Genomic DNA, 288,358 nt, shown 5'->3' with positions numbered 1-288,358 from the left:
AGAGCTGGCAGACATGATGGAGAGAAGGAAGGTATATGTACTGTGTGTGCAGGAGACAAGGTGGAAGGGCAGCAAGGCACGTAGTATTGGAGGAGGATACAAACTGTTCTATCATGGTGCTGATAGGAAGAGAAACGGGGTAGGTGTGATTCTGAAGGGGGAGTTCGTAAACAGTGTTCTAGAGGTGAAAAGAGTCTCAGACAGGATGATGAGCCTAAAGTTAGAAATTGAAGGGGTGATGGTGAATGTAGTCAGTGGGTATGCGCCACAGGTTGGCTGTGAGTTAGAAGTGAAGGAGAGATTCTGGAGTGAGTTGGATGAGGTCATAGAGAGTTTCCCCAGAGGAGAGAGAGTTGTTATTGGAGCAGACTTTAATGGGCATGTTGGTGAGGGCAACAGAGGTGATGAGGAGGTGATGGGCAGGTTTGGTGTGAAGGAAAGGAATCTGGAGGGACAGATGGTGGTGGACTTTGCGAAGAGGATGGAAATGGCTGTAGTCAACACTTACTTCCAGAAGAGAGAGGAACATAGAGTGACATACAGAAGTGGAGGTAGGAGTACTCAGGTGGACTACATCCTATGTAGACGAGGTCATTTGAGAGAGGTTAATGACTGCAAAGTGGTGGTAGGAGAGAGTGTAGCCAGACAGCACCGCATGGTGGTGTGTAAGATGACTCTGGAGGTCAGGAAGAAGAAGAGAGGGAAAACAGAAAAGAAGACCAAGTGGTGGAAGCTACAGAATGAAGAAACTTGTGAGGAATTTAGGCAGAAGTTGAGGCAGGTCCTGGGTGGTCAGGATGAGCTTCCAGAGGACTGGGAAACTACAGCAGAGATTATCAGGGAAACAGGTAGGAAGGTGCTAGGTGTGTCATCTGGAAAGAGGAAAGACGGTAAAGAGACTTGGTGGTGGAATGAGGAAGTACAGGAATGCGTCCAGAGGAAGAGGTTGGCTAAAAGGAAGTGGGATGTAGAAAGGACTGAGGAAGGTAGACAGGAGTACAAGGAAGCGCAGCGTAGAGTGAAGAGAGAGGTGGCAAAGGCCAAACAGAAAGCTTACGATGAGCTATATGACAGGTTAGACACAAAGGAAGGAGAGAAGGACTTGTACAGGCTAGCCAGACAGAGAGACAGAGATGGGAAGGACGTGCAACAGATAAGGGTGATTAAGGACAGAGATGGAAAGGTGCTAACAACCCAAGAGAGTGTACAGAAAAGATGGAAGGAGTATTTTGAGGAGCTGATGAACGAGGAAAATGACAGGGAAAGAAGGGAGGAAGATGTGGTTGTTGTGGAGCAGGAAGTAGCAGAGATTGGAAAGGATGAGGTTAGGAAGGCTCTGAAAAGGATGAAGAGCGGAAAGGCCGTTGGTCCTGATGACGTACCTGTGGAGGTATGGAAGTGCCTAGGAGAGACAGCAGTGGAATTTCTAACAAGGTTGTTCAATAGGATTTTAGAGAGTGAGAAGATGCCTGAGGAATGGAGGAGAAGCGTTCTGGTCCCGATCTTTAAGAACAAGGGTGACACGCAGAACTGCAGCAACTATAGAGGAATAAAGTTGATGAGCCACACAATGAAGCTGTGGGAAAGAGTAGTGGAAGCCAGGCTTAGGAAGAAGGTGGAGATTTGTGAGCAGCAGTATGGTTTCATGCCCCGTAAGAGCACCACTGATGCCATTTTTGCTTTGAGAATGTTGATGGAAAAGTACAGAGAAGGTCAGAAGGAGCTGCATTGTGTGTTCGTAGATTTAGAGAAGGCGTATGACAGGGTGCCGAGGGAGGAGCTGTGGTACTGTATGAGGTCGTCTGGAGTGGCAGAGAAGTATGTCAGAGTAGTTCAGGACATGTATGAGAGAAGTATGACGGTGGTGAGATGTGCTGTAGGTCAGACAGAGGAGTTCAAGGTGGAGGTGGGACTACACCAAGGATCAGCTTTGAGTCCTTTTTTGTTTGCTATGCTGATGGACAGGCTGACAGACGAGGTAAGACAGGAATCTCCCTGGACAATGATGTTTGCGGATGACATTGTAATTTGCAGTGAGAGTAGAGAGCAGGTGGAGGAACAGCTAGAGAGGTGGAGGTTTGCTCTGGAAAGAAGAGGTATGAAGGTCAGTCGTAGTAAGACAGAATACATGTGTCTGAACGAGAGGGATCAAGGTAGAAGCGTTAGGTTACAGGGGACTGAGGTGAAGAAGGTGCAGGAGTTTAAGTACTTGGGGTCAACAGTTCAGTGTGATGGGGATTGTGGAAAAGAGGTGAAGAGGCGAGTGCAGGCAGGTTGGAGCGGTTGGAGGAAAGTGTCAGGAGTGTTGTGTGACAGAAGAGTGCCAGCAAGACTCAAAGGAAAGGTGTACAAGACAGTGGTGAGACCAGCTCTGCTCTATGGGTTAGAGACGGTAGCAGTGAGACAGAGACAAGAGGCTGAGATGGAGGTAGCGGAGATGAAGATGTTGAGGTTCTCCTTAGGAGTGACCAGGTTAGACAGGATAAGGAACGAGTACATCAGAGGGACGGCTCACGTTGCCTGTGTTAGCGACAAAGTCAGAGAAGCCAGACTGAGATGGTTTGGACATGTTCAGAGGAGGGATAGTGGATATATTGGTAGAAGGATGTTGGAGATGGAGCTGCCTGGCAGGAGGGCAAGAGGACGGCCAAAGAGGAGATATATGGATGTCTTAACAGAGGACATGAAGTTGGCTAACGTTAGGGTAGAAGATGTTCATGATAGAGTGAGGTGGAAAAGGATGATTCGCTGTGGCGACCCCTGATGGGAAAAGCCGAAAGAGAAAGAAGAAGTCCTGTCCAACAGCTAGGCAGGCAGATGAGAGCTGAGTGCCTCTTGTGTTGGACATATTTTACTTTAACAAGAGGGGTTATTAATCTTCAGACAAACCAAAGGTATGAACCCCTTTTGTAATTGAGGCCAAACTTTATTAATTTCAATCATGTTTGAAAATCGTGGGTGTTGGACCGGACGGAAAAGGAAAGAAGGGAAGAAGAGAGAGGGATGTTAGAGAGGGGGGGGGGTTAGGAGGGTGATAATAGGAGGGGAGGGGGGATAAGACAATGAAGCAGCATAAAGCAACAAGTTTACTGGTTGTTTATCATTACGGTAAGGTTCAAATGTAGTACAAAAAGGGCAGAGCCTGTCCACACACACACTCAAATGTTATCAACACACCTGCTAGCTGCAAAAATGTCCACATGTCAACATGTACATAAAACAGATAGTGTTCACACATTTAATTTCTATTTAAATGACCATGGAAGAGCCAAACCTTGTCCTTGAGCTGTTTGCTGTGGAGGACATGGCAGATGCAAGAAAACAGGCAGCTTTCAGAAGTAATTCAGAGAATTTAGACTGAGATAAGTCAGTATCTGTCTTCAGCATGTGGCTTGTTGCTGGGACATGAAGGACTGTGTTTTTTGGTCTTGTATCAAGGTAACTTTATGTGTGAACAGCATCAATGCCCTCAGAGCATAGATTCTCCTCTGCTGGGGACATTATCAGCTAGGAGCTGTCTTGTCTTTACCCTGAAAATGCAGAAATGTCCTTTTTTCTAAGTAACTCTTCAATTTTGCAGTGGCTGCTCTCCAAGGAAGCTCTACATGTTCCTAAAATTCAACAGACTGTGTTAAACTCATGTCAACAAGATGACACAATGAAAGACTCAACAGGAGAGCTGAAGTTATTTTAGTGAATTGCAACAATGCAACTAATTATTGAGACTAAAAAAAGTCACAAGTTATTGAAATTCAGTGATTAAAACACATTTCACTCCTTCTAAGATAAAGTGACTCAATCCTATCGAAATTAAACATTGCAGAGTTTTCAATCACTGAAAGGATATTCCTGATGTTGTTTTGGTACAGTTGTGACAGATCCCAATGCTGCATTTGAAGGTGTTTTAAGACCTGAATTTTAACAGACTGCTCATAGAGTTTGATGATATGGAGGCAATGGAGTCTGGAGTATTCAAGCGACCCAGTAGCAGACAAACCATCAATGGAAATCCTGAGAGTCAATGTTGGATTGCGCCCTTTTGCCACCAGCCTTCAGTGGGCATTTGAGGAAGTGCAAATCATCTGCAATCATTTCTTTACTAGCTTTTTTGTGTGCACGTACAAGCACGTTCAATGAACACACGTTCCAAGTTAAACCAGTTGAACTTTGACCAGAGACTTGAATTTGGTAGTGACATATCTGTAGGCACGTGCGCTAGTATCGGGTAGCAACAGACCTGTGTTAACACCATAGCTTCAAAGTGCGTGACATGCCCGGTGTGAACGTAGCATGAGTGATCTAGTGCCCACCTGTGACATTGAACAGCTTTAAAACAGAAGTTGACTGCTTGTTAAATAAATACATGAGTTTGGGAGCATCCTTTCACTATGTACCGTTTTGACATTTTACTGTTTATTTTCTTGTTTTGCTTTTTAAAAAAATAAAGTTTTGCCTCAAAGTCAAAAGACATTTCCTCAAATATCCCACACAGTTTAAATGTTAGGCTACATGTCCTCTAATGTAACACTGTACAACAAAAGAGGAGGAAAGATTCTCAGTTAAGCTCTACAGATTCAAGTTTCTAATATCTTGAATGAAAAGCGGTCAGTGTCACTAGCAGAACTGTGCTGTGTCAGCTGTTCACCTTTATCCACTTTCTCGTTCCAACTGAAGTCTGATAGAACAGTTATAGTGACGGCTGACCAGGACCTTGTGTGAACATGACTGAACACAAGAACTGAACGGAATAAATCTTGCAGAAAAAGAGACGAGAAAGAGGAAAAGTACAGCAACTGAAACACAGACAGATCTATAAGCATAAGGAGAAACAGCAGAACATGAAACACGGGGAGATGTTCAATGCTCTAGTGCGCAGAAACCAGTGTGCGTTTATATGTGTGTGCAGGTGTGTGCTTGGAGAGGTAAAACTCCTCAGACGCGGAGCATCTGCTGTCCTGCATTGTATCTGTGCCCTCCCTACAGAGGATGTGAAAGTGCACGCAGCTCGCTCTGAATGTCTGAATCCATCCTGTCACTGTTCTCACTGATTGCTTCCTACATTTCATTATGCTAAACGCGGCTCTTTATGCGTGCAGTGGGGAGACCATGACTGGGGGTTGGGGAGGGGTTAAAGCAGCCAGCAGAAGCGTGGTGAGAGCGGGCGAGCTCAGCTGCCATGACAGGCATTTAAAGTCGCTGACAGGTGAAGCGGCAGACATCCACTGCCGTCTTTTTCCTGTTCCAGCATTTCGTTGATGAAAATCCCAGGTTTATTTGTTTGAAAAACATACTTATCCAAAATCAGAAAGACTCAATTGTATTTGATTTAGTGCTACACACAGGTAAAAAAATGCAAAAGCTGGTTTTAACATTCATGCAGTTGTTGGTAACCATAGTGCCAACACTGTGTCTACAACAGACTTTTAGAGTTAATTGTTTTTTCTCAAGTTGTACACAGATGTACTCATAAACAGCAACAAACAAGCGTTGACTTGTTCAAACCAATCGCATAGAAACTTAATTGATCGTGTTTCAAATTTTGTCCCCTCTGATCATCAGTTCTCCGTTAACAGATGTTCCACAGCTGTTTTCTTTTATGTTGTCTGTGTGTCTTTTTTTCTTTCATTGTTGTAGGCTCTACCCTACCTATTTTTCTTAAAACACACATTCCTGTATTTTTGTGCTTGTCTTCTTTTCCTCTCAGACTTCAAACAGTCACAGCAGATGATCCTCCCTACTGAGTCTGATTTTGCTGGATGTTTCTTCAGATTCATGCCATTATCTGTTGGTCACAGTTATTATACAATATAATTTTTGGAATGATCTGAACTAAATTAAGCAATAACAATCATGTTTAACCCGATTCATATCATATTTGATGCATACATTTCTGAGACTCTTATCTTATTAACATGATTAAAACTATCCTTATAAGTACTTGGTCCATTTTTTCTGCCCTGTAGTTCATAATCACTAGGGGTAGTAGAAGGGCTTTTCCTGCTCATTTCAAAAGGATTGCATCCAAAAATCCCCAAAACAATTTTGGAAAGATTTACTGAACACTCACGTCAATATTTTTGCATCTTATACAAACATTGTTGTGACTAAAAACTTACCAAATCACCCAACATATGATAAATGGCACCATATCGCATGCCATTTATATTGGAGAAGCTTTTGTGGCTTAAACAATCTTTTAATTCCCCCAAAATTGAATTTTCTGTCAAGTCTTTAATGCAGTGGAATTTACAGGGTTATTAAGTTAGGTCATTGTTCTCTGCTATCATGTATCACCTTAAAATAAAACCTCAGTTACTTTTTTTATGAACTGAACAAAATTGAATCTGGGACACTTAAAATGCATTAATTAAAATTTGCTTGATATTTGATAACAGTAAGGCTCCATCCAACTTCTAAACCCTCTTGGTGCTGTTGGGGCTCACAGGGACGTTGGACCCTATCCAGCTACTCTTGAGGCGAAGGTAGGCAAGGTACACCTTGGACGGGTCACCAGTGTGTTGCAGGGTATCTCATCAGTAATTTTCCTAAAGATTACTTTGTTACTGCCAAATTTTCCTATATATATATATATATCTAGGAAAAACAAATCTATATATATCTATATATATATAGATTTGTTTTTGTTTTTCAGCAAGAAAAACAAAGACCAACAAATTTTCCAGTTGTTTGCATGATTATAGGACTGGAACAAGTTGTTTTTTACCTTCTTCGAGATGCCATTTTTGCAGTGTGAACCATTTTTTATTTATTTAAAACAAATAGACTAGGTCTGTTTCTTTAGTAAACCTCGTAAGGAAATTTGACCACAAACCATGAGTAAGACTCAACCCTGGTTCCTGTTCCTGCATTCAGGGAGAAAAGGATGCAAGATGTCAGGGATAGCACCTCTCCATCACATTGCATATATGCTGTTTGATCCACATGTTGCAAAAGGGAAGTGCTGGATTACATATTACTTCTTTGAGCCCTTCAAAGTCTGCTGCAGGTGAGGGGGGGAAGCCACAAGCCCATCAAGGAGACCGAAAGCCTCTCTCTTACTGTTTTTTTTAAATTTTACATTTTGGTTGTGTTTGGTATTAAAATAATTAAACATCTGGGTAATTTCTTTTTAACCTAATTTTATTTACATTTCTTTTGTTTGTAATGGTAATTTAGGCAGTGTTACATATAAAATCTGTGATGTGTAACTTGCAATATAATATAAGGTAAATGTTAGATTTTAGTTCTGGCAGATCTGCCTTTTAATTTGAAAATATAAAAAAGGGGGGGGGGGGGGAGTGTTACAAGGGAGGGAATGAGGAAGTACCCAGGTGCAGAGAAGAGGAGGGGGCAGAAGGTTTCAGGGAAAACAGGGGCTTTTAATAACTAAACTAACCAAACTACCACTGCATCAGGCAGGCAAACTCAAAAACTTGAAATACATAACAAATACACATGAACAGGGAGACCTAATACTATGGAGCAGTTTTTTGTTCTCATTGAACCACTTTTTCCTCTACTGATGAACACAGTGCTGTGGTTTCATATGTGTAACTGATTGTTCTTACATGTTCATAGTAGCATAGGGTCTCCAGATGGATTTTTCTTTTATCCCCTTTGACATGAAGGCCACAGCACAATATTAAAAGTGTTTGCCAAGCTTTTCAGAAATTCTGTTGTTACAATGCTAAGAAAATAAAAGTAGTCTAATAAAAAAGTAACAATGATAAGGAAAAACTGCAACGAAAGGTTTAAACAAATGATTTTTCAAAGCACAGTAAATAAAACATTTATCAGCATGCCTCATGATGAAATGCGGAATAAGGATTTGTTTTTCTCTGCTTCTCACTGTCAGGTCAGCAGTAAAAAGATTCAATGCACAGACTGTCTTATCTCCCTGTATCCAATTTTCGTGTTCACTGACTGCCATGAGAAGCTTCATTCCAGGATGAATTACGTCTTTTCTATCAGCTTTTGATAAACAAATGGACCACTGCATCACACGGTTGAAAAGGTGAAACGTTCGGCGTTCAGCGGGACGAAATCGCAGGTTTAAAGCACTCACGTCAGAGGAAGATTTCACTTTAAAAACTGCTCACAATATCACAAACCATTCTCACGCAGAAAACAAACCAAATCGGCTGTCGCATTAAACAGGTTTTGTCTTTTACTAGTTTCATCTCTGTTAAAATATGTTATCAAATAATCACAAGAAAGAGGCATGGCACAATGAAGAAACAGGAAAAAAAAGGAGAATAAGAAAGGGAGTCTTCTTCTTCAGTTCAGTTAGTTTTATAAATGAGCAAAAACTTAAGTAGTTAGTGAGGGATTATACAGTTAATGGGGTGCAACCAGGGACTGTTTGGTTTGTTTTTGCTCTCGACACAGGCAAAATGGCAATAAAGAGTCAGCCTCTGGCTTCAAATTTAACCCTTTTGCACTGGGGCTTTAGGTCCTCTGTTGATATTATTTTGATTACCATAACTCTTCAACCATTTATGCAATTAATATTAACTCCAGCAGATTCTGAAACTTCATGCCTTAGACACAACTGCCCTTGAGGCTGGATAACGGCTGTTTATGGGTGTAAAATGGGTATACCTGTATGGGGCATGTGGCTGGCCTGCATTTTCACCATACTTGGTGAATTCATATGGTGAAAATGTTAGAAATGTGCACAACCTGTTTGTTAGAAATGAACAAAATTGTACGATCAAAGCATAGTTTATGAGAGTTTAATGAAAGTTATTTTATGTGGTCATCCTACGGGCACTTTCGTATCACCTGCACACCCCGTGCATGCACCATCGTGTATGAAGCCAGTACACACAGTACATACTAATGACTAGATTGCTGTGTAAAAGGGCGCCATGTGACAGAACCTCCCATACATTATCCTAACAACAATGGTACGTTCCGCTTTCATGAGGTGGATGCACAAGCCTCATGGAAACTGCATGACACACCTGTGCTCCCTTTAAAAATAAAGTCCCTCATCTCTTCTACGGGCCTGGGCAACCCAAAAACCTGCAGCACCTGTATGGAACTATGCTGATTCAGTTGATTCTGTCACTGAGAAAAGCGACTTTGCGCCGTTGTGCAACTCTTTACGTGAGTAATGTGTTGCATATTGATGCAAGGCTGATATGCAAAGCAGCAGGGAGTTACAAGTTGTGTGTTGTGAAGGCATCACCGGTGACATCTCCCGTGTTAGGGTTTAAAATCCTGAGAGTGACGTAATCTTTTTCTTTCTTTATATGTAGATGTTAATTTTGATTAGGGATGCACGATATGAGGAAAACTTGCGATATGTGATATTTGTGATCAAAATTGCAATGATGACATAACTTGCGAAAAATGAAAAAATAGCAAAAACAACAAAAACATTTCCATTTCACTGCAAAAGTTTAATTAAAATAAGAGTCAAAATACCTTAAATTATTCTCTCGTCTAATTAGGAGGGCAACATCTAACATAAAAGCTCCTTCTGACTGATCAACAACGTGAAAGGCTCCATCTGATTGGTCAAATGCATCAAGGGATTTATTCAATTCATTAAATAGTTCAAGTTGCCATAAGATTGTTTTACCACATTTAAGGTTTATCATTTATTGTGATTTTCACTGAATTTTGCAATATAAATTGCACAAGCTTGAAATCGCGATAACTATAAATTTGCGATCAACTGTGCAGGCCTAATTTTGATTTTGATTTGAAATGGTTTATTTCAAGCATTCAGAGCAAGAATAACGCACAAAACAGACCAATCAGCAGTTATACATTTGTACAGAGACGTATCAAACTGAGGATCATTAGACATTAAATCCAAGATTGCTTGAAAAGGAGTGGCAGGAAGCAAACTTATATAATTCCACCCCTGTTCTACCGTATCCATTTTCATTTCATAATTTATCCTTATCCGGTTACAACCTTTATCAGACAGAATTAAGAATCCTTTAGTATCAATAAATCACATGACAAAGATGAATTACTTAATTATTATGTAAAAAAAGACATAACTCTATTTTAGAATCAACATGGCACATGCAGATCAGTTATTGTCTATTGTCATTAGAAAAATCCTGACTGTGATTGAAAATAACACCATATCAGAAAAATAGACATAACACTGTTTCAGAAATCTTAATAGCATATACAGATCAAGTACCAAAAATATGTGCAGATTATTTCTTACATTTTCAAGACTTTTAATTGCTTTTGATCCTTGCTTTGTATCAAGTTTTTCCTGGGAGTGAGACCCTGTGCTTAAAGTGATGTAAATAAAAATGAAAAGGTGGGGGTTTGCCTGAGATGAATCCCACAAAACCTTGTAGAGATCATAGGGTCTGCAGGCAGAGATGAGGATGCTGTACGTTACAACCTCACTGTGAGAAGCAGTCGTTTATTTTCTATAAATGTCTTCAAACTGACATTGGGGATTTGAATCTTTAATGTTCTTTAGTCAGCCTCTAATCTCAGTCAGAGACGTCTTAACTGGATACTCAATAAAATATGTATTTAGAGAGCTACATTTGATGTTTGGGTTTTATTTTGAGATGCTGTGAACCCACGGCTGTTTTTCTCAACCGTTTTACCCTCCACTCACAAACTCAAGCACCGTCACATTTTGGGAAATCTCCTTCTGCTGCCAAGGACAAAGGAGACTGGCTTCATGGAACTGCAGAGGGCTCAATTGTGGGACTCAGTAAGCTGGAACTGCGTGTAATTCAATGCCATTGCAGAGAAAAAGCCGGTTGGCGTACCGAGGCACCGCTCAAAGTGTCAATCTGCGTGAGCTAAAGACTTCTCACGTTGGTCAACCAAACAGTGCTTGAAAACACCTGTTCCATGACCTTCTCGAGGTAAAGGCAACTGCCTCCATCAGGAGTAAATCTAAAAGTTTAACTGGAGTGAAGTACAATTTTTTTTAACTACATGTGGTAAAAAAGAAAAAAAAAAGATATTGCAGATACGAAAAAGGACATTTCAACAATACAAAATGGGTATTAAAAATAAATAAATCTGCCCAGATATTAAAAAAGTAAACATAAAAATACATTTAGGAAAGACCAAAAGAAAAGTTTGACCGGATTTAACCTTAACCCAGGGGTCGGGAACCTTTTTGGCCAGGAGAGCCATAAACGCCACATATTTTTAAATGTAATTTCGAAAGAGCCATACAATAATGTAGTGTCCCTTTCCCACACTAAGGCACGGAGACTTAACCTCTTTTAAGGTTCTTTATTCTGGTTACTGTAGACCACAACAAACGCCGTACAATTAATTCAGCAACTCCTGAATCTCTCCCGCCGAGACGAGAGCACTTCTCCCAACTTTATATTCCCCCGTCCTGCTCCAGCCCTCCCATTTCCTTATTCGGCCCATGGCTGAACCCCATTGGTCCAAACTACCTAACAACAGGCTGAGCGACAGAACTGAGGGCCAATCAGATCTCTGCTTGAACGATGCGTTCCATGAACTCCAGAACTTTTAACGCGGCCCAACAGCCAAGTTAAACTCAGTCCGCGACAATATGTTTAAAACTAAATATACAAATGAATGTGTGCATTTGATGTAATTTCAACATTTTTAAAGTCCAATAAGTCTGTGGATTCTTTTTAATAACATTGTTATACTGTTGCTAATAAATGATGAGTATTTCTCGTGGTGGTTTGCTGATGGTCTAGTCTGGTTGATACGTGGTGAGTTTCTGCTTCATGCAGGCGTTGAGACTTTAAACGTGATCGTAGGTCTGAATGTTCTGTAGATGTGAGACAGACATGGAACCAAACACACACCCACGCTGCAGGAGTGACGGGCAGCGGGTTTACGTTTTTACCATCTCTGCGCGATTCACCTGCTGCCGGTCCCCCCCCACCCCCACCCCCTCTGCTTTCTTCCTCACACATCCCGTCCCCAAAACTGCGCGCTCTTCCTCAGGGAGGCAATTCAAAGGTTTCCGGGTGGTACAAACTCTGTGAAATAATAGATAACAGTAAACTGATAGTTTTTTCTCCAAGCACCGCTACTACTGCGCGCCTCTGGCATTGCATTGCGCCCGAGAAGGACTGGTCTAATGAAAAAAAAAAAGTATAATTAAGGATTTGTCTGCGAGCCACATGTGACCATCAAAAGAGCCATATATGGCTCGCGAGCCATAGGTTCCCCACCCCTGCCTTAACCCTTGTTGCAAAGGCAGCAATGTTTATTAGCCAATTAATCAAGCTGGTCCGTTGATTATGTAACATATGAAGCCAAATAGGCTGCAAATGTGATTTATATTTTACAAACCAACTATGATGAATTAGATTAAAAATATTACCACCACACACACACACACACACACACACACACCCACACACGCACGCACACACACACCCACACACAGGAGACATGATATAAAGAAGAAGAACAATTTATTGTTCCGTTTCCAAATCTCCCCGTTCCTGTGCACTTTAAGGTGGTAAGTTCCAATGCAAAATCAGTGAACCAAGAAGCAGTTGGAAAAACAGGCAGTTTTTGACAGTGGTTGTATTAGTCAACTTAACCAATTACAAGAGATCTGAAAGACAGGACTTTGTCAACTTGATCATGTCGGTAGTAAGATGCAATGAATCAATGCGTATGTGTCTATTAAACCAAAACAGCTACATAAAGGTATATGGTATGAAATGGAGAGCTTTATAAATGTGCCTATTCAGTAAATGTGTAACATGGAGAGAAGAAGAAGATAAGAGCTTCGTACATTTTATCATTCCTTTACCTTCTGAGGTATTTTTCTTGAATTCCTCATTGTGCCTTTGAAAGGTCCGGTTCCACTAGAACAGGGGTATCAGCTGCAGATAAGGCTGGATTTCTGGAAAACCAACAGAAGGCCTGGAGTTTGACACCCCTGCACTATAATATTTTATTCCATCTCTAATTATTAGGTGCAAATCAGAGAGGGATAATGTGAGAGAGGGGCAAGATAGGGTGATGATGTTGTGACCCTGTTCTATTCTGAAAGGTTTATATTTTCATTACAGAAAGTTACTGCACCTCTCCAACTCATCTGATGTGACATCAGTCAGTGTGTCAAGATGTGAAGACAGCAGAACAATTTTTGTCTCATTACTATGATCACATTCCAGTCATGGACTCAACATTTTTTCAGGTGCAACAGTGACCACTGCAGAAATTGTCATTTATACTGACTAAAGTGATTTTGCCTCTTTCTACATTTAATAACAGCCAGAGAACTGCGACAACTTCATATTCACCCAGGGATAATTAATGTATTTTTTAATTTTAAACAGCTCATTTGAAGTCTTCTTTGACAAAATGACCTAGCTGGAATTTGTCGTTGTCTGCAGATATCATCCGAGACAGGAATCCAGAACACAAACAACTGTAATAGATAAAAGGGATTATTACAGAGATGCTTCAGTCCCTCTTATCTGCTGTCACTGATCCTCTCCAAAAGGCACTGAGCAGCTGAAAAAATACAAACAGTCACAAAAATTGTTGTCCGTCGAATTTAGACAGAGTTTTTAAGTCGATTTCTACGACTATAATAAGCATCTCGGTGACAGAATGCAGGATGTGGACGGATGTAGGACTTTGAAAAGAATCCAGTGCTGAGGAAGGCAGATGGAGTCAGCAAACACAACATTTTGACAATCCAGTACACACTGAAACATAGAGCTTAGCGTCCCGCATTGTGTCCACGCAGACAGAGCAAACTTGGGGCTCAGGCTGCATGCTGTTCCTGTGATTAGCCCTCCATCTGGCAGGGTGGGGGCTCGAAGCAGCCAGGGCATCACAGCCGGCTGCATGGATCTCAGAGCTGGTTTTTTTGTTTGGTGAGACAGTGTGTGCGCACACATGTGTGAGTGTGTTCACTGTCCACTGCTGAGCGGCTGCCTGGAGGATCAAGCTTCTGGCTGACTTCAGCTTTTGGACAGCTGAATACACTGACTGAGATGTCATGGCACCCGTGGCTGTCATCCTCTGGTTGGCTCTGTTTGTAATGTGAGTCTGTTTTTTTATTTTTTGCTGCATGGAATTTCCATCACTTTGACTATTTTTTTTAGATATAAAAACTTCATAGATGTTCAACAACTTACCCACCAAAGCACTCATGAAGTTATTTCGGGTCAACTTTAGAACAGCCTCCCTAAGCCCAATCCTATCCTCTTCCCTAACAAAATGACAGGAAAAAAGCTTCACAGGCTGCGATAAACACAGCCACCCCAAACAAATGAATATTGAGATCCCAAGCAATATTCCAGTACGTCACACACACACTTATGTGCTTCTTTAAAAATCATTACTTCAATAGTAAACCCCTGAATCATTCCATGAGTCCCACTTAAGACTGGGTTTGGTTTTGTGTCTGGTGCCCTTCGTGACCAAATCCACCGCATTCATCCAGACTGATCAGTTGATCATCAACTTTCTCCTGTCAGCAGTCAATAGATCCTGAACCAGGACTTGATCCTATCCACGGACCAGATGGAGGTTCTGTTCAGCAAGTCTTACTACAAATACATCAGAATAAAGTAAATTATTTAAGATGCTACGTTTTGCAGCTTCAATAAGCTCTGCACCAAAGCAAAACAAAAGTGGATATGTGTGAACATTTGGGGGGGAGGGAGAGGATCTTGGCACATACGGATGGGAGGTGTGTGTGTGTGTGTGTGGAGGGGGGGGGGGGGGGGGGGTTGTTCATCATTTATAGGTGAGTGAATGACAGCATCAAGGCACAGATACTGATTTATTATGATACAAAGAGGAACACAATAGTGCAAAAATGTGTTAGATGTGTGAGACATGTCTCGTGAACTTGTACATTAAATGTCTTCAAATACTGTGAGGCTTGTATCAAAAGGTGCACAGGAGACCACTTTTTTATATATAAAAACAAATGTTTGCATTCTGCTTAGCTTTTGTGTACTAAGAACATTTTCTATAGTTTAACATGTTTTTTCAAACTAGAAGATGCAACTTTATCCCAAAACTCAAGGGGATCATGGACAGCACTGCAAGTCCTATAAATGTCCTAATTTGTATTGTCAGGAGTAAAATAAACTGACATTTGCAGGACATGATTTCAGATCTTGGGTGAGGAAAACATGTTCCTGAGAAGAAAAAATTATGAGGAAACTTGTTGTTTTAAAGAAGTGCTGAATCTGATTGTACCAAATAAGGCTGTCCTGAGGCAACAGTGGGTAATTGTTTTCCCAAACTTGACAGCAACGGAATTATTTCATGTCTAAAATATGTAATTGCTTGTTAAACCCTTTCAGAATTCTATAAATATGTTTTTTTCCCCACTCCTTTTGTTTTGGCTTTCAGCAGATTCCAGGCGTCATTTGAAAAAATAAAATAAAATAAAAAGACGCACTTAAATTTTTTGCTTGAATTTCCATAAACTAATTTGTATGTTTTCAGCTTCAGCGGCACTCTGTCTTCCTCACGGCCCTAAACTTTCTAGCAGAATCAATTAAAGTGTGGTCAGTGTGTAGCCTGTGGTGTCGCACAGCCAGCTGGAAAACCACACTTTCCACATTATCTCTTACAGCCACTTTGCCTCTAAATAAATTAAAATTAAAATTAGCACCCTGAGCTATGGGACGTGCATGGCAGAATGTGGGGGGGATGGTTGTATTTGCAAATCTACTGACTCATAATACTGCTGGAGTAACATAATTTACAGGCTCTAAAGTGTGTATGATATACCCGTCTTTTACCTCTAACATTTGCTAAAACATGTGAGATCTGGCCAGAGGCGGACTAAACCATTAGGCATAGGCAATTGCCTGGGGCCTCCATCCTTCTAGCCCCCCCCCCCCTAACTTTCTTGAGGCCCCGAGTTGAACACTTATTACAAATGCATAATATAAAATGCAGAATAAACACCAGTTGGAGCAAACTTCGAGCAAAAAGGGGAACGTTGGTACTGACAATGGGCACAATTATCTGTAATTATCTGTTTTGAAGATGATTTGTTTAAGCATATTGGTTGTGCTCATTCATTATCATTGGCATTTGTGGTGATAGTGTTAAAGTAAAATGCAATATGTTTTGTGTGCTTTCAGCGGAACATGTTTAAATGGAATGGAGATGATCAGTTCTTTTTACCATCTTCCAAACTAAAACTTTAAGTTTCACTGTTCCACTCCTCTGGCCTGTCCCTCCTTTCCATCGCCTCATACCTTTAAAGCATTTAAAAGTCTTAACAAATCTTAAAAAAAAAAATATATATATATATCCATCAAAATTTTGTAAATGTATTTCTGAATTCCTCAAAGCCCATCTCATTCCACATTCAACACCTCACACACTTCTTCTCTTCTTTTCTGGAAGAGGTGAGTGATTGTTGCCTCTTGAAGACAAGGAAACTAATTAGCCAGAATCCATCATCGGCTGTTCAGTGGTGTTCTCCTGCACCACTGTTTTTGCATCTCACGTGCCAATCAGCTGGTAAGTGGAATGTGGATCTGACACAGTGTGTGTGTGTGTGCTTGTGCGTGTGTGTGTCAGGGTTTGGCGATGGCAGATTAGACCCATGAGTTTGTCTGATGTTTCTCTGCTGATTTCTTCTGTAAATTTTGTGCATTTATGTGAACTCAATGATGATAAAGTTCATTCAAAATAATATCATCTTTAGGACAGTTGCTAGATTATGACTGGAGACCTTCTAGTTGGGATATTTGGCCAGGGGACACAGGACCTCACCTCTCATCATCCTCACCAGTTTTTTACTAATAGTAAAATAAATATGTCCACTAATCTGTGCCAAAAATGTAAGTTATATGTATGATTCTAATCAAATTGCTTGATTTTGCATATTTCCTGTTGCAGCATAGGCGACAAGGTGAGGTCTGTGCATGCTTGTGTATGAGTGTGCTGTACTTTGTTAAGCACATTAAAATACAATATTGAAAAAAAAGTAATACAAAATAAAGTTGATTTCATTTTTAATTGAAAGTCTTGTTCAGCCTATAAATCCCTTGTGTCATAGGTTAATTTTCAGTTTTTGTTACTGTTAGAAATTAACAACCACTGTTGCAGGTAAAGTACCTAAACTACAGCCCCAGACAAAAACTTTGTTTAGAGACCTTTGTTTCTACGACTACAGACTTAAGTCAGGCATTTTTTATAACTACTTCTGTTGCTTTTAAGCTTCATGAGCTTCAACATATAAAATCAAAAAAGAGAAGTGCACAGAGCCTTGGATGGCAGGCAAGTTTCTAAGTTTACAAACTGCTCCTTATTTTGTTCATACATTTAAATATATTTCTCATTTTTGCTTTTCCTGCAGAGTATTACAGACCATTTTTCTACAGTAACGCCCTCTTGTGGTGTGGAGGGATTACAGCAGTGTTATTTATGTAAACGTGAGTTTTAGCCAGATGGTGATATAATCTGTAAAAAGATTACCTCACACAACAGAGCCATTTGTCAAAATAACTTAAACCTCACGCGAACAAAAAATAATCTTGAGCTGTGTTACTTTCCCTTAAAAATAGAACTATGTTTTACACAAAAAGACCACATCTCTTTCTGCACATTTTGCCCTTCCAAATACAGACATTTGATTTAAAAGTTGTGGGTAAATTTACTTCTCATTTTCAGCATATTGCTGGCTTTAAAAAGGACCCTCGGAGTTCATGCAGAGAACCCTGACTAGAATAAATGTATACATATTAAAAAAATTGGAAAGAGACGGAAGTGTTGAGGTGGATTGATGCTGCTGTGGAAAGATGAAGAAAGTTCTGGAGGATTCCAACACGAAGGCATACAAAATTCTACTTCAAAAGATACAATGTCAAATTGGAGCACAAAAATCAAAATGTGAGACCTTAAATGACTCCCAAAGATCAGCTCAATTTGTTTTTAGTTGGACTCGCATCAACAGATCCATTTAATGAAAAGCTCAAAACAAAGCTAAAGTGTGCAATCACCTATACTAAACCAATGGAAAAGGATCAGTTCACTGGTTTCCCCCAAACGTCTAAACTCCGGACTCCTTTTAACCTGTGGTCTTCTTCTGCAACCCTCCTCATCCTCCTATAGCTTCTCTTTTGGCTTGCTTATTTCCACAAACCCAGACCCAGACCCATGGTTTCTTAAAAATAAAATTAAAATAAAACCCCATAAACATGATCTTTCTTAAATTTGGAAATCTGCAACAACTAACTCAACTCAATGTTGGGTGTATTATAATACTTGGTCATTTTTATATCCACATTTTATGATGATAATGATATAAAAAAAATGAATTTAAACGTGTTACAAAATAATTATATAGTGTTGCAGCACAAAATATACACTTTTGTTTTCCACTTTTGGGGGAAAAAAGAAACCAGGTAAAACACAAAAAACGTCTTATTAGTCATCACTTCTCACTCATCAGAAAATGGAAAAACAAGGCTGCAAGTTGCAGAAATCTGGGCTTCCTTCCTTCCCCTCACTTTTTAATTTTTCCCTTGCTGCTTCAGGAGTTTTAGCAAATGAATGAGCTTTGGCGCTTGGTTTCTAATTTGCAGTTGAACCTCATCAGAATGTCGATGTTCTCATCCTGCAGACAGAGACGCTTCTGCACAGAAAATGTGTGGAACACACACTCCAGTCTCTGCTCGGATTTGTTTTGATTGAAGAATGTATCACCAGTTTTAATGACAGGTTTTTTCACATTTGAGTGTTTTGTCAGGCATGTTATAAGGAAGTAAGGAACCAAGAGATTGTGCAAATTTACGTTAAAGTTCAACAGATTACAGAATCCTGTCACATTGCAATGTCAAGAAAGGCCTATGATCTCCATTTTTCTGTGTAAAATTTTTAATTCTGTGCAGAAAAATCAACTGAAAGACTCCAGGGCTGCTGCACCCTATTGGTATTTTGCTCTCACTCCTAATGAGAGGGAGAAGGACATTATAAGTAAATCTGTGTAAACAGCATCTTTTAGATGTTGTTTGCTGAAATATTCATTCATTCAAAACTAAATGAACTTTTTGATTTTCTGATTGACAGATGTCTTTGCATCTGTAAACTCAGTAGTTCAGTGACCTGAACCTAACCTTGAACAGTTTCTTTGTTTATGTTGCAACAATTTTGTTTCTCTGTTTTACAAATGACAGAAAGTTTGGTTTTAATTTTAAAAGGAAAAAGATTGCTGCAGAATGTGTAAATTTGATCCCTAGTGGTCGATTCTCAGCTCTTACTTTAGTCAGCTCCACCACCCACACCACACCCAAGTGGTCTGTGGGGTACATAAGCTCCATCTTTCAGTTTGCTACTGGCAGCAGTGTGTTGGGCTTCCAGAGTCTTCCCGTCTGGCTGCTATATCTTCTAAAAGGTTCAGTGTAGAAGAACTTTTTCTAACCTTCCTAAAGGACGTTTCTTTTGCCAAGCAGAACAAGATAACTTTTATTTTGAGCTGTGCTTTTATTTTTACTCTTCACAAACAACTTTAACAGTTAACGCCAGTATAATGTTGGATTTACTCCTGAAAGACAGGCCTGTGCGAAACACCCTCCAGTGTCACTGCTGAGTTTGCTTTGACAATCAAAGCAGCACCCAGAAACAGTCGAATGCTTTCATTTCATCAATCCTGTGGCAGAGCTCCCACACTTCTCAACTGAAACTCCCTTTCAACGTATGCAGCTCATAGTTACTTTGACCATAAATGGGCATGTCCCATAGTTAATATGCTGAATAAATTAAATGAAATGACATTGATTTTGACTACCATGCACTCTGACATGTTAATTCCTGTTGTATTATCAGTTGCACCCCTGGTGATGTAATCTGCCTGAAATACTGCATACTAATACTACAGAACATACATATTGCAAAACTCAGACAGTTTGGAACTCTGACGTGAAATTCTGAAACGTTCTCACGTTAAAAACCAGTTAAAATTTTATAATTTAATTTTTTATTTAATTGAAAAGTTGCCAGTAACACATAACTTTTATTTTGGACCATTATTTGTTTTCAGGGTAATTTTAGCTGAATGAATTAATTATCTTAATTCATATAGCACTTAACAATGCCATCAGTGCTTTGCCTTAGAAAGAGAAATAAAGACAAAAATGACAAAAATTAAGGAAATTAAGAACAATGATTAAAAATAGGATAAATTTACAAAAGGCAATAAAAGACACATAAAGCTGATAATAAGCTAAATAGAGTAAAATAAATTAAGATTCCACCAATTTCTGAGTATTAAAAGCTATTCTACGTGAAAATAAACATATTTCTATAAAACCCATCAGTGAAGTACAGGAAGTACAGTGTTGCAGAAATACATTAACAGACTGAACTCTTTGGCATTAAATACTCCCTTATGCAAAAGTAAGTATGTAAGTTATGTTTATTTATATCGTACCTTTCCCAGACAGCATTCACAGTGCTTTAAATATTCTCACACTTATATCTGACACAGAGGGGATTTTTTTCCCCCCTGGAAGCATCTGCACACTGTTGTAGAATGATCATCTGAATTTCAATATGAATTATGGATAACCAGTGGGTGGGGGTAGTATCATGAGATGGTATTTATTACAAAACCCAAAGAATATTGCAATGAATTTTTCTTTTGTTTCTTTTGTTGCTTTTATTTGCCGACCAATGTTGTGCAGCGCTCAGGGCTCTGGAGTTATTTTTATATTCATCACAAAACACATATTATCAAATGCAACAAAAGCTGCCACCGCTTTTCATGAATGTATTTCTTTAAACAAGGAAAAGAAAGATATATGTTTAAATATGCAAAGCTGTCTGGGGTTCTTTGTTAAATTCCAAACCCAGTGAAATGCTGGGAAATGGAAATAATCTCCAAAAACTTTATAAATGAGAACAGACAGGCACCAAATGTGTTGTCTGTGGAGACTGGTTTTTTTTCTCTCCTGTAAGTTGTCCTCCTTATCCAGGAAGAGACTGCAAACAGCTCCTCTGCATCGCTCTCGCTTCTTAAACAATCAAAAGTGATATCTGAGATCATCTATGATTGGAGGAGGCAAGCCTCCAATGCTGCTCAGTGGATGCTCTTTATGTGAGTTGACAGTTTCCACTTACCTGCTCCTTCTCTCATTTCTGCCTTCCTGCCCAAATATGAGCGCACATGCTCGATCAAAGACGGCACCACGGCAGATAGCTTCCCACCGCGCTCCCTTCTCTGCAGGATACATCTTTAAGAAAATCACAGGATTTAAAGGCCAACCTTGTACCATCCTTCTGTCTATAGTCAGGACAAATGAAACCAACTAGAAGTCTCTTCTTGTTTGTGTGTTGGCAGAGGTAATTCAGCTCTGACCAGTTTCATCTCCGCATTTGAATTAAAATCTTTGGAACACACGGTCTGTGCAGATGAAGTCTTCAAACCAGAAAAAACTGCAAAATATTCAATTCTAAAGAGACAAAAATAAACTTTTTCAAAGGTTTTCCTCCCATATATATGCTGATTTAAACATCAGCAGCGCTTTTCTGAGTTTGGTAACTTCGTCTGTAAACCTAACCTGACAGATGAGAGTTTTACCTAAAGAAACTCTAAATTCAGTTTGGACTCCCCTCATCTGCAGGATCTGTCACAACCATTGTTTCATTCATCAGAAAGCGATGACAGAAGGGATGTCACATGGACGAATAGGATGTTGAAGTAGAAGAACAGAAAATAGAAGCAGATTAATAAAATAAAAACTGGTGTATGGAGATAAAATGGTCTCAGTAGATTTGTGTGTTTAATTACTTGTTTTTAAAACACTCATTCTTTTTTTTTTTTTGTTTCCAAAACTCACTGCTTCCTCTCAGCCGCACCAGCCCTGACACTGCCTCCAGCACGGAGCTCCTCCCCAAGCTCTGGTCCTCAATCAGGTCTCTCCAAAGTGCGTCCGTGCATCGACCTGATCAACTTTCTCCGCTTTAAAAAAAAAAAAAAGAGATGAGTGTCTTAGAAACGCATATATTTTTCTTTTCATCTGTAGGTATCTGGGCATAAGTGTTTAAGAAAGTGTGAAAAATATAAATAATTTACTAGATATTACTCACAAATTTAGTTCAAAGTGGCTAATGACAAAATTCTGATGACAACCAAGCGTTTAAATGCATCATCAAAATAATAAATAAATAAATAAAAATAAATGCATCATCTACAAATCTGGAAATGTGAAAAAAGTCCCCCCCAGGTGCACTTGAAACTCTGATCTGTGCATTTATGTGGTTTTGTCTGTGTGCATCAGCCAAATGGTGCATACTGTTTAAAGATGTGTAGTAGCAATTTTGAATTTGTCCTTAGTTTTAAGCTGCTGTGATTTCAATTTGTTTGTGCATAAATTGTATTTTATATTTGTAAGTTTTTGATATTCCAGCGTACATATTAATACACAATCGCAAGTACATAAAGTTCCACACAAACTATATTGTATGAGTTACAAATCAAGTACTACTCACACACACAAATCCAGTAACACTATTTTTTCACCATACTGGTCTGGGTGTTGATCTAAGACATTTGATCTGCATTGGTTTGGATAAGAAAAGTGTTTTTGGTCTGAGAGTCTTTGGATTAAAGTTCCATATATATACAACAACCTCTGATTAGGTTGAATGTGATCATGTAACCCCTTGTGCTATCCTAGGCACTTTAACATTGGGAGTTGGGTCATCTAGACCCACTAGACAGTGCTCTGAACCTTTTTTCTTCAACGATTTGTGATCTTCACTGGTGTCCATGGATTACATGAAATATTTCCACCTTTATCCACCTTTGTCATGGTAGGGAGAACACGTCAATGTAAGGGTGGGGTAATCTAAGATAGCACAAGGGTTAAAACATCTCTTTTGATAAAAACTTTTAGCACACAAACTACTGTTTGGACCCAACAAATTTCCCTTTGCAGGGTTTTACAAAGTCAGTCTGCATAAATGCACACACATCTTTGCCACATTGTCTTTTAGTGAGGAAGACTATAAAAGCTGAAAGTCTGTGCATAAACCTATAGGTAAATTTAATACTATAACAAAGTGCTGACTCTCATATAAATTAAATTATTTTACTTTGTAATAAAGCTCTACAATAAGGCCTGATCAAATCCTGGTTCTGTGTGGAGTATGCATCTTCTCCCTCTGCATGCGTTGGTTTTCTCCGCACACTCCAGCTTCTTCCGACAGTCCAAAAACCTGCTTCATAGGTTAATTGGGGATACTAAATTGCCCCTGGGTGTGCATGTGAATATGTGGCCCTGCAACAGAATGGGTGTACCCCGCCTTCACCCAAGAGTACCTGGGTTGGCTCTAGCAACCCCAAAAGGGATTCAGCAAGTTCTGATAATAGATGAATGGATGGATTAAAAATAAAGTCCTCCACTTATGTCACCTTGTGAAACTTAACCGATCAATTTACCATCAATTCATCCCTGAACATGTTCTGATTTCGTATTTTAGTCAAGGAAAGTCTTATAGTCAGAAAGATTCTTCTTTGCATTTATTAAGGTTTCAGAAATAATCTCTCTTTCATTCGTCTTCTAATAAAGTCTCCATCATGTAATTTAAGGGAACAATGAGCTCAAAAGGTTGAAATGCTTTGTTGTTTCTAAACCCTGAATAAGTAAGGTTTGAATTTAATTTTGTTGGAATCGGTGGAGGAAAGGTTTATGGTGTTAAGATTTACAAAAGAAAGATGTAGAAGACTGTAGTGAGGGCAGCCATACAGTTGGTTTAGAGACTAAGGATGAGACAGGAGGCAGAGCTGGAGGAAGCAGAGTTGAAGATGTTGAGGTTCTCTTTGGGAGTAACTAGAATGGATACGATTAGAAAAATGAATCCTTCAGGGGAAGAGCTCATGTTAGATGTTGTGGATATCAATGCAAGAAAGCAGATTGAGGTGGTTTGGACACGTCTAGAGGAGGAAGAGTGATTGTGTTGGTAAAAGGATTCTGAGGTTGTAGGTGTAGAGAAAGACCAAAGACATAGTTCATTGTTGTGGTCAAGGAGGACATGAGGATGGTTGGTGTTAGCGAGGAAGATGCAGAGGGTAGGATTAGATGGAGCCAGAGGATTTGTTCTGGCAAGCCTTAAAGGGAGAAACCAAAAGGTGAAGAAGGAAAATCTTGCATGAATAAAACTATCCTTTTTCTTGGTCACAGAATAACCACCCATCTAAATTTCAAAATGGTCTTGCCCAGACCTGCTTTTGAAAGAACTATCTAAGAGACACATAAAATTAATCAGAAAGCAGAAGACCATGAATGTAGTTTACTCTTCCCCCGTTTTTTCAATGTTTTACTTCCTCTCTTGATGTGGAGGTAGTTGTGTCTATTTCGGTCTTCATTTTCCAAACACTTTCAGTTCTTGAGTGCTTTGCTGCATTGCTTTACAGGTCCTCTCTTCTCCACATATTGGCTGGCATCCTCAACGAGGCAGGAAATTGAAATACAGAGACAGAATCAGCTGCAAAGCTAGCGAAGGGTGGGCTGCCAACCATAATTATCCCAAGTGCTATTCAAATGGTACCCCTCATCTCTATACACGTTTAAAAATACCCTTACTCTTTAATGTGCTCTCGCAGCTCCATCAGTGATGTTCCTATCCACTGGTCAAATTCAAACTGATGGCTGCAGCTTCCACACAATGTCTGCGTAATAGCCTCCACTTAGAGACAATGCATCCGTACGCGAGTTAATAAAATCTTCAAAATTCCCCAGAATGCCGGCAACAAAGCTGGAACACAATCTGAAATCCATGTTTAAGAAATCCCTGCAGTTTCCATTGGTTGGTGTAGGGATGTGGTTTTAAATGCAAAGTTTTAAAATGTAAAGTGGCGTTGGTCAGCTGGAGCTTATAGTCTTTGCAAAATGTATGTGTCTAGTTTGTCTTTTTTGAAACAAAAAGAAAAGTCAATTGTTCCATCTCTGTCATCAGCAGGCTGCATATCTTAAAAGCCTGGTTTACACTGGTTTGTCTGCGGTGTGTCTCAGTTGCATTAACACACACACCCAAAGCAAAAATCGTATGTTCAATAATCAATCAGAATTTTTATATCGGCTCTGTCGTGTCTACGTCTGATGTTTGTCCTAGGTCCCACCTTCCTTACAAAATGTGTGTGCGTGTATGTGTGTTTGAGAGGGTGTGTGTGTGCATGTGTGTGTGTTTATGATGGAATGTATATATTGAGGGGGGAGGGGTGTGTGTACTAAAGGGGTGCAGTTTTCCACATTTTCTTGAATGCAGCCTATGACAACGTTGTGTAAGGACTTCCCCTGAGCACAGGGATGAAAACTAATCTATTCCACGTGAAAAAGCTGATATTTACTTTTGAAATGTTTTTTAAGAATATGATAACTGCCGATTCAAAGTCAGTCTTGTTTAAGTTTGTTACTTTGGATCTCGGAAAGTTTCGATGAAGTGCTGTTCAGAGGCATTGGAGATCAAACAGCTCAAGCAAGACTCCAAAGTCTCACAGGGGTGTGAAGTGTTCAAGGGAGGGTGGCTGATTTAAAATGATAAAACTGTCAATGTAAGAGTTTAAGCTGAAGACACTGGGATCTTCCGAATGGAGGTCAACCACTCTACTTCTACACCACGCCTGCAAAATAAATGCAACTAACCACTGTAGTGTATAAGCATAAATCTGAAAAAACAACTTAAGATAATGTTATGGTGCAGCACAAAGACATTTAGTCAGTCTGAACCAGTCTCAGCGTTCTTCTCCAGCTGCTCCAAGTTGATGTTCATGTCCCCACACTCATGTCTCCAGACCTGAAACATGGCTAGACATTCTTCTCTTCTTGGAAGTTGTCCAAATGGTTTGCATTCATGGGCATTAAAAGCGGTCAACCCTCACAAAGCAGTTGACAGATCTGGAGACTAAGAAGATTTGTGCCACTGGTCGCTTTCTGTGTTGAGCTGGTTAATTATTTGGCGTGACACAGTGTTGATTCTTGGAGAGAAACCTACCTTTATTTCTGGCAACAAACAAACAGAAACCAACACACTGTATGATCCTGCCCACTCCAGTTTCCAACAGGAGATCGTACAGAAGGAGAGGGGAACAGTAGCCTTTGAAATATAAAGGGGGGTCAACAGAAGAAGAAGGAAGGAAGGATGGGGCTATGACTTGGAGTGTAATGCAGCAGTTTGTTAGAGATCCCTCATGTATGGTAACACTTGAACAGATTTTGTGCAATTATTATATTATATTTATTACATTATGAATTAAATAAAAGTTCTCCTGGTTACATATGAACTACAAATATGAGCACACACCAAGCTCATTGACCTCTGTTAGCCTCCAGTTTTTGTCCACTTGACCACCTGTGGCAGTAGGGAAGGCCCAGCAGCCTCTCCACTTTCTGAGAATACTCAGGAGGAACAACCTGGAGGAGAAGCTGCTGGTGACCTTCTACAGAGCCACCATCTAGAGCATCCTTACGTACTGCATCACAGCCTGGTATGCAGGATGCTCGGCCACAGACAGAAAGGCGCTGCAACACAGCCCAGAAAATCAGCGACAGTGGGAGTGACCACTCAGGGAATCCAACTGCAACCAAAGGTTCCACAACTGTGTGTAACATTTAAAAGATTAATAGCTTCCTACTACCATTTCAAATGTATCTGCGCTTAAATCAAACTGTCTTTCTGCACCTTCTGTTTCTGTTGTAAACATTGCTACTCAAGCACAGACAGTTCAATTGTAAAGCTGATGAAAAATGATTAAACAATAAAAAAGAACAAACTGTGTTTGTGTTGGTCAGCGGAGGCAGCCCTTTCCATCTTCTGCTTGAGTAAGGAGCCAAGCCATGCTGTTCTGAAATGTGACATTTTGCTTCATTTACTCCATGAGATACCTTTATTAAATTAAAATCAAAAGGGCAACTTTCAGAGCTCCTTGAAATGAATAAATGCCTTTTTTTTCCAAACTATGAGCAGAAAACAAACAATTACATTCTTGACTGACTTTATTTACTCCATGATTGAGCATGGCAGCCAGGACGAAGCAGCAGATTAATTAAGTAGCGCCTGAAAACCTTTATTCTCTGAGCATTGTCAGATTGATGGATGGCTGATTAAAGTCAATGAGATGGCTATTTGTACACAAAAGAATACCACAACACAAAATTAAGATTGGAGCATCTTAGATAAGACAAAATGAGAAAAAAAAAAATGGGCCTGAAAAATGAGAATAAAAGCAAAAGTCCATGTTTTAGAGAGGATTTTTTAAATTGTATCTTGTTGACCAACAGATATTTGTGGAAGTAACCCCCCCCCCCCCCAGTGCATCAGGGAGAAAAGCAGGTAATGGAAAAAAAAGAGCAGGCTGAAAGCTCATCCCACCAAAGCAGCAGCTGGTCAATTCACCTGCCTCGTGCATCTTCTGATTAGGCTTCTCATTAGGGGTCTATACAGCCCAGGCTGCAAAAATACCAGCGAATTAATTAAAATGATAGGAATGAGGAGACAGTGGGCTGCAAATGACAGGATGGGACAGGGCCCGCTGTAATCATTGTTCTGATCAGAGCACTATTGTCTGTGCATGAATGTGCACGTTGAAGGAGACCAGTGCCTGCCTCTTCTGTGTTTATCTAGATTCCTGGGCGGCAGATTGTTTCCAGTGTGCCGCTGTTGATAGAGCATTCAGCTTTCATTTACCACAAATAGGCTCAAAGGCTTCATTTAGCTGGCTGAGCAAAACAGACATGGAGGCAGATGGAGCATGCAGAGAGGCCAACGGGCGGCTCTGACGCTTTTATCACAGTTTTTTTAGATCCCGATCACCACATTCTGACTGTGTTCATATCTCTCTGCAGCGTTTCCTTCTTTTTTTTCATATAGTCTGACTCATTAAGTTTAAAAAAAAGGGCCTAAATTTCCATGCAACATATGGGTTGGACTTGCCATTTAATTTGTGACTGATTTGCTAAGACTGACTTTATTACAAGGTTCTTGCTGAGCTTTTGAGTGAGGTGCTAAAAAAGCCATTAGAACAAACTTTGGGCAGCTGCTGATTCTTTATCTGACACTGACCCTTGCAGGAGTGATCAAATATGGTTTACAGGCCTCCCAATGACAGCTACCACATAACACAGCAACCTCAAGAAGAAGAGCACAGAAGAGAAGTGGACTGAAAAAAAAACTTCCAAGGTGAACATGTGACATTGAAATTTGCAATTGCTTCTTTATTTGAATTTCTGCAAATTGAAAAATGTGCAATAAAGTTAATAAAAAATGTGACATTGAAATAAAGAGGAAAACGTAAAGACAAAAGAAACTTTGCTTTAATTGCTGTTAGTGGTTACACATCAGCCCAGAACTCCTCCAGAAGCTCCAAGATTACAATGCGTGATATGCAATGTCTCAATAATCTTTGCCTCCAGCATTGGAAGCATTTACATGAAAAAAGAAGACATCTTCTCTGTGTAGCCTTATAAATCAGCTTCTTCTACTTGTAACGGTTTTCCAAAACCCTTCAGAGTTGTTTGGCTTATAGTCCTCCAAAAACACACTTAATTTTTCCGGAAAATGATATTTTAGAATTTTCTGTATTCATCTTGGTCATCCAGGGGGGTATTCCAGAAAGCAGGTTATGCTAGCTCCCACGATAAGTTTGAGGCTAAGGAAGTTGATAACCTCAGCTTTCGGTTCCAGAAATGGAGGTATGTTTCAGGGTAGGTCAAGTTGCCATGGCAACTCATGCTCTGAACATAACCTGGTCCGGAGCAGGTTTAGTTGAAGATTAGTTTGTTTTCAGAGAGGTGCAGCAGCATGGCGTGTCCATTTGAAGATGATTTAGTGGATGAAGAAGCTCAGATAATACTTTTTACACCATGAGAGGATGATAAGACCACATATGGATGTTGGAAAGATAAACTTTTTTACTTTGATCTAACTTAATTATTTGCTTCAGTTAAGATAAATCATTTTTTTGTTAGGTCACCTTAAAAATAACCCATAGTTTTCAGACAATTATTTTCCTTTTATTCAAATTAATTCAATTAAGTAGGTGTAACTTTGATGCTGCTGTTAAATCGGCACCGCAAGGGATTCTGGGATATCATTCCCTTTGCCTGTCTGGACGGATTTGGGTTTAAGTGTGGGTTTTTTACAAAATGTGTTTAGTTGTATAGCTGTTTTACCGTGTTTCACCGTGTTTTGCCGAGCTATTTTGTCCTACTTTGCTTACGTCTCTGCACCATGAGTGAGAGTAAAGTAGAGGATGATGAGTTTATATAGCACCTCTACCACCCAAACCTGTTTTGACAGTGATGGAATATTCTGTGATGAATTTATGCACTCCGTGCATTTTTTTCCGTTCTTTGTATTGTTATAAAAATGAGCATATCTGCCGGCTCAAACTTAGACATATGAAAGTTCAAGAAATATAAGTAATTAAGATGGAAAAAAGATTGATGAAGTAATGTGACATTTAGTTAGATAAATACGTAAATTTGAGTTGTATAAACAATTATTGAGTTTGAATAAATTTAACTAAATTATCTTTCAGCAGTGTTACTTTTTTGATGGACTTATAATTTCTATCCGCCGTCATTAAAATCTCAGACTCCGTCTCACTTCCATCTCAAGTGTCGTGCTTTCTTTTTTTTTCTCCACGCGTTTCCATGGTGACTCCAGAAATCGGCGATCTATTGAGAATGTCTTTATGTACCGTGCGTTAACCCAGGGTTACCAAGTCGAGCGTAATTACGCCAACTCATATCCGGTCTTTTGGAACCGACATACCCAGAGTAAGCAAGTTCAGGCGGATTTCAGCCAGAGTTCAGGCTTAAAGTCAGGCTAGTTTAAACATGCTTCCTGGAATACCCCCCAGATCAAGCCTCCTTTCAGTATTATCAACAAAAATGTCAAAGAGCAGATGGAAATTTCTAAAGGTTGCAAAGGTGATTATTAACTATTTTAATTTATTTATGTTGTCTTTCATTACTGTTTAAGAGTCACTTTTGTTCTGCAGAGTTAACGTTACCAAAAATTAGTTGTGGAACGTTGACTGTTTTTGGATTTGTTTCTTTGTTTTTTTGCAGAACAGGGTACTTATGGGAAACCACAAAGTTGGAGGTCAAAGACTGCATGTCAAAAGAAGTAAAACAATAAACTACAGCAGTATCTGTCTTCATCCAAAAGGAGGAATTCTAAAATGGTCTCTGTCTTCATCTCAAATGCAACCAGAATTGCAACTTCTGATGGCAACAGGGTTTTTGACCCTGTTTTTGAGTATCAAACTTTTCTCTTTTAGACTTCTTCCAGGTTTTGTCCATCCATTATTTCCACATGCCTAGTCTAACTTCTCTCCAGTTACCCTATGACCTTTAAGTTTTTTAGAAGTGTCCGATAACATGTTGATGGCTGCAGAATTTAACCAGTACTATGTACTGGCGATACTGGACCTAGATCTTTTTTTATCTGCTTGTGGTTTATCAGGGTCAATATTAAATTAGATCATGTGTTCTCTATCAGGCAGAACTTTCATTTGGAACAAAGATGATTGACTTGTGATGTTCCTTGAGGCTCATTCACCGGTTAATATTAAATTATTCAAATAATCTACTATTTGGAGTAATTTGGACTTTACTTGACATTAAAGATTTTGAAAGGTTTTAAACTAATTGGATTTGAACCTTTATACATAATTTCTTTAAATGGATTTTCAATTTTCTTTGCACCATTTTTATTGTGCCAAAAAATGACCTCAGTTATAAGTTGGGACTTTATTGCTTTAATTCTGTCAAATAGACATTTCTGCATTCATTAACTGTCTTTGTTATAGTTTCACTCCAGTGTTTGTATCAAATATTCTGACATTGTGCAGAAAAACTAAATCACATTTTTCTTTCATGTGAAAATATTTGTAATCCTTTAAGTCCTCTAAGCCACTGAACCTTTTTAAGGTTAAAGTACATGTTGGATTTTGTCTCTTTTGATGTCAAGTAAGGGGTTCCTTACCTGTCTGTGGCTTTTTTTTTTGGGGGTGGAGTGGATGTTTTGACAAGAATACCAACTACCGGTAATTGGTCTGACTTCAAAACAATCACTTTAACTCCAACAAAATTTTAAAAGCTTGGAAAAGTAAATATTCATGTCCTGCAAGAAGATGAGCCACCTTTTAATTTATTTTTTTTGAAATTCCAGTGTTCATTGCTGCACTCAGATACCCTGATAAGAAGATGATAACAAATGATCGAAGAAACACAACAGAAACACAAAGCAGTTAGCAGGTGAAGGAACATTTAGAGAGCTGGAGGTTCAATCTAGAAGAAATGAAAGCCAGCCACGCAAAGACACAAAATTGTTGTGCAAAAGACAGGAACTCAAGAAGAACGGGGAAGTCAGCGCAGGGGCTCTAGAGTGCGATGAATTTGGCTGCACGTGTGACTGAATTTTTTAATGGTGCGCCTTAAAAAAAATGTCATGGTTGCACCGCTGCACTCAGTCGTTCTGTGTAGGGGAAAAAAACTAAATCATCGCAGCCACTCTAAGTCACATTCCTGTGTTTGTGTGTGTGCATCCTCACACTTCAAATAAAAATAATTGTTTTTGTTTATGAGAATGTGCATCTGAGCCGTTCACGCGCACGGATCATGTGCACACGCTCCTGTTGCTGGTGGCAGTTGGAGTGACTAATAAAGTCTGTGAAAACTCTTTAACATCAGAGATTTAGCTCCAGTGTTTACATTCTTTCGTCTACCGTAACTTTTCAATGGTTAACGCTTTTGACATAATTCCAGCGGAATTTTGAAGTGGAGAAAAACAGCTTTGCATTACATGCAGCACAGTATAGTTGTGAAGTGCTTGCGTAATCAACGTTTATCAGCGGATACTGCTGATAAAGCGGCTTTTTTTAACCTAAGATTAAAGGTTAAGCGCAACGGTGCAACCACTGTAAAAATGTAGTCTAGAGTCCTGGGTTAGAGGGAGTAGAGGTGAAAAAGGTGGAGGACCTTAGATACTTAGGGTCAACAGTCTAGAGCAGGCGTGTCAGAATCCAGGGCTTGAGGGCCAGTGTCCAACATGTTTTCCAATCAACCTGCCATGGAAATTCCTTATTGGATAAACACAGCTGATCCAGGCACTCAGCAAGGCAGGATTTCTGGAAAACCAGCAGGAGGCCGAGCCTCGAGGCCTGGAGTTTACACCATTGGTCTAGATCAATGTCGAGTTTTCAGAAAAGTGGTGTGTACAAGCATATTAGATCTGGTGCAGGAAGGTTTTAGGTGGTATGATTGAAAAATGACCGTCAGCAAGAAGGAAAGGACAGATATAGAGGACCGTGGAGAGAGGAGCAATATTGTTAGTTTAGCAACAGTCATTCTGGGAAATAGACAGGAGACAGAGCCGGAGGGAGATGAAGATGTTGAGGTTCTCTTTGGGAGTGACGAGGATGGATAGAGTCAGGGATGAAAACAGAGGAACAGATGTCAGATATTTCGTTTTGGAGATAAACCTGTGGTGAGGGTTAACCTCTTTTGAGAAAGGGACTGGACAGTGTGCCAGGCTGCTTGGAACACCCTAGTAATAAGAGAGCTGAATCTGGTGGCCATGAGGCTCAAAGGAGGCCTCAGCGTGCCTGTTGAGACTGCTGCCCCCACCGGTCTAACCCCAGATAAGCGTTGGATAATGGATGGATGGATTGGAAGATGCATTTTCTATTTATATGATGTAATTATACTGGTGATGAATGTGCAAAAATATTTACATGCGTTTGTTACCAGTCGGTGTTCTTAGGGCAGACTGGTCGGCTTAAAAGAGGTGTGCTGCACATCTGCACAAGTGTCTGTGTGAGAGGGTATCAGCTGATATGGTGAAAATGTTTTAAATGGGACAGATGGGTAGAAACTCAGGAAAAGTTCCCCAATACTGGCAAGACTCGTTCTGGCTTTTTATAGATAAGGCCCAGTAAATCGTCCTTGGTGGTTTGGGAGAGCAGAGAAAAAGATGAAGACAGAGGCGAGCAAACACCAGGCCATTTCCAGTCTGTTTGAACAGTCAGTTAAAGACCCAATGCTGCAAATGAATTTTTCAATCAAGGGAGAAAGGAAAAACTCAATAGAAACAAAACAAAAAAAGGAGTGGGTGGCCTACTCAGCTTCCTCAACATTCTCTTTACAACACAACACCTTTGAAGACACGGAATGGTCTAATACAGGAGTGATAGGGAGGTGGTGGTGAGGTCATGGTGGTGACAAAAAGTAGTTCAGTTTTCTTGCACTGCGATGGACAGATACTCTGATTATGAGCTAGCTTTTGCTAAAACTAATGGAACTGATTGTATGTTGACACCACTCTTTGAGCAAAGTTATGCTACTAAATAGCTGAAAACTTAAATCCCTCTGAAGTGGTGTGTAATGAGGTTAGGGAATGAATATGTTTTAATCATGAGAAGAAAATTAAAACTTTTTGTGTCATGAAAAACAGGTGAGACATTTTGCAGATGCACGTATCAAAGGTAGCTTAAAGGTTGCTTAAAAACTAGACCAACTTTAGGTTATCTTGCCTAAGAACAACTAAGGTCAACAGTGGTTAACCCGGCCATTCGGAAAAATCAACCTTTTGTGGTCATACAGCATGGGAGACATTTCATCAAGTACTTAAAAACAATACGCAAAGCAGTATGAAGCAAAATTGTCAGGAAAATATAAAATTAGGTTTGATCATAAAGCACAAGGAAAATGTATAAAACTAAAATAAATGCATTTGCAGACACTTAAATTTTAAATATTAGAAAATCTTAAAACAAAAGAAAGAACACTGAATTACTAAATACATATTTATACATATTAAGTGAATATCAACAGCATATTAAGTTAGTATCCCACCAATGTATGAAACCTGTGTTTTTTTTCCATAAAATTTTCATCTTAGTGTTGTGGGATGTAAATCAACGTGGCTCCATCACATCCAGAAGACGGTATTCTGCAGAAGCATTCATCTTCAACCCAATAAACTTAGCATACCAATTACCACTAATACCTTAAGTGTGGTGTATCCCTTTTTAACCCATTGAGATGATTTCAGATGTCATGTGAGACTATTCACTGATCAACTTAGCTGCCCACGGTGGAATACCACCTTTCAGGAAGTTATGAGTCCGGATGTTTAACAGAAGATGAAGATGGACAAATGGCGGAAACCTTTAGCAGGATTACACAACCGACGACCAGTGATCCCATTCTTTCCATTGCTTTTTTCAGAGCTTCAAACACTCCCTCTAGAGGCCAGAACTGTAAACACTGTCACAGCTGACATCTCTCTGAGCCTTGTACATTTCAGGATAGGGGTGATGCAGATGCTGTGTTGCTTTTCTTTTTTAGAAAAAAACAGAACAAAAAAAGCTTCAGCCGGATTACAAATCTGATGTTAGAATCACTCAGAACAGTTTAAAGGATCCTGGGCCGAGCTTGGAACCTTCCTCCTGCAGCCACACTTCTCTCTTCTGGAGAACTGGAGGTGTTAATTTCATGGGTTAGGTCTTAAATTGAGCTCTGCAATTTTTTTCTGAGAAGATTAGAGTGTCTCGCTGTCCTCAGGTGAGGCGCCCCACTCCTCCCTGTGACACATCATTCAGTGATTAATTCCTCTGCTGCTTGACCCTCGCTAACCCCATCATCACTTGCGCCAATACAGCTTTTAAGAGCCCAGCCTGTTTCTGGGCAGAACCGGGGCAAACCAGGCCGGACTGTAGGGCAGGATCATCCCTCAGAAACAATGCGGCGCCTGTGATGTGGGTTTAACCTTCGGCGTGTTTGTAGCCGCTCCACTCCCCAAGGATTATCTTCATCCTCAGGCCAAAACGCATTTCGTTCCTGACGTCTGCCGAGTCTGACCTTGGGCTGTGTTCAGAGGAGAACAAATATCTTCAAAAACAGAGTTTTGATGCTTCGTTCAGGATGTTTACGTAACCATAGATCAGATGAAGGAGATGGTTTACCCTAAAGATCATCTAAAGGAGCAATCAATCCCCCCAACACCTGAAAAAAAAAACAGCTCTGGTTCCAAGATGTAGCTCAGATAAAACATAAACTTTCATAGGAAGTTTTTAAATGCAAACAAGCCTTTTGCCTGGCTATGAGTCCTAATTAAATGTTCTCATTGAAACTTAATTTCAGAAAGGTAGAGAACTACACTTTCTGCTTTGTAATTGAGTCAGAAACGAGAAGCCGCTTTACTGACTCAGCCTGCCTTTAAAGAATAATGGTGTCATTTGCTTGGTGTCCATTAAGAAGGCACACAGTTTTATTAATTCCTTAACTTGGTTCCTTGAATTTTCCTAATTAATTCCATTTTGTTTTCCCTGCTAAGGAAGCTTTTCAGATTAATGAAGTGGAACAAAAATGTTGTTGGAGATGCTGATGTGCTGCATCAACACAGGGTGAAATTTCTGTCATTAGAAAGAAATGCCTGATGACTGTAGATTTTCTCTGTTTTGTGCACTGAAGTCTCTGCCTTGCCTGTGGAATTGATTAAACCCACAAAAAAGTCCAATTAAGGCTGAAAATAAAAAGCCATTTATGATAGAAAGTTGGTTGTTGTGGCACATAACCCCCAAGGTGCAAAGTATAGACATTACATAAGAAGTATGTTACACTTTTCTCACTTTTTACGTAATATTTCAGAGATTAAAAAACAATCCTGATAACAATTTTTTTGGAAATTAGTGTAGCAGAAATAAGGAGATAGATACTTGTATACCTTTGATGCTTAAACCTATTAACAATTCTAAAGATGCTAAATGAACATTTTCTTTATTTTAGAGTAAATGCATCATTATTTTAGATTAATCCAGCTAAGGCTCGAGGAACCTCAATGTAAAGCCTGTTTGTAAAACCTTTTTTCCTTTTTTTTTTCATTTTAAACCCAAATGCTGGCTCATATTCTTGCCAGCTGCTACAGCAATGCCAAGGCTGCTCACGTTTTAATGTCTCATGTGGAATCCATTCAGGACAGCAAAGCTTTTCTCTTGTCTTAGCTTCTCATCAGCTATTCTTTTCAACAACCCATATTCTATTAGGTATTTAAGGTATCCTAGTGGTTTTCTTGTGTTCAGTAGTTTTCAAAATATGAAATTTATCTGTTTGTGTGCTACTCTTTTATTTTTTTGAACAAAACCAACGTATTTGGAGGGGGGGGGGGGGGGGGGGGGTTCATGTCGGCACCTTTCCTTGTTACCTATTCCCAAAAGATTATTAACTGTTGATCTACAATTTGATTTAAAATATTTGATGCATTTTTCTCCTTTTGGAAATGCAGATACATATTTTCAGCATGAAAAACATGAAGAAAAATGTCTTCAGTGGACCTTCTTGTTCATTACATTAGATATATAAAACACGGACAGCTTATTCTGGCCATTTTACAATTTATCAGCATTTGTTTTTGTTATAACGCAGGTTGATAAAAAAAAAATGATTAGGAGCCTAAAAGGAGCCTGAAGAAGGACGAAATCTAAAACATGCATAAGATAAAAGACTGACAACTGAAAGAATGAATTCAAACATTTTAAGGGATAATCAACTCAAACAGGTGATATTGTTATCATTGACTGTTTGCTTATTGTTGCATCATGTCAGGATTTAATTCTTACTAGTAAATTGCAGATGCTTTAACTCTCAAAGAGGCATTTGTCTTTTGCAGAGCATGTTGTATCAGAGCCACAAGTCAGCTACATTGCCTACAACCAAAGAGAAATCCAATCAAATGGAGAAGAAGTAACATAAGATGGTCTTCTATTTATTTCTCATATTATTATTATCATCATATATTTTTGCTGTCAAATTGATTTTGTAAAATCTGTTATACCATCCAACTTTTTGATCCAGAAAACGAATATTCATCCTAATTATCTTTGCAAAACCTGGTCGATTTCCTTGCCGGAAAAAGCTTGTAAAAAAAAAGAAAAATCTCACTTTGAGAGAAATTTAGCTTATTTATGGTTTTTTTTTTTCACCTTCAAGGGAAGCAATCCATTTGTTTTTCAAGCAAAGCAGCAGAAAACGAAACACAACAATCAGTTGTATGAAAATAATATTTGACTATGTGCATTAATATTCTGTTTCTTTTACTTTTTTGCTTCCTTCCCATTATCACTGTAACCTCCATTTAGTCTTCTAATTCTGCCGTTTTTCCTTTATCAAGTCAGTCCCCCTGGTCTCTGGTCTTCCTATTAAAGCAAACAATTCGGCCACATTTTAGGAAAATCCTTGTGCAGCGTCATGATGCAGGCTGCAACATGAAGGTTTAGACAACCAAACCTTATCCAACAACCTATCCTGATTTTTAGATTCTGAAACTCAATATTTCCCCAAAACACCCCAAGAACTTTCAGACTACTAGTGGTCAACACAACACTTGCAACATTTGTAAGAGGGTGTTTTTCCCCCTTAAGCCCCAAACTTACAGGCTGAACACATTTCAACCAATTAACCACAGCAGACGACGCCTTTACATAAGCCATCAAACACTCACCAAAAGCATCGTCCTGACTAGACAGAAAAAACAAATAAACAATAACTACCAAAGTAACTAAAGAAACTGCACACATCTCAATGGGTAACCTATTTAGGAAAGGCTTAATTGCTACACTATACAGCTGACCTAGAATGTAACATCAGTACTGTATTCTACATTAGAAATGGTCTAGGAAGACTAACGTCCACCTTCATCAGACACTGAGTCCCAGTTCACAGCAGTTTCATTCAGGAGTCCAAAATCCTACCAGGACTAAAGGGACCAAAAACTGAAAACAAATAATCATAGTCAACTCTATTAAGCTAGAGAACGTACACCCAAAGAATCAGCATCAGTACATATATCTGGAGGGAAGCACCCTTTGGGGCTACCGGCACCCTAAAGTCAAAGGCCTAAGACAGCTACCAAAATTCAAAAAAACCTCCACAGCTCATTTTCCAGCCGGTCAGCTGGCATCTATATAGTCAGGACTGCAAGCTGGGCGTGTGCGACGAAAAAGGTCTCTGAAAACCACACCCTTCTCAATGAATTTGTGGACAAATTCTTTGAAATACATGCCATAAGACTAATTAATCTGTGGAGCAAAATAAAGATTGCTATGTCCCACCCGCTTGCCAGCTGCCAACAAAATCTCCTCATCTGTAATGTGGCGCAAAGAGGAACCAGGAATGCACACCTCCCTGCTAAAAATAAATAAATAAATTAAGATAAAAGGGGCTCTCTGCTCTCACTTACATCCCAATAATTCAGACCTAAACCATCCTTTGCACCAGAAAGAAAAAAAAGAAAAGTACCACCCGAGAACTTGTGATGGTGATGGTCACAATATTAGTGACGTTTTCCAATCTGGCTTTAAAAAGAACCACTCAACTGAAACAGCTCTTTTAAAAGTTTCTAACGATGTGCACATGGCGGCAGATTCTGGTCAATTCACCGTTCTCGTTCTTTCAGACCTAAAATCTGCATTTGATACTGTAAACCATGTCATCATGCTCGAACGTCTTCACAACGACTACGGTTTATCTGGTTCTGTCCTAAGCTGGTTTGTCTCCTATTTCAGGGGTAGATCCTATAAGGTCTGTGTTGACTCTCTTTCTTCAGAAGCAAAAATCCTGTCTTGTGGCGTTCCCCAAGGTTCTGTATTGGGACCCATTCTATTCACTCTCTACATAATTCCCCTTGGGAGACTCATCAGCAAATTTTCAAATATTTCTTATCATCTTTACGCTGATGACATTCAACTTTATTGATCTTTTGGTAAAAATAATTACTCAAATCTATCAAATCTCCTAAACTGCTTGGCCAGCATTAGAGTTTGGTTAAATGACAACCATTTACTCCTGAACCCAAACAAGACAGAGACAATAATTTTAGCTCCTGATGACAAAATTCCCTCCATCAAAAGACACCTTGGTTCACTGAGCTCTTCTGTCTAGCCCAGTCTCAGGAATCTTGGTGTCTGGTTTGACAAAGCTATGTCTCTAGACTCTCATTCGAAGCGCTTGGTCAAAAACTGTTTTTACCACCTGAGGAATGTGGCTAAACTGAAGCCAATGTTGACCAGGTCTGACCTTGAGCTGATCATCCATGCTTTTATCTCCTCTCGTTTAGACTATTGTAATTCTCTTTTTACTTGTTTTAACAAAAAGTCTCTTAAACGTCTCCAACTGGTCCAGAACTCTGCTGCAAGGCTGTTAACTGGAACCAACAAGCGCACTCATACCACCCCTCTGCCTTTATCTCTACATTGGCTTCCTGTTAAATTTAGAATAGATTTTAAGATTCTGATTTTAGTTTTTAGAGCCCTGCACAGACAAACCCCGATCTATATTTCTGACCTTTTAACTCCCTACACTCCTGCATGTTCTTTGAGGTCCACTGAAAAAAATCTTTTATGTGTTCCAAAAACTCATTTTAAAACAAGAGGAGACCTCGCCTTTCAGGCAGTTGCTCCCCGACTTTGGAACGACCTCCCCCTGTCTCTGCGCCAGATTGACTCAGTCGAGTGTTTTAAAGCTCAAGTTAAGACTTTTTTATTTAGGAGAGCTATTAGCTGACTTTTACTTGTGTTCACTTTTGCCTGTTTGTTTATTTCTATGCCTGTGTGCGTTTTATTGGGTATCGCTACCGATTTTATATTGTTTTTACTTTGTGAAGCACTTTGTGAGTCGCTCTCTGTGAAAAGTGCTATATAAATAAAGATTACTTACTTACTTACTTACTATGGTAAAGATGGTTGTTGTTCACCTTTCAGCATAGTTCTTCAGGGGTTGCCACAATCAATCATCTTTCACTGATTCGTACAGGTGGTTTGGCAGAGATCGATTCAACCCTGTTTGTTATCCGGGTTGGGGACCAGCACAGGGAGATCCAGACTTGGGCCCGCTTGTGGTTATCTAATTAGGCAGCAGTTCAAAGGGTCTTGCCCAAGAACCCACACTGGATTAAGCTCATTGCACCCCCTGGGAAACACACTCTGGTTTTACATGCGCCAGTTCTACATGCAGCCAATTGAGCCAAGATGGTAGACAGGAAAAAAAATAAGGCTTTCCCAAATGATTGAATGGCATACCGCAGAAACCTATACTGAAATATGACCTGCAGGAAAAAACTGGACCATGAAAACTAGAAACTCAGAAGTGGAAAAAAAAAACCCTGTCGTACAGATTCTGGTGATGAAAGATTTTATTAGCAAACCCAGTACTTTCAATGCTGCATGTATGGTCTCCTGTTTTGCTTTTGTTATTCTGCTTGATGCTCAACTTAAAGTCTGTTCAGCAAAATTTGTTTTTTTTCTTCATCTGCACGAAAAAAGAAAAAAAAAACGGAAAAAAAAACTTTTTCTGTAAAGACTTTTCTGATGCTAACGATGCTGTGCAGAGGAGCATGAAACGTTTCTGCCTAGAGAGCCAGGGCATCAATGGCAATTACTGCAAGTGGTGTCTGAGACAAAGGGGCTAATGAGTTTTTTATATACATGCAGGTGAGTAAGAGCTGAGTTGCTGAAGCCCTTAATGAACCCATGACAGCCTAATTAGACACAATTTACTGTAGTGGGATTCCAATCAGAGGCACTGAAATGCTGCCTCATATGCATCTTTACGCGAACGACTCTTTTTAAATGAGACACTTTGATGGAAAACGTCTCCTTTTTCCTGTCATGTTTTCCTTCTCCATCTGTGCACGGACACTTGCTTTGCCAAGTGGTTACAGCAAAAATATAGGCTGAAAACAGCATGTTAAAGCAATTTTTTGATTGTGTTTGGAAGTGACATTGAAATGACATTGAGCAAGCGGCTGAATCGCAAGTGTGGATGAGCTGCGCTGGTTTCCTCCTCAGCGGCTGAAGCTTTTATCCTACATGATGGGAAACAAGTAAACAGCTGACTGAACTCTGGGAGTTTAAAAAACATCCTAAATCCCTCATGGAACCAGCTGTTCTGTTTTTTTTAAATCAAATTTAAATATTAAGATGGTTTGTATCAGATACATCTTAGACACCTCAGCTCCCTTTAACGAGTAACAAAAAAAATAATATGAGGGAATCTGTGCCGCAATAAACACAGATAAGGACTGTTAGCTGCCCAATGCATGCGGAGCAGAACGTTTGATCCGCAAATGAAACTCCTCAGTGTGATGAATGGCTCTGAAGCACAAGCAAAACAATTTCAGTCCAGCAGAATTTCATTTGAACAAAAAAAAAAATCTGGGTCATTTGAAGTCTGATTTGTACTCCTGCTGCTTTATTGTTTTTTTCTTTTTTTTTAAATAATCCAGGTTTTCCACGATTGACCGGAACTTCACAGAGTTGAATTTCATCACAGGGATTACAGGCAGCTATTACCATTCAATCCATTTATGTTTGACCAGTGGACAATGTTAAACTTCAATTGAGCTTAAGCAGTTTCACTTTAATTTAAATGAGAAAAAAACGAATAAAAATAAGGCCCGAGTACTTTTAAATGCTTCTTTTCATGGGGCTTAAGGTTTAAACGTTTCTAAAAAAAAAAATGTAATAATGTGAGCAGGGGTTTACGTCTGTGCACATGAATTGTTCAACTCACAATGCATTTGTTTGTGTGGCTAAAGCATTTCATGTTCCACTATGTGAAGGTATATATAATTTAAAGAGTTTGTCATGAAACAAGCTGGGTAAAAAAAGCATTCAGGCTGCAAAATTTCAATTATTTTACAATGGAAAAGCATAAACCAATAGCTGCTTATGCGCTAGTTTAGTCAAAACTGCCTTTACTAGTGGATACTGGCTGTCTGAAAGTGAAAAATGGGCATAACGGTAAAGGACATGCAACTTACCCACAGGAAATAGCAAGGTTCTAGATCACTTGATTAGCCTGTGGAGCAAAAATATTCATTCACATTTTTTCTATGAGCATGACACACTAAACACAATAACACTAAGCACAATACACACTAAATTCAAAAAGTATTACATTTGTTAAACTGTATTAATAATTGCTCTAAAGGAAGTGGAAGAAAGGAAATGTATCTAATCCCACCCTTATAGTGACTCACACTGACATGAATCTTAGGCCAAATCCAAATTCTTCCCCTTGCCCTCCGGCTTCTCCCTATTCCTCTAATGGTAGGGGCATTTGGAGGGATAGGGATGTCAGAAATAGGTCTTTGAATGGGAAACCATTCAAAGCAGCAGAGGGCTCTGTATCCTTCCACCGCAAGGGTAATCCATGTGGAGCTGTGCCGTAGAGAAGAAATGCATTTCTTCACGTGGGTGGGCTCTAAAGCACAGACGTTTACATGTACCTTATTAGACTTATTGTACTGATAAATGTCTTACTAACACTCTAAAAATTCTATTATAAAGCTTGTTAATGCGTTAACAAAGCTTGTTAAGGAATCTTAATATAAAGTGTTACCAATGTAAGTAATGACTCTCTGTTTTAGCTAGACTTTTTAAAGTCATAAAACTTATGTTAAGCATTTTCCGTGCACTGGCAGCTACTCGCTAATGTGTATGATCGGCGACTATTGATGACGTCATCGAGTGGGAGTGACGTCTACTCTTCGTCTGGGGGGCCAAATGTAGGGGTAGGTTGAAGTCATAGTGGAAGAATCAGGGTTCAGCCTTTCAGTCAGGATTTTAGGATATCAATAAAGTCCTTTTTATGAACATATTGCAACCAAACATGTACAAAAACCAAAACCTTTATCAAAAGCTGTGTTACTTAGACATAACAAACTCAAAATAAACTTGCTGTATCAAACAACCACTCCTGTGTAACATGAAGTGGTTGGTAGTGGTGGAGTTCCACTTGACAAGAAAATTGGTTTGATGATTTTTGTTTAACTCTAAGCTCTTCGCACATTATCTACATCCTTTGCTTGTTCAGGTAGGACTAAACCTGCTTTTTAGGCTCCATGACCAAGATACTTGCATCATCCTATATTGTGACTGTTACATTCCTTGACAGACTTGAGTTAAGTGATAAGGATTTGTTTACAAAATGAGCAGTTACCGTAATTGCAGGCTCCATGACTAATTTGCTCTATCCTTTCATCTCCATTTTAAGCAGTGTCAGACTGATGTATAATTGTATTCCCCGGTGTAGCATAAGATGACACATTTTATCCAGATTCCAGAAACTTTCTCTAACGTTCTCCACAAACTGCTGCCCAAAAGTTTACAGTAACATCCACCAATGCGCATTCACACACTGATGGCAGCTCTGCTACAATGCATGGTGCAAACCTGTAGCGACCAGGAGCAAGGCGGGAGTTGAACCTGGAATCCTCTGATCAGAGGGTCATTGCTCTTTCTCTGCACAGCCACTGATCCTGTTAAAGCTGGCAATTTGGTAAATTTGTTGATTGACTTCCACTGATAAACAGCATTTGTGTCGCTAATTTAACCTTAGCGGTTGCTTCTTTGTACGTGGAACTTGTACTTCTGTCATTTAATTTGTTTAATTTAAAAAACACATTGTCTGATTTTGGAAGTTACATAATGGTTGCTTTATATAGGTGGTGTGCTGCCCCAGAGTCTTTACTTCCTGACCATTTTCCTCGTGTTCAGACTTAGTACATGACATGTCCACCACACATGTGGACATGTCATGACAAAAATAATGGAGGTTTAGAAACTTTCTACAGTAAATGCAATGTATGCGTGAATATATAGATACAATTTCTAAATTCTGTATCCATCTCAGGTTTAGGATCTGTGGATTAAATATGAAAAAAATCAACAAGTAAAATCAGGAGCTTGAGTCCATGTATTCTCATTTGGCCAAATTAGACAAAAATTAGACAAGATAAGCAATTAATCCTAATTTAGGTTTCTTTCCATGCTGACTGATTCTGGAAATCTACATCAAATTGTTTTTGAACTTAGGCCATGTCTCCTCCCGCCTGCTTGAAGGGCACATGGAAAGGTGGTTGCTGTAACTGTGGCTGTGATGTCAGACTTGTAATGTAATTACTAACCCATCTGTCTTCTATTGTATGACAAGCGCAAAATGTCCAATTATGGTTTGGTTAAAATGTAATTAGTTCAGCTCAATTTGCTGTCCTCCAGCGTGCTGATGTGCCTGATGACGGAGTGATGCTGGATTTGGGTTTAAGAAGCGGACAGTTTTCTCTAAGTGGTGGTTCTTCTTATTCATTTATTGATTTATTTATTGAGAAATTTTAGGGACATTTTTATTACTTCAAATCTGTTCTGCTTTTGTTAAAAAATAGGAGGAAATCAGTGCACCCAACTCTGTGTTATTGCTCTACTTATTTAATTGATGTTCTTTTAACGTTTGACAATTAAAGCACTTTTGCCCATTTAGTAGGTAATACTAATGCACATGCACAGATTTATCTTGTGCACCAGTAGCTCATAAAAATGTAAGGCCTTTTTTTTTTAAATCAGGATTGCAGCTCCTATTTGTGTGCTCAGCTGTTAGACAGGACAAGTAAAAAAAAAAAAAAAAAAAAAAAATAAATCAGGATTACAGGGTTTACATCCTGAGTGGACGGTTGCAAACAAGGACCAAACCACCGTGCTTTCTAGTGGAAATCGAGATCTAACAAAAAAGGGTAATGTCTATGAAGACTCTCATTCATCCAGGTTGGTTCCATTGTAGTAGGTTTAGGGGATGTCATCTGGACTTGGTTTTTAAAGTTAGAAGACGTTTCGCCTCTTATCCAAGAGGCTTTGTGAATTCTGAATTAGTTGGTCTAAGAGCTGGTATATATATGCGTTCATGGGGGAGGAGTCAGACCTGAAACTGGAGGTATTGTCCACTTAGCCTACATGGTTTCTGTAGAGCTGGTTGCTCAATGAAGAATCCATTAGAATATAAAAATCAGTTTGAAAACTATGAGCATCTTTACAATGCAGTACCTCAGCATTAAAGAATCTTGAGTCCCCTGGAAAGCGAAAGCAGCAGGAAGGATCTCCTGCTCATAGCTGTAACCAACTACAATGACGAAAGAATCTTAGAAACTGAGTGACTACAGTTTAATTAACCTCAGAGACCGACCAATTACTGTTCCACTGATTTCTCTTGAATAACACAAATCACGTATTTGATCAAAAACTCTTCAGTTTAATCTGAATCCTGCCAGTTATTGTGATTTCTCCTGTGTGAGGAGGACTGTTTCCTTTGTGACACATCAAAAGAACATGATTTATTACAACTGAACTGTCAAAGAGACTAAACCATCAACAATTATCTTTTTTGTCTATCTTCATGTCATCTCAAGGTCTGATTTTCTAAGATCCTCAAAAAAGAGCCAAATATTACTGGTGATCAACCAGGAGTGATTATACAGTGAATAGGAGGCACAAACAACTCGATTAAAATCAGGATTAAGCGTGTGCTTTGATCTGCACACGTCAGATCAATGCAATGGAGAGCAGACAATGAGCACAGGGACTAGGGAAGCTTCTCAAGCAAACGAAACAGACTGTATCCCTTAAATAAGGTCTGACCTCCATTGTGCACAGCATGCTAGCTCTGTTTCCTCTAAGTATAATGCAGAGCCGCTGGTCAGCTTACATCTGAGCTGATAATAGTCAATAATTTCCATACAAGATAATTCAAAGATGGGATATGGGCAGGGGTGAAGGCTGTGAAAGTCACTTCCCTTGAGGTCAACAACCAGAGCCTGGAAAGGAAAGCAGGGGAGATGGAGGAGTGGAAAGGAAACATTTGAGGTAAAAATGTAACCTAATTACTGTAAACTTCAACAACCATGACAGATTCCATGTCTACCCTCTTCTTTGCTCTCCATAGTGTGTACATCCTGTTTTGAAACAATGACTGCAGCTTTATCTGGGTTAAGTTGTTCTAGTTTGTCATTGAGTTGTGCAAAATGCAAATGTCTAACCTCCAGGTTGTACCCAGCCCTCACCCCAGTGGCCTGGACATAGGCTCAAAAATGACTAAAAGGATGGATGGATGGTAAATAGAGAGGAAAAGTGGTGGTTTCCCATGTGACAAATCACAACTGTGTATGCTATGTTTGCATCTACTGCAAAAACAAACGCATAAAATGAATTGTGTTCTCAAATTTGACTCACACAATTGGTACAGAAAACCAAGGTCAATGTGTTTTTGCACATGTGAAGTAACAGTTTAACAATAAGTAACAATAAGGGGCTTAATACTGATTTGAATACGGAAAAATCAAGGTTGCATTTCCCTGCTGTACCCCAAGAAACTTTCTTTATCAAATATTTTTTTCCTTTAAATAGATTGCTACATAGCACAAAAATACAGTACAAAATAACAGACATTGTACAGCTAAATGAAGTAAATAAGCTCTACCTTTAATCAAAAATAACTTTCACTTTTTAGATTTTTGGTCAGGAAGCCTGATAGTGTATTGACATTTCTCTGCTCAGCAAAGATCATTAAAATCCCTCAAATGAAAATGAAGAGCAACTATTTTGTGTCTGAACTCCTGAGCTCCAGGTGAATGCCTTTCTGTGTGTTAGGGGAGGGGGGAGGGGGGGGGGGGGTCCCTGTCAAATGGGCCCGTCTTTAATCAAACAATTAAAGGTTGCTCAGCAAAGGTTTTTAGGTAGGTTAGAATACAGATTGATGGTTCAGGTGGATACAACAGAGATACAACAAAAACAACAGAGCTCTCTGTTCATCTACCTGAAGAACATAACTAAATGAGGAGCTTGGGAGGGCCTGATTTGGCAGATTTAAGGGCCAACTTTCAAACCAAAAAGTTTTTTTTAAACTGTAACAAAAAGAGTAACGTACTGTAATTTATGTAAAGTTTTCCAGCGCTTAATCACTTTATTTGACATTTTTAACTTCAAAACACACTGATAAAAATGATGTACACATTGCACCCACCGTTTAAATAGTGTAACTTCCAATCCTCCATTGGCACAGGCAGATCACCACAGTGAAGTCAAGTCAACGAAAACATGATTGTTACCGGAGGATAAAAAGCATGGCACACAGTCAATTCCTACACCTAATATAGAAGTGGTTTTTCTACTCAAGAAGTTCCATATTGTCCCTCACCTGTTTTGACTTTTCCAAGATATTTTGGCAAATGTTTGCCACAGGGCTGGAACACCTGTTTAAGCAATTGGGAAAGTCCATTTGAACAAGGACAGAAGGGGTGTTAATGCAGGTGTGTTCTTGTGGGTGTCGGTATAAAGGTAGCTCTATTAATGTATAAAAAAAAACATTTTTTCATTTATAAATTAAGTTAAATATTGTTAAGTAAAGTTAAAGGATACAAATGATTTTTTAAATGCACTGACATGCAGTTGTGGTTGAGAACCCCCTCTTAGTAACAAATCATTTGTGCTAAACAGATATAAGGCTGCAAGTAAAGATGCTGAGGAGAGAAGAAGATCACGCAGAGAAAAATGTAGAAATGTTTTTTGAAAATCAAATATCACAAACAATTAAATTGCCTTGTATAAAACATAAATTTAGTTTCCCCAAACCTATTCTGACATAAACTGGATTGAGCAACCCCATCCATGCTTGGCTCAAACCTTAATAAAGATTATTTTTTTACAGCGCACTTTTATTTTTGCAATTTCAAGTTGAGTAAAACCCACAAAAAATGTGACCTCTGAGCAAAAAGAATATCTGCAGAAATAAATCAATCTAAAAAATACAACAAACTCCAGGACAGAAATTTGGTATATTCTTTTCTCTTTAAAGCTGCAGCTGACCATGATATTTTCTAAAAATAAAAAGAAGGAAGTTTCATTCTGCTGTGCTCTTTCCCACAATGTGAACCCTGGCAGGAAGCAAAGCGACGGCTACAACTAAGCAGCTGACAGCCTGTCACAGAGTTAAACTGTCTGTGTCAGACGGCTAACGTTTTTTTATTGACATTAATTGCAGATGACAGGGCTAAGTACAAGGCCCCACGCAGCGATAATAACGAATTTGGAGGAAATTCTTCATGGTCTCTCCTCAGTTTGCTGTGACAGGAGTGATTATGTAGACTACGAACGTGTCAAGACCACATCCCTCCTCACCTACAGCAGAGTGAGAACACCTCATGTAAGACAGTAGCAACAAATCAAAAAAGGAATGTCAGATTTGTCTTTCTAGCTATTACCTTTGTTTTTCCCTATGTGTGAGTTCTTTAAGAATAAATAATTACTTACATAAAATGTGTTTAAATTGTTTTTTTAAGCTTCATTTTTAATCAAATCACCGGTATTATCTATAACATTGCTGTTCTGATTAATGTTTCTTGTGGTTTGACATTTTTTAAAGTCTATATTTGGAAAACTACAAGGGCTTCTAATGATGATGGCATTAGAGATGCTAAGCGAGTCACAATGGAATAAAGGATCAAAAATCACAACATTTGACTCTCTGTCTTGATTCTTCTCTGAATTCTCAGTATGAATAAATAAAGTGAAAGATCTCACCCAAAAGAGCACTGAATATTTTTTTTCTTCTGCAAGGTTCCACTCAAGCAGCTTATCCCATGGCGCTTGTATGGCAGCCCTGAAGCAAAAATCCTACCCACAAGTCACTCAACAGAAAAACATACTAAAGATTACAACTACAAAACTAATGTGGGGTCGGCGCTTCGGGGGATGGGACCCTTGGGCTGAGTCCTATGCTGGGGGAGAACAGCGGATGGCTGTTTGACCACCGGGGGACAGTCTACCAGCTGTCTCCGACTTACCCTCTTCCTTATATAATCTCTTAGTAGGCGGATGGGGGGATGGGGGGTTCAGCCTGCAATGCACCTTGGGGGGGGGGGGGGGGGGCTACTTGGCAGTGGTTGCTGTATGGAATAGCTCCCCCCAATTTTCGAAATTTAGGGGCCTTTGGTGGGGAGGGTGATTGGACATCACTGTGAGTGATCAGGAGATGCCCTCTCAGTGCTCTACCCGCCAATTTTAACTGCATCCCCTTAGTACACACACCCTTTACCCCTCAAAATATACACTCCAACACAAACACACATACATGCATTTCACAAGGAAGGTGGGACCTCAAACCATCTGTCCCCTACCACATCCCTAGAGGGGGTTTACCAGGCCCTCGGCGCCAGGGGCCGTGTCCCTTGGGTGCTGGCTTCCTGGGCTCAGCAGCCCTATCTCCACGCAGGGAGAAGGATCCCTGAGTCCCTGAGCCCCTGGCTCCTCTCTCCTGGATCAACCGTGGGCTGGGTGGGTGGCTGCCTGGAGAGCTGGGCGGGTCTCCCTGGGGGGGTCCTGGCTCGTACCTGGGGTTGGGGTGGGGGGATGCCCAGAACTCCTGGGTGGTGGTGGAGTGCTCGTCTTGGGCTGTGAGTGCTCTTCTGGGGCAGGGCCCCGCGTTGGGGGGGCTGCTCTCCTGGTTGGACTGGACCTTGCACTCTCTGTTCCCCATGCCTCCTTGCTCTCTGGCTTTGGGGGGCCCCGTGGCGGTCCTGCTGACCCTGGCCTGGGAGGCGGATGTGATCGCCCAGGGGGTTGTTGTTCTCTATCTGCTACCGTGTGGGTGTTGGGAGGTTCTGGCTGCCGCTGCCGCTGCTGCTGCGGCAGGGGTCTTGGTGTGGGGATGGCTAGTACTGATACTAGTTGGTTTGAATGCATAGGAATGCATGTGTGAACATTATTTGTACTGTGGACATGTTGACATGTGAACATTTTTGGAGCCAACAGGTATAATTGTGACATTTGGGTGTGTGTGTGGACAGGCCCCACCCTTATAGACTTGTATTACCTCTGAACCTAACTGTAATGACTATAACCATCCAGCAACTTGTTGCTTTATGCTGCTTCATGGTTTTACCCCCCCCCCCCCCCCCACCACCACCTTTCTATAATCACCCTCCTATCCCCCCCTCTAGCATCCCTCTCTCTTCTGCCCTCCATTCCTTTTCCGTCCGGTCCAACACAAAAGATTTTCAAATATAATTAAAATGAATAAAGTTTGGCCTAGGTTACAAAAGGGGTTTATTCAGACATACCTCTGGTTTGTCAGAAGATTCATAACCCCTGTTCTTAAAGTAAAATATGTCCAACACAAGAGGCCTTCAGCTCTCATCTGTTTGCCCAGGTGTTGGACAGGACAAGTAAAAAAAGATTACTACTACAATTAAAAAACAATTTGGACAACCAAACACAATTCTTTTAATCCAGAAAATTAAAACAATTATGATGTTAAAGAAATGAAAAGCACAACAAAATAACAGAAAAGGTAGGTACTACAGGACATCACTGATTGGAAGATGATATTTTTCCATGGTTTCAACCAAAGGTTATATGGGATTTCATTATCCAACCTTTTCCTGTTTCTTGTTGTCTTTCGTTTTTTAACATTTTATTGTATTCCCGGAAATAACGTCTTCAGAAATATTTCATTTTTATTTAATTTCTTTTTCTTTTTTTAACTGTGTTTTGGTTTTTCTTGAATGTAGTGTTGCTTTTTTATTAATTGTTTTGCTTTTTTAATTGTTGTGATCTTTGTTGTGTTTTTTGTGTTGAGTGATTTGCACTTCTGTGCCACCATATGCTTTTAGCGGAGAGGGTCAAGTCACAACTTGCCAAAATATCAGGGACTTCATCTCTCGTGTTTTCCAGAGATCTTCGTTGTGTCCTGAGAAGTTCAGTTGAAGATTAACCTCATTCCTAAAAAAATTGTGTCCTGAGAGTTCCTGTGTTGTTTTGAAAGCCTTACAGCTTTTACATTTAATACCTTTTATCTGCACCTTTTATTCAGTACGACTATACATTTAAGCTCAATAACTGATCAGTTAAAGTTTTCCCTAAAAATTTTATGATTACGAACAAAACTAATAAAAACTTACCCTTTTAGGTGGCAAATAAAAGCAGACCAACTGTTTGAATTAGCAGCATCATGCTGCTGGGAGTCAAGGACATCCAATTTTAGACTGTTAGTTGAAAGAAAGCAGGAAAGCTCAGGGGAGGCTGAATCCCATATACAGGTCTGAGGTCCATGTGATGCCCTCTGAAAGCTTGGCTGCACTCCTCCAAACCAGATGGAAGCATTGCGCTGTAACTGGTAAAATAAGACGCAAAGTCAAACAAGGGACAGAAAAAGAAAACGTGCCTTTCTGCAAAGACAGAACTGTCAGAGTTTTACTAATCTTAAAGGCCTCAAAGAAAAACAACCAATGCTGTTGATTTTATCTGGAACACTTGCAAATTTGGCAAAACAGTAGAAATATTGCAAAAGTGAACAGAAAACTTGTGTCATTTTCAACTAAAATCAAATCAAATCTGCACCTTTGGATAACAAATGTATCTGACATTTGCATTTATAGTGTGAGATGAACACCTGCCTCTAATAAGCAACTTATTCTCTCCTCCTCTTGTTTTTTATTTCGGAACGATAGAAAAATTAGCTCTTGTCCATCAAATGCTGCACAGCTGTCACAACCAATTAGGGACTCCATTTGTTTCAAGACTTTCTCACACTATGCACTTACTCCAATATCAAGATGCAGGTTTAAAACACAGCAAAAATCAATTCAGATTGGACACAGTCCAGCTCCTGCCTCAATTCTCCAAGTCAGAGAAGCAGCGCAGGAGGACAAAGCACCAAGCAGAAAGGAGGGCTGCCCCCACTTTGATTTTTTTCAGTGCCCACTGTTAATGCTCTTCCTATTCAGCCTTTGTTTTAAGACGTTCAGATAAAGACTAAAGGAGGCTCAGTTTTTCTATCTTCAGCTTTCAAGCACCTGTCTCATGCACACAGAAGTCCATGTGTGTTTTATGTACTGATGACAAATATCTAAATACAACATTTTTTTTATATATTGTCCATCTCATTTGGTTGATAATTAATGTCCATACTTTCAGAAATTTTAACTTGCCTTGATGTTCCCCTGTGGTTGTCATGATCCAATGCAAATCTTAAAACTATGAAAGCTTTAAGCTACGTTCACATCGACCTCAGCAAAATTCTCACCTTCATCCGTAGCTATGCACATTATTAAGGCTGCTTTCATATTTCAAAATCAAATCACACTATCTGTCACACACTTAGGTGTGTGAAATTTGTTCTCCCCTGGGGGAGTGGTGAGCTGCAGACACAGCCGCGCTCGGGAACCATTTGGTGGATTTAACCCCCCAATCCAACCCCTTACTGCTGAGTGTCAAGCAGGGAGGCATTGGGTCTCATTTTTAAAGTCTTTGGTATGACTCGGCCTGTGTTTTAACCCACAACCTTCCAGTCTCAGGGCAGACACTCTAACCACAAGGCCACTGAGCTCGGAGATGAGGAGAAGCTCTACATCATCAGGAGGTACATGAAGATGTGTCAGTCTCAGTTTGACAGTTTGGAGGAAACCAGCAGACAGACGTTCCTGGAGTAATCTCACTTTTACACTCAATGTTCTGCTTTAGAATAGACACAACCATCCCAGGAGCTCAGCCAGCTGATTTTTGGTGTGACCAAACACCAAGAGGAAAAAAGAAAAGAACAGTTGATGCAATTTTACCAATTTTGGGGGTCCACAATTTTTGATTTGATTTGAAATGGTTTATTTCAAGCAATTAAGTAGAAACAATACACAACAGCAATATAAACATCAGTTATACATTCATACAGTAACTAATCAAACTTAGGATAATTAGACATATTAATAAATATTGCTTGAAAGGGAGTGGGAGGAAGCAAACTTATATAATCCCACCCCGAATGTCACAATGAATGTCCTGGCTAAACACACCTTTTGGTTGCAAGCATAAAGTAGTGCAGAAAGAACTGGAAAATAGACAAGGGGGTGGATGTTGAGTACCAGAGTTAGGCAGCCCTACTCTACAAGAAAGAGCAGATTTGTCTGTTCTTCCTGAGAAACCTGAGGTCCTTCGATGTCTGTAGCAACAAGCTATATAAGTTTAATCTGTTTGTGGCAGCCTCAAATGAAAACTAGCAGGAGACTGTACTGATTGATTTAAAGAGCAAGTCCTGCTCTAAAGAGAAGGTTCAGTTAACTTGAGGTTGTGGTGGAGGTGAGACTGAAAAGTAAGTCCACAGTTATCATGGATGACTTCAACATTTCTAAATGACGGTGTGGGCTAAGAGGCAGTCGAAGCAATAGATTCCTCTCCTTTACCTGATAGGCTAAGACCTGCCTTTGAACTTTTTAGCTTGCTTACGTTTATTTGTAGATCATATTCAACATATTCATTTCTAAAATCTTCAAACCATTCTAAAACTCTTGGACCTTTAAAGACCTGCACCAGAACAGTGCGGGGCTCCTTCGCTTGTGTTCAGTTTTGGACAATTACTCATGTTTTTTCAGATAACCACAGGGGAGTAAAAAGTTATGTTCATTTAGGTTGTCATGAACTAGGATGCAACTAGACTGAAAGCCTAGGTAGCAAAGTCTCAGAATGAGAGATAGTCAGAGCTTGGTGAATGGGCTGGAGCTGAGCAGAAACGGTAAGAGTTGGTTTGGAGGAAGAAACTGAAGCTCTGACAGAGGTTTGAGAGGTCTAGGGGACATGTGGCATGGGGTTAAAAGTGAGAAAAATATCTAATTGACCAATACAATGATCCAATTCCAAAAGAGGAGTGACAGAGACGGAATATCCAATCCATTGATTAGGATGAATCCAGTAGATACAGAAGTATAGACATGGTCCAAAAAAGCATAAAAAGGTAGGAAAATCTGAGAACTTCAAAGTCAGGTAGAGAGGCAGCTGAGCAAATAGGCAAAGGAAGATGCTTGAGTTTTTTGTTTAATTGAATTTAATTGAGTTTGTTTGCAGGATGAGTCAGAAGGGAAGGGAAGGAGCTGGAACTTGACAAAAATAACTTTTTGTACTCCTGAGATCAGTTTTACTGGCCATAATTTGAAGTACAACTTAATTTGTGTTTTATTAAAAACCTGTAATATTACACAACTGTGATTGACAGTAGTACTTCCTAATGTTTGTAATAAATAGTCCAGAAAAAAGCCACCAAAGAAACAACACATTTTGTGACACTTTGAATTTAATCACTTGAAAATGAGAAAAGTAAAGGTAGGTGATTAAAAAACAAATATTGATGATTGCCAGCCACCATTCTAATCTGTTCATTAAAGCATTTTCAATACTGACGTAGATTCAAGTTAACCCTTTAACAATGGAGATGCCACCAGCATAAATAACACACACTCTTTGACGTTCATCAAATCTATGACCATTTACGCGACTTACGGAAATCTGCAGATTTTGATGCAGAGAAAAAAAATCGGCTTTTCAGATTGGCTTTGTACGGATGTGCAACACGTTACAAACGTAATGCGTGCCATTACTGCACAAAGCTGCTTTTCCATGCGACAGAATTAGTTGATTTACGCCAGTGCTTCTCAATTATTTTTTGCAAGGCCCCCCTAGGAAAAAGAAAATGCCCCCCCCCCCCACCCCCCCACCCCCACCCCACAGACACAGACTCGCCACTGTGACAATTTATATGTTAGTATCTATTAAAAATTGTGTAAGTATACCTAAAATTGTATCTTTTAACATTAACAAAGGAAAAAACAATATAAATCCACTTTCAACAAATATTAACTTTATGTAGCCACAGAAACCCTGTTATAGTCTAAAACAGAAAAGAAGCTTATTGTGCGTGAAATAAAAAGAAATCTGTCAGTCCTTATTTAAACTAGAAACATTTTGACCAACTGAACCATTTGATGCTGAAAAAAACAATTCAATCAATAAATAATGTTAAATGTACATTGATCTGAATCATTAACACAATATATTTAACGTTTTCACTCTGAAGAAATATGTAAAAAACAATGTGCAGATATTTTTCTAAATGATGATTGTTTGTTTATGATCTCAAAGAGTGCAGCTGTTTTCCTGCATTACCTGCTGTCTTCATGTCAAATACTAACACCAACTAAACAACAGGCAGACAAAGAATACGTATATATGAAAATAAAGACACGTCATCAAAATGTCTACAATAGTTAATAAAGAATGACATTATTAGCAGTAATCTAAGGCACTCGATGATCGTGGTGTTTCGCAACAGAGGCAGCGCTCCGCGTGCGTGTTCCACCTCGCAGGCTGAGCCCACTACCCCTCCCCTCTCCTTCTCACACACGCGAGCCGCGTGTGACAGGAGCAGCTGGAGGGATGGCAGTTCACAGGTTTCAGGCTGTTACAAACTCTGTGATAATGGCACAGATTTCTTTCTAAGCTCTGAACCGCTGTCACCGCAGGCCCGTATGGCATGTGCCTAAAACTACTACTCCGCGCCCCCCTCGACATCGCATCGGGCCACCCTTGGGGGGCGCGTCATACTATTTAAGAAACACTGATTTATGTTGATTGTGTAAACACTTCACTACACTAAAGTGTTGCATATCAGCGCAAAGCTGCTTTTATTCCACTTCAGTATCTGCTGGGACCACGTTAATTGTGTTGTGTAAACAGTTAAAGAGTTAAGGTAATTTAAAGAATGTCAACACTTCAACACTGGAGCTGAAGCTTCAGTGTTGAAGTATTAATCTCCAATTGATTTTTCTCAAAAGGGAAAGCAGAGATGTTCCTTTTCACTCAGGTCAATTTTTTATTATTATCTGAAAATACCTACATTTTTACATTTCTTTAGTTTTTTTAGTTGTTGCTTCGGTTGGTGAGTTTTTGACCCTACACCCAAACTGTTACTAAGTTCTTGTGTGAATTTTTCCATCATATACTTTTTCACTCTTCTTCAAGTAATTATTTGGATGACTACCCTTCACCTCTGCTTGATGATAATAATATTGACAAAATGCTGCTCTCACTCAAGTTCAATTTTTGAATTGGTTAACTGCTGCTGGTAATTATCATACAAATGGGGTCAAATGATCACAAGAGCAAAAATCCCAGAACCACACAGAGGGACCTAGTTAATGACCTACAGAGAGCTGAGACCAAAGTAACAAAGGCTACCATCAATAATACCCTACACCACTTGGGACTAAAATCCTGCAGGGCCAGGCGTGTGCCCCTACTAAACCCAGTAAATGCGCAGGCCCATCTAAAGGTGCTAGAGAGCATTTGGATGATCCAGAAGAGGATTGGGAGAATGTCTTATTGTCAGATGAAACCAAAATAGATCTTTTTGGTAAGAACTCTTCTCATTGTGTTTGGATGACAAAGAAGCCTGAGTTGCATCCAAAGAACACCATACCTATTGCAGAGCATGGGGGTGGAAACATCATGCTTTGGTGCTCTTTTTTTAGCAAAGAGACCAGGACGACTGATCCATGTAAAATAAAGAATGAAAAAGGTCATGTATGGTCAGAATTTTGAGGGAAAACCTCGTTCCATCAGCAAGGGGACCATATGAAACCTGGCTGGGTCTTTCAGCATGACAACGATTCCAAACTCAAACGCTCGGGTGATAAAGGAGTAGCTTTGTGGGAAGCATTTCAGGGTTCCGGAGTGGCCTATAGCGAGTCTCCAGATCTCAATCCCATAGAAAATCTTTGGAGGGATTTGAAAGTGTGTGTTGCCCAGCGACTGTCATGGCTACAGAACAATAGAGACTCAGATGCTGAAACCCGGAAGAAGACACGGGGAAGCACAGGCGTAGGTAGCGAATGGATTTAATAATGAAGTAGCAATGAAGGCAGCAGGCTCCGGGGCATCCACAGCGAGGTGTAGGGATTCTGTGGCGTCACTGGTGCAGAAGTCCGGGGAGCGACGGGGAAGGTGTCAGCTCTTGACGGGAGGAGAAGCGGCAGAGGAGAAGCGGCAGAGGCTCGCGGCGTGACCAGGGGAAGGAGACTGAGAGAGGCTTCCAGAATGCAGCAGGACAGGCGACCACTCGTGACTGAGAGAACCTGGAAACAGGTAAGAGACTAATTAGGTTCTGACTAGAGATTCAGAGAGCTTAACATAAACAAAGCGTGAAGACCAAATATGCACCATCAGGGGCAATGGACTGGCGATGAATACTGGTCCAGGAGCTCCTTAAATAGGCAGGTGGTGAAGATGAGTTCAGTGGTCGCAGCTGGGCTGAATCAGGGAACCAAGCGGAGAGGAGAGGGGGAGGAGTCTGACAGAGGCACCATGACAGCGACAGCCCCAAAACATCACTGCTCTAGAGGAGATCCGCATGGAGGAATGGGGCAAACTATCATTTTGTGAAAACCTTGTGAAGACTTACAGAAAATATTTCACTGCTGCCATTGCCCACAAAGGGTATGTAACAAAGTATTGATTGTAACTTTTGTTATTGACTAAATACTTGTTTTACAACATAATTTGCAAATATTCTTTAAAAATCTGACAATGAGATATTCATAGTTGAGGTATACAAATTACAGGCCTCTAATCTTTTTAAGTGAGAGAACTTGCATATTTGGTGTCTGACTACATACTTTTTTGCCCCATTTTACACAAAATGTTGGGAATTTAGAGGTAGTAGACTCATTTTGATGCTATTCTGCCCAGCAACTGGACCACTATTTTCAAAAACACGTGTCTTAGTCCTTCAGGCTTGGCTGAGTCTGGAAGAGTGATGATGAGAATGCTGTAAAAAGACAACTAAAAGCATTTCGTGCCTGCTGAAAACATAGGATTAAAAAATAAACAGTTTTAGCCCTTTTCCATTTAATAGAAAGCTTCCAGTCATACAAAGATGTTTGCTCTACTTTGCCTTACTTTCAAAGTGACCAACACTCCGTCATGGGTTCAGGTGTCATTTAAATTTTTAATATATATATATATTAAAAATAAGAATACATTTCTTCTCTCATTTTACATTAATCAACGAGAATGCGAGTTAATTTGGAAAAGTTTCCGAACATTTCTTAACTGAAGGCCATAAAAAGTAAGAAAAAGGGACAAATGAAAGGTCAAAGAAATGAAACGCTCTGAAGTTGCTTGGAGAAGGGGGAGTGATTTGGTAAGTAATTATCATTAAAAGATTAAAAAAAGACTAGTAGTTAATTCACATTATCAAAGGTCCTGAGGCACAGTTTGTTCTAATTAATTTTTTTTAGAATTTTTAAGAAAACTTTGATTGATCGGAACAAACAGAAAACAAGATGCCCTTTTTAATGCTGCATTGAAAGTTCTTCAGATTCCTTTGGGAAATCATTGTATCGTTGGGGACACAACGATGTGCTAAATTTTGAGTTTAATAATGTTTGAGATTTGTTGAAGCAGATGTCTGTAGAGCAGGGGTAATGGTGTAATACCATATCTCGAGGGCAGATGTGAAAATGTGGCCCCTGCTGATGACCTGGGTCAGGTGTGTTTAGCCAGTTAGGAGATACGAAGGCAGGGTGTGTTAAAGAATGATCTGGTGAACCTGGTGAACAGTGAACCTGCTGAGTTGAGGACTGATCCTCTGACCAGCTTCTCTCATAGTCATTCCATAGTCAATAACTATGGCCCAGATCTCATCAGAGATTCTTGCTCTTTTGATTGGGTCGTGGTTTTGGTCTGGGTCTGGGTCTTTGTGCAGGTCTCAGTCTTTTGCGGTTCTGGGTCTTGGTCTGTCTTGCCTTGCTCTGTTATCCATCTTTGAAAAGCTGCTCAGTTGTTTCAGAACTACCTTTATGTTCGCTGCAGTTGATTCGCAACAAGTGTCTTCAGTTATGTGTTATGTGCTGTGTAATGCAGAGTTTGAGTTTTGGCTCTTTTGCATCTTGTGAGGTGTGAATTGAAGTGACAGTTTGTTGTGTGTTATATTTTAGGTTAAAACCAGAGAGTCGTGTCTTTTAGGAAAGAGTTAAAGCTATTGATGGGCTGGTTTAGAGAAGGGCATTTAGTGGTTTAGCAATTAGGGAAAACTGGAATAGAGGGAGTGAGGCTCACCAAAGCACTATTAACTTTAAAGTAAACATGAATTGTTGGCAAAAAGTTAGATCCTTTTGTTCTCAGATCTACATGAGGAAAACTTCAATGCATCCAAACAAGGTGGAAAAATGATGTCTTTTTTTTTAAATGGAGTTTTTTAAAGTCATCATTTAGGCTGAATGTCCTGCAAAGACATTCAGAGACCTCTATCAAGGAATGCCTTACCCACCATTTAGTAAGGCAAGCTATGGCTGGAAAACACAAATTAGACGCACTGCAGTGATATTAACTCCATAATTAAACTGGTTGGTTATTTTGGGAACAGATTTGAAGTTTAGAGTGAATTTCCTCTCTGTGCAGACGTTTGCCGACATTACAGTGTTCCGATCTAATGAAGGAGCGGGAGAGTCTTGTAAACATGAAAACATCTCGTTTTAGTTGATTTGAATAAATATTGTTCCTCGTCTCGGCTGACATTTCCTGGACCCTGATGTTAAATGTCAAGCAACATTTTGGAGATGAGCAATAATGATTAGGGCCCAATTGTAGTGTTTTAAAGCTGATTAATGAAAACTAATATTTCGTGGCAATTAGAATAATTAAACGCTGGAGGGCTCCTTATAGTTAGTTTAGAATTGCTGCAGGAAAAAGACGGCAACAAAGCTGAAAAGAAAATTGCATTAGTAAGTTGAGTAGAACTGTATTAAAATGCAAATGTACAGCTGTTAATAGTTCTTCAAAAACCAATAATCCCCTAAAGTCAGTCATGTGTCAAAATGGTTAATGGAAAAATATCCCAGAGGCACACAGGGTCCTTTTTCCATTCCACTTTTGATTAAAGCAAAAATCCTGTTAAGGGGAAGTGAAGATCAGGTCAGGATGGCACCGGTACAAATAGCTTAATGTGGGCAGGACAGCAAAGCCTCTGTTCTGATGCCCTGATTTTACAGATACGTCTTCTTCTGGGAAAAGCTTTGTCATGTTTTGGCAGACGCCAAGCTCATCATATCCCTGACTGTTCTTTTTTTTTCTTGCACAGTCAATTTTTTTCTAAGAAATATGAAACCGAAGTGGAGACTAAACTATCGGTTTTGTCAGTTAATCATTGTGCTCATAGTTTTTTTTTTTGGCCATTATCAAATCAAACTTTCTATCAAACTTATAAAGCATTTATAAAGCATCCCCAAGTAACACAAAGGCTATGTCCGAATTCCCTCCCTACTCCCCAAATACTAAAAAAACTATCTAGTTTCCTGGATTTCAAAAGCAATTCAGACACCATGTTCACTTTTTTTTTAAATTTTTCAATAAATGGCAAATATGACGTCACTGATTTCACAAAGTAAAAACATGATGAGTATAAGCATTTTACGAAGACTTCTTACGGATGTACTGTGTTCTGATGATGAAAACGTGGATGATTTAAAGAAAAAAAACAACATTAAAATACTATTACCCCCCAGAATTGCTAAAATGCAATGCATGTATTCACCAATCTAGAGAGCAACTAGTGTTTTGCAGAGATTTCTGGGAAATTTCTAAGAAACTCAATTTTGGAATTATTGATTCGGACAGCACTACAAAATGGCGTAGTGCACTACAGTGTATGCATGCACTGTAGTGCACTATGAGTGGTGAAGGAATTCGGACGGAACCCAAGTACTTCATTGGATAAAAATTTTTTAAAACAAAAAGCCACAAAAAAACCATAAACAACTATAAAACAGCCAAACCTATGAAATGTAAAATGATCAAATAAATAAGAATTAGAGAACAAGTAGAAATCTTGACACCTTTCTATTTTTCAATTACACATTTACTCCAGAGCAATTCCTGCCACATCTCTATTAAATTCCTCATTGGTGTTTCTAGAAGGATTTCTGTCTGTTGTTTTCCTGTGAGGAACTATTGAGTTGTTGTTTTTAATCTTCATACAGTTTTGAAACTCACACATTTCATCTATAAATCATGTTAAAGCAAAAAAAACGTTTAATTCATATTTCCTTCTGCAACTGAATTTGTTTGAGCAAATGTGAACAACCACTGAAGACAACGTTGTCTTTATTTTTTGCATCTCTTTAATCCAGTAAAACCCTGCGACAGACTGGCGACCTGTCCAGGGTGTCCCCTGCCTTCGCCCATAAGTGGCCGGGACAGGCTCCGGCAGCCCCGTGACCCCGAAAGGTATCAACGGAAGAAGATGAATGAATGAATAATCCAGTAAATTGTCCAGCGTGTTCGCTGCTTGATCCTGGCTGAAATAAACTGCAGCAGTTCCTGTCTGTCCAGAATCAAGGAGGGGATTGGATTCAAACCCATCTTCAAATTTAACACCCTGTTTCATGCAAAAATCCTAAAATCCCCCCAAAAAAGAGTTAGTTCAATTCAATTCAATTCAATTTTATTTGTATAGCCCAAAATCACAACAACAGTCGTCTCGATGGGCTTCGAAGTAAAACATGAAATCAAAAGGATCACGAATACAAAGAGTTCAATAGAAAAATACTAAAATGAACTAACAAACTGACTAAGCTATACTGGCATCCCTGCCCTTAGACCCCCCTTCGCGGTAAGGAAAAACTCCCAAAAAAAACGGATTCCGGAAAAAACGAAGAAACCTCAGGGGTGCCCACATGAAGGAGGGATCCTCCCCCAGGACGGACAGGCGATTTACCAGAACTCTTAGAGAAGAATTAACTTATCTAAATCTACAACTACATATATAAAAGTCCAGCAGACGAGCTTCATCCAGCCGTGGTTGTGGGGACAGTCAAAGGCGCGAGTCGAGCCGGAGACAGGAACCACAGCCAGGAGTAGGAGCAGGAGCAGAGACGAGGTACTCGGTCAGGCACAGAGCAGAGACGAGCCAGAGATGAGCCAGAGGCAGGATCCACAGCCAGGTGTAGGAGCAGGAGCAAAGGCGAGGTAAACGGTCAGGAACTGGAGCACGGATGAGCCAACTGGAGTCTGGAAGCACTCCCACTCCCCAGGAGGGGAGAGGAAAAGAGGGACAATACATGAATCGCACTGCACCAAACAGAGGCATGGAGAACTAAATAATAAATTATGATCAAGAATAGAGGAGAGGAAGGGTAGAAGTAAAAAAGGAAAGAGGACAGAACCCCAGTGCACCATAGTTACCCCAGCTTCAACTTCTAGCAGCCTTTTAAAAGAAATAGTTTTTATTAAGTTTAGTTATCTGGTTACTTTCTGATGGTCCAGAGGATGTGGTTAGCACTCTAACCTCACAGCAAGAATGCAAAGGTTCAAATCTCAGCTACAACTTTTCCTTGTGGAGCTTGTTCTTCTACCACTCATTTCTTCTTGACCATATCTTGGCCAAAGCGTAACCCTTGTGCTATCCTAGACACTTTACCATTGGGAGTTGGGTCATCTAGACCCACTAGACAGTGCGCTGAACCTTTTTTCTTCAATGATTTGTGATCTTCACTGGTGTCCATGGATTACATGAAATCCTCTTCACCTTTATCCACTTTTGTCATGGTAGAGATAACACGTCCATGTAAGGGTGGGGTCATCTAAGATAGCACAAGGGTAAAACTGAACTATATCCCTCACACCTTCAAGTTTTGAGTCACATTCATTTATTTATTTTTCTAAATCTATTTGTTTATTGTAAAGTTCAATTTCTTCGGTGTTGGAGCCATTTGGCTGAAATTAAATTCATGCATGCATGCATGCACCTGTCATTCTTTGGTCATACATTCGTTAAGCCCCCCTATTAGATCCATTTTGGGAGCTGACGTCTTTTTAATTGGTATTTTTCTTTTGGATTTAGAACTTGGGAAGCACGGCAGCATATTGACCTTAGATCTTGTTATTGTCGTGTTTAGGACATGTTTATGCCCTTAAAAACTATTTTTTGTGGTTTGTACTTTGTACTTTTCACTGTTCAAGAAAGTGCAAGAAGATAAATTACATTTAGTACCTGGTACACTAACCTCAACCTCTGCAAGTAGCCCTGCTCTGTCATCATCAACTGCTTCACTAACCTTACTGTAACCCGGTTTGATAAGTTGCTATCCCACATTAGTCCATGGAGGGACAATATAAAAACAAGATATTATTGTCTCGAGGCAAATAAGAAAAATGTCATAAAGTTCAGGAGGGGAACGATCAAATCTTCAAATTCATGTTTGTTTCGGACGGTACTTCTTCTGTGTTACTGTCTGGAGCAAATCTCAGCTTTTAAAAAAAAAAATCACATTTAAATCGCTCCCTGGTAAAACTAAGCAAATAAACTGCAACTTATACGTAACTGGGTTTTGGAAAATGCATGGATGGATTTTCTGATTGACAGGTGGCCAAATGACCTCTGGATGATCAACTACTACTTTGATGTGAGAACTGATAGTGAATTTTCATTCACAATGGCCAGAACACCTTTCTGATGCTCCCTCTGGGTCTCCTACACAATAAGCACCTGTGTAGAAACTAAGTCACATATGAACACAATTTGAAAGCAATGTGTGTGTTTATGAGGCCATGTGTTTTTTGTCTCTCTGTCTCCAGTTCACATCTCATGATCAAACGTCCAGTTGACTAAAAGGTGTGCTTCTTAAGCACAAATAATTTGTTAAATGAGCTGGAGTTACGAAATAGAATCCTGTCTGTTCCCAAACAGAGCGGCCAAAGTCTAATGTATTTAACCTCTTCTTGGTGGAGACATTTATGTCTAAAAGGACCCTGGAGACCGCAGATGACAACACAACCTGGCATTCTTATTAATAACTGATAAGTTGTGAGCCTGTGAAAGGCAGCAGTTTTCATCCCCTCAGAGGCACTAATCTTTTTGAAGCCAACTGCTGCTTCCTGCTGAATACTTGCAGGACTCGATGGCAGGTGTCAATGTGTGCCAGAACAGACGTCGTCACTCTCCCTATTCCAATCTCCACATCTCATGGGGGCTTGCTATGCAAGCACCGGTCCAGCCTTCTGGCAGACGATTATTAGGATCTGCTTGGTCACACATGGTGCAGATCAGAGGATGCTCCAAGAAGTAATTACAATCAGGCAGAGAGCTTATGTGTTCTTTCTGCTGTTGAGGAAAAGCTGCCTTACCACAGACTGTTTACACACACGCTGTTTGTCCTCTGCACACATCCTTCACGGGAGAAGGTGGAGATATAATTTGTTGAAGAAAATGAGGAACAAAAATAAATGTGGTCAATTTGCCTTCAAGAAAACTTTCTTCGAGTTTGATTGGATTATATTGGTGAAAAACTGCTTGATCAAAAATACCCAAATCATCACTGTCAAACTGTGGTGTTAGGACATTTTAATTTTGTTTAAGCTTCACTCACAACTGCCCTTATGGGTGTGTACAGACTGTCTGCAAAGGAAAAATCAGGAAACCTGTACAAGGCATGCAGATAGATTTTACTTTTTTTCTACCCACCCAAATCCAGCGAACTGCACAAGGGGCAGTGGTGGCGGGGGTTTACGTGATGAGTGCGTGCTCCTTGTGGGTTGCATCCTGACTGTTAGAAATGAGGAAATTAGACAATCAGAACGTAGTTTTTGCATCCTACGTGCAATTACACACCACATGCACACTTTGTGCAGGCAGCATTTGAGTGTGATCTCTAAGGCACCAGTACTTGCACCTTATTAATGATCAGTGAGTGGCATAAGGTCACACTGTGACAACATCACCCATATGTAATAGGTGCATGCAGCATTCAATAACTCTACGGATACTTCACAATATACTTACAAAACGTTCAACAATTATATTTTCCTTTTTCATGGCATCCCTTGAGGTGGCATTATAAGTCTCAAGGGAACTGCAAGAAATACCTGCACTCCCCTTAACCCTTGTGCTATCCTATGACCCCACCCTTACATTGACATGTTCTCCCTACCATGACAAAAGTGGATAAAGGTGAAGAGGATTTCATGTAATCCATGGACACCAGTGAAGATCACAAATCATTGAAGAAAAAAGGTTCAGCGCACTGTCTTGTGGGGTCCAGATGACCCAACTCCCAATGGTAAAGTGCCTACGATAGCACAAGGGTTAAGATGTTGGCGCTCCTCTCTAATACCCTCCATGGGGCCAGACAACCCAAAAACCTGCAACACCCATAAGGGTTCATGTGACTAAAGCTAAAGCTGCAAATTAAAGGAAAATAAACGAATCTCTGCTTCCTCTGTTTTTACAACCATTTTTTTTTTTAGATTTTTCCAACCCTTTTATCTTTTTAACCTAATTTCACTCTCCTGTGTTTCCTGTAGCATCATTGGTGGGATGGTGGGTGTCACAATAACCCAAAAGTGGCGATTTCTGTGAGTCTGTCAAAGATGCAACTGCATTGGCGAGCTCAGCATCCTGAAGATCCCGAGGTTTAGATTTAAATTCTGAATTGGAGAGCTAAGCAATCTAACTAAACGTATTTTTAACATTCTCTTAAATTCACTTTAACTGCAGCCTCTTTTGGTTTTGCTTGAAGTGCAATTCAGTGAAGCTGTTATCAAGGGCTGTTAATGGAGTGAGAACAATTTTCTTTTGATCAGGTCTTCTTTTCATAAACTGTGTTATTATGGAATAATCATATTTATAATAAAGTATTTACAACCAGGAGGTTTTTGCAATCAAACTAGCATTGGAGGAATGGACAATGGGCATAACACCTTTCTGGTGCCCTCTGTGTCTGAAAAATCCAAGTTTGAGAAGTGCTGGAAGGTTCTCATGAAACAAGTCAAACAAGGTACAAGTTTGCATTTATATTAGATATATTAGTTCATGTTGTTCAAACCATTGACTGTATGTGAACTAGACTGAGAGACCCCTCCCTTGGAATTAGTCTCTTCAATTGAGAAATAAACAGCTACTACTCAGTCATACTGTTTGTCAGAATTCTTGCCCTGCTACCTTTTTCTCAACATGTTCTTGCTTATCCTAATTTTTTTCTTGATTATTTTTTCTGTTGCGCAAGTTATTCAAGTTATTAACTGGCCAATCAGATGCTTCAATAAAAGTATGTGATGTCAAGTTGAATGTTCACATTTGATTGACAGATTCTCTTGAGCCCGCTTTCAAGTAGTAAGGGAATGGACCTCCAACATGCTCACTCCTGACTGGCAAGAGGTTGTCATAGAAATGATGACTCAGCCTGACTCAGACCAATCATAGCATACTGACGATTCTGGTTCCAACATGGCAACATCTATATCATGAAAAAATTGCGACTGGAATGACTCATTTCGTTGGAACCAGAAGAAAGCCATTTCAGTCAGGCAACTCCTGCAGTAAAAACATTTATTTTTTCCACATTCTTTTAGTTTGGCATAAGGCTCAGTTCAATTACATAAGACAAGATCTCCATAAAACTTTTGGGTAATAAACTACCCCCAACGGAGCTCGCTGGTGGAAGCCAGGGAGGAGGGTGGGGCAACGAACGCAGCGTTTGCGGTAGAGGAAGAGAAGGAAAAACTTGCACACCTAGACTTTAATAGGACGCTGAACAGGTGAGTTGAATAAACTGAACCACCCTAAGGAGGAGTAACCGAAGTAAACGCACTGCTTGAGTAGTCTGCCTGAAATGCTTCCAAGGTCGCTCACTCACTTAGTCAAGTTCTCATTACAGTCAAACTGCTGATTTGTATGCAAGATTTGTTGCCTATCAAGGTCTGAAAATGCATTAAGTGTTTATTCCTCTTTACTAATCCTAATTATGTTCTGTATTGGAAGATTTCATATTTTTACCAATAACATACTTTTTATAGTATGTTCCCCAAAATTAAAAATACTACAGGTAAAAACTCCCAATGGTGTGAACCTAAGATGCTGTACACATATGGAAATGATACATATGAATCTTCTAAGATGTTTGTCTCTTTTATCTGAAACTTGTAAGTTAGGCATAAGACAGTCAAACCACTATTAAGATCCTAAGTAAAATTGGACAATATGAAACTTGTATGGTTTGGTAATATTTAAGAAAATTATATGATAGTAGTTCCAAATAAATTCTTTTTAGAAGAAATGTGTAATATTAAACTTTTATGAGATAGGCATCTTGTAGTGAAAAAGTAATCCTACAAGTATCACAGAAAGCATTTGCAAGTCTGATTTGAAAAACAGTCAAATAAGAGAAAACATTGGAAAGTTAAAATTTAGCAATGCTAGGTTTTCTAAAAATGAGGTTGTTCATTCTCTCTAATGGATGTTCCTAAAAGTTTTGCTTATGAAACTGGCAACATTATATTGTATCAACAAAGCAAATATTGAAAATACTGTGAGATGTAATTAATATGAAGCAATACATCCTAATGGTTTCTCCAATAAATACCAGTATTTTCACGACCATAGGGCGCACTGGGTTATAAGGAGCGGTCTCAATTATGGGTGATTTTTCAGTCTTTGACACATACAAAAGGCGCACCGGGTGTTAAGGCGGAGACACGTTAACACCCCTTTCGGACCCTGAGAGCCTCCAGAGCGGGTTCATAAAAATAAGCAGTCTCCGTTTTTTTTAGAGGAAACCTTTTTTTAAATTATTGTTCTCCCTAACTCGGTCCTGGGAGGAGTTTGGTGAGGCCATGGAGAAGGACTATCAGTTGGCCTCGAACAGATTCTGGCAAACCGTCCGGCGGGGGAAGCAGGGAATGAGGACTTTGGCGTGAGGCTGTCTATCACCCAAGCTGAAGTCACTGAGGTAGTCAATGAGCTCCTCAGTGGCAGGGCTCCGGGAGTGGACGGAGTCCGTCCTGAGTACCTCAAGTCTCTGGATGCTGTGGGAGTGTCTTGGCTGACACGTGTGTGCAGCATCGCATGGCAGTCGGGAACTGTACCACTGGATTGTCAGACTGGGGTGGTGGTTCCCCTTTTTAAGAAGGGGGAACGGGGTGTGTTCCAACTACGGTGGAATCACACTCCTCAGTCTCCCTGGGAAAGACTATGCCAGGGTACTGGAGAGGAGAGTTCATCCCATAGTCGAACCTCAGATCCAGGAACAACAGTGCGGTTTCCGTCCTAGTCATGGAACAGTGGACCAGCTCTATACCCTCTTCAGGGTGCTGGAGAGTTCGTGGGGAGTTCGCTCATCCAGTCCATATGTGGGTAACGCTTTCTTTTACAGTACAGTACTTACAGTGTACTTAAGTGGTATTTACATGGTACTTATAGTGTAACTACTGGGTACTTTCAGGGTACTTACATGGTACTTTTTATGGAATTTACTGGGTACTTACAGTGTGTTTACATGGTACTTTCTATGGGACTTTACTGGGTACTTACATGGTACTTTTTGTGTCTACTCTGTACTTACATGGTACTTACTGTGTATTTATATGGTACTATTTGGTTCATACCTATGTGGTACATACTGGGTATTTATAATATTCCTACTGGGTATTTACATGTTGTGCAAAGGTGTCTTTTATGGTACTTACCACATGTAAGAACAAGGTAAGTACAAATAAAGTACCTTGACCTTTAGGTCTGCACTCGCTGCATGTTTCATGGTATTTACCATGAATTTACCACAGAAACTACCCCTTAAGTACACTGAAACTGTAACTGTAAAAGAAAGTCAGCCCTATTTCCACTCAACTACATGGTACTTTCAGTAGTAAATGCTGGGTATGTTCACTTGAATATTACTTGGTACTTAACCCTTAAGTACAATGAAACTGTACCTGTAAAAGAAAGTCAGCCCTATTTCCACTCTATTACATGGTACTTTCAGTAGTAAATGCTGGGTATGTACACGTATTACCTTCCTGTGCAGTGTACATACACACTTGGTCTTCTGACCTCACCAAATGAGACAATGCTTACATGTTGGTAAGGGTAAAGTAACTACATTGTAAAAAAAATATTCTGGCCTGATTACTTCTTGTAACATGAGGCAAGTTTAAAGAGAAACAAGACAGCAGTGAAAACAACAATCTTTAATATGATACGTGTCTGCAGCATACAAAGTGTCATCACAATGAAATAGGTTTTAAGTACAAAACAGTTCAAAGGAGAAATCTAAAAAACACATTATTGGCCTGAGGGTCGTGCTTTTTGTCCATCAAAATTCTTTCAGCAGAGTTTGGTAACGGTGCAGGACTTCTTCAGGGTTTGTAACTGCAAGAAAATTCACAATATGAGCTAAAATGAACATAAAAAGCATAACGACTTTGATGAAATACAAAATATATTTTACTTATTTAATCATTTCTGTAATGAGTTTGATAAATTTCTGTGAATTCTTTATCGCTTTGACTGTAATGCTTGAAATTAATCAATTATCCTCATTTATGAACATGATAATAAATTATTCACAACTTTATATTTTAGTTACATAAACAAGAACAACAAAAAAGAAATCAAAGAAAAAAAATCATTATTGCCATAAAAAAATCTAATTTGTTTAGACAAAGAATGACAAAAGCAATGTTTTAATTGGCAATTACTGTGTGTATTTCTTCTTTATAAATATTATTCGCACCTACAATTTGCATTAGCATGAAAAACATTGCAGGGTAAAAGAAAAGGAAAAAAGAAATAAATAGGCAATTTCAAATTCAACACAGTTATTCACAAAAATATGTTTTAATTTTCAAACAGTTACATTCACTGTGTTGGGTGGTATTGTTGTCTCTATCATATTTGAAAATAAATAAATAAATAAAAATAAAATAAAAACGGCGAAAGAAAAGAAAATGGGGAAAAGGCAGTTAAACTCTTCATTAATGTAAATAATATGTCCACTTGGTGGATTTAACTTACTTTAGCTTACTCTCCTGTGGCTTCACAGATTCGTCTGGAATGTCTTCTTCACCATAGCTGATCTAAAGCGGTAAAAAGACGGAAGTACGTCATCATTATTTTAAATAAACGCCTTTCATTGTTTTTCCCAGAAAGACGTGCTCTCAGTCAAACGAGCACAGAACAACAGACGTTATCATTTAGGCTACGTGCTTGTTTTACAGGTGCCCCTCTCCTGGTAAGTAACAACAATGTTTGTAGATTTTCATTACAAACTTTGAAAATGTATACATGAAATAACTGAAATTATTGCAGTAAGGTAGACATGCTCTTACGTCACGTTTCAAACACAGAGATAGTGGCTTGAAATCACGAAGTTAGCTTCTTTATAAAGTTTGATCAGTTTAAATATTTACATGTAATTTATCCAATATTTAGAAAAAAAACACTGGCTTACCTGCCAGATGAAGAGAAATTCAAACTGTTGCGCGCGCCTCGAGGCTCTCCGGATTAATCTGCACGTTCACTTTGGGGGTAGTTGTGCTGCATTCAAGTGCGCTGGGAATTTGCAACTTTACTTGCCCCGACCTATTTAACAAAAACACACACTTGGGGTGTTTTTAGTATTAAAAGTAAATATTTTGCCTTGTTGTTTTACATATTTTCCTGACATTATATAATATATATTAAAACAAGTTCATTTTTAGAACAATATTTAAAAAAAGTTAAGTTTTGAATAATTTATTATCATGTTTTTAAATGAGGATACTTGATTAATTTCAAGCATTACAGTCAGAGCGATAAAAAAATTCATAGAGATTTATCAAACTCATTACAGAAATGATTAAATAAGTAAAATATATTTTGTATTTCATCAAAGTCGTTATGCTTTTTATGTTCATTTTAGCTCATATTGTGAATTTTCTTGCAGTTACAAACCCTGAAGAAGTCCTGCACCGTTACCAAACTCTGCTGAAAGAATTTTGATGGACAAAAAGCACGACCCTCAGGCCAATAATGTGTTTTTTAGATTTCTCCTTTGAACTGTTTTGTACTTAAAACCTATTTCATTGTGATGACACTTTGTATGCTGCAGACACGTATCATATTAAAGATTGTTGTTTTCACTGCTGTCTTGTTTCTCTTTAAACTTGCTTCATGTTACAAGAAGTAATCAGGCCAGTATATTTTTTTACAATGTAGTTACTTTACCCTTACCAACATGTAAGCATTGTCTCATTTGGTGAGGTCAGAAGACCAAGTGTGTATGTACACTGTACGGGAAGGTAATACGTGTACATACCCAGCATTTACTACTGAAAGTACCATGTAATAGAGTGGAAATGGGCTGACTTTCTTTTACAGGTACAGTTTCATTGTACTTAAGGGGTAAGTACCAAGTAATATTCAAGTGAACATATCCAGTATTTAGTAATGAAAGTACCATGTAGTTGAGTGGAAATAGGGCTGACTTTCTTTTACAGTTACAGTTTCACTGTACTTAAGGGGTAAGTACCAAGTAATATTCAAGTGAACATACCCGGTATTTAGTAATGAAAGTACCATGTAATAGAGTGGAAATAGGGCTGACTTTCTTTTACAGTTACAGTTTCATTGTACTTAAGGGGTAAGTACCAAGTAATATTCAAGTGAACATACCCGGTATTTAGTAATGAAAGTACCATGTAGTTGAGTGGAAATAGGGCTGACTTTCTTTTACAGTTACAGTTTCAGTGTACTTAAGGGGTAGTTTCTGTGGTAAATTCATGGTAAATACCATGAAACATGCAGCGAGTGCAGACCTAAAGGTCAAGGTACTTTATTTGTACTTACCTTGTTCTTACATGTGGTAAGTACCATAAAAGACACCTTTGCACAACATGTAAATACCCAGTAGGAATATTATAAATACCCAGTATGTACCACATAGGTATGAACCAAATAGTACCATATAAATACACAGTAAGTACCATGTAAGTACAGAGTAGACACAAAAAGTACCATGTAAGTAGCCAGTAAAGTACCATGTAAACACACTGTAAGTACCCAGTAAATTCCATAAAAAGTACCATGTAAGTACCCTGAAAGTACCCAGTAGTTACACTATAAGTACCATGTAAATACCACTTAAGTACACTGTAAGTACTGTACTGTAAAAGAAAGCGTTACCCATATGTGTTTTGTGGATTTGGAGAAGGCGTTCGACCGTGTCCCCCGTGGTATCCTGTGGAGGGTGCTCTTGGAGTATGGGGTCCGGGGAGCCTTACTGAGGGCTGTCCAGTCTCTGTATGACCGGAGGAAGAGCTCGGTTCGCACAGCCGGCAATTAGTCAGACTTGTTTCCTGTGCATGTTGGACTTCTGCAGGGCTGCCCTTTATCAACAGTTCTGTTCAGAGTTTTTATGGAGAGAATTTCTAGGTGCAGTGAAAAGAAAAGGAGAGAGCACTGGCCCTTGCGGAGCCCCCATGCTGCAGACCACCTGAGCAGACACACAGTCTTCGTTCCAATACTCACCTATGGTCATGAGCGATGGGTCATGACCGAAAGAAAGAGGTCCCGAAAGCAAGCGGCTGAAATGAGCTTCCTCCGCAGGGTGGCTAGGTGCTCCTTTAGAGATAGGGTGTAAAGCTCGGTCACCCGCGGAGAGCATGGAGTAGAACCGCTTCTCCTCCACATTGAAAGGAGCCAGTTGAGGTGGCTCAGGCATCTAGTCAGGCTGCCTCCTGGACCCCCCCTGGGGAGGTGTTCCGAGCATGTCCCACTGGGAGGAGGTCCCGGGGGAAGACCCAGGACACGCTGGAGAGACTACGTCTCTCGGCTGGCCTGGGAATGCCTCGTTGTCCCCCCAGAGGACCTGGAGGAAGTGGCCAGGGCGAGGGATGTCTGGACATTTTTGCTTGGACTGCTGCCCCCCGCGACCCGGTTCCGGATATGCAGAGGAAGATGGATGGATGGATGGATGGATGGATGGATGGATGGATGGATGGATGGATGGATGGATGGATGGATGGATGGATGGATGGATGGATGGATGGATCTTCTCCCTAACTGAGTAACACAAGCTGAACGCTCACACACTCTCTTGTGCTGAGTGTCTCCAACTCTCCTTCTTTCACACGCGCTAGCTAGCGAAGACATCGGCTTCAACACACACACAAACAGTCAGTGTGTGTTTAAAAAAAACAGTGGGAGCAAATCTGAGTTGGTTGTGATTTATTTTTTTATCTTTTCAGTCATCAAACAGCATCCAAAAATCTTTTAAAATCCTCATCTTTTGTATCTGTAATGAACAGCACGACTAAATTTCTATCAAACACATCAGGTTGCCTTTCGTCATTATCAGAGTCTGTCTAGTTGTTGCACGGCTTCGAATGATGCCGGCTTTTTGGCACGATGAAAGCAGTGCAAGCAAACACTTTAGCCCAGTCTTCTACAATCCATTCACAAACTGTGGCCTCCTACAACAATAAAAGCCAACTTTTCCTGCCCCTTTGTGCGTTTCGCTACAGCACTGCTCCCGTTCTTCTTAACATTGAGACTCACCGGGATCTCGGAAGTCACCGCCATGTCCAATGAAGGTGATTCGGCTGGGCTGGAGGTGTTTGTCGACGATATTTTTACTGCAGTATGAGCGGAAGATGATGCTGTTTCATGAGACGAAAGTAAAAAGCTTCCTGTAAGCATTACCGCCCTCAGTCAGTTGCGGTGACGGCAGAGAAGCTTCTCCAAGCTGATTGCTGGTTGTAATCCATCGGTCAGTCGCCTTTTTTCGCAGAACTTCATCTTGAATTCTCTGCAGCTGCTCCCATGTTCCACTGTGTAGCTGACAGCTGCAGTTTAAACTGTGCTTCAGCCATGTTGTAAACAAGTGTGGGGACCTGGGGGTTAGCCCCGCCTATGGCCACTAAGACTCATGGGAAATGTGGAATCCGACACCATAAGTGAGGGAGCTGGGCAGAGAATTGATATTCATGCTGTTAGGCTGTTAATGTGTGTTCTAAATGATGGGCAAGATGACCATAAGAGAGTAGAGCAATCCGCTTCACACTAAATCCCTTCCTCTCTGAAACTGCATGGGGGCTGTCATTTGTGCCCTACTACATAACACACTAAAGTGTGACATATGGTTGTGAGTATACGCGTTTTGCTTGATGGAACTGTACTAGTTTCAGCAGAATGTAACTTCAGATTGTAAGGAAAATATATTTGACTATGATGTTATATGGCATTAACAAACAAAGAACTTGTATGTAGTCATACATATTTATATTTGTATTTTGTAATAGCCGAGTCATTTTCATTAGATGACATATAATGAAAGTAAAAACAGGAAAGAAAGCATAATTTGTCTTTAAGGTTTATACATTTTACTTACAGGACACCTACATTTAATGTTGTAAAAAAAAAACTATAAATCTGATATGCAACATGCATAGAAACATAGTTGCTTTTTAAAGTTCTTATAATCCACATAGTCGATTATTACATGATACATACATATTTCTTTTTGATGTCATGTATAAAAAGAATGAGAAGGGGGCCACTTTCAGGACAATCTCATATAAAGGACTTATGAGTCTTATAAGATGCTAAATATATGTGAAATATACTATAATAGACATCTAAGTTTCTGATAAGTTTTCTCTAGTTCTTTTCCATATGGGAAGGACATAAAAAGTTGTCCAGTGCTGAACAGGATCCCTTTTCTTTTTTTCTTTTGATCAAGGAAATTAAGAAAAAATGATGGCAAGTTGTCTAGATGTATTACATCTATTTGGTGGATTTGGATTGGGTTGATGAATCTGCCTGTTTTCCAGCTCCAACCGGTCAAACCTCACAGAAACAGAAGAAAACCTTTCATTCAATTTGTTAAAAATTGTCCTGGCGTAAAAAATACTTTACATTTGAGACTCGTCTCACTCAGGTAAGACACAACTGTATCTGGATTCAGATGTTACCTTCTTCTTTAAAAAATAGTCTTTCTTCGCAGGTCACCCGGTTTGTTAAGTGCTGCAAGGTTTCAGTGGTATTTGTAATTCCTTAAGCAAGTCCCCTGTTTTCTCCTTACTCTGCCGTCAACAAGAAACACACTTGATAAAAGGAAGTGAACTTTTTAGCAGCACTCACTGGAAGAACACACCAACACACACATTGGGTTGACACAATTTACTGATTTCATTTATTAGTGTCTCTAATCTTCCCTTTTGACCCCAAAAAGACATTTTCAGAGAATAGTTTTCATATTTTTCGTCATATTTAAAACTTCTGTACAGGATTTTAGTTTTCACAAACTTCACATCTAGGGCAGCAATATTGTTTCGTTTCTTTGAGGAAATCAAGAACGAGCATAAATGGGGGAGAACAAAAGCGTGGCAGGGTTGTGGGGGCACAGCTCATGTGGGACATGTACAGAAGCAGCTTCATCCAGATAAACTATGTATATATACAAACCATTCATACAAATTAGGATCCTAGAAGTAGAATTTCTTACATTACATTTCATGTTAGGTGAGAATAGACCCCCCCACACCCCCACCTACCACTGACAACTGAATAGTCAGAAGTTCAGTCAGTAACCAACCAGTCACCCATCAGACTCAAAACATGGCTATATGAGGAAAACACTGGTGACGGTTGGGGAGTGACGAAGGTGCAATGCACAACCCCCCAAAGACACAGGGGGGTTTAGCCCCTTCAATCCACACTCTGCAGGTTGGACCAGCTCATTTCCAAAAGCACACAGGTGAATCGGCATTGTCAACTGTTACCAGATTTTGTTAAGATCAATAAAAGTTTAGTTTTGTTTTCAGGAGAAACTGCAAAACTTAAAGATCACAGGAACGAGGGTCTGTCCATTCAAGGTTTGGTCAGAAAGGTGGAGCTGCTAAAAACATAAACACATAGAAAGAAAGAAATATTACAGTGTCTGGTGTTTCAAGTGGGATGAGCCGCTTAAAGAACTCAAAAAGGTACAGAATTCACAAATTCAAACAGAACTATGCATCTGTTGCAATCTAAGCACTGCTAAGACGGGGAAAGTCGTGATGAGGATCAAAGTTCAATAGGATAGCAATCATAGTTTCAGTTAATCGTTTTAGGTTAGTTGTAGGCATCACACATTGCTATTTTCTAGGTTTGGTAACAGTAAAAGTAAGTGCTCTTTCTACAGAACTGTGAACACAGAGCCGGGGAAAAAGAATAGAGGAACGTGTTGGTACCGCTAATGCACCCGCTTCCCTGGGATGGATAGAAGCCCCAGTCTTTGAAGCACTCACATACTTTGGAGTATTCAGAAACATCAGCCTGAGGGGAAGTACGGAGTGTCACTGTGGTAGTTGTAGTCTGGACACACTTTCTGCACCAGCTTGTAGTCGGTGCTATAGAAGGAAATGAAGATGCAGATAACCTTGAAAGGTTTGGAACAAAGCCAGGACACATGGCTCTGAGTTTGCTCCTGGTAGCAGGTCTTGGATGGATCGAAGTTGCAGAGTGTGTTCTTTGCACCTTTTTCTACCTTCTCATACTCTATGCGACAGTTGAAGGACTTTGAGTCCTTGGCATCTATGACCGACTGCTGTGCTGCCACATCAAACTCAACAATCTTTGTTGGTGGAACCAAGCTAACGGATACGTTGCCATGGCCCGTAGAGTTGTGGCGGAAGTAGACGCTGAAGGTGCCGTTGCCATGATCCACAATTTTACCAGTGATCAGGAGATTGAGTTTGACTGTTTTTATGTTGGAGTGGAAATCCCCCCAGCCAAACATCTTCTTGAACTTTCCTGTCTTAACCATGGGCCGCCGTTTTGTTCGTGGCCGTGAATCCTGCAGATCTGTGGAGTTCCTCAGCCAATCCCACAGGTCTTGCTCAGAATAGGGCTCCGGAGTATCATAGCGAAGGTCCAAGGCTGTGCTGTTTTCTTTGCCTTGTAAAGTCTGTGACAGCAGCCTGCTGATGGACATCTCCTTACCATTTCCTGTCCATATATGTTTTAGTGTTGATTTGGGGCTTCCTGACTTTATGATGTCCGACCTTGATGCTTGGGTACCCTCGACCTGTAGAGGAGAGCAAAACATGTCAGTCTGCTTGTTTTGTGTACCAAACAATAATATAAGTACAACAATATAAGTAATCTATTTAGAAATTGAATTATATGAATTCTGTTTTGGAATTGCATTCGCAAACTCTCACTAAAGGCAGACTTCCAACTTGGAACTCCACGTCAATGTACGTTCAAGCTACCACCTCCAATGAAAAGTCAATGTAAACGCGCATAGACACACGCTTCAAGCTTCTGCATTCAAAACGCTCGCGTTCATGTGTTGCTACGCAAGTTTCCCTTACTGTTTTCATTATGGAGGAGAATTTATATGGCTGGAATTATATGACACCAAGTCTTTCATATATCAGAATAAAGCTGTGAAAGAAAAAGCCAGCAACAAAATTCGAGAGATTTGCAACGCTCTGACATTGCGCACCAAGTCTCTGTAGGTGGAAGACATGAGCTAGTAAACAGTGAAAAAATGGAAGAAAAAAATAAAAGATGAAGAAGCCCCCGTCTAGTGTGAACACCGTGGGCTAAATGTGCGTTGAAAAGGAGCTTTCAGCGCGTTTAAAAACACGTGTCACATATCCGGTGTGAACGTTCCATAAGATCGTGCTAAAGGAAGACATAATTTCAGCTTTTACGATTCCTGTTGTTATTCTTTCCTCTTTGTTTATGTCTGGGTTTCATCAGTAGATGTGTTGCTGTGCTTTTTGGCTGCACTGAATTTAGCATATAAGGATGTAGTCAACCAGTACTGCTAATTCCTGCAAGTGGCAATCTAAAAAGCAAAGATTCTCTAAGAATTGCTGAATAATCCTCTGACTTCTCAGACTTTGAGTCAGATTGGACATCATTCAGAGACCCAACCTCTGGTTCAGAAGAAAATAATGAAATAAAAAAATCAAGGGTAAAGCCCAGATTCTGTTGTCACTACTGAGCCCCCCATCTGGCTCAGTTTTCCTGTATTCATTGGGGTGTTTGCTCTGTCATGACATGGACTGAGGACCACAAAGCCTCATAAACAAGCGAAACCATAAAGAGTTTTTAAGATGAAATCTGCTAAGGGGGAGAAAAAGCTATATAAGTGGGAGTAGAGACTAATAAAAAAAGCACAAGGATTTTTTATTACACAATTACAAAGAAAAAGCTATATTGGAAAGACTGCTCAACAACAGTACATTACCCACACAGCCCCAAACTAGGTTATGATGTCCCAGTAATTTTGATTACATTAGCAAACATTGCATTTGTGTTTGCTGACACCGTCACCCAGGTTTGTTTTCTCAGAGAAAATTTTCTTTGTAAACTTTAATAAATCTTTAAACCTCTTCAAATCTTATTGAGTATGGTTAGATTGAGTGCATCATCTCATCAGGGCAAACAAACAATAGTCTTTTTCCCCCCAGGTTTTTTCAAGATCTTATCTGGTTGTTTTTGGGTGGAAAAGTATAAGTTCTTGAAGAGCTTGATGTTATAAGACCTGTTTTGAGGTTGGGAGAACACAAAAAATAAAGTCATCTAAGGAAGGTAAAACTGCTGTTGAGATAAGAGCTGTTCAGGAGGTAAGAATGCTGCTTAAACTGAATATTGATTACCCCAAACATTAATGCTGCTCATGCCGCAGCGAACAGATCTTTGTTTAGACGAGCTGTGGTGGAGGTTCCTGACATTGATCGCCTGATTTCCGTTGAAATATGTGACAGCAAATCTATCTGTGTGCGATTTTTATATTGAGCAGTTCCAGGATCGATACTGGGAGAAAATGCAGGTATCTCTCAGCTCAATGTCAGTTGCCATGTGAGACATACTTAGAAACCGCAGCGCTTTGATCCGATCTGTCTCACTTCCGGACCAGAAAGACATTGATGCTCACTCCTACTGTGATCTGAGGGTTTTTTCAAACAAAGTTAGACATTTTCTTTTTAGACATCGCACCTTTAGTTCTTCATATGTGCAATATCATTAGTTCAGAACAGTGAAACTTGTCTGAAGACTTAGGTTTCATGTCATGTATATAAAAGGCTCTGATCAAACTTGAAAACTAATGGTCCAAACCAAATCAATTTAAAATATAACTTCAGAAATCTTTATAGAGATGATCAAATGGAAGTCCTAAAGAGAAAACGAAGTTTGGGCAGCATGTGCCATGGGGGGTTGTTGCCGTTCGTGTTGTCATGTTGCATTGACACGCCACATTTCTGAAGGATTGTGAGGATCCTTGTCATGTACATCTGTGGGTTTCAGAGAAAAACATTTTTGTTGTGTGATGTTCTAAAGTGATATGTTATTAAACCTCAGCAGATTTTATTTGGTCTTTTTGCAAAATGTTTGGCATATTTATTCTGATTTTTGTTTAAGGCTATGATGTGCTCTGATCAGCAGAACCTTTGTATTTACTTAAATGTTTTAGGTTCTCATCAGATAATGCTCAAGGTGCAACTGGAATATTTTCCGCTAAAGAAAAGAAGATATCAAAACAAAACACTGTCAGACTTCTTTACAGAATGAGAAGCACAGAGGAAAAGATCTCCTGTGGATCCTTTTCATTCATCCTTGTTTTTGGTTTCCATATGCTAAAGTTAGGAGGATGCATGACCTTTGACTGTGAAGCTGACAGGAGCATCTGATGAGTACATGCGAACGCAGTTTCAGGTTTGAAGCTGTAATTGATTGTTCTTTAAGTCTGAGAAAATGTAGATCTGGACTCAAGAGTCCAGATCTGTTCAAGTACTACCATCTGGACTTCTTTAGATTCCTAAGGACACCAGACATGGCGATGAGCCTGATGATGTCTGCATTTATTTTTCATATAAAGATAAACCAAGAAAGCTCTCCTGACATGATGGTAATCCACATCCACCCTTGCTTTGAGCCCAAATTGCGAGATTTTCACCGCTTCCATTATTTGCACCAAGTTTCTTCCACTGGTGGCAGACTTGTGCTAGTAAACAGTAAAAAAAGAAATAAAAAAAGCCCCTCGCTGCTTGTCCAGAGTGAACACAATGGGCTAAAGGTATTTTAAGTGCGTTCAAGAATGCACCACAGAATGTGGTTTGGTTGAAGTTTCAAAGATGTTCCATAGCCAGCTAAGAAGAAAGGTACCATCAAGTAGGTCCATGTGTTATCCCAGACCCCAAAAGACAGGTGGATGAGCACCTGACACTTAAGTAGCAGAAGCTGGAAGCAGGAATGGAGCGAGCGTGGACCTGCTGCATCTTTAAAGCATAAACAAAAATAAGTGAGGAACTGAAATGATGTTAGACTGACACAAAAGAATGCCATAGTTCTTGATCAGAGCATTTGTATTTCTTAGCTTTGTCTTGATGCTTTTATTTTCAAAAGTTCAATCCCCCCAATCAGCCTCTCCATATCCCTCTCTTCCTCACTGGTGGTCTCCCTCTGCCTCTGCACACTCAGGGCCAGATTTCCTCAAGGTCTGAGGATTGCATCTGTTAAATTAGCAAATTGGTGCATACAATCTATTTAGTGTGTTTTGTCTTTGATGAATTTGCAATAGAGACACTTCTGGCAGAAAGTGGGAACAATTGATTCGATTTGTATCTGTAAAATTAGATGAAATGGATAAACATAGTGCAAACAATGTGATTTATCAAACGTAAAGCAGGATTCTGGGCGCCGCTTTGCTTCTATATTTGGCATGACTCGAAAGGAAGGAGCAAACTGGCAAAGGGGGAGACAGAGCTCTGACTTCTGAATGTGCACTGTTGGCTCCTCTCCTCAGTCTCTCTTGCACTCTTCCTCCTATGCAGGCTCCTGTTCTCTAGAGACCCGCTGGTCACCTGTGCCCCATCTTCGATCCCTCTCTCTGGGGCATTATCGACCGTCATCAGCACAGATGCGCTCACCAGTGTGAGGTTCGACAGAAAACAGCGTGCCACTTGTAGGTTATAAAAGATGTTTCATTTTTTTCCAGGAGCAAGTCATCATAGATGTCCTTTCCATAAACTGGAAACTTCACATTTGCACTATATCTGGTCGAAAAAAATACTGCTAATTGCACCCCATATCAGTTGTTTAATAATATTAAGTTGATTATTCACAAATTCTAAATGAAAAAACGTGTGTAATCTATTTGTATCTGCATGCAATTTAGTGCTTTTTATTGGAGATTTGAGTAAATCAGGCCCCCAGAGTCTCTAAGTCATTGACAGATCTTCTTACTGGTGATTATGCTTTTAGCTTCACTTCAGTGGACAGCACATTCACTTACACACTCCCCAAACAGAACTCACACAGCTGTCAGTACTAGATAAATGGTAAATGGCATATACTTATATAGCGCCTTTCTTCCTACAAGGACAAAGCGCTTTACAGTCACAGACCCATTCACCCAGTCACACACACATTCACACACACATTCATACACTGACTGATACAGATAACTGCTATAGCTGCATACATCTATAGAATAATTGAGTTTGAGGCCTGAACTCTGGCTTGTGTATGGGTTTGCAGAGGTCTGTCTGCTGTAAACTCAGTCGGAACCCTCATTTTTTTAGACAGACGGGCTTTTCTCCCCGCCTCACCTCTGCAGCTGGAGGGCAGCGGCTCCACTGAAGTCATGAAGCGTGTTAAAAGACAATGTAAAACTATGTGTAAATTAGTGTTTCTGCAGACAATGATGTACACAGAACTGCAGGGGAGAGTGTTACTGATCTCCTGGCAACATAATCTCAAAGAAATGATTCTTCACTCTAACTCCTGAAAAACACAACAGATTTATTAGGAGTTGTGGAGGGATGTGTCCCTGTCCCAGAGTTTTGTGCTTCAAACTGAAATGGGAAAAAAGGGAAAAATTACAGTCCATCATTCTTCATCTAAATAGATTTCAAAATCCATGTTGACGTCTCCGAACACACTGGTGAGACCACAGCAGCTGTTTTTAATGATGCAGCAATGATGCAACAACACCCAGTCATATATATATATATATAGTCAATAGCATGAAGGCCTCGAAAAAGTTTTCTTTTAAAAATGTTTGTTTTAAAAAAAACACAACTATGACACATAATTGACAAGGTCCTTTAAATTTAAATGTCCAAAATGTGTCATTGTGAATATTTTGCTACCCCAGCCAATAAAAATCAAGAAATATAAATAAATACAAACTACTGTTAATTACTTCTACAATCTAGCCACATGGGTTGCAAGCCAGTTACTTCTGTGCCAGTCCCAAGACCGGATAAATAGAGAGGGTTGCATCAGGAAGGGCATCCGGCGTAAAAATTGCCAAAATAACCATGCGAATCATCCACAACACTTTAGACAAGATAGAGTGAGGTGGAAAAAGGATGATTCGCTGTGGCGACCCCTGATGGGAAAAGCCAAAAGAGAAAGAAGACATAAGAAGATATCTGCAGAGTATGTATTCTACATTTTGCAGAGACTTTATGACTGTGCATCTTTAAATGAGCAAGCAGAATTCCAAAAAAATGAAAGTGATGGAGGTTTTAAAGTATTTTGATGACTTGGTTTTTTAAAAAAATAATTCTAAGACTTCGGAATTTGGACAGTCCCTACTGGAAAGAGGAATGAAGGATGCTGTTTTGACCTTGAACTGTATTTTCTTCTTAGATTTATAGATTTTATTTTACCTATGCACTTTTAATCCATGTTGTAAAACACAAAAACAGTTGATTTAAAAAAAAATTAAGTCTGCTGTTAAAAAAAGCTAAATGTACTACTCTGAATTGTGTTTTTTGTACAGTTTCAGGTCTGTAAATGTAAAATGTAAACTGTAAAATGATTAATAAAATAAAATGTAATAAAATGAAAAGAAAACTGTTAAAAAAAAATGAAGCTGGGGTTGTCCTAAAAATTATTTACAGCATTGCCACAGAAATTGTTTAGAATGTAAGTTACTCCAGTAAATTGTAAAGTGATAATAAATATTTAAAAAGGCTCACAACTGCTAAGGATTTAATTGTTCCACTTTTATTTGTTAAAACAAAAAAACAAACAAACCGCACTTCGGGACCGCATGTCGGCGAGTCTTACGTAACTTACATTAACCTAATCCAAACCATGTCATTTGAAGACGTAACTATTGTTGTTAACGACTGTCTTAACGTCTTTTAAAAGAACGGTAATGCTGCCCAGACGCTGATCCATTTCGCACATGCAATCGGTGCGGATTGGATACCTACACCTGCCTTTGTTTGCAACTGTGATCAGATTTGTTGAAGAATGGAGAAGTGCATGTATAATGGATGTCATGCCTCCGGGCCCCCCAAGGAGACGTGCCCGACAGTTTGAGAACATACAAAGTGAATGATCCTTTATTTCATTTATTTATACTTCGTATAAAGGATCATTCACTTTGTACATGTCTTCCTGGCGGGGATTCTTTCTCAAATATTTCCCAGGCAACAGTGCTCAGTACGACTGGCTGAGAGATCCATTTAACGCGGCAGCAGCACCTGCTGATTTGAGCTCTGCAGAGGAGGATCAGTTCATTGAAATCACATCATACTCCACCCTGAGGATAAAGTTTACACTTACTAAATTCTGGCTGGGTGTGGAGAGGGAGCATCCACCCATGGGGCAGGAGGCCCTGGGCATTCTGCTTCCGTTCTACGTCCTATCTTTGTGAGATTTTAGGCTTTTCTGCTGCTACCACTTTGAAAACAAAGAACAGAGCTAGGCTCAATATTGAGAGTTGCAGTAACAAACCTGCATCCTGGTTTTGAAAAGATGTGTAGCACAAAGCAGGCACATTGCAGCCATTAACACAACTTTTTATTTTATATTGTTCTTACAAAGTGAATGCTCCTTTATTTAATTTTTTTCTAGTCTATATATGATTTTGATATACTATTAAAGTTTCGCATATTTGGCTTACTTTGTCACAGTTTTTTCGCAGTGGGGGGTGTGGAGGGGAATCAACATTTTTTCTCTTTCCTAAGAGAAAGAAGTTTAAGAACCACCACTCCAAGTGATCACATCCAAGCAAAGTTTTTTTTTTCTAGTTTTTTAAAGCTATCTTCTAATATCTAGTGGCTCACATACAAAAGACTACACAATGTTTGGGGCAAAAATGGGATTGGAATTCCCAAACAAGTTTTTTATAAAAAGAATCGGGAAAGTTCCTAATTTCTCCCTGTAATTAACTTGTCGCTTTGCACTGAACAAACAGGTGTTATTGATGAGTCTGGGTTCGGGCCTGGGGCTTCACGGTCACTCCATAAATCAAAGCGTAAGTTTTGCCTCGTGACCCGCATTGTTTTATAACCTGAACAGGCAGAGAAGGAATCAGCCTTTCTGCTCCCATCATGCTCCACACACCGCAATCAACCACAGTGAACATTTGTATTTTTTGGTGTGGCGTCTTACTCGACTGCTAAGTCCACTGTATAGAACATGTTACTATTTGTAGCGATGAAGGGGACTTTTCCAGTTTTAGAGGCACAAATAACGAATTCATTAATTTAGTCACAGCAGTTTACAACACAATCATGTCCCAAAGTGCTCCACAAAAATTAATGCATACATGTAGGTGTGTGTATACATGTGCGTGTATGTGTGTAATATGATGGTTGATTCAAAAGCCAGCGTTCACCCGCTTATATCTCAACCTGAGTACGTCCAGCAGAAGCTGGTTTGAAGGCTGTGAAACTCTGACATCACAACAAGCACATAAAATCACTGACCTGAGCTTTTGAGCTGCTCAAGCCAGTGCAGAGAACAGAGTGCTGAGCTCTTGTGTTGACGTGTCTGATCAAAGTTGCTATGTTCTACAGACGGCTGACACTATGTTAACATCAGGTATGTGACGCACGCTAAACGTGCAATCTTAAACACACGTTTACCCCACTGTGTTCACACTGAACAAGGTGGGGGCATCTTCTTTTTGTTCTTTTGCTACTGTTTACTCGTGCATGTCTGCCACCTACGGTAGGATATAATATAGTTCCGGCCTGACACAAATTGCCATAATTAATTTTTTCTTTATGATGAATTTTCAAACAGGTACGCCATCCACTCGTTGCTACTAAATCTGAGTCCCTGATTGGTCAAAGTTCGACATGGTTTACCTTTTAACTTGCATTCACTGGCTATGCGTTTTGTACATAGAGCCCGAAAAACGCCATAGATACTTTCGTAGCGACGCGTGTACATGAGAGTTTTGAACGGAGAAGCCCATAACACAAGTTTACGTGCATTTACATAGAATTTTCATTGGAAGTGAACGCTTGAACGTGCGTTGGGTGGTGTGAACATATCTTAAGAGAATGCAGAGAGACATGAACAACAGTAAGTGCTAAAATAATCTGTTTGCCTGGTAAAAAATGTCAGTGACAAAGGAAATGTTTAGCCTTGGCAAACAGGCACAAGTAATCTAATTATACAGTAAATATCTTCACATATACCAGTTCTTTCTCTCATCCCCTAACTGAGATACAGCTTTTTCCTTTCATGCATCTGCCCTTTATTTTGAAATGTAGTTTTTGAAATCAATTTTAACAACAGATAACCACTAATTTCACATTTCCTCCAAAAAGCATTACATAATATCTTTCTTTAGGTAGTTTCCATATAAATTATTTTAAATCTTCTAGTCAGCAGGAAAATACATTTTCCTATTTGAGGACCGTGGTGGAAATCAATTAATTCTGCAGACTTGTCAATTTTTTAGCAGACTCCTGGCAGGTCCAAATTAAGGTTCTATTAGTTGTCACACACATCGGTGTGCAGAATTTGTTCTCCGCCAAGTTTTCTTTTTGAAACTATCCTGCATGATGTAGCACAAAAGAAGCTTGGGGGTTTTGTTGGTAGTTTTCAAAGAACTTCTGTCTGAAAAATAAACTGCATCCACTGCTGCCAGGCACACATATTCTTTGGGAACTAGAAATGACTAATGTCATTTACAGACAAACTCACGTCTACGTCAACTTGACTAATCCAAAAAGTCAAGGTTTTCCCGACATAGTAGAACAACAGACACATTTATACATTTCCCAGTTGAAAACTGAAATAACTAACCCTTCTGGTGCAGCACTGACCCCCCCCCCCCCCCCCCCCCCCCCAACACCACCTCCATAACCCCTCATCACAGTCTGAGATTTCCTGGCATGAGAAGTTCAGAACATTCTTAGAGGATGGGGGGGGGGGGGGGTTACAAAGTCTTAAGTCATCCTGAAGATGAAAGCAAATGTAGAGTTTAACATTTGCTGCAAATATATAATATAAACATTTCTCAAAGTTTGTTATCAAAAAGTACCAAAATATAAATGTGGGCCCTTTTTTATGCAGCTGTAATTTGTCTAAAAGCCACACAAATCTCAACTGGCTTCAGATCAAAACACTGAGGCTTTTTCTGGTTGGATAGTTTTGTCAGAAGCTGCTCTGAAGTTGTGAAATCGTGCATTTTAAAGGGCAGAAGGCTTAGAGGGCAGCACAGTCTCAGCTGCTTGTTCTTTAACACATTCTGGAGTTCATGATATCAAAACATTTTTCATCTTTTGTAAAGCTTAGGATAAAAGTACTAATGTTACAAAACAGGATTACATTTACTATATTTTGGATTAAAACAGCATATTTTTTAGACTTGTTTAAAGCAGTGTTTTTCAACAAGTGTGCCGCGGCACACTAGTGTGCCGTGGGAGATGGTCAAGTGTGCCGTGGAAAATTGCCCTCATTAATTGATCTAAAAACATTTCCCATCTCCAGGAAATCAGCTCTTTGTTCATCCAAACAGGTCCTGATAAAACACTGAGGAGTTAGGAATATGAAAGATCATAAAATACTTTTTTCTTTGTGTTTATTTGATTCTATTAAAGACATTTTTATAAGAATGACGGTAACGCGATTTAGCTGCAGCTATAACTGTTTTCTGAAAAGTCCCGCAGCTTTTACTGTCTCCACGACTCCACCAATCATTCTTGAAGGCTTAATCACATGTCATCAGTCTGACCAATCAGAAGTGTTTAAAGTATTCACTTCCTTGTTCCAATTTAGCTCATAACTCACTCAGTTCCAACAAAAACACCAGCTAAAGCTCGTCTTTAGCGGTGGAGCTTTCCACAGAATCCGGTATCAGACCGTGGAACAAGTGAACAAAACCATGAAGCTCAGAGACGCGAGTCTTTCTGCCGTTTTCTGGCAGTTTTCACACTACATCTCCCATGATGCATTGGCTTAAAGGGACAGCGCCTCAGCGTCCAATAAGTCGTCCTTGTTACATGTCTTGAAACCACAACGAATTCAATTCAATTCAATTCAATTTTATTTGTATAGCCCAAAATCACAACAACAGTCGTCTCGATGGGCTTCGAAGTAAAACATGAAATCAAAAGGATCACGAATACAAAGAGTTCAATAGAAAAATACTAAAATGAACTAACAAACTGACTAAGCTATACTGGCATCCCTGCCCTTAGACCCCCCTTCGCGGGGGGAACATACAGTTTGTATGTAATTTAAGTTTTATTACATCTTTTAGAAAAAACATCTGCAACTTCCTGCTTTTTCTGCCACAATTATCACAAATTGTGGCGGGGGGGGGGGGGGGGGGCGGGGGGGGGCTGTAGATCAATACAGACTATGAGTTTCTGCTTTTTTTTTTTTTTTTGGGATGCTGGTGTGCCGCGGGATTTTTGTCAAGGTTAAAGTGTGCCGTGGCTCAAAAAAGGTTGAAAAACACTGGTTTAAAGAACTCAAGTTTGTTCATTCAATCTCTGTCACACGTCTGACTCCATGTCTTCCTGATTATCAGGCTGTTCCGGATCCTCTCTAAAAAATCTCCAGCTGATCCAAAATGCTGCAGCCAGAGTTTGGAACTGAAAGCATCCATCACAGCATCTCCGTTGTGGCTCCTCACGCTCAAAACACAGCAGGGGTTCTTCAGGTTGTAGATAGTAAGGAGCAGCACTGAACCTCCCCATCATTTCGTCTCCAACTCCTGTGTACTGGAAGCCTGAGTTTGGATATATCTGGATATATCCAGGATTAAATATGATGAAACACCAGAGCTCTTTTCCGCTTAGAGAAACAAAGAAAACTACATGGCGGTTTTGCTTGATTCTCAACCAAAATTCAGGTATTAGGGATGTGTGCATCAGTGTATGCTGCTGTATTATCAAAACAAATATGGGAAGGTAAGTTAGGAATCCTAAGCACAGCACAGGAACTAACTTTCTGTGTGCATAGTTTGATTCTGCTGGGCTGACAGATGGTCTGTGTGTGCTTCAGCATTGTGTGTTTGCAGCACACACATCCAGATTTGTGTGTACCGCCAATGCGCGTGTACGTTTGTGTGTGTGCCAGGTTAAGGAGGCCTCTTTATCTTTAATGGTACACTTCCACACAGTTTTCCCTTTTAACTTTTCTAAATTATGGCCGATCAGAATACCTAAGAAGCATCCACTATAAACTACCTGAAGCCCCACTCAATTTCATCCCCTTTAAGCATTTGATTACATATTTCTCTTTTTATATTATTTTTAAAACCACTAAATTAAGCTCCTTTTGTAGTTAAAAGCCAAATTGTAAGAAGAAGAAAAAGTTTATTTACTGTTTTTTTCCGTTTTCCTTTGTCTTTCACTGTTCAATCATTTCACATCTGTCACTGCAACTGTGGGGGTTTTATGTTCGAACAGGAAGCTATTTGTTTTCCAACTGTGTAGAGTCCTCCCAGCAAAAAAAAAAAGGATAAAAAAAGAACATTAAGTTTTGTACAATATTTAATATTCAAATTATTTGAAGCCAGAAAAAATGGTGAATCTATCTATCTATCTATCTATCTATCTATCTATCTATCTATCAATCAATCTATCTATCTATCTATAGGAACATAGGAAGAAGGAACATGAGGAACAGGAGAAATACCATGGACACAGAAGAACTACAGAAAGCCTAGAGAGTGAAGGTGACAGTGGTGCCTGTGGTAATTGAAGCACTCGGGGCAGTAACCCCCAAGCTGGAGGAATGGCTACAACAGATCCCTGGAAAGACCTCAGACCTCTCAATCCAGAAAAGCGCAGTGCTAGGAACAGCCAAGATACTGCAGGACCCTCAAGCTCCCAGGCCTCTGGTAGAGGACCCGAGCTTGTGTGAGGAACCACCGCGGAAGGGTGAGAGGGGCGTTTTTTTTGTTTTTTCATTAATGGTGGACCTGAAGTGTTAATCACATCAACATCCAAAGCAAAAACATATTAAATTCACACAACAAAATTTTAAAATCATAGCAAATGATAAAAAAATAGCATTGCTGTACATTTTAGAAATCTAAACAAAATTCCAGAAACCGAAACACAATTAAGGAAAAATGAAAGGTTTTGGAAAACAAGACTCTTTTCCAGAAATCAAAATTTAATGTTAAAAAAAGGAGACACAATAAGAAACCAGAAAAGGGGACATTATGGGACATCTCTGATTGGATGATGATGTTTTCTTTTTGAGTTTTTTAAAATGTGTCATCAATGTCCGCATAATAATTAAAGTTCTATAAATAGTACGGAGCAAATCGAGTAAGATCATAGTGACCAGATGCGTTTTGACTCACTTGCAGTTGAAAAATAATTTTAATTGGCGGATTGGAAGTCTATTTGAGTGAATTGATCCTGGAACGTAAAAAGTTGAAATTAATTGTTGAGGAAAAGACAATAGACGATTTTTTTGGGGTGCCTTGACTAATCATGCATGTAACTCCTCCTGTAGTACTAGCTCTCCAACTTCCACCCTGTGCTCCTCCTACCGCCACTAAGAGCTAACACGTAGAAATGTCACATTACAACTGTGTCTGTAGCACGTCCACCGCAGGAGGAATCACTCCATCTTCCTTTTTAGGACATCCTCAAACCTCTGTAACCTGAATACACAAAATAAGGCTTTTGCACTCTTGGCATCTCGAATGGTGTTATAAATTTGACAGATTTCCTTGTTTTCTTTCCATTTTGTCAGGTTTAAGAACTATTCTTTCAGCTTGTTGGGTAAATTAATTTGAGTTCCCTTTCATCAGCTTCTGTTTTCCTGCATGAGGGTTCTCCCACACCAATTCATGACAACAGATCATTATTTAAAAGGAGCAACCAAGGACATTAGGTTTAACATTTGTTGTGGCATTAGCAGTTGTTAGCTTCTCTGGTCTGTTGTGTTGCCGTGGAAAGCAGTGTTGGGAGCTTTTCCAGGAAGTTTGGAGCTGACGTTTCCCCAGATGACATAAATCAAAGCTGCAAACAGATGGCGCAACTGCACAGCTCACCTAAATTAAGACCTGAAGATTGGCGCTAAAAGGAGGAAGTGTTTGGAGAGGCAGCAGGGCACCTGTTCGCCTGTCAGATCTGCAGCTCCTCTGATCGCTGACGGGGAGCTTCCCTTCGAGCTGCTTCGTCGCTGAATTAATGACAGCAAACAAAGCTAAAGCCTCCTCGCATCCCCTTTGTGAGTTCATTCTCTTTCCACTTTGGTCCCTCTCAACTAATCTTCAGTGTCACACTTAATGAGATTTTCAGTTTGTAAAGTAAGTGGAGCAGTAACTCCCCGAGCAGCGCCTGCCACGGGCTCTGCAGCATCTCTTTAAATGATTTTAAGCAGCCGCACTGCACCTTCTGTCTGTTCCTCCTCTCAAAAAAAGCTCGAATTATAGAGGATTATTGCTGAAAAAGGAGCATTAAATTATTGACTGCAGGAAAAGCTTCATCCTGTTTTTCATGTGTGGTTTCATTTATGAATGTCAGAGACATTTGAAATCATGAAGTTTTAAACGATTTAGATCTGACGAAAAAGATTAAAAGTCAATACTGAACCCGTCGTTGGTTTTACTGGTGCAATCGAGGTTTTGATTCATGCACGTTTGAGCATGTTCTGTACTTCCGACTGGAAGAAGTGTGACAGGGCCCTGCGATGATCAGTCGGGCTGATGATGGAAAGTCAGGGCTAAAGCTGAGATTCAGTCTTTTCTTGAAAAAAGTTCATGAAGAACTGGTCTTTCAAAGGTCTTAACACACAACAAAGTTGTAGAAACCAGGTGGGAATGTGCAAAGGTTAACTCAAATACCAGGACTTAAAAAAAAAAAAATATATATATATATATATATATATATATATATATATATATATATATATATATATATATATATATATATATATATATATATATATATGTGTGTCTTCTCCCCATAATAGATCGACGGCAAGGTTTTCCACACATTGAGATGTCGAGAGATGAGATTTGATGTCAAAAAATGGGATATGAGGCCATTGGGCAGCACATTGTGCATTTATTTTGGTTGGCACTTTGTAGCTTATTAACTGGTTTGATAGACAAGACTAGACTAAAATCTGCCACAGGTAGTTGTAATCAGGTGACATAAGAATCTTAGAGCTATGAATCTATTAAAAAAGCTGCTTTGTGCCAGAAGACGTTCAGTAGAGAAAAATAGGAATTGAAGACACTCCGTTACATTTCTTTAGAATTTTTTCTTTAACCCTTTAATGCCAGAGAGCTTTTCCTCCAGTGTTGACATTCTTTCGACGCCATAAGTCTTCAACTGTTTAATGAATAAATGTAATGAATGTAATTTGGAGCAGAGAATAGTTGGTTTGCACTAATATGCAACATTTTACAGTAGTGAAGTTTTAACACAAAATTAACTCTGTGTCAATCTGCTGCACTTTACATTAGTAATGTGTTGCATATCGATCCAAAGCCAAAATGTAAAGTTACTTTTATCCGTTTCAGCATGAGCTGATTCCCATTGATCATGTAAAACGCATAGCTACGGTTTGTCAAACAGAGTGAGTTACTTAGGAGTCGCTGGCGACATCTTCGTTGTCCATATAAGTGTGCAACAGTGTGCCACACATATCTGACAACTTTTAATACCGGCAAACCCAAAAACACAAACCCCAATGTTAGATGTGCAGAGAGCCTCTTTGCTTGCCTCAACTTTCAACACTGACAATAAAAAATTTAAAAATAAAAACTTTTACTTGCTTTTGGAGTAAAACTTACATTATTCATTGTTCTTGCAACATCCTGGATATCAAGCTTATAATTTTTCGTTTGCAATATCTTAACTGAACTGCAACGAAACAAAACCTTTTTCCACGGTTCCATGTCTGTGAACAACACCTCTATTTCTTTGTCGTTGCACCTTTGGGACAAAAGCCTTTTAATGTGCATCATAGATGGAAAGGCTTTGGCAACACAGAGGGGGAAAAAGATACTAAATTAATATATTAAAGAGTTGGTGAGAGTCCAGCATCATTTTGAAAGAGCAAGTTATTAAGTTTGGTCTTGAACACTGATCCAGCTGAGGATTATCTACCGTTAAACCCATTAGGAACTGGTTCCATTTATTTGCAACACAGCAGCTAAAAGCAGATTCCCCCTCTTAGGTTCTGACTCCACCAGCTGGCTATTTCTTGCAGGTCACAGTCTACATGAGTAAATATGACAAGTATTTATATTCCACACCACTGTGACTTCTCCATTATCTGATTGATTGACCAAAGCAGCTTATGAAAGTTTGCATGTTCATAATTTATTTACATAGACCTTTGATAGATTAATTAAAGTAGTGTGTGGGAAGCTACCAAGACATGTGCATGGATAAACACCATAAAGAAAACAGCATGAAAAGCATGTGATGTTTGGTTTTATAAAATTAAATATTGAGTGCATATATGCATTAAAATTAGTCCCATTATGACCTCAGGGGTGTTCAATTGAAAACTCTACTAAGATGTGTGTGGGTGTGATAAACGTCAGTGGCCTATGCTTCATTCACAACAATCTACTGACCACAAAGAGAATAAATTCAGCTTGAACTGGAATCTGTAGACCAGCAAATCATATATAGCATATTTCAAATAGGGCTGGAATCACTGGGTACCTTACGATACGATGCAATACATTGCTCACGATAACGATACTATCAGGACATGGTGATATTGTTTTAATATATATATATATATATATATATATATATATATATATATATATATATATATATATATATATATATATATATATATATATATATATATATATATATCGTCTCTAACAACTCACGATATATCAAACTTTAACCCTTGTGCTATCTTAGATGACCCCACCCTTGCATTGACGTGTTATTCTACCATGACAAATGTGGATAAAGGTGGAAAGATTTCATGTAATCCATGGACACCAGTGAAGATCACAAATCATTCAAGAAAAAAGGTTCAGAGCACTGTCTAGTGGGTCTAGATGACCCAACTCCCAATGTTAAAGTGCATAGGATAGCACAAGGGTTAAGAAAGAAGTACATATATGTTTTTTAGAAAATATTTCCCCATTTATTTTTAAAAACAATGATAATAAACAACTTGTGTCCTATTTGGTGCAATAAATAACAGATTTTGTGTAACATTGCTGAAATCAGTAATACTCTGTCTTTGTCAAACGATGACAATTTACATTTGGAAATATCTGTAAAGTTCAGTATAAACAACAAAGAACATGAACGGCAGTGCCATTATTTAATAAAAAAATTGCCATAAACAGGATAAAAATTGAAGAAGTCAAGTAGCTGCCAGGCACATTGGTATTAACTTTTGTAACACAAAGCCATAAATACAGCATTATTTAAAAAAAATTGCTCTAAATCAGATGAATTTTGTGAACAAGTTATAATGTCTTTGTTAATAATAAATGACACAATTTAGTGCAAATGTGGTGTAAACAAACCGCTGATTTCAGTACATCTGATATGTGTGCACCGGTGTGAGAGAAGGAGGGTCTAAGTGCGGGATGCCCAGTTTAGCTTAGTCTGTTTAGTTTAGCCTTTACTTGTTAAATTCTATGATTTCAAGTTTCTTAGAAAGCCCATTGAGACGACTTTTGTTGTGACATTGGGCTACTTAAACAAAATTGACTTGAATTGGGATTCGTACCTTGATCGGGTCTGTAAGACATATAATTTCATTTCCCAGTCCTTGTTAATAAAATGCACTGTGAACGTCATGTTGGACTCAGTGGCCCTGAAGGTCCAGCCGTCACATGTGAACCCCACTCTTTCTGCTGTCTCCAGCGCCATCTCAACCTTAGCTCTGGTCTGGGCGAACAGTGCAGGGATCATTTTTTCAGTATTTCCAAGAGGGAAGGTCAAAGCGTGACTCTAATGCATTCAATAAAAACCGAAATCGCTCGTTCTTCACCTCGCTGCAGGGACGGAGCCCCTTGCACATGTAAATAGCAATTTGGTTTGTAATTGCCTTTGCTCTCGCAGGAGACGGTGGTAGCTTCACCTGGAAAAAGGCATTCACCCAGGGCTGTGTCGGCTTCAGGCCAGCAACAACCACGGCTTTCTAACAAAACTCCGGGTGATGCAGCTTAAATGCTACCCAGGCATCTTTTACTTTGATGCTCTCGCTATTTTTGTTGTTTTTCCCCTCTGCCATTTTTGTGAGACTTTGTATTTTTCTTCGTCCGCCCGCAACAGTCAATCTTGCAACGAGCGCCCCCTATCTACCTCAGAAGAAGCCTCTTACCAAAGGATGATTAATATAGCATTTTACACAGTCTTCAAACGTAAATAAAAAAGATCGACTTCAAGTAAACCATCAAAGTCAAAGCAAACACAGAGTCATCTGAGTATGATGTCACTGTAAATTCTCCCCAAACTAAATGACTGAAGTCTCAATGACTGAGATTCCTGCTAATTTCAGAAGTGACAAACACATCAAGTTAAAAGAGATCGTCTAATTTGAGCAAATAGAAATGTATACATTATCTTAACTCTACTATTCATAATGTGAATTTAGTGGACCAACTCTAACCAGGGAAACTCAGAGACAGCCAAAACCCCCAAAGGTATAGCGGACATTTATCTTACACTAAATGTATCTAAACATCTGCTGCACCTTTTGATAAACTAATCCACATCACTAACCCTGCCCTCTGCACATACATGAGACAACCTACAGGCATAAGCTAAAAGCAACTGCCTTCCTTCCTGCTGGCCAGCAGATATTTCAGGAAAGCTCTTTATGGCCGGGAGCCAGTCTACCTGCTTCCAGGAAACACTTCCAGCTGTTTATAAGCCCTGTTAGAACACACGCTACACTAGAGAGTGTAAAGGTTTGAACAAAAAGTCTTTTCAACAACTATTTTCCAAAAATCTGCACAGTGTTCCGCAGAATCAGCACAAAGCACAGAAAATTCCAAAACCTTTAGTCTGCTGCAGTGGATCCTTCTGCTCACATTAGTGATGCAGACCTGATCAGATTCAATCCATCCTTCAGTCAAACCATCCATCTTTTTTCAATAATTCAGATTTGGGTTGCAGGAGTCTGATCTTTATCCTGTTCTACTGGGGGGAACCCCTAGACCCCCAGGGCCTACGAGGCTACACAGTGTAACATGACTGGAATATCTCCCTAGGAATGAATGTCCAAACCACCTCAAATGGCTTCTCTCAATCTGGAGGAATAGAAGCTCTACTCCAAGCTCTTACCCACCAAGCTTCTCACCCTATTTCTAAGATTCTAATCCATAGGTCATGAGCACAGACAAGGGAATGAACCTTCACCAGTAAATAGAGTCAGTGATCACTTTACTTCAGCCACTACACCCATACACCTGTTGACCTCACGCTCCTTTCTTCCCTCACTTGTGAACAAGCTACTAAAATACTGAAACTGCTTCCAGGTATCGTCGTAACAGTCAACGGTTAATCAAAGTGTTAAAGTCTCCCAAATGAAAAACGAAACTTCCAATCAGAGGACTTTCTGTTAGACCTCCTAGAGACCCTAAGGTACTCTTTACAGCCATTCCACCCATAAGCCAAAACTACAGAAAGAAACTCGTCACTGACCTGCAGGCACAAAGATGTGACCCTCCAGGCCACCAGGGTGAACCCTTAACACATGTTGGCTGAACTAGGGTGATTGAGCAGATTGGTGTGAGAAAGCCCACACCAATCTGCCACCCCTCACCATGGGCAACATCAGAGCTGGAGAAAGTCCAGCACAGAGTTTGGTTTCACCACCCAAACCATGTGTGGAGGAGAGCTCAACTATCTTTAGCCAGGACTGCTTAGCCTTCTTTTGCACCATATCCAAATGTTTAGAGTCTATTTCCATGGACTGAACAGTCGGGGGACCACCCATTGACTGCTACCCAAATGAGAACCACATTAACTAAAACACCCATTTCAGGGAACAGACCACAAAATCATGAATGCTCACAGTCTTGAAAGCTCTAACTGCTCTCTAAAATTAAAGTGGTCTCAAAGTCTGCACATATATACCATGTACAGTACAAAATGAGACATAAAATAACAGAATAATCACAATAATGAATGAAATGTTAACATATTTTCTGTTCAACCCTTACCTACCAAATGTCTTTTGTTTTGTCCTGACTAAAAGAAATACCTAGAGCAAAGTCCAAAAACCTCCATCCCTGCCTCAGAAACACAGCAGCCCCTCCATCCAGTCTGCAGCTAACCAGGACCTTCGACACTCACAAGATTTACTTCACTATACTATAGCAAAGAAGATTTTTCACAGAAGGGAAAATCATGAAGTAAGATTTTTAAATAACCAATGGAGTGAACTTAAAAGCCACTTCACCGCCAGCTCGGAGCAGAGAAACACAAAAACACGAAAGCCATAGCTCAGACCCTCACTGAGCACGCTCACATCAAGTCTGATAAAAGAAAGTCTAATCTGTTTGACCCCTTACAAAAAACATGCACTGAAAAACATCAAGACTTAGCAAAATGTTCGTTAACAATGAGACAGATGAGAGGATCCCTGCTCTAACTGAAGAGCAGCACATTCAAAAGCAAACTATATGTGAAAGCACGGTGATTGTGATTAGCTTCATACTTGTTTGTTGTCGAGAAACATCCCATTGACAAGAAAAATCATAAAACTTTAACAACTCAGTTTGACTTAATTAATGCATCTTAACCTTCCTTAATACGCTTGATCAGCATATCGTCCATAATCAAAAAAGAAAATCAATTGTTATCTTTAAATTTGCAATGTAATTTCAGGGTTACTAACTTACTTATTACTCCAACATGTCCTAATAGCTTGTGTTAAGAATACATTTCTCTTTCTGAATGAAAAATGATGAATGAGGATGAAAAAAATGAGTGTTAAGAATAATACATTCAAAAAATATGAACTTTTAAATGTAAGAAAGTACAGTAAAATTATGCAAAATATCATTATTTTATTCGATACAGTGACTTGCAACTTTGCATTTTTTTTCTTTTTTTTTTACCAAAGCAAACTGTTGTCTTCTTGTGTTTTTTGTGGGTCAAACCTAATGTTCCTAAGTCTGTTTTGTTTTCAAACTATTAGGGTGTTAAGTTCAGTTTGTGTTCAGTTGAGTGGACAAAGCTGTAGCTGAGGGTTTGTCCTGCAACTGCACTTCCTCAAATTACGAATACAAGGACGACAAGATTGTAAAAAAATAGAAATAAACAGAAAATCAATGTTGTTATAATTTAAACTAAACAGATCCAATATATTGATAGATATTGGCATATAATCCCTCTATATCAACCATACTTTAACCAGAGTGTGTTGTTTGTGATTCTGTCATATTTCATTGTCTTGTCGTCTTGCCCACATCTTACCATACATAAACATGTTACTAGTCAGTGTTGTTCCAAACAGCCCCTCCTTTAAAGATTTGTTAGCTGTGCGATAGACCCCTCAGTTCAGATTGTTTTTTCTATGCTTTTCCATGTGTTGTCATAAAAACATCAAGATTAAATTTAGCACTCTTGTCTTACACGACAAGCGTTGTGTTTTGAATTAAAATCCGGATTCAAATGTTGCAAAACAGGGATTACTCTTGTATCTACAAAGCAACTTGTCGAACACGGGTTATATCTGCTGAAAATGATTCAAGCTGTCATAGTGCCTAAGTCATAAAGGAATATTTAATAAATTGCATAAGTCAAATATTTGTGTTAAACAACTGACGTTTTCAATATGTAAACACAAATAAAAAAATATTAAGTGATTTTAGGGGGCAGTTGGTACAAAAAAATTATTTACCTGTGATGTTAAGAAGTTTGAGCATTTAACTCTCATCCTCATCTCATTGAATTGGCTGCCACACCAACATTTCTTGTCTTTCTTTTTAAGTCACTCACAGGTACTTTTCTTGTTTGCTTTTAAAATATTCCCCCCTAAAGCCCTACGCTCTTTGGATCAGTGTGTGCTACTGGTTCCAAGAACCAAATGCAAGTTTCGGGGGGGACTGCGCATTTGCTGTTTTGGCTCCTAAACTTTGGAATAAACTGCCTTTTGACTTTTAAAGCCAAACTGTTCCTTTACCACCATGCCTTAGCATCTGCTAAGCTGGCCTTTTTTTTTTAAAATGTTTTGTTAATATTACTTTTTATGCTTGGTATTTGTATTGTTGTATTGATTAGACCTTCTATACAGCACTTTGGGTGCTGTATAGGTGTAGGTGTAAGGTGTTCTAGACATGAATAAATAAAATTAATTGAATGAAATCAAGTTCCGTTTCATTAAAAAAATGCAGTTTAGAGTTGGAACAAATTTTTAGACAAAGAAAAGCTTTTGTCATTGGCTGATAAAACGATCAGATCACAAAACAGACTAATATTGCAACTAGATCGACAATATGGGTCAATCAGAAGAAGTATGGATTCTTCAGCTTTCCGATTATGCAAAAGTCCAACTAAAGACTGCTCACATGACAAAATAAGCGGTTAAGAGCTGGGAGGGGCAAGAAGCACTGATGTGTATTTTTACTCTTACAACTCTGCTTAACGCTGCTGGGCACTGCTCTGTGGACACAGGTGGATTTCACAAGGACGAGGACCATTCTGCTCCAGTGCAAAAGTCTAGTTATGCTTGTGGGATTTTTGACATTAAATTGACACCTTAGCAGTATGGAGTTAATTCAGTCTCAATAATCAGAAATGCACACAACCGGTTTTACAAATGCACACGCTCCGATTCACAAATGTCATTTTATGCAAACGTGAAAAATAAATTCGGAAATACACACCCTGTGTTTCACAAACACACAGATTGTGTTTCACACATGCACACTAAATGTTTTACAAATGCACAATAAGTGTTTCTCACAAATGTGCACACTGTTTTTCACAAAAACATTTTAGAAATTCACAATAAATGTATCAGAAATGCACAGTAAGTGCTTCACAAACATGATTTTTAGGTACACATGTGACGTGAACTCACAGATCATTCGAATTGCAGACTGTGCATTCAAAATCCCGTTCTCGTTTGTGAATCTCCCCGTGTGTGTGAGAGATTTTTCTACGGTGAATATTGAGACTCATCTGACGGAGCGGGTCAACTAATGTCACCATTGGCTAGTGAATCTGTCAATCAAACTCATCGGCAAAGCAGGCGGGTTCGCTTTTAACCAATCGAATGGCCCCTTACACTCCTCACTTTCAAAGTGACGAGGGAGGGAGCTGTTCAGCACAGCAGTTGAAAGGACGCGGGCGGCAAACATGGCGGAGAGGTCTTCTGAACGGGATCAGTCTCAGCCCGTAAGTAATGCATTTATTTGATCATTCCCTCGTTGTACGTCCTGTAATGTTATTGAATACTAAGTTGAAGCGTTCTCCTTTGCCAAGTGACATGTGTGAATGCTTTATGAACACTGCAGCCGAGTCGTTTGCAGAGTACCCCCACCGCAAATTAGCTTAGCTTTGTTTTGCTTAGCCTGTGCAAGTTGTGTCTGCCTGTGAGTGTGAGTGAAGTTCAAGCCGGTGTCGGTTCAAGCTAGCGTCTATAGCCAATGATCTGTAGGTTCTTAACATGATTCAGATAGAACTAAGGGGAAAAGCATGCCGGATTTACAGCAGCAAAGAAAGTTTAATAAAAAGTATTGATTTGGAGACGGCGATTTGTTTAAACACTGATGCTATGCTATGCTAACTAGCTAGTTGTTCCGTGTGCTGCCTTTCCGGGATCGCGATCCGGGTTAAAGTTAGACACAGCATTTTCACAACCCAGACTTTAAGACGGGGTGGACTGTGCAACAAAGTTAATTCATATGACATTCATGAAAACGACATTTTTTAAATATAACATACATGAATCCACTGTTGAATGAAAGAAGCCTCATTAAGTTTCTAACGTTAGAACCCGTATTGTGCTGAAAAGCCCTGTGAGATTGTGTCAGAGTGACAGCCACTAAAATCCCCGTATCTTTACTTCCAATGACGTAATGACAAGAATCCCAAACATTATGTTTTTAGGCTGTTTTGTAGTCGATAAGTAGTTACAGAAAGGGTGGATGGGAGAAATCAGCTGTCAACAGTGATTTGAGTAGAAGTTACTGTAAATATTACACACAGGCTTCCTGTGATCAGTGTCTTGTCTCTGATTTTTTTTAAAGGTGTTCTTTACTACAAGCTCAAGTTATCATAGCAAGAGTGTTTTAAAAAAATTCCCCTTTCATATATTTGAAAATTATGTAATTTAAGATCAGACAGCTAAATGATCTAATCCATGTTTGTTGTGTTTTTATTTATTCTCTAGGAATTACTGAAGCGTGACAGCGTGACAATCTTTTGTTCCTCGTGCCATCAGGCAATACAACTCTCTGGCAGGGCATCTTACAAGTAATTTCTTTTAATTTTACCCACTGATTTTCCAATTATTTACCTTTTTTTATCAATCTTTTTATTTTGTGATATTTCTATTTGTAATGCATGTGTGTTTATGTGTTTTTTTAAGATGACCATTTTAAAAAAATTTCCTCAGGGATTATTAAATACCCTTCTATTCTATTCTATTTCATATTTTATCATCCTATTGTATTACTGTTTTACCTGTCAATTGGGAATTTAGCATTTTTGCCCCTGTAAATATCTGTCCGTTGAAAGTATTTGTACTTGTATTCCATAGATCTTGTACCTGAAGATAGCATAGAACAACTGTGCAGACACCCACTTGGCCTTCTTCAGTGACGCTGTGAACGTTTATGGCTTTCCTCTGAGGTATTCATGTTATTCATAAAGAAATATTTTATTCACATATCAGGCAGTATAAGTACTTGGTTATTTGTACAAAAATAAAATTACTTTTTTTAGACTCCTCTCCATAAACAAAGGCAACTCTAAAACTTTCCCCTAATGAATAACATTTTACCCCCCCTTAACAGTCTCTCTCACCTCATTTTTTTCCCCAGTGATACATGTAACCCACTCCTGCAATTTTTTTAACCTAGAAATTCTACTTATTGGCATCATACATAAGAACATTACATTTTAAACTGATGTGTACCGTATTGCCGATGCATTTGTAATTATGTGTTTGAGACATGATTTTCATGTTATTGTCAGGGTGAGAGGAGATCATGGATGAGAAAATGTGGGCACAGCCGAGTTAATGCTCACAGTACGTACAACTGACACAAACGGCTTCATTGTGGGAAAAGTGTACACACAATCAACGGTGAGTTGAACCTAGTTTTAGAAGCTTTAATATATACACAGGGCTCCAGACTGCGTCCATTTGGTCGCATTTTGCGACCAAAATTTGAGAGTGTGCGACTGAATTTTACACCCAGTCGCACATGTGCTACCAGTAAATTTGCCTCCTCCACCCTCCGTATTTTTTATACATTAAACATGAAAGGAGCACGTCAATGATCGATGAAATGAGAGATGAAATCATCAATGAGACGCGAGCGCACACACGCACGCAGGCAGACACACACACTCGCGCGAATACTCATGAGACTGGAGCACACGCGAGCACACACTCGCGTTTCATTGAGTGATGCCTGAGGCGGCCAATGCGTGTGAGAAGAATAGGGAAAGTCACTGCAAGTGGCTAAAATGTGTGGAGGGGCGGGGCCTAGAGATAATCGAGCGCGCGTAAACATCCGTGGGAAGGAAACGGAGACAAATATCATCACAACCTGATATGTGCGTCTGAGCTATGAGCAAGTGAACTATTCATTCGTTCTTCCGAACTGCAGCTAGTGTACCAGTGACAGAGTGTACAGCAGGGGTCTCAAACTCGCATGAAATCGAAGCTGCAGCGAGACTGAAAGAGACCAGGAATTAGGAGTTGTCCTTAACATTCAATTTCGTTTTAATATGCCTCTCCCCCTAAGTATGAGCTGTGATATTACATCTTTTATAATTATTTTAATGTTTTGTAATGGATGTAGCCTTTTTTTAATCAGTTGGTATTTTAAATTATTTTAATTGATCAGTGAACTACAAAAAACCCATCAGGACGCATGTCCCATAATGCATTGTTTTGTAGTCTGTAGGGCAGCTTTTAGTCAGTTCAATACTAAATTTCCAGCTGCGTTCGCTCTGATCGGTGTCTTGCTCTCACCCCTTTCTCGTGATATTTTTGTTTTGATTGACAGGTGATGTTGGAGCAAAAACAAAAATATACGTCACACACCAGGTGATCTGTGCAGTGTTGCGTCCATCTGGGTGATCTCAAACACGCTTATTGTGCATCTTGGCTGAACCTATTTGGTGTCACCAACATGAATTTCCATCCTCTAATATTTACATACATTTAAGTCTTGTTTGAAACTGTGAAATTACGAAAGGTTACTACGGTAATCACTTGTTACTAAAAACTTTTTTTTTATTCTAAAAGTATGGTATTTTTTTAACTATTTTTACTTAGTTGTACTGTCGTGACAGCGATGGTGATGTCAGTTTACCTTCATGTTGCATCTTCAAAAGTGCAGAATAAAATATGACACTGAATTAGAAACAGCACATTGTAATTTCTGCATCTATTGTTAAAGTATTTATTTGTAATACAGTGGAAATTAGTAGATTTGGTTAGAATGTTGATTTACGGTATGCGCCCCTAAATTTTCTGGTTGTGCCCCTAAAATTTTCAGTTAGGGGCCACTATGCTCCTAGTGAAAAAAGTTAGTCTGGAGCCCTGATACATAAAAGTGAATGATGTATTAAAAATAAATCTGACAATATAATATTTTTTTTTGCTTTTTTCCAAATACAGGATTGAGCTCCTCTGGTGTGATGTCTTCGTGAGTGTTACTGGTTTATATTACAACATCCTGCTCTCTCCTGAGGACCAAGACTTGCTCAATATCAGTCACATCACGTATTCTGCTGCCATTACATTTTTCTACCACGCATTCAGGCCAGTTTGGATGTCTTTAGTGACGCGTGGGACAGCCATCCAATCAGGACGGAGCAAAGCATGACGCCAAATCAGCTGTGGCAGTTGGGCTTGACCCAGAACCCTGTTTCTGATCCCTGGGTAAATGCTTTATTTAATCTCACTGTACTGGACAACTGATTTGTGTGCAGTTTGACTAAAGTGGAAAGTATCAAGAAGAGTATCATGAAATCATAATGACTACAGTGAATTTTCATCGAAAATGAATGAAAAGGATTATTGTTGTGTGGTGCAAACAATTTCCCTAAATTGTTTGTTTGTAGGAAGAATAGCACATCTGCAAGTTCAAAATGCATCACAATGCATGGTATTATGAGCCATCATATGTACTAATCTCACTACTTTGTTAAGGTTCACTTATTTGCAAATTATAAACAGTTATGGAGATATGAGGTCTGCCTGCAAGCAACAATATAAGTTATTATTAGTCGGTCACTGTTCCTACATAATCTAAAACACAAAAAAAACAGTGCTGTTCATAAACAGTATCTTTTTTCTTTTTTTTTGTCAGGGTATGCTGGTTCCAGAGATTGAATGGGAGGAGAGTGGATCCATGGCTGAACCTCATCCTGGGATCAATGTCCCGGTATGGGACAGTCCCCTTTTGGGTCCACAAATGTTGGAACTGCAAGACGACATCAACCCATTGTGGAATTCAGACCGTTTGGGAGTGGACCTACATCTTTACTGTCCCGTTTGTTTAGAACTTAATTTAGGCGACATAATTACATACAGAAGAAGAGAGACTGAGGGGAGGAAGACAAAGTTCAAATCAATACTGCTGTATTGTTCAAGGGACTTCATTGTATGTAAGGAAGTTATGAAAATTAGTTCCAGTTTAAATAAAATTCAAATCAGTAGAGATCCCACATTTGCTTAAATTTTGATGTTTTAATCTGTCCATGTTTTCACTGAGTTTTACTCTGCAATAAAGGGTGAATGTTTGCACTTTGTTGTTCTATGACCATCTTTTGTTGTGTAGTATTTAACCAGCTATAAAACCCAGAGAGATGAGGATCTTTTTTGCAAGGGTGACCTGGCCAAGAGGTGTATATGTATATGGTTACAATATAAAATCAATGACATTTGAGTTATTAAAAAAATAAAATTAAGGTCAAGCAAAGTGACTTCGGGCTGAGCAGGGGAGGTGTATATTGGGCGTCTGTGATTGACAGTGAGATGAACTTGAGGTAATGTAGTCCCACTGCGTGGTACGGAGCAAAGTGATGCCAGTTTCTCCACAAAACCTGTGGAAGTTGAAGATTTTTCTCCTCCACCTTCATATGATCAAAACCGTGTCTGAGTGTTGAAATGACGCTAGCATGAAAGCTAAGAGAATAACGTACAAACAATCCCGAGTGAAACACTCATTTTAAATCTCATGACCAGTACAGAGTTCGATGGATTCAATGTCAACTGCATTCAACCACTGTTGCCTTGCTTCCAGGTCCACTGAAAAGTTGCACAAGCCAGTAATTTTTGACAACCGAAGGCAATAAACCGACAAGCCATGCTAAGGCTAACACGCTAACGACCGACTGGTACAGAATCAAATATGGGCGGGGCTTTTGCCACCTGCAGAAAGCGTAGAGAAAGTGTAAGGGGCCATACGATTGGCTAAAAGCGAACCCGGTTGCTTTCCCGATGAGTTTGATTGACAGATTCACTAGCCAATGGTGACATTAGTTGACCCGCTCCGTCAGATGAGTCTCAATATTCACCGTAGAAAAATCTCTCACACACACGGAGAGATTCACAAACGAGAACGGGATTTTGAATGCACAGTCTGCAGTTCGAATGATCTGTGAGTTCACATCACATGTGTACCTAAAAATCATGTTTGTGAAGCACCTACTGTGTATTTCTGATACATTTATTGTGAATTTCTAAAATGTTTTTGTGAAAAACAGTGTGCACATTTGTGAGAAACACTTATTGTGCATTTGTAAAACATTTAGTGTGCATTTGTGAAACACAATCTGTGTGTTTGTGAAACACAGGGTGTGTATTTCCGAATTTATTTTTCACGTTTGCATAAAATGACATTTGTGAATCGGAGCGTGTGCATTTGTAAAACCGGTTGTGTGCATTTCTGATTATTGAGACTGAATTAACTCCATATAGCAGAAGCCTCCAAACAAAATGCAGCTCCACAGTCAGTTTTTGTGAAAAACTGTAAGGCTCTGAGGAGATCATGGAAAACCTCAATGATCTGAAAGACCGTTAGCTGAACTTCAACGACCTACTTAAATGTACAAACTCACAGAGCAATAATGAGTACATTTTAAACTAAAGATGAACAGGAGTTTGAATGGAAGATGGGTGAGAGCCAGGCAGAGTTACAATGCCTGAACCAGCAGCAAAGAGGGGGCAACTCGATCTGACTGCTGCCTGGACTGATCAGATAACAGATTAATCAACCTACATCACACATCTGTGAGCGTTTTAGGATCAGACCCTACTTCAAAGAGGCAGATCTGCACAGAGAAGAGCCAAAATGTTGAGATGAAAGAACAGAGCTTTAGTCACTAGTATAAAGTGACATTTGTATGGATATGTATCATTCAAAAATCCCCAAAGTATGAAGCATTTTCCAGTTCATCGTGCGTATTAAAAATGATCCAACAGCAGTTTGAGTCAAGCAGAAACACCCATTTTCAAAAAGAAAAAAGTTAAACTCACGAAATATTTTAACAATTTTAAGGCTTTGGTCAAAAGTTGGAGCTGTCTAAATGATAAAAAATAATATTAATATAATTGATAGTGAAAGTACAGCAGTTTGCTCAACAAAGACAGGATTCTTGCTAAAAATAATAGACGAAATCAAACAGCTGACTTCAGAACCTTCCTAATATTTCTCTTTGATGAAATGCATCCCAGCATGTTTGCTCTTCAAAGCTCAGTTGAACTTGTTAAATGCACCCCTCGCATTTTAGGACCATTCATTTTTCATTCGACAGGAGTCAAACTGGGGGTCTCCTTCATCTCTCAGATTCATCTCGCACAAGGCTGCCTCGCAGCGTTAACGTGGGCTCCTCTCGAAGTAAATGAACAGCACCCAGCTTGAGATTCATGTTTATCAGCCTGAACGAAACCTGGGATGGGCGGGAGTGGGATGTGTAAAGGTGGTGAGGGTGGTGGGGGTACTACAACTACAAACTGGGTCCCAAATGTGAGTCTGCTATCAGCTTCAGGTGCGTTCGTGAAAACGTAGCAACGTTTTTTTGCAAGAACACAATTTTTCATCAGATCTTTCTTGACAAAAACATGGGAGAAAACCTTCAAGGAGCTCAACCATCAAACTTAAACAGAGTATAAAGATGGCTGTGACGTTTTTCAGAACCGCTTTTTTAATTGTTATGTGGAAACAGGTGAGACAAGAGCCCGGGCAGATGACAGAGCCTTGGGTCAGAAAGGACCTGTAAAATGTCTTTGATTGTTCTCGAGTCGCCAGTCATGGCAGAAACTAACGATGACTCAAATCTCTTGGTGAGTTTGTGGGAATAATCACTGATAACCCCAAATTGATATATTAAAAAAGTAAACCAATGCTGTTATCAGTTGAATGTGTTTTATAAGTACCGTATTTTCCGAACTATAGGTCGTTCCGGAGTATAAGTCGCACCAGCCTAAAAATGCATTATAAAGCAGAAAAAAACACAGATAAGTCGCACTGGACTATAAGTCCCATTTTGACTGGAAATTTATTTGACAAAATCTGAGACCAAGAACTAATAACTTGCACAAACTGATATGACACAATCATAGCAAACTGTTTATCTCATAATTTCACAGTAATTCTTTCTCATACTTATTTATTCCTTTCATGAAGCATCATTGGCCAACTAATACTCTGTTTTCATCCTGTATTTGTAGAAACAGTTGTCATTTTTATTGCTTTTCTGAATCTATGAAATCATTGGAAAATAGAATATTATGTTGTTAACCTTCAAGATCTTCCTGTAAAAAAAAGTTTGCTGTTTCTCTGAGTCACTTAACATACTCTCAACACTTAACATACTTCATACATCAAATTGACCCAGGAACATCATCTCTGTTCCTCACAAGTGAACATAACAGGAGGGTTAACAATGTATTTTGTCATGGTTTGGGTTTCTTTTGTCTTGGTTTTTGACTTATTTCGTGTTCTGTCATGTTTGGTTCTGTTTCCTGTTTTATTTTGAAAGGTGTTCTGTTTGGTCATGTTCCTGAGTTTTACTTCCTTGTCCCTATCTGTCCTGATCATGGTCACCTGTGTCTTGTCTGCCCTGTCTGTATTTAAGTCTCGTCTCTCCCTTCCTCTTGTGCTGGTCCATTAACGTCTTTTCCCTGACTCCTTCATGCCATGTTTCATGTTTTGCCACAGTAAGTTTAGCTCTGCAGTGCTTTTTGTTTGTAATTAAACACCTTGCCCTGAAACAGTTTGCCTCCCGCCTCTGCGTCTGGGTCCTACCTGCTCTCCTGCCCCCTCATACCTTGACTGTTGACAGTATTTATTTCAATTTATTTCTAATATAATTCGCTGCAGAGTATAAGTCGCACCCCTTGCCAAACTATGAAAAAAAGGCGACCTATAGTCCGGAAAATACGGTATAGGTTATGCCATGTGTCTTTGGTGTTCTTAATTTACTATAATTTAAATGATAGCAGGGCACCAAAGTGGTAGGATATGCAACATTATTGAGTAAGTGCAAAAAATTTTGTGACAGATTACTTCCATTTTTTAAGTTCAGTCAGTGTTCATTTTTTCAGTGTAGTAAGGAGTAGGTAAGATCAGTTTTATCTCTTTGAGAGATTGAGTTAAAAAAAATTCTTATAAACATGTCAGTCGTGTCATCTGGTGGAAAAGACAAGAGGAGTTTTATATTAGTTTAATTAAGCGCATTGCATAGGTTAAATCGCAATAAAATAAAACGTTTCTTTAACTGAAATAATTTGAGTATGACACCAGAGATGATGTTTTTGTTGTTTCATACTGCATCTTCTTGATTCTTTTCTTCATGTAAAAAACTTTTCCTCAATTCCAACTGTCTATGTTGCAGCACAGGTTTGGTGGTTTAAAGGTGATTCAGAAAAGACTGTGAGCAAACGTCTGACTCGTTCACTGTATATTTTTAATAATAATGACTCATTTTTACAGCAGAGCTTTTGACAGCATGAGACCCTGCTCTGCTGGTGGGTTTTATTTTGTTTCTGCTACTTATTTTTATATATTTAGTGCTTTACTTTTTAATTGATTTCACCTTTAAATTACAGTTTTAATGTTTTGAGTTTAGTGTATGCCGCCGATTGACTGCGGTCTTGTTAAGGTGTCATATCAATAAAAGTGATTCGAGTTGATTTATGGAAACGGCAGACTGACACGCCTCCACAGGACAGTCTGCTTTTAGACAGAGTGTCTGCAGCTGCAGCTAGAGCTTCTTAAAGAACTAAAGGGAGGGGCTGGGATGCCAATTTTGAGGCAGGAAATTGATGTTCTGTTTGGTTTTTCAGAGAATGCTCACCATTTTATTATTCTTGTTTAGTTTAGATCGCGCGTTATAAGAAAACGGTTTTGCTTTTTTTCATTACTAGGTGAGATTGGTTTTTGAACCAAAACATAGAAATAAAGAGAAGTCTGAGACTGCAGCTCTGGTGAACCGATTCTAGATTAGCAGAACAGAATATATCCATGAATGGAAAATATATATATAATTAATGCCAAATAATTTTGGATTCTGAAACTAATCAAATCAAGACATTGTGAATTTCATTTAATTCATGAATTTAATAGCAATATCTAACCTGAGAGTGATGAGAAAAAGATCAATGGGATGGGAACCTACCAGCAAATGTCTTGGGAAATGGGAACAATGACTGTTGATGGAAATGGTTGGAAAATGTGTAAGAATATTTAAAGTTGCACTTTTTTTCACTAAACAAATCTTTAGGGGAGATTTTTGTTGTGAGGTTAGTAGTTTAAATGAAGAGTCCAGCTTTCAAAGACAAGAAAACTCAGGAATTTAAAGAAAAGAGCCTCTGGAACACCTCAACATCTTTTAATTCAGACCCCTCTGATCTTCAGCTCGTGGCTTCGTTCTGCAGCTCAGACTCAAAGGAGAACTTTCAGGGACACTTAACAGCTGATCAAACCATGAGAGAAACAGTTTAAGGACAGAGAAGCAGCAGCAAGCAAACACTGTTCACATCAAGGCTGACTGAAACAGTCCCTGCACTTAAATTTTGCTCTACACTTCCTTAAGCACACAAACATCCCCATTTTGAAAAAATTCCTACTGAATGGTAACTGAATTTTCCAAAGCATATTCCCAAGGGTCAGACTGAGAAGAGTGCAGCATCTGAAAAGATCGTAATATGTTAAATATAATAAAATTAAATAAGAAAACTCACATTGAAAAAAAATCCCATAAAGAATGCCAGCAGTCAGGAAAGGTGGTGATGACGTTGCTCTGAAAACCAAAAACTATGACAAACAGTTGACATGACAAACTGAAATCTACAACATTAAAAAGACTGAGGAGCCCAATGAGGTTCAGCTGTGAATGATTATCAAATGAAACCAGATGAAACTGGCTGCAAAAAAACATAAAGCCGCACAGAAAAAAATCTAGGAACCCTAGACCTAGGTGTGTGAAATTTGTTCTCCATATTTGACCCATTCCTGGGGTAGCAGTGAGCTGCAGACACAGCTGTGCTTGGGAAACATTTAGTGGAATTAACCCCCCAATGCTGAGTGTCAAGCAGGGAGGCACTGGGTGTCATTTTTAAAGTCTTTGGTATGGGTTTGAACCCACAACCTTCCAGTCACAGGGCAGACACTCTAACCACAAGGCCACTGAGCTGACCTGATGTTAAATACACTCTGTAAATAGATCACACGTCTTCACAGACCAACTTTTGTCTAGACATAGTTGAACCTGTCAGCTGCTTCACCAAGAACAAACTATGGGTCACCAGCAAGGTTAAAGCAGTTCTTACCAAAAATGAAAAAGACCCTAAAAAAATTAAGATGCTGGAGAGGCAAAGAGGGGCCCTGGGGATCTTTGGACTTGTGTGAAGGAGGCCAAGGACAACAGGAAGGAGCTGGAGAAACAATTGGAGGCTAAAAGAATGTTGGAGGTTTGCAGGGGGGATGAAGAGCATCACTGAAGCTGCAGCTGAGAGGAGCTGAGAAAGCGAAGAAACATATTTTTCAGTCGATTGGACTTTTCTTCTGTCTGTGCCCCATATTTATGTATCAGCTTTTCTATCTACCCCCGCCCTTTCATCCGTCTCCAGAGCTGGCTGCTCCCCTGCAAAGCATCTTAAACTTAAGTCTGTACCTGACGGGGCTAGGAGGGGGGATGATACCAATGATCTGGAAAACCTTATGCATGATCCCAGTGTGAAGGAATGACTGCAGGCCTGTAACACTCAACTTCTATGGTATGAAAAAAAAAAAACGAATGGTTTTGCATATCTCAGCACCTAAATTGTGACAAGCAGTAAGCCCCCTCATCAGAAGAAGAACATGAGGGTTGAAGATGTTATTCTTTTCTCAGCACCAAGTCCTCACACACCCCAAAAAACGCCCAGATGGGCATAGAACATGCAAACTCCACACAAAAAGAACCCAGCTGGGATTTTAAGCAGGAGCTTCTTGCTCTGAAGTGTCAGTGCCAAAAACCACTGCATCATGCAGCCCAACTAAATCTAGAAGCACTAGAATTAGTAGTTAATCTTTTACCGTGAAAATTAAGGTTAAAAAAATTCTGTTCTGTTCATAATCATTTTAAACATAAAACTGAGAAAAAAAACCAAGATCATGTTCTAAAAAAAAATAGGTCAAAATTAGGTCGGCTAATGAAAGGGTAGAAAAGGAGGAATTAAGCAATATTTGACAAATACAAACAACTCAAATTGCAGTACATTCAAGAAATAACAATAAAAACACAACTAATGATACCTTCACACCAGACTCAGAATCGCACGTTCGAGCAACTACTTTCAATGAAAACTCGATGTAAACGTGTACATATGTGGGTTTTGGGCCCTTGCGTTCAAAACAGATTTTAGTTTGAGGCTCTAGATACAAAAATGCGCAGCAATTATGACGTCAACTTTGACCAATCAGGGGCTTGGTAGTGAAAAAAAGGACGTGCCAACCATTTAAAAATTGATCGCGGAGGAGCAAATAATAACTGCGGATGGAATTATATGACGCCAAATGATGTTGCACCAAGCCTCCTTCAACGGCTCCCCATATGCCTAGTGTGTTGGTAGCTTACACATGATCCATATGAAGCTGCAGAAGTGAACTCGCTGCACCCAAACCCACAAACTCAGATCCAACAGCACCAACTTTCAATTTCATGAACATCACAGAGACAGAGATATCAAAGAACATGAAGGACTGGGGCTCATCAGTCTCAGACCACATTAATCTGCCTTGCGCCACGGGAATGTGTGGCATGTTCAAGAGCACACTAAACAGGAATTCTTCAACGGGCTTTTAGCCCAGTGTGAGTGAAGCATCAGAGTGTGTTTGCAAACGCATTGAAATTCAAGAATTCAAAAGTGAAGATTCTACTTCTTAATGGACACCATTAACAACATATCATCCACGCTGTCAAAAGAAGTGGGGGGTTCAGATTCATGGTAAAGACATTAGAAAACTTGCTGAACAGCCTTCAGTTCATGATCTTAATGACCCTGATGTGCATGAGAAAAAATGCATTATGTTTCTGCTGTTTCAGAGAAGGGTGACAGTTCAATCACAGGAATAGATGGCAAAAGCTGTAATCAACCACATCTCTTAGGTGACTGCATGGCAGAGTCTTTGTCCACTGGTCATGCCCTTGAGGCAAAGACAGAAAGAAATCCCTACTACAACAACAGCAACATGTCCAGGTAAGGCTGACCTTCCTGCCTACAGAGGCTGCTGAGAGGCATCCCTTTAATTCTGGATAAAATGTAATCATACAGAAGAAAATGTTGCATTTCTATGGCAACTCTTAATAATAATAATAGATACTTTATTTATCCCACATAGGGGAAATTCTTCTTCACATTTTGACCCATCCCCTGGGGGGAGCAGTGAGCTGCAGGCTGGCAGTGCTTGGAGGGGTGACGGCTGCCTGGGGAGAGCAGGGATTGATCTGCCAGCCCTTTGGTTGTTGGACGACCTGCTCTACCACCTCATCTAAACCGCCGCCCTTAAAAAGCAACGAAAACCCTCTTGTTATCCAAAAGGCTTAGCAGAATGCTTAAGTTCCCCATTAAAAACATAAATGTATTTTTCGTTGAGACAAATAAGGTGTCATGTTTTTAATCAAATAATCCAGCAAGTAGGCCACAAATAGAGCAACATAACAGATCAAGAGAGTCTGTGATTTTCTGAGTGACAAACTGTTACCAGCATGCACAATGATATTATTACTGTTAGGGTGTAGCAGTGTGACACTCCAAATGTGCACATGTGTATGTTTGCAGGTTAACTTTATGACCAGTCTTAGTAAAATTTTAACAACGCTCCACTATGCATTAAAAACCCAATACAATGAAAATCGTGTTTTTGGTGTTTTTAACATGTTCTTATAGTATTTTCTAACGGTGGCAGATATATATAAGAATTTAAGATTAAAACTGCCTTTCTGCATGGGCTTGTGAAGGAGATAGTGTGAACAAAGGGGGGCCTGCTTCCGCACCAACAGTCCTGCTCACAACTCAGAGGCAGATTTCTAATGAACTCCTGCCGCTATGAATAATCTACGTCTTAGAGTACGACGCAGGTTTTTTGATTGTGTCTAAAATAATCACAACTTAAAGACCACTGGGAAAGTTTTAAAATAGATCAAAAGATGATCGGAGTGGGACTTTAAGGAATCTTCTTCTGAAAATCTGATGGAACCGCAGATGAAATCAAAACTGAAAATGTAAATCAAGCTAATAAAGAAGGTGTGCACAAAACTGAAGCTGCAGATGAAACTGGAGATTAAGATGTGGTTGCAAATGAAGCTACAGATGAAGTTGGATGTTGAAGCTGCAACTAAAACTAAAAATGAGATTATAGATGAATCTAAGAATGACTCTGGACAAAAAGTTTCAGATGAAAATGCAGTTAAAAGCACATATTCTAGATAAAGATGCAAATGGGATGCAGATGAAGCTCAAGATTAAAGTAAAGATAAAACCGTGTGGAGGGAACTATAGATGATCCTAAAGCTAAAACGATAAATGAACCTTTAGGCAAAAATAAAGAAATTTAGCAACAAAGATAAAGCTGTACCAAAAAAAGAGACTTGAACGACCTCGTAAACAATTGAATTGAAAAAAAAAAACAGCTAGACATAACTGCAGAAAACCTAAAACCAGAAGATAACCTGAACATAAAAACATGTCTTCATCTAAATAGTACAAACCAAGAAAACTAGAAAGCCACAAATCTGAGAGATAAAGACAATACTGCCGAGAAAAAAGTAGCAGCTTAGCCGTTCATTTCTGACTGAATGCAGGTAAAAGTCTGTTCTTAAATCAGCTCTCATGCTAAGGAAAAGACAAAGTTTTTGTAGGGTGCTTGGAAATAAAAGGGCAGGTACGGTGGCCCTGAAGTGCAACAAATCACTCAATGCTAGGGGTGTAGCGATAAATCAATTTAATCGATGAATCGATATCTATTCCTATGATCCAACCAGATCAATCTCTCTAAAGTAAGTTGTTAAATTAAGTGAATCAATATATACTATTATAAAATTATTTCAAAATGAAATATTATCTTGATTATCTTACAAGAAATACAAGGAATCTGGAAAACTTCCCCTGCACTGTTCAGTATTCATCTCCAAAGTCACAATGGTTGAATTTTTGGCTCAAAATGTTCAGAATCAATTTTAGGTCAATGGGATCATTAAAAATGAACCAATATCGACAATGAATCGGATCATCTAACAAGAAATTATGATATAAATCAAATGGTTGATAAAAGGAATCGTTACACCCATTCTCAAAAACATATTTGCAGATCATAAAGACAATTAAAAAAGCAAAGCATACAAAACAACAATTAAGCTTCTTTACTTGTTTTTCTTTTTTAATGTTTTTTATTCTTTAACGTTTTCTCTCGTTCCTTTAACTGAGCCTTATTCTGCTGAAGGTTGATTGACGGCTGTCAGCTTCACAGGAACTGATTTCTCTGCTGCAACTGAAACTATCCAAAGGCAAAAATATTAGAAAGATTAAATTGTAATTCAGAAAATCAATGCCAAGACTGCCGGGGTGTCATTTTTGTGGAGGATGGGCGGCTGATAGGCCTCCGTCTCTGTCAGGCATCGATCACAAACAGAGGTGTCTGCAGTTATGTGCGTCCACAGAGACATGAATTTTCTGTCATTAAGGTCGGCCTTAATAATCTGGTGCAACAGTGCCGCCCTGCGTTGCGCATCCCAAAAACAGATCTATAGTTCAGCCGCGGCTCAGCTCTGATCAATAACTGCGATTATTCCTCATTCATGGCTCAGACGAAGCGCAGACATGAGAAATGACTCCAACCATTTGCTCTGCTCTGATCTCCCAGCAACAAGCAGATCTTCATTATAATGATATTTTTCCTAATGTGGCATGTGTTCGACGCAAACCGAGAAATGATGACTTTCTTTGACACGTCAGTCACGTTTGACATTTTATATACTTTTCTGCAGCCCCAACTAAAAAAGACCACACACACACACATTTCCTCACACACTGAATACTTTTTTTCTTCATGAGACCTTTCAAAAAATGGAGAAAAAAATATTTTTGCCCTGGACAAATCGGCCGTCATCTTCCTGTTTCATCACTGAAGGCAGAAAATGGAGATTATTTAAAAATATTCTGTAACACCAGCAGACTTTTAACTTCAGAGTGAGTTCACTGTGACTGCCTTGCACATGTCTGATCTTCAACCTAAAGGAGCCGCACACTCATCCCGCTGGCCTCCATTTGACATGCCCGCATATAAGATGGCGTCCAGCTAAAAAACCTTCCTGTACATTTTTTTAACCCTTGTGCTATTCAATGGGGTCAAGATGACCATTGACGTGTTCTCCCTACAATGACAAAGGTGGATAAAGGTGGAAAGATTTCATGTAATCCATGGACACCAGTGAAGATCACAAATTATTGAAGAAAAAAGGTTCGGCGCACTGTCTAGTGGGTCTAGATGACCCAACTCCCAATGTTAAAGTGCCTAGGATAGCACAAGGGTTAAATTACTTCATGTCAAGAGAAATAGAATTATTTTTTTTCAACGAAAATGGGGGTTTTCCCTGTAAGCTAAAGCATATGGTTCTTCATTTGAGTTTCAGCTAACTCAGTTTAATGACAGAGTTCAAGCTACAAAGACACCGGGCATGTGACACACATTCAAGAACATTTTAGAAGCGGGTTCTTGAACGCACGTTTAGACCATGGTGTTCACACTGGACAAGCAGGGAGAAGCTTCATCTTGTTATTACTTTGCTATTGATTACTAGTGCGACATGGTGAAAATCTTGCTTCAGGCTTTTTCCTTCCGAACTCTATTCCGATAAATGGAAGACTTTGGTGTTATATAATTCTGGCCGGGCACGAACCCCAATTATTAAATTATCCTTTATGATCAATTTTTAAATGGTTGGCACGTCGGTGAATGACAGAGGATGTCATCTATACGTCACTACCATATCAGAGTCCCTGATTGGTTAGAGTTTAAACTGGTTTAACTCAAAACGCATTTAATGGACATTTTGTATGTAGAGCCCCAAAATGGTCTAACTTGTGTAGCTACACGTGAACTCGAGAGTGTGAACAGAAAAGCCTGAAACTTGTGTTTAGGCGAGTTTACATCGATTTTTCATTGAAAGCGTTTGCTCGAACACGCGTTGCTGTGTGTTAACATGTAGCTTCAGACTTAAACCAAAGACAAAATCATGACTGGACTTTCTCCAGCAAGACCAAAGTTTCTTCAGAAGTCCTTCAAACGGTAAAACACTATTGATTTGAAATGGTTTATTTCAAACAATCAAAGCAACAATAATGCACAAAACAATACAATCAGCAATTATACATTTGTGTGATGTATCAAACTAAGGATAATAAGCCGCCTGCTTAACTAAGGCCCTGCATCAATACGTAGACCATCCACCCCCCATCCTTGCCACCACACCATGTGCAACAGGCTAAAGACTTCAAAGAAACGCTGTAACATTCGTTACAGTTCTTTGCGTTTTCTTTATTGAATTTTTAAATCAGAATAGCACTATGGCTGAACTTTTGTGCAATGGTGGGAAAGCTTTGGAAGGCCCAACTTTTGAGGAAAAAAAAGAAAACACAAAAAAGTGCATTCAAGCAAAATCCCTTTCCCAGCTTATTGGAGCCACAGATGAAAATCTGCTGAAAAAGAAATGAATCCGCTGGAAAAAATATTTTTTAACACAAAGAAATGTCTGAAAAACACATTATCAGATTTAAAAAATCAGGTGAAATATTCCTGGGTAATTCTGAGGTCTGTGACTTATATCTGACTGTTAAAAGTTAAATGTTAACTGTTAAAGAGTTTATATATATATTTATATATATATACACTTTTTTTATGCCTTTGTCATTTTCTTTACATTTCTTTGCATTAATGACTGCTAGAATAATGATGTTCTGTCATAAATGGTACAGACATAAATAAACATGTAAAAAAAAGTTAATCATATGTTAGACATAAATATTTGTACTCTGATTATTTCCAAATCATTCACTATTCAAAATTCACAAATGCGTGATATTATAAAGTGATTCTCTTAGGTTTTACTTGATGTTCCTTCGCTCTAAAGCACAATGTGAATATTTTTTTAAATGTATATTTTTCTATCTATCTGAATTTCTATTGTATTGTTGTATTTCTCAGTTATATGAATCTAAACTGTTAATATTGGGTTTCAGATGGTGAAAATCTTGAAGCTGGTCTAAAGGAGGATAAACTGCTGTGAGCAGAACTGCTTTAAATTTCACACAGGCTCCATAATCTCATTAGAGGCTGAAATAAACACTTCAAAAGAGCCATCAGAGGATGCGAGCAAATTATCATCTGGATGCGTATAACTGCCAGTTAGGCTGGTTTAAATAATAATCTTCATTAAAGAGCAGATTAATATAAAACACAAGAGAGGAATAGATGAGGTTGAATGGTTTTGAATGGTTCTGCAAGCGAAAAAACTAGGGCTTTTTTCTTGCTCCCCCTCTCCTCACGCACAGCACACTCTGGCCAGTTTCACAGCGTAACTATCAAGGTGGGACACACACAGTAAAAGGATTGTCTGTGTGAAGTGAAGAGCAACACAAACCCACACACATCAAACCCAGGTGGAGTGCAGAGTCTGAGCTGCGTTTAACAATCAGCTGCTGCTCCGACCTCTGACCTTCCAACACGATTGAAAATCTGGAGCGGCAACAACGACGGCTGTGGTCATTAATCACCAACAACCCCGAGCACACACAAACCGTAGACCCACACATGTGCGCTCCACTCAGCTCTTTAACACTGGTCCAGTCAGAAACAGAAATGAACTTAAAGAGTCGTTTGCTCGCTCGGACGGCGCTTGGCTGTCGACTCACTGCCCCACACAAAACTTAGCGTGTGTGCACACCTGGAAGGGCCTGGCATTAGATCTGTTAACAAGGGGGGTCACAGTTTCTGCATGGGGAGTCACCTTGAAAACTGAACTGCAATCCTGAACCCTCAGCAGACACAGGATCTCAGGTCAGGGGTCAAAGGTCAGCTTGGATCACATTCAGGGGTTCAAACAGGATTTCAGGGAGAGTTTTTCCTTAATTTGAATAAAGAACTGAAACACTAAAAATTAACTTTCCTTTAATTACTGAACATTTTATTATTTTTGTTTATTTTGGACATTGGAGCAACATTTTTGCTTTTGTGGTTTAGTGATTTGTGCAATTTTTTAATTCCACATTTGAATCAAGCAGAACTCTTTTTAAACTTACTTATGTTTTAAGAAAATACAAACTATAAAAAGAAAATAAGAAATTAATTACTATTTTAAAATGTAGGAAAAAGAACAAAAAATAAAAAGTATGAACTGGCCTCAGGATATTTGTACTATAATTTCTTTACAAAATCATGCTGGGATGGGGGCAGAAATGAAGCTTTCGGCGCTTTGACAAGCAAACTACAGTAGCTCAGCAACGGCTGTTTGTTGCAAAGTCTCAAATTGGCTTTTAAACGGATGTGAACAAAGCATTATTGTTCATTTAAAATTCCATATTTTCTTAAAACGTTGAAAATAATTTATGTTCTTTTCTAATTTCAGTTACAAGCACTAAATATTTGACATCTGAATCTTTAGATTTCTTTACAAAAGCAGGAACGTAGGAAGCTGTGTGTTTTGGGGGGGTGCAAAGGTAACAAAGGTTTGGGGGGGGGGGGGTCTATCTGTGGGACTCTGGGACTCCTTTTCCCCCTCAAAGCTCTAGAAGGCCCAATTTTCTACGAAGACCTTTAACGGGACTGCGGAGATGATGTGAGGGGGATGGTGTGTATGTGTGTGTGTGTGTGTGTGCGGGGGGGGGGTGGTTAGAGGACCACCGGAAGGACCGAGCAGAATCCGCGCGCAACACCGCACACACAGCGAAGCGCGATCAGGACAAAATGCGCACGAAGGATGTTCAACTAAAATATAATTCAAAACACTTGGAAAGATGATTTCATCGGTTATGTTGTTGTTTCTTTTAATTTATAATTTAAATTCCTTTTCATTTTATTTTTATTATTTTTTTTAACAACCAAGGCATGTTCTTAAAGCGCCAACAAATTGTTTACACATATAGTTCATAATATTCCACATGAGAAAATATAATGTAGCCTACAATGATTTAAATAAAGAAACTATTGTACAATATTTTAAATAAAAAATGTTGTTTAAAACTGAACAATAATGCATGAAGATATTAAAAAGATGAAAAAGCTTCTTAGAGGAGCGCAGCTCAGCAGAAAGAAGCCAAGAAGGTCTGTCGCAGTTTTCTTCTTTTCCGGGCAGCTGGCCTTTAAAGGTTGATCTAGAAGTCGTTTTGTTGCTCATCCTAAATCTTCCACCGAGCACATACACACAGAAAAACTCAAATCAAGAAGGCCAACTATTCACGCGCGCAATAAACACTGAGTGTTGCGCGCGCTTTCCCTTTCCTCTAGCTCCAGATTCCAGCACAATTGACTGCAGAACCGATTTCTTTAAGCGCGTCTCTGTTGTCAGGTAAGGATGTGTGGTAGCAAATAAATTACCGAACTTGAAGTGTGGCTTTTATGAAGGAGATATATATATATATATATATATATATATATATATATATATATATATATATATAGCACAATCTTTAGCTCCGTCCTGTTGCTGTTGGACTCCAGATTGCTGGACAAAAAACTCTAAGTAATTTCAGCACCGTGGACAGCTCTGCTCCGGCAGCTGCGCCAATTTGGTCCAAACTTGCCAGATTCAAGGAGATAAATCCACTTTATATGAAATAAACGTGTTTTATCACGAGTGGAAGTGTTCAGGTCTCAATTAGAGATCCCAAAAATGAATTTCGTAAAGAAACATTTAACCTTCTCGTGTTTTTTTTCTTTACTATTATATTTATTTAAGAGGGAGGAAAAGTGAAATACTTTTTTCCCTTTCCAGCAAATATGAGTGTGTGTCCGTCCTGCTTACACCGAGAGCTGGCCTTGTGCGCGTGAGCACGTGCTCACAGTTAATGTCCTCCGTTCAAGTCTCTGTTCAGAGTTCAGCTGCAGGTTGGGTTGCTGGAGCGCCCCCTCACATCACATCGTCCGGGTCCGGTCAGGGCTTTTGGTCTATTATTAAATTGGTCTATTTTGCTCTATTTTATGGTGAGTGTTTTCCGCGTGTGACCCTTCGCGCAGGTAAACACCCCCCCCCCCCCCCCCCCCCCCCACACACACACACACACACACGCACACACACACACGCACACCCACACACAAATACACACACCCCGCGACTCCCCCGGTGCGCGTGGCTCTGAAGACTTAGAAAGTTGCGAGGACTCACCCGGCAGAGCACGGCCGTCAGCAAGACCACGGCGCACCAACGCGGCATCCTCCAGGAGCTCCAATGTCCACGCACGTGCCTTAGCCGTTGAGCGCGGCTCCGCGCGCATACATCCACCTGAGGTCCGCTCAGTGCCCGCACGCGCCCGCAGCCACACGCCCCATGAGCGCAGGGCAGGAAACGGAGAGCCGGGAGGCTGACGCTGGGTCGAGTGTAGTCAGAGGGGGGGCAAAGCGCAGCAGTTACATGAGAGTTAATCCAGGGGGGGCAACCGCAGGGTCATCTCTGGGAGCGCGCTGGTTGGCAGCTGCGCACGTGGCAATACGAGGATCCGATGTAAAGAAACGGCTGCGCTTCCTGCTTTTATAACAGGCGTCCACAACACCGCCCGAGAAGCTGTCCTTTGCGGGGGAGGGGCAATCGGCAGCAAAGGGGGAGGGGGGTCCTTTGGCACGGAGAATAAAACACGCAAACGCGAGCGGATGTGCGGGATATAAAGTTATTTCTCTTTGCTCTTCTTCTAAAGAGATTCTTTCGTGATGCTTCAAGGTTCGAGCTCATAAATCATATGTGTCAGTCATTGCCCCAATCCACCACCACTACCACACCACCCCCACGTTCTTTAAATAAAATCAATGGTATGAGTCTGGAAGGGTTCATGTTTATCATCCTCATCTCTGATCCTGGACTTCAAAAGCCAAATTTAGGGGTCCAGAACAGAACTGTTACAGATCAGGAGCTTCTCAGATAACCACCTGTTGCTAAACACCTGAAACTTATCAGGTTTGACATCCAAGTTCTGGTGTTTTGGAGGACACCAGCTGAACAATTCAGTTGACCTTCAAAACCAGGACAAATAGGAGCCAATTAAAACATCCATTCAGAGCCAAACCTCACAGTTGAAACTCAAAGCAGAAATACGCTCAAACTTGTGAGGTCTATGCTTGTATACCCTCATCTATGGTCATGCGCTTTGGGACATGATCATAAAACACTAAACTCTGAGTGCAATCGGCTGACGTGAGTTTCCTCGTTTTGGGTGGGTGAGTGTTCCTTTGGAGATGAGGCGAAGGGCTTGGTCAACCCAGAGGAGTGGATCTGATGCTCTTCCACATCAGCTCAGGGGGCTTTAGTACATTTTCTATGCATGCTGGACACCTCCCTGGGAGGGTAATCTGGGCCTGTCCCACTGGAGGAGGCCCCTGGATGGTTTATATCTTCCCACTGGTCTGAGAGCGCTAGATATTGGGAGGAAGGTCTGAACATCTCTGCTGACTGTCACCCTTGCAACCCAACTCCCGACAAGTCGGGGAAAAAATGGATGTTTGGATAAATGGATGGATGTGTGAGGTTAAGTTCTTTCTGGACCAGCAGAGCTGGACCTCCAGAGCTCTACTGAGAGCTCTGGAGAAGAGCGGCAGGTCTTCATCAGACTGAAGTGGGGTTTCTTAATGTGCAAATTGACAAAACTTGTTGTTAAGTCCAACAGCGTTCCAAAAAAAGAGCAGAAACCCACCTCTCACTTCTTACTCTGTCAACTGCCAGAAATGCATCCTGTCTGATATGGAAGTCTGCAAAGATTATGATTAATATCTAAACTTACCTGTGCACATTTCTGGCGTATTTTCTGTTTTGTTTTTTCTCTATAGACAGCCAAATATAGGAAAATTGTGTAGAGCTGCAGAGGTCCTGAAATCCCACACAAGTGCAAGTCCAGATGAAGTCTTTAGAAACACAATGTATGCTATTCAGGTTTTGATTAAGTTTTTAATATTTATGCACGGATTCAACTAAACGTTTTTAAATTATGAAAAACTTCTTGGTGTTCCTGAATGTTTTTGATCAACCAAAAGACGATGAGAAAAGCTCCAAAAAGAATAAAAGGAGTAGAGGGAAAACTGTATTTTAAGCCCTGCCCTAACAGATGCTGTAAAGAAGCACAATTCTTCCTGCTTCTCGGAAACACCTGCTTCCTTTTTCCGGACTGTCCTTCCCTGATAGAGTATAATCGGGGGGTCAAGTCTTTCATTTCCCACGTATCCTTGCTCATTCACGCCTGCAAGCAGAAATAACAGGGTGGCCTCCCCCTCAGAGGACTGCAAAGGAGCAGGAGATAAAGACGGGCGCAGGAAGAGGATGATTGCCCAGCTGAGTGACGCTCGCGTCACTAAGACGTGCCCTGGCTCGCCTCCATCTGCGATTGTGGAGGCAGATGTTGCTGCTGGCCCCCCCCTGGGTGCGGCGGCAAGCTGCCCACCAGCTGCCAGCTGAAGTGTGGCTGTGCATCCGGAGACAGGAATGGAAGTAGGAATGAGCTTGACCAGAAGGGCTGCTAGGCGACAAAAGGCCTGCTGATCTGGGTGCCAGTACTTTTCAAGCTGAGTGGGGGTGGGTGGCTTGAGGGATGGGGTGTGTGTGTGTGTGTGTGTGTGTGTGTGTGTGTGTGTGTGTGTGTGTGTGTGTGTGTGTGTGTGTGTGTGTGTGTGTGTGTGTGTGTGTGTGTGTGTGTGTGTGTGTGTGTGTGGAAGGGGGGTGATGGAGACAAATGGTTGCAGCTGCCTCACATCAAGTGCTTTCTTCCTGATGATCAGGAGCGGAGCCCTGGAATGGAGGCGGGGCCTTCCGGCCGGATCCTCCATCGTTTAGAGTCCAAAACTTTCGGCTACTGAACTTTCAGCTGATCTGATGGAGGTGGGCGGGGGGCAGCAAGAGTCTGGTGAGGAGAGGAAACAGGATGATGGATGACTGTCTCCCAAAAAAATGGAAAAGAAATTTAAGTTTAAGACTTTCCTGACAATCCGATGTATTATTGACAGTCGATCAGAGCAGCTCCTTAACCCTTGTGTTATCTTAGATGACCCCACCATTGCATTGACGTGTTATACTACCATGACAAAGGTGGATAAAGGTGGAAAGATTTCATGTAATCCATGGACACCAGTGAAGATCACAAATCATTCAAGAAAAAAGGTTCAGAGCACTGTCTAGTGGGTCTAGATGACCCAACTCCCAATGGTAAAGTGTCTTTGATAGCACAAGGATTACAATGCCTGGAAACTTCTGCAAACATTTACAGAATGACTAAACTTTTCTGTTTGACAGTATTTTTATTCATTTTTTTTGTGTTTATACTTCTCTAAAGTTTGTGACAGTCTGTTCACTTCAAATCCTCTTTTTCTCATTTTCAGTTCCTCGTCGGTTGTGCTCAAAGTGATAATACCTGTAAACGAAAATCCAGTAAGTATTTATAATCTATTTGTGAAATCATCTATAAATATAGATATTTTTATGGTTGTGGATTGTAAGAATCTGACGGTGCAGGAGCACCTCGTGGCCTCCAGGGGGAGTATGGACTGATCATCTGTGTCCAAAGATTTCTTTAAATCAGGATAAGAAAAGAATCTGCTAAAACAGGGCTGGTGGAGCTTCTGGAGAAACTGGGGTCACTCATGCTCCTCTGGGGGAGGTTTGGTGACTTTGAGCAAAGTCGCTCATCTGAAGTGGTTTTTATGACGTGGCTCTGGTGATTAGTTAGGCCTGCAGGATATCCTTTTTTCAGGCTTAATTGGACGGCCGAAGCGTGATTAGGTGAGGTCTGATTAAAGGAACGAACCTGAACACCCCCCACCCCCCATCCCGACCCTTAACATCTGATCCTAATCAAGGCCCTGATGATAAAGGTTATTACACCACTTCATCAGACAAAGACAACATAAGAAGTGAACGGCTGCATGTCTCTGTGCCTTCAGGAGCTGTCTTTATGCAGCTTCGTGCTGCCAGGCTGCTGTGACCCCCCCCCCCCCCCTGGGGTCCTAGATTACACCTGTCTGAGAGGCGGTCCTTCCTCGACGCCTGCTGGTGGAATGTTTAATGCATATATGTCATTGCTGGGGCTAAGGCTCAAATTGTCATCGAGTTCTTCCTCAGATTTAAGCCGTAAATGCAGAGACATGGGGGGGGGGGGGGGGGGGGGGGGGGGGGCAATGTCACCCTGAGCTTAACCTGCTCTGATTTATGGTTGGTCAAGTGGAGAAACCCTATGAACTTACTTTTCAGCAGGGGTACATGTGTGTAGTTTGAAATAGTACATTAATTTTTTTAATACCAATCTGTTTCTCATCTTTTTTGTCCTGTTCCTACTAGGAATTTTCAATGTACTCTTTCTGTTCACAGTTGATCATTAGATATGACTGTATTTTTAATTTTACCATAAAGTTAAATCAATGTCCTAGAATTGTTAATTTTCCTTATTTTTATATCAAGTTTTAGAAATCAGCAGTCATTACACTACAAGAGCGTCCAGTGATGGCAAACAGATAAAATCAGGTTTTCATTCCAGTTATTGCATTCGCTCTGTTGTGATCTGCTTATTTTTGCCTTTTACTTCGTTTGATATATTTTAATTTTATTCTGAAAAATATTTTCCTTAAATTGAAAGTGGCATATAATATAGCAATTTAATATTCCTTAGTAGGTCCAAAGCGCTTTATAGTCCCATTCACCCATGCACACACACACTTGGCACTGACCCATTACCCCTGCACCAAGATTATTTTGAACTTTATTTTAAAGTTTTAATAAAAAATGATTCATTCATGGATTGATTGATTGGAAGGAAACACAAATAAACACATTTTGAAGTAACCATGTGTTGTTTCTGTTTTATGTAAACTGTTTTCTTATAATCTAAATCTAACAATGTGGTGTGTCAAATAATGCTCCATTTAAATCCTGTTGATATTCAAGCTGGTACTCTATTAGTAGGCAAAGGATGAAGCTGGTCTGCTGGACTTTAAATCTGTAGTTGTAGAGATAGATAAGTTAATTCTTCTCTATGAGTTCTGGTAAATCGCCTGTCCATCCTGGGGGAGGATCCCTCCTTCATGTGGGCACCCCTGAGGTTTCTTCGTTTTTTCCGGAATCAATTTTTTTTTAGGAGTTTTTCCTTACCGCAAAGGGTAGGGATGACTGTTTAGTTAAGTCAGTTTGTTTGTTCAATTTAGTATTTTCCTATTGAATTCTATGCATTCATGATCCTTTTGATTTTATGTTTCACTTTTTCAATTACCGATACGAAGCCCATCGAGACGACTGTTGTTGTGAGTTTGGGCTATATAAATAAAATTGAATTGAATTCAATTGAATTAAAGGTTCATGCTAGTTGAATTTAATCACAACCAAATCTGACTCTGGAAAGCAATGGCTGGAATTCACCACCACATCCCATCTCCCTTGGCCTCACGTTTTATCATGGTGTTTGCTTCCCTCTGCTGGACCAAACGCATTACAGCAATATCATAATGTGGATTTGAAGTGTTGCCGTGGGCATAAAATATCCTTGTTTTACAAATAAAGACCCTTCCCATAGAAAATGAATATAATGATAAAGTTTATTCACTTCCGTAATTCCTTTATTGTAACTTTCACAGAATATAGATTCAGGGCTTACTGTTTAACTGATATGAAATATTTGTTTATTTTTACATAAATTGGGGTTTCTTCGAAGTGTCTGTTTCACATGTTCACTTTGTTCCGTCTGCTGATCTTCATCTGAGACCTAACATTTTCACAACATCAAAGTAAAACATTTGCAATTTTGTTTTTGTTTTTCATCAATAGGTTTTAATGAAACAGAACACATTAAAAGAGGGTTTTACGTCCTGCTATCCTGTCAATATTTCTTGTTGGCGCCCCACTGACAGTAGTTAAATTAAAATGATACCAGTAGGAGCATTGTCATGTGACTGTGTATTTTTATGTTGAATTATTCAATCAAGTCTAACGTCTTTATAAAATTGAAGTAATTATGGTAAAAATCAGGTAAAAAAACGATTGCCTGATACAACTGCAACAGGAAAAATCACTCGTAATTTGTTGACATTTTTATCAGTTCAGCTTCCTTGTTGACTCCATGCTCTTTGTTGCCTTTTCTGCCTATACTGTGTTAATTTCATGTAGCTGAAATGATTTGACCACAGTGTATTAGTGCTCCATCATTTCAAAGAATTCTTTTTAATAAAATCAATATGGCTGACTCAACATCCCAGTGATGTGATAAGTATTCAATTGAGCCTAAAACATACAAAGAGCTACAGAAAATAAAGTACAAAATCAGTTCAAATAAAGTTTTTTTTACATGGGAACCATTTAAGAAATATTATATTCTGTAACAGACAATTGTTTTGTAAGACTAAAAGAATGTGTCTGTAATGATTCTGTCCCTCCACCTTTTCTCAATTAAAAGGTTGTGTATTCAGCATTAACATTTAGGCCTACTGTTTTTTTTTTCTGTGAAGTCTATATTCCACCATCAGTCCTTTTTTGTCCAAGACTAACCTCTACAGAATGTTTACTTGGGTTCACACAAGAAGACAAACCAAGGTTGAAGCTCGCCTTGCAATGGACTAAACCATTGGGTGAGAAGTGGATGTTTTAGGAAGAAGAGCAACAGAAGGATCGACTGACTTTCCGTTTTTTAGGTGTGGAATGGGGTTTTGTTTCTCTTAAGACCATAGTCATTTTATGGGATGTATGTACAGTTATTTTTTGGATCTGTTTAACACATTAATTAACCTGGGAATAGAGCTGACAGTGATAGACCCCAGGAAATAAAAGGCAGGAGGATTGTATGTTGAGCAAAAAGATGAGAATTCCACGTTGAACTGTGAGAGAACTAAGAATTTTGAGACACACTGAGAGCTCTGAAGATCGCTAACTATGGGGTTTTGGACAGAGCAACCACACAGTGTCTTTATCTGTGCTTTGAAACTTCATGTTGTGCAAAGAAGTGATGTCATCATGCAGCAGTGTGCCGCTGCTTGATTAAGACCATGTTTTGCACACACACACAGCCTAGCCAAAAACTGGTTCATGCTTCATAGTTTCTACACATGGGTTAAACACTGATACACAGAGGTGTAAATAGAAAATTCAGAACAGAAAAAGAGCTTTGTTCTTTTACTCAAGGCCACTCTCTGCTTGCTCACTTGAAAAGAGCACAGCTTTCGTCTAACGCTTACGGTGAACTGTTTCTCTTTCATCTTTATCCTTTCTAATAACCCTTTAATACAAATTAATTCTACATTTTCCTTTTATATTCTTGGTAAGGACAATCGCGCCTGAATAAAAGACCGGGGTTGTGAAAGTTTTGGAACCTGCTTCCATTGGTTTTTGGAGAAACTGCAACATTTTGGAAGTTCCTGTTTTGAATTTAATCCAGTTATGGAACATTGGGGTTGGAACTGACCGCCACATGAGGTTAGACAGAAATCTTTGACAACTCTGATATTAGCAGATGACGTTGTGCATCTACTGAGGTGAAGATTTGCTTTGGAAAGAGAGGAATGAAGGCAAGCCACAGAAAGACAGAGTATCTGTGTGTAAATAAGAGGAACTCAAGTGAAACAGAGAGGTTACAGGGAACAGAGGTGATGAAGGGGGATTGTTTTAGGAGCAATGGAATATGGGAAAGAGGTGGAGGTGTGGCTCTGAGAAGGAGACAGAGCTGAAGATGTTGATGGCTTTAGAAATCCAACCAATACCAATAATTCATTGTTTATTTCAGCTGTTATTCAAATACATATAAACAGTAGGAAAAGACAAGAGTTGATCAGCCATTAAGTTTTTAACAAGAAAAGTTGCTTTAACCACACCCACATTCATGCCTCCAGTTTGTTCTTAGTTAGATCTTGTGCAGTAAAAAAGAGGAAACACAATATATTACAAAAACAATAAATATTAATTTACAAAAGAAATATATAGCACTTTTTTTGCAACTCAAATTCTGAGAAATAAAACTTAGACATTCCATAAACTTACAGGCAACTAACTGCACAGAACACCGAAACGCCATTCGCCATCGCCAGTCAACACGACGTCTGCCATGGATGAGCAATTTGACCCTGGACCAAATGTTCATTTATGTTCCCGTTCATCCACTTCATATGCATTCATCTCTCTTTCTCAACCAACAAAAAATAAGCCACACTTCCAAAGTCAGAGGTGATTCAGTCACAAAATCTGAAAAACGACAAAAACTCAACATCACTCCGGGCTCTTATGGTGAGTTTCTGACGATGGCCCGCTTTGTTGGGTCACATTTTCCAAAGTAAAATGTGCTTTATGTTTAGAAATGTACATCAGGAATAGAGCTTCATGACTGCACCATCACACAGACAACTAGTTTAAGAAACCCGGAGGAGCTTATGACTCCAGATTTACTAAAAGCAACAGGGCAAACCCAGATGAGCTTGACTGATTCAATCTTCCAGTCTTATTACTCAAAAAACCGCCTCATATATGTGACTCACCTTTGTTTTCTGCCCTTCGCCCAAATCCTAATTACTCCTCATGAGTACATCCTCTTTACATCTACATCACAAAGGCATGCAAGTTTCTGGAAGCAGTTTGAGGGCGACCATCATTTCCACTTCCTGTGTGGGCGCACCCATCCACAACACACAGGTTTGACTTGAAACAGAAGTAACACCCACTGTGGAGCATCGTTCTTTTTTACAGAGTCATTTCTAAAGATTCCCATGTCTAAAATGAGTCGTTGATTTTAAATGTTAACTTACAGAGGAAAAATTAAAAAACATCCTCACAGTCAAAACATCATTAGCAAGTGAATGAGTCCTGCAGGGTTTGGGATGTCAGCTGTACAAACTAGAAAGTTAAAGTTGAAAATACAGACAAATCTATACAGAATTCAATGTTTTGCATACAAGAGGTAATGGAGAATCCCTTTTTTTATCTTTTCTTTTTTTTTTTTTTTTTACAAAACTTTGCAAAAAAAAGTCTGTTTTTACATATCTTGCACAAGATTGTGCATATCTTGAATTAAGAGAGGCAGTTTGATATGGCGAAGCGAGGCGCACGTGTCATGCTGCACTAATATAGTGCAAAAATTATGCCTGGAGAACAGAAGGGAGGACAGGCGACGGAGCTGGCGACTCTCGCTTCTGATTGTATTTTTCCTAAAAGCTGCACCCAGGCCACAAAGACAAACAAGGGTTCTTGGAAAATCAACAAATGATAGAAAAATTCATGCAGCTATGCTGTTACAAAAAGGAAGGAACACTGGAGGGGGGTGGGAAACTTGTGCTTTTCCACAAAGACGTTATCTTAACTAGACCCTGTGGTCTGAAAGCAGCCAGTGGCAGCACACGAAGAAGAAGAGGCATAGGCAGACTTCCAGAAGAAGATCAAAAGTTTGTAAAGGCTCCTGTGACAAAAAACATCAAGGCTGTGAAATAAACATGAGCTCAGAGTGTGAGCTGTGAGGTCACAGTCAAGACCGTTGTTCCTGGACGCTGGCTGAGCAGCTCTCAAAAGGCTTCAGAACAGGGTCTGCACAGGAGATGGGCATTTTCTCATGGAGGACGTCTACATGTCAGCGTCCCCGTCGTAGGCCAGAGTCAGAGGCTTCAGCCTGTTGTTCATCTGCCGGCGCGGAGGCTTCTTCGGCTTTTTGCTAAAAATACAAGCATGAGCACAAGTTATGATTCTCACACTGCTGTGTTCACATTTAAATAAATCATCCTGCTTCTTCGGCTTTTTGCTAAAAATACAAGCATGAGCACAAGTTATGATTCTCACACTGCTGTGTTCACATTTAAATAAATCATCCTGCAGAATAAAACGTTCACACAGAAACACAGAACACAGAGTTTTCTTCTGGTCTCTGCAGTCTGTAACTGATGAGAAGGGAATGTGTATGAATTCAGATGTAATGAGAAGGGACGACCACTAGATGGTAGCAGACTTCTCCACATTGCTGATTGTCTTACTGCAGCCTTCCTTTTCCATTCACACTTTTAGAACATCTTCAGCAGAAACAGTGCAGCCGCCACAGAGATGTCACGTTATATCCCCACTAAGTGTTTACACCAAAGATAAACATGCACAAGCAAACAAATAAAAAACAAAACAAAAAAACACATTTTTTGATGGAAAAAATAATTAAACAGGGATTTGTTGGAGGTTTTTTTTTTTCTAAAAAACAGAATTATTATGTTATTCTTTGCACACAGACGACCAGGACTGTTCAGCTGACTCAGGGAGGAACTGGATACTGAAAATGTTTCCACTTGCATCACAGCTTGCCTTTATATTGAAGTTTTGACAGCTTATCACAAAAATAAAAAATAAACTATGGCAACCAAGTCAGGCTCAGCCCTGAACTCATGGATTCTGATGGGAACTCTAACAGTTATAATTAAATCAATAACACTGCTTACCTTACCAGAATCAAAGATAAACTGGATCTGGAAATACTTTTTCTCAAGGCTAATTGAAATAGGTTTACTAGTGTAATGGTCTGCTCACTGGATTCAGTAAACATTTTGTGAGGAATCTGCAGTTTTTTCAGAAAGCTGCTGCTCGGGTCCTGACTAAAACCAGGAAGTACGACCACATTACTGTCCTCAGGTATTTACACGCACTTAAAAAACATGGCATGGCACAGAAGCACGTCTCTGACATGTTGGCCCCATTTGATCACCACAGATGCAGAAATACTCAGGGACAGACCCTCTGCTGGTACCCAGAGTCAAGACCAGGTATTTAGTGTTAAGCAATTGCAATATGAAATGTTTTTCCTCCTGATATAAGACGAGGCATCATTCTAACAATGTTCAGTGACAATGATTGTATAGTTTTGTAATGAGCTTACTTTCAATTTCATTTTCTTCAAGGCACCTTGAATGGCCTTGTTTGGGAACTGGTTTTACATGTCAACCTGCTTTGCCTGTTTGTGTTACTGCTGTTTCATTTACTTGCCCTTTAATTTTGTAACTAAAATGCACAGCTCTTGCATCACTTTTCTTCATTGTTAACAGAAAGAAAATAATTTGGGAGCCGTGTTTTCAATAAAGTCAGAGTTTGTTCGGCATTGAGCTTCATACCAGAACAAAGAACATGGATTATCTGGAAAAAAGAACAGTCCAGGAATGCATCATTAGATGATTTAGATCACTAAAGGTGTTGAAAATGAGCAAACAATGATTGCAGTTGTAATTTTTGACTATAGGAGCAGTTTTTGGTCAGAGTTTGGTCAGGGATCAAGCAGTTAAAGTACTTGTTTGGTGCAGATGTGTGTCTTGTGAGTGTTCAAACGTGAGTTCTGCAGCTCTGCTCACCTCCAGCATGTGATCCCCTGACATGAGTGACAGCCGTGCTGTTTAGACGTTGGTGGTTGAATACAGCAGGGGGGTGGGGGGCAAGACACTGACTAAGTGATGAGCGTTTCAAAGTGGGCCCTAACGGTGGGCTGCTGCAGCTGCGTGTTTTGCAGCAGCGCTGGCGGCTGAAGGGGGCCGTGCAGCTGTAAGTCGTCTGCCTCTAGTTTCTGGCAGGCTGGACAAGTGTACGGCACCGTGCAGTTATCTGGCTCCATCCACAGAACCCCATCAGGGGGGGACTCAGAACGCGACTTGCAGCAAAGGCAACAATCACAGTGACTGAGTGTGGAGGTGGGGGTTGGAGGGGGGCAGAAACAAAAACAAAGAGGAAATAAAAGAATGATAAAATGATAAAACTCACAAAAATGAAGAGAATGATGAAACATGAACTCAGAGGTGATGAAGGTTAAACCAGGACACTGATGTTCACAGCAGCTCCCCCCGCAGGATTTCTGACGCATTGTTCTCTTTTGTTTTTCAGCAGTTTTATGTTTTGATCAGGGGTCTCCCCTGCTGCATTTCTTTATAAACAGCTAAAAAGAACAGATTTGTTTTTAATATGAAAGCCACACTATTTTGGTTGTTGCTATGTGTGAGTTTGAGGTTTCTGCAGATTTCCAGGCAGAAGGCATGTCCAATGTTTGTGGACCTTCATCCCATCGTGACTGGTAACCTTCATCACGTCACTGAGGGGGACTTTGATCACATCAGTGCACGCTGATGAGACAAACCAGGCCAGGCATGCTGATGTGGAAACACTGTGGTACATTACCATGCCAGATACGTCATGGAGATGATGAAGACCAGCAGGACGAAGACTCCTGCAGCCACTCCGTACACCCACGTCTTGAGCTTCCCGTCTGCACAAAGACACACAAACACACAGTGTTAGATTACAGTGAGGCCAAGCTCAGCGATATAAAGAAAATCAGTCGTGAACAAGACGTTGAGATATTTATACTCCTCCACTTAGGGCAGAAGCACTCCACCTAGTTTGAGAAGCATGACCTCCTAGGCAATAATAAACATTTAAATAACAAGTGTTTTTGTTTTATCCAGAAAATGTGGATTCAGATACTTTTTACTTGATTTATGTAAATTTAAAACAAAAAAAATGTTGTTTTAATCCAAACTCTGTGGTAATAGAATAGAATAGAGGCTTTAGATTAACTGAATAAGGAAAAACTATTTAAACTTTTTGAATGTACTTTACTTGAATTGTATTTTAATCAAAAAACTTTCAATATTTTAAGAAATCTTTTAAGTCTTTTGAATGTTTATGTTTTAAATTATAAGACAATCTTGGACATATTTAATCTGTCAATAGCTCTAAATTGCAGACATCCCATAATAGTTGTGCATAGTGGGGTGCATAGTGCTACTTGTAGCTCTTGAATGTTTTCTGGAAGGAGCCTGAGCTTCAGGGGCGGAGCTACAAGCGGGCAAAGGTGGGGTAACTGCTTCTTTAAGCATTAGCAATAGCACATCAACTAAAATAACTGCTGTTTTAATGTTAATAACAATAACAAAACTGTTTGAAACGCAATTTAGATCCTTTAATTTGTTATAGCCTTCCGCTGCTGTACCTATTTGCCACCCTTTCAGAGTCTTCTGCCCCTTCCAGGAAAAGCCTTCCTACTTAAGGGGTATAGACAGATTTCTTGGTTTTCCATTACATTTCCCTTCCAAGTTCATCTTAATCTGGGTCACACTGCAGTCTGAACCAATGCAGGAGGTCTGCTGCTGTGGAAAAAATCCCCCTTTTCCCAAAATGTTCATATTTTCTATACTTTAGAGGTCTCTCATGGATTTCACAGCCATCCTCATATGAGAACATGCTTCAGTTTTTCTCTAGGATTTAATACCTGGTCCAAACGGCTGCAGGAACCAGGTGCGCCCCGCCCTGCCAGGTGCGCTGGCTGCCGGCTGGGTGGGGTTAAAGCCTCGTATGGTCTTGACGTCGGCCCTGTTGTCTCCTGTGGTGGGGATCTCCAGCATGGGGATGACGGTGCACTGATCCAGCAGGCCATCAGAGGTCATGACTTCAGTGAAGCCCTCTTCACAGCCGCAGACGCCGGCCTGAGGGAGAAGGTAGGGCTGATCAGGGGAGAACTGGGGGAGAGGGCTTCTGTTTTACAACCACTCAGTCACCATCATGACTCACAAATGAGTAAAGCAACAATTATTTTTTAATTTAATATAAAATAGAATTTTACCTAAAAGAAAATCTGCTAGAAAATAAAAAATGCTAATAATTTTAGCTTTTTGTATGACTTTTGTTTTAGTTTGCCAGAAGGTTCACAGCATGTGAGACCATCTCAACTGCAGACGACCACTAAAATTTGCATGAAATTTTAACTGTGAAGAGTGATGCAGTTATAGCTGTTAATAAATCATCATATCTGATTGTTGTCACTTCATTGGCTTTGATGAGGTTTGACAGTGTCAACCCCAAAGCCATGCTCTAAATCATTTTGATGTGCAGTGAGCTTCATATCATGAAATAATCTTCCTTGATACATTATTGCTGGAGGTTGCTGATGATGTTGACACTTTCCTGATGCACATTTTAGTTTGTTTTCTTACTGGTAGTTTTTCTCCTTGAGAGGATTCTTCTCAAAACAGGATGAATGTTGGTAATTCAGAGGATGAACATGAATGCTGACGAGCTTCTTCTTAAAGAAACCTAGGAATGCCAATTAAAATTTTGGGGGAAACTGGCATCATTTGTGCATAAAATCATAGCCGACACTTTCAGTGTTAAGATGCTATTTCTAATTTCCTGCTCTGCCTGCTTTCTGACACGACTCCGGCACAACACAGATTTCTGAGGACTATCCCTCTTAGAGGTTTTAATGAGCCTTGGACCCCTGCAGTGTAATGAATGAGCCGAGGAATAGAAATGTGAAGGAGGGAAACACGCTCAGTCAGACCCCTCACAAACGATGTAAATAATTTTTTTTTTAAACGTACATATATTTCTGTCATTATCATGGGCTTAACAGTGTGCTGCATGTCTGTCTTTGACATCCATAACTGTATAACTTTTACTGATGTTTTAGGAGCATCAGCAACTTCAAGGCCCAAAGCTGCAGAACATCACAAATGTCCTCCTTTCTGAGCTCACCTCAGTGCAGAATGACCGAGGCTTGGTACACGGCGGGTGGCAAGATCGGTCAGCCATCGGCTTGGAGCTTTGCAGACATCCACCTGTGGAGAAGGAGCAGGAAGTCAAAGTCAAGGAGCAGAAGTTTGAAGCCAGTCTGGTTCCTTCTTATTAAAAAAAACATGTCATTTTGCTATAAGAAAGCACGTATCCTAAATAGTGATGTCCCAAATCATACAAATAATTTAAGAGTTGGAAATATACGATTTTTCAAGTGGCATGTAAACAGGATAATATAATGTCTTTTATCAAATAACAGCAGTTTTTCAACAAGAAGATATTAATCCCCCCCCCGGGCTGCGTGGGTCCTGTCGCCGGGGGTGGTCCTAGCTTGGGGGTCTCTCCCCCTCTCTCCTGGTCTTGCTGGGTAGGATCTGGTTCCCCTCATGAATACACGGTTCACTTTGGCAGCGTGCATGTATCTCCACCCCCACGTGCACACTGCCACACTGCTCCCTGTCTGCTTCATCCCTCCTCCTAACCCACAGTGTATTGATGGACAGATACCTTCCCCTCATCTTCGTGTCAGAATATCACCTTTGGAGGTAATATTTGTCATCTCAGCAGATCTGGTATAATTGTTACACAGCTTAAAATAATAACTACTAATTACTAACTACTAATACAAATCAGCGCTTGTATCCTTTTATTCTCTTCCACCCCCACCCCCCCTCACATTCTTCCCCTCTCCCTCCCCACACACACTAAATGTAACAAATAAATCAAAAATAATTTAAAAAAAACAACAAAAAGGGTTGATACAAATTTACACTCTGGTTTCTCGAAGTTCTATAACCTCTTTTTGTGATAGTATAACCTGTCCAACACAAATGGCCTTCAGCTCTAATCTGTTTGCTCAGTTGTTGGACAGAACAAGTTAAAAAAATAAAGAAAGAAAGAATTCTCCCCAAATAGCCAACACGTCCCAGCATGCATCCATTGGTGAGTGTTAAAGTTTTACATCTTGACATGTATAAAGGAAACTCTGGGGGACGGAAGTCATCCAAGACCCCTAAAGTAGTAGGACACATCCAAGCCAACCGTTCATTTTATGGTCTCAGAGTACAAACCAAAGACAACAGGAACTATTTATTGTTCAGCATTTTGCCCAGGATTCTTTTGCGACATGCAAACTTTAGTAATATCAATAAAAAAAGACTCAGATAACCTTTTTATTTATTTATTTTATTTATCATTTCAGGCTATTCTTGAGTCTTAAAGTCATTGTCAAAGTGTTGCTGCTGCAAAAGGTCTGGTTGTTTCTTTCAACAACCACAGCATCATCCAACCCTGCAGACAATCCTCATCAAATTGTATTTGAATATCAATGGATTTGATCGGTAAGAGTAATTTAAAAGAACACAAACTTTCTGCCTACAAGGCAAAACACAGCAATTCAGTTTAACCTAAAACTGACTACAAAGAAGTTACCTGTTGGCCTATGTTTATCTCCATCGGTTAAAGGGGTGGAAGGTAAAAAGGTGGTTGGGGGATGTGTGTCAGGTAACACCAGGTAAAGTGCTGTATAAATAACGATTTGATTTGATTTGATTTGATTTGTAGTTTTTATTCTCTTTTCAATTCTCTCCTCTATGAAGTTAATAATTGGATTAAATCTGTTACTCAGTTGTGTTTCAGTTATAGGTGTTTGAAAATGTCTGTAAACTTGATTAAACTGAGCTCATAAACATATGCCTGAATGCACGAGTACTTGCTCATTTTTAATAGACTGTGTGAATATTTATCAGAGGAACGATGGGCTGAGATAAGCTGATGTGAGAACAGAAAATGATTCTGTGTGTGTGTGTGCGTGTGTGTGTGTGTGTGTGGGTGTGTGTTTGTGTGTGTGTGTGTGTGTGTGTGTGGGTGTGAGTATGTAGGTGTGTGTGTGAATTGTTCCTCTGTTAGCCCCGGGACTCACATTCACGCACAAACAATGGAAGCCTGGCTCACGCTGTTTCTGAGAAACACTAATGATGCAGTTTTAGCAGACAAGCTTTAATAAGATCTGCTGCCATCAAGGTTCTCGCTGGTGTTTTCCTGAAATGATGGTTTTATGTCTCTATCTTGACATGATTTGTTGGTCCTATTGTGACAAATCCTGGACAGAGTCCAAATGAAGTTGTCTTCTCAAAACATAACATTTGGTTCGTTTTTTCATTTACGCACCTGTGCAGCTCTGGTTTTATGGTGAGGCTGTTTAAAAAAAATGGAAAATTTGGTTCTATGTAGCATCTATTATGCAGGTTAAGGGAACACATGGAGGCTTACCTGTAACGTTCAGTCCATCTGAGCGCTCACACCAAACCTGACGAGATGAGCCTCTCCACGGTCCGCTCCTCCACTTGTATTCAAAGCACTGCCCCCCTGCATGGACATGATCAGTTTGTCCTTATATATTTTTTCTTAAAGCAGTTTCATATCAATTCATACAAAGCATCAGAGCCATTTTCCTCGTCATATGATTGCTATCTCACCTGTGCAGGGCCGGGCCTCCAGCTCTTGTTCTGGACATTGCAGCAGGTTTTCAGGATCCTGGGCCACTACAGCTCTGGATCGAACCTGGACAGAGCCAAAACCCAGATCGTCTCCATTCACGCAGTTCAGCTGGCACGGACTCCACACAGTCCAGTCAGTCAGGTAGCAATCGCCTGCAGGACGTTCACAAAGACACAGAGAGATCAGATACCAAACCCACGCGGAACCATTTTGCCTTCTCTGCTTCTCTGCTCTGATCAAATACACTTAAATAGTAAATTTTTCAGACCCAGGCCGGCATTACAGACACGTGAATGCTTTTTTATTTTCAGTTTTGGTTAAAAAAAACGGTATCTGTTTTAAATAAATGACAGGATAGTGTTTCACACTTGCCTTTAGGATTTCACAGAACTGTGCTTTTCTGTCTTAATGTGTCAGTGAAGTCAAGACTTGAGCTCCAGCTCCTATGTCACAAACAGCTAAAGCTATGGTCACACCGCCCTCGACAATGTGTGTTCAATTGGCTTCTTCCAATGGAAAGTCGATGTAAATGTCTGTTTCAGGCTTCTTTGTTAAAACTCTTGATTTCACACATAGCAATGCAAGTTTTTAGGACTGTTTTCAGGCTCTATGAACAAAACGTGTGGCCAATAAACAAAAGTTGCAAGTCAAATCAGGTTAAACTGACCAATCAGTTTAATGGTAGTGACGAATAAATTTGGTTTATCTGGTGAAACCAGATATGGTGACAAAGTTGACCACATCTGTGTCTGTCTTTCAAATAAAGCTTAACGAAGTCCACTCTCCTGACATGATGGCAATCCATATCTGCCATTGCAAAGACACTATCAATGAACCAAACCGTTTCCATTTTGCAAGATTTGCACTGCTTTGACATTTCGCACCAAGCCTCTTCAAACTTTAGGTGACGGACTTGTGCTAGTATATAGCTATGTGTGGATATAGTTAAAGAAGCAGATCTTGAGGAAAAATTAAGAAACTTTTAAGGAAAGAGAAAGCCTCAAAGTCCTCTTTTTTTTTTCTCTGCAGCCTATTCTTCCCTCAGAAAACTCTGACAGACTAACACATTTGGCCTTCCGCTTACTGGTGTCTTACCATGTTGACGGAAAGACTTTCTCTGAAGAACCAGAGCTGGAGGTTCTAATGATTAACTCATTGGTACTTTTATTTTTTTTAAATTTAGTCTTTTTATTTGCCTTGACTGTTTCTATGTATCCCCTTCAGCAGAACCTACCCGGGCAGGGAATGATGCATGCCTCCTGGAGGATGATCTGGGCATCTCCGTCCACCAACAGCTCCACATCTGCACACAGCTCGTCATCCACCAGACCACTGTCCTGCTGACCCGAACCGTCTGACACAAAGCACGACACATTCCTGAAGCGCATCCCATGACCACACCTGGCCCCCTGAGCGCAGAGAAGACAGAGTGAACAGGGAAACCTGTTTCTGCTGCAGTGATTCAGAGCTTCACAGCTCAGAAGCAGAAACAAATCAGGCAGTGACTCAACAAAGAAAGTAGTTATAATGATAATCAAACTCTACTGATTTACTGTGAGAAAAATAATGAATTGATGAAAGCGTCATGAAAATTAACTTAACGGATGCTTGCCTAATTTTCTTTGAAGTTTAAAGCTAAACTCTGCACTAACACATAGCGGAGAGAGGCAGACTAACCTCAGATCTGCATACAGACCAGGCGCTGTATCTCCAGCTGTAGCAGGGCTGAACTGGGCATGGCTTCCACTGTTCCATTTGGTAAGGGCATGGCCTCCCGTCTCCCTGAGGAGCCTGGACCACTGTCCGTCTCCTCCACAGTTTACCTAAAGCATTGTAGGAACCCAGGGCAGAACAAAATCTACTGAGAGGAGTGTTGAATTTGACAATCAGAGAGTCAGAAGGAAGAGGAGGCTCAAGGACTACAGCAGACTCTGAGGCCAACTATTTTAAAATGCGCGTGCAAATGCTTGACCGTTCAAGTAAATGGTGGTTTTCAAAGATAAGTATCCAATTACTGTAACTATTATTACAAAAACATTTTAATATTTAAGAGACTGCTTAGAAATACTGCTTTGAAAGTAAAATATCATAACAAAGAGCTGATGTCATTTGGAGATTTCCTCAGGTCAGACTCATACCAAAGAACGTACCTGCCAGGCCGCAGCTGCGTGTGCACTCAGACCATGCTGACCAGTCAGACAGCTGGCAGTTGACGGGACACTCCACCACGCAGGAAGCATTCATCTGCAGCTTCCTGTCTAAACCCAGCTGCACAGAAACATCAAAAAGCCTCAGTTGATCAGTCTCAGACCCTGTCAGAAGGTTTAACAAAAGGCAGTGGTCTGACCTTCTTGCAGAAGCTGGGGTCCACAGATTTCCCATCACTGCGCACACAGTCCAACATGCGGGTCTTGATGCCGTATCCACACACGGCCTTTTCACTGAGCTGGCAGGTGCTCCAGTCTGCTGGGACACACCTGTCAGCAACAGAACATGCACCCTCCATCCTGCTGTGGGACAAAACAAGTACTCACCTGTGATGTTGTACGAGTAGTGGAAGCAGTTGCTGTTCATTTTGCATGGCTCTGTTGCTGTGGTAGGAGGGCAGGTCTTGTTGTTTCCGGGCTGACGCAGCGGGAAAGCAGTCCTCTCACGAGTCCTGTTCTCATTGCAGGGCTGAAAAGAGAACAGTTTTGTTGAAATATTTTCTCTCTATGTCTTGCCTGGTAGGTGTCTAGAGTAGGGTGCAGCGTCAAGTTAAATCATATGATTGAAATAAATTCAGAGATTCTCACTTTTGTTTTCCTTAAAGACTATAAACTGGCAATTGATTTGAAAATTTCCAAAATTACTTTCAATTATTACGATTTTGACACAGAGTGTTTAGAAATTAATTGAAAAAAATTGTTTTACTGGAATTAAAATACTGATTTTAAAAAAATAACTGAGTTTAATTTGCAAATTTGGGGATTTAATTATATTATTTTTCTAAAAAGAGTTTTAAGAAAATTGTTTTGGAAAATATTACCTGTTGTCATCATGGAAAGAGATGTGAGTGTTCTCAAAAACTTTTTCCTGGCTTTTGTATGCCAACCAATAAATTGGATTTTAGGCAAAATAAGTGAAAAAGTTGCATAAAAACAGTAGGGAATTGTCAGCAAATTATAATGTTCTCTCTCCTAAGAACATCTGAAAATTGGGTCAGGTTGATTTTCAACTCAAGAAGAAAACTGTTGTAAAATCTTTGCATCTGCATGAACTGTAAACAGACTCTCCATCTTGTCTTAACTTTATGATCTTTGTGCTCATATGACATTTTTGTCACATTTCTAGGTGTAGTCCTTCCAAAAATAATCAAATTATGAACCAAAAAAGTCTTTACCAGAGGACATGGGCTCCATGACCCCCAGTCCGACAACACACAGTCACCAGGACAGGGTAGCTGGCTGTTCCGGGCCCCTAAAGGCATCTCTTCCGGGTCACACAGGTAGTCCTCCACCTGCTCAGATGGCCCATCTATGGTGTTCAGCATGCACCTGATCATGAACAAATTCAGTTACTCGGGTCAAAAAACTAAGGTTTTCTCCTGCATAAGATCTGTTTCAGTGGAATGAAAAATGTTCATATTAGGCCCATTTAATGATCTCACTGCTCTTAAAATTGCTTGTTCTGATTAATATTGTGTACAAAAAATGTTACTGTCAACAACTATTTTTCAGTCACTATTTCTTTTTAACATTTTTTGATTTTACTATTATCTATTTTATTGTGGGACGCACTTTAAGATGCTTTGTAGCAAGAAAAGTGCTATACAAAGTTGCATTTGAATTTCTTTAAAACACTGCTTTTAAACTGTCTTTCTGGTTTTCGATTGGCAAAATACACCTGTCATTGTCTAAAAGCAGTCTTTTGACATGTAAAATAAATACTTAATAAACGTTTTTCTCTTGCCACATGTCGATTCAACCCTGCTCACCTGATTTTCCTGGTCTGCACACCTTCACCGCAGTTGCTCCTCAGGTCCACGTTGCTAATTTTCCACACACTCCAGGGCTCGGCTACCCACACATACTGCCCACAGTCACTGAGGCATGGCACCACCTCATACACCTGACAGGCACGCAGAGAACACAGTTACTATCTGAGCATTAGTAGGACATGTCATTTATTTTAACCTGCAGGTTTATTTAACACTTCAAACTGTTGCAGAGATAGCAGGAGTTTCTGCTAAAATGAAGAGAGACTGAGCACAATCTGTAAACACACACTTGAGTTTTTACATTTGAACTTGATGGGCCCATTCTTCCAAAAACGAAATCCAAAAACTTTTTTTAAAGTTATTTTTATACTTGAAAGTAACTATATATGGCCTGTGTTCATTTTTCTATTCTCACATGCATGGTGTCAGTTACTTCTGATAAATTCTGATTTTTTTTTAACTTAACAAAAACAAATCAGTTTTTAAAATAACTTTAAAATACGTTTTATTTATTCATTTATTTTATATTTTATATATTGCACCACCTGCTAAATGTCTTGTATAGCTAGGTTGGGTTTTTTTGTGCAATGGTGCTACATGATGTTTACCTTCCAAAAAAAGAAGATGCCTGTTCATTGTTCTGTCATAGAAATTTATTATTAAAAATAAAACAAAACAAGAAAAACAAAATCTGTACCTACCTGAGCCTGTGGACATCGGATCATCGAAATGGTTAAAAAGAAGAGAGAGAGAAGAAAAAGGATTAGTATTCTCATCAAGAGAAAAGTAGACTAGAGCAATCAGCTGAAAAAAATCATCAAGCTGTCTCAAAATAGAGTAAGTGTTTTACTCTTACTAAATGCTGTTGTTAATACTTAATATTAATTCATATTAATATAATTAATTGTTTAGTCTTAAAAGTTAAATATGAGTCCTTCAAGCATGCCCTCAGTGAGTTTATGCTTGACCAGAGTTGAATCTCTCTGTGCTACTATATCCTTCTTTCCTTCTCATTTTCCTCTTTATTACATATTTCAGTAACATTAAAAGTTGAAGACGTACTACATGTGTGAATGCATCAATAAGCAAAGCCTGTAGAAATACTGCAGAGAACGTCTGTAAAGATTGGAGGAAGAAATGAGGCGTTCACATCTGTGGGAATACTAGCCCTTTTACCTGGTTAACGTGGTCCAGTTTCGGACATGGTCTCCCACCATTGTAGGGCTTTTCTCTGAGCCACTTGGAGCGAACTTTGACCCCACTGCCACAAGACTTACTGCAACGTGACCAGTTGGACCACTCGCTCAGCTTGCAGTCAGAGGGACAAGGGATGATACAAGCCTCCTCGATGTAGCCTGGGATTGGACATTCGAAGAAAAACAAGTTTACTTTGAAGAATATGATTATTAAACAGAAAAGAGCTAAAGTTAGGAAACAGATCATTTTTTTGCAACTGTTTATTAAGACATTAAGACATTATGTGGCAGATTCCAACATTTAATAAAAATGTAAAATAAAGAGCTGAGGTAATCAAAAGCAGAATACATTTATGATACGCTGACAGCAAGAACTTGCAGGAAGATTTTCAAAATAATACAGAAAAATCAGAAGTTTGACTTTTAGTTTAAGAGTGTTGGAAAAAATAAACAACTGACACTAATCTTGCACACTCTTGAAGATTGATGATTCAGTAGTTCATATTCAGGAGTAACAGATAGATTTTGCACACTTTTGCACATTTTTGGCCTTTACTGTTGTAAATAGTTTTTAAATTATTATACCACCTTATTTCTTTACTTTACTTTGTATTTATTTTATTCTATTTTATTTTTATGATTACAAACTGTTATGGTAACGCACAAATTTCCCACGTGCGGGATCACTAAAGTATTTCTGATTCTGATTTGTTTTTTCAAAATATCTTTAATCCTGTGGTTCCCCACACAGCATTTGCTGTGGAGGCGGTTGGGAGTGGGAGTCTCTATGTGATTTTAAGGGTCTTAGGCTTTATCTGACCATTACCGGTTAGGAGGTCCAAGGGAGGACTCACCATGACTGTTGCAGCGAGAAGTCTCCACCAAGCGACTGTCCTGGTCGTAGCACGCCATTGCTTGGTAGCGGTAGCCTTGACCACATTCCTTGACGTCCCCTTGCACCTTCATGCCAAGCTGGCCCTCCATGCGGCTGTTGTCAGGAAGGATGCAGTCCGACCAGTTTCCAACAGGTTGGGCATTGTACTTCTTACACGGGCAGTACTGGGTCTCACTCAGGGGGTACATTTGGTTGTTTTTACACTGGTCACGCTTTTTACTCTTTCCTGGGACAGATACAAAAACAAAAGTGACATTTAGGATGGCCAGTGGCCCCCAGGGAATGCATCATAATGTCACAAAAAAGACAGCATTTATCTGGAAGTCTTCCACTTACCCATCAGGCTCCTCTTTCGGGTCCTGACACCCACACAGTTGGCTGTACAGGAGGAGAACTTGGACCAGCTGCTGAGCTGACAGTCCTCCTGACAGGGCAAATGGCACTGCTGGGTGAGAGGCGGCATGGGGCTGGCAGACTTCAGACACGCCTCAATGTCTGCTTGACCGCCGTCCTGCTTCCGGCATGAAATGGCTGCAGAGAGCCAAGAAAGAGCAAAAGATCAAAGGAGTTTTTGAAAGATTTACACCTCTGGGTGTGTGGGAGCATCGATCGAGCTCTGACTGCAGAAAACAAGAGAATGGAATAAAACCCTTAAATCTGACAGTTTTGTGCTTTAACTTCTCTCTGCCAAAAGTCAATAAGTGGTTTTATTCAGAAATGACTTTAATGAGGAGAAATTGTACTGACTGAGTGAGGAGTCAAAGACTTGTAATAAAGTCTCTCAGCTTCAGCCGGCTCTGTTTCACCTAATGGCATAACGATAAGAGCTTCTTCGAATGGAGGAGCAAGACGCTGATTGCAGGCATCAGATAACGCTGTTTGTGTCTGAGGCGTCAGCAGGAGCTTTGATGGGAAGAACAGTTCAGCTGCCTGCGTGCCTTCGGCTCATGCAGACCAGAGACTCAGCACAGCTTCCTGAGACATTAAATAAATCTTAACTCCTAAACTGCTCATCTCCTAACTATCCCAAGCACCCCGGCTCCTCTTGGCTCATTAGAGGACAAATGTCGGTACTGGGTTTTTCGGAAAATAAGTCTAAAGTTTGTTAAAAGGACACAAATAAAAGCAGAAAATCTTAAAGAACAGTGCATATTTATTGTATGTGTGAACAGGAGTCACAAGTGAATCAGTGCAAAACTTTTAACCATTTTTGTAATTACTTTCTAAAAACATGTGGAATAGTGTGACGTGCTTTTGTCCTAAATTTTTGATGCAAACCTTATTTTAACATGTACTTGGGCTTTACAGCAATTCAGCAAAACTTAACCTAGTTAATCTCATATATCAGAGAATAAACAATGTATCTGATATTTTCTCTAATCCAGTTTATGACCCACAGAACCCACTGACTAAAAACTAATGTACATGGCAGAGTACCTTAAATGACTACTAACAAATTTAAACAAAAAGATCCTAAAATTTTCTATAGATTTCCATTTATACACTGTTAGATTCTGTGATATTCAGATAGACCATTTTTTTAAATGATCCTTGCATTCCAGTGACCTATAAATACCTACTTAGACAATTGGCTCAATGATATTGGTGAAGGATAATCACAGAACTATATCCTTGACTGTGTCTTCACAACACACTGCATTAGTTAGACGTACTGTTGTCCAAGTCCATAACAAAAAAAGGACTGCATGAAAGTAAACATCTTGAACCCTGCCTACAAAAATGTACAGACTAGATCGGAATAATAAAGTGTTTGCTCGATTCATCAGTTTTCTACCTCGAAACTGCAGACCCGGCCCACAGGTCTCTTGAGCGCCAGGACTGTCCTGCCGAATCGACCATGGAACCAGTCGACATCGGCGCCATTTGTGGGTTTTCCATCTGACCATCAATATTAGATGGGAAATTATTAAAAACAGATATGGCTTGTGAACATAGAAACATGAGAGTGGTGTGTGAGTGTGGCTTGTGATGCTGAAAATGCTGGTAAAAGGGCCAAATGTGTTACCTGTATCCAGGACAAACAGAACGAGCTTCACAATCTCTTTCCTGGACCAAAACCTCAGGACAGTCTTGTCCTCCATTAGCTGGGACCTGGATGATGATCCGTTTCCTAACTTGTTTTTTCTTGGAATTACCACCTAGAGAAAACGACTTCTACTAGTGTCATAAGTTCTGACATCCTAATTAGAACATTTTTGCATTTGTTTGTGAAAAGCATACCGAGCCCACCACAATGTGGGCTGGGTAAACATAAACTCCAAAAGTGGCAGCTCAAAGGCGCCACATTACATGTTCAAATCAAAGATCAAAGATATTTTCTCAGCCTCTGAAGCTGTTCGACAGGATAAAGTCAACGTAAAATGTCATTCTGTGTATGTGACAATGATTTGAACATACCTCCTGGACATGTTGACGGACAGGGGCTCCACTCACTGTAAGGGCTGACAATGCAGTCTTTCCTGCAAGGAAGCAAACAAGGTCTGACGGTGTCTGGGCGGAGACTCTCAGGACACCTAAAAGAAAAAGATTCATATAGTGAGTAACACACACTATTGGAAAAAAGTTTATTCAAATGCCCCATATCTTCTGTGTGTATTCATAGGATCCCATTCAAACTCAGATGTGGGGCAGAGTTAGAGCGATCAACCTCTGGACAGAAGACAGCAGGTTAGGTTCTTCCCTTGTTCGTCCATGTGTCAAAACGTCCTTGGGCAAGACGCTGAGCCCCACATTGATCCTGGTGGTTATAGGTTGGTCTCAGTGTTTGGCAGGGGAGCTGCCATCATCATGTGAATGTTTGCATGCATGGGTGAATGAGACGGTGACTGTACAGTGCTTTGGGCCTTCTAAGAAGGTAGTAAAGCGCTATGTGCGCCTTGCTTTATTGGTGTATCATATCTCCAAGTGTCTACAGATGTTGGTCCTATTCTAGTATGAGGATTAAAACTCCAACTGTTCAAATCAACACATGGGGCAGTTGCCTTTACCCTCCACAACTGTTCTTCTCTTCTCAATTTTTTTAAGTTGTCGTTTCTTCTCAGATCTTAAAATGACTGTTGCAGGCAGTTACCTTCTTCGGTTGCCTGTCCATCACTATCTCGTTGGTTTGTAGATGGGATAATGCATTCACCACCTTTTCAAGTACCTACCATGACTTTGGGACCTGTACCTGAGACACAAGTTCCGCCAGATTGAACCAGCTAGGTGATGGTCTAGCATACACATAACCCCCTGGCTGCTAACCCTTTACACCGTGCTGCTATATCCCGCATTGCTCTACAACAGACGTGGGCACTGAGGGCCGCATTCCTGCATGTTTTCCAGCATACCCTGCTCTGGCATGTTCTAATTGGCTGGACATACCTGAAGCAGGTAATCAGCCATGAGTAGGGCAAGATTATTGGCTGGACACACCTGAACCAGGTAATCAGCCATGAGTAGGGCAAGACTATCTGGAAATCATGCAGACACACCGGCCCTCGAGGCCTGGAATTGCCCACCCCTGCTCTACAAGCATTTTAGACAGCCTGCACAATGAATCTTGCTTGCTGTGGAAGATTCCAGGCTTTTATTTAACATGTGCTCAGAGCCTGTGATCTTTTACTATTTTTTGTCCTTAAGTCCACTAATTTCCAGACACAGTATGATTCCCTGATATGAACCTTCCCTTGCATGTGCTGGTAGAACATACCGTACAGATGCTCGTCTTCCAGTCTATTCAACACTTGTTGCTCTCCTCGATTTTTGCCAACTGAGCTATTTACTAAGCTCTCTACCACTGTTTGCAATCTTGCTAATGTCCTGATGGAACTCTGCTGTATCATCCTGATTGGGCAGTCTATCACTCTACCCCTTGCTTTTCACTTTTAATACAGCCTCAAGGTGTCCCCACAATGCACAGTGACTAGTTTCCTGGTTTTGATGTCAGGGACTCTTTAATCTCCAATTTAGTCTGTATATAATGTCAGCAGGCATCTTATCACTTTCAATGCATAGCTGGTAATGGCCTGGATCTTGTTGTTTCCATTGCGATAGCATCTTAGAACCCTCTTTTTTCACAGTTCAGGTTTAGTAAGTCTTAAATAAAATGGTGACTCAGTACTGTAAAAATTATGTTTGAAACAGGACAAAAACTATGACATTAAATTGACATTTTCCACATATTCATCAGAATAAAACAAATCTCTTTTTCACAAATACCTCAACACAATATTTGCCCGACTACATTGATGTGCAAATGTGTTCCATACCAGCAGGCTCACTGCTCAGTGTGAAACAGCAGAACACGGAGTAAACGCAGGAATAAAGACAAGGATTATTTCCCATTTGCAGCATGGGGCCCTGGTGGGGTTCCACTCTTTAATGCTCCTCTTTGGCAAGAACAATGAGACTGTTGTGATGAATAAATTAACAGATAATTCATGTTCCCTGAAGACACCTCCAAGGAAGGAACGGCGCGCAGATGCTAGAACAGTTGGCCGGCAGCTTTGCGCCTCATCAGTCTCACAGTGAACACCTCCACCAGACACCAGCAGCAGACAACCAAAACATAAAGTATCACAAACAGCATGAGAGCAAAAACATAGCAACAATGACACCAGCACAACCAAGGAACATGTTTTTACATGTCATGACAATAAGCCAGCCCCTCCAGATTAAAAACTTGAGAAAACATTGCCAAGCATAGAAATCCAGACAAACTACTGATACTTTTTTTAAATAAATCCTGAATGTTTTATTTCACTCCTTCAGACAGTATTCCTTTAACTACATTTCTGAAATTTAACCTATGAAGCATGTTTTTGGAAACTGGGAGGAAGCCGGAGACCCCGGAGAGAACCCACGCATGTTTCAGGTCCCCCAGCCAGGACTTGAACTGGGGCTTTCTTGCTGTGAGGCAAGAGCGCTAACCACTGCACCACCGTGCAGCAAATTTCACTTTAAAAAAAAAGAGTACTGTCCTGCACAGCAACAACTCCCATTGAAGAGGAGAAATCCTGGAGCAGAACTAGAACCAGCTGCAGAGTCACTCAGACTCTACGTTGTTGTTCTGATGTTGCTCATGTCATCACACAAACCTGAAGTTTTTATCTCTCAGGGTTTTAGAGAATTATAAATGCAACAATAAACACTTCATTGTAAACGTCAGTCATTCACAGAAGCTTTTGTCCATGGCAATTCAGAAACCTCTAAGAGTTGTGGTAAATGTGGGTTTTGGTAAATGTGGGCAAAGAATGCAAAGACAGCCAAACCTGGGCAATCAGTTGTTAGCGTCCTGTTTAAGTCCATCTGCAAGTTGTTCATTCTCTTCCTTTACCGCACGATCGTCGCCCCACCCTCCTCCCCGGCTTCCACCTGTGAGCTTCGTTAGGAGTAGTTATTACCCTAAAGTTTTTATGGAGATCTTGTCTTATATAATTGTACGGAGCCTTATGCCAAACTAAAAGAATGTGAAAATAAATATCTTACTGCATGAGTTGTCTGACTGAAGTGTCCTTGGGCAAGACACTGAACCACACTTTGCTCCTGGTGGTTATAGGTTGACGCCAGTGTTCAGCAGCTGAGTCAGCATCAGTGTGTGAATGTCTGTGTGTGTGGGTAAATGTGACTTTGACTTAAACCTATATATGCCATTCACAATTGACCATTTTATAGTAAATCTTACTTTTTGGGTGGAACTTGTCCCACATTGACACGAACACAGATGACTTTGCGGGTCTGCATCCCCACAGCACAGGATCCATCGTCCGTTCGCGTGACGCCCACTGACACGTTAGTGTAGGGGAACGAAGAGTCTTCGATGCACTGCCCCCACGGACCAGTTTGCCAGTGGTAAACAGTGCAGGGATGGTCATTGCAGCTCCTCACCTCTTGGAGAGCACTAGCATTGGGACACTGGACTCCTCCTGGAGAACAGAATGAAATGAAGGAGGACCTCAATTAGTGTTCTTGCTTGAAAACATAAAAGCTAACCATCTCAGCGCTGACACCAGCATCACTTGTATCAAAGATGGCTAAGAACACCAGACCAAAGGAGAATACTAAGAGAAGACTAATATTTTATTACACCAATTAAACTTAAGATGGTTCATTGTGCTTCCAGTACACTTGATGCTGTTAGAACTTGAACGTCTTGGTTCCCCTTTGGTCTGTCTTCCTTTGGAATCAAGCTAAGTGAATCAAACAGGGTTTTCTTGAGGTTTGAAAGATGGTTTCAGATCCACACAATATATCTTAAAGAGGTGATTATGGATTTCTTTGGTCAATACTGGACTGGGATTGTTGGTCTACAAAGGTACATCAAGATAGTAGTGGGATCTAAGCTACTTAAGTTATTCAGTTTGAAAAATTGAACTATTAATTTACGACACTTTTTATGGGATATAGTTTTTGTTTCAGTGTTTTTAAATATTATATAATTATCTAAACAAGCACAGGGAAACCAATTTCTATATTGGCAAGAATAAAGCTACAAATGGAAATACACTAAATATAAAGATACCGAATATTGGATCAATCAGAGTAAGCAGTGACGGACCTTAAAGAGAAGTAAAGAAAAGAAACTGCGCATCTATTAAAGCCATCATTTTCCATTAGCCAGTGCAGTACGTTTTGTAGTTACATCTTACCCTGCATCACAGTGACCCATGCCACAATTTTACCTGTCACTGCAGAGGAAGACAGGACAATTAGTGCACATGCAGGAAAGGTAAACTATCTTAAAACTGAACACCTTTTTCTTCTTTTAACTGCCCTTGAAAGACAAAACTTTGCTTTTTTTTTTTAAAGGGAAGTTAAACGGTTGCAGAATACAAAGGACTAAGAACTTTTTAGCAACACTTCTGGTTGACATGGCAACCAGCATCCTCACATTAGTGTCTTTGGTTAATAAATTGATTCATATAAAAGCTTCAAGTAATTCACGCTAACACAACAGCATGTGTAGCTTCAAAAGTAATTGTTCAGACGTACAAATGTGGAAGAAATCACTGACTCTTATAACTAATGAAGATTTTTTATGAGATGATAAAGTGTAAGGCCTTCAAAAAACCAAGTATCTATTGGCAAACATATCATTCCCTCACGTGCCTCATTCATCCGAAACATATAAAATTACAGATATCTGTCTGATGAGTCAACTGGAGGAGACAGTAAAAGGCTTTCTGGAAAACCTCTCAAAGTCCTAAGCACCGCATTCATCACATGCATCCTTGAACACGTGTTAAGTATACAGTGTTCACACTGGCACAACCTGGTGTCATATAATTTCTGCAGTTAATAATTGCTGACAATTAATAATTTAACCTCCATGACCAATTTTTTTAACGGTTGGCACTTCTGTGAATTAAACTGGGAGTCATCAATATGTCACTGGCAAATCCGAGTCCCTGATTGGTCAAAATTCACGTTAATGTAAACTCCTCATTGAAAGCGGTTGCTTGAACACACATTTCAGAGGGCGGTGTGAACGAAGCATCAAATGTTGCTTCAGCCAAACCGGGCATGAACGTCGTAACACAGGAGACCCTCTGAGCATGCTCAGTGATTTGATGGTTTGTAATGGCTCAACAAGCTTGTAGAGGCCCAGACCCCATCACAGCAGCCAACATATCACTCATCCTGCTGAGCATGCTGAGCCACAGAAGCCCCCAGCCAGTACTGTTCAGAAGACAAGTAGCAAAGCATCAGAAGGTATCAAAGGTGACTGTCTACTCAGTTTTATTTATGTACATAATTTAAATCTTTGGTATATCAGCACAGTGAGTTTTTGTGTGATTGTTCTGACTAACTACAATAGTTCCCATTCATGGCCGTGACTGCACCACGGTCACGGTCTTTGCTGTCCAGCAGCATAAAAACCCTTTTGTAGCACTAAAAAACCCACAGCAAGGTGAAGAATGCATTATTAAAGGGTTCGTGGACAGAAAAAAGAAAACTTTGGTTCATTAGGGGAGAGAAAGGTTATCTGTGTCAGGGTCTCGTGCACCTGTGTACTCTCCTTTCACCAAATGACTTCATCCAAATCCAGAAGTCTGGTGAATGTCTTTCTAAACTGCACTGATGTGCTTGATAAAGGCATGAACTTTCTTACCTTCCCCTGCATTGTAAGCGAGAATGGAACGCACTCGGGTCTGCTTTCCCTCTGCATTTTTCCCAGAGCAGGTATGAGAGCAGGGTGACCACTGGGTCCAGGGGCTCAAGGCACAGTCTTTGGGGCAAGGCACCTCACAGATAGTTGGCATAGGAAGGATGGCATCACGGCAAAGCTGCTTCTCTACAAAGAGACCTGCAAGGAAACAGGTGTTGAAGTTAAATTCACTTGGAGTCACTGCTTTGTTGCATCTGCAGTCATAAAAAATTGGGTGCCATACACATGGAGCGTATTTCGTCACTGGACTGGGTTGACTACTGAGTTTGTCGGTTTTCATGACAGTGATTCTGCTCTTAAGAACAGCTTCATAGCTTCATCTATTATAAGATGTGGAGAAGGCTAAAACTGGAACCCACTGATGTTTTAAATAGGGTTAGTGAAGAACACAGCTGCATGAGACAGATTTTACAGCAACGTAAACAAATGAAATAAACTTAAAGACCCACTTCAATGAAAAGTGTGTTTTTAGTGTTTTTAATTTCTAATTTTTCTGAAAATGGAGGACATATATAAAAGAATTTAGGCTCACAACTGCATTTCTGAGTTATTCAAATTGTGGTGAATCAGGAGCAGATCCGTTTTGAGAAAGCTCTGAGAATGAAATGCAGGAACTGAAATGGGCGTGCCAAACTTAATTTAATTTTCCTCGTCCGAGCTGGCACCTGGCCCAAAACTGTGCGTAGCTCCAATATTGTTCGCCATTTTTGTTGCTCTGCTAATGTTAGCTTGGGATTGTAAGGGACTCTAAGCCAGACAGCGTGTAAATACTTAGAGATGTAATGGTATTTCAGCGGAAGCTTACTTCCACATCATTGGTTCCTCCCACAACTCACTGGCAAGTTTCAGATCAACTTATTCTGTGCTGCACAAACTTTGTCCTAGAAAATGACACAGGTTTTTTATTTTTGCCTAAAAATGTCACAATCATAATTAAAAGACCACTGGGAACACTTTTAGAATTAATCAAAAGAGGATTAGAGTTGGACTTTATATGTGAATAAAAATAGGAAACCAAAAAATGTATTAGAAATTTTTACAAATATTAAAATACTTGAAATGTGGTCAAATTGAAATACAAAAACGAAAAGAAAAACAATCAGGCAACAATCAAGGGATTGTTCATTAAAAATAATTGGAAAAAAGACAAAATCCTCAAGCAAAACATTGTTATCAAAAAGGACAAAAAAGTTCATGCTTGGGAAAGTTATATCCATAAATATGGACATTTGTCCTGAAAGTCTCCCTCTTAGTCCTTCAGAAACAGAAGAGCCCTGTTGATTCTTCTGCTTCCAGAGAAGACATGCTCTCAGACTGGAGACACTGTGCTGACGGGAAACGAAAGCTGAATCTGAGACGGAGAGTGAAGAACATTTACCCTAATGTAATATACACGTCTGGTGCTGGGGAGGGAAGATGGGGCAGCTTTCACACTGAGAGCTTCTTGAGACAGAGAGCAGCACAATTTGATAAAGACAAGCTCTGTCTTACAGCTTTCAGAGGTTCAGGTATGAAGAGTACCGGTAAACTTCTTCTCAGTTCAGCTACAGTAATCTGAGGAAGTGTACTAAAAACATCTAACAATATGCTTATTTAGAAAATGCTGTCCACTGAACCCCCATCTGTTTAACTCATGAAGAAATGCATTTCTAGAAAAGCAGAACCCCCAACCAGCAGAATATTGAGGAGCCCAGATCACAATCTGACTTAACTCAAAGCGCCATCATGAGGGTTTTTAGTCATCTTCTTGTTTTTGTTGATCCAAATGGGGAGGGAGTCAGGACACTATCATGCAGTCCTCTTTTGTCCAGCTCTGTGAGGCTCAGTTTCCGTTCCAAAGCTTCAAGCACTCGCCTGCTCTCATGTTCCTGAGCTGTGGATGCTGCCACTCTGTCAGATTTGAAGAGTTGTTATGGATTCCTCCAGGCTGGAAGGATCTTCTCTGTTTCCAGCAGAGTGGAGGAAGCTTCTGACTGAACGCTGATGGTTTAGAGAGTGTTTTTACATTTTTACAAGATTACCAATATATGTCTGTGGAAGTATGTAAATTCTTAAAGAAATTAACTTTTTTTTTTCCATGGAAATCTTTTTTTAAAGTGTTCCCAGTGGTCTTTTTATTTTGATTATTCCAATAAAGCCAAAATCCAAAAACCTGTTTTTTAGGGCAAAGTTTCTGCAGAGCAGCAGTAGTTCATTGTAGTAGTTGGCCTACAACTTTGAGTTGTAGGCGGGGTCTGTTGGCGCCAGCTCAGAGGAAGAAAACCAAGGCATACATGGGTAGGCGTCTACAAGTGTATGCATCAGAATAGAGCAGAGCAGGGAGTTTGTGGCTATAAAGTAGTAGTAGCTTCTACATCACACTTACAAACTTTTTCCAACTCCTCCTGATTCACAAGGATTTGGATTAACAAATACGTAGAAATACTCAGAAATACAATTTTTATCTTAATTTTCTTTTTTTTTATGTTTGCCATCGTAAGACAAATGCCTTAAGAACATGTTAAAAACATCCAAAAACAACTTTCGTTGAGGTGAGTCTTTAAGGTTCAACCCTGTTGGCATCAGTGTGGGAGATTGCTCCAGAGAAATGCTGTCTGTTGCTTTTCTCAATCTTCTCAAAGTTTTCATCAGCATTTACCATAACCTGATGGGTAGAGGAATGCATGAAGACAAACACTCCACCCATGTTGTAGCACAAAACAAACCTACTACCTTCACTTTTATCTGGTTTGAACCTTGACAGCCTGCAATCCAACCTGCAGAGCTCCCACCAGTTTGCAGTCAAGAAAATACTAAGTTGTTGACCTCTCTATATTGACACTTGGATCTTTATTTGGACACACTGTTGATGCCTTTCTGTACAGAAATGATAGCTGTTCATTTTTCATGCAATTACGTTTTCAGAAAAAGGACAACACTTTCCAAAAGAAATGCTATCTCAATTGTGTTGACCTGTTCTTTTCAGCTCTCTTCTATCTGTCAGCATCTGTCCTCTCGCAGTAATCCCCCTCCCCCTCAGACTGAAAACCCCCTCAGAACCCCCCACCCCTCGATCACAGATGCTTCTCTTCTTTGTGTCTCCTCACCTTCGCTGTTGACACACTGGACTTGTGGAATTTGAGTCCCTGGACCGCATTCTCTGTCATTGTCAGGAACGCACTCCTCCAATTTAACCACCAGCCACTCGAAGCAGCTGGGGTCATCGCACGGGATGGCTTCTACCAGGTGGGGGCAGTTTCCCATCCCACCTGTGGGCTCATTGATGATCCTCCTCTTCCTCAGTTTAAAGCCTGCCACGAGAATTTCAGAGTAAATTTAAAAATATAAGAAAAAAACACTTGAACGTGAAACCCATCTTTTTTATTATTTTCTGTGCTTTTTTTAAACATGCACCTGTTTTCTCATTCTGAACTTAATTGATGCAAAACAAGCTGCTAAAACAAAGCACCCCACAGAGATTAAGGTGGCTTCATGAAATATAAAACCTTCCTAAACCATTCATGGATGGGTGTGACTCTGAGACAAGGTCACTCAGTCCTTAACCCCCCCCACCCACCCACCCCACTCCTGCTCCTAACAGAAGATACAATAAGGACCTGGGTCTGACTGCAGGTCCCATGGGGAAGGGGGGAATCTTTTCCCACTTTTCAATCACCCTTGTGTTGACTGGTGAAAAAACAACGTTTAATCTGGGGCTGATGACATGTATTTGAGAGGGTTTTGGTGTGTGAACTCCGTCAGACATCCCCTCATTTGCTGCACACAGGGAAGAGGATGCTCTGCATCACACAGCAGACAGGTCAGGACACCAAAAACACACAAAAAAGCCCCACTTTCACTGTAAAATATGTAAGGGATAATGCCCGAAGAGGTGTCCATTATCAGAAAATGGACGATTAACTCTATTAATTTCTAATGATGGAAACCCTGAAGGGCATTTTCCTGTTCTTACCATGGTTGATCACAAAATAAACTAATATTAAATCAATTATTAGTATGTCTATTTGTAATTTCAAACGTTTTAATTTATTTCCTTAAAAAGTGGACTATTAAATTTACAAGTGATGTTGTCATGGTTGCCCGTGCTGGTGTATTAGAACTAATCTGCAGAGGATAAAAGCGATACATAAGCTAATTTTCATAATGACTGATAATAACGATCATGTCAGAGGGAAAGGGCACCTCTTACTGCTTAGTTTTGTCCAGATGATGATGCAAAAATGAATTTTAAATAAAACAAAGTCCACAAGTAGTTTCCTAGATTATAAAGTAATCAACAATCAATTTATTTGATTAATTAATAATAAAATTATTTATAATCAGGTGTTCCAAAATTCTGTTGTTGGGGTAGCCAACTGCCCAACCAGCAACCCCCGCCCACTTGGCTCCAATTTCTGAGTCAATATTATTGTCATCATTGACAAAGATACAAAATCATTGATACAAGCTTCTTGAAGCATTGGAAAAATAATAAAAGCAATGTTTTACTTTTTTTTTTTTTTAAACTGGCTCTGTGGACAACAGAACACTGTAAACTGGTGCTTCATAAGCTCCACCCTAAAAATCCTGACAGCAGTCCTCTGCTTCAACCACAGTCAAGATCCCTGCTTTTAATGAGTGTGGCTGTTAAAAAAGTCACAAATGAAAGTCAGACATCAGAAGTGGCAAAACAACTGTTAGCAGATTCTTGTTAAAATGCCACCACGAAGCCTCTGTGGTTTCATTAACGTATAAGAAATCTGTGCAGCTCCTCAGATCTCAGCATTTTCTCCCCCTTGATGGCATGATAGATTTGCATACCCACATGCATAAGAAGTAGACACCAAATCATGGTCTGATATTTTTATACCTTTCTTGGTGGCTTGGTCTTGACAGTTCTCAAAGGTGCAGGGCCCCCAGGCGCTCCATGGCGACACCTCACACTCCACAGGACAGTTGATGTGACATAGCTGGGTGGTGTTTGGCGGGATGCCTTGGCAGAGCTCACTATCCACTGGTCGCAGTGCTGCAGTGTCACACAAAAGATCACATTAATCATAACAGACACATGTGGAAAGGGAAGAACAGTCAGTTATCTGATGATTTATTCTAGCAGTATGTCAGGTTGGCGATCAGTCTCTCCAGCAGACATGCTCAGGTGTTCCTTGATTCATGCTCACTACAGATGCCTTGCGTTTCTCTTGTGTTTATGTGTGTGCCCCTGCAAAAAAAGTTCTGAGCTTCAAAGAGGTTTAAGTCTATGGAAGCTTCTGCATGCATGTCTGTTGTTTTGTTCAAATTTAAAATGACAATTTTTAAAACACGGAACGCACAAGCCGCAGACCTCCAGGCTCCTTTTCGGAGCTGACATTAAAAGTCAAAGCAGAGTCATGTTCACACAAATCACTTTTAACAATATAAAGAGGAAAAAATCTGAACAAAAAAAGGGAAGTGACAAGAAAATTAAGACAATATCAGTATAACATCAAAGAAGTTGGGTCCCACCTCTGAACTATAAGTCAATTAAAGGACAGATAGACGATGCTGAAACTACAAAGACATTGAATAGCTGCTACTTATTATTTTAAGGTGGAGCATTTTCAGTGTTTTTTAATTGTTCAAATAGGGAGAAAATTTCTGTCAATAATTGAAAGAGTAAAGGACGCACAGCAGGTGAGCGCTAATTGAATGTTACCGTCTTTAGTCCTCAGGTTTGAGGGCATTTCAGCACCAGCTTGCACACAGTAGACCTCGCGTGTCTGGATCCCTCCTCCACACAAACCAGTTTGGTTTCCACGACGACGGTCCTGCTGGCTCAGCAGTGCATCCACCCTGCACTCCGTCCACTCAGTGGTCTTCCAGGTGTTTCTAACAATGAAAAAACGAGACAATTAACTTTCAGCTGAACCTAAAGCTGCAGACATGATGAGATGACATGAAAGACATGAAAGATTAATCTCTTCATCATTTTAGTTTGGAGCTTTCGTCCACATCAGACTGTGTGTTTTGTCAAAAAATTCAGACTACTTGGATCTAACAATCCAACAAGTGGTGGGTTTCCTTCTTCCTGTTGGAGCTGAATGTTCTCTGGGATGTTGATAAGGACAATTAACTGTCACCCAAGCAAGCAGAGGACACAATCTTCATTACTGTTGCACCAACGAACCCAAGGAGTCTGCATGCCTGAAACGGTGTAAGCAATTATTAAACTAAAAGGAACTCCACTGTGGGAGCTCACTGAGCTGGGAGTGTTGGTAATAACTGTCAAAGTTTTTCATGAAGCGGTTTCTAAAATGTCTAAAAATGTTTCAGTTTCCTTTTGTGAAAAACAACGCTTTGCTCTCTGTAGATCTGTAAATCCCTCAAACTGTTCTTCTTTTATTTTATGTGTCAGGAGAAGGTTAAATGGCCGGCCCATCTCTGGCATTGAAGTGCGATTGAGAGTAGACCAAGATGAGAACATGAACGCTCATAAGTTTGTCTAAGAGCTGTGGCTGATCTTTTGAGGAGCTCCTAACTGCATTTCACTCATGCAATCCCTAAGAAACCCTGTCTTTGGGATTTTTCTCACTTTAACAAAAGCATTCCTAGTAGTCTTTTTATTTTGATGACACAGTTTTTTAGCCAAAATAAAAAAAAACTGTGTAATTTTCTGGGACATAGTTTTCTGCGGAAATTCACCTCTGAGTTGTAGGCAGGATTGTTAAAGGTGGAGAATACCCTCCCCCATTTCCCCTAATCCATCTATTTCTGCCTCTTACACCACTAACCAAACATTACTGGTGCAACAAAAATAGTGAGCAATATTGGAGCTATCCAGCTGTACAATTTTGAGCCAGATGCCAGCTTGGACGAGAAAAACAAAGACGTAAATATTGATCTATTTGTCTACAAGTGCATGCATTTCTAAATATGCTCACAGTGTGCAGGTGGGCGCCGTGTCTGCCTGAGGGCTGCACGGCTCACTCTCCTCCAGCTCCGGACACTCTGCTCCTCCACTCAGAGGGAACTGGCTCACTCTCCTTGTTCGGGTGCGCTGGCCCCCACCGGGGGTGTTGGGGTCGTAGCATTCCTTGGAACAGGCTGACCACTCGGACCACTCGGTCACATCGCAGTCTCTGGGAACGACGCAGGCCTGGAAGGTGACTGGCAGCATCTCCTGAGAGCACATGCTGTAAGAAAAATAGACACACAACACAGCTGTCATCCAGTAAACCAGGTAGAAATTTTACACTTTTTTCTCTGAGAGATTCCTAAAAACGCGAATGCTGCATGGAGCACAAATGAACCTATTCTCTTACAGGTGAGAGTGAAATCAATTGTTAGACTTTTAAAGCTTGAACAAGATATAGTCATCTGCATTTTGAGCCAAAGTTAAGCCCCCCCCCCCCCCCCCCCCCCAGCTGTAAGTCTAGAGTGTTTGGATTTAGTGCACAACTGACACAATATCTCTAACAAAAATAAAACGTCTTCATCTTCAGCCAAAGCAGACTGATCATGAGAACTGTGATTATAGGTGAGCAGATGCGTCAGCTCTCCATGGAGCAGGCATGTGCTGCAGAAGGCTGATGGGATTATCAAGAAGAGAATTCAAAATAATAACAGCTCTGTTTATAGTCTTAAACTAGACTTTATGTGTTTGTTTGATCTTCAACAGCACTAAATTTTCGATTAGTTCTTATCAGTCTGTTTTTTTTCTTTTTGAAGGTCCAATATTTTATGATCTTACTCTATGGATCTATTTATTTGTTTGTTTAAGCAGAGGTGGGAAACACCTGTCCCAAGGTGTCAGTCTATAACGTGAATATAGCTGAAAATCAGATTGCTAAAAACTGATTTTTTAATTTTCAGAAGTGCAGTGATCCTTTAGGCACTCACTTTTGCTATAATCCTCTGAGTATGTGCATGTGTGTGCACACCTAAGTGCATGTAGGTGTGAACGTGACTGCTGGGTACTCACACAAACACACAGTGATCCTTTTCTGGAATTAGATTACATTACAGCGGCTTCCCGGTAATCTGTGAGTGTTAACGTGCTCCCAGAGTCAAGCTTTTTCTCTTTGTGTCTGGCAGGGTTGTGGTCAGGTCTCGGCAACGCTGCTCGCTGGCCTGGTTCTGAGTCGACCCGGCTCTCTCAGACAGAATCAGGACGGCAGCTCACAACAGCAGAGCAGCTCTGAGCTCGTGTGTGAAACGCTGCTCATGCCGTGTCAGCTTCATTCAGCTTCCACCAGCCGTACACACAAGTAGTTAAAAATAATCAGCAGGGTTCAGTGTCAGCTGAAGTTCATCATTATTCTGGGCTGGCGATGTGTCGTGCTGAAAAGATCCAGCTCCAAGAGCCAATCCTTTGTATTAAATCAGAGGACAGAAATTCCCTTAGAGGGAAAAACAGCTCGGATCTCTTTCTTTCTTTTTCACTAAAGTTTTGCTGCTCTCTGCACAATATTGTTTTAATTGGTAGGACAGCAGTCTTTCCAAATGATGCATTCAGGGACAACAGAGCTGTTGATGGAGAACTTCAAAGAATAAGTACAGCAGCAGAAAAGTCTCTACCCTTGAAGTCAGCCAGCTTCACCCTGAGAAGGGTGGAGCCACACATTTCTGCTGTGTGAAGGCTCTTCAAAGATTCAAGATTCTGCAGTAGGAAATCTTATACCATGTTCACACAGGACATGTAACGCGCGTCATAGAATGTGCCAATGTTCTTATAGACCATTTGGCCCATGGTGTTCACACTGGACAAACACTGAGGGGCTTTTCTACAGCGCATGTCCGCCACCTGCAGAGGCTTGGTGCGATACGTCAAAGCAGTGCAAATCTTATGAGTCTTGCTCCAGGCTTTTTCCTTTTACAGCTCTATTGCGATATATGAAAGACCTGGTGTCATATAATTGTGTTCAGGCAAAAACCGCAATTTTTAATTTCTCCTCCATGATCAATTTTCAAATGGTCGGCTCTTCTGTGAATTAAAAGGGACGGCATCCATACCTCACTACCGGAGTCCCTAATTGGTCAATGGATGTACATTTCGAACGTAGAGCCCAAAAATGGTTGTGGAAACTTCCATAGCAACACATGGACACTATAGTTTTAATGTGGAAGCCTGAAACATATGTTCACATTGACTTTTCATTGAATTTGTTTGAAAATGTGCCTCCAAAGGTGGTTTAGATGTAGCTTTACAGTTATGAGTCCAGACCAAGCCAGAATCACCAGCCGTCCACCACCATACTTTACGGTGACATGCTGATCAAATGACTCAATTCTGGTTTCATGCAGCAAAAATTACAATATAATGCACGCCAAATGAGAAGCTTATTTTAGATAGAAAACCATGTTTACTTGTGTTTACTTGTGTTGTAGAAGTTTATGAGTCATCCAAACTGGAGACAGGTTTGTTCAAAAGCTCCTTAAACTAAAGGATATTTGTGAAACCATAATGTAATTTTGTGAATACAAACAGCATTTCTCACATTTTTTAATCTGAATGCGGCTTGTCCAGAAAATAATCCTATTTCAAATGAGTTGAGAAAATCTGTACATCCGGATGACTGTGTCTCACGCAGGACATGATCTGATCTCACTGCAGGTTACATTTGGCTGCAGAGGTGTTCATGTTCACTGGATATTGCTGTGTTTGCAGACTGGAAAACAGCTGCGCTGCAGTGTCCCCGTGTCTTAGGGTGGGTTTACTGTAATCACCTGTGTACTGTCTCTTGACAACATTAACTAATTGAAAAGAGAATTTAAAATATCTGAAAATATGACAGTAAACAAAAAAGGATTCTTAGATTCATTTTGAAGCCTCATACCTGAAAAAGCTGACGTTTTAGAGGTTTTATTCTGAACATGTATTTGATACGTCCTTATTTATTAAAAAATTACTATTGATTATTATTGAATTTAAAGCTTTTTTATTTTATTTGGGGTTTTAATGTGTTCAATCCCTGCTCAGTGTCTGCAGTAAAAGTGAAGTTGACATGGAGATTCAAACCCTTTCAGCACGAATGAGCTGAGAACTCTGAAGAAACAGCTAGAGATGGTCACCTCAGAGCTTCCATGTTCCCGCTCTTGTGCTGGCAGCTCACTTCTCTGGTCTGGTAGCCAACCTGCAGATCCCAGAACTTTCCTCCGGGACGGTTCTGGCGGTTCTTGTTCCTCCTCTTTTTCATCAGTTCTCTGGTCTCAGGGTCTTTGACTTTGCCCCTCTCTCTTAATCTCTCCTTGACTTCCTTTCTCTTTTTCTCTCTTTTGTCCTTGTTCTTCATCTTTTTCTGTCGTCTGGGTCGATCTGCTTGCCTGTCGGCCTTCTTCTTTGCTTTGATCCGTTTTCTGTTTGGTGCAGAGGCTTTCTTCCCATCTCTTGGTGATTTTTCGTCCTGTCTTGGTGTCTTCTCCACCTCCTTGTACAGTTTTTCATCGTCTCTCATCTGTTTGTTTACTCCCACCACCTGTTTGTTCTCCCTGGGCTGATTTTTTCCCTCCCTTGATAATTTGTCAGCATCCTTGGATCTTTTCTTGTTCTCTTTGAGTGCTTTGTCAGTTTGTCTGGTTTGTCTTGAGTTTGGCACAGAACAGGGGCCCCATGGACCCACTCTGAGGCTGTAAAGGCTCTCCTCCCCCTCGCATGGTCCCACCTGACATGTCTGAAATTCAGTCAGGTTTGGGCAGGCTGACCCCCCAAACAAGGGTGGCGCCAGAACGTTGCGAACCCGGTTCCGTAAGCCCATTCCACAGGTTTTAGAGCACAAAGTCCATGGAGTGAACTCAGACACCACGCAGTCCCGCGGACAGGGGATGAGACAGGCCTGCTCCTGCCGAGGCCTGGGCTCAAAGTATTCACAGATGGCGTCTTCTGCCGGTTCTCCATCCGCCTTCTGAACACAGCCCACCTCCCGGGTCTGGATGCCCTCCTCCCCCCGCGAGCACACAGCTGGTCGCTGCCCCCCACCGTTTCGCATCACCACCGGGACACACTGATTCCAGGCTCCGAGCTGCCAGCCGTACAGGTCTTTGTGCCAGTCGCACACACGGAAGCAGCCCTGCTGGTTGTCTGGTCGCTCTGCCTGGTCACAGTTGGTGTGCAGAGTGGTCCATCCATCAGGGTGGGAGCACCACACCGCCCTGCTCTGGCTGCCTCCGGGTCCACACTCACTGCCCATGCAACGACCCCACGGACCTAGAAAACAGACGACAGTAGCCATTAAGCAAACTACACTCAGTTTTACCGCCATCTTCCGTTAAACATGTTAGGATATGCCATTAAAACAAAAAAAACAGTTGGAACAGAAGTCCATCAGTATGTTTAGGTTGAGCAGTTTTCCAGCTTTTGTCAAGAAGTGAAACCAAAAATTTAGAACCTAAATGGACTAAATAAGAAAACTTAAGGCAGTCAAAGGTATTTAAAATCGTTTTTTGTTGGTGTTGTTGAAGAACTCTTTCCCTCTCAGAGTTACCCGTGGGCTAGCAGTGCTTCAGTGCATCCATGCAGCTTTGATGAGGCGGGAGGAGGGAAGGCTCCGTTTCAGAGGACATTTCACGGCTCATTTGGGATGTCGTGTTGCTACACGAGCAAACGGCTCCGTTGAGGTGTTGCAGAGTGGACTCTGCAGCTCATAAAATGCATCATTTGACAATGTTAGATAAAGCCAGAAGTGAATTTTGAACAGATGGGCCCAGTTTCTCATCTGTTTGATTTAATTTTATCTAACTTGATACCTTTTTCCAACAGTTTTGTGCTTAACTCAAATGTTTGGGTCAGCACTGATGTTCAGTGCATGCAGACTGGTGCACAAAAATCTGTTTGATGGTGCATCCTCTCTGGCAGACTGATGCTGATTTATTTTTTATACCCAAGATTCTTCTAACCCTGAACCAGCAAAGCAGCAGATGAACAGTAAACGATCACTATGGTCACATATAGATTTCTCCTCCAAAGGATTTGGGCCACTTACAGGTCTGGCTTACCATTTTGCTTGGTTGCCTATGTCAACATTGCTGAATAACAGCCAAAACTCCGGTGAGGCTAACATAGAGGGTAGAAAAATTCTTCTTTGTTCCTAACATAAACACCCAAAAGAACATGCAAGAACATACATGTCAAAGAATGAAAAATAGCAGCTCTCTGTGACTTTTCTTGGGATGTTTTTTGCATAAATTAGTTCTTAGTTTATTAAAATATAGATTGGTTTAAAAGAGGGTGGGAGTATTTTACTGTGAGAGTTCAAACATTTGAAGCAGTACTTGCAAAGACAACAAAGACTTTGTTGCAAAGCTGGGGTTTGTGTGGGGTTTGTACATGTAGGTGTATGTATATGCATGTGTGAGGCTGCACAGCTGAATTGCATGTTTGTGTGTGTGTGTGTGTGTGTGTGTGTGTGTGTGTGTGTGTGTGTGTGTGTGTGTGTGAGAAATGTCTCGTGGATTAAAGTGAGCAAACTTTGACTGACAAAAGCAGTTAAACTCCACAGTTAATGATGAATAAAAACACTAGATTTTCCAAAAGACATTCTGAAAATGTAAAATTCTATTGACATTTCCTTCCTCTTCAACTGGCTGATAGTTGAAAAACCACACACAGAGGTTAAGTAGTGTTATCAGCAGCTTTGCCATATGTTGTTAAGATCACAAAATCCATCTGGTTATTTGTTGACTTGAAGCTTTATTTCTTTCCTTCTAAGCCAACTAGTTTTATACAAGAAAAAAAACAAAAAAACGTAAGTTAGAGCTCACTACACAGCCAAATCCATTACATCCAAACATTATTTTGGCTTATTTTTGCTCAAAATTTTAGAGTTGACACAAGCAAAACTTCCTAAAAAAATGTTGTTTTGTACAACAAACTCATATTTATTTATAAAAAGACATCTATGTATTTTTATAACGTAATTCTCATGTCGGAGCAGGAGGTGAAGGCTGTTCGTTTTTATTCAGCTCACCCATTGACAGTCTGACTGAACTGAAGCTGGGAGAGAAAACACTCTGGACGCATGAAGAGCGAAGGACAAAAGTCTAGATAAAAAACACCCCCCACCCCCCTGGTGACTGTGCTTCTGGGATGATTCATCCTGGACCATCAGCAGTTGGGTCAACACTATTGGATTTAGCTGTAAAAAAACTGTGCGAAATCTAATGAGGGGGTGACAGAAGCTGGATTCGTCAAGGGGGGAGAGGAGTCACAGGTGACTTCAAGTCTACTCAGGCTGAAGTCAGCTCCTCCACTTTCATGACCGGCTCGGATGCTCTTGTCCTGACCTGATTAGGAGACCGTGGTTAAAATGCCAACGGCAGCATCAGCCCTGTGCAGCTCTACCTGTCCATTTAGCAGCTACAACTCAGGCGACCACACACTGGCAGAGACGGGAACACAGATAGACAACAGTAAAGCTCTTCATCCACAACAATGTCAGGGGTTAAGCTTTTGTAAAAATAAAAATAAAAAAAATTGTCGAATGACAAGAAGTCATTTGTTTTTTCTTGTGATAAGATACATCTTCAGCTTGTATGAAACTTTGTAAACTTTGACTCTTTCAGCTTTTAGTTGCTCAAATCTTTTTCGGACCTGAGGGTGATAATAAAATATGAACTCCAGATTGTTTATGTTTCAAACCCAATTCAAAGATATTCTCTGCATTTTGTTGTAACATTAACATATGTCTGCTGCTGGACAGAAGAAGTTTAAAAAAATAAAAACAATTACAGCAAAGGAGCCAAATGTTCTTAGAAGGAGAAGATTCTCAATAAAATTGGCTTCAACAGATTAAACTTGAAGCCAAGAAAACCTGTTTAGGAACATCTTTTCTCAAGGCCAAGTACTCTGGTTATAGGATCAGAAGACAGAAGACGTTCACTGCATAGAAGAACACTCTTGGAGGTTGCTTAAAGATTTCAGCAGGGAAAACCTCTCCATATTTACTGGTGTGCTGGATGGCTTGGGTCAGACAAAGAGTTTCATCCACAGAGAAACCCACAGACACATTAATGGTCTCAAGATGAGCTACTTTTTCCTGAATGTAATATGGGCGGCTGTGGTACAGAGTCACAGTTGACCTCTGTTTGGAAGGTCACAGGTTCGTTCACGCCTTGCATGCCCATGTGACAAAAATCTCTTTGGTCAAAACTAAATCAATTTTTCCTAGGACTTGATCACCTGTTCCACCTTCAATTGAGGCTCCAACACTGAACACCTCTTTGCAGAATAAGTCAGAGCAGGTTGTGAGATTGCATGATCTGTATTCTACACCTGCAGGAAACCTCTCTGAATATTTTATCAATTTGTCACTGCCAGCTGTCTTTTCGTCAGTGTGGAGTGCTGGAGTGGAGGAATATAAAAAAGCAACACATCCAGGCTAGGAAAGCTGATGAGGTAGGTTGGCTCTGTGGTGGGATAAAGATGGACTCTCTGGTGACAGAGAGGAGAACTCCTAGGGAAGAATAACAGTAATCGCCCTCTGCACACTGCTACCACAGCACAAGAGCCTGTTCAGCCACAGACTGTTCCTCCAACAGTCTCCAACAATCATCACCAAGAACTTATTTCTTATGTTTATATTTTTGTGGATACAGTTCTAAGCTGATGCTGCTGTAGCCTTGATTTTCCTGCCATAAGGAATAATAAAGTTCATCTTAGCTTTATCTTATCTAACTGCCTCTCTGATGCTGCTTTAGCTCTACAAAAGGCAACAAAAGTCATGATGTGGGTAGGAAGACCTGAAGGTATTGTGGCAACGTTAATGCAGTCAGAGAAAATAGGTATAAAAATGATGAAGTCAGACAGAATGGCTTACTACATTTTAAGGGGTGGTGGTTCAATTCTCATGTCTCCTACACTTGTTGTTGTTCACCTTTCGGCTCATCCCTTCAGGGGTTGCCACAGTGAATCAGCTTTCAGTGATTTACACTTTTTATGTCGTATGCCCTTCCTGACACAGCCCTGTTTTTATCCGGGCCGTGGACCGGCACAGGCAGACCCAGAATTGGGCCTTGTGGTTACATAGTTAGGCAGTAGTGCAAAGGGTCTTGCCCAAGGATGCACACTGGATGTAGCTTTAGCCCCCCCACACACACACACGGAAATCGAACCCCGTTTTTCCATGTGCCAGTTATACATGCTTACTCCTACAGTTCAACTAAGAAAGAGGAGAAAAGATCAAATAAATCTGAACTTTCCTGTCTGCAGAACACATTTCATTATTGTCTGCTGTGCAATAATGTTTACATGTTGCAAACACAATTGCAGAGTCATGGTGAGTTGGTGTTATATCCAGTTACTAGCAATCAAGTTTAGATGCAATTTTTTTGGCAAACTTCAAAAAAGCTCAAATTAAGCCCTCTTCAAAGATAAAGCCAATTAAAATGTGTCTGGCCACCCTGGTTTCACCTTCACATTCATTTGTATTCATTTTATTCAACTGAACTGCATTAAACTGAAGTGATAAAAAAAGATAGAGTCAGCAAAGAGCTGGAGAACAATGGACGCTGGGGATGATGCTGGTGGGAGGATGAGGTGGGAAGGTTGGGGGAGGGCAAGTTATACTCAAATGTCATTGAACAAGGTGAGAAGAGACAAAGACTGGAAGAGTGAGGATGACGAGGCTTTCTCTGAACAGGAACACCATACCTTTTAGCTTTCACCCTATTATATTCAAAGCACAATGTAGTCCTGAAAATGTTTACTAGTTTGAAGAAATTCTGATTGGTGCTACAATTGTAACGATTAAAGACGACAAAAAACTTAAAATAAGGTAATATTAACTACAAATACAGTTGATAAAGAAACAATTTAATCAAAATTTGTTTTTTATATTTATGAGTCAGAATCATAAGGAGTCACACATGAATGCAAAAAAAAGCCAATCAAATCACACAAAGATAAGTTAAATAAACTTTAGAAGGATGAGACCAGCCCAGAGACCAAGTTATATTATTGGTTTTGCCCTTCCACTGCAGCTGCTATGTTGGTCCATTGTTCCATGCAGATCTTCTCAAAGGCTGTGGTGTTCGGGGGTTGTAGTCGGAGCCCTATTTGTCCTTAAAATGATCTCTGGTAAACTTCAGATAGACATGTTACCATGGCAATGGACATATGCTGGCTTGAGCAGAGGAAGCTTTGGTGTACAGTCTTTCTCTGGTGTTCTTTGACAGCTCTTTGGTCTTGTTCACGATGGAGAGGTTACAGTTTGAAGGTGTGGACAGGTGTATTTTATACAGACAACCATTTCTAACAGTTGCCTTTAATACAAGTAACGAGTGAAGCATGTATGACAGTTAAAAAGAAAAATTCTGGATTTTTCTTAGATTCTTTTTTTCACAGTAACCCTCTCTTACCTTTTTAAGCGTGACGATATGGAGAATAGGTGACACATACTTTTTTGGTCCTCTGAATGTGGTTTTATTAATGGCACTCTTTCTCTCGAGATGCTTTGCTGGCAAGGGCAAGTAAACTTTATCTCTTATCCATAAGTAAACTAGAAATATATTATCCATCTTTGATAAATGCACAATGGTAGGATTTTTTTTTTTAGATCTTATTCCAGTTTGGACTGCTTCATGTTTCTGTCTGGTCAGATTCTACTTATTAGGTCAGTTCCGCCTGCAACTCTAGTTATGTCACTGAAGCTTAAATCAGCAAGTAGAAGCCAGAATTTCCCATTTGTGTCTGGAGGTGCCTACCATCCTCTTCCTCACTGACCACACTCCAAAAAGCTTTGCAGGAGCTTCCTTGACCTTCAACTCTGTGAGGATTCCCCTCCACATCTCCCTGACATGCCTTTCACTTACTCCTGCAAATTAATTCAGAAAAATATTGAAATTCTTCTACAATTTTTTTGTCTCATAAAACACAATTCTGTGACTTTAAGCTCTTTTGAGCCACTGACAAGCAATCACAGAAGGTCGGGGAAATGGATGTTGTAGTTTCAGGAAACTCAGCAGCTTTAGAGATCACATTTAGAGTCCACTGAACCATGAGCTAACCCACTTCTGCAAGGAAAGCATGGGATGGAGCACACTAGGCAAATAAGTTTCAGGCTGTGAGGACTGGTGTACAGTGACAGCCAGATTCTAGATCAGATGAAAAAAAAAAAGACGTACATGGATCTTTTTGTCTACAAGAATAGAGCGCGCACAGGGAGCTTCTGGCCTTCCTTGTGTAATTGTCACGTAACAAACAATCCTTTTCAAAAAGCATTTCTTATTGGCTTCTGATTTACATGATTTAAAGAAAGTAATTCATTTTCTTTATTAATGTCCTTCATCATTACAAAAATACCACAAGAACATGGTAAAAACACCAAAAACACAGATATCATTGGAGTGGGTCTTTAAACCAAAATCATTTTGTAAAGCTGAGCCTTTTTGATCAAAATGTTTTTTTCTGAAAGAAACCATATTTTTGGCTTTCTTTTTTGTAGTGCATCTTTTTTTCTTTATATGCGTGCTAATATGAGCTGATGGGACCTTTACGTTGACTGCTGAGAAAAAGGTGCAGAAGGAACTGCAGTCACATTAACTGTTTTCATAGCCAAATTACTTAAAGTATTGTTATCCCGGCTTTTCTAATGAACGTGGAGTGAACACTGCATGAGCTGAGACGTTCTGAATTTGTGCTACAGATTAGAGCCTGTGTTGATTTGCGTGCTTTGATTACATGAATTGGTGGGTGGATCATTGACCGTTGCAGTGTCATGGGCTTTATCGATTGCATGCAGCAGACACACACACATACACACACACGCTTACTTGTAACTAGCAGGAAAAAGTAGGGGTCAGCTCAGTTCAGGATCAGTCAGCGTCTATGCTGATGTGACACTGGCTTTGGTTTCATTTTACTAATCCGGCTTTTCTCCTCATTTTAGTGACAGTTGTTTGTTTTACAGTGCTGTTCCATTGCCATGGTAACATGTCCATCACATGTGTCACATTAACACCGGAGGTGGAATTTAAATGTAGGTTGCGTTTCCTGCTGGAATAAAACACCCTTGGTGTCACTGAAGGACAATCCCATCAACAAAATAGGGTTAGCTCACAAAATAATCGCAGGGGGTGGGGGTCGTGTGTCTAAATCCCCATCTCTTTCCTGACAACTGGGAGCTCTTGCTGAGGAAGATTCATTTCAGAGCTTTAAATGTCTTACGTTCCGGTTGCTGATTAAAAATATTTACATTGAGTAACCATAATCTCCTGCTTTACTCTCCCCCCCCCCCCCCCCCACTTAAGAATGTGCTCCACTGCAGCTACATACTAGCCTTAACTTATTTATCATCATAACTTATCATCAGGGCCTTAACTTATTTAAAAATTGCATCTTATTTTTATTTGACTTTATGAAAAATTATTTAACAAAGTCTGCTCACTTTGTGTTATCTTAAATCATTTTTGTTAAAATGGTTAGTGTTTATAAAGGATTTTTATCCAATCATATTTAAGCTTTGTTGTGTTGTCAGGTTCTATGAAATCGGCCTTCAGAATCCAGGCTTGCAGGTTGTCAGTGCATTAGAGAAGAGACAGACAGTTGCAAAACCCATTCAGATCTTGATTCTGTGACACCAGGGCCAGCTAGAAGGCTTTACTCTGAGCCTAAAGCTACGTTCACATCACCCTTGGCAAGGAGTGTGTTCAAGCAACCGCTTTCAAGAAAACCCTATGTAGGTACAGTGTATATACACGTTTTGGGGATCCACGTTCAAAACTCCTGTGTTCACATGTCGCTATGCATTTTTTAAGACAGTTCATTGGGCTCTACATACAAAATGCATATCTATTGAATGTGCATTGACAGTTAAACCAGTTTGAGCTTCGATCAACCCGGTACTCCAATTTAGTCTTGACTTTTGGACAGCATCTCTTTGAATTCACAGAGGTTTTACCCCTTTAAAATTTGATCATAGAGGATAAATTAATAATTGAGGCTTGTCCCCAGTCAGAATTATATGACACCAAGTCTTTCGCATATCAGAAAAAAATAGTGAAAGAAAAAGCCTGGAGCACGATTCAAGAGATTTAGACCACTTCGACATTTCCCATCAAGCCTCTTCCAACTGTAGGTGGTGGACATGTGGTACTATCGAGTAGGGATAGACCAGTGTATAGACAGTGGGCCAAACACACTTTCAAGAATATCCATTTAGCCCTTCAAGAATGCCTGGTGTGAGCTTAGCTTGGCATGTATGCCTCTTGCCACTGGATTGAAGTTTCATAGTGCAATGGAGGAAAAGCCTTGATTTACTTTCTTTGAAGCAAAAATCTGAGTAAGATCATTTAGTCTATTGGTCAGCGACTATTCCTGAATCCAATGCTTCTATGCAGTACTCTATCTTGTAATGAAACCTCATGTTAAAAAATAGTTGGACAGGCAAATCTATTCACTTTGAATTTCAACAAAAAACCACCATCTGATGGAAACTAAGTACACAGCTAATCTGTACAGCAGACCCAGTCATGTTTTGCCCAGAATATAGAAGATAGAATTTAATTTCTCGTAAGTAGGTGTTCTGGAGCAGATCTGTATTAGTGTATACAAATATTTGACTCTTGTTTTTAATTACATAAAAAAACCTCACCTGGTAATGGGTACATTGATTCTTTACTACCAATAATTCAGCATTAGCACAAAGCTAATGCTGTGTGCTCCCTGTTAAGCAAAGCAGTGCAATGTAGTAGCATCCCTATCCACTTATTTAACCATTGAAAAGACATGAACTCATCATGACATTAACATCGCCAAGAGAGCAGAGTCAAAGTCCTCTGCACCACTTACTGTCTCTCAGAAGAAATTTCCCAGAGATTTATGAAAAGTAAAGAATATTGAGGTAACAGTTTTTAAACAGTTAGTTAAAAATTTGATTTTTTTCAAAAAACTGGAATTGAGCATTAAGCCCTGCAGTGTGAACGTAGCCATAATCTTACTTCGAGGTACAAATCAGCCATACATTTACAAACTTAACTAACCTTTATAAAACCAATGCTAATTTAGCAACCCTTAGTTTTCAAAGTTGATATGCTTTTAATTGTCTTCAACTAGAGAGTTACTATGGGGGGAGGGGGGTAAAAGAGGAATTTGTGACTCAACAGCCTGAGATTGCAGACCCATGGCTTAAGGGAACTTAGGTTTACCACAGAGTGAAGCACGGGCACTCACCAGACTAAACAGCATAAATGACACAAAATCAGTTTGAATTAAAAAAAAGAACTCCCAGTTTGAGATAAGCAGCTAATGAAACTGTGGTAATCTAATTGAAATCTGATTTTTGGTCACTGTTGAGAATACTGTATGTGAAAGCAACAAAAAAAATTATTCATCTTCCTTATGAACTCTGTCTTCTGAAATATCTTGGTGTGAAAGCTCCAAAAGTTTTAGGAGGGAGTCTTTAAGAAGGATGCTGCAGCTGCAGCTGACACCTAACTGGCATCATACTGTTTGAAGTTCTGGACTCTGGGTTTTGAATCAGGTTGAAAACAGTTTCTCAACATCACCAAGCAAGCCTGTAGTGTTGTGTGTGTTTCAATTCTGATCACACATCCTCATGATCCAAAAGAAGATCACCACCACCCACCACCACGATGCAAATGTCTTTTCTTGCTATAATGACTTGCATGACAGTCTGTTTTGGGTTTAAGAGTGAGGCAGCGTGAGCCGGCGGTCACCCGGGCTTTTGTATCTTTCAAGCAGACTTGTATTTGAACTGACGTGTGGCCTCAGATGGTGGATCAGTGTAATCAGGCTCCATCTGCACAGCAGTGGGTGTTCATGCTGTTGAACCTCATATCTTTACCTGAAAGACAGCACAAAGCAGTAATGGAAACTAACACCCATCCCTGTATCTCCAGTGGAATAAAAAAAGTGAGAGCTTGATAGTATATACCTAATTTTTCCTACTCTTCATCATGAACAATGACTCATCTGCACTTTGCTGTGCTCTTGTTGTACATCAAAGGCAGTGTGTCGCCCACCTCCACAGCCTGACAGAACCACGCATCCCTTAATGGTGCACATAGGAAGCAGCGTGTAAAGGTTTTTACAGATTTTTTATCCGTTAAAAAAATGAGTCACAAAACTGTTTGCAGCAGAAAACCTGTTGACTGACATGATTTATTCCTGCGTCTAAGTGGTCTACGACACCCCCATGTTTCTTCAGTTCAACTCCAATTTAAGGGAAAACAGAGGGTAACCAGTTTGTCTCTTGGTGCAATCTGACATTTGAATGGCTTTGCCTTGATACAGGGTGAAATGAAGGTCAACTGAAGGAAGCAGGTTGATGAAAAGCTCTTTAAGGTTCTTAGGTCAATCCCGTGCCACATTTCAAAGTCTTAAGCAGCCTCACCAGGAGCGTGAGTTCAGTAAACAAGCTTTATCTGACAGCAAGATAGCATGGCTAATTGCTGTAATGTGCTTAGTTGGGTGCCTCCGCACTTCAGCAGTCATGTTATAGTGAGATTGGTCAGAATGTGTGATACATGACGATTAAGACTGCTGGATAGAAATTCAGCTCAGTTGTCAGTGGAGGGACAAAGGACAGTGCACAGTGAGTCACCCCCCCCCCCCCTTCAGCTGCAGCGCAGACCCTCCGACATTATGCTCAAGCAGACTTTGATCTCAGTTAGACACCACACTGCAGTGGCAAGGTTTGATCTTTTATTCAGCGTGCTTTATAAATAATGGTGATTGCCAAAACCACTGAGCATGTTTACATGCCCACAAAATCTGATAACTGAAAGTAATCAAGTACATGCAAATTAAAATGCAACCACTAAAAAATCCTGGCCTACATCTTCATTTTCTGATTCATTTAAGTGAACTACATATGGAATGACTAAACTTTTAACTTCCTGTTACTAAATGAATCTACATGCGTTAATCTCATTATTGGATAGCTGCAGTTATCAGATAAAGGATTGTGGATTATCCTGTCTACATATCATATGAAAAATCTGTTATCTCAAGGACTCGGATGTTTGTGAGTACAGGGTTCAGTCGGTTGACACCGAGTTAACACGCGCCGAGGTTTGAAATCCGTTGATGCAAACAAATTTCATTTGATCTAAAGGAAAATTCTCCACTTGTGTGACAATCGTCCGGTCAAACTTTATTTATAAATCACTTTAATATTCACAAACCTAATGTAATGCAAAAAAAAAAAAATTAAAAAAACACTTTACAAAAAAATGAATAAATTAGCTTTAGATGTGATAGTGTTGAAATCAAATGTGATGAATGAAACTGCAAATAGTCCCCTTTGCTATGTATTTATTAATATATTTAGAGCAGGCTTAAAATAGGCGATGAAGAATCTGTCCAAAGTTTTAAAGACGCTGCAACACCCTAAGCTTACGCTTTGTCTGGTGTGCTCTTAGAAACAACCGATCAGTCAACCTAAAAAACTCAAGGAGACTTTCGGCTCAGACACAAAGGCTGTTGCTAAATCTTCTAAGGATTTGAACACAAACGAAAGAATCTTTAAAATAGACTCAAATGTGAGCAACCATCAAAGGAGATGAAACTTGGGGAGATGTGTTTGCGCTTCCTTTGGGTTAGAAGATGTGCAGCAGCATTTTGTACCAACTTCAGTCAGGCAATCACTGAAGCACTAACTTCCACAGGTAAAGAAGTGCAGTGATACAGCCTAATGGTACCAAAGGCTTGGATGAAAATCCAGATCAGAGTGAATGGGCCTCATTTTGGTCGTCTGCCTTCCATGAAAAAAGGTAGTCCACTGTCAGTTATACTTGAAAAAGTTTGGTTTAGCTATGACTTAAAATCCTCAAGAGGATTCTGGAGAGTTTCAACAAATGCATTCTGGGGGGAAAAGACAAAACACTTGGTCCCCAATCCTGAGATAAAAGATTTGGTTGCAGGAGGAAGATTTCCAAGCCTCTGATGCCAATCCCTTTACTCCAACCAACTCCCCAGTGGGAGATTAAAATGTAATAGTGAATTGTGTCAAATAGGGGGGGAACGATTCATTTTAACAACTAATCAATTCATATCACAATTTGTGGTTACTGGTCCGATTCGCAGTTGATATCTGAATCACTGACCTAAAACCGGTTGAGGACATCTTTAGCCAAAAAGTCAACCATTGTGACTCAGACATAAACACCTGGGTACTGAACAATGTAGGTGAAGTTTTCAAGATTCTTTATACTTCTTGCAAGATAATCAAGTGTAAATTAAATACTGTATGTGTTGGAACAAACAAGTAAACACGATTTAACTACTGCCTATCTAATTATTATTAGAACACTCTACCACACTTTATGGTCATGTATTTGCAAAATTCAAAGTCTTTCCACACCTTGAACTGTAAAGATGGTTTGATCATTTTTCGGAGCCATCCCATGAATGATGTCGACTGTGATGGTTGTTTTTCTGTTATAGTAAAAGAAACCTACTGTGTCTCAATCCAAGTGGTATTTTCCAGTATCAATTATAATCAATTTATTTTGAAATAAATTTGTAATAGCATAGATCGATTCGGTTAACGACTTGCCTCAGACAGATTGATCTGATTGGATCATAGGAATATAAATCCATTAATCAATTAAGTAAATTAATCGTTACACCCCTAGTGTCAAATGCAGTAGACAAGTCCAACAGCAAATCATAATGATGATGTGCTTCTTGGTATAAACAAATATTTAGTTTTGTGTTGTGTTGTCAGCACTGCCCTGACTCCACTGTAGGAGAGGAAAGAAGATCTGATCTAATTAACCACTTATTGCTTTGTAAATGAGAGCAAGTTCAGATATTCTCTGAACATTGTAGCAAAAGTTGTGACAGAATGACTAATAGACTTTACTCTAAAACGTTCCTCTTTAGCCAATGAAGGAAGGCTTTAGAGTACGACCAGGCATATGGACTTTGTGTCGATGCTTTCTTTGGCTGCACTCCTGTCTGGATGGGCCGCGCCTTCCTTCTGCATAATGAGCCTCTCCGTGTCCGATGCCTGTAGGTGCTGTTCTGACAGCAGCACCCTCCCCCATGGTCCCCCGCGCCACAATAATGAGCCACACGCTTGAAAGTGGGAAACAAATGAGCATTTCTGTTGTTGTTTATACGACTTAAAAGGGGAAAATCTAAAGGGTTGATTTTGTCTTTTTTTTTTTTTAAGGGTGGGGGCAACATTTACAAGCTCTCTTTGTAAAGATTTCTGTTCCCGGCAGGTACAGAAAGCATGGAGACAAAGACATGGTTCATCGCAGAACTGGCAGGAGCTCACACATTCACACACACGCACACACATGTGCAAACACAACCGCTCCCTCTGCACTCAGGGTGACAACATAACTGCTGAATTCAAGCTCTTCAGACTCCTGCAGAATAATGACTGCAATCTGGCCCTGCTCTGTTTCCACACAAACACTCAGGTGTCCGTTTAAAGCAACAAAGGCAATTCAGCCTCAGCCAAACATTTGTGTTTTCCACCGAGTCCTCATCAAGTGAGGTGGAAAAGCTGCTTTAGTGCCACAAAAGAGTACATAAAAGCACAAATGTAAATGTTCTAAACTACAGATAGATTGTCTCGGTGATTTATGACATCAGATGTGATTCTGAACTGCAGACAGTTCACACAAACTGTCAGGACGTCCTGCAAAGGAGTGACTGAACCCGCTTGCATCCAGCATGGATCTGCAGCTGCTTTGCTCAAGTGTGATTGGCTGTAAACATCAAAGCTCTCATCTATTTTTAAAATGCATCTCAGCACTTTTGAAGTATCTGAACCTTACATTCCTTCTCTCTCTACAAATACAGGCTGCATTCATGAAAATTGCATCCATCTGGTAAAAAACTAATGTATTCCTGGTGTTTAGTTACTGTAAACGTGTGTTAGGTTTCCTGAGTGGCTTAAACAACAGCATTTAGAATAATACTTGTGGTTTGAAGCATACTGGTTCAGCAGTTTAGCTTATTGATTTGTTGGTATGGAATTTGTTGCCAAAACAAAGCTCCAAATGTTGGATTACATTCTGCAGTTTTTGAGTTTTAAAACTGCATATATTGAAGTCAAAGTAGATGTGCCTTAAAAGATCCGAGCTTTAATTTGCTTGCTTTTGGAAGCAGGCATGGATGCATCAGAAAAGGCTCAGAAATGCTTGAAATCAGCTGCAGCACAGGGAGGCAGAGTCCTTTTTCCATCTCAGATGTAAAGGTTGCTCACAAAAATATCAAATTTAGTCAAAACTGACAGCTTTGCTGTGTGCGTGGGTTCACTATTTGTAAGCCTGCATGTACAGCCATCATTCTAGCTCAAAGTAGCTCCTGAGATTCAGTGGAGAATTGGTTTGGCAGTGCGAGTGTTGATGTGTGATTTCCCTCCTTTTCATGCTGTGCTTTGTTATTTAGCAGCATTCTGTGCTGGCAGGTGTTTGTGGATGAGAACCGGGGCGTGTCCAGGTAAATTAAAGGTATAAAATGTCACAAAATAGTGTTGTGGGTGACTTAGAGAGCCAAATGTAAGAACATTTATTTCACAAGGAGTTAAAAAAACAAAACAAAAGCTAAACTTAAAAAAATGTAATGTAACAAAAAATGAAAAGTCCTCATACTAAAACCAAACAAGAGAAAACAATTTGAGACTAAATGGAAGAGCTGATGAGGAAAACCAGGGCCCTGTTTACGCAGCAAGACATCTAAAAAAACAAAAATACAATAAATTTAGAACCAGAAACCTAACCTGAATTTGGTGTAAATGACCAGACCAAATGTAACCACCTAATTATGAACCAAAAGAACAAAACCATAAATCGTTCACTAAAGACACAGATCCTGCAACAAAAGGGATAAACCAGCTTCAGTAACCAAAATAAACCAGCACCATGCTGATTATTCTCCGGGATGTGATGTGTGAGCTCAGAGATAACACACACTCATCAATAAATTGGGATGTACAGATCAAGAAAAGCCTTAAGAAACAACACTGTTGTCGATATCACTGTAATTATTATGAACAGTGTTACGACCAATTTTTCTGATTATAGAACAAACATGTAACCACAAGAAGCATTTTTTTTAGAAAAGCAAACAATAAAAGGTAATAAATCATCATGACCTTGAATTTATTATTAATTATGTCTGTTTCAATTTATAACATTTAAAATATCCTGTCATAGTGTCCTCCAAGCGTTCAAACTCTCTTAAAGACATGAGATTAACCTCTAGTTGGAAGATTTCATGCTAAAACACATCTCCAGTTTTATCTCCAGATCAACGTTGACCGGGGAGCCAACATGCTGTCAAAATGCAAGGCAATCCTGGCCATGCCCAATTGTATGGCCACCATTACAGTTTGGGTGTGGTCCACAAACATTCAGTATTAAAAACCTCTCAAAATAGCCTGTGATGCTGACAAACTGTAATTAGCATACATATGTAATTACCCTCCCCCCTCCCCTACCAACTCCAATATTACATTTGATCCACAGCTCCAGTGGCAATCAAGTCATACTGTTTGCCCCTAATGCCAGCAGAAGAAATAATGATGAGGAATCCGTTCAGCACTAACAACCTCTCCAACACAACACATGCAGCATTATGTGGAGCTACTGCCTGTGTGGAACTGACCCAAATCTAAAGATGGAGATGCAAACTGAGCCCGTTACCTGAGTAACCACCTGCCTGGCTGCAGTATGAACATCATCAAATACTCCTTCCTGTGTAAAATTACTCACATATTTACCTGCTTTTTCCATTTTTCCTGAAGAAAAAACAGTCTTGTGTTTACAGTGAAACTGACTTTTCTTCAGGTGCCTGGAACCACAGTGGTTCTCTTCAAATTTGACAAAATAAACAGTGAGATGTGCGAAACTGGTCTCTGTGGTCTGGATGGATCTTTAACTTTTCCTTTATTTCTTTTGTCGTTTCTCATTTTCATTTTCCTAAAATACTCAATCAGGTGACACTGCTGACACCTTCACGCCTCCAGCCCGATCTTTGCACTTAGTCGTTTTCAACGCTGTCTTTCAGCACTCTAATTTACCCCCCCCGCCCCCCTATTATTGCATTATTTTTGGTTGAAAGGTTTCAGTAGCGTGGGTTGGGGGGGTTGGAGGCGTGTGCTGGTGGGTGTTTGTGGAGACAAAGAGAGGGTCGTATGTTTGTTTTTTGTGTGCCAATGGACACGAGCATCTGGAGCGGAGAGTCCAATAGCTGTCTGACAACAATGGATGGGGTGGGGGTGGGGGGGGTTAACACATTAACACAACCCCTCAATAGCCTTCATTCATTGGCTATTCCCAAAGATGACACCACAGATCAGCCTCCCAATTTAATTCCAGACTTGATGTTTTTGTGAGCAGTTTGGAGACATCCGAAGGGGGTTATGGCTTTAAGGCAGCGGCAGCCACCTCAGCAAAAGAGGACATGTTTGCCATCCCACATCACATGACTGTTTTTGTTTGTTTACTTCTCTACATGTGCTCTTCACAAGACTCCCATCAAAAGCTGGAAGAAGCTTTCAAATCTGCAACAGAGAAGATGCTCATCCACAGCAGAAGAGCTCAGCAAACAAATCTACAAAATAGGAATTGGATGAAGATGCAAACAAAGATTGTCCATCAATTCTGTCAAAGTCCTACTCCATCACTGGGAACGGCATTCGTCCTCTCTATTCACGCCTTATCCACCCACTCATGCCAAAAGACATTTAGTTCCCAGGCTAACAGACTGTTTAACTATGCTTTTAAAGTTCCACTCCGTTACTCTTTTAATCTATTGTCAACGTTTTCCCTGTGGTCTTTTCATTATGAATGTACCGTTTTTAGCCCAAATAAAAAAAAACTGTTTTTTTTTACTAGGACATAGTTTCTGAAGAGCGGCAGTAGTTCATTAGGAACTCACCTCTGAGTCTGACCTCATTACCCATCATCCCTTTGTGTACATGTTCTTCTGCTAGCTCACAGCCCCTCAGAACCCCAATCTAACATTACCGGTGCAACAAAAATGGCGAGCAATGTTGGAGCCAGATGCCAGCTAAGACGAGGAAAACAAAGGCGTACATGGAACTATTTGTCTGAACGTGGATGCATCAGAATGGTGAGATTGGAGTACTTACATCAATGTTACAAGCTTTCCAACAGCAGTTTTCTATCTGCTCCAGATTCAGAAAAATGTGAAAAAAGAAATGATTAAAAAATGCAATATTAAGCTAAATTTTTTTTAAATGTCCTTCATTGTCGGAAAAATGCCACAAGGACATGTTAAAACCACTAAAAGTAGGATTTTCATTGGATCTTTAAAGGAGTTTGTGTGCTGGGTTGAAAGTTTGAGGCAGCAGGTTGTGCTATAGTGAGTGTGAACCACCTATGTGTCTTCTGCTCCTGCTAAGTCCTCTAGGCCAGTGTTTCCTGACAGTCCTGCATGTTTTCTATGTTTCCCTGCCTATGCCCACTGATTCAGCTCAACAGTGGCTCAGGCGGTTGGGCGGGTCGTCCAATGATCGAAGGGTCGGCGGTTCAATACCCGCTCCCACCAGCCAAATGTCGTTGTGTCCTTGGGCAAGACACTTCACCCTCCTTGCCTCCAGTGTGGCTCCACTGGTGTGTGAATGTGCATGAATGATCCTGGTGATGGTCAGAGGGGCCATAGGCGTGAACTGGCAGCCACGCCTCTGTCAGTCTGCCCCAGGGCAGTTGTGGCTACAACAGTAGCTACCATCACCAAGTATGAATGAGGAGTGAATGAATAATGGACACACTGTAAGCGCTTTGAGCTTCTGGAAAAGCGCAGAAAAATCCAATCCATTATTATTATCAGGCTCTACACAAGCTTGGAAATGACATTCATCAAAGACAAGTACGTTTGAGCAGGACGGTGTTCCTCAAGAACCAGGGTTGGAAAACACGTCTAGGGTCACAGCTACTGTTGGAAAAAGGCGGGGTTTACCCTGGATAGTTCACCTGCTGTGTATGATATAGATCCAATAAAAAAAAGACGGCTTGCACTGCTTTTGTGGCTTGTGATAACAACATGTGTCTTGGTGGTGACCAACTTTTCATTAGTCAGAAGAAGCTGTTAAGCTTCCACATCTGTGTCCACAGCAGCAGCCATTGATTTCTCTGCCCCCTTTGCTTTCCTCTGAAATCCAGATTGAGACTTTTTGTATTTGATGATGGCTCCTTGCTCTGTGATGGTGCACATGTCATCAACTAAACACAAAGGGAAACTGTTCAATCTCTGCACAAAGCATCCGAGGAGGGGCAGCTGCCCCCTCTCATTCTGTAGAAATCTCTGCCCCCACCACCACCTCCACCACCACTCCCATTCAGCAGCCATCTGAGGGTCAAAGGAAGTCCCCTTCAGGGACTGCAGTAAATATGTCAGCCCACTGGATCATCAGAAGACGCTCTCAGAGTGAGAGAGAGGCCAGCTGACACACTTCCAGTGGTTCTCTGCCTCACGTGCACCAGCATTTCCGTGCACTCTGCTGGAAAGTTGCTGCCCTTGATGAAATGGTTCAGCACCAATACATCTACGGATTAAACATAAGCATCTCATTTAAACTGTACATCCAACGAAAGTCTGCTGAGCTCCAGACATATTCACACGTCCTTCTGTCACGTCTTGAATGTAAAGGCGTTTTAAATGTAAGAGATTTTGAGCAATTAGAAGACATTAAAGACAAGAACTAAGCATGTTCCACAGAAAGAGGACTGCTGGCCCTGCTGACAAAGTCCTGCTAGCAACACACATTCTAAATCACACACACACATGTAAACATGCCTATACTGTATCTAGGTTAACTTTGTCTGGCCAATCTGCTCTGGTTTCTCTCCCCTTAATCTGCTGGCTGCTCGAAAATGGAGGGAGGTAAAGGGATGTAAAACCGGAGGATTTCCTCAGAAAGAGGGGGGGGGGGGGGGTGAACAATGAAGCTGCGGCACAAAAACAAATGTGACCGACGGGGCTTGTTTGTTTGTTTACTGCTATGTTTGCCTTGTTGTCAATGGTTTGTGCTCAGCAGCAGGCTCAAAGATGATCCCCCTCATGTGCCCCCCCCCCCAAAAAAACCCCACCGCCACTACTGCAGGTCTGCAGAAAACAAAAAGACCTGTGCATAAGTGTATGTAAAAACATTTTGAATATATGTGACCAGGAACTTCCTAGAAGATTTTTTTCTGAAATGCAAAGCTCATAAAATTGGGTATTTTTATTTTTTAATTATATCTCTGCACAGCAGTTGTAAGATCACTGACTCTCCTTTTTTTTACATATTCCCCTCAACAGTGTCACCTTCAGCTGGAGTTTGTGAAGACGGGCTTTAAAAGCTCCACCCCCCACCCACCCCACCCCCCCATTTCCACAATCCATGGTACCTGTCCATGTTACGTGTGTATTTAGCTACATGTTATGTACAGAATGAGGATGTTTTTTTGTGTACATGTCCTGTAAACCATTCCAGAAATCATTTTTAAGTAGTTTATCTCCAAGAATGTTGTTATTTTGTTTTGTTTTTTTAACTTTTTTTTTAAATACTTATTGACCCCAAAAAAACTATTTTTTCACTTTTCTAGCGTCAAAGATATGCAAGGGAGAAAACTTCCAATGAACCAGGACAGGTTCTGTAAATCTAGAACTCTCTCCATGGATCAGTCTGTAAATGGGGGTGGGTGGGGGGTGCGCTGACAGGGTTGGGATGGAGTGGATAGGATGGGGGGGGGGGGTAAAGAATTCTATCAGAAAGCAGTCCAATATCCACAAGGAACTGAGAGGGTGAACTGCAGAGGAAAAACATTGATCTGCAGCTGCACCTCTTCTTGATGGGTCATTGGAGACACCCCCCAACACACACACACACAGACACACACAGAAACTCCTATCATCATCACTCCTGCAGCCCCCCTCTCTCTGCCTTTCCTTCACTATGCTTACTGGTCCGTGCATCAGTATTGTGTCCTCCAGACCACGTGCTTTTGGTCTCAGAGGGACTGAGCTTTAACTGGTACCACCCAAACACCACGTCAGGAAGTCTTGCGCCGTGCTGTACTGTACACCTTACAGGCAGCATCCACCCTGCTTTAACACAAAGAAAACTTGCACCATCAGCGCACAAACACTAGTACAGGTATGTGTTCTACCAAGCCCTCAAAAATAAAAGGCAACAAACAGTCATCCTAGTTTCATTTCTGTGATGAACTGCATGGGTCCAACAGAAGCTGCTGAGGACTCCCCTCTGCATCTTTTCATTCTAGGGAAACACAGCTAAAACCAGCTGGGGGTGTAGGGACGTTCCCTTCAGAGACTGCAGTAAATATGGTCTGTTGCAGGACAGTTGCCAAGCATCAATCGTCACCACACGCCTGAACGGAGGATGGGAGAAAAACTTTCCACAATCAGATTCATGGCCCAAGAAAGGATTAGAAAGAAGCTGGTGCATGTTTGTGGTCCTTAGAGCATGGCAGTCAGTGCTCACCCGCTCCTCCAGCGTGCTGTGTCCACAAACAGCGTTGTGTCAGCGTCAGATGGAGAGTGTGTGTTTGCTAGAGAGAATCTCATTCATGCTGTAGTGCTGAAGGTGATGAAAGGAGGGGGGGAGGTTACCTGTCTTCCAGATGTACAGGGGTTTAGTCTCTTCGGCATTTTCAGCATCCAGGGCCCAGACGGAAAAGCACAGCAGTCCTAACCTCCAAAGAAGGAGAGCCGGTGCCTTCTTCAAACTCCCACGACTGACGGCTGTTCCACCATGCAGCCCCATCGCCACGGATACGGCTGGATGTGGATGTAGTTCCCAAAGGCAGTCCAGAGGACTGTGTGCACACACAAGACAGCAGCAGTCCCTCCTGCTGCTCCTTCCACAAAAATAATCCTTACTGAGAAAGCCTCAGGTCTCAGATGAACAAGTCTTTCCCTGTTTTCCCTGTCCTGCCTCTTGAAGGGGGGGCACGGAGCTCTGCCTGTGATGAAACAGGAACAATGGAAGTCTAAGCCTGCTGCTGCTGCTGCTGCTGCACGCCGCTTGATGCAACGCCTCCCTCCCTCTCTCTCTTCTCTCTTTCTCTCTCTGCTGGACGCTCAGACACATGCACACACGCACTCTTTCAACACCCCCCACAAGTCTCCATTTCCATTTAAAATGACCCACTGACGCTGATCTGAACTCAGATCAATGTTTGGTTCGGAAATGAGCTTGATGATGATATTAGCATTCTTTTCTTTTTAATCTAATCAAACATCTGATCATTCCAGTTTGAGGGATAACAACAGAATTTATTTATTTTTAGCTGCAGCCTTGGAGTGCTCTCCCTGAGACTTTTCTGGTGCTGGTACTGTCCAGCCCAAACAGCACAAAAAAGCACTCTATTGCCATCAAAATCCAACTTCGGTATAATGAAGTGTCAAAGTTTATCCCTGGATACCTCCAAATTTATCTCCAGATAATAATTTTAGGCCATAATGCACTGTTTGTTCACGCTGGTGCCAGTGGGCTGTGGGCACATTCTGCATGTGCTTGATGTTATCATAGCATGCATTTGTCTTATCCACGATTATTTGAATAAACGACTTGGGGTTTTTCTGCTGTTGAAAACATTTTTTAAATAAGACCGAAACGTTTGACCATTTTTAATAACAATACTGTTGTAAGAATCGTTTTCAGGCTCTTCCTCAACATAAAATTAAAAATATTTTCCATTGATCTGCCTCTCTGCAGGAGAGATTTTACATTGCTGACACGTAAATTTGGTGTAAAAAACTGTTGAGCCAAAAAAAAGTAAATCAAACTCAATGAAAATTGTCCGTTTGAGCCAATAAATTTAATTTTCCACCACTAAGTTTAAAACTCTACATGCACCAATGATGGCTGTTTTTTTTAAGAGCTTGATCACATCATAAAAAAGTGGCATTTAGCTGCTTGAACTATTGATTTTATGAAAACCTTACCAGTTTTTCACAAAGCACAAATCCTCTTCATTGGCTTGAATTTTGGGTTTCTGATATGAATTAGGAGTCATTTGTGTGTAATCTAAACTGATTCCCTGCTTTCCTCTTTAGGACAGATGAGTTCTTGATGTCATCTCAGCTGAACAAACGTGAGTAACTCCACTGTGAATCTATTCTGTGAATAGTGAAAAAAAAGGTGTCCAGAAGATCGAGTCAACAAAGCTGGAATCAAAAACATACTACGGTACTTTTTCATCACCAGATTGCCACACATCCAAAGTCATAATGAGGCAGGAGAGGCACACCATCAGCAGCAGATTCAGTTACCAGTGAGGGCTTATAGAATTTGTCATCACATGATCTTATAATTAATTCCTGAGCCGAGTAAAAAATGTAAAAATTATATTACAGTTTCCGCTTTGCATTAGTATAAATATCCACCCTCACCCCACCCTATCATTAGTTACCAGATCTGGACCTAAGTGCATCTAAATTTGGCTCTTTGAGTGACCATGATGGGACAAACCATTTAGCAATGACATCCGATCTACCACTGGCCTTGTATGTAACGTTGTTGGGTTTCACTTGAGAACTACAAGGAGGCTAACTAAATTATGTTGTTCTGTGAGTACTGCTGTCATGATTTGATTTTGTTGTCTTGTTTTTGGTCCTTGTTCTGTCTTGTTTCTGTTTCCTGTTTTATTTTGAAAGTCTCCTGTCTTGTCTGTTTTCTTGAGTTTTACTTCCTTTGGTCCCCATCAGCCCTGATCGTGTCCACCTGTGTCTTGTCTGCCCTGTCTGTATTTAAGTCTTGTCTCTGCCTTCCTCCTGTGTTGGTCCATTAGTTACCCCTGTTATGGTGTTCATGCCATGTTCCTCGTCCATGTTTCATGCCACGCCAAGTAAGTTTTTGTTTCCTTTGTCATCCTGCTCTGCAGCGCTTTTTTTTGTGGTTGTAATTAAAACCCACTAGCCCTGATCCTTGCCTCCTGCCTCTGCATCTGGGTCCAACCGGCTCTCGAGCCACCTCACCGTGACAGAATGGACCAACCATATTTTTTGGACCCAGCAGAGCGGGACATGCAGCTCCTAGAGGCTTACTGCCAGGAAGCCGAGCGCACGAGGTCTTACTGGGTTTTTGACCAGGCCCAGTTTGCCTCGTATGCCTGGAGTGGGAGCCACCTGGACTTCACAGGGAGCCGTCTTGCCCTGAGGGGGGGTCGTCGCCGTCGTCCCCGCCGTCCCCTTCCTGTTCCAGAGGTGGTCCGGCACGCACCACATCGCTTTCCAGTGGTGGTGCCAGATGCACCCCATCCCCGTCATGTTCCGGTGGTGGTCCCGGATGCACCACAACCACGTTCAGTGGTGGTCCCGGACGCACCCCGACCCATCCCAGCTCCCAGGGGGGTGCCGCCTGCGCCCCGACCCGTTCCTGCTCCCAGGGGGGTGCCGCCTGCGCCCCGACCCGTTCCTGCTCCCAGGGGGGTGCCGCCTGCGCCCCGACCCGTTCCTGCTCCCAGGGGGGTGCCGCCTGCGCCCCGACGGTTCCCCGGTTCCACTGCCACGCCTGACCCGCCTGAGCTCGGCTCCACGCCTGACCCGCCAGAGCCTGACTGCTGGCCCGACCCGCCAGAGCCTGACTGCTGGCCCGACCCGCCAGAGCCTGACTGCTGGCCCGACCCGCCAGAGCCTGACTGCTGGCCCGACCCGCCAGAGCCTGACTGCTGGCCCGACCCGCCAGAGCCTGACTGCTGGCCCGACCCGCCAGAGCCTGACTGCTGGCCCGACCCGCCAGAGCCTGACTGCTGGCCCGACCCGCCAGAGCCTGACTGCTGGCCCGACCCGCCAGAGCCTGACTGCTGGCCCGACCCGCCAGAGCCTGACTGCTGGCCCGACCCGCCAGAGCCTGACTGCTGGCCCGACCCGCCAGAGCCCACGCCTGACGACTCCACGCCTGACGACTCCACGCCTGACGACTCCACGCCTGACGACTCCACGCCTGACGACTCCACGCCTGACGACTCCACGCCTGACGACTCCACGCCTGACGACTCCACGCCTGACGCCTCCAAGCCTGACGACGCCTCCAAGCCTGACGACGCCTCCAAGCCTGACGACGCCTCCAAGCCTGACGACGCCTCCAAGCCTGACGACGCCTCCAAGCCTGACGACGCCTCCAAGCCTGACGACGCCTCCAAGCCTGACGACGCCTCCAAGCCTGACGACGCCTCCAAGCCTGACGACGCCTCCAAGCCTGACGACGCCTCCAAGCCTGACGACGCCTCCAAGCCTGACGACGCCTCCAAGCCTGACGACGCCTCCAAGCCTGACGACGCCTCCACGCCTGACGACGCCTCCACGCCTGACGACGCCTCCACGCCTGACGACGCCTCCACGCCTGACGACTCCACGGATCTCATGCCGGACCTGCCTCGCCGGACCGCTCGGCCCCCCGGCCGTCCTCCGGACCTGCCTCGCCGGACCGCTCGGCCCCCCGGCCGTCCTCCGGACCTGCCTCGCCGGACCGCTCGGCCCCCCGGCCGTCCTCCGGACCTGCCTCGCCGGACCGCTCGGCCCCCCGGCCGTCCTCCGGACCTGCCTCGCCGGACCGCTCGGCCCCCCGGCCGTCCTCCGGACCTGCCTCGCCGGACGGCGCGGACCCCGGCCGTCCTCTGGACTCTTGTGCCCGTCGAGGTTTATCCTCCGGGGCCCCCCCCCCTCATGTGACTTGTGGAACCTCGGAGCGGTTCCTTGAGGGGGGGGTACTGTCATGATTTGATTTTGTTGTCTTGTTTTTGGTCCTTGTTCTGTCTTGTTTCTGTTTCCTGTTTTATTTTGAAAGTCTCCTGTCTTGTCTGTTTTCTTGAGTTTTACTTCCTTTGGTCCCCATCAGCCCTGATCGTGTCCACCTGTGTCTTGTCTGCCCTGTCTGTATTTAAGTCTTGTCTCTGCCTTCCTCCTGTGTTGGTCCATTAGTTACCCCTGTTATGGTGTTCATGCCATGTTCCTCGTCCATGTTTCATGCCACGCCAAGTAAGTTTTTGTTTCCTTTGTCATCCTGCTCTGCAGCGCTTTTTTTTGTGGTTGTAATTAAAACCCACTAGCCCTGATCCTTGCCTCCTGCCTCTGCATCTGGGTCCAACCGGCTCTCGAGCCACCTCACCGTGACAACTGCTTCACAACAAGACCAACAAACTTGTTGATGCAAGTAGCAATTTTGTACTGTTTAGACATTTTTAGACAAAACTATTTGCAAAAATGTATGGGCCTATAAAAGAAATCAGCAAAACTGAATAAGCTGAAGGAACGTTAACTTAACCAACTGACAAGACCAATAAAACATAAGAAAATGTGACCTGAAATATAAACACAAGGAGGAACTAGTATGGAGTAGCTCAAGCTGCTTTATAAACAGGAGGGAAACTTAAAACATTTAGCAAAGACTACGGACAAGACTATACATAAGACTTGGTATTTATGTTTAACTATCCAGTTTTTAACCCCTTGGAAAACAGAAAAAATGACACGTTCTAATTGGTTACTTTTAATAAATAGAGTAATGCCCTTTCTGACTGTCTGACTGCTCCAGGAGCAGAAACAATCAGACCTGGAGCAACCAGTAGCCTCATACCACAAATAAATATGTATAAAATAAACTGACAATGGATCAAAATATACGTGATAGATCCCTCTCATTACAAAAATGTTAAATGATTAATAAAATGGGCTACACTGTGGTGTAGTGGTAAGTGCTCTCACCTCACAGCAAAGGTCTTGGTTCAAATCTCAGCTGGGACCTTTCTGTGTGGAGTTTGCATATTCTCCCAGTGCTTGCTTGGGTTTTCTTCAGACACTCAGGCTTCTTCCCGCAGTCCAAAAACATGCCTCATAGCTTAATTGGTTACTCTGAAGCAACCTGTCTAGGGTGTACCCAGCCTTTGTCCAGTAGCAGAACAGTAGCCAGGACAGACTCCGGCAACCTCCGAACCCTGAAAGATATATAGCCGGTTAAGAATAAAATGGATGGATACATTCAAAGAAATGTGTGAATAACTTATGAAATCAAATTAATCAAGCGTTAGAATCCAAACCTAATAAGTTGCTTCATAATAAAGTAAAACAAAAATTGAAGTGCAGAATGAAAATGGGGTTGCCTTCCTTTGGTCATAAGTGTGACAAATGGGGTAATTTAACTGTTGAAAAGAAACAAACTCTTGTAGACAAAGTTGTGCACACTTTGAAAAAAGGTTTTAAAAAAAATTGAATGCAACATTTTGTTTTAAATTTGATTTTTGTTTTGAATACCACTTTTCTTTGATTTAAACAAGATATTTTGTCCTCTGGGATTACTGTCAAAAATATGTCACGGGGTTACAGGCATTTATATTGAGTCAGGAAATGTCAGGGAAAAAAAGAGCCTGTGCAATAAGAACAATCGGGCACTGAGGAACAATTTACATAATTTTATTTTTAGCATTACTTAATTAATGAAAGACTATAAGGTGACTATAAGGTGATTTATAAAAGTGGAGGGAGGTGCATGCAAGTTGATTATATCTTGTACAGACATAATCTTAAAGAAATCAGATAAATTGTGGCTGGGGATGGTGTTCCATAGCGTTCCAGTACCCATGCCAGACAGCATAGTATGTGTGTAAGATGACTCTGGTGGTGAGGATGATGAAGAGAACATGGCCATAGCAGAGGACCAAGTGGTTACAGTTGAAAAGACAAAGGTGCTGTGTGACTTTTAGGAAGGAGATTAAATCAAGAGGTTCTTCCAGATGACCGGTGAGGAGCAACAGCTACAGTGATCAGAGAGACTAGGAGGAGGAAAGCAGGTACAGAGAAAGAATATGTAAAAAAAACTACTGCAGAGATTTTTTGCACATACAGTTTAAGATAAGAGGTGTCAAGATTAAACCAATGCTGAAGTTACTCAACTACCATATCTATTGGAAATTTCTATTTGCTTGAAGATATTATGGTTCTTTGTTTATTTAGCCCTCTGGCGTGGCGGCCTGCAACTTTCTGAAAGTTCACTCATATTTTTTTTCCAGCACTTTCTGCCTTTCATCTATCTTCCATCCATCTATTGACCCTTGGGGTCACAAGGTCACTATACCAATCTGGGCATGAGACATACTGTATATTCTTGAAAACGCCTATTGTGTTCACACTGAACTGACAGGGAGAGAGAGAGAGAGAGGGAGAGAGGGAGAGAGAGAGAGAGAGAGAGAGAGAGCATTCTTCTTCTTCTTCTTTTGCTACTGTTTGCTAGCACGTGTCCGCCACCTACAGTCAAAAGAGGTTTGGTGCAAAATGTCAAAGTAGAGCAGATCTCATGAATCTGTCTCCAGGTTTAATTTTTCAGACCTCTATTCCGATAAATGAAAGACTTGGTGTCATATCATTCCGGCAGGGCACGAACCGCAATTATTAATTTCTCCCCAAAATGCGCCGCAGGACCTCAGATCTTGTCTGTACCATTGACTTAACATTGAAACTTGCCCTTGATGCGCAAAATGCGTTTGGTGTGAACAAGCAGCCAGAGAGCACACTGCAAAAAATAAGGAATCATTTGAGAGTCTACTCTTTCGACTCTCTACCTTTTGAGCATGGCCCATCCACAGAGCGGGGAGCTTGTGGCCCACCGATTGTAGCACCTATGTCACACGACGGAATTTTTGTCAGCGCCTGATTCACAACAATTTGAATCTTAAAAAGAATATGGAAACAAAATTTAAGCTTAATTTTCTTTATACATGTCCTCCATCACATACAAGAACATCGTAAAAACACAAATTTCATTGTAGTTAGTCTTTAAGTGTCCTGAAATAATTATTCAATCCAATTCAAACAGTGTTAAGTTTAATTTGTGTGTTGTTGCAACAAAGTGGGGAATACATTGTACAGTTTCAGTAAACATTTTTAGCAAATAAATGACAAAGTCACCAATAAAATCATGAGTTTTTGATGGAGCCTTCTAAACTCTAAACTTTTTCTGCAGGCTCAAACTGCTTTTTTCATCTTTGCCTGAACTTTTGTTTTTCTGTAAAGGAGTTTGAATCTCCAATGTCAGGTAGTCTTGCTGGGCTTAGAATTGCCTCTATGGACACTCCAATCAACTCAATGTATACGTCAGCATAAAAGTTTCAGGTCTTGAGGCTCTTGTTTATGTTTGTTTAATTTTATTTGAACTAGATGACACATCAGTTACCACAACTGGAAGGAGACCAGTGATTTTCCTCATTGTGACCTCGATTGAAAACTGAAGAGGGTCCAACGTTCTTCAAACTGACCTAATTTTTCCTATCTGACCACCTGAACCGAACATAAAACTTTCTGACTGCAGGAATATTCAATAAAAGATCTTCTTTGAGGAGAGAACGTACTGTTCCTCGCAGCTGCATGCGGACGAGTCCGGGCACTAACCACACCAACGCAACTTGAAAATTTAAAGAGTTGATGGAAAAGAACCAGGCTGGATGGGGCCACGCTGGCTTGTTTTTCATCTTTCCCTCATGCTTCTGCTTACCCTCAATTTCCCATCCCCCCACTACCCAAGCCCCCTGCACTCCCCACGACCCCCCAGGATCTGTGGGGCTCTACCAATGGGAGCGTTACAGCAGTATTCCTTCCTAGAGACAAGAACCTCGAGGTCTAGTGTAATCCTTCTCTCTGCCTGTCATGGTGCTTAATACTGACCACGTGCTCAATGCCAAATCATTCCACCTCGCCGAGTTACCGACTTGGTAAAGTGCACGATTGGCGTGTTTTTGTGCCCTGGGTGTGACAGCTCTCTGCATGATGGACTAGATCGTTCAGACATTTTTTTTCTTTGTTTTTCTCTGTTTAATTAAATAATCTGTAACCTCACATGTGTAATCCCAACCAAACCAAAGACTGTTTAGCACATTTTTTACAAAAAAGTCCAGGTTTTATGTTTATTTGCTCCATAATAAACCATGCAAGCATCTTGTCAAGATGAGAGTCTTATTTTGTAGCTGGATTATAAAACTGTCAAATCTAATTAACCCAATTTTGTATTTCTCCGCTAATATCTGTATAATTGCATAAAGACTCACTTGAGAGAAATTAACAGACTGATAGTTTGAATCTAAGGTAAGTGACGTGATCATTTATGGCAGTGTGGTTGCTAGGCAGCTCTGGAGCATCTCCGTAGCACCACAGGACACCCCCATAGCCGACCCATTCACGAGGCACTCATCTTGACCCCGTCCCCATCTATACAGGTGACTCAGAGGTGATTCAGACGAGCAACAACATGTTCTGCCACTAAGAGGAGGTTACAGAGGAAATGTTGATAAACAGGACAAATAAAAAAATGACAGACCTTTGTTTTTCAATGAACGGGCCAAAAAAAAAAAAATCAGAGAAAGTCAGAGAAAATAGAATTGGATGTGGTGCAGCATGTGGCATCTTTTGGCTTTTCTCCAGAACAAATGAATTAAATTAAGTTAACTTAAATTGAGAACAATGTATACGCAGCTTGGTCCCTGTTACATGCAGGGGTTTTTCATGTCTTTCTTTTGTTTCTTTCCTCTGCATGTGCTTAACGAGCTGAGTGAAGACACCTGGTGGAGACCTGACCAGCTGCACAATCAGGCCCCAAAGCCAGCCACCAGGCCTGCATATAAGCTCCTGTGAACCACTGGAGGAGGAAGCTCTTCCTGGATCACTACCAGATGAATGTTTTGAGCTTGCTGTGTTGGAGATTGTGGGAGGTTTGTGGACAGGTAAGACAGGGTACCCTGTACACCTCATGCAGCTTGCGTTCTGTTAGACACACTAGGTAAGTTGGTTGGTGCCACCCCTTGTATGTTTTATCATCACTTTATAGATAAGGCAGTGAGTCTTTTCTTTTCTTGTTTTAGTTTTAGCGCTTTGATAGCCAGGCTGAGTTTTGTTCTATTAATTTCATTCCTTTGGCCCAACCTTTGTCCCTACCTCCCCATCTCCACGTTCAATAAAATCTTTAAAAGTTCCTCATTGTGTGTGTTTATGTTACGTACACCTCCGCCCTAGACCTGTACGTTTGTGAACGTAACAGTCCCCATGTGTGAAGTTTGCATTTTCTCCCCGTAGTAGATGTGCAGGTTTTGGGGTGTTCCGACTTCCTTTCCCAGTCAAAAGTCATTAAAAGCAGGCTACTATAATTGTTGTGCATGAATTTCCCCATAGGAGTCAATGTACGGTGATAATCGCTGTATTTCTGATCAATGATCAATAAATCATCTCCATTGATGATCCTCAAGCACTTGCAGGCACACCACTAATGGTACTCAAGCGCCCTCTTGTGGTAAAGAATAGTTTTCTTTTTAGTTCCGCTGATAGTGACAAGACACTTTGTCTACTTTTTTTAAATGTTGCAGTTCCAAAAAAAAAAAAAAAAAAGGCTGGAGGGTGGGGGTAGAGCAAGAGTTTTAGTATTAGTTTTTCCTAAGCAATAAGATGGAACTGGTTTTGCAACTTTTTCCACAACTTTCAACTGCACTTGCACCATGTACAAAATATAATTGGTAATTGCTATATTTCTGAAGGTAAAGGGCATCCAACATTTGTCCAAAAGTGTAAATATTTCACTCATGCTTAGTTAGAGAAGTTTGGCAGTTGGGTTAATCCTTTGCTCAAGCCACCTGCAAATTAAAGTATAAAAAGCTGGTCCCAAGCTAGTGTCTTTGTATTAAAACTAGGGCTGCACGATGTGAGGAAAACTTGCGATATGCGAGATTAATATTGCGATAACGATATAATTTGCGGTATATAAAATAGAAAAATGCCAAAATCATTCCCATTTCATTAGAAACAGTTTAAAATTACTCGAAATGACCCTCATTGACAGGTGACTAACATAATAGGCCTCCATCTGATTGGTAAACAATGGGAAGGCGTCCATCTGGTCAAAGCATATAGGGATTTATTTGATTCGTTAAAAGCTTCAAGCTGCCATAAGATTTTTAACACATTTTGGGTTTACGATTTATTGCGATATTCGCAGTCTTTTGCGATATGCCTATTGCAGAGCTGGATATTGCGATAACAATAAATTTGCGGTATATTGTGCAGGCCATAATCAAAACTGATGGAAGTATTCAGGGATTGTTAAAGCCATTGTCATGCGTAAATCCTGCTCGGCCAGCAGTTTGTTCCAATATCTACAGTATCAATATTTTCTTGCCCAAAAACAGTAATTTCCCGTTTTTATTTTATGTTTATCCCAAATATGTTTAGTATAAAAAGTAAAAAATTCTGAGAATTCTTTATTCAACTTTTATACCACATGTAACAAAGACTCATAACAGATGTACAGGTTTTACAGAGTTGAAATCACTAAGATGAATCAAGAGCTTTCAGGAAGGGCTAGGGTCACAGCAAGATCTGAGCATGTGCAGAAGACCCCCTTCACACCAAAAGAATCATTCAAGAAGCTGTGATCCTCAATCCAATGACAATGTGTTCATGGAAACACCTGTGGATAAAATAGAAAATAAATTAGAACAAATGTTAAAATACAGTCCATGTAATTTTAAACCACTATCAAAAAGAAGTCTTACCAGGTATCATGTTGGGTGTGCTTCCAACATGGACAGGGGTGGACCACAAGTCTCCTCATAAGTAGCCATGATTGGCCAGATCTGAAAACGTATGGCAGATCAGTGAGTGAGACCGTCTGAACCTACTGAGGCTATAGCAGGGTGCTGCTGGTCTCAGTGCGCTGCGAGAAGACATCAGCAAAGCTCAGGAGAACCATAAAACTGCATCATCACAGACCAGTAAGACAGAGAAAGCCCCAAGCAGGCTGCAGCAGGAGAATATGCACATGTAGAGCGGCCCTGCTGTTTCTGAACTCTGCTTCATTCAGCGTTGCCAACTTCAGACTCATTTAAAAGCAGTTCTACTCACCGCAACAGGACACGCCTCCTCCCATTGTCCTATGACCACGAGACAACCCCAGAACAAGGGGAAAGTCTGAGCAGATCATCTAGAGCTGGCAACAGCCTTTCACACCATCTTTAGCACTTATTAGGAGACGACACCTTGTTCACTTGAGGGGATTGAGAGGTCCTTCCCAATGTATCCCTGCAAAATACAGATAATTTAGGCTGGTGCAATGGTTAAAGCTACAGTTAATGCAACCTGACATGCAGACTCAGTGCACTGTGAAAGAGCTTCATGGACAATCAGAGACTCTAGTCTAGTGAATCATCATAGCAGGACTTCGTTCTAGTAGATTAAGAAACTTTTTAAAGCTTACCCTTAGAGTCCGGAACCTCATTTCTGCTCCTTGTTGGGTTATGTCCTAGAAGACATGAGACAATCCTGCTTACTGATTAAAGTTTTTTATAATCCTAAATTTATAAAACTTAGTTACAACTCTGAAACACCAGGTCACCAGTCCTAAAGAGTAGCACTACCCGCAGTTCAGCATTAAGAGGGCGAACCAATGCCTACGGGCGCGCGCACACGTCCTTACAAAACCGAACAAATCAAATGAGTGAACCAATACGACTAATTAAATTAGCAATTAATTGCGGCGCTGAATGATGATACTTTTTGCGACCAAACTGCTCACCTTCCGCTTGTTGGCGCTCCAAGGCCCGGTCTCATTTGGCTGCTTCATCCCTTCGCCACGTGCTGCTAGCCTAAGGCCCCTGCACGTGTGGCTCACAACGACTATGGGACCCGGAAGACGCACTTAATTTAAATCTCACAAAACTGGATAGGCCTCACTCCGTAACCCGCTTTAGTTGTGGAACACGTGTTACCTAAGACTCAATCTTTTCACACCACACTATCCGCTCACTAGCTAATCCAGAAAAGACAGAAAATGACGAGTCCGACCATTTATATACAGGGTCCGATGTGCTTTAGGTGACCACCTTCTTGCCTGATGATAATAATAAGAAAAATTAATAAAGTAGAATAAAGTAGCGTTTACATTTTAGTAAATTGTAGCAAAAAGTTTTCACATATTAAAAGAACATATTAAATAATAAAAATTAGATTAATAGACCAAAATATGTCAGGCAAGTGGATTATTTTTCTGTAAAGATAAAGTTTTTTTTGTTTGTTTTTTATAAAAATAAAACAAACTAAAGGCATATGCATGAATACCATAATTCCGTAGCTTATGAAGAAATGTTTTACTATGAAAACAACTTTCCCCAGTGGACAATTAATATGTCCGTCTGTCTGTCTGTCTGTCTGTCTGTCTGTCTGTCTGTCTGTCTGTCTGTCTGTCTGTCTGTCTGTCTGTCTGTCTGTCTGTCTGTCTAATTCTGTTAACTATATTATTTATGAGGATGAATTGCACAACATGCCAATATTGCAGAACATATTTCACTTTTCTTTTTGCAAATATGTGTTCATTTGAATTTCTGTTGTAATTTTCGCTTGATTTTTTTGTTTGTTTCACTGCTGATCGATCAAACGGGTGTTCATGTAGCTGTTAATTGTAAGACTTGCTTTGTGAAGTCTTCATGTTATTTCTGAGAGGCAGGATTGTCATTTTCACTTTCACGTGTTTCTTCCATCTGCCGACAGTGTCGCCGTTTCTCATTTCACCCGTTTTTGTGCGTACGCCTGGGTCAGAGCTTGCGTGAAGGACCGCACATTTTCCCGTCAAGTTTGCTTTTAATAAATCTCAACTATTGCGTAGAGAGTGGCGTACGCCTTCTTTTGTGCGTACGCAACGTTTATAAATGAGGCCCCAGAACTCAGAGGTGACTTTCTGATTAACTACTGTTGTTCTGCAGACACTATGTCATAGAAAACAACACTCTTTTTATTATTATTATTGTCATCATTATTATTATTGCCTATACGACCTAAGAGGGAGCAGCTGAAGGATGCAGAAGTTCATTGGTTAACAAGAAGAATAAGTACTCCTGTAAATCATGAGGAAATCATCAAAAGCTCAGCTGCACACAGAAACAAACTATGTGCTCATAGTTTTTTGGCATTAGGATTTAAAAAGAGGAAATGTTTTTTGGTTTCCTCTTCTCCTTTGTAGACTTTACTAGCAGATTACTTCCCTCCATAAAACTGCTGTCTCAGTACAGTAAGTCTCAAAAATGCAGATATACAAATGCTTATTCCTCTGCACTGAAAACAAGTTTGGTCATGTCGACTAAAACTTTGTTTTACATCATTATATATTTTTAATATTTTCATGTCAAAATCTTCTCATTAATTTTTTGTGAAAAGGTTGCAACATTCGAACAAAAACAAGATTGATTTTTCTTTTTTTTTGTAATGAAAGTTTTTCTTACTTATTTTGACAAATAGATAGAAATCGAAATGCATAAAACGTGCTTTTGATACCAGCACCGTTGATTTTTATGTTACTTAACAGCGAACACAGAACGCGATTTGTGACTTCAAATCTTAAGCCCCGCCCCAAATGACGTATCCTCCAGACGCCAGATTCTATATCCTTGACATTCGAGCGGCGCGTGCCGATTCTTTTTCCGTCTCCGTGCTGTGGGTTCCTGGCTCATATCTGGCAACCCGCGCGACTCTCTCACTGTGCTTACGTCAGTGAGGTCAGCCGAACGCAAGGAGGAAAAATGGCGACCGCCTTCGATAGATACAACTTGTAAGTTTTTGTGGTTCTGGTCCCTGTGCTTGTGTTTACCGCCGGGTTGCGCTTTGGTCTGACAGTTGGTGGGGCGGAGGGACAGTCCGCCGGCGGTAGGCACGCGCCACGATGACATGACATGACGCTTCAAGTTCGCTGACAGGCTCAGAGGTAGATTTAGATGATGATGCGGAACCAGACCGGCGGGTCAGACGCAGAGTCGGCAGAGCGACAGTTCCCGGGGCGGTTCGGTATCAGCAGTCGATTCGGGTTTAAGTTTAATTAGTCAGTTGCGTGTAATCTTCGAACCGTTGCTGGTTCTAAGCTTGAAGTTGCCAGTTTTATGGATGGGATCCTTAACTGGATCCGCAGGCGCACCTCTGCGCGTCATTACGCAGAGAAGCCACCCTGTTTTCATGGTGCCACCGCACCCGCTGCTGGAGGGTGTGTGCGGGATTACGGGGGTTCGTGTGGGTTGGATCCTGACCTGGTGAACTGGTTTCTCTATGACCGACAAACCAGTTCACCAGGTGAACCGGTTCTGCGCCTTTTTGCCTCTTTGCTGCTCCATTTAGGGTCGCTGCAATTCTGCTCCTATCCAGTCTTATCATCTGCATCCTCCTCCAAACCAACCACCCTTGTGTCCTCCTTCACTACATCATGAACCTCCTCTTGGTCTCCTTGCTGGTAGCTCCAACCTCTCAACCATCTCAATCTGTTTCCTGCATTTATCTTCAAAACATCTAACATGATCTGTTCATCTGATGGATTCATCTTCATCTCTGCTTCCTCCTCTCTCTAAACCAACATCATTTTCTCCGCCTTTCTTTTCATTCTTGCTGAGACTCTTGTCACACCTCACCTGGTCTGAGTCCAGATTATAAAAGCCAACAATGGAGCTGCTGTGTTTGCACAACAGCTGACCTGGTAGTCACCTCCCCATTCCTCCTCCTCCTCCCATGAGCCTTATACAGCAGAGTTTCTCAAACTGGCCCACAGACCCCTGATCCCTGAGGAGGTCAAGCAGCTGCACAGGAAGTGCCTCGGGCCTTCTGATCCATCAGACGCGTGCTCTTCTTTTCATGGATGAGCCAAAGGGTTCAACAAGAAGTGCTTCACACAGATTCATGAGCTGTGTCTCCTTCTCGCACCGTAGAGAGTCACAAACGAGGCAAATTCACTCCGGTTATTTGCTGACCCGATCTGGCGTTTAAACCAGCTGAAGGATTTCTCTTAGCCATTTCCGCTGTAGGGTTAAAAGCCTCCTCTGCTGATGACGGAATTGTAACGAGAGCTTTTTTTCTTTTTCCTGATATTTCACAGACACACGACTCCTGAGAAGTTCTTCATCGAGGCCTGCGATGAAGGGGAGGATGCCGTGCTGGCCATCGATAGGGTGTCCAACGAGATGACACTAACAGGTAGGAAGTTTGAACCAGGAAAAGTTCACAGTTGACACCACAGACAAAATATATATATATATACATATACACACAGTACAGACCAAAAGTTTGGACACATGTTCTCATTCAAATGAATGGGAAGGTGTGTCCAAACCTTTGGTCTGTACTGTAAATGTTTGCAGAAAGGCTGCAGCCTGAGTTTCTGTATCAGCAGAGAGGGCCAAGCCAGTCACATCTAGCAGCTGTTGACACTATTGCTTTGAAGCTACTGCTGCTTTCTTTAGCAGTTTAGCCTGATCAAGCAGCAACAGCTCTAACATCCAAAATTGGATGAAGGTTCATCTCGGCATGTGAGATGAAAATCGGCATAAATCCATCTCTGTCACACAGCCACTATGAACTTTTGTATGTATTGCACAGATGAAAATTGGACATCTGACAAACACACGAAACAATCGTGAACTACATATATCACGCATGTATCATGAAAGACCGAAGTTTCATGAAAAACGCGTCAAATATGGTGGATGTGTGACACGGCCTTCAGTGTGTCTCATTCACCTCGGCACAGGCAGCAAGAAGATTCCCAGCTCTGCCGTCACGTATCAGCTGACATGTTTTAGGGTTCTCCATCTCAGGGGGTAAAAGCACATGAATCAAAATGACAAGAAGTAGAAGTTTGGTCACCATTTACTCCAAAAGTCCCATTAAAATGAGAAGTATTGGAAAGGAATTCATCAAATTGAAAAGAAGATTCTGTGCCTCCTTAACCCTTGTGCTATCCTAGGCACTTTACCATTGGGAGTTGGGTCATCTAGACCCACTAGACAGTGCGCTGAACCTTTTTTCTTCATTGATTTGTGAACCTCACTGGTGTCCATGGATTACATGAAATCTTTCCACCTTTATCCACCTTTGTCATGGTAGGGAGAACACGTCAATGTAAGGGTGGGGTCATCTAAGATAGCACAAGGGTTAAATATTTCCTTCAATCCCACAATTCTTTCTGAGCAACACTTTGAAACTGAGTATTAGTGACTTCCTCTAGGGGTCACCACAGCAAGTCTTCTGCCCGTCTACCCAACTCTATATTGTAAAAAAAACATTTCTAAATTGCCCTTGCTTTTATTTCATATGCTCTTTTCTTAAGACGACCCTCCACATTTAGCTGGACCTGAGACTCACTTACAATCACTGGGTTGTCCCTGCTTGTGGTTGCAGATAACCGATCAGAAATGCTTGGTTGCAAAATTGTTGCAATAATCTCAAAAAGCACGTCTTTTATCATTTCTTGCTTTTCAGTTTTAATCTTTTGGACAAGTACATTTTATGTTGTTCATGCTTGGATGTTTACATGTCTTACATGATGCAGCTATAAATGTTTTTTTGTCATGGGATTTGTCTTCTGCTGGGTCTACATGTATGAGCTGCAGGAAATGGAATTTTGCTAATGTGCAGATCTCCTTTGTTCTGTTTCCTGTCTGATTACCCCCGTGTGCTCTTCTTTTCTCCCTGACACTGGCTCACAGGTTCCAGGAAAAGGAGATGGGAGGAATTTTATCAAAGAATTCAGACAGCCCCAGGCTATTTTACCATGTTTATCAGGCCTAACTCCTCTGGGGATAGTGGTTTATTACCAAAGCTTCAATAATCACAAGAGTCTGTCTGGATAATCTTCAAGTCCAATTTTTTGTCTTGAAGTGCTAGAAGAAGCTCATTTCGAAAGTGGCAGAAATAGACCTTTCCTCCCTGATCTTCAACCGTACTTTTGCTTTTGAAATGCTGTTTGTGTTTTTGTTTGATTGTTGTCAAAAGTGACTTTACCAATGAATTAGCTAACAGAATTTACAAAGCATCCCCGCCTGTGCCCTGTTCCCACAGGTAAGAAGGACCTCCCTCCAACGGGGGTCACCAGACCCATCTTCGGCATCATGGGAACCATCAGGCTGGTCGCAGGTAGGCGAGCACACATGGGTTCTGCCCAGACGTTGACCTGTAAAATGGCTCTGACTGAGGTCATGCGCCGCACAGGGATGTACCTGATCGTGATCACCAGGAAGAAAAAAGTGGGTGAGATCCTGGGCCACGCCGTGTGGAAAGTCGTCGACTTTGATGTGATCTCCTACAAGAAAAGCGTGCTCCACCTCTCAGAGACGCAGGTGAGAGTGGCTGCTTAGTGCTCAGGTCATCTACGCCGATGAAAGACCTTCATCTGTGTTCTACGCCACTTCCTTTGAATTTGAGGCTTTTATTTTGACATTTATCTAACTGCTACAGAGGATTTCTAATGGTCTGCAAGAGCAAAAAAGGAGGAGGCATGACATGCTCCTCTCCTTCACCACGTTTGCTCCTGCAGAGCATTAAAAATCCTCTGTAGCCATTTGGTAGATATAACAATAAAAGCCTCAAATTCAAAGGAGGTATAGTAAAGAGTTGACTGTTTTGTTATAAGTTTACTTAAAACTTGGGTGTTTGTGTGCTTGTAGTCTCAGGAGAACAAGACCTTTCTGGCCATGATCAACAACATTCTGACTACAGACGGCTTCTACTTCTGCACCGACTTTGACCTGACGCACACGCTGCAGCGATTGGCCAACACCAGCCCAGATTTCCAGGAGATGAGTCTGCTGGAGAGGGTGAAGCATGTTTTCAACTTTACTCAAACACTAACCCATCAGTGGGGCTATGAATCCTTTTGTGCAACAATGGAAGTTTTCTGACGGTGGTTGTTCTAGAAACGTCCACCTGTCTGGAAGTAAGAAATGTCTCGGATATTGACTTGATATTCGGAGGACCCCCTTTCTGATGATGGTAGATGAGGAAAATAAACCTTAAAATTGCATTTCTGAGTATTTCTTTATACAAATCATTATGAATCAGGAGCAGATGAAAAAGTGCCATTGGAAAAAAAAAATGTACTTGTGATGTAAACAATACAATCGATGGCCCACTGTATTCGGATACATCCACTTGCAGGAAAATGTCTCAGTTTTCCTCATTTGAGCTGGCATCTGGCTCAAAACTGTACGGCTGGAAAGCTCAGATGTTGCACGCCTGCTAATGTTGGTTGGGGCTGTAAGCTAGGAGGAGAGCGCATAAACAGAGGGCTCTTAGGGGTCGGGTTGTGCCACTAGTATCGCCCACAACTCGGAGCTGAATTTCTAATGAATTCCTGCCGCTCTGCAGAAACAATAGCCTCAAAAAAATGACACAGGTTTCTGGCTTTGTCTAAAAACGTCAGAATTTTAAAAAAACACTGAGAATGCTTTTACAATAGATCAAAGGATGATCGGAGTGGGTCTTTACTTTACCCTTTATAGGTCCTAACAGAGCCAAAAGTAGAAATATTTTTGCTGGACTTTAGTCCTTAAGATCTATTCATTTGTGGTTACGTGATCCAGCCAGATTTTTACCAACATCTGCTGCTTTGGAAACGGCTTCAAAAACTACAGTCAGTTTGTTCAGTCCACAGAAGAACCACAGCTTCTATGATGTGCTTATTTATGGAAATGTATGTTTCTTTGAAGGTTTTGAAGTCCTGGCATTCATAGATGATGGTGTTTCTGTGCTTTTCAGGCAGATCAGAGATTTGTGTGGAACGGGAATCTCCTTCGAGAACTTGCTGGACAGCCCGAGGTAACCGAACCATTACTGCTCCTCTTCATCCCCTCAGTGTTTGTTTTTTGACCACCTTTTATCTTTTCCCCTCACAGCTCCACAGGTTTGCTCTGCCTGTCGTCCATGGATGTATCCTTTTTTTGCGTTCTGTCTCGGTTTAAAACCCACAGCTCTCAGAGGGACACAAATCCACCTGAGACCAGACTGTGAGGAAGCTTTTCTTTGACCCTGGTGGTGTAGTCATCATCTTGAAGCCATGTCGCATCAACGGGAAGATCTTTGAGTGGATCCTCATATCCAGGAGAAGCTGTTTCCGGGCGGGTGTCAGATATTACGTCAGAGGTAAGTGTGTAATCCTGGTTCCGTTCTGTGGTTCCGTTCCACGCTGACTCGGCTCGTTCTGACTGCAGGCATCGACTCTGAGGGCCACGCTGCTAACTTTGTGGAGACTGAGCAGATCGTGTTGTACGAAGGAGCTAAAGCTTCGTTTGTGCAGGTCAGGTCTATGCTGGGTCTGTTCTGGATTCTGGGCCGTATTTTGGGTTCTGTCGGCAGGTTCTTTTCCAGCCTGAGAGCATAGATCTGTTTTGAAGCCATACCTCCTTGTGTGTGCTCCTCAGACTCGAGGATCCATGCCGTTTTATTGGAGTCAGAGGCCCAACCTGAAGTACAAACCCAAACCCATCATCAGTAAAACCAGCAATCATGTAAGAGCAGCCACACTGTGTGTGTGTTGTTATTTTGTTTGTTTTGTGAGTGTGTGTGGGTGCATGCATGTGTTTGAGTGTTTAATATATTTTTATATGTTTGTGTGCATACATCTGTGCCTTTTTTTGTTTGTTTGTTTGTTGGTACTCATGCATATTTGTAATTGTGTTTTTCTGTGTGCATGTTGTTGTGTGTGTTTGTGTGCATGGACGTAAAGGTGTGTATTTGTGGGTTTGTGTGCAGGATTCTTTGTGTATGCAATCATTTTTGTGTGTTTGTATGTGTGTTTACACATGCTGGTTTGTGCGTTTCTGTGTGTGTCTTTGATACATTCTGTTTGTGAAATCCGCACAGATGGATGGATTCCAGAGGCACTTTGACTCTCAGCTCCTGATTTATGGGAAGCAGACCGTCCTGAACCTGGTGAGACCTGGTCTGCACTGCAGTTCAGAGAGTTCAGGCGCGTGGCGAGGAGCTGCCTCACGAGTCTGCTCCTTCTGCTTCCAGGTGAACCAAAAAGGATCAGAGAAGCCGTTGGAGGAAGCTTTTGCCAAGATGGTGGCTGGCATGAGCAGCGGCCTGATCAAGTGAGTTAGTGCGAGTGCAGGGCAGATGCACGCTGACTGAGAGGCTGACCCCACCTCCTCTGTCCTCAGCTACATAGCCTTCGACTTCCATAAAGAGTGCAGCCATATGAGGTGGGATCGCCTTCAGATCCTGGTGGACACCGTGGCAGAGACGCAGGAGGAGTACAGGTGACAGAAGAGGCAGCCCCGTCCTCCCTTGCGCTTCAGTGGGAGGAGGCACTGACACCTCCCTCTGTGTGCAGCTACTTCATGGTGAACTCGGATGGGAAGGAACTGACCCATCAAAGCGGGGTCTTTCGCAGCAACTGCATGGACTGTTTGGACCGGACCAATGTTATTCAGAGCCTCCTGGCCAGACGCTCGCTGCAGTCGCAGCTTCAGGTATCCGCAAAAGATACTGCACCACAAAAACGTATTACTCCTGCTACTGTACCACTTTTTAGTTCTAAGATTGTTTTCTAAGTTTTGCTTAAATAGGCCAAAAACCGGTTTACGATAAAAGATCAGTTTTCCTAAAGTGAACTATTAATTGTTTCTTAATTAGAAGCTTTTATCAGAAATCAATTTTAGGTTTTAAAATCAAGAACCACTTTAAAGAATAAAGCTGAAACATCACTCATAGAGAACATCAAAGCAACAGCTTCTCTGTTAGACGCTTTTGCTGACTCCATTGGGGCCACTTTCCACCGAGACGCAAAAGACCCAGTGTAGACTATTGACTGTATATGAGAACTGGACTGTGGCCCTCGTTCAAGCGACCACTTCCAATTAAAATTCAACAAATGTTCAGGGCTTCAAAACTACTTTGCAAGGTTTCTACGCAAAGTTCACCGTTTTCGGGCTCTACGTACAAACCTCATGTCCTTTAAACTCATGTTGAAAGTTAAACCAGTTAGCACTTTGACCAATCAAGGACTCTGATTTGGTAGTGATGTATGGATGGCATTCCCTTTTATTCACTTAAGTGCCAACAAGCTCACTCCTGACTGACAAGAGTGGTTGCCATAGAAACATTGACTCAACCAATTTTGGACCAATCGCTGCTTCCTGACAGCTGGCTCCAACATGACCGACATTTGTTGTAGTAAGGTAGTGAAGTGCTATATAAGTAACTGCTGTTTGCCATTTAACATCGGTGTTGGTCCACAGAGGATGGGCATCCTGAACGTGGGACAGCGCATCGAGGAGCAGGCCGAGTTTGAGAAAACCTACAAAAACGGTAAAGGCAATCTACCCAGCTGTCCCTGTCTGTTGTGCGATCAGTAAAAGTGTCACTCCTGAGTTGTGTTCATTTTCTCTGTGTGTGCTTTCTAACCAGCATGGGCTGACAATGCCAATGCATGTGCTGTACAGTATGCAGGAACTGGAGCCTTAAAAACAGACTTCACCAGGTACAGTGACATGACTGATCACACACTAACACCCAGTGTTGTTCTCTTTGTGCGCACACCTTTTATCCTGCGTGATCTGTATGAACACAAAGCGGGTCACCCGTCCATTCCTGTATATCAAGGGTGAGAAAGATTCCACGGAAAATCGCCGGTCTGACCTCTGATCAGCTTATTATAAAATAAAGCACCAATTCCCAACTGGGGATGTTTTAAGGTGCTGTATGAAGAGAGCAGGAAGACATCAGGCAAATAAAGTCATTCTTTTAAAATGCAGGAGCGTCCAGTCTGGCAACTGTAGGAAAAGGGGACCTATCAATGACTTTGAAAATAAATTAATAAATACATTTATCATTAGCATGTAAGCCCCTGAAAAAGAGTGATTCCTCTTAAATAAAAACCAGTGAACGGTACTAGAAACATTGATCTTTATCTGAAGATAGTTTGATCCTGCATTTACCTGACTTCCGATTTTAGAGAATCATTCAGGACTTGTTATAGTTACGTACGATCAGACCTTGAAATAAGGCCAGACTGTCTCCTTTTTTTTGGAGACCACGTGGAAGGACTTTCTCTGTAATTCCAGAACTAAGCATTAGGTTGTCCGACTGGAGAGGTCCGACTGTCTGGAAAATTGAGCAATAATAGGTTAAAAAAAGGGATACAAAGGTGGAATCTAAAAACACTGGAACATGTTTTAGGAGAAACTTGTAACTGCAACGATAACCGAACAAAAGAATCAACACATTTAGTAATTTTTCTATTTCTTTCAACTAAATATTGTTATTATTCCAAAATAAGATAACTGTCCATTTGAAGAGATCTGGGATCAAAAGACCAAAGACTTGGGACTTGAGTCACACTTGAGGAGGATGTGAGAGTTCTAATTTTACCCTTTAGATTTAAAGGCTTGACTGGAGTTTGTGTCCAAAAGACTTGAGAGCAGAAATGGAATCAGCATCTCTAAATGGACGTTTTTTTGTGAAGAGCTAATTAGAGTTTTAGAAAAAGCTCAACTTTGTGGTTGAAAACATTTATGGTAAAAATCGGACTTGCTATGTCAATGACAAACAAAAAAAGACTCTTTACGCAATCCCACAAAATAACAAGTAGGATCATTTGTTTTCTCTCTTTCAGCCCTTTCTCCATGTTTATGGTTCCCCCTGTTTCAGCATAAACCTGTTTATCATTTTCAGGACTTTGCAATCAATTTGTAGCATATTGGCATAGCTTCGTGTTTGCCTCTAAACACACAGGTCAACTGTATGTCATGTGTGTTTCTGTTGAGACCATTGGGGTCATATCTGTACCCTCTGTTCTCCAAGAAAATGGCAGCCCTTTTTACGTTTCGGCAGTAGACGCTGCCTCTGAGGCTGCTCAGAACAGCTGTACAACTGTTCCCTGTTGTAGAGCCGAATTCCTTAGAATGTGGTTCTGAGATCCGTGGAGGAATGATGGCTTTTGACTCTGGGGCAGGAATGGGAAAGATAAAATGATGAAACACAAACTGTTAATCCCTAATATTGTGTTTCATAGAGTGTTGTCATAATGCCTGATTTGATTGGCTGTTTCTCCCTCCCTTTAGGACAGGAAAGCGGACCAAGTGGGGGTTGCTGATGGACGGCTGGAACTCCATGATTCGCTACTACAAGAACAACTTTTCTGACGGGTTCAGACAGGTATCTCCTTTGAACAGTTCTGTGACTGTAGAGCCTGATTGTCCTGATAGATTAACAGGATCATGGGATATTCTGCTTCAGAAAGGTCAGACTAATCGGATTCTTTACTGGAAAACACCAGATGTTGCAGACTTAAAGATTGATTCAAAAAATGGATAATAAAGAAGAAAAAATAGTCATATGTAAGTCGCACTTATGGGAAAAATTTACTTAACAAAATATGGGACCAAAAGCGGACATTTCATCTTGAAAGGCAAATCATAAAATAGAAAAGATAGCAATATTAGACTGAATATCTGCACGCTTCACTACAATAACACATTAAGGCATGATTAGCTTCCTGAAACATTGGAGGAATCTAGTATATTAGTGCAACATATGAACAATCATTCAGATAACCATTGAATAAAGAACATGCTAACACGTTAAGGAAACTTTTTATTTCACTTTTAATCACTAAATCTGTTAAATTCTTCATTCTCTGTGTCGCTTTGGAACAATTACGTGTCACATGACTCCATAATCCTTCGCCAATCTACTGCACACTTTATGCTCCTCTGTGCTGCAGGACTCCATTGATCTGTTCCTGGGTAACTTCTCTGTGGATGACTCGGATGGAGCCACTCCTCTGAGGGTGCAGAAGGACTGGAAGTTCCTGACTGTGAGTAGATCAGGAGAGCCACCGATAGCTGCAGGAGCAGCTCATGTTTCCGTCCTCTTACTCTCTCTTCTGTTTGCAGCTGCCCATCATCATGGTGGTTGCATTCTCCATGTGCATCATTAGTCTTCTGATGGCGGGTGAGCACATTTATGTGATCAAATGGGATTCCAGAAGTTTAAGCAACAAATGTTTTCTGGACTTTGGGCATTTTTAATGTTTTTGGAGCTTGCCCAGCTTTATTTACTTCAATGTTAATGATTCATTCATGTGAATCGGCCTCAACAACATCCAGCAACAAGTGTTCATCCTTGCAGGTGAGACGTGGACGGAAACCCTGGCCTACGTGACCTTCTGGGGGGCCGCCAGCGCCATCACAGCCACCATCATCCTGTTTAATGGCCAGGACTTTGTGGATGCGCCTAAGCTGGTTCACAAAGAGAAGATGGACTGATTGTTTGTGCCGGTGTGTGTGTGCGAACATGTGTGAGCGTGTGTGCGGTCTGCTGCCTCTGAATTACCCTACAGACTGATCTTACATCTTCTCGTCTCTCCTCTGGTACCTTTTTGTTGCTCTAGGTTGCCCGTTTACACTAAAAATAATTCCTGTGTGATTACAGTTTATTTACTGTCGATTGGGCTTTTTCTGGTGTCTCTTTTACAACACTTTGGTTATGTTGTTACCCCTGAGAGGTCACTTTAGCACACGGCCTTGAACATATTAAACAGTTTATGGACCTAATCATGTGACTCTTCTGTGTGAAGTGAAAACTGCGCTCTTTTATTTTTTTGAAGTTCCTTCTGACTACTCTATTAGCAATGGATTATGGAAAATAGTATTAGAAAATCTACTTCAACTTTTTCTGACGATGAAGACTTTTTTTCCTTAAAATATAGTCCTGGAAAAAAAATTTAAAAAGTGGCTTTAAACTACTCTGCTGTTAATGTGACAGGAGAGCACATTGCCGTAACCTCCTGTGAATATTTTGAGGCTTTTATTTTGAAACGTGGTTTAATCAGTAACCAATGCCAGGTTAGTTTGCCAGTTAACCACTGAGTGGCTTGTTACATAATTGAGTCAGCCTTGGATCACTATAATGTTAAATTATTTATCATTAAAACAAGAAATAAAACAAACCTGTTATGGTTCCAAAACATTTTCCACCTCTGTGGTTAATCTACACATAACATCTTCACATTCATTTCCTGTCTGATTTTTGTCCCATCTTTGCTTCATTTCTAGGAACTTTTGTAAATTGAGATAAACATGATTATGCTGTGGGCATGTGATCATTAAATCCTAAGTGCTAATAGGCCACTTTCTGGGTGTGTTCCAACAGTCAGCCATGTTTGTTCATTTTGGCTCCAATGAGAGCTGGGGCGAACACCAAGCGGAAACAATGGCTTCATATGGGCTCAATGCAAACCAATGTGTCACATCAATCATACAGTGTTTGAATCAAACATGCTACAGCTAAGTGATCAGGGATAAATATTTGCAGAAGGATTGAATGTTGTCAGTTGTGCTAGTATCAGTTGAAGCACAGTACTTATCATTCTGCAAGGTTCCTGACTACTGTACCCATAAAAGTTTGACTGAGTTTTCAATGCAGTGTATCATAGAAAATCAAGTGAAAGTCAGAATTTATACTTACGGATGATAAGGCGGATTTTCTATTTTTAAAACAAATTCAAGCATTTCAGGCAAGCCTTATGGTTACAAAAAATACAATAAGAGGCATTTATTTAATTACTGTAGCTGTGATTTAATGTTAGTTTATTATTTTTGCACATTTCTGGCTGAGGTGCACCACAAACAGTAAATTAAACTTTGTATAGCTTTTTTTAATCACTTCAAACATCACACAACATACTACTAAGTTTTCTGGATAGAGATTATCCTTTGTGGTATAGGATGTCTTATTTTGAAAGGAAGTCATGCGAACCTCTGTGAAAAGTTATAAACTATTTCATATTTAGAAAAAATCATCTTTTTTCTTCATAAGTTAATTGTTTTATTAATGCAAAAAAAACAGTTCATTTGTATTCATCATTATAACGACATTCAAAAGCAAGTCGTTGTCTTATTTTTATTTTTTATGGGTGAAGTAAACACTGAAAGAATATTTCTTTAAGTGTTAAATGTTGCAGACCTCTGGTCTATACACTGAACTGATCATCTCTGATGCCAGCCATCATCTGTCATTTTGTTGGAGCTACAATATTTGCATGTTTTGAACACGAGGGGTCTCGAGTGATCAGCCGTTTGTGTTTTATTTCATGCTTAAGATCTACTCCAACAAGTTGATAATAATGGGAAAAATCCCACTTGAATGTGTTGTGTGAACTGATCATGGAAGAGAGGAAACTGAACAGAGATAGAGCTGCATTAGTGCTGTGTGAAATGGATTAAGATTTGTTGGAGCAGCAGAAATGTTGATTTCTTGAGTCACACTGAACTCATTTCCAAGATGGAACTCAAAACCTGAAATACAAACAAGGATCTCAGTTTTTTTGTTTTCTTGCTTGTTTTGTTTTCTCGTAAAGGTGAAAAATAAAAAATCCTAATAATTCCAAGTTCTTTAAAAGAAATTACATTTTGAAGTAATGTGCTCAGTAATGGATAACTTTTGAATACACTCTTAGTTTCAGGGACAGTGACTGAGGGGGAGTTTGAAATTTGACCTTTAAAAGAGGAATAAAAATAAATATTTACAATATAAAATAATGTATGTTGGAAATTAGGTAATTTATGTCTTTGTGTAAATTCCCTCCAGGCCAGCAGGTGGCAGTATTATGGCGAACTTTTTTTTTTTTTTCCCATGAACGCCATACAGTAGCATTGTGCTTGTTTCGGGTCTTAAGTTGGTGATACCCGCAGTTTCATTTTCTGCTTGATAAGCATTAAAAGTTAACTGTAGGACGCGCAGGAAGCCGCCACCATGAGCACGCTGTGGATGGGAAACGTGAGTTTCACCACAGTCCGCATCTTTAATGAGGGAACGGCGGCCGGAAGTCCACGCTTCCTTTACGTCGCGTTTGTTTAAGTTTGGATAATTCTGTTTTTAAACTTAATCCAGCTAATAGGCTCATTCTTAATATGCAGAAATACCCTCTCCTCTTAGTGTTGTTTTGTCGTGCATTATACATTATATCTTAACGAGTTCTCGCTGTTTGTTAGCATTAAAACAGCGAACTGAATCACCGTGTTATTAGCTAAAAAATGCTATCATGAGTCATGACGGACGTTCATGGCTTATATTATTTTCATGGGTTTCTACGCATTAGACCCAGTCGGGCCTAGCAATAGTTCTAATGTCTAAAGTCCTTTTTTTAACAATGTTTTTAAATGGGAACAGAAACATGAATCCTGGACTTCTCTTGTCTTGAAGATTCCTGAATGTCTTCTGTCTTCTGCAGCTGGACTCCTACATGGACGAGAAGTTCATCACCAGAGCGTTCTCCACTATGGGGGAGCAGGTGGTCAACGTACGGATCATACGAAACAAGATGACGGGGTAAGGCCTGAGGATGCTCTAGTGCAGGGGTCGGGAACCTTTTTGGCCGAGAGAGCCATAAACGCCACATATTTTGAAATGTAATTTCGAAAGAGCCATACAATAATGTAGTGTCCCTTTCCCACACTGAGGCACGGAAACCCTACCCTTTTTTAAGGTTCTTTATTCTGGTTACTGCAGACCGCAACAAACGCCGTACAATTAATTCAGCAACTCCTGAATCTCTCCCGCTGAGACGAGAGCAGTGTTGCCAGATCTGAGTGACAGTTTCCAGCCCAAACTCATCGTAAAACCCGCCCACCTCAATAAAAACCAGCCCAAATCTCAACCTAGCAAAAACCTAATGTTGAACGTAAAAGTATAGCAGTAGCCTAATAAAAAATGATGCAATAATAATAAATTATTATATAATAAGTCTGTTATAATAAAATTTTTTATAAAATAAGTACAGAAAATCCAGTTATAGGTTTCTCGTATCGTGTACTCTAGATGGCTTTTGATGGCGCCCCCCTCTTTCTGCCACTGCCAGGTGCTGGACCACAGCGTATGTCAATCAGCGGTGGGCTGGTGACTGGTGGATTAGAGGGGGCGGGGCCTACCTGGGTGCGCGTTGGCTGAACGTTCTCCTCCGGCTGAGTGTATAAGCAGGCTGCGTTATTTTTGTTCGAGCTGTAACCATTCTGACAAGGTTAATAAAAGCCAATAAAAGCCCTGCATCATCTCCATCTTTTGGAAATGAACCCAAACGGCAGATATATTAATTAGTATACTTTTAATTAATATTTTAAATAATAAGAAAAATAATAATAATGACAGTAAAACCGCTAAATATTTTGAAAAGCAGCCCAAATTTTATAGACCCGCCCAATGCCAATTTTACCCGCCCAACATAACCAAAAGAAGCCCAATTGGGCGGAAACCCGCCCAATCTGGCAACACTGGACGAGAGCGCGTCTCCCAACTTTATATTCCCCTGCACCCGCTCCAGCCCTCCCATTTTCCTTATTCGGCCCATAGCTGAACCCCATTGGTCCAAATTACCTAACAACAGGCTGAGCGACAGAACTGAGAGCCAATCAGATCTCTGCTTGATGCGTTCATTGAACTCCAGAACTTTTAACGCGGCCCAACAGCCAAGTTAAACTCAGTCCGCAACAATATGTTTAAAACTAATTATACAAGTGAATGTGTGCTTTGATGTAATTTCAACATTTTTAAAGTACAATAAGTCTGTGGATTCTTTTTTATAACATTGTTATGCTGTTGCTAATAAATGATGAGTATTTCTCGTGGTGGTTTTGCTGATGGTCTAGTCTGGTTGATACGTGGTGAGTTTCTGCTTCATGCAGGCGTTGAGACTTTAAACGTGATCGTAGGTCTGAATGTTCTTTAGATGTGAGACATTCTTATCACATGCAGACGCGGAGCCAAACACACACTCACACGCTGCAGTGAGTGACGGGAAGCGGGTTTTACGTTTTTACAATCCCTTCGCGATTCACCTGTTACCTGTCCCCACAACCCCCCACCCTCTGCTTTCTTCCTCAGACGTCCCGTCCCCGCAACTGCGCGCTCTTTCTCAGAGACGGGAGCGCGCAGTTTTAGGCATGGCAATTCACAGGTTTCCGGCTGGTACAAACTCTGTGAAATAATAGATAATAGTAAACTGAAAGTGCTGGCGCAGATTTTTCTCTCCAAGCACCACCACTACTGCGCGCCTCTGGCATCGCATCGCGCCCGAGAAGGACTGGTCTAATGAAATAAAAGTATAACTAAAGATTTGTCTGCGAGCCACATGTGACCATCAAAAGAGCCATATATGGCTCGCGAGCCATAGGTTCCCGACCCCTGCTCTAGTGTTTCCTGCTTGTCCACTGCTGTGAACCTAACCGCTGTGATCCCACTCAGGGGGGCGATGGGCTACTGCTTTGTGGAGATGAGCGACGAGGCCACAGCTGAGAGATGTCTGCGCAAGATCAACGGCAAATCTTTGCCAGGAGCCAACCCGGTAGGAGAAGCATTTAGTGATTGGTTTTCATTTTTTTTGTTTTCTGAGAAATTGACATGAACATCTCTTTTCTGAAGCCCACAAGATTCAAGTTAAACCGGGCTACATTTGGCAAACAAGAAGCAGGGTGAGTCTAAAGTAAAATATTTCACTGCAGCTCTTTATTTTGGTTTTTGTCACTGTTATCTACATAGGGAACCAAACAAGTGCAACTTTTACTATATAAAATCCCTACTTCTGGTTGTCGGGACCATTTCAATTTGGTCCTTCACTAACATGTGACCTTAGAAAAACAAGACGTCCTTCTGGTTTTAACAATGTTGGCAGCAGAAGCACGGATCTGGGCAGAACTGTCCAGTCCAAAGTAGTCTGTACTGATCCAGGCTAAACTGAGTAGCTCGCTGGTTATTAAACCCAAAAATCCCTAAGTTCTTAAACCAAATATAGATCAAAGATGTCTTGTGAATCTGTGTTATGAGGATGAGTAACTGTTGGTTCTTCCTCCTGTTGCAGGCCCATGTTTTCTCTGTTTGTGGGTGATCTCACACCAGAGGTGGATGATGGGATGCTCTACGAGTTCTTCTACAACCGCTACCCATCCTGCCGCGGAGGAAAAGTGGTGCTCGACAGCATGGGAAACTCAAAGTAAGCATGCAGCTTGTCTTTGATTCTGAGCCAAAGCTCTACTGATACTCAGATCTGCTTCAACAGCAGGGAGTGACACTGTAGCTCTTTATCTAGTGCAACCAAGGTGCGAATGCACCTCTGTAGCCTAAATGTGAGCACGTATGTATTTAAAGCTTCTCTGTCCCTGTTATCACAGGGGCTGTGGCTTCGTCCAGTTTCCAGATGAGCGGCTTCAGAAGCGAGCCTTAGAGGAGTGTCAGGGGGCCATGGGACTCGGCAGCAAACCTCTACGATTGAGCCTCGCTGCTAACAAGTGAGTTCCTCACAAATAACAGAAGGACCCCTTTTCCCCCCAGATGTTTTCTATAAGTTCCTGTCGTCTCTACCCATTCTGTGGAGATTTTGAAAGAAGCTGAATTTCCATTGGAGTACAGTGTTCCCTCGCTATATCACAATTCACCTTTCGTGGCCTTGCTGTTTTGCAGAAGTTTTTCAGTGCAAATTTATGTGCTATATTTTATTTTTTTACACTAGCGCACTGTGTTCTGCGTCCTGTTTGGCTGCAGACTTTGTCGGTAAATCTTGTGTGCCATGAAAAAGTGAATGAAAAAGCATGTGGTGAGGGGTTTTACAGCCTACTTCGTGGATTTTACCCATCGCAGATTATTTTTAGATCGTAACCCCCAAGATGAACGACGGAGCGCTTCACTACGATTAAGGCCCACCAGATCTACCTGAAAAACAAGTTCAGATGTACTTTCCACACTAACTTCAGTGCAGTTAGAAAGGGAATTTCTGAGTGGAAAACATTAAAAATGGTTTCTGAAAATTCACAGCTTTGAGTTTGTGAGCAGCTCCGACTCTGCAGGCCTCAGTCAGCATGAAAGCTTAGTTAGAAGAAGATTCAATAAGTACGATTTGTGGCACGAAAGCAGGGAGTCCAGACGTGTGTCTTTTGCAGTCTCTCCTTCAGGACAAACGGCAAATTTTGAGATCTGATGTTGGCCTCCAGAACCATGCCTCTCTGGTGTTGACTTTATTTTTTTCTCCATCCTGCTTGTGCCTTTATGCTCACAAACATAATAAAAGTGCATTTATGTCACGTGATGTTTGTTGAAGCAGATATAAGCGTGTGCATGGAGGTCTGAATTAGTTCTGTCTTTCCTCCTGTTAGCTTAAGAAACAAGCAGCCGCAGCAGTCTGAGCAGAAGCAGACGTGGCCGTCCAGTTCAGGATACAGCTACGACCAGTACAACCAGTACCAGAACCAGGCCTACCCTGGGTATTACCCCTCATGGGGATATGACCAAACTGCGGCCATGTATGGATACAGCTACCCTCAGTATGACTACTCGCAGTATGCCACCCAACAGGTGAGTGGGCAGCTCTTCAGATGAGCCTGAGTTCTGTGGCAAACATCCAAAGTGACTGTTGTTGTTTTTTTCAGGAAAGCGAGGAGGTTCAGGAGGAGGAGCTGCTGGAAGGTGATTTCAGGTTTAGCAGGATTTCAAACATCAGTGTCCCATGAGGTCTCCATCCTTATAAGATCCACTTATCATGCACACACAGAGCGGGTTCAAACACCTGATGGGTGCCTGTCTTTGGCTGATTTTTCCAATTTTTGACAAGTTTGAGGTCTCAATGGCATCAAATCAGGGTAAAATGCTGAGCCAAACAACTGGATTCAAATCAGCCTGATGCAAAACCGTGTGTGATGGTTCTAATACTAACCCTTTACAATTTGCATCAGATCTCAGTCACTTAAGAATAAGCTGAACATGGTGAAAAATGTAAAATGCGCTTTTAAACTGCAAAGTATAAACCTCCAAGCCTCATCATGCAGTTTGGGGATCTTGGGTGTTTTTTGGTGAAAGATTAAGAACTGCGGAAGTTTAGAACTTTGTTTTTACCGGACACCAAAGCTGCGTTTCTGTCTGTGCTGCAGATCCAGGCCTGGTGCCGGATGTGGTGGGAGCTAACGCGAAGTTCATGGAGCTGAGCGAGGAGCTGTTCGACTCACTCATTGAGTGCCAGTGGCAGTCTACAGATTTCATCGCACAGCAGGAATACATGACCTCCAGCCTGCCAGAGCCCATCTACTGCTGACCTTTTCTGGTTGTAGCCACTCGTGTCGGTGAAATGGTATGAAAAAGAACTTTAGCAAATCTTTTCTGACCTTCATTCTTGTGCGTGAACACAAGTCTAGTGTCGTAACCGATTGATGATCCATAGAGAAGCGCATATCGAGTTGGAACGGATCCTGAGCCACAAACTGGTCTGTTTTATATCCTAGAAATGGACTTGACTACTTTTAGATCTGTGATGGATCTGAAGCCTTGTTGGAGTGATTTATAATAAAAACGTACCCAGCTGGAGATTGGGTTCATGTATGTGTTTGACTCAAATGTGTTGGTTCTGAGACCAGTCTCTACGTGTTTGTCTTTTTTTTTTTTTTTTTGTAATGACAGCAAAAACCTTAATTAAAATAAACTTTGACAAAAACTAACAGATTAATAAATGGGCTTGAAAAATATTTTTTTGAAACATGTCACCTATTTTTTCAATGATTCACGACTTGTTTAAAGTTCTGACAACATTTTTAGAACTAAACTTGTTCATATAAAACAATGCAGATCGTGTAGGTTCCTTTAATGTGTTCCTTAATCATCTCACTCCCATTTGTTTAATTAATTTCTTACCTTACTCAGTCTTGTTTTTCAATCACTTTAAGAGACCCTGACCAACATTGCTTCTTTTTCCTTTGGTCTGACTTACTCATAAATGTCTTTAAAGTAAACAAACAAACCAGTTTCAGTTTTTATTATTTTTTTAAATGGTGGCTGACTTCATTAACATGTGGGACATGAAAGGAGGGATTGCTTTGGAAAAAGGGGAGCAATATTAAAGGGAAAAAAATGTAGTTTATATTTGTAATCCAATTTACTGTTCATAACTGAATCCATGTCAAAGTACTTGCTCCAAAGCAGCAAAAACATTTTTTTTTCAGTCCAGAAGATTGTAATAAAGCCAGATTACCTTAATTGTACAGTGATTGCTTTATTAGTGACCAACTGGCTACAATTATGAGTTTTTACAGAAAAAATGAGATGAGACTAAAGAGGAAAGCATCTTTAAGCAAAAACCTCCAACAGAACCAGACTCGATGAGAACGACCTAGGCCTGTGGAAGATAAGTTGGAACATGGAACAAAATCGAGATAAAGATGGACAAACGAGCCCTCTCTCTTATGAAAAAGACAAGTCAGGAATTGCAAGAAAGACAAGAGACAGCAAATGCAACTATAAGGTATACTTTCAAGTTTCAGAAAAGAAGAGAGAAGAGGTCTAAAACAGCCTCTGACTAAAAAAAAAGTTGCAACCAAGGTATTTATCTTATTTTGAAAAGTAAAGGAAGTAGAAACAAAGGTCTATTTAGGTGCACACATGCAGTATAACTGAAGTTTATTTTGTAGTCTGAAGAATTTTTCAGTTGATATATTTTCTACACTACATTATAGATGGTCAATAATAGACGTAATATTAACACGTATTAGTGTACTTAATGAAATATACTTGAAGTGTACTTTTCGCTGAGCGTATCTTTGTTTTACCTCGTTTGAAGTCCTTTCAAAAGCTAAATTAGAAGGGGGAAAGGTGCTCTTTGAACATGTTTGCCAGTTTTGGCCCTAATCCGCATAAAAACTATGTTCTATGAGGGGGCGCTCATTGCATTTGGAGATGGCAGCAGCAGTTTAGTCCTTGTTTTCGTGTGGGTACGTGGGTTTGACCCGTTTCAGCCCCACGTCTCACGTGCTCCCAAACAAACGTTCCGGTATGTAGCCGGTCCGGACCGGATTCTCCGTGCAGCCATAACCGTAAACACAACAGGCTGTTAAAAAAATTAAGTGTTTTTTGCGTGGGAGACATGTGAAGTGATGTCGCGGTTGCTTTCGTAGATTAGCTGCGACCAAAATACCTCGAGCGACGGGGCCGCGCAGAGCCTGATGGGGTGCGCGTGACACTCCGGTTGGTTGGTGCGCGAGGAGGCTCCAGGAGGAGATGCTGAAGCCCGGCGAAAAGCCGGATGGAGCTGGGAGGAGTGCAGACAGAGAGGACGAGGAGTCCGGCAGACACGAGGAAGAGTTAGATCCACGAATTCAGGCAGGTCCCCGCGAGGCGTCGGTGGGAATGGAGCGCGCGCGCGGAGGGATGTCTGTGTCAGGGGGTGTCAGCGGGTATCTGTGTGTCTGCAGGAGGAGCTGGAGCAGCTCAACCAGGCCAGCGAGGAGATCAACAGACTGGAGCTGCAGCTGGACGTGAGTCTCTGACATGAATTTAAGCATCTCCAGATGAATTCAGCTGATGGATATGTTGCATTTCGGGAAAAGGGCCTCATAATAAACTCAGGCTTGCATGTCTGCTCAGGCTCAGGTCAGCAGCAGACCAGAGGGTTCAACCTCTGACCTGTACCTGCACTGAAGCAGGACTTCTGACACATACGTCCAGCAAAAGCAGGAGCGTGTTCTACAAGAACAAACTTAAATTAAAAACTCCAATCAAACTGATTTTTTAAAACAGAGCTGCAAATGTACATAAAAATTTTAAAAAATCACAGTAAAAAGAAACATTTTGGTCAAATACAAATAAATTCATGTCCATGTTTTACTTCTGAATGCTATTTTTTCTGACACCTTTGACTTTTTCACATGTATTTAAATATTACAAGTACCTCTGTCCTATGATACCTGGGATAGGATAATCTCCAGCAAACCCCTGATTTAACATATGTCTGTGTTGTCATTGTACAGTCTGTGCGAACAAAATTAGAGCATCTGTGCAACAAATAGCAAATACCTTAAAATCCAATCAAAACACTAAATGAATAGTAAAAATATAAATCAGTGAAAGTATTGCTCACCGGTCAGAATATTTTGCATGTATAAAGTCCCACTCTGATCACCTTTTGATCTATTTTAAAAGTTTTCCCAGTGGTCTTTTAATTATGATCATCTTTAGCCCCCCCCCCCCCCCCCCCCCCCCTCAGAAACTCACCACTAACTGTTGCCCTATCTTCCCCTCCCTAGTGCTGAGAGTTTTCTGTTTACAAGCTCTTCCAATAGCTTACAGCTTTTCACAGACATACAGTTTCGAGCTAAATAGCAGCTCGGATGAGGAAAACAACAACGTACACGAACCTTTCTCCCTCGATTTGACTAAATAAATACTCAGATTTTGTTAATTTTAAGCTTAATTTTATTAATATACGTCATCCATTATGAAAATGACACAACACAATTTCTATTGGAGTGGGTATTTAAATTAGTAGGTTTATGTGAAAGAAAGATTTATTGCTGACATGCGGAAAAATAACAGCTTGAGTCCTGTGACCTTCTTCTTGACTCCTTCCCCCAGGAGGCTCGGTCCAGCTACAGAAAAATCCTCTCTGATTCTGCCAGGAGGCTCAAAGCTCTAAGTTCTCAGCTTGGCGCCTGCACGGAGAGAGCAAGGCCTTACTATGAGGCACGCAGGCTGGCTAAGGAGGTGAGGGATGATTGCCACAGCACTGACACACCTGCATGTGGAAGTTCTCACCTGCATGTCTGCTGTCTATCTGTGTGCGACCACAGCTGGCTGATGGAGTCTCAGAGATCTGAAGGTTCTTTATATTCCTTTACTGTTGAATGCTCCAGATCAGATGAAGGAAACACTTACAGACTCAAAAATAGCTTTCACCCGAAAGCAGACCAGCAACATCTAGGCTGAAAGCCTGTAATCTGTGAGCATTTGTGCTAAAAATAAACATCGGTTCACCTTATGAATGTGAATGACTTAAGAATTGATCAACGAATAGGCCTGTAACTACCTTAATTTAATGAAAAAAGTTACTGTACTAAAAAGTTCAGGTGGAGTTTACAAACGAAAATCTTCTAAATGCAGTAATGCTACTAAGAAAAGAGGGAGAATCTAAAACCGATAGAATTTAGAAGCAGTGGGCATCACAGCTTGATGTGGCAAGCAGGAAGAACCAGGAAGTAACACCTACAGTTTATCAAACAGGTCTGTGGTTTCTAGCTGCTTCCTGAAAAGATGGTGTTTAAACTGCTGATGTATCAAAAAAAAATGTTTTTCTGGTGAAAATCAATGTATGACCTTTGAGATCAAGTGTTACAGTAAATTTAGCAGTTTCAGGAATTTTAGCAACAACTAAAAATATATTTATTTATTTACAAAAAAAAGTTTGTTTTTTTACAACTGTGCTGTAAAAGTGAGAAAAAAATCATGAAACTAAGCTGCAGCTTCATCCATCACAACATAAGAAAGGTTCATCATTCATTGACGCAGACCACCTTCAGTCAGGTTTATGCTGCACATGCTTCTCAATTTTCTCTTTAGTCCATGATTTGTTGTTTCACTTTATGTGTCTTTTGATCATTTGCTCTCTTCAAACCCACCCACGAGCATGAATCAAGGAAAAACTATATTTAAAAATAACATGTCTAGTAAAAAGTGGTTATAGATTGAACCAAAAAATGTCATAGTTATAATAATCTCCCTTGTATTGTTTGACGTCTTCCAGGCTCAGCAGGAAACGCAGAAGGCGGCGCTGAGATATGAAAGAGCCGTGTCCATGCATGCTGCTGCCAGAGAGATGGTGCATGTGGCTGAGCAGGGTCTCCTGGCCGACAAGAACACCATGGACCCCACCTGGCAGGAAATGCTGAACCACGCTACAGCTAAGGTAGCAGTCCACCTTCTGGCTTGTTCCGGAACTGCAGAATCTAGTGCTTCAGTGCAGTAAAAACTGTAGACATGGAAGTTGATGAAGCTTCTTATTCATCCAGGTGACGTTGACTTGAAATTGAGTCATGGCATGTGGAGTTACAGTAGGTCCAGATAAGACTACAGGATCCTGGAGGATACATGTGGAGGTTGAACCCAGCACCTCTCAGACTGAAGTGGGGAGAAGTTTCAAGAAAGGAAACCAAAAGTCCAGATTTCATGACTCAACTTCAACACTTATACATGTATTCACTGGCTGTATAATCTCTGAGGGGCCATTGAAAAGACGTGTGACTGGAGTTTTTCCCACACAACTCTATGGGTAGTGGGATGGGAAAAATCAAAGTGTAAAAAAAAAAAGTTCATTTTAAAATATTAACCTCTCCCCACAATTGTATTTTTAAAGAGAAAATATTTAATTTGGACTACACATTGATTATTTTTAGGTAGTTAAGTTGGAGTTTTTAACATGAAAGTCTGGGGACTTTGCTCCCTGAAACCAGCCCCCAGTGGCCTTCTGAGGAATTACAATATTTGGTACTTCTTATTGGCTACAAATTCAGGAACGAAACATGAGCAGAATCTAACCCTGACTATTCATAAGGATTACAAGTAAACCTTATTAAGCTACTGGATACTTTTATCTTGACCCATGACCTTTTTTTCATAAGAATATTTAGGCTTAATTTAGGATTCAGCCTTTGATGAAGGGATGTGCTGAAATGTCTGTTCAGAACACGGAGAAGTAAAGAATTATTTATGTTACCAAGCCAGAAAGTCAGAAAGACTTTGAGTTTTGACCTGAAAACGGTTCTTCTGATAAAAAAAAGTATGTTTTGGAATTTTAAAACATACTGTGTGCGACGATTCAGCGTCATCTTGTGATCGAGTCAAGTAAAGCGGCTCTTGTTGAACTTAGTGACCCGATGAGTCACTCCTCTGAGAACAAAGAGATTTTGTAGAGAGACGAAGAACAAGGAGATCTCAGAGAGGAGGATTAACGAGGCAGTGTTGACCTCTGAGCGAGAACCAGGAAGAACTTTAACTGCAGCCTTTTAGAGAAATAACTTAATCCAAAAACTGGTCAAACGACCCTCATCCCGTCTCCTGTGCAGGTGAACGAGGCAGAGGAGGAGCGCCTTCGCAGTGAGCACGAGCACCAGCGAGTCACTCAGCTCTGTCAGGACGCCGAGGCTCGTGTCCTGACGCTCCAAAAGGCCCTGAAGAAGGTCATCCTCAAGTCCAAGCCTTACTTTGAGCTTAAAGCTCAGTTCAACCACATCCTGGAGGTGCGTGACGTCTTGGCTGTGTGAAGTTGGCTCCTCCGCTCATAATGAAAGGCTCAGTCTTAACAGAAACGTCTGATGCAGCTCTGCATCAAACGACCATACATCTTTTACTGAAGCTTCAAACATTATTCATCTTATTGCTATTCACAGATAGAAGCCTCTTCATGCTTTTTATAGAGAGAACCAAAAATAAATAAATAAATAAAGCAAGAAGAATTTTTATTTTTAAGAATGTGTTTAACTTTTGTTTTACCAAAATCAGGAGGCAGTAAAGAGACATAAAAGCTAGAACAGCTTTAAAGTCCCACTTGGATCATCTTTTGATCTATTCTAAAATCAGTCCCAGAGGTCTTTCAGTTATGATAATGTTGTTTTTAGCCAAAATCAAAATTCTGTGGTTTTCTTGGTCATAGTTTCTGCAGGGCAGCAGCAGCTCATTAGAAATTCACCTCTGAGTTGTAGGACTGTTTGCAGTGAGCAACCCTGACCTCTCCGCAACTGAGAACTCTCTGTTTACACAGCTAGCTTACAACCAGCGCAGATGAGGAAAACAAAGATGAACATGCATCTGTTTGTCTACAAGTGGATGTATCAGAATGGAGCGGAGCAATGAGCTTGTGGCCCGCTCTCTGTATTTTCGAAGTCACAAATACTATCTTTTTAAAACTGGGTTTTTTTTTTTGCGTCTGCTTCTGATTCCCAACAATTTCAATGAAGAAATGTTCAAAAATGGGACTTTAAGTTTCACTTTTTCAATCAATGTCCTCCACTGTTAGAAAAATCCCACAAGAACATGTTAAAAACATCTAAAGCACAATTTTCATTGGAGTGGATCTTTAAGAAGGAAGAGATGCATGTTTGTATTTGGAGCATGTTTGAATTTGTGGAGTTAAGAGAGCAAAGTTAGAAGAGCTTTTGAAGGCTCCATCTGTAACTATGGAAACGGGGAGTCTAGCAGACAGTGAGAGAAGAGCTTAGCTTGGAAATAGACCTTAGAGGATTTTAGGATCCAATAAGGCGTGCTAGTTCTATGTTAGTGACTTTATTTCCTAAATGTTTGGGCTTGGAGCTTCAGTCAGAACTCGAGGTTCTTCGATGATTGTGTTACAGGGCAAGAAAATTTCACTCGCCATGTTAAAAATGGTCCTCAACCGTGTGGCTGTTTTCAGGAGCACAAGGCTGAGGTGGTGCAGCTGGAGAAGCAGGTGACAGCGGTCAAAACAAGATACTCTGTGGCTCTGCGGAACCTGGAGCAAATCAGCGAGCAAATCCATGCACAGAGGGGCCGCACTGCCACCTGCGACGGGCGGAGCTCCCCTGTTGGAGCAGAAGCAGAGGTGAAAGGGCCCTCTACGACCCCTGCCAGCAGCAGTACCGGGGCCGCCGCAGTGGAACCAAGCTGGGTGGACATGGAGAAAACCCGGCTGTGGGTGGAGAAGCACAGAGAAAGCGGGTGGGGCAGGAGCGAATCGATGGAGGATTGTTTGTCTGTCACCAACCTGCAGACCATCGCGTCAGACTTGGAAAAGTGCGACTCTGTGGAGCACCTGGGGGATCTGAGTGACAGTGGGAGCATGATGGGACCCCAGTGGGACCAAGAAAGAAAGCAGACTGAGGCAGCCGCCATGTGGGAGGGTGTGGCTAAGCGCTCTCAAGTGATCCTCAAAGAAAACCAGGAGGGTTTTGTCAAACAGCACCAAAGAAGTGTTAGTCTCTGACAGTTTGTAGGGTCTGATGGATGAGAGGTGAACATTGAGAGTCCTGCTGATGCTGCAGGATGAAGAACAGCCGGTTAGCCCAGCCGCTGCTCAGCCCTTACGGCAGTGATCCCCAAACCCCAGGTCACAGACGGCACCGGAAATACATTTTTTACATTTTATTATAATCTTATTATGAAAGATGTTTTATTTTGGAAAAATACTAGACCCTCTCCACCACCTTCAACTCATTCTTGGCATATATCAAGTCACTCGGACACATGTCAACAATCCATCTACTTTCTTACATTTCTTAAAGCTAAATTGAGCTTCCATGTTGCCAGTTATGGGATGAGGGAAAATCAGTACCACATTTTAATGGTTCCTACACATAATCTAGTTTACCAATAAAGTTTATTGGAGCTGTAGATATTTTACAGGTGGTTGAAGATAAAAGTTATCCTGGAATGTTATGGGAAACTGGCAGCTAAAAAAAAATCAGACGTTCACTTTAGCCTATTACAGACTGGTCCGTGAAAGTATTGTCTGGCATTAAACCGGTTCAAAAATCTTGGGGACCACTACCTTATGGCACACCAAAGTATAGTGCAGTTTGAGCATCAATGGATGGACATATATGTATGTGTGTGTATATATATATACATACACACACACACACACACACACACACACACACACACATATATGAACTTCTACTTGATATTCAGTTTCTTTTCAATGTAACTGAAAGATGCTTCAAACTGCAACAAGTTATTGTTTTTGTTATTACCGGTACATCTGGTGTGCCACAGGGCTCCTACTGGAGTCTTTACTCTTCTCTACTACCACTTGGCAGTATCTCCTATAAATACAATATAGTTTTTCATTGCTATGCCGACGACATCCAGCTCTATTTATCCAATAAATCTAATTTCACAACCCCTCCCTCTTCTCTTTGCCAGATTTGAACTGCAGATTACCAAGGTTGGATCTGACTCGCCGTTTTATTGCATTTTAATTTACCGACCCCCTGGCCCTGCACGGGTATTTTTAGATGAGTTTGCCGAGTTTTTATCAGGTATTATCAATTTTAACTCTGTACTCATAATGGGTGATTTTAATATTCACATTGATGACTCCTCCTGTGCCTCTGCCTCAGAATTATTATTTATAACTGAGTCTTTTAATTTGATTCAACATGTTTCTGTTCCCACCCATGACAAAGGTCACACTCTGGACCTAGTCTTCTCCCTAGGTCTAGATATTAAGCAGCTTAGAGTTAAAGACAGTCACATCAGTGATCACTGCTGGATTTTCTTCAGTGTGATTTCCCCCCGCCCATCTCTACCCTCACCTGTTAGAATGCAGCGACGTATTTTAAGCCAGAATGTATCGGATAGATTCACAGATCTGTTTGATGCAAACTCTTTTAATCATTTTAATGATGTAGATTCTTTTATGCATTCTTTTAACGGTCACTGTGAAACTATTTTAAATACAATTGCTCCTGTCAGACAGAGTGTCTCTTCCAAAAAGTCATTTCCTTGGATAAATGCTGAAATTAATTCCTTCAGAAGACTATGCCGTAAAATAGAACGTCTTTGGAAAATAACAAAACTGGAGGTGCACAGACTGCATCTTAAAGAGCTGATCTCCACCCTAAATTACATGATAAAACAAGCTAGGTCAACATTTTTTCATAATCTTATTTCAATGAACAAAAGAAACCCCAAAACTCTTTTTAACACCATATATACTCTTACATCACCCTCCTCCTCTCAACTCCCCAATCTTTCTCAATCTGATTGTAGCACTTTTCTCCAGACCCTCTCGGCTAGGATTTCAGATGTTGGACATAACATCCCTCCTTTAGCAAGAGCTCGGCCACCACCATCCCCTCTATTCTCACAGACTTAGTCTAATTTTTCTCCAGTCACAGTGGAGGACATCCATTCTCTGCTCAATAAGATCAAGCCCTCATCTTGCCCCCTCGATATAATTCCAACTCCCATTTTTCTCAAAGTGTTTGAGTGTATTGGTGCTGCCGTGGTTGACCTTATAAATCTTTCCTTAATGTCTGGATCTGTTCCTTCCTTTTTGAAGCACGCTATAATAAATCCTGTGCTTAAAAAACCTAACTTGGACCACTCTGATCAAAATAATTTCCGTCCCATTTCAAAACTTCCTTTTATTGCTAAGATCTTGGAGAAGGTTGTAGCGGAGCAACTAAGGTCATTCTTAGAACAAAACAATATTTGTGACGTTTTTCAATCTGGCTTTAAAAAGAACCACTCAACTGAAACAGCTCTTTTAAAAGTTTCCAACGATGTGCTCATGGCGGCAGATTCTGGTCAATACACTGTTCTCGTTCTTTCAGACCTAAAATCTGCATTTGATACTGTAAACCATGAAATCATGCTCGAACGTCTTCATAACAACTACGGTCTATCTGGTTCTGTCCTAAACTGGTTTGTCTCCTATTTCAGTGGTAGATCTTATAAAGTCTGTGTTAACTCTCTATCTTCAGAAGCAACAATCCTGTCTTGTGGCGTTCCCCAAGGTTCTGTATTGGGACCCATTCTATTCACTCTCTACATGATTCCCCTTGGGAGACTCATCAGCAAATTTTCAAATATTTCTTATCATCTTTACGCTGATGACATTCAACTTTATTGCTCCTTTGGAAAAAATAATTACACTAATCTAACAAATCTACTAGACTGCTTGGCCAGCATCAGTGTTTGGTTAAATGACAACCATTTACTCCTGAACCCAAACAAGACAGAGACAATGATTTTTGCTCCTGATGACAAAATTCCCTCCATCAAAAGTCACCTTGGTTCACTGAGCTCTTCTGTCTAGCCCAGTCTCAGGAATCTTGGTGTCTGGTTTGACAAAGCTATGTCTCTAGACTCTCATTCGAAGCGCTTGGTCAAAAACTATTTTTACCACCTGAGGAATGTGGCTAAACTGAAGCCAATGTTGACCAGGTCTGACCTTGAGCTGATCATCCATGCTTTTATCTCCTCTCGTTTAGACTATTGTAATTCTCTTTTTACTTGTTTTAACAAAAAGTCTCTTAAACGTCTCCAACTGGTCCAGAACTCTGCTGCAAGGCTTTTAACTGGAACCAATAAGCGCACTCATACCACCCCTCTGCTTTTAGCTCTACATTGGCTTCCTGTTAAATTTAGAATAGATTTTAAGATTCTGATTTTAGTTTTTAGAGCCTTGCACGGACAAACCCCGATCTATATTAGTGACCTTTTAACTCCCTACACTCCTGCACGTTCCTTGAGGTCCACTGATAAAAATCTTTTATGTGTTCCAAAAACTCATTTTAAAACTAGGGGAGACCTCGCCTTTCAGGCAGTCGCTCCCCGACTTTGGAACGACCTCCCCCTGTCTCTGCGCCAGATTGACTCAGTCGAGTGTTTTAAAGCTCAAGTTAAGACTTTTTTATTTAGGCAAGCTTTTAGCTGACTTTTACTTGTGTTCACTTTTGCCTGTATGCTTGTTTATATGCCTGTGTGCATTTTATTGGGTATTGCTTCTGATTTTATATTGTTTTAACATTGTGAAGCACTTTGTGAGTCGCTCTCTGTGAAAGGTGCTATATAAATAAAAATTACTTACTTACTTACTTACTCTTATCACTTGACTTTCTGAATAAAATCCTGGTTTGATTCCAATTTTCCTAAACTAAACAGTGACAAAGCAGAAATTCTTGTTGTTAATGAAAAGTCACATCTATCTAAAGTTGATGTATTTTATTGACTACACTTAAGTTATTTTATCTATTTCAATCCTGTTTGCTTTAGAATAAGCAATGTATTTTTAAATACAGTGACACAAACTTTACCTAAGAAGGAATAAAACCTAAAAACGTACCATTTCTGTTTTAACTGCATGCAAATGGTGTAACAAGGTCCTACTTTTACAGTAAAACTTGTTTAAAATGTTGACTACCATACATAAAAAAATCAGTAAATGAGAAAGAAAAACATGGTTAATTGTTCTGAATCTTCAGGATTGTTATTATTATATCTAGTATTATTAATGTGGTGGCAGATGCTCCATGTGCTGCAGTGAAATGCATGATAATGTTATGGAATAGTCATTCTTCACGATCCTTTCACATGTCCAAAGGTGTTCTGACTTTAAGTGGGAATCCTTGATAATAGTCTCCATGAATAAAAAATGCAGTGACATTTCCAGAGTTGGTTTTATGTCAGACTGCTACAGTGCACCCTGTCACAATCTCTTATCTTCGAACGGCAAGTAAACACATTAAAGCCTCCTTTTGTCTGGTCGTCATCTATCTGGGCTGCCCTAGAATAAAAATATATTCTAAGAGTAATTCAGAATTGCTAAAAAAAAGTTTAAAAGTCATTTTCATGTACTGCTCCATCAGTTTGTGCTCCTACGCAGGCTGTTGTTGGAGTGCAAATGCACAGTATATTTGGTTTAGATACAGTTCTTTAGGAGTTAAACCATATTATCTGACTGACGTGCCTGTGGACATGTGTGCTTTGATGTTCCCATTTGCATTGTCTATGCACACCACATGTACACTATATTCAGTAGAACAGCCATAAAAATATGAAAGGTGTTGGTTATAGTTTGAGTTTTAGGTGTTTGTGGATGAAAGACAGTATGAAGTAAAAGTAAATAGATTACATACGTATATATAAATCACAGTACACAAATGATGCAGTCCCTACCTAGACCAGCAGATGTCTTCATCTTCACTTGAGGTGCATCAGTTTTGTAGTGCCTTCATCAAACTGTGAGGTGTTGATTCCATCTTACCAAAACCATCAACAAATTACAGTGTCTTACCAGCAGCAGCAAGTGGTAAAATGTTAACAGGCAGCCTTTTATGCTCCAAGAACCTCAAGTTTAAACTATTATTTGACAGAAATGGCTTTCTCCAATCAAAATGGAAACATTTGATTAACAATTTCTATTTCTAAACTTTACAGAAAATTTATTTAACTATTATAATAAATAAATGAATAAAAACGATCTTAACTAGTGAAGTTAAAACTACAAATGTGTGTATTCATAGCCCTAAAACAACCAAACAACCAAGAGAAGAAAAAGTCTTTCAATTGATGACTTTTTTTTCCATTTCACTCCCTTTTTTTTGCTGCATTCATGCAAAGATTGGGACATTTTTTCTAACACATCAAGCTTCTGATCCTTGTTTTCTTATAAAATACGTCTTTACAAATTGCTGCCTATTAGAATGAACAAGGTAAAGACGCAATGAGTCATTGAAAAAACAGCTAGAGAGAGAGTTCGGACTAATAGATGCTTGTGCTGCATCATCGTTGTTACTCTGCAGACTGAGGGAGACATTATATTCACAAAAGTTTAAATGACAACTTTGACCCCAAATTTCCTCTTCTACATGTTTCTTGTCAATGTCTGTTTTTCCAAAAACTCAAAGGCAGCATTTTTCAAACTGTGGTTGACTCTACCATCCCACTGTTCCACAGGAGCCGAAGGCTTTAAACAAATGTAGTGTGATTATCTAATCATATGAGATGTGGTAACACAACCACTACTGGGATGAGAAACACGGGAACCAAAAATAACAGGCTCAGCGTGACGTCCTCGGACGGATCAGAGTGCAGATTCCATCAGCAATATTAGAATGAAGGGGATGAGCAGAGAGCCATACGGGAGAGATGGGGGCGGGGGGGGGGGGGGGGTGGGGGGTGCAACAGTGGAGAGAAGAGAAACTGCATCAGGGAACTAGAGCAGAAATGCAACAAACAGGGCAGGAAAAAAGCTGAATGAAGGTGAGTGAGGAATAAAAGTATCATAATATGATGAAACACGGCTATATTGAAGTTAAAACACATCTTTAAATGTAGATGCTACCTGTGGTTTGTTTGGTTGCTGATTCTGTCATTACTGTCAGGTCCTTTGACGTTTCCGTATCCATGAGACTCCTCCTGGAAAGAAATAAAGAGTTGAGGCTCTTCAGAAGTCTTAATTTAGCTGTTTTTGCCGATTTAGCAAGAAGAAAAAAAAAAAAAGCATCAACATAAACTTAAAGACTGAGACTTTCCTCCCAACCATATGTGTGGGTTAAGAAGATGGACAAATGAATTACCCATGTGATGACAGATCAGAATGTAAAGACAAACAGCAACAGTGGCTTGATTTATTTCTGTTTTTTTAAATGGTGTTATTTTGGCTTCATCAAACCAGGACCTCCAGAAACTTAATGACCCACTCTGATTTTGTGTGTTTTTACCGTGTTTACTCGTGATAAAGGATATGTATAGAGATGAATTATCTTAAAGTAGCATTTCAGAGTAATTCTTTATTTCAATTGTTGTGAATCAGGAGCAGATGAAACAATGCCGTTTGAAAAAGAGTTTATTTGTTACATATAAAATATGCTTCAATCAGTTAGCTTTAGGTATGTTTTTTTCAGACCTGGTAGTATAATTGTGCTATTAGATTAGACAGGTTTGAGAATGCTGTGAAAAAGAGAGTAGAGTAATATCCCCTTTCTACATCTGTGATTTGTGAATGCATGATTCCTTTGTCTTGATCTTAGTTGTTTTATTCTAAATTTTGTTATTCAAGTGAAACTGCTTGTCTTTGTGTTTTGATTTTTTTGTAGGCTTGCATTATGTTAAGCTGTTGTTGTTGTTTTTTTAATATAATATTAATTTATTATGTATTTAATCATCTATTTACTAAAATTTATATTATCAGTAGTAATTGTATATAAATTAGTATGATATCATCCAAAGATGCTTAAAGTCCCACTGCAATCCTTTTTTGATCTATTTTAAAAGTGTTCCCCGTGGTCATCTAATTATAATTATGCCATTTTTGATTTAAAAAAAAATGTTATTTTCTTGGACATTGTCTTGGCTTTAGTTCAGATCTAATTGTGGGCAGAATCGTTGGCACAGAGCAACCCCACCTGCCCTTCCCATCACCCATAACTGAATTATCTGTTTACACTCTCTTGCTAGCTTACACCCCGAACCTAAAATTACTGGAGCAGACTCATCATCTGCTTCTGATTTACAACGATTTGACCAAAGAAATATTTAGAAATGCAGTTTTAATCTTTATTTTCTTTATATATGCGCTTCATCATGAGAAAAATGCCACAAGAACACGTTGAAAAAAAAGACCAACATTTTTATTCAACTGGGTCATTAAACTGCTCTCTATAGCCCTTTTTCACACACTGAGTATAACTAGTCTCTATACCTCACGCTACAATAACAACGGTGTATTGTATAGCAAAATATGCCTCATAACAATACGCCTTGTTTTGTTAATCTCATAGAAACTACATAGAATGAAAAAAAAGTTAAATACTCAAGAATCAGAAGATCAACCATTCCAGCCTTCTGTTAGAACTCCAGTGCTGTTAAAACAGCTTAATAACCTAAATTCCTTGGTCATATTGGCGAAGACTTATTTAGTAACCCAAAATGCCCCGCGAATTCTCTACATTGTCTTCTTGACTTAAAAATCTGAAACCATCAGGAGCCACAAGCACACAGGTTGTGTGATGATCAAAGAAGGGCTGCTCTGAGTAAAGAAGAGAACATAAAGGTCTTTGACCAAACACAAGCAGACTCCTTATAGGAGAAGCAACAACGACTCACAGGGACAGACGCTCGGACAGCAGGTGAGCAAAATTTGCTCATGTTGCACCCTCTAATTACTGGGGTGGGGGGATAATCCAATATGTGAAGATGCAAAAGCAGACCCAAGAGTTCTCTGAGCAGATCATCTCATTGTTGTCTTAAAATTCTTGTTGTAATGTAAGATTCAGAGGGGTCCGAATATTGTGGTTTGGCATGTTAAAATGATAATCTGTTGCACTGTTGTTGATATAATGGCTACTAGTTATTCATATGGATAATGCCTAACATTGTGACCATTTATTCTGTGGAACAAGAGCCGGACCTCAAGTCACTGAGAAAACTCGCTGTTCAAAAAAACACATTTAGCAAGTTCATGGGTTGACAGAAGATAACACAGGCTTTAGAAGAAAATATAGGATATAACTATGATGGGAAGACATCATTTTCATACATTTTTATAAAGCAGTGATAAGGAAACATATTGATGTGCGAAAACTATAGCAGGTTGTAGGTAATAAAGAGATTTAGTGTTCTAGGCCAACAAGAAATAAAATCTCAAAGTTAATCTGAGACATAAGAAGAAGACGGATACGTTTCTCCAATTACTTGTGAGCAGTTTCAGATTTAAAATAAGAATACTGATTTGGTGATCTAATTATAGTAAGTTATTCCTCCTTTGTTTTTGAGGTGAGATAACCACAAGAACTCAGTGTACCACACTCTAAAAAGAAAAACGTTGATCCAACTTAATTGAATTACTTCAATTGGTAACACCTAATTGTTTTTAAGTGTATCCAACTCAATTGAATACGTTGTTCAAACTTAAATTTTTAGTAATTTTTTCTTTTTTTTTTAGATTTTGTTCATATAACTTAAATTGAAATCTTTATCTAAAGTTTCAATCAATGGACCGTGTCATTTCCAAATCAAAAACCCAACGATAACTCGCATTACAAGGCAGGAATTCACGTTTCGTGAACTCTCTGTCTTTGGTATTGGAACATACAGTGTTTTACCGCACAAGGGGGTTGGTCATCATCCTTTCCCAAACTCTAACTCATGGTGCAGAAAGAAATAAACATAACAGTTTACATAGTAAACCAGCTAGACAACAAAACACATGGACAAAAACTCACACTTAAACCCCAATCTGCCCAGATAGGCAAAGAAAATGGTATCCCACAATTCCTTGCGCTGCCTCATGTTATGACGTCATGACGCATTGACAGCTTCACACCAAAGTTACACCAGCTTAATTGAATTGATTGAAAGTAAAATGACTATGTCAGACAACTACATGTTATTCTTAAGTTGAATGAACTCAAAAAAATGAGTTGTTTTCACCAAACTAAATAATTAAGTTAGATCAATGTAAAAAAGTTTATCTTTCCAACTACAGCTCAAATACTCTTTTTAAAGTGCAATATTTAAACCACTTCGGGTCCAAAATTGAGCCTTTGTAAAAGGATCCCATAATCAACAGCGTCAAAAGCATCGCCCAGGTCTGGCAGGATTAAGACAGTGACTTTGCCAGCGTCAGTGTTTAGGCGGATGTCGTTACCTTGATGAGAGCAGTATCTGTGCTATGCTGGGGTGTAAAACCGGAAAACATCAAATTAATTGTTTATTCCGAGAAAGTCAGTGAGTTGTTGGTTAACAACCTTTTCAAGGACTTTTCCTAGAAATGGCAAATCTGAGATGGGTCTGTAATTGTTCAATACTGTGACATCAAGATTGCTCTTCTTCAGGAGAGGTTTAATGACTGCAGGTTTTAAGGCCTCAGGAAATGTTCTAGATTGAAGCGACAACTGTTTGAGTAATTGGTGTTGACAAAATGTTCAGTATAAACTTCAGAATTCTAGTGGGTAACACATCAAGGCAGCATGCAGACAAAGTAAGGTGAAACAAATATGTAGAAAACATTTTTGAAATGGCAGCTAGTGGGATTGCTTTGATAAACAGTAACAACTTCTACTTAAAGTGTGGTTTTTTTCAAACACTATTGTTTTGAGTCCAGTAACAGTGATGTGAAAGGCCATTCTGTTTCAGAAACACTGAGAAGAGTCAGGTCCAGGTGAAGGTTAAGTTAGGAGGGACCCTCCAGTGTTCCAGGTCTCAATGAACTCCATGACTGTCTCCTTTCTAGTGCCATAAATATAAACTTGAGAAAGTCGTTCTGTCTTCATGAAACATCATCACTTTAGTAATTTATTTAGGGGGAAAACTTAGAACACAAATTTTCAGAGGAAATGACTGACATGCTGTTAAAAACATTTTGTAATTAAAAAAAAGTTCTGTAATAAAAATAATAATATCTTGAACATATTATTACCTGGTTTCATATGAGTTATCCTGCCTACCACTTCTTCTTTATTGAAAGAGGAGGACCTGCTAATTCACTTAAGTTGGAGAGGCAGCGCGTAAAGCACCTCCTCCTCCACCTCCTCCTCGCGCTCCCCCGCTCGCGGCTGCAGTCGTCCTCCTGCTGCGGAGCTGTCTGCATCCATGCAGCATCTCTGCCCTGCGCAGAGCCTGCTCGTCCCCCGTGACTCCCACGGCGGACCCGGACTTGCATTGTTCAGGCGTTGAATTGAGTGATTTCACTGTTTCAGCACCACGGACAGAGACCCGTGCGGACCTCATACCGGAGCTCCAAGAGGCTTTTTCTTTTCCAGTTTATGTTTCCCCCACGAGTATGGAATCATTTGACAGTCCGATGTATCTTTGATGCCCTCTCTCATCGAACGCATGCGCGCCGAGGTGGGACACCTGTAGTAAATTGGAAACTCCAGCCTGCGGCATGGCTCGTCTCAGTCGGCCCGCAGCTCTGCTGCTCTCCGCGCTCATCTGCTTCTCCTGCGCCGCCGCAGACAAGAAGAAGAAGAAGCTCTACATCGGAGCCCTGTTCCCCATGAGCGGGGGGTGGCCGGGGGGGCAAGCGTGCCTCCCCGCCACTCAGATGGCCCTGCAGCTGGTCAACAAGAGGACCGACATCCTGCCTGACTACGAGCTGGAGCTCATCCACTACGACAGCATGGTGAGAGCAGCTGGGCTGCATGCTGTCTGACGGGCACACGTGCAGATTTCCTGAACACCCAAAAGATTGTACTTCACTAAAAGTAGCTCTACTGATAATTTAGTAAGTAAAAAGCATCCAAAGAATAACTTGATAAGTAAGAAGTAACAGTGTGAAACCCTGGTTTATATTCTTAAATTTGTGGAATTGGTAATAAATAAATCAAATCAGTCTGACTGAAAAATGAATACTCACTTACTACAGCTGTTTTGACAACTTTCACTGAATGTGAAAGTTGTCAAATATATATATATATATATATATATATAATTTATTTATTGATATTACACAGAGTCTCTAACATTTTAGAGTTTAGATTTAAGGTTAAGATTAAAACTGTTTAATGCCCTGCACTTTTTTACATCTGTAGCAAATTGCAAGTGGCAAGTTTGTCACCCAGCTGTGAGATTTTGAAATTCCACCTATAAGTTCATCCAGGGTATTTCTTCAAAGTAAAGCCATATTTCCTAGATTACAGTATATAGGTAAAAATGAACTTTTTAATTAAACGATCTGCATATTCAGAAATTTCCCGACATTTGTGTACATAACTGGAATGAAAGATTTAAATATTACACATGAAAACCAATAATATTTTGACACTCTCCTTTTTCTTTTATTCCTAGAATTAATGTTAGGGAGATAATGTAACTTGTTACTACCCACCTCTGATTATTTTCTTCATGTGCTCTCATTATATGACAAAGAAAAGAAACTTTAGCCCATGAGGACCTAAATGATAGTTATGTGGGATACACTATAAACAATGTGGATGTCAGAACACATTTCTGATGTTTTTCTGTCACACTGATGTCACCATCAGTTATTATGGGTGAGAGCTAAGGAAGACTGCTCTGTACTGGTTTACAGTAATTTTGTCAAACTGTGATTCATCAGTCTGAAGATAGAAGTCTATAGGAAGAAGTTTCCCTCCATAAAAAGCAGGAAAAGAAACCTATTTGCCACATCATAGAAATATTTGCTTACCATATCAAGTGACAGAAAAGATTTTGTTTAGATAACAGAAAAGACCGGCCTTGGATTGTAACAATTAATTAACAACAATTAATTAACTCAGTGCTCAAGCCTTGACACATCCTCCATTATGAACTGGTGCTTTTTTACAAAAATAAAACTGAATTTAACTACGGAGAATGCATCAAAAGCTTGAAGAAGCAAGAAAAAACAATAATAACCACCTAGAGGAAAATCTAGCAATCAAGTTTATTGTGAAAAATTCAGTGAATGGCTTATAAGAGGTTCAGCAATCACGGAAAATCAACATGCATCCATGCATCTAAAGTATGCAGAGGTCTCTGCATGCTCCAGATTCTGCAAAAAAGCAACGTCCTAATTTCTCTTTCATGCTTTTATCAAACTTTTCACAAGCTGATATTTTTTGAAAAATAGGAATATGTCTCACTTTTTAATGTCTTACTCTTCTGAAGAGAACATATCAACACATGAGATACATCAAATTTTCTTTCGTTTTATCCATTGGTCAATATTTTAAAGATCAGAAACAAGAGGAAGAGATTTGTTCTGGCTTTTAACTTTACAAACCTGTCAGAAATTTTGACAAAAGTCACACAAAAGATTCTTAATACACATATTTCTTTGTCCCTCCCTTTTATTATAACCTAAGCCAGGTGGAGGGAGGTGGTTGTTCTTGAAGACCATTTCTTTGGTCTTTAAAGTTTAAGGTGGAGGTCCTTCCTCTAGCACCACTCACTGAAGTCCTTCGCCTCTTGCTCTTCATCTTCTCTGAAACACAACACAATTCCTGCATTGTCCAATCAATTCTGCATGTTGTATGTTTAATTTGATTTATTTAAAACATTAAAAGCAATACTACAGTACAACATGCAAAACCCAGAGACATAATACATTGTGCTATGTCTCTGGGTTCTGGTGAAAGTTAATAAAGGGTGGAGATAAGGGGCAAGAGCTCAGTGCCCTGTGGAACGCCAGTACAAAGCTCCACAACAAAACAAATTGAGGTCTACTGGTAAGGTAGTTTGAGATGAATGTTACCAGATGAGAATCCACAGTCGTATTTCCCCTATAGGTGGGGTTGGGTGGTGTTAAAAGCACCAAAAATAAAAAAAATCACCACACACAACCTTGCCCTATGTCCAGGAGACTAGGATTTTTATCACCCATCCTAGCTGGATGCAAACTGGAAAAAGTTTGTCACATTCTCCACCTACAATGTGGAGCCAGTTTCACTGCACAGGAAGTGTGGGCATCCTGAAATCATTAATCTTACTGGGGCAATTCTTTTTTGGAACAAGAACAATGCACAGTTACGATAGTGAAGTGGACATTCCCCAAGTGAAGACATGGGATGTAAATCTGCTTTTGGGGGTCCCTCAGTTCAGCTGCACAGGTCTTCAAAAACCAATGGGACCCCTAATCTGAACAGTCTGTTCTCCTGGTGGCATCATTGGGTTTTAATGGCTGACAGTAATTCATCCTCCTTGTCCAGCAGTAAAAATTGATTGGATAGAAGGAATGCATCATCTGAAATGTCTCTGACTTTGAACTTGAGATTTAAGCCCAGACTTGGCTTTCTGACCGGCCTCTCTGAAACTTCTACATCATCTCCACGGGGATAAGATGGTGAAAGCTGGTACCGGCAGCCCTCCTGAATGCCTGTAACTCTGATATCAACACATTGTGCTGTTGCCAGCTAGTGTTGGCAGAGTTAAAGAAAGGTCATCCATAATTCACCAGCACACAAGCTTGTACCCGCAAGCACATAAGACATCAAGATGTGTTCACCTACAAGATCCTGCTTTTTTGATTTGTGCTCCTTCAGATTCTAACTTGCTTTTTCCTGTTTCTGATCGAAATGTAGTGTTTATGCCACTCCTTGATCTTGAAAGTCCATTTGCTTTGCCTTTGCTGTAAATTTCACCAGAGTTCCAGGGGGACTCCAGAGGTTGTGTTTTAGGGGAGCCTTAAAATGGGTCAGCGTTCCAGAAAAGCAGCGATTGTGCACACAAGCAGTGTTCTGTTACAGTCTGAGCAAGTTCATTTAGCAAAACACAGTGAGAATGTCTGTTCCTAAAACTAAATTAGACAAAGTTCCGAGGTCGTCAACACTGAGATAAAGGAAATGTTAAAAGTTTTTTTCATACCAGAGACAATTTACTATATTGTCTGCACTATAGGGTGCACCGGATTGCAATGCGCAACATCAATTGATGGTCTATTTTTGAAATTGTCAGATAAACGGCGCTCCGAGCTATAAGGTGCATGAAACAAGACAAAAGAGTCAGAGATAGGTCCGTCAGTCAGACATTAACTCTGTTCACAGTAACTCTAGTACCAGTGTGTAACACACTACACATTAGCCTCATTAGAAGCATCAGCGGTGTAGCATAATCTTCATTCCTGTATTTCCCAACTTTGTTAGTAACACGTAAAAAAAAAAGACACAGTACAACACCGCAACATGTTAGCTGCGTTGGCGTATTTACAAATGATTCCCAACTTTGTTCAAAAACGCCTGGCTGCAGACAACAAGATGGCACCCAGACCTCATTAGCCAGAACCGGAATTCCTCGGCTGGAACCAGAAGTTCACGTTCTGTCCCCCATTTCGGTCAAAAATGTCTCTTTTTTTTCTCTTTTTAAACTTTAAACCACAGAAGATGTCTCTGTCGAAAGCTACTGTGCAGTTTGGCATTCCATAAAATCCTTACGTGATCCGCGTGAATAAGCTGATTCACAGAGAAAAGCAGCTTTGCACCGGTATGCAACACTTTAAAGCCTCTTTTCAACAATATACAACACATTAATTATATAAAGTGGGGCATAGCGGCGCAAGCAACTTTTCTCTGAAACCAAATAAGCTGATTGACGTTGACCGTGTTAAGAGTTTAAAAGTTACGGTAGTGGAATGAATGTAAAGACTGGAGCTAGATCTCCAGTGTAAAAGGGTTAACATTTTTACAAACCTGAACACTTATTTTTTAATTTTGAAAGAAGTTAAGCGATGACAGTTTTTTGCCCCATTTTAAGCCCTTCTTGTACACCAAAACTTTATTTTGAACTGGAGACATCAATAAGCACAACCAGAGTTAATCTATATATAAGGCGCTCTGGATTATAAGGTGCAATGACGTTTATTTTATTTTTTTAAAGGCTTTTAAGTGCACCTTATAGTGAGAAATTACGGTGTGTTTTTGTAGTAAATTAGCTATAGACTTAAACGTTTTTTATGTCTGTTTCCTTTTTTTCCATTTCTGGATTCCATCATTTTCATTTTTTAGTGACATATTTGCTATAACCATGTTTGGTTTGTCATCCTCCTGCACCACTCCATAACATATTCCATTCACGCAGGCATTTATTAAGGGTTTTGCTTCTTTTCAGGGATTGACAGTAATAAAATGATTTATTTAAATACTACAAAGAAAATCTGGTTTGGATGCAGCAGCATCCAAACCAGATTTTCTAGGAAATCTGGTTTGGATGGAACTGTTCAGTGGCAGTTTTTGACACTTTTTGAATGGAGTGAGTGAACGTTTTGTCAATTGAAGCGAATGAACCTCATCCAGATGGTAAACTAATCAAAATATGAATTCTAATCAGATTATGGTCTGCATGCAAACAGATGTGATCAGAGTCAGCCCACGGCTGCAAAATGAAAACCTAACACGACAGTAAAGTTTAACAACGCTTGCTGCTTTAATTTGTGTTCAGGTGAGCACGTGATGAAGTGTTAGGGAATGCTTCACTGAAGGACAGGAAAGGTGAACGCAGGAGGAACAACACCCCCACACCTGACACACAGCAGCAGCCAAAAAAAAACCCAGATTCAAAAAACACTTTTAAAAGGAAAATATCAAAGTGGAGATTTCAGAACCTCACTCTCCAGTGAAGCCGCAGGAGTTGACCATGTCAGGAAACCAGATGGTAGCAAACATTTGCAAGATTTTGGCACCTGTTACTCTCCAGCTTCTTCAGTGCCTCTGCTTCAGTTTTCCCGGTTTGGGATCCTTTAGGGGAAATAAATGTTGGTAATCACAGAGGAGCATCTGCTGGAAAATGAATCTGATATTGAAGAGGTGGAAAGGTCCACCTCAGCTCCCCCCGCAAATGTTGTACCTTTTTCTAAATGGTTATGAGGGATCTATTTTGGGCTGCTATCTTTGGCAAAAACACGTCTGTTCTTCCTCAGCTCATATTTGTCAGGTAGATGTTTAAGCATTATTAATAGAACCAGAGCCACAAACAGAAACTCACACTCTTCTGTGCTGCAATTCAAGTACCGCTTTAATCTTTGGCCTCGTAGCCGCTCAGATAAGGGACGAGGGGGACGGGGGGACAGGGGGACGGGCATCTCCGCTCTTCCAACTCTGCTCCGTTCAAGCTGTTCTTCATGAGTCTTCTGCCTCTGAACCTGGAGGCGGAGGTGGGTGGAGTGGAGTTGGCAGGGAGTTTAATGGCTGGCATGGCAACAGTAACCATGACAACTGCAGTTCAAACAAACAGAATTTGTGAAAAAGAAGATGCCAAGCTGGAGTTTTGTTTTGCTGCCCAGACTGGAGCAGACAAATAGGAGGGGTATGAAAGGAGGTGGGGGCCAGCAACAGCACAGGCAGACCAAACAGAAAGCGACAGTCTGATCTCATAGTCCATCCTGTGATCTGCTCTCCACATCAAAATCTGGTAGATCAAGCTAAACTTGGGTGACAGATAATAACTACCAGAGCTGATGGGCTTTCAGACTCTGTTCCGACAAGAAGAGTGCACAATGATTAATTCTGGAAACGGGTTTCCCTTTAGTGGCAGAGCTGGACCCAAAGACATCTGCAAGCTCCAAATTACTGGGGAACATTAAACAAACATGTCTCATGCATGGAGATGCACTGCAAAACAGGTCCCCTAGAAATACGTCAACATTTCTTTAGCCTATTAGCAGATTTTCCTAAAATATAATTTGATCCATTTCCTTAAAAATATTTTTATAAACTTACATTGTCATCGGCAGGACAGTAAGAAGTGATCGAGAAGGTCAAGGTGGAGGTAGATCTGTTCTGAGGACTCAAGCCCGTTCTCGTTTACTGTGGTGATCAACAGACTAACAGATGCATTAATGGATGGATGACTATGTTTCTGGATTAAACCTTGATTGTTTTGTAAAGAGGTGGAATAAAGGCTAGGGAGAAAATGAAAATACAGTTCCTTAATTACTTCTGGTTGTTTTTCCTGATTAGTTTTCTGTGAAATAGTCTTTGGCTTGGCCCCAAACACTTTTGATTGTTGATGTTTTCCCTGTCTAGCTTGATCTCCTGAAACTTGCTTATATTAACTGCTGCATGTTGTTGGCAAAGTATTTGGATGAAATTCTGGACTTGGATGTATCATTTCAGTGAAGTTCAAGTTTTTTTTTGTGAACAAATGTGATGTGTCCATGCAGTATAAACGTGAAATGATGAGTTTTCCAGAACTCTTTACAATACAACACAACTCTTACCTGCATTGGAGGAAAACTAAAATAAATGAAAAAAATAAAACTGAAAAAGGTTTAGCTTTAAGCACTTAGGTTGTTTGCAATCTTTAGTGTAAATGACATCCCTAAAGCCTGGGTTTTCTGAAATTGTGCAAATATAGGGAGCCAGACTAGATGAGGATTGGAGCATACACTGTAAGTCTACTCTTAATTGAAGGGTTTGATGATCCTCTGCCAATCAAAGAACTACAAAGCAAACATAAAATGACGAGGATACAAATAATTCACCCCCATCATTCTGCCTTGGATTTGAAATCTAACCGTAAAGGATAAAACTGATTAAACCAGACGATGAAACTGTTTAAAAGGGACTTTATGGAGGCTGACATGTTTGTACCACAAACCCTAGAGGTTGTTGCATTTACCTTTGTTTTTAAATGTACTTTAGACTGAAAGTTAAAGGGCTGCTGCTTGGTTCCATCAAAACTCCTGATTTTTCAGTGATTAATGATCACTGCAACACTCCCATTATCATCTAAATTACCTATTGATTTTCTTTACTTAGAAGCCAGAATGGATGCTTAAAGCACTAAATGTAACATGTGGATAAAGTTAATGGAAGTTGACTTGTGGGTAAATGTTTTCCATAGCAGTTTATGGTTAAAGGCAGGTGTTTGCTGACCTGCAGAGGGTTGACCTTGAAAAGAACAGCTACAGAGGTGGAGGTTTGCTCTGAAAAGGAGAAAAATGAAATTCACTTGCAGCAAGACAGGATCTGAGTGTAAATGGGAAGAACTCAAGTGGAACGGTGAGGTTACAGTGAGGAGAGGTGAAGAAGGTGGATGACTTTGAGTAGGTTGTCTGTGCAGATGAAAGTGTGGGAAAGAGATGAAGAAGCATGTGCAAGCGGGTTGGAAAAGGTGGAGGAAGGTTTCACGTGTGATGTGTGACAAGAGTGTCACATGCAGAATGAAAGGAACGGTGTAAAAGATTGTGGTGAGAGCATCCATGTTGTTGGTTTAGAGACAGGAAGCAGAGAGGAAGATGTTAAAGTTCTCTGTGGGAGTTACTAGTCCATCAGAGGAACAGCTCATGTTAGAAATTTTGGAGATAAACAAATAAGGACACGTTGAGGGGCGGACCAAAGAGGAGGTTTAGTGAAGGAGGACATGAGGGTGGTTAGTGTGAGGGAGAAGGATAGGATTATATAGAAGCAGTTGAAAAACAAAGAAGATTTAGATAAGCAATCTCAAGACTGATTTTTATTTTTTAATAATGTCAGCTGGGATGACACTGGTTGAATTCATGTGTTTTTTTAAATTTTCTATGACTTTTCCAAAGGAAGGGTCGTCCTTAAATTATTCTCCTGTGTATTCTAGATGGAAAACTTGACTTTAATTTGTAAAAGGCAACATGAACATTTCTGGATCACAACTGCTGACCAGAGAGGTATTCTTCTGACTGGATGTGAGACTTAGCTGATCTTCACAGAATATATTGTATTTCCAAAAAAAAAAAAAAAAGTTTTCTTTCATATTTGATTTTTAAATGGGCATGTTGGATGTCACTTTGTGGACAGTGAGATATGGCGTATTTGTAATGTGATGACAATCCTGTGGTTTCATGTCTACAGTGTGATCCAGGCGAGGCCACCAAGTTACTCTACGACCTTCTGTACACGGAGCCCATCAAGGTTGTGCTGATGCCAGGCTGCAGCTCTGTGTCCACGCTGGTGGCTGAAGCTGCTCGCATGTGGAACCTCATCGTGGTGAGATGCCCCCAAGTTTATTTTCCCATGAATCCCATTCCCTTCCATTGGAGACATTTATCTATAATGCTGTGTTGTTTTTTAGGATTTGCATACAATCGGTTAAGAAGCAGCATTTATGCAATGACTGCAGGTTTAAGGCTTGGATGAGGAGATTTTAGAAGTAGTTGCAAAGGCACAATAAATTTGACCTGACAAAACTATTAGGAGAAAAGGCCAAAAGAGTAACATCTGCCAGTTAACACCAGCGTTAGACATAAAATAGATGCAAAGAACAGGCACCGCATTCCTGTTTCATATTAGTTCAACCGCATGGAGTGCAGGATTTTGATCTGATGGAATCTAACCTCCCAAATATGTACATGTTCTGACCAGAAATACCTATATTTCACATTCAAAGACCTTCTGTGGATTCATAAATGTTTTAATGCATGCTTTTACCCACAAACCTGTAGCAAATCAGGCTTTTAAAACTAAAACACAGTCATGAAGTTACCAGAAGACTGTTTTAGCACCAAATTCGGAGTGCAAAAATCCACACTTGCAGGCAGAAATCAGAGGGGTGAGGGATTCAGCAGGAGGCAGATCCTCTCCACCAGCCTGGCACGCTTCCTCTGCTACGTTAGCGATGAAGAGCGTTGCCTCTTCACCGAGACTCAGCCCCCCAGCTCTGCAAATGTCCAACACAGACACATGAACACGTGAAGCTCAGCGGGTTTTCTAGCTCTTTGAGCGTGCTCCATCTCCATGCGTCACGCCATGCAGCTCCTCACGAGCTGCAGTGTCATCTACATTTTTTCATGATGCTGACGCGGGTCTGAAAGTAGGTTAGTTCTGCAGCAAGGATCTCATCTTCACACACTTGAGTTTCAACTTCATTTTTATACATTTACTGAGAGACAGAAAGAAGAACTGATGACAATCTTATCTGCAGTTTCCAGAGGACTTTTATGGTCATGCAGCAAACGATCTATAGGAATTGGAGCACTTTGAGCAGAAATTGAAGCCTGCTTGCAGCTTTCTAGGCGATAACAAACTCACTGATCTATCAGTGTAATGTGTTCTCGCACTGTTCTACTGTGTTATACCACAGTTGAAAATAAGATTTTTTTTTTCCTAATGTGTCTTGCCTGGATAAATGAAGGTTAAATAAATAAATAAAATGTACCCTTTGTCTCTGCAGGGCTTCCTCTCTGAAGCCTGTTTCTGAACTTTATTTACTGGCCTATGGACACTTCAAGCAGCACTTAATAGCTGCAAATTAATGAAAAAGGATCACTCGTTACGGAAAGGGGGGAGGGTTAATCATTTTGAAAACTGCTTCATCCAGGCAGCTTTATCTGCATTAGACAAAGAAATACTTTTTAAAAGTTTCTTTTGTTTTTTGGATTTATTGGAACAGTTTTTTGGCTAAATCACAAAGGGTTTTTTGGTTGACAACCAGCTATATCGAATTAAACACCCTATTTTTTCTTTGTTTTTCCTCCCTTTAGAAGGAGCTTAAGTCCTGTTCGCATATGAAAAGCAACATGAGGAACTTTCAGTTTTATCCACATTATTCAGTTAAAAAACTGCACTGGGACCACTCAAGTCAGTTCTTTTTTTATATTTGATGAAGAAGAGAATCAAGTACGAAAGGTATATCATTCATAATTAAAAAAATGAAATATGGAAGGGGTTTCTTACCATAAAAGTAACACATCAGTCTCAAAACTCATTTTGAAAGGAACTCCACCTCAGCGGCCTGGTGTTAGAGTGGGTACAAATCCACAGACAGCAGAGGGCTTTAAAAATTCCCTCCTGCTTGACACTTAGCAAAGGTTGTTTCTTAAACACCAGCTGTGACTGCAGCTCACTGCTTCCCCACGGGATGAGTCAAACATGGAGAAGCAATTTCACACCCCCAGCGTGAACGTAGTCACCAATCCTCCATCCAGCAAGTCCCAACGGACCCCTGCTTTGTCAAACACACGCAACCTTATAAACGGCTCCAGAAATTTGGAGAGCATGTCATCATATTTGAACTAAAGGACTTTTGCAGCAGCATAGCCTCACGATCTGAGGCTTATCAATATTGACCATGATGGCTTTTTTGTGTCCTAGTTGTCCTATGGCTCCAGCTCTCCTGCTTTGTCCAACCGCCAGCGGTTCCCCACCTTCTTCCGCACGCACCCGTCTGCAACGCTGCACAACCCCACTCGGGTGCAGCTCTTTCAGAAGTGGAAGTGGACCAAGATCGCCACTATTCAGCAAACTACAGAAGTCTTCACCTCGGTGGGTCATCAAACAGAATGTAAATACTCTGAGCTGTCACTGAGAAGTATTTATGTTGCCTAATAATGTGCTTTGTTTTTCTTTGGCCCCACTGATTTCAAATGGTTTACATACTGATAATAAGTTTGTGTCCGAATAACAAAATGATGACACATTCAAGTAGGTTCTAAAAAACAAAAATAAAAATGAATAACAGTTCAAAGGGTTTTCAATCCTACTGACATATTTTCTTCCGTGAATTGTTGTGACATCAGAGGAAAGAGGTCATTTTGTGCTGTTGAACTGACAAATTCACATTAGCCTTTTCAGTCATTGTCTCACTGCCCCGCAAATGTGTCATTGTTCAGCTTAAATTCCTCATTCCGCCCCTAAAAACTGGAGGAGATTGATATTCAGGGTCTTTGAAGAAGAGGAGGTTAGACAAAGATGTGTTTTTTATGTGATGCAGAGAAGAAAGGTGCATTTTCAGAGTTTAGAAGACCAGGCGGGATGGATTTGGCTGCGTCATCACAGTGTTAATTTTGTCGACTCACACAGGGTATGTGACATTTAGCCCATGGTGTTCAGTCTGGACAAGCAGGGAGGGGCTTTTTCTTCTTTTTGTTTTGTTACTGTTAACAGCATATGTCCTCCACCTACAGTTGGAAGAGGTTTGATGCGGATTGCCGAAATGGTGCAAATCTCAGAAATCTTGCTCCAGGTTTTTTCTTTCACAGCTCTGTTCTGATATATGAAAGACTTGGTGTCATGTCCAACCAGGCACAAACAGCAATTATTCATTTCTCTTTTATGATCAATTTCATGATCAATTTTCAATTGATCATGAAATCAATTGAGCTTTTCAAATGATCGGTATTGGTGTGACAGGAACACAGATGATGAAACATTTTTGCAAAAAGGATGGTAAAATTTGAGAAAATAATAATATGCTTTTTCTATTCAAATTCAATTGAAAATTACTTTTATTTATTTCCAGTCGAACACTGAAAAGATGAATTTATAACAGTAAGTGTGCAGAAAACCACTGTGACCTCCCACTGTGTCTCACAGACTCTTGACGACCTGGAGGAGAGAACGAAGGAGGCTGGCATCGACATCAGCGTCCGCCAGAGTTTCCTCACAGATCCTGCGGTGGCTGTTAAAAACCTCAAAGTATGTTTGCATGAGCGAACACTCACCATGGAAAAGGCAGCACCACTGTCACAATGTGGAGGTTAACTGCAATTCAGAAAATAACCTAATTAAAAAAACATATTGATCATCTAATTATGAATTTAGTCATATATGCAACTTTAAGACAAGGCATTTTGGCAGTCTGCATTGTAAAAAAATAAGAAACCTTTAACTAATTAATCAATCAATTTATTTGTAGAGCCTCTTTTATCAACATGCTATAGAACACAGAGTGCTTAACATAAAATACATCTACAGTCATAGGCTAAAGCAATAAAAAGTCATTAAAAAAGCAACAACAATCAAAACAGTAACATAACGTAGAAGGGAATGCTGTGGCTGAAGGACACACTGTATAGATTAAAAGAATGGGTAAAACTGTACAAAAAGGAAAACATAAAAGGCATGCAATACACAAAAGCAAAATAAATAAATACGTTGATTAAATTAGTTTTTTAAATGCTATGTTAAAAATAAGTCTTTCATTTACATTTAAGAATCTCCACAGATGCAGAAACTATCAGCTCCTAACTAAGTTATTCCACAGAGGAAGACCATGGTACTGATAAGAGGCCTCACTGTAAGTCCTAGTTCTTATTGTTACAGTATAGAAAATATATAGACATAGATGTAGACCAAGACAGAATCTACATCAACAGTTTTCTTTGGCACAGATTTACCTGTGACTGAGGACACAAAACCTTCCCAATCCTAATCCAAATCCATAGTTCAAATTTTCCTTTGACTTTTGGCCCATTAGTATACTTATATTTACTTTTTAAAAATATTTCAGGTAAATCTGACCCACAAAACACAAGCCACATCAAGTGTTAGACCAGGATGCAACCTTCAGACAGGTCTACTTCTTTGGATATTTCGGAGCAAAACCAGTAGAAATGTCTTCACAGTCTTGGATTTTAAAGGGAGTAAAATGAGATAAAGTCTTGTGATATAAAGGCTATGTTTGGCATCAGGGTGTATGATTGGTGGCAAGTGATGCTTTTCACCATCTTTCATCATTTATAAACTGGGCTCTCTTCCCAGCCTTGTTACCAAGCAGCATTTCGTTAACCTTCCACCAAGAGGCATGCTCAGGTAAACCGCAGACTTGAACTAGTGTAGCAACACAAACTGGGTCAACTGTTGGTTTTAGCTCTTAACCCTCTTTTGTGCTCATGAAATTCCAAGACACTTTACAGAAAACCACTAATGTAAATGTTTTTTTAAGAGTTTCCTTAGCATATCATAGCAGGACAAAAAGAAGAAAGTCTGACATAAAGCTGAAATGCTTGTATAATAGGACTGAAGAGCGCTCCTCATCCACACCTTTCATGAAAAGGTCCTCATTCTTTACTGGAGGAAAAAGGGGTTTTAGTTGTTTATGGATGGAGAAAGATGAACAGCAGACATAAATAGCTTTCTTATTACGACTCTGACTGCTCTGGATCTAAGCGGGCATCAAACGGAAACATAGAAGAATTCATGTTCACGCATAGAAGGCTCAAAATTGCATTATCCTTGAATGTTTTGTGTTATTTCTAGATGACAGAGGCTACAGAGAGGAGGCGATAACAACTGGCAGCGATATTCTCAATTCATTTCAGTTGAGTTTATTTATAAGGCCTGCAGAAGGTGTCTCAAGAGTAACACAACAAGGCCAAAAACCAAACAAAACTAAATCATTTCAGATTTTTTAATACTATTCAAACCTGATCGAGAAGACTATTTTTTCTATTGTTTTAATAGTAACACAAAAAAAAAGAATAAATAAAACTGTTATTTGTGTTTTTCCCTGTGTGGGCGAGAAACTCTTTCAAAGGGGGAATAAAGCGAGGCAATGTCTGAAAGGACAGGAAAGAGACAAACACAAAAACTCAGGAACATCTGTTGGAACACATGACAGATAAAACTGTTAAAAAGACAAAAAAACTTGGGGAATGAGAAAGAAAGCAGACAGAGGAAAGGTGAGGAAAGTGTCAGGTGCATCCTAAAGATGACTCCCGGCAGTTTACCTGGTTAATTGGTGATTCTAAATTGTTTCTAGATGTGAATGTGTGTGTGTGTGTGTGGGCCTGCAACAGACTGGGGACCTGTCCAGGGTGTATCCTACCTGCACCCAACAGTAGCTGAGATAGGCTCTAGCAACCCTGTGACCCCATAAGGGATCGGAAACAGACAAGGTGAGGAAAGTGTCGGTTGCATTCTAAAGGTGACTCATAGCAGTTCAACTGTCAGTTTCTGCCTCAAACTTCCAGCACTTCAATCTTAGTTTCTGCAGGAAAAGCGGATTTCTTAACGCAGTACTTCTGCTGCTCAGATCTCAATTTCAGTTTCCCCTCCACACAAACGCGATTACATAACTCGGCCCCCATGATGGCCCAGTTCATTGTGCCAGCCTAGCTGAACCCACACTGTTGCTGTGGCTTGCAAAACTCTAAGGAAGGCTGCTTTTTTTACACCCCTTCAGCTCAGAAAGAGCGTGACTCTTTCTTCTCTCTGTTTCACCTCCAAGAGACAGGACGCCAGGATCATCGTTGGCCTGTTCTACGAGACTGAGGCCAGAAAGGTCTTCTGTGAGGTAACCTTTTTTTCTTGCATGTGTCAAAGGTTTATAAAGTAAAATACCAGCATGTTCTTTGTCAAATGTTCCCAGTCGATGGGTTGATAGTTTGCCACACGACTGGTGTTACCTCTTTGTCTGCAGGTGTACAAAGAGAAGCTGTACGGGAAAAAATATGTGTGGTTTCTGATTGGCTGGTATGCGGATAACTGGTTTAAAATCAAGGATCCGTCCATCAACTGCACATTGGAGCAGATGTCAGAGGCTGTGGAGGGTCATGTGACCACCGAGATTGTGATGCTCAACCCGGAAACAGTTCGCGGAGCTTCCAAGCTGGTGAGACAAACATTTCCTGGTCCATGAGGGGCGTTCCAATATATTTTTTATTTTGATCACACAATTTTAGACCTATACCAAATAATCACAAGATGGCAACCTTAATCTGTTACTTTCCTCTCATTAGACTTCCCAGGAATTTCTAACCCAACTAATGTCCAAGCTGGGGGGTAAAAATCCAGAGGAGACAGGAGGTTTCCAGGAAGCACCACTGGCCTACGATGCCGTGTGGGCTTTGGCCCTGGCCCTCAATAAGACCGTGGGGCCTTTAAAGGCAAGGGGTTACCGTTTGGAAGACTTCAACTACAACAACAGAGACATCACCAGTGAGATCTACCGTGCCATGAACACCAGCTCCTTTGAAGGAGTGTCAGTGAGTAGCAAAGCAAAAATCAGAGAGGGGCTTACACATGAGATTTACAGCTGAAAACTCTTTTCCCATGTGCATGTACGTGAGCTGACACTGTGAACAGATGAAAACTCTAGATCCAAGCTGTGGAAGTTGGTGTTCTTTGCGGAGTTACTGCAAAGTGATTTAGGTCACAGAAGGAGGCCCTATGGAGTTCATGAACTAGTCTGCAGAGGGAGAAAAATGCAGATCTTTCACAAATTCCCAATGCTCTACAGACAAAAGAAAGCTGTAAAGTCCAGAGTCTGCACCAAGATTTTAACTTCAAAACAGTACAATCTGGTAACAATTAGACACTATACATCTTTCTTGTATTCCTTCCAGGGCCACGTTGTGTTCGATGCTCAAGGATCTCGGATGGCGTGGACTCTGATAGAACAGCTTCAAGGTATAGACTCCTTTTTTTGCCTTTGCCTGTGATTTACTGTACTCATGTTGTAATAAAAAATAAAAATCATACAGGTTACTGTGCTGTGTTTTTCTTTTGTGTTTTTCGGGCACAAAATGAACTTTCTGTTTGAACCACAGAGCAAAATATTTAAAGTGATGGTTTGAATTGTAACTACTAGAATCCATTTTTGTTTTTGCAAAAACAAGCCCCTAGGAATTAGATCAAAAACTCTTATACCATTGGCAGATTTTCTTTCAATTAGAAAAGAAAACTGTCATTAGGGCTAGAAAAATGGTCTTACCGAGAATTATTATTTTAAGAAAAAAAATTCAGTCCCTAAGACATGTTTTCTCAAACTAAGATTATTAAGCTTTTAAAAACTTTCTTGATGAGATTATTTTCTTGTAAGACAGAAAAAAAGACACTTTTTCAGATACAAAGGCCTTTTTTTCTTTTTTAAGACTCAGTTTTTGCAGTAAAAATACGTAGATGGATTTTGTTACAAACCAAGACTGATTTCAGGGTGTGAGATTAAAGCCATTCCATCACCAAATGGATTAATGGAAGGAACGCTACCATCCCAAAATTCAAATAAAAGATTACTGTTAAGGTGAGATAATTGCTCTTCCGGTGCCCTTGAGCTTCTCAGAACAATCCACTTAGACACCAAATGGTTTTTAAATGGAGACTGGACGCTGAAGTGTTTCATTTTACAATAACACCTGTCCTTAAATGTGTTATTTTGGACGTAATCTGTGGGTGAACATTTTGTCGTCCTATAAAAATTAAAAACCTCTACTTTCTGACCATGTGGTAAAATCAGCATGCAGGTCTGTGTGAGTCCTGCTTCACCCCCCCTTCATCTGTCTTCATCTTCCAGGGGGGAGCTACAAGAAGATTGGATACTACGACAGCACGAAAGGCAATCTTTCCTGGTATGGAAATGACAAGTGGATAGGTAAGAAACATTCTTCCTTCTTTTGCTTCTCCTCTGGTCATGTTCTTTCTGTGACCACGAACTCCGCTTCCCATAATCCTCCCTTCTTTTTTATTACTTTGTCCTTTCTTACGAACATCTCACTTCTCTGAACATGACGGGGGTTGCAAATAATTATTGTGTGTTTGTGTTCATGTCCTAATGCCTGCAATTCAATTTTACTGATTAAGATTTATTGCAAAGAAATGGCAGGGACTCATTGAAGGTGACAGCGCAGACAGGGACAGCCGCCCGGCTGGGGGTTTTAATGGAATTGGGCTGGGTGACCTTCCCCTTGAGGAATGACGGCACGTATCCCGATCGGTGCATTTGATTGGTCTGAGCTGGAGCATTCGGAGCTGCGGAGGCTGCATGCAGTTATAAGACGGAGTGAATGATCGCAGTGTAAAGGAGCTTGACCTTGACTCGCTTATACTGCTCATCCCTGACAAAACTAGCAGAATTTGTCCCAAAACTGTTTGAACCTAATTTAAAAATAGTGATTTAAAGATGGACACATGGGATTTATTCATAAACTAGCCTTCGATTGTTATTATTCCTGAGCTCAGAAGGCTTTTATTTAGTTTTCTGCATTATTTTTCAGAACTCTTTAAGGCAAAATTGTCACTGTTTTCCACAGGACAAAAATTTATCAGGCATCTTTTAAGGGCTTTTATGCTTATTTTTAATGTGAATCTTTCCTATCCTCCTATTAATGGCTACTGAGAAAGATGTGTTCTCCACCTATGCGTCTGCATTTGACCCCTACAGTCCTGTTGCCTCCTTTGTGCCTGCAGCCACACCAATCAGCTGAAGTCTTTGCACCTGTAGTGGTCGTCTCCTTTCAGTCCTCACAGCTGCTCAGCGGCGTCCTTCCTGCTGGACAGCAGCTGTCACCTTAATGAGCTACCACTGTTAAAAGAGAACACAAATGTTGGAAGAGTTTATGTTTGCTCTATCAATCTCAAATTTTTGTGTGAGTTTAAATTATGCATGATAAATAGTAATCAGATAAGTCCTTAAAATATCAACAACCAAACACATGCTGGACTCAAAGAGGATGGCTCTGCAAAGACAAGGAGGGTAGATATTAATGACAGTATTTAGAGTGAATACAATCACTCAACTGCAAATTGCTCCAATGACAACTGGAGGTCATGAATTGCCAAAAAGAGCATGTTATCTGCAAAGAGCAGAGACAGGATTATAGAGCTCCTGCAGTCATACACACTCCCTCCATTTGGATGGGCAGGAACCCTTTTTTTAAATAAAGGAACAGAATTGGTCTCTTTGCTTTATCTTTGTATGAAGTTTATTGTCTTATATTTAAAAATAAAAGTCTATATCGTAAATGCTTTTTCATTTTCACAATAAAGCTGCATTTGTTGACTCAAAAATTAAATGAAAAATCACTCTGCCTAACAGCTTTTGCTTTTTCTTCTTCAACACCGCTCATTCTGTCATTTACTTAAAATGATAAAGAAAGTGGTATTTGACATTTCATTTTCAAAAAGTTCTCTGGTAAATGTGTAGCATAATTCAATTAGAAAAATCACATTTGACAATTAAATTGGAGTAACAGAAATGATTTTTCATTTTCAAAATGTAACTGCATCAATTGACTCAAAAATAAAATAAAAAATCAATACTCCAAAGTTCTTTTTCATTTTCTACCTTAACACCGCTCATTCTGTAATGCGATAATGCAAAGAAGGGATCGTATTTTTTGTTTTCACATCCACCGCGCAAAAACTGTCACATAATTCATTTCCAGGTAGTATTTCCAGGGGGAGGCAGGGCGATGGCATCAGAGCTCACTCTTCTGTCACAATTGCGCGTATTTGGCACTGGAAAATTAGGGACAAAGCAAGAGTGGAAGAGCTTACAAACCCTCACAACCTCAACCTAACATTAGCGGTGCAACAAAAAGGTGAGCAATATTGGAGCTCTCCAACTGTACAATTTTAAGTCAGATGCCAGCTCAGATTAGCAAAACAAAGACGTACATGAATCTATTTGCAATTGGATGCATCAGAATGAAATAGAGAAGGGAGCTTGTGGCCCGCCAACTGCAGCACCTACGTCACTGATACAACTGTTTTCCAACTGTATTTTTTTGTCTGCGCCAGATTCACAATGATTTGAAGATATACTCAGATACCCATTTTTAATCTTAATTTATTCTTAATTTTCTTCCTTTCCATCCTGAAAGTAATGCTACAAGAACATGTTAAAAACACCAAAAACTCAATTTTCATTAAAATGGGCCTTCAAAGGTCCAAAAAGAAAACAAGAAGGACTGTCATTAGGGTTTGATTTTTTCCAAAAAGTTTAAAGCAGCAGGTGCGTGTGACATCCCTCTTCAAGGGTACATATTGTACCGCTCACATCCTACACATGCAGAGCGGAAGAACTCAGAAATGTGCCGTCTGTCTCACCTTCTGGCCTCCAGCAAGCAATGCTGGGGAGAAAAAACAGGATCGATCCCCTTAAGTGATCTTTGCCCGAGCAATAAGTGGTTATAGATATAATGATGGTCTACATGAGTTTTCCTCAAATTTCCATTCACCTACCTTTTTTGTGTTTTAAGTGGCCCATCCTGTCCTTCACCTCTTATTTTGTTTAAACCATCAACAATTTTTTATATCCTTTCTCCACAGTTTCTTTTTATTTTTTTGTTTCCTTGACAACCTTTCCTGCAGGGTTGCCTTACTTGTATTGTCATGGTAACTAATAAGGATCCTGTTGCCGTGGTAACACAGCCCTGATGCAACACCAAGCGCACGGCGTGATATCTGTAGACAGTCACATGTTCCCAGAGCCGCTCGTACAGAAGCACGCCTCCCCACATGCAAGGACAGGTAGACCATCCCCTCATCATCCTCATCCTTCCTTCTTCTTAATTCTCTTTTGGAGCTCATTAAACCTTCAAGTTTGAGGAGTATTTCTTACCCTACTTTTGTTGTTGTCTACATTTGAAAATGTAGGCAGAAGCAGACGTGAAAATGTGTCTCCAGTTTCTTGTGTTACCTAAAACTTCAATAACAACAACACACTTCATTTATTTACACCTCGGCTTAAACTGCTCAGGCAGAGTCTTATGAATATGAAGTTCTGGAATAAGATTCAAATTTAAAAACAAAATAAATTAAAGAGATATAAATAAATTGATCTCAAAATTTGGAGGAATTGCAACCCTTAAGCGGGAGAAATGGTGAGCAGCTCAGGGATATTTAACCCTTGTGCTATCTTAGATGACCCCACCCTTACATTGACGTGTTCTCCCTACCATGACAAAGGTGGATAAAGGTGAAAAGATTTCATGGACACCAGTGAAGATCGCTAATCATTGAAGAAAAAAGGTTCAGAGCACTGTGTAGTGGGTCTAGATGACCCAACTCAAAGTGACTCCACTCTGGATCAGCTGCTCTGTTTCAGCCTTCAGGAAGATCAACGAATGAATGAGTTTTAGTGAAGTGGTACATGACTGGGCTGCACAGCCACATGGTGGTTAGTGCTCCCGTCAAACACAGAGAAGGCCCTGGTTTGAATCCCAGCTAGAACCTTTCTGTGCATGTTCTCCCCTGTGCATGCATGGGTCAGTTGGTGATTCTAAATTGTCCCTCAGTGTCAAGTGCATGTGATTGTGTAGTCCCGCAACAGACTGGCGAATTGTCCATTGTGTTGTGCACTCTTGCCCAAAAGTAGCTTGGAGTGGCTCCAGCAAACCCTGTGACCCTCAAAAGGGTTTCATGGGGTGCAGCAGATGAATAAATGGTGCTTTTCTGAACTGAAGGTCAGGCGAGAACGCTGTCTCTGTGAGACGCTCTGTAGTCTCCAAAGCTGAAAGCAATGAAGTGCATCTTTTTGCTGCATCATTAACGAATAATGGCTTTTCTGTCTCTTATCAGAATTCAGGTTGCGTCCAGAACACACGTTTTGTTAGTGCTCCAGTCATTTTACTACAACCCTGTTTTTGCTGCCAACAAAAGCAACCCCCCCCCCAAAAAAAAATCTACTTAGCACATTAAAGCACAATGGCACATCAAAAGCAAGGAATTTGTGGTTTATCCAAGACCTCTAGATTCCAGTCTTTGTGATGAACCACCCCAATATCTGAACTCGACGCTCATCATCCATCATCCATCATCGGTTATAGACTTTTTTTTTAGAATCATCAGTATTTGAGCAGATAAACAACAGCTAAAGAAATCCTTCTGAAAATAACTAGGTGGACCTGAAAAAAATACATTTGCATTACCTAACACACTATAAGAAAGGAGGGATGTGGTGTTTTTCACAATACTGCATGTTATTTCACAAACTATTTTTACAATGAGCAGAAGAGATAATGTGGCTTTTTGTGTAAGATGCATTCACATCTGAGGCAAAGTCATCCTGACCGCAATCATGCAGGGGATCATTTTATTCATGGCTGCTGTTCTTCCATATGATTGGAGGATGTTTCCTCCCAGAAACCATAAATGCTGAGCCTTTTAATAAGATATGAGGCAGGTGAAATGTAAACCAATGTGTGAAGAAAGAAAAAAGAACTCCTAACAGGTGGTTGGATCAAGAAACGTTTGCAAAACGAGTTTAGAACCACACTAAAGCACTGATTAACAGGTAATGAACAAAGTTTTTCGTCTTTTGATGTCCCATGGTCTCTGTGTCTAACAGGCCAAGGACCCCCTGCTGATCAGACTGTGGTCATTGAAGAGTTTCGATACCTGTCTCAGAGGCTGTTTGTGTCCATGTCTGTTTTTGCTGTGGTGGGCATCCTGTTGGGCATCGTCTGCCTCACCTTCAACATCTACAACAGCAGAGTCAGGTACAACAGTAGCACTACAGCTGAATTCTCCCTATAAGGGTTTTCTTATACAGACGACTGTGACGAGATTACTCTAGATGTTTCCTCTGATGTGGTCAGTAGTTCTCAGTAAATAACAGTGACGGTGATGAAAGTGTGATTTCTGAAGATACATCCAGAACTCTCAGCCCTACCTGAACAACATGACTGCTGTGGGCTGCATGATGGCTCTAGCGGCGGTTTTTCCTCTGGGCATCGACGGCCTTCACGTGCACAGGAGACACTTTCCTGTCGTCTGCCAGGTAGGCTTCAGTCTGCCACTTTATCCGGTTAAAGACCCACTCCAATCATAATGTGTTTTTTTTTAACATGTTCTTGTGGCATTTTTCTGATGATGGAGAACATATATCAGGAAAATTAAGCCTAGAATTGCATTTCTGAATATTCCTTTGTTTGAATCATTGTGAATCAGGAGCAGATGAAAAAAATGCCATTTGAAAAAAAAACCACATTGTATTTGGGATGTAGAATACACATTGCTTGGGTCACAAGCTTCCTGCTATGCTCTATTCGGATGCATCCACTTGTAGATGACTAGATCCAAAGGCTTCACAAGCTCTGCAGGCTTACAGTATTATTTTCTTCCACATCTGAGAATACTTTGACTACCAATTCATACTAGCCTCGGTGACTGATAAGACATAACTGCTGGTAGCTTGGATCTTGTTCTCTCCATTAAAATGGTTTCAAATGGGTGGAACATCCTCTGTCTAACCTTGTGTCAGTCATTGAGAGTGGGCTATCAGCCTGGTTAGGACATTCATGAAAAACATATATTGTCCACATCATACAGTATTATAAGTGGATCAAATGGAAAATAACAAAAAACACAATAAAGGTTCAGCTGACAGTTGTGTACAAACCAAAACACCAAAGCTGTCAAAACCATGGGTTTATTTAGAGAAATGTAAACATTACTGTTTATGTCTTTTGCTCCGTCTCTGCAGTTCCGCTTGTGGCTGATCGGCCTGGGTTTCAGCCTCGCATACGGCAGCATGTTCACCAAGATCTGGTGGGTCCACACGGTTTTCACCAAGAAGGATGAAAAGAAGGAAAAGAGAAAGGTAATGAGCCTCTAAATCCATAGAGAAACCCCCTTAGAAATGCTCCCTTTAGGCTCCAGATTTTGGTTTTCCCAAATTTACCTCAAAATCCTCCACGTGTCATGGAGCCTGTGACTTTGCTCCTGCTGTGATCTCCTGGAGGCCCTTCCCTTCCTGAACTCTCCCGCTTGTCACAGGTGTTCTGTATTATGTTGATTAGGTTTTGTCTATATATGCCGTTTCTGTTTTTGTTTCTGTGTCGGAGCGTCTTCGTTCTATGCTCTGGTGTTATGGTTCTCTGGCATTAAAGCCCCTTCGAGTAAACTATTGGATTTGGGTCGTTCTTCCTGCACCTGGGTTCTCTCCCTTGGACATTCCGTTACACCACGGTCATGCAGTTAAAAAGATGGATGAATGAATGAATGAATGAATGAATGAATGAATGAATGAATGAATGAATGAATGAATGAATGAATGAATGAATGAATGAACGAATATTTCTTGTTATTATTTCTTTATTTCTATAGGACTTTCCAACATCATCAGAATTGTCTTAACCTGAAGGCTTCTTCCTGACTTTGGTTTTTGAAAACCACATTGTGGAGCATCTATGCTAAAATGTAATCTGAAAACGCCTGAGTGATGAATTTGCAGTTTTCCAGCCTAAATACTCTTTGTATGTATATGTACACACACACACACACATGTATACATACGGACTCCTTGAGTTATATTTGCAGTTCAACCCTTGTGCTTTTTTAAATCAGAAGGTTACAGTTTTTTGTTTTTGTTTTTATCTGTCCATTCCTATTCCAAAATTCATAGCTACACTCACAATAGAAAGTTGAGTTGAACTGTAAAATCCTTGCTTTCGTTTTTTTTGTGCAAAAAAAATCAACTAACCTATGAAGCATGTCTTTGGACCTTGGAGGTAAATCTGTAGAAAGGGGGTGTAGATGTGCTTTGGTGTTCTCAGGGACCTCCTAGCTCGCTGCTCTCACTGAACCCATCCCTGTAAGAGATGGTTCAATTTTCCCTGCTCCACTGACAGCAGAATGAAAACTCCTCCACGGAGCTAAAGAGAGGGCTGTGTTGAATTTTCCGAGTGACTGTCTGTCTGTCTTCCTGCAGCACTTGGACTCTTGGAAACTCTACGCCACCGTGGGAGTGCTGCTCAGTGTGGATGTCTTGTTACTGATGATCTGGCAAATAGTGGATCCTTTGCACGTCACTGTAGAGGTAGGATCATCCTGTCTGCTCATTTTTAAGGCTTTTTAAATTTAAATTTAAGAACATAACTGTGGTCACAGTTTTGTGCTTGCAACCAAAACCAGCATTTCAAAAATAAATCTTTCATATGTACGTTTCTTAGCATGAAATTACTCTGTAGTATTGGGGGAATCATTGACAAATACGACGACCAGCTTTTACTTCAGCTCCAATAACATTTTTTCATTTATGAAACCCCTTCAAAATTGCTTTTTACCCGTTTTATTTTAGTAAAAATGAGTTTTGAGATGTTGTAAAAGCTGTTCCCTTTTTTTTGTAAATTAAAATTCATCCAAAATCCACTCCTACTTTTTGTTTTGTTTATGTTGTCGTGACAGTTTTTCTCTAATTTTAGACATTGGTTTTCTTCCCTTAGATGGTTTGTTCCTCACTACAATGCGTTGGAACTTTTCTCCCTTTTTTCCGCTCCTTTTTCTCCGGGCGTCAGCAGTGTTCGTGATAATACTCGCCATGTTTGTTGAAATGTGTTCACAGAAGTTCACAAGAGAAGCCCCAAAAGAAGACCTGGATGTTCTGATCCAGCCTCTCCTGGAGCATTGCAGCTCAGAGAAGATGACCACGTGGCTGGGTGAGTGGATCTTCGGCAAAGCCCCACATACTTTCCACAGTGCTTTGATCGAGGAAAACTCCCAATACTCATGCATGCTTAGAACAAACCAGTACTTTAAGAAACGTTGTGTTTCAGCTAAAAATCCTCTACAGAATCCTTTGGATATTGGCAGAAAAATGGTTTAAGACCATAAAATAACTGTAATCTCTTCTACGTAAATACAGAAGCAAATGCAGCTGCCCCCCAATACACACAATTGAAGGAAGACATTGTCTTCTAAAATCATGTAGAAACAGACAGAAGTCAAAGTATTTTTAGCCTACTATGGATTTCCTTCACTTGCAGCTGATCAAACGTTTGGTCTTTATAATTCCATGCATTTAAACACAAGTGGGTGGATGTTACATCATCTTTATTTTAATGGATGTCTCTATGTTGTCCAATGAAATTGTACAGTAAAAGATTCATTTTAAGAAGGTTAATGTCATACAGCAAAGAAAAAAAGTATTTTTTGAAATGTTATTATTTCATCAAGATTTTAAATAAAAAGCTGCATCATGCATGCATAGTTTGTGCAGTACTAACATGATACCTTTCTTTCATTTTTAAAAAGTAAAATATATTTCAAGCATCCATACATTTTCATAAATGCTGACCTGACCTTTTCAAATGAGGGCTCATCAGAGAAATGTTTTATATGAAGGATGAAATAATTAATAGCTTTATGGGGCCTTGACTAACTATTGAGTAATTCATTATGTGTGAGCCAGCGAAAAGCATTTTTTGTTGGCAAGGGTTCTGTGAATGATGAACACAAACACATTCCATCACATTTATGATATTTGACTGTAAAGTGTAATTGTTTAAGGTTTCTGAAAATACATTGAATAAGGTATGCATAACTTGACCTTCAAGGTCAAACCATGGTAAACTTATGATAAACTCAGCAAAGGTTGAACATAATAATACGACCTATAACTCAAGGTCAACGAAGAATATAAGCTTGGTTTAAATTAAATTAAATTAAAATATTACATTAAATTAAATTAATTTAAATTAATATAATTAAATTAAGTTAAATCATGATTTGATTTGATTTTTTTGCACAACAAAGTAAAGAAAAAAACATTGGAAAAAAAGATAATTTAATAGAGAGCAGGGAGAGTCAGAACCTTTGTGGCTTCATTTACAGTCTGTTTAATACATTTGCACAAATATTATTTAAAAAACGCGAATTGTATTAAAACACAGAAAAAAAATGCAGTAATAGTAAATCAAAAGTTCATCATAATACAATTTTAAATGAACAAAAGGCCTGTGGGTCACACAAGGCAGGGGTTAAATGTTTTGTGTTTTTTTTCCATTTATAGAGATGCAGCTTCTATCTACATCGAAAAAGTCATTCCATAGTTTCACTGCCCTGAATCTTGGTGAAAACCTTGAAGAAATTAGGGAAGATGAAAAGCGAAATAGTTATCATTTCAGTGAAAATGTAACTGCAAACTATCTCTAAAATACATTGCAAACTGCTCTGAAATATTGTCTTTACTAAAAAGTATTTTAAAACTTATATTTTAAAAATATCAATGTCATAATTAATAAGAATTTGAAGTGTCTTGTTATCACGAAAAAAGTAAATCCTCTTGACCAATTTGTCAGCTGTTGATCATCATCACTCTTCTGTTTTTCTGCAGGGGTGGTGTACGGCTATAAAGGACTCCTGCTTCTGCTTGGAATCTTCCTAGCCTACGAAACCAAATCCATCTCCACAGAGAAGATCAACGACCACCGAGCTGTCGGCATGGCCATATACAATGTAGCTGTAAGTTTCACTTTGATCTATGTGAGTCCATGGCTCTTATGAGTTTGAAAGGTGTTCTGCACACTCACACAGAAAAGAGTGTTAGGATGTAGTTAGAAAAAAGATGGACTCCAGAAGTTTTAGAAAAAGTGTCTGCTACTCCTGATGGACAGCAGATATAAGTCATTATTTTCTGAACAATTTTTATTTTTTAAAGACAGGTCTGATCATTTTTGGCAGCACATAAAGAATTCTGAATGCCAAAAATGACCCCTTAAGTGGGACAGCCGTAGATTCCTCCAACCACCTTAATGACATTCTGCAAGTTGTAGATTTTAGCAGTTTTGATAGGTCCACCCATCTGCCAATCAAAGAAACATGGACGAATTTAAGGTTCAAATAAAATCAAAAGGATTCCATTAAAAAATTTACACACACACACTCCTTCGAAAAAATTTTAATAGTATTTTTTAAAACCAGACAGTAAACATGGGCAGCTGTGGTGCAGAGCAGTCTGAAGAGTGCAGTTAGTGTTTCTGCCTTGCCCTTGTGTCCAAGTGTCTTTGGGCAATATAGGTTGGCGCCAGTTTCGGCAGCGGAGCCGCCATCAGTGTGTCTGTTATGTGCTTTGGGCCTTCTAAGACCATAGTAAATTGTTATAAAAGTATACACCATTTACCATAGGTTTGGTTTTATTTTGTGTAAAATCAGATTTTTTATCATGAAACACCATGAGACCTTTGCAACCTAGCTCCAGTGGTCATTTGAAGTTAAAGTCCCATCCTTTGTCTCACTAGGTGTGTGATGTTTGACTTATTCCCTGGGGAAACAGTTAGCTGCAGACCTAAGCACAGTCTGGAACCATTTTGTGGGTTTAATTCCCTCCAATCCAGCCTCTTAATGCTGAGTGTCAATGAGTGAATGGCAACCTATGGAGTTTTTAAAATTTCCATCAAATTCACCATCACACTTCGGAGCATGTTCAATATGGAGAAAACTATCCATGTAAAATATTATTTTTGACAACCACCCAACAGAGAATGTGAGTTCCCACTTTCTGAGCATCCCCTGTATAGATAGAGGTCCCAACAAGAACAATAACAAATGCCTGGTATGTGACTTATGAGCTGCAGCAAATCTAGACCAATATTCTTTTGCTGTACAAATATAATTCTGATGGATTATTGATAGCATGATCAAGCTGGTTGATGACCTCCCTGTGAAGGGCGAACATATACGGCACAGCATGCATTCACATAAAAAATCAGGTAAAAGCTGCTCAACTGACTCCATTTTTGTGCAAGAATATAGAGAAGTTCTGCAACGTGAAACAATAAATCAGACGAGTCCCTCTCCAGCATCTCGCAGCTGACATGTATCAGATGCTCTCCATCCCAGGTGACTTCAGCCTGTACTGTGAAGCAGACCTCTTCCGTTTTCTCACCTGCCTCTGTCACAGACTGCACATCGAGCTGTCACAAGTTTGACACGTTGGCTCAGATTTCACCCGGATTACATGAATTTTCATTCCCCCTGAGAGGTCACAGTGGTGCCAGGAGAGCTGCAGGTGAGCCTGTGAATGCAGTCAGGTGGAGCTGAGCCGCTTCTGACAGCACCAGATCCACCTACGTCTATATTTATATCTGCTGCTGCCCCACTGATGCTCTGGCTGACAGCTTTTGGACGGGTAAAGATGTGTGTTTGAAAGACTGCTCACTTCCACAGAAACAAAAAGGAGATCATGCATGAGCTGCAGTCTTTGAGGCTGCTTTTCGTGACCCGTGCTGTCGTTCAAGTCACCTTTGAGGAGATTCTTCGTCTGGGAAGCTGTCAGCATCACTTTGTTCTGCTGCCGTGCAAAAGGGAATTTGACACACATCTCTTTTTAACCAGAGCAAATCAGTGTGATGGAAAAGCTCTTCTGTCAATGTATTAATCCTAACTCTACGTGAAGACTTGAAACAAAAGCTTGATAAAACAGAGATTCTCTTTTGGGGTTTCTTTGGATAAACAAAGGGGGAATTTAGAAAAATGGCATGATGATTGAGGAGATACGGGAGTGCGGGAAATCATAATACAGCAAAGAAAAGACTACGATTTTTAAAAAAATCATCTGAATAGTTCTATTTATTTGATTAAAAAGTAACTAACTTCTAAAAATGCAAAAACATTTAAATTTTGAATTATTTGTTGTTGGGAAAATGCCTAATGTGGCCAGGAGATGGCACCCTTCCTTTGCCCAAAAATCAGCTGAAATAAAGTAAGTTGATGGATAGGCAGGTATGAGGGCACTATTGAGTATTCGCATGATATTTTAGCCAAAACTTGAAGTTTTTTCTACAGCAGGACAGTGGAAAATATGGGGACTTTTGGGAGCAGTATTGAAGCAGAGATGTGCGTCATTCAGGTTAGCTCATCAGTGAAGAAACCCTCACCTATAAAACCACAATTCTCTGGTCAAATTCAGAGGGCTTTTTTTTTTTTTGTTTGTTCAAAAAGCTGCCATTCGTCACAAATTCCATTGAGATAAGAGACCTGAGATCATTTATAAAGGTTTAAACACTATTCTTGTGGTTTGTAAAGAACCTCCTGTTGGTCTAAAACTGAATTTTTTTTAATACGCAAAAATGAGTAGAGGGAAAGTCCAAGGTTTTCTTCTCTCTGATCGCTTAAAAAATACTGTTCTGCTCCTGTGAGTACCATCATTTTTTTACATGAACAGCTGGGATTTTCTCCATGGATGCAGTGCTCCTGCTCAGCAGGTCCGCCTGCAACTACACTACACTAGGGCCCAATGGATCCCTGATCCAACGTGATGGTGGCCTTTATACATGGATGACCAACTATAAGTCTTAACCAAGCCTTAACCTGACCCTCCACCCAATTTAGGGGGCAAAACATTGCATTCTCTTCCTTTCTAATCAAATTTCTGAATTTGATTTACTAAGATCAGGGGTTGAATCCAAAGTTTTCTTAATTGATCAAACTTAGTTTTTTAAGACCGTCTCCTCTAAAAAAAAAAAAAAAAGAAGCAGAATGGTACCAAATGTTTGCAAGGACAAATCACAAAACAAGAGAAGTTCCAGGAAAAAATACACCAAAGCAAGACTAGATCAATGTATCCATCGAACTTCTATACATGCTTTTGTGGCAAGAGTTAGGAGGTAAAGACAAATATACGCCATTTACTTTTAACCATTTAATCTAAGAATGTCTATGGGATGTTTTTAGACATGAAAAAAATCACCTCAAAAGCAAGGGATGTTCCTCTTCTCTGTGGTGCTGCAGTCATTCAGTTCTTCCCGACAGCACAGTCTTGCAGCACCTCCTCTGACCTAAGCATGCTTTTACTAGGCAGACTATTTTAAAAATGACTGAGCTAAACCAGTGTTTTCTCTCTTCAGGTGCTCTGCCTGATCACGGCGCCGGTCACCATGATCCTGTCCTCCCAGCAGGACGCCTCATTCGCGTTTGCTTCTTTGGCCATCATCTTCTCGGTCTACATCACCCTGGTGGTTCTGTTCATCCCAAAGGTGACGTCTCCACTTTACCATACAGAAACCAGCAGCACAGATGCTTAGCTGCATCTGATCAGGATTATGCTTTCTGGGCATTTTAGCAGGTACAGACCTGTGGAAAATCAGCTCAACTGTTGACTCTTCAAAGCAGAGACGGGTATAACATTTTGATTTAGTCACTGAGCAATTTTCCTCCAAAGTGACAACAAAATATAAAAAATTGTGGCAGAGAAAACATTCGTCAAAAACAGCGTTTTAGTTTTGAGTGACATTTTGGATATATTTCAAGGCAATTGAGGAAGATTTCAATTAGCGCGATTGACTGCTCGAAAGGTTGTGGGTTTGGTTCCTGCTTATGTTTTATGTATCCATGTATTAATGTATGTATTACAATGTGTCCTTTATTCATTCACACTTGGTTATGGTAAGCTACTGATGTAGCCACAGCTGCCCTGGGGCAGACTGACAGAGGCATGGGTGCCAGTTTGCGCCTCCGGCCCTTCTGACCATCACCGGGACATTCATACCCATTCATACACCAGTGGAGCCACACTGGAGGCAGGGAGGGTGACTGTTGTGTCTTGCCCAAGGACACAATGACATTGGATGACCTGCCAACCGCTTGAGCCACTGCCGCCATTCACACAGTTAGGTTTTTTTTTTTTTTTTAAATGAGAATCTAGTTAATAAGGTTTCCTCTAAAAGGAATCCCCAACACACGTGCATTTACACACAGGACCACATAAACCAGGGACCAAAGAACCATTAAAGACATTAAAACTATAACTGGGCATGTGACACACGCTCAAGAGTGTGCTTTCCCTCCATACACCACTACTAAATCTGAGTCTCTGATTGGTCAAACCCTAACTTCAACACGCGTTCAGTGGTGGTGCATTTTGTACGTCGAGCCCTAAAACGGTCCTAAAAATGTGTGAAGTGACGCGTGAAAACGAGAGATTTGAACGTGGAAGCCGAGACAAGAGACAAGGTCTCCAGCGACCTCACTGATCGTAATCCAGAAGACGCAGATATAGATAATGGATGGAGGCAAATCTGGGGAATAACAACCCCTATTAAAACACTAAACTAAGCTTAAAAGGAGGTTAATCAAAGAAAAATTTGTGTCCCATAGATGAGGCGCCTTATTACACGGGGTGAGTGGCAGTCTGATGCTCAGGAGACGGTGAAGAGCGGCTCCTCCACCAACAACCATGATGAGGAGAAGTCCCGACAGCTGGAAAGAGAGAACCAGGAGCTGGAGAAGATCATCCAGGAGGTCAAAACCTTTTTTCTTTTCAAAGTGCCTGCTTCAGGCTACACATGTGTTAATCAAGATGTTAAATTGCAGTGATAAGAGTAATCATACAATGACTCTGGATGCTCTTGGGTAATCTCAGGGGATGCCAAATCCTATTTTATCAGTGCAGAGATGATCTTAGTAGTAAAGCAACGCTAAAGGAAAAGACAAAGATATTATGAAGTAACAACACAAAAATGAACAAACAAGTGGTTTTAAGATGAATCTTCACGCTGTTTCTTCCCAGTAGACCATCGCTTAAATGACCGTTAATGAAAGTGATGCACACAAGCTACAAACTTGTATGCATCGAGTAAATCGTGTGACCTAACCGAAGAGCCACAGTCCTTTTATAAAAAATAGATCTCAGGAATGCGATTACCGGTAAATGCAGTTTTGTGAAACAGAAAGCTACACAGAAACAAACAATCCCAGACCTTTTTGGTGGTTTGGCTCTTGGACGTTGACATCTTGCATGCTTTAAGCTCGGATCACAGATGATTAAACCCAAGAGCATCGACTATGATGGTGGTTAAGGGCCAGACCATGTCATAGCATCGCTCCTGGTAGAGAACGGGGTGAAGGACGGCCAGCAAAACCGTCTGGAATGCAGACAGACAACCAGTCATGAAATTATGGGAGAAAACAGAATTGTAATTGCTTGAGAAAGAAAGGACTGTTTGGTATGTAAAGGGAAAGGAAGAGGAGTCCAGAATTCCTGGAAGTGAAGTAGATTTTCCTTCCATCCACTTTAGGTCATTATCAGTTATTCCCTTAAAGACCCACTGCAATGAAAATTGAATTTTTAACATGTTCTTGTGGCATTTTTCACATGATGGAGGACATATATTAAGAAAATCAAGCTTAAAATTGCATTTCTAATTATTTCTTTCTCAGATCTTTGTTTTATTTCTATAAAACTGGAATCTTTAGGTTTGAACATTAAGATTTTAAACAGAGAGATAAGAGTGAGAGAATGTTCATGTCTGTCTGAGAAACGTGTAAAAAGTGTGAAGTGAGAGGTTTTACAGCCATAAACATTCATAATCCATTTCAGGATTTCACCTATCCCGGGTCATTTATGGAATGTGTCATTCCTTCGTTCATTCCTCTTCTAAACCCAGTTTGTCCCTTTCGGGGTCACGGGCTGCCGGAGCCTATCCTGATCTGAGTTGTGAGCGAGACCACTGGTGCGAAGTAAGCCCGCTCCCATTTCCCATCACCCATCTTTTTACATGCCCTCCTGCTAGCTAACAGACTCTCACAACCCCAACGTAACATTACTGGTGCAATAAAAATGGGAGTAATCTAGGAGCTTTCAAGGTGGTAGATTCATCGGAATGGAGCTTGTGGCCCGCAGATTGTAGCTTCTACAACACACCTACAAGCGTTTAAATTGGTTTGCTTTTTAAATGAAGCAGAAATGTAATTTTAAGCTTAATTTTCTTAATATATGTCCTCCATCATGCTACAAAAGCATGTTAAAAACACCAAACACACTTTTTTTTTTTTCATTGGAGTGGGTCTTTAAGCATCTGAATGTGTCAGGTAGTAAATGATCTATTCAGCTTTTATAACATGGCAGAGCCTGTAACTATAGTCTTACTTTAAAATTCATATTTTCAACAGGGATTTTAGTTTTACTTCAGTGAGTTGTATCTGCTAAGACTACGGGATGTGGTTTTTTCAGCACTTTAGCAATGCTCTTTAATGGTGTTTATCCAGAGAGTCCTACTTAGATCCAAATCAATAAGACTAAACGTCTCCATCTGGACAGATTTTACTCACTGAACATGTATTTTTTGTCTCTTTGAGCCTTTCTAACGTGATAACCGTTCTGTCTCCTCAGAAAGAAGAACGAGTGTCAGAACTGAGGAACCAACTATCTGAACGCCATGCCCTGCGCACCAGGAAACCACCATCCACCATCACCCAAAACCAGAACCATAGCTTTCCCCTGCTCTCTGTCACTCTCAGTGACCCAAAGTCCCTGGCCCCACCCCCGGGGTATTCTGCGCCCATCTGTGACACCCACCCCGCCCCACAATCCTTCTCAAACTCTTCCAGTCTGTACCAAGCTGACAACAAGATCAATGTGAACAACTGTCACACCAGTCGGCTGCAGATGCTCTACAAGTGACATCCCCTCCTCCAGCACTGAACCACGGCACCTTCAGGTTACAGGCAGCCCAGTTCAAACCCAAATCTTCCAACCAGAACCTCCACATGCTGACAAGAACAAACGTACCTGTGCAGATTTTCCATCAGTCAAGATCAAGAGAGCAACGCTTGCTGTTTCTCAGTAGTTCATGTTCCTGCCAGTGTGTGTTGCAGATTTAGAAAATGTGAACCTGTGAGTTTTGACAATGTGGTCCGTGCCGTTTTACAGAAGTCACGCGTGAAAACTTCCGCCAGCTTAGTTAAATGTGTGTCCGAGTACTAAATGAGAGCTGTGCTGTATCTCAAACGGAGCTACTGGTGCCACTACAGACTCAAACCTCCAGAGGTTCACGGTGGAGGATGCTTGCAGTTTAGAGCTGTTGAATTGAGTTTAAGGCTCTGGATCCTCAAAGCAGCTGTTTTACAGTGACTGGCTTACAGTTAAAGTCTGAAAAGGTCAAGTAAGTTAAAAAGGATGTAGTTGCTGGGGCACAGTTCTGTAAAATTATTCGTCCCCCCCACACACACACACCTGCAATCAAAAACATTTTTTAAAAATTGCCCAGAAGATCAGAAAAGAGTTCTGAAAATGTTGCAGATGAAGACCCCCATCAAAGATTAGAAAAAAGAAAAGTTGGTTTCCACCTTTTGTGGTTGGATTTTCCTTTTAGCGTTTAAAACATCAACAACATCTCACTTTCTCCCAGAGATGGAAATAATCAAATGAAACAGAAACCCCGACATCCCAGTTCTTTTTTTTTTTTTTTTTTTTTTTTTTTTTTTAACTTGTCCTGTCCAACAGCTAGGCAGACAGATGAGAGCTGAGGGCCTCTTGTGTTGGACATATTTTACTTTAACAAGAGGGGTTATTCATCTTCAGACAAACCAAAGGTATGTCTGAATAAACCCCTTTTGTAATTGAGGCCAAACTTTATTAATTTCAATCATGTTTGAAAATCTTTGGTGTTGGACCGGACGGAAAAGGAAAGAGGGGAACAAGAGAGAGGGACGTTAGAGAGAGGGGGGGTAGGAGGGTGATAATAGGAGGGGAAGGGGGGTAAGACCATGAAGCAGCATAGAGCAGGCAGGTTTACTGGTTGTTTATCGTTACGGTACGGTTCACATGTAGTACAAAAAGGGCGGGGCCTGTTCACACACACTCAAATATTATCAACACACCTGCTAGCCGCAGAAATGTCCACATGTCAACATGCACACAAAACAGATAGTGTTCACGAACGCATACTTATGCCTTTAAACCAACTAGTGTGAAATCTTTCATTCATTCAATCATGCAAACTATTAGTGCAAAGGTGAGCTAACACCTGTGCTCAGGTGAGTGTTTATGTTCTTCTAAAATGGATGGTGGAATGTGAAAAGAAGGAGGAGGAGCGCCCAGCCACCCCCACACCCATACCCCCGCCGCAGCAGCAGCGGCAGCCGGAATTCCCCCAGCGCCACACGGGAACAGGCAGGGAACAACCGCCCCCCGGGCGACCAAGACCGCCACCCAGGCCAGGGCCAGCAGGACCGCCGCGAGGCCCCCAGAGCCAGAGAGCAGGGAGGCGCAGAGGGAAAGAGAGCGCCGCCCCAGCCCAGCCAGGAAAGCCCGACATCCCAGTTCTGCTGCAAGCTCTTCTCTTTTTGCTACTTTCACATTCCTTATGTGGTTTTGCTCCAAATTCTCCAACTTCGGGTTTTTTGTTTTTTTTTTTGTTTTTTTTTCTTCGGGTTTTTTGTTGTTGTTTTTTTTCTACAAAATAATTTTTTTTAAAGCTAATTCTAGAAACTTTTTTAGAAGGAATTTTACTTTTCTTAATTACATTTGAATTATTCCACAATGCAAAAGAAAGCCCACATCTTAAACCTTTTCGAGTGTCTCTGAAGTTGCCATCGTCATCAGGTTGGTCTTCCACCTCCAGTCTTTTATCAGAAACCGATCTGTTTACTTTCAGTGGGTTTTTTGCAGAGCAGTGATTGAACTTGAAACTTTCTGGAGAAACCAGAACCACACAAGGAAACAATCACTAACTTCAGAGCCCTGTTATGCCTCGAATCTGCAAATTTTGTGGCTCCGGCTCATTTTAGACGAGTGTGGGTCTTAGAATACGACTCACACAAGACCAAAACTTCAGTGTCTATAAATCTGATTTTTGTGATGTTGACTTAAATATTGAAGTTAGATGGATATGTGTGTAAAAGCATTATGATGTATTTATCAGACCTGTCCAAAACTCAGTGGTTAGCACTTCTTAACTACTGTGAATTCGTTTTATTATGTTGTAAAATAGGAAATAAATATATTCAAACATGTTGACCTTTATTAATAATTGGGATCCAACAATTGCATCTTGGTTTTCTGTTGCTTCTGCTCTGGATTTAGAGCTAATGATACATTTTAGATGGTGAATGAATGTTTCTCCCATTACCCAGACACCACCTGTCTCCAGGACTTTAAAACAAAAAGAATCTGAAGACGTGTTTAGGTTTGATACATTTTAAATTTAGCCAATGCCAATAATGATCTCTTTATGCAATTAACTGATAATACCAATGTTATACCAAAAATATCATGCACTCTCAAAATGTTTTCATGGTTAATTATTGGTTGAATAATTTAAAATCATAGAAAAGCAGACATAATGTTTGATGATATTCTGTTTGAGTCTTCTTCAGTCACAAGTGTTGGTCTTCCTCAAAAGCTTTTTATTGGATTCCATTGCTTGTTTGCTTTAGATAAAAGCTTCTGCCAAGTGATTTAATTGTACATTTACACGTGTTTTTCATTACATCATTATTAATAAAATGTTGGCATTTTGTTGTCAGCTTCAGTTTTCGTTGATTTTTTATTTTTTATTTTAAGCTTTTAAATCTGTGATTCTTCAGATCTATTGTTTGTACACCTGAGATAATGACACAGATTTTTTCAAATTTAGTGTATAAGCACCATCTGCTGTGCTGGATATACTGGACTATAAGTAGGGTGATGAAAGAACTGGTGACGTTCAGCTGTTTTTATCTCTGGGTGTGAAGTTTATTTATGTCCCAGAAACTTCAAGAATGCAGACAAAATAAAAAATTTGATTTTTTTTTCTAAATAGTTTGCTGTGTGTATTTACGACTATCCGTATTAAATTAAATAACCATGAAACAAGCTCCTTCCAGCTGGTTCTTGGTGCTGTGAGAGATTCATGCAGGAACTCTCAGTTTCTTCAGTTAAGGCCCAATCAAAACCACTTCATTTCAATGTAAATAGAGCTGAACTGCAGATTTGAAGACTGTAAGTGAAGACAGTCCTCCTTTTCAGCAGCATGTGGTGCACAGTGGGCAGTTTTTCCTTCCCTTTGTGGAGTGCACCTTACACAACATCCTTCGTTGTTGCGTGTACTAACATGCAGGTCTAGGGCTTGGGGATACAGTAACATAAAACACACAATGGTTTACTTATAAGGTTTTCTTTTGATAAAGGGAGGAGGACAGGTAGGGACCAAGGTTGGGCCAAAGGAATGAAATAAAGAGAAACAAAACACAGCCCAGTTGTCGCCATCCTAAAACAGACACAAGAAAACAAAAGTCCCACTGACTTCTCTACCATAAGGGAATGAAAACACACAAGAGGTGGCACCAACCAACTTACCTAGTGCATAACAGAAGATGAGCCACATGGTGTACCCTGCCTTACCTGTCCACAAACCTCCCACACTATCCAGCATAAAGAGGACATAAGCATTAATATGAAAGTTGCAAGAAAGATCTGCCTTTTCCAGTGATCCAAAATAGCTTATATGAAGGCCTGGTGGTTGGCCCTCGGGCGTGATTGGACAACTCGTCAGGTCTCCAGATGTCTTCACTCAGCACAGGAACCACATGCAGACACGACATCTATTCAATATACAAGACAAAATAGGGAAAGGTATGAATCTTAGATCAAATCATAATATCACGATTGAGGATAGGACACACAGCTTTAGATAATACACTACATTTACTGGGGAAACATCCCACCGGTCTGTGTGATTGAGGGAAAGGGGAAGAATCAGTGGAGCACATTTAGTGTCACTGTGAATTGTATGGGGAAGAAAGATGGCTGCTGGAGGATAGAGTACTGTTGCCAGAGGGAGAGGGGTTGAGTTTGAGGAGGCTTTTGGGAAGGGAGCAGAATTTGAATGGAGTTGTCATTGGTTTTTTGAGGAGAACTGGACAGAATACAGTTTGTTTGTTTTTTTAGAGACTAGTTAGGTAGTCCTCCACTTCGACTTACACTCCAACACAGAAGGTGGCAGTGTTATACCTCATCATTGCTGCCTCCTGCATTTAAACCACAAGAAGAAGATGGAGGAGACGAAGAAAATAAAAGAAGATGCACATACAGCGGAAAGATGGAGTAAATACAGTAAAAAAATCCCTGCATGTAACAGTCTTTGTACAATCAAACTGATACCAAATACCAAAACAGCCTTTTTTGTGAGTTTGTTGAGCTTTATTTATTGGTTGTGTTGCACTCCCACCATATACGAAAGGTTGTTATTTAGATTTTACGCTATGTAGGCATTTATTGTTATAGCAAATACTTGTCTATAAAGGTGTAAAAAAAGAATTTGCCCATAGTTTCTGTCTTTTTAGATTTTTTTTCATTCTAAATGGTAAATTAAAATATGTTTGACCATTCATTCTAAAAAAATTTTAAATGAATCACACATTTTAGTCTTCAAAAAAGTGTTTGTTTTTATTTAATTTCTTGATAAGTGGTGGTATTTCAATTCATTTGTACATTACATCCATAGAAACAAAGCAGATGCAGAAGGTTTCTGATGATTTATCTTGAGGGCCTACACGCTGCAGCTTGCTCCTCCATCAACTAACCGTCTGCAAGCTCTTGCTGTTTTGGGACTTTGCTTTAGCGCTACATTTTCAGTCAAACAAGCCTCTACACTGCATGCTCATACAACCTCTGCAATCCTAGAATAGTCTTCTAAATAACAGATAACTGTACTGCATGTGTTACAAACAATTACATTTTTTTCTTTCAAGAAAAGGTGATGATACAAAAAATACACATCATCAACTCTAAAAATATGAGACAGAAAAGTGAAAAAAATAACAAAAAAAGGAAAGAGTACTTGGGGTTTCCAGTTTCAAAAATCTTTGCTTAGTTATTGCATTGTTTTTCTAAATTAAGCCTGGAAATTTGGGGTGTTTTAATACATTTATCAGAGCATGCAAAAAATTAACTTTGGAACCTCCTTGCTACTTGCTATGATTTTTCCATTCATTAATATATGCAGTTCACAAAGAAGAGTCAAAGGGGTTTAAACTATAAAGTAAATTTAAGTAAAATCAGCTGGAAAGACCCGTTTAAAAAATACACTGTAGAGGGTTTAGTCCAGTGCTTTTGTGGGTTGGTCCTAAATTTGGGTAAATGCTGAAGGTTGTGTCAGAAAGGGCCTCTGTCATAAAACCAAAGCCAAATCAATCATGTCACTCACAAAATGAGAGAATAATTTGATGGAGACCAGTGATTTACTCTGGCCAAAGAAAAACACAATAAAAGAACTGCTTTTTCAGAAGCATTTTTTTTCTGAGAATAAAACTTAAAGTAATATTTAAAGAAATGTATGCAGCTAAATATGTTGTGTTGTATGGATGTAAAGACCAGTATGATCTAACTTCCGGTTTTCCTATTTTTGAAAAACTGTGGTTTGGTGATGCAATCTGGTCAAGGTATCTCAAATCAAATCAGAGGTTGACTTCACCACATGTCCCATCCATGTCCTTATACGGTTATGGATATGAATGAACAAAGCTTAGGTGATAACCTTGCCTCTACCTTGTCTCAAAGGTCGAAATTTAATAAGTTGACTGCTGCTGACAATTACAATAAAGTTTATTCTATTCTATTCTATTCTATTCTATTCTATCACTACTACTACTCTAACACGTCAATTGACCCTGAACAACGGCTTGCCGTTAGTTGATGCTACTTTCTTTTAAATTATGTTAATAAGTTCCCTCTCAGTTCAGAGTTCCACCCGAGAAAACGACTGCAGCTGGGACAGTTGATGCTACAGCTGAAAATGTCCAAACTGAAAGTGAAAACCTCAAAGTAGAGAAAACGCTGGCAACCCCACGGGTGTGATGAAATGAAGACTTTCCAGTGTTGTTTCTCTGTGAGTTAATGATGGGGAAGCACCAGATTGGAGGGATTTCCCCTTTTCACCTTCTCTAAATGGAACCATAGGAACCCGTGAAAAAGAGATGTTATAATAGAAAAGGAGATTAGGGTCATGGTGGATGATGACCTCATAAGCACTACTTCCCACTTTTGATATCCACAATTAGATGATTGCTAAAAGAGGCTTCCTGAGTGTCAAAAACAGAAATGTTCCTTGTAATTTTTTCATCTGATATCTTTTTTTATTTTTACCTTAGCAACCTATACCAACATGCACTTGTAATTTATTTTTATCTGATGAGATATAGCTGAATGTTTTTAGTGAATCTAACACTATTTCTATTTTTTTTTATACACTAATCAATGCCTTTGTTTGCTCAGGGATTAGCATTGAGATGAAAGAAGAAAAAGATTTATTGCAGCTAAAAATTTTCAGCTAATAGCACTAATGAAGCACTCTTTGAGTTCAACCAACATTTCAGAAAGGCTTTGTGGGCAAAATCTATTCACTGCAAAAAGCTGTAGCCTATAAAAAGGAAAATGACACTAATCTTTAGAGCAACATCACTAGAAAGTAGTAAAATCATCTGTCCATGCAGCAATTTATTTTTATTTAACAAGATATCTTATAATAAGATATCAAAATCTAGAAACAAGGAGTTCCTTAAAAAGGGGAAAACAAACCAAAAAAGCTGTTGAGATAGAGTTACTTCAAATGGAATGGTATACAGCTCGTCATAAGTTTTTTTTTTTGCTGTATCTTTATGCAAATGGAAATGTTTTTAGTTATATATACCTAGCTGGAGTTCATTTTGATTACAGAGACAAAAATCCAAGTAATAAGTTGGAAATTACTCATCTTAGAACAAATAATGAACAAAATTAGCCCATGGTAATAAATCATCATAAAATTGAACTTTAGCATAAAATCCTCATAATAAACCAAGAATTTGGGGGTTTGAACCTCAAATCAAGTTTTCTTTCATCAAGAGTATGGAGCAAAAGGGTTTTGACTCATTTTAATAACACTTTTTCTTTTGCTTTATATTCTTGCTCCAAATGAGCTGAACAATTATTAACTGTGTTGACTATGTGAAAAGCTTGGAAAGAGCATAAATAAGTTAAAACAACTGCAAACCTTGTAAAATGTCGTGATTGTCGAAAAACAAGGTTTTAATTCGTTGCAAGTATCAAATAGTTTGCAGTGCAGACATTTACCTCAAACTTGTAGGTTTAAAATAGTGTGTGTTGATCACCAACACATGTTTTGTGCAGGGGTTCATTAGCACAAAGATCAAGATCCGGAACTGAACTGTTGAGTGAGATAAGCATTGTGTTTGAAAACTATGCCAATTTCCTGAAGAGCTCTTAAAGCGTTTTAGCCACTTTAGAAATTGGCAAAAGTCTCAAATTTATTGCAAGTAAATTAAAGGCTTTAGTGGCACAAAATTAACAAATCAGTAGTAAAATGCAGGAAAGTGTTCTCATCACTTAACTTCACTCTATATCCAAGAAAGAAGTTTGTGTACCGAGCAAAGGCTTCAGCTTAGAAGAAACTGATGACGCGTCTTTATTGGAACAACACTTTTAACCACTCTACCTGGTTTAAAAAAAACAGCTGCAGTTTCTTCCACACAGTAGTGGTTATCGTGCAGTGAGCGTAACGTCACCAACCGCAGGGCTTTCGCCAAATTCGTCTGCTTCCTGCTCACAAGCACCATCTGATCTTGCTCTGCAGCAGCAACACATCAGCTGGGTCTACGCAGAATTCAGACACTTCCATCCCCACATACACACACAAGAACACACTTCTACTGAACAAACTCTTTTTATTCCAACGGCGCTATGGCACCCTCTCATTCTGCACAGTTGAATAAAACAGAATTTTTTAAAACACTGATCATAAACAGTACAGCAGTAACAGATCACACTGACAAATAAATAAATAAATAAATAATAAATACCATCAAAAAAGCAAATAAATATAACAATAAATTATTTAAATATGTTGTCTGTTCTCCACTTGTAGTGAAATCAGAATCAGTAGCACATTCACACATAAGTTACAGTACATCAAAAGGTACCTACTGACACTGAGAGTACACAGTACACAACATTTTGGTGTGTCATGTGGCACCTTTGTTCATTGCTGCAGCTACCATAGCTGCTGTCACTGGAAGGCTCGCTAATACAAGCTAGTATTAAAAGTCAGAGGTCAGGTCTGACGAGGTGGGGATCCCTTCAACCTTACAAAGCAAACGCACCGAAGAAGGTGTTCCCCGGATTGTCCTCCAGCTGCTCTAGCATGCTCTTCTTCATCACTGTCCTCAGCCTGTCCCCTTTTTCCAGGTTGAACACAGCCCCCATGTACACAGCGGTGTACCAGTCTCCATTGGCATCCTGCTCATCGCTTTCTTTCCTCTGGCATGCCGTGCGTATCGAGTGCAGAATGGTCCGATAGGTCTTGTCGTCTTCCCTCCCGTATGAACTAGACCAGCGCTGCACGGTGTGGCTAAGCTGGACCATGGAGCTGGCGTCGCCGCTGCAGCTAACCTCAAACGATGCTTGGCTGTAAACGAAGTAGAGGCCTTTGCGAGGAATCACAATCTCATTGTTGTCCAGGTCTAGACCCCCCTGGAAGTGGAACTGATCCACCCCTCTAATCCACTCAATGGAGGTGTCCAGGGAGGGGTTGTATTTTCCTATTCAAAAGAAGAAGAAGGTCAGTTTGTGGTGTGCAGCATCCCAGTGACATAGTTCCTTCTTTAACCTTCAATGAACCCCTTCCTGCTTTAGATGTCACTTTTAACCTTACAGAGTGGTTTCATCATTTGACTCAAAAACCTCCTAAAATAAAACCCTTAGAGAACAAAACAAAACCAGGGCTGTACAGCTACAGGTGCTTTCACTTAATTACTGTAGCAGTAAACTTCTATTAGGGATTTTAGCACATAAAGATGACTGGTAAATATTTATTTCAATTTTTTTCTTTTTTTTGTGTATTTAAAAACAGAACCGCCTTTAATTCGTTTCAGCTTTTCCTGTTGATATCCTTAGTTATCGTTGGCCCACCCAATACTTTGCCACAGTAGAACTATCTTTTATTGCTTGAAATAAGATTGAAATAAATTTCCAAATACAAATAAATTTTAAGATCTCTTTAAGATTTTCTTAAAAAAGCCCTTTGCGCTCCAGTACCTCAACAATAGAGGTACGATCCTTGACTGGGAGTACCGTAACTGTACTGCGTCCAATGTCCACCACTTTCTAAAAGCTTTCTCTGAACAATCATTATCTAAAAGAATTGGAGAGAAGCTAAAAAGACTGGTTTGTACCTTCCACATGAATGGCTGCTCTCACGTTGGAAATCTGCCTGAGTTTGAGATCTGTAAAGAAAGGCAAAACACATTTTTAAACTCCAGCTTGACCATTTGATCTTCTGATGCAGAGAGAATTGGAGAAAAAGGACTTACGAAATGAGTCTTCGTGTACTTCTGGATGCTGTTTCAAAAGGAGAAGGAAAGAAGACGGTTACAGAACTGCTGGGTTTAGAAGAGCAGAGGTCCTGACTGCCGTATTCTCAGATGTGTGTACCCACCTTGGTATGCGAGCTGAAGAAGAGTACCGCTGCAGCGGCTGTGGCAAGGCAGAGAATGACGGCCAGCATCACCGCTGCGATCCTGGAGCTTGGCTTCCCTCTCAGACTCTTCGGTTGTTCCGCTTCTGTGTGGCCACTGATGATCATTGGGACACTGCATTGACCTTCCATGGTTCTGAGTCTGTTCCTCTGGTTCGCTCTTCTTCTGTGTCCTTCTTCTGATTTGTTCTGTGTGCTGAATCTGCTAGGGCCTCTTTTAAAAGGAGCTTCCTGCTTTGGGGAAACTCCAATGATGTCACTCACCATGAGAGAGTGGAGATATGATGAGGAAGAGAGATCCAGACACTGGGAGGGTCACAACACCACATACTCCTACACACCTGCATGACCTTCCCCCTCAACCCTAACACGCAAGCAGCTGTAGAAACCCCTTTTTTGCACCTTGACGCCGTCAAACTAACACACCCCGCTGCTTAAAGGGCTGCCACAGAGAAAAAAACCACAACCTTTAAACCCCGACCACATAATTGAGTTAGTTTGTGTGGCATACTCCATGCTGATCACAACAATTAACACACGCATAGACCTTCTTTTTCTCAGACGGCTACTGAATTTGCCAGTATTGCCAAAGTGACTCACAAAATGTGTATGAAATAATGCAGAGTGGTGATTGATGTGTCAAGAGCAGCTAACCATGGCCGGCAACGTCACACTTCCTTTTTGTTAAAAATAGCCTCTTGCCAACAAAGACCAGAAGGAGGAGCCTTTTTACTTCATCACACTTACAATCTTTTGTTTACATAGGATTGGTGACGAATCCCACATGAAGACAGAGGGATCTTTAGAACCGCTGAACTGATTACAATCACGGAGGCTCAGACATGTTTGTGAGATCGAAACATTTTAGAGCAAATGTATGTGTGTGAAAGGTTTGAATTCATGTTCACGTGTTTTCCATTCAGTAGTTTTTCAGATGAGATTAGCTAAACTCAACAATTTGTACATTTTAAATTGTGAATAAAGAAAAAAAAAAACATTAGTTTTCGATTAGATGATGTTCACTTACAGTAAATTTGTATTTCTGAATTGTTTGTATTCCTTTTTATATTAAATTATTATGCCTTCTACTGTTTTAATCATTAAGGTTACATTTAATTTGACCAATTTTATCCTGTACAGAAAAACTACTTTAATAATGGATTCACATGGTTTATTTTTGCTATTTATCATTTTTAATATAATTGTAAAAAAAGGAACTACAATTTAACAATTTCTCAACAGGGTTTCTTTTACTACTTTGTTTCACACACTTTTCCTTAGTTCTAGCTTTACTTTTCTTACTTTTCATATGCTTTTCATTTCGATTGATTGATAAAAATAATTTAATGATTGCTATTTTTCATACGACCCCAAATAACAGCAAAGATCAAATCCAATCTCTGATTTAAAATATATTCAGTGTGTTGTTAGTCAGATGGTATTTTATATTAAAAATAGAAGTTGTTTATAAATCTGAATTTGTTAAAAATATAATTTAGTAGGCATATAAAATTTTAAAAAAATCAAACCCAAGAGAGAAACTGAACTAAACCGGTATGGTCAGTTTGTGAAGTTCAGTAGAATGTGTTTTAATTCCTTGTATTGACCCTCCTTTTCATCTTTGAACATATTCCAGTGATTAAGAACAATACTTGCTGCCATTGAAATTCCAGCTACAGTTACAGGATGTCTTATCTAAAATATGAAATCTTTGGCTTTTGTAACAAGCACAGTTTAAAAAAAAAACAACCAATCACAAAGACGGAAAAATCTAACTAGAAGTATCAGTTAAAGTAATGTGTCTTTCAGTCAAACAGATCTTTAACATTTTGCCTGTTTAATACTTTCTCACACCAAGCATGTCATTATTTACCCAAGACCTCTGTTTTGCTTGACTGCTGTGTTGTGGTGTCCCTCTTTCCCACTCCGCTCCAGGGGGAGCTGAGTGATTCCAGATTGCAGTTGACTCATCTGTGCTCCTGTACTTGGCCGTTAACCTCGCCTCTGGCTCACCTGTGCTCCTGCTCCTACACTTGGGTGTGGACCCTGCCTCGGGCTCGTCTCGTGCCCCCAGCCGTCCCCGAAATCCATCTGGATGTAGCTGTGGAAGTGATCAGGGATTCCATTATATTTCTATGCTCTTTGATTAAGCATTTACTTGATTCCATATATGTTCATGAACATTGTTATGTGAACTGTGCTTGCTTGCTGCAAAGAGGTGCTGAGGTCAACGGCAGGGCTGTCTGTGCTTCCCAGTCTATGTTTTCTTTTCTGTGCTGAGTTGTTTGTGGAACAGAGACAGCTGTGGATTGCAGACTAGACTTGCGAAAGTGATCGACTTTGCCAGGCACGAAAATATCTGCTTGCTTGCAAGTCACAGGATCTTTGTGTTGACGTATTTTACATGTTTACATGTTGCTCTGTTGGATAATAAAAAAAAGCTGTCTGCTTTGGGAGCAGAGAGAGAGCAGAGGACAGGGGAGCTTTCGCTTGATGGTGTCTGATGCATCTCTCCCCTTTGCAAAGGTTTGAACTTTCTTGTGTGATTTGTTTCTTTTCCCATTTCACATTAGATTTTAGTGTCCTGAACCATCCGAACCTGTAAAGGCCATTAGAGGCTGCAACAAAGCCCATCTGCTGCACTATTTAAACATGTAGTTGTAGGGTTGGATAAGTCAATTGTTCTCTAAGAGTTCTGGTACATCACCTATTCATCCTGGGAGAGGATCCCTCGTTCATGTGGACATCCATGAGGTTTCTTTTTTTTTTTCCCAGAATCCATTTTTTAAAGGAGTTTTTCCTTATGGAGAAGGGGGGTCTTAGGGCAGAGATGCCCAGTTTAGCTTAGTCTGTTTAGTTTAGCAATTACCTATTGTATTTTATGACTGATTTCATGTTCTTATGCAATTACGGGTATGAAACCCATTAAGACGACTATTGTTGTAATATTGGAATATATAAATAAAATTGAATTGATTGAATTGCTGTGATTTCTGTTTTCCATCAAGTACTGTTGGGTAAATCTTGCTGTGGCTGGCTTGCAGATGGAGCCCTCAACACAGTTTCCTGGACTCTGGCACAGATTGCTGAACCTGCTCAATCTATGATTTCATCTTCATTTATTCATCTTCATTTTCATCTTTCATCACGACACCTTGAGTCGCACATGAAACAGCGTAAAACTACAGCAAAACTGCTAGTAATGTTGTGCTCTGTGAAATTAAACCATAATGGAAAATATAAATTTCACTTTTTTACACACTTAAATCCTTCTATATGCCATTCATTGATGTATGGTAAACCAATCAAAAGGGTTATTGTTGTCACCTGTGATGGATGTGAAATTGTGGCACCTGCACTTAGGCCCAGATCGCTATACATGGACAGAAAGAGGACTCGGAAAGGAGTATTCCATTAGGTAAATAGATGTTCTGCTGCACAGATTGATGTGGGTAACCCTTTGAGCATCTTTGCATAATTTAGATACAAATATGTATGACTGTTTACATTGTGACAAGTTGAGCTGCTTATGGAACTTGATCAAAATTCCCCTTGAATGTGACCTCACATGATTTGTCATCTGAACACTAAGAAAAGGTGTGGAAAGAGAAGAATAAAATGTTGCCAAATTTTTTAGAGTTTAAATCGGGATAGCTATGAGTTCTAAAAACAAACATAGCCTGGTTAAAGAATCAACAAGTCATTGTAAACCAGGGCCTTCCAACCATTGTCATTGTCATTGCCAGATCTCCCACCCTGCTTGCTTTCTAGCCGCCACTGCCTTACCATGCCTTACTGTCTTTATATTTAAATCAGACTGTTCCAAATTCTGACTGAAAGAGCTCACATGATCCAAGTTTTGAGTAAGGAAGGGATATTGGGGGGAAATCCAGGTTGGGAGATTTGAGGGACCCGGGTCTGGACAGCCCTGCTGACTGATAAATTGAATGATTTGTATATTTGGCAGAGATTTTTACACCAGATCCCCTTCCTGACACAACCTTGTATTTTATCCAGGCTAGGGACCAGAACTGGGGGACCCAGACTTGCCCCTCTTGTGGCTTCATAGTTGGGCAGTGACAGAAAGGGTCTTGCCCAAGGACCCACACTGGATGAAGCTCATTGCGCACCCCAGGAAACCAACCCTGGTTTCCTATGTGCAAGTCTTACACACAGCCAACTGAGCCATCCATTCTTTAATATCGGCACACTTGTAACAATAAATGTCCAAGCGGTGCTGCAGCATTTTGAGCTTACTTTAAGTGGATTCATCAAATTAACACGTTCTGCATTTTTAATCTTATTCTTGTAGACTAAACTGTAAACCAAAGCTCTGAGCAGTTGCAAGTTCCCTAAGCAATATGACATAACGTGACTCATTACATGTATGAGACACCTGCATGAGCGGCTGGTAATTTTCCATGGACTCCACAACAAAAGAGCAAAGTATCTATGATACCATGGCAGACGGTGCTGCATGATACATAGTTCTAAACAATAAAAGTAATTTGACTGAATCTATAAATGTTATTGCTTGAATGTTTTCTTAACTTCTGTATTCAAGGCAAAGCATTGTTGCATTAAGTTGTGCTAATTAGTGGAAACTAGTAAATCATTACTTATTAGATGTTGTGGGTGTGAAAACACGAAGACTTCCTCATTGATACCCTGAAGCCTTTGTTTCTGCCTCATTGACCAATGTCACGGGAGAGACATCCACAAGGAAACTTTTGGCTCAGACAGAACTTTATATATAATGTGGTTACACTGTGGGATTGCCTTTGATAACTGAAAGTTTCAGTTGGGCAGAATTTCATGTATTTCAGAGGGGGCAGTATGATGGCCCACAGCATCATACTGCCCCCTATGAAATGACGATTTATCGTATTTCGGGCAGATACTCGCTGCAGTGTTTTACAGGTAAATACTCTAGGGCGGTTCAGTTAATTAACTCACCTGCTCAGCGTCCTATTTAAGCCAGGTGCGCAGTTGTTCATTCTTTCTTACCTTCAGAGCTCATTCTTCGCCCCACCCTCCTCCCCGGCTTCCACCTGTGGGCTCCGTAAAGGGGGGTTTTGTTACCCGAAAAGTTTTATGGAAATTTTATGGAATTTTATGGAAGTTTTATGGAATTGAACGGAGCCTTATGCCAAAATGAAAATATGTGAATGCCAACTTAAAGAATGTGGAAAAATGTCAAATAAATATTTCTTACTGCAAGAGTTGTCTGACTGAAATACATTACTCTCTTAGTACAAGACCAAGCATAACATTTTCTGCTCTATTGTAAACACAATATAGACTCCACTGATTATAGCAGCATGCAGCACTTGTGTTTTTTTATCCTACTTTTGGACTCCAAACTCCAAGGTGAGTCCATGTGATTATCCTTCTGCCACAGAACTGAACACAAAAAGCAATGTCTCTGTTGAATTCACCAAAAGAATTGTACAGTTTTTTGTCTTCCTTTGTACTGAATTGTTCTTTAACACCAGTATCCTCAGAAAAGACTTGCAGCTATGTAGATGCTGGGACTAATGTACAGGAGTACTTAGTATGTAGTTCTTTAAATCAAATGAGAAAGCCTTGTTGATAAGAGGTTAAAAATATTCAACCTGAAAAACAAGCACAGATAACACTTTAAAACTTGCTCTGGTGTGGAATCATTAAACTTAGACATTAAACTTCCTCAAAATGTCAAAATCCAGAACACATCTATTTAGACATTTTTATTGACGATAACACAGCTGTGTGGCTTTTTTTTTTATTTTTTATTTTTATTTTTTTTGCATATGATGCTTCACAGAGGACTGCTTTCTAAGCAAAGATAAGACTGAGTTTGACCACGACTGCTGCCCAAGATGGGGAGAGTTCCACCACGGACTGCCCCAAGGTCTACAGTGTAATCAGTAAGTTTGGTGTCTGTGTTTGTCTGTGCTTGTATCTATACATGCGGTGTAAATAGACTGGTGTGCACATAAAGTTTGTTATAAAACTTGGACATGGGTGACCAATCATCACTGCTGAGGAAGTGATCTGTATTGACTTTGCACAGTAACTTTTGAACTTTTCTGTTTTGTGGAAGTTAGTTATTTGCATGAGTTTTTAGTTTTTCGAAGTTCCTCTTTACAAACCGCAGTTGGAGTTGATAAAAGCTTAAGTGTTATTAAATCTTTGTTTTGTTTAGAACTGGTAGTGTGGGACCCAAAAAGCAAGAGACTAGGCTTGCTGGAGTAAACTTGAACAATTAATAATTTACAACTGGAACATGACAAGACCAAGAGCTGAGGAAGCAAATAAAGAGTAACAAAGCAGATGATCTGACAGGGATGGAGTAAAAATCCAACACGTAAATACACTAAAGATAAATAACTGAAATGACGATGGCTGTCAATTATTCTCAAATGAAACCAGGTGAGAATGTGGTAGTGGGGAAATTCAAGCCTGACAAAAGAACACGACAAGAACCAAGAAAACATAGCTAAAAATAAACCAAAACAAAGGACTTCATCCTCACAGTATCCCCCAAAAGTGGCAGTTTTTGTCGCAATACTTGGAAGAACAAAACAAAAAACAAAACCAGAAAAAAGTTCTGGTCTGTGCAGCCAAACAAATGAGAGAAATATAACGGCAAACCACAGAGAGCAGGCAGGAAGAGGAGCAGTCTCGAACACTCTCCCCAGGGACAGAACACACGAAGTGGAGCAGTCCCAGCAATCCTTCTCACAGGCCATCATTGCTGACAGGACAAATGAAGAGGAGCAACCCCTGGCGACCTTCCTCTGGAACACAACATGAAGAGGAGCAGCCCTGGTGGTTATCCTCATATACATGACACATGAAGAAGAGTGACCCCAGTGATATTCCTCTGGCATTGAACACATGAAGAGGAGTAACCCCCAGTGACCTTCCTCAGAAATGTAACACACATGAAGAAGACCGTCCCCAGCGACCATCTTCGGGGACTGAACATATGAAGAGGGACAAACCCTAGTGACTTTCCTCTGAAACAATTAGCAATTTGCAGTTTTGTATTTACTTATTTATTTATTAAGTACCTGATTGATTGAATAAATGAATATGAATGAACTTATGAATGTTGTGCTTAACAGATCATTGAGTTTTGCGAATATAAATCTTTAGATCTAATGATGTGTTTAAATGTATTCTGGTGTGGCAGCATCAAACACTTGATCTCCAAAATGCTGTCATGACTTATTCAATTGTTAATGTTTTCCTCTTGCCAGGTCATCATTGTAATCGACAAACTGTTCTCTGACATAGAAAACTACTAATTTTAGAAAAAAAAATACAAAGGTCAAAGTTTTTTTAAAGAATGACTCTAAAGTTCCTAAAGCAGAACTGGAGACAAACTAATGTAATTGCGGCTGATTGTATCTTCAAAAAATAAATCCCTAATGTGCTCATGTTCCAAAATAACTTCAAAGAAAATGAGTTTTCATGGAACCCTCAAATCTCTAAGACGTGGTTAAAATCCTTGATACCTTCTTCTTAAACTTCCAAAAATCTTGAGATTTTTCTCTGGGAAGCATCTCCTTGGTTAGTAAATAAGTAAAGCTGACCATTGTCAGCATAACAATGGAAAGGTATGCTCTGATGTTATTGTTTTTTAATGGAATCATGTAAACTCTAAAGGGGATGGTCCCAGCATGGGGCCCTGTGGTACATCCTAACTGAATGGTTGAATGGTGTGTGAGGAAGTTTAGTCAATTAGAGCATCTCATTGGGAAAAGGAACAGATGAAGAGCTTTAGAGGAAGAGAAATTTAAAATTTAGTTATATTGAACTTGAATAGATTGAATCACACCAAAAGATATCTCTGCTCTAAACATATATTCAAGAGATCAGAAAGATTCTAAATTACCAAAGATTTAAAGTTTTATATGTGTGAGTTGCACTGACTGGGTGGGCTAAAAAAACAGTGCAGAGAAAATCTCGCAAGGAGAATGACAAACATCCTTTTCCAGTGACGAACTGCACTTCAGTAGGAGGGGAGTATACCCAGCAACCTCATGGGAAGGAAGTGAAACAGGATTTCTCAAAAAAAAATGCCCCCCCCCCCAATTAACATCTCTCCAGCTCACTTTCACACCTTGGCTTCTAAACTTATGATTTAAACAGGGATTTGACAAGTAAAAAAAATCCCCTGTTGTTGAAATTCATCCATCTTCTTGTTACTTTGTTTCCGTTTCTACAACATAAAAACCACAAAAAAGGCATTTCCCTTCCTCCAAATACAGACCTGACTCTCTGCAGAGTCACAGAGGAAGTCCCAGCTCATTTTACAACCCCCCACCCCCATCTTCCTCAGATGAACAACATCAGTCACCATGGTGAGCAGGTAAAATATTTTCTTCCAGAACAGTACAGGTGTTACAGTATTTGTGTCTCGCAAATTCTAAATCTTAACCCTGTTAAGTCGAGAAGGAGAGTCTACAGGCAGGGATGCCCAGCTTAGCTTATTCCATTTAGTTTAGTTTAGCAATCAGCTGTTGCATTTTATTTTATGTTTTGTACAATTAGCTATGTGTAGCCCATTGAGACAACTGTGTCGTAATATTGGGCTATATAAATAAAATTAAATTGGGTTATATAGAATTTAAGTCTAAAGTATTTTGATATTAAGACTATTTTTAAACTCTTTGATGAAATCCACAACAATAATTTGTAATATCATTTTTAATAAGATATAGATAGTATCAATTATGGTACATTGGGTGATTGGTCAAGTTTAAACTCACAACAATGTTATTTTAAAATGCAAAAAGCCCCTTATTATTTGCCCACTGTCTCAAATTTGATCCACACATTTCTGACATGGTGTAACTGTATTAACGATGACAATTTTTTTTCGCATAGTTGCAACACAGAAAGTAGATATTTAAAAAATGAATAACAGTAGTTTTTCTCATCATAAAGTTTTAAAAATGTTGAAATGTTTTCCCCGCCAAAAGTCTTTTTGAGATTTCATGGAAGTGGTCATTTTGAAATGAGCAGGAAAAGCCCTTCTACTGCTGCTAATTGAATGATGATGAACTGCAGGGTAGAAAACATGGACCAATTTATTGGGTTTTTATGAAAAGTTTGGATTATACTAATGAGATAGGGGTCTCAGGAATGCATGTATCAAATATGACATAAACGGTCACATAAAGTTAAGCTAAAAAATAGAAAAACAAGTCTTTATATTTTATTATTTTTAATTATATTTGGCTAACACAAAATTATAACTAAATAAATAAATAATAATACTTAGATTTACAGGAAAAAGCTTTGGCTTGGTGCAACCATTATTGGTAGATTTGCCTTTGTTAGAAAAGTTTTTTTTCTTTATTCAATGGTATTTATTCTTCAGAATAATCAAACTCAGGTGTTTTAATCACGGTCATGACCACAGAAGCATTAAAACAATGCACCTGAGCATGCAGACTGCTTCTTCAATCATATGTCCAAAGAGCTACTCACAGTGAACTCCAGAGAGCTGCTGTGACAGAACATCACCTGCACAATGACTCAGCCACAGAATGGTAAGTTACGTAAACTGACAGAATGGGGTCAGCAGATGTGAAGTCACATGGTGTGCAGAGGTGACCGACTTTCTGCAAAGTCAATCACCAATCAAGAACAGGGGGTTTTGTTGAGTGGGTTTCCATCATCTGCACTTGCATGTAAGTGCATTACAAAGCAATATCTACAATATTGTAAAGCGCCCCACCACTAGACTTTGAGGCAGTGGAAACTCTCTGGAGTGACAAATAATGGCTTTCCTGTCACAAGGGCCAACGTTGGGTTTGGAATTATTTCTAAGTGAAAGAAAAAAAATAGGAGTCTGCATCAAAGTGATTTTGTTTCCATCATTTCGCTCATCTTGACTCTGGCTGTTTGACAGACAGAAAATCTATTCAAGGGTGTTAAAAATGGACAAAAATTTCAAAGGAAACATCAGTTGTCCCGTTTAGAAAAAAAAAAAGAAGAGAAGAAGGAAAACACTACAAGGATAAAGGAATGCAGGCAATGTCTGAAATTAACACTCAATTACATACAATATGGAGCAACAGTTGCCACATAGCGAATGAAGGTTTGCACTTAAATAGACTAGTCTTGTTCATTAGTTTATTGGGGATTTCTTCTAAACTCTTCTGCCATTCTCATCAATCAGATGCAATGGGCACAATCATGTCTTTTTCTGTTTGGTTTTATGTGGCACTTGCGCACACAAACAGAGGAATATGTCCTTTATTTCCATTGATGTTCATTCGGAAACGACCAGAATTCATTAATTTATAATTCGTGTCATGGTTGTATGAAAAAATAACAGAAAAATGTGGCAATTTCTACCAGAACCAGCCAGCCTTCAAAAGGAAAACACAAATTGATGAGTGTTTAGTGTGAAATAACTTACATCTTAACTGTGATTTCAACTATAAAAGTATATTAAAGTATATTATATGATTATATATTTTGTTCTTGTGTTTGTATGTATGCAGACTTTGAGTTATTGAGGGCGGGGCAGGAAAGGGGGGTGAGGGTGGGGGTGGGGGACGTCGTCCAGTGTTTTCCACAGGGTGTCAAACTAGCCAGGATGATATGAATCAAATTGTTAAAATGAATCATTACACCCCTAGAAAACAATGATGTGAGTTTTCCGTGGAAGAACAAGAGTGAAAAAAACACCTTTGGAACTAGTTAGAGCAAAGAAATCCCCAGGTGTTCTGCTTTTGCTGAAAACAGATAGAACTCCTTATTCACCTCCATCAGTTCAACAAATCATCATCCTCCAAAAGTTAAAATGTGGAAACGGCTCTAAGTATAATCCCACTTTCATCCAACTTTAAGTTATTCGCCACTAATAAAAAGAGGAGACGTCCGTTGTGGATGTAATGCCGCAAGGCCAGGACCACAACACAAATCTCAACAGCATACTCAGACAGAGATGTGTCAGCCACTGATCCAACAAGGTCTGGACCAAAACCATATGGGGAGTTTAGATAGTGGAAGATGACTGTGAGTGTCACTGATTTTTGTGGCATTTAATAGATTCAGTATGTGAAACCTGCATTTGGCCACATAAAGAGACAGGTTTCAACGCGACGATAAAGTAGGTTATTCAAGGACAGGGGGGGAAAACCCCATATCACTTTCACTTAGCTTTGTACCGAAAACAACTGCAAAAAAAGAGATGTTTGTCTTTTGTACCTCAATGTGAAACAAAAACCTATTTACAATATTCACTACTACAGTAAAATTAATGTATAAATAAAAATAAATTCAAATGCAAGAAAAAAGAAAAATACATTGAAAATTTCTACTTGTTTTTAAGCTGAATATTACTTGTCGTGTTGTATTTATATTATTTTGTTGCTTTAACTTTCAAGCTTCTTTCCCTCTGCTGATTTTTATAATTGTCTCTGACAAGTTTATTTTTCTCTTCTCTGCAAACAAATCTGAAAATGGAAACTCCTAAAAATGTATACCAAATTTATCGATCTGCAATGCATGAATGTTGGTTATATAGAGACAACACAAGAAAACCTGCGGTGGTTCACCGGAAACCATCTGACCACTGCTACTCGTCTGCTCTCATTGGTCCATCACAATATTTGCTTGAATCTACCTAGTCAGACAGGATAATAGCTCTCAGTCACACAAGAGGTTAATTTGTTCTACATTCATTTTAGCTTGAATCTTTTATATCTAATTTAATTTATTTTAGTGGAATTTAGTTCAAAATTATTTATTTTTAACGTGATATTAATTGGAGAGATTTGTCACTAAACTATCTTCGATATTTTAGTGTCTATAGAAGAAAGATGCTAAATAAATCACCCCTAAATGTTTCTACAGAGTGCAGGAAGGCCCAATCCAGTACTTTCAGACAGTTTAGTCTGCCTACGTAACAGTTCCTGTGATGACCCAGAGCACAAACATTTAACTAAAGACGTTTCCTTTCTGGAGATCCATTCAAGCTTTTACTTATGAGGAATTATGATCCCCAAAACAAATCCCAGATGGCGAGTCTTCTCCCTCTGAGAAATGTTGATGAAATAAAGCAAGAGATGAGGCCACTAAGTCTTAGATAAGGAAATGAAACTATAGAACATTCCAAAGATTATCCGGTGACTTCAGTCCCCACAAGAGCCACGTGGATGCATGCTGCGAAAGCTTTGGAAAAAAAAGAGGAAACACCAGGATTGTGCAACTTTGAATAATGAGGCAATGTAGGATTGAAAACCTGAAGGAGAGCACCTGTCTGGGCGAGGCCTGCAGAAAGCTGTAGGAGGGCCGGACATGCGGAGGCGGGCTGAGTGAAACCAGGTAGAATCAAACTGGTGGATTTTTACCTCCTTCCGGTAGACAACCGCAGTCGTTTGTTCCTGCGTCGGTTTGTTGCAACACGAGTTGTGCATAGGCTTGTTCCACTCAGGGAGTGTGTTCCAGTGGTTTGACCTGCTGTGGTTTGACTCAATAAGTGTGTAAGCTGAACTCGATAAATGCTTAGCTCATCAGTCGTTGTCTTTACAGCAGATCTCATGAAAGTAAGTTGTTCAGCTTGAGTTCAGATGATGCCCTGGACACTTTTGGGTCTACTTCTAGTTTGAATTGGATAAGAATAAAATCTACAAATTTGTCCAAAATGGTTTTGATTGTCTTTGACATGCCACTGGTTCATATCAGAAAGTGATTTCTGTCAGATATAAAAGAAAAAAACCAAACTTTACACTTTTGTTGAC

General features: G+C 40.3%; 7 protein-coding genes and 7 long non-coding RNA genes across 19 annotated transcripts; 8 read left to right on the top strand and 6 right to left on the bottom strand.

The window, feature by feature from the left end:
- Positions 1-19,475: 19,475 nt before the first annotated feature.
- LOC144995214 (uncharacterized) lies at positions 19,476-48,620 on the bottom strand. Of its 2 annotated transcripts, XR_013658840.1 has the most exons (5): positions 46,800-48,620; positions 41,773-41,810; positions 21,786-21,907; positions 21,067-21,179; positions 19,476-20,960 (listed from the first exon to the last, which is right to left on the bottom strand). It is a non-coding gene; the product is annotated as an uncharacterized LOC144995214 (long non-coding RNA). The 2 variants fall into 2 exon arrangements; XR_013658839.1 differs by lacking the exons at positions 41,773-41,810; positions 46,800-48,620 and having other exon boundaries at positions 21,786-22,347.
- Positions 48,621-68,596: 19,976 nt separating this feature from the next.
- LOC111948215 (uncharacterized) lies at positions 68,597-70,212 on the bottom strand. Its single transcript, XR_002874177.2, has 3 exons — positions 69,874-70,212; positions 69,438-69,499; positions 68,597-68,792 (listed from the first exon to the last, which is right to left on the bottom strand). It is a non-coding gene; the product is annotated as an uncharacterized LOC111948215 (long non-coding RNA).
- Positions 68,905-70,543, top strand: LOC144995579 (uncharacterized). The gene is made up of 2 exons (XR_013659129.1): positions 68,905-69,654; positions 70,348-70,543. It is a non-coding gene; the product is annotated as an uncharacterized LOC144995579 (long non-coding RNA).
- A 4,024-nt stretch (positions 70,544-74,567) lies between these two features.
- Positions 74,568-120,097, bottom strand: nxph1 (neurexophilin 1). Of its 2 annotated transcripts, none has more exons than XM_004074159.5 (2): positions 119,702-120,097; positions 74,568-76,470 (listed from the first exon to the last, which is right to left on the bottom strand). In XM_004074159.5, the coding sequence occupies exons 1-2, from the start codon at positions 119,747-119,749 to the stop codon at positions 75,715-75,717; spliced, it is 804 nt and encodes a 267-aa protein (XP_004074207.1). In that variant the 5' UTR covers positions 119,750-120,097; the 3' UTR covers positions 74,568-75,714. The 2 variants fall into 2 exon arrangements, with proteins under 2 accessions (XP_004074207.1, XP_020562941.1); XM_020707282.2 differs by lacking the exon at positions 119,702-120,097 and adding an exon at positions 109,026-110,171.
- On the top strand, positions 92,720-104,500 carry LOC144995578 (uncharacterized). 2 transcript variants are annotated; one of them, XR_013659127.1, is made up of 6 exons: positions 92,720-98,989; positions 99,987-100,069; positions 100,371-100,447; positions 100,793-100,904; positions 102,453-102,716; positions 103,147-104,500. It is a non-coding gene; the product is annotated as an uncharacterized LOC144995578 (long non-coding RNA). The 2 variants fall into 2 exon arrangements; XR_013659128.1 differs by having other exon boundaries at positions 100,356-100,447.
- LOC144995580 (uncharacterized) lies at positions 111,250-112,180 on the top strand. Its single transcript, XR_013659130.1, has 2 exons — positions 111,250-111,524; positions 111,667-112,180. It is a non-coding gene; the product is annotated as an uncharacterized LOC144995580 (long non-coding RNA).
- An 8,338-nt stretch (positions 120,098-128,435) lies between the features above and the next one.
- Positions 128,436-182,680, bottom strand: thsd7aa (thrombospondin, type I, domain containing 7Aa). The gene is made up of 28 exons (XM_011481156.4): positions 182,300-182,680; positions 160,816-161,947; positions 157,686-157,937; positions 156,461-156,633; positions 155,636-155,791; positions 153,873-154,076; positions 150,730-150,924; positions 148,303-148,543; positions 145,035-145,150; positions 144,643-144,775; positions 144,412-144,515; positions 142,953-143,147; positions 142,576-142,842; positions 141,702-141,880; positions 141,227-141,232; positions 140,523-140,656; positions 139,929-140,082; positions 139,081-139,222; positions 138,894-139,009; positions 138,697-138,814; positions 138,224-138,369; positions 137,781-137,955; positions 136,525-136,698; positions 136,319-136,414; positions 134,009-134,091; positions 132,747-132,960; positions 131,654-131,741; positions 128,436-129,173 (listed from the first exon to the last, which is right to left on the bottom strand). Exons 1-28 carry the CDS (start codon positions 182,451-182,453, stop codon positions 129,086-129,088), a joined length of 5,235 nt encoding a protein of 1,744 aa, XP_011479458.1. The 5' UTR covers positions 182,454-182,680; the 3' UTR covers positions 128,436-129,085.
- Positions 182,681-192,908: 10,228 nt separating this feature from the next.
- On the bottom strand, positions 192,909-194,484 carry LOC101170603 (uncharacterized). Its single transcript, XR_909622.4, has 5 exons — positions 194,235-194,484; positions 193,917-193,961; positions 193,565-193,741; positions 193,216-193,296; positions 192,909-193,130 (listed from the first exon to the last, which is right to left on the bottom strand). It is a non-coding gene; the product is annotated as an uncharacterized LOC101170603 (long non-coding RNA).
- Positions 194,485-196,089: 1,605 nt separating this feature from the next.
- On the top strand, positions 196,090-207,024 carry LOC101170855 (phosphatidylinositol-3-phosphatase SAC1-A). Of its 2 annotated transcripts, none has more exons than XM_004074161.5 (20): positions 196,090-196,259; positions 197,565-197,662; positions 199,526-199,600; positions 199,676-199,803; positions 200,131-200,280; positions 201,221-201,280; positions 201,358-201,391; positions 201,503-201,604; positions 201,673-201,758; positions 201,883-201,969; positions 202,325-202,393; positions 202,478-202,557; positions 202,627-202,725; positions 202,800-202,938; positions 203,707-203,776; positions 203,876-203,948; positions 205,531-205,624; positions 206,193-206,285; positions 206,365-206,422; positions 206,600-207,024. In XM_004074161.5, exons 1-20 carry the CDS (start codon positions 196,231-196,233, stop codon positions 206,734-206,736), a joined length of 1,761 nt encoding a protein of 586 aa, XP_004074209.1. In that variant the 5' UTR covers positions 196,090-196,230; the 3' UTR covers positions 206,737-207,024. The 2 variants fall into 2 exon arrangements, with proteins under 2 accessions (XP_004074209.1, XP_078810838.1); XM_078954712.1 differs by lacking the exon at positions 196,090-196,259 and adding an exon at positions 196,343-196,412.
- Positions 207,025-209,027: 2,003 nt separating this feature from the next.
- On the top strand, positions 209,028-214,825 carry LOC101171093 (tRNA selenocysteine 1-associated protein 1). The gene is made up of 9 exons (XM_004074162.4): positions 209,028-209,248; positions 209,703-209,800; positions 211,709-211,808; positions 211,886-211,935; positions 212,322-212,453; positions 212,632-212,748; positions 213,610-213,808; positions 213,883-213,919; positions 214,381-214,825. The coding sequence occupies exons 1-9, from the start codon at positions 209,225-209,227 to the stop codon at positions 214,539-214,541; spliced, it is 918 nt and encodes a 305-aa protein (XP_004074210.1). The 5' UTR covers positions 209,028-209,224; the 3' UTR covers positions 214,542-214,825.
- A 728-nt stretch (positions 214,826-215,553) lies between these two features.
- sh3bp5lb (SH3-binding domain protein 5-like, b) lies at positions 215,554-225,841 on the top strand. Of its 2 annotated transcripts, XM_078954714.1 has the most exons (7): positions 216,139-216,266; positions 216,391-216,595; positions 216,688-216,750; positions 217,847-217,975; positions 219,012-219,173; positions 220,330-220,503; positions 221,673-225,841. In XM_078954714.1, the coding sequence occupies exons 2-7, from the start codon at positions 216,494-216,496 to the stop codon at positions 222,219-222,221; spliced, it is 1,179 nt and encodes a 392-aa protein (XP_078810840.1). In that variant the 5' UTR covers positions 216,139-216,266; positions 216,391-216,493; the 3' UTR covers positions 222,222-225,841. The 2 variants fall into 2 exon arrangements, with proteins under 2 accessions (XP_078810839.1, XP_078810840.1); XM_078954713.1 differs by lacking the exons at positions 216,139-216,266; positions 216,391-216,595 and adding an exon at positions 215,554-215,741.
- Positions 225,842-232,301: 6,460 nt separating this feature from the next.
- gabbr1b (gamma-aminobutyric acid (GABA) B receptor, 1b) lies at positions 232,302-266,430 on the top strand. Its single transcript, XM_023960059.2, has 18 exons — positions 232,302-232,874; positions 241,012-241,146; positions 243,250-243,420; positions 244,471-244,572; positions 247,106-247,171; positions 247,298-247,489; positions 247,617-247,862; positions 248,223-248,286; positions 249,170-249,247; positions 253,946-254,096; positions 254,245-254,377; positions 255,083-255,199; positions 256,310-256,417; positions 256,943-257,036; positions 258,713-258,840; positions 262,224-262,352; positions 263,473-263,616; positions 265,487-266,430. Exons 1-18 carry the CDS (start codon positions 232,638-232,640, stop codon positions 265,775-265,777), a joined length of 2,586 nt encoding a protein of 861 aa, XP_023815827.1. The 5' UTR covers positions 232,302-232,637; the 3' UTR covers positions 265,778-266,430.
- Positions 266,431-273,784: 7,354 nt separating this feature from the next.
- Positions 273,785-278,678, bottom strand: LOC101172593 (tumor necrosis factor-like). The gene is made up of 4 exons (XM_004074335.4): positions 275,568-278,678; positions 275,443-275,470; positions 275,305-275,355; positions 273,785-274,671 (listed from the first exon to the last, which is right to left on the bottom strand). Exons 1-4 carry the CDS (start codon positions 275,871-275,873, stop codon positions 274,217-274,219), a joined length of 840 nt encoding a protein of 279 aa, XP_004074383.3. The 5' UTR covers positions 275,874-278,678; the 3' UTR covers positions 273,785-274,216.
- Positions 278,679-278,684: 6 nt separating this feature from the next.
- Positions 278,685-282,672, top strand: LOC144995576 (uncharacterized). The gene is made up of 3 exons (XR_013659126.1): positions 278,685-279,024; positions 281,413-281,515; positions 281,794-282,672. It is a non-coding gene; the product is annotated as an uncharacterized LOC144995576 (long non-coding RNA).
- Positions 282,673-288,358: the final 5,686 nt, after the last annotated feature.

This window comes from Oryzias latipes, chromosome 11, assembly GCF_053564925.1.
Source record: "Oryzias latipes strain Hd-rR chromosome 11, Olatipes_Hd-rR_3.1".
NCBI lineage: Eukaryota > Metazoa > Chordata > Actinopteri > Beloniformes > Adrianichthyidae > Oryzias > Oryzias latipes.
The sequence above is the reverse complement of the archived record's forward strand: the minus strand, read 5'-3'. Positions and strand labels throughout refer to the sequence as shown.

Excerpts from the sequence above, each read along its gene's own strand:
- LOC101171093 (XM_004074162.4), top strand. The coding sequence starts at position 209,225 with ATGAGCACGCTGTGGATGGGAAAC. Across the intron at positions 213,809-213,882 it reads CGCAGTATGCCACCCAACAG|GAAAGCGAGGAGGTTCAGGA; the intron begins GTGAGTGGGCAG and ends TGTTTTTTTCAG. Across the intron at positions 213,920-214,380 it reads GGAGGAGGAGCTGCTGGAAG|ATCCAGGCCTGGTGCCGGAT; the intron begins GTGATTTCAGGT and ends TCTGTGCTGCAG.
- LOC101172593 (XM_004074335.4), bottom strand. The coding sequence starts at position 275,873 with ATGGTGAGTGACATCATTGGAGTTTCCCCAAAGCAGGAAGCTCCTTTT. Across the intron at positions 275,471-275,567 it reads TCTTCAGCTCGCATACCAAG|CATCCAGAAGTACACGAAGA; the intron begins GTGGGTACACAC and ends CTTTTGAAACAG. Across the intron at positions 274,672-275,304 it reads AGCAGCCATTCATGTGGAAG|GAAAATACAACCCCTCCCTG; the intron begins GTACAAACCAGT and ends TCTTTTGAATAG.
- LOC101170855 (XM_004074161.5), top strand. The coding sequence starts at position 196,231 with ATGGCGACCGCCTTCGATAGATACAACTT. Across the intron at positions 199,804-200,130 it reads TCCACCTCTCAGAGACGCAG|TCTCAGGAGAACAAGACCTT; the intron begins GTGAGAGTGGCT and ends GTGTGCTTGTAG. Across the intron at positions 201,759-201,882 it reads CTAAAGCTTCGTTTGTGCAG|ACTCGAGGATCCATGCCGTT; the intron begins GTCAGGTCTATG and ends TGTGCTCCTCAG.
- gabbr1b (XM_023960059.2), top strand. The coding sequence starts at position 232,638 with ATGGCTCGTCTCAGTCGGCCCGCAGCTCTGCTGCTCTCCGCGCTCATC. Across the intron at positions 247,490-247,616 it reads TTCGCGGAGCTTCCAAGCTG|ACTTCCCAGGAATTTCTAAC; the intron begins GTGAGACAAACA and ends TCCTCTCATTAG. Across the intron at positions 258,841-262,223 it reads TGGCCATATACAATGTAGCT|GTGCTCTGCCTGATCACGGC; the intron begins GTAAGTTTCACT and ends TTCTCTCTTCAG.
- nxph1 (XM_004074159.5), bottom strand. The coding sequence starts at position 119,749 with ATGCCGCGTTGGTGCGCCGTGGTCTTGCTGACGGCCGTGCTCTGCCGG. Across the intron at positions 76,471-119,701 it reads TGACGGCCGTGCTCTGCCGG|GTCGAGGGTACCCAAGCATC; the intron begins GTGAGTCCTCGC and ends TCTCCTCTACAG.
- sh3bp5lb (XM_078954713.1), top strand. The coding sequence starts at position 215,637 with ATGGAACAAAATCGAGATAAAGATGGACAAACGAGCCCTCTCTCTTAT. Across the intron at positions 217,976-219,011 it reads CACGCAGGCTGGCTAAGGAG|GCTCAGCAGGAAACGCAGAA; the intron begins GTGAGGGATGAT and ends GACGTCTTCCAG. Across the intron at positions 219,174-220,329 it reads TGAACCACGCTACAGCTAAG|GTGAACGAGGCAGAGGAGGA; the intron begins GTAGCAGTCCAC and ends TCTCCTGTGCAG.
- thsd7aa (XM_011481156.4), bottom strand. The coding sequence starts at position 182,453 with ATGGGGCTGCATGGTGGAACAGCCGTCAGTCGTGGGAGTTTGAAGAAG. Across the intron at positions 157,938-160,815 it reads GGGAACATGGAAGCTCTGAG|CATGTGCTCTCAGGAGATGC; the intron begins GTGACCATCTCT and ends TTTTTCTTACAG. Across the intron at positions 148,544-150,729 it reads CGCTTACAATGCAGGGGAAG|GAGGAGTCCAGTGTCCCAAT; the intron begins GTAAGAAAGTTC and ends TCTGTTCTCCAG.